This window comes from Coffea arabica, chromosome 7c (assembly GCF_036785885.1).
Source record: "Coffea arabica cultivar ET-39 chromosome 7c, Coffea Arabica ET-39 HiFi, whole genome shotgun sequence".
NCBI lineage: Eukaryota > Viridiplantae > Streptophyta > Magnoliopsida > Gentianales > Rubiaceae > Coffea > Coffea arabica.
In genome coordinates this window covers 1459876-1730776 of record NC_092322.1, presented here as the reverse complement: position 1 = coordinate 1730776, position 270901 = coordinate 1459876, and the positions used below count along the sequence as shown (strand labels likewise).

Genomic DNA, 270901 nt, shown 5'->3' with positions numbered 1-270901 from the left:
TGAGGCACCATACGAGGCTTCAAAAATTGAAATGGGATTATGCTTATTCAAAGTTCTGCAAAAGTTTCCATTTTCCTAAATTCCTAAAACAATTATTCCCAAGTACCAAGCAGCAGAAATGCAGCTTAAATTCGAAACAAAAATGGGCATCTTTACTCTTTCTTCACCAATTGAAAACCAACAAAATGCATATCACATTCGACAAATTAATTAAAACTCTTACACAGAAAAGAAAAAGGCCGAATACCAATCATGCTAGAATTTGCGATCAATCCAAAGTCTAAAAAGAACAGACAAATGATTGGTAATTTCAGAGTAGAGTTCATACACCAGTGGCTCATCTAGCTAACAGAAGTCGGACCTAAGCAATTGAATCCTAGAAGAGGAAACGTCATGGCAGGTCACTGTAAAAGGAGGCGACGGGAAACTGAAGCTGAAAGGGGGTAACGGACCTACGTTCGTGGGGCATAAATGCAGATTAAAAGATGAGGAAGTGGGTTCCGACCAAACCATTAACAGCCATACCGGTTAGGCAACCATTGGAACGTTTCAGGTACCGGACGATTTCATCGACACCCCCTCCCACATAGAAGCAACGTTTACTTGTCCGTTTAGAGGAATAATTGGGCCTAAGGGGTATTTCGATAATTACATCAACACACAAGCATATATGGGGTGTACAACAGGCAAAAATGGTTGCACACTCATTACATATTCCATCAATACTCAGATGGCTCATTAATGAGAACTTTAAATGTATTAAAATGGGGTCATTTCAATAAACATATCCAAATACATACTTCCTGAAGTTGCACCTAAAGCTGTTAGGCTAATACACAATATTTAACATTCCCAAAAAGCCCCCATCCATGCGGTTGAAATTCATCCTACTCTTTGACCAAAAACTCAATCTTATATAGTATAAGGATATATTTTTAGGTCAAACCAAATTATTGTATGCAGGACATCCATAAGGATTATTTAAAGTTTAGCATTACTTTATGCGGAATTACATCCCATGCGGGCGTTGATGAAGTACTGGGTGCCGTCTCTTCCTCGAATTTCTTGAATTATCGCCATGTAATAATAATGTCATAGACGTCATATGAATTATGGTAGATGAAATTGTCTTGAAAATGAACCTGGAAGATTAACTAGGAAACTTTGTGGTTTATGTTAGTTGGATGGTAACGTGCACGATCGTAGCCGTGGAACGCAGCCAAAATTAAAGTCAATATATAGACTTCAAGTTTATATTAAATACTACTAGTTGCTTTGGTCAATTAGAAAATCAAAGTCAAGACCTCCAAACCGTTTGTACCATTGTGATTAGTATACAAAGCTCCATAATACTACTAGTTGCTATGGTGATTTTGGTCTTTGTCAATGCATTTTTGACCCTTGAGCCTTAAACCAGTATTAAACCATTTTGGTTTGTACCGACGAATGAAGGACTCAGCTCGCTCGAGTCACTATATTTTATTCTCACTTTTTTTTACAGGAGAACATGCCAAAAATAGAAATAGATAGCTTTTTTTTTGTGCATATTTGGTTTAATCTAGGATGGTGCATTAACATGATGGTTTTGTTGATTTGTTAGATAGCAGTGGCGCCATAACCAACCTTGAAGAAAAATAGGCAAAGCCGCTGCTATTCTAATGCAATTACGTACACGCGACTTGGACCATCTGTCAATTAGTGTAGCCGTGAGCAGGCAGACATAATTGATTCAGGCTATAGGGATAATTTTAGAAACCTCTCATCAGGTTCCTGACAATTGTAGCCACCTCCCTTGAAATTTAAAAAATTATAGAAATTTTCTTAGAAAGTATATTTTGGTAATAAATGGTGATGTAAATACAAAAAATCTAATGAATATCTTATACTGCCCCTATTTGATTTGCAAAACAAATTAAATGACTCAAGAAATCAAATATCAGCATTACTTGCTAAGTAAAAAATTTTAAGATAGTTATTTATAGTAAAATTTAGGCCATGTTTGTTTCAAGACGTCATATTTAATACTTGGACTTCTTCTTCTTCTTCTTTTTTTTTTTCCTTTGCTAAGTAAGCTGTGAATTTGCCTTTAAAAAAAAAAAGTTGTGAAGAAACTATTTTTAAAAAGTGCATTCCTTCTAGCCGGCTAGTTATAAAACTAAACAAGAAGTCCATTTGAATGACCTATAACTTGGATATATATAACGTATTAGGTAAGATGAGGTTAGAACTTTTGAATAAAGAAATATTTGCAAAATGTGATTTTTTTTTTCACACTAACCTTTTAATTAAAATTTGCAGAGTTGTCAAGATTATTACGTATAATATTTTCATAATACCAGAGGAGGAGGTAAGCGTAATTTTTCAAACTTCCAAAGAGGGGTGGCTGCAAATGTCGGGGAGGCTTACGTGATTATCCCTTGTCTCCAACACTGTACTATAATTAGCGCAAATTGAATATCAATTCAAAAGTCAGAGATCCAACTTATAAGTACCGCCTTCTTGAAGCTGGGCTTACGATGCAATCTCAACTTGGTTTGGAGAGCATACTGATATAGAAGTAGAACTGCTACTCTGTACACCATCTACCTATCCCATGGCACCTGCAGCACGCCACCAATACCAGGCTCCCCAGTTTTTTGCCATCCTAGCTTTTTTCTTATTATGCATTTTGATTCAAATTATCGGCACCGCGGCCAGTGCTGCTGGTCCGTACGTACGTTTTGGTTCGCCACGGGGGGATTGGCTAAACCACGGGGGAGACATATACAACCGAAGATATGCCTCCGGGGAAACCAAAATTAGCCCTGCAACCGCATCTAGACTGGGGCTAAAATGGAAGTTCAATGCAGGGGGGCTGGTAACCGGAACCCCAGCTGTATATGACGGGGTTGTATATTTCACGAGTTGGAATGGGTACGTGTACGCGGTTAAAGCCTGTGATGGGTCTCTGGTGTGGAAACAGAATCTGAAACGACTCACCGGTATCAGTGGGGGCCAACTCCTGGGCTTCAACGCAACCATAGCCAGATCAACTCCCACCGTCGTGGCCGGTGATCTGGATATGCTGATACTAGGAATCACGGGGCCTGCTTACGTCATTGCCATTAAACGGAGCTCTGGCAGGCTGATATGGTCAACTCAACTGGATACCCATCCCTACGCTATCATCACAATGTCCGGAACCTATTACCATGGGTACGCACGCCCGCCACGTCCTGCCTTCTTCCTTTCTCTTCCAGTACATCATTTAATCATTACACGCTACTACTCTTGTTTATGTCATTCACTCTCTCCCTCCTTTAGTTTTGTCCCAACATCTTTGCTTAGATTAACCGTTTGAATGCATTGTTCAAATCAAATTCTTGCAGTGTTTACTACTATTTCACCTCAAGATTACTCATTGGCTGTAGTTTTTTTTTTTTTGTAGAGTAAATGTGAAACTACTTTAATTGATAAAACCAGGAAATCTACACTTCAGGGTACGTATGCCCTCACTACGTGAATACAAAACTCTTAAACTACACGTTAAATACAAACGAACAACCAAGTTGATCAGTATCTCTGAGCAGAACTGATTCAGAGACATGCCTCCACTCCATTGCGAGTTCGCAACTCATTGGCTATAGTTAATCTATCTTTCATGAATTATGTGAAATTGTCTGTTCATTTATTTGCTTTGGGTAGGGGAGTCAATTTCAAACTCATGCACGGGCAAAAAGTTCATGTTTGTCCTCTATCTGGATCTATTTGGACAAAGGGACAGGAGGCAAAAATGGAATTTTGATATGTGTTTTCAAACTCGGACCGGACGGCCGGTCCGACCAGTTGAATCGGGGAATCGGTCAAGTATTCGGTCCGAGTTGGTCATCAAAATTCGGTCAACTCTGGTCAAAATCCGGGTTTGACCGGTACAGAACCGAAAAAATCGGTCCAACAGGAGATTTTGTAAAAGAAGTTCAAACTTTTTTAATATTATGTTTTGACCTCCTAAATTGTGAAAACTTATTAATATACCTCAAATATTTCATACTTTATAAATATTGTCCTAAAATTTGATGTTATTTTTCAATTAAATCCATAATTTTAATTCTAAACTTGTTAATGTTTATTAAATAATATAAATTGTTATTTGATTGTTCTAATTTCTTTGTATTTTCTTGTTAAATATATTTGAAACACCAAATATATATGAATATACCTTTATTAATATCAATATGTTATTGGATATTTTATATACAATAATTTAATTTTTAAATAATTTTTATTTATGACGTCATCCGGTTCGACCCCTATCGACCCCCGGTCGAACCCATTGACCCCTGACCCCTGACCTCGGCCGAGTCGATATCCGGTCTGGTTCTGAAAACATAGATTTTGATTAGTAGTTTGATTAGAAAAGATTAATAAAAAAAAGAAAAAGTTATAATAAAATAAGAAAAGTTTTTTTTTAAAAAAAAAATTTCATTCCTAGTCTTGCACAAAGCCACATTCACAAATCATGATTATCAACTCCCTAAGCTGGTTTATCCTAACTGATTAGAGTCGAGTATTTGGTTTGACTTTTTCATGACTGCAATTGAATTGATAATAAATTCAGTAGTCAGTAGCCTTGTGGAAGACTGAAAAATTTTACTATCCTTGTCTGTTGGCAGAGGTTTTTACGTAGGAGTGTCTTCATTAGAAGAAAACGCTACGATTGAGGAATGCTGCACATTTCGCGGTAGCTTCGTCAAGTTAGACGCTCGAACCGGCAGGATCTTGTGGAAGACTTTCACCTTGCCGGACAACCATGGGCAACGGGGAGATTACGCAGGAGGAGCCATATGGGGGAGCAGCGCACCAATCGATGCTTCAAGAAATCACGTATACATTGCCACTGGAAATCTGTACTCGGCTCCTCAACGCATCCAAGACTGTCAAGAAAGACTAAACAATCAGACTACACCAACAAATCCAGAGGAGTGTATTGAGCCCGATAACCATTCGGATTCCATGATGGCACTGGACATGGACAATGGGAAAATTAGGTGGTACAGGCAGCTCGGAGGCTACGATGTCTGGTTCTTTGCTTGTAATAATTTGTCAACCCCTAATTGCCCAAGTGGGCCAAACCCGGATGCTGATTTTGGGGAGGAACCAATGATGCTAAGCATCGAACTTAATGCTACTAAACGAGACATTGTCGTGGCCGTCCAGAAAAGTGGATTTGCGTGGGCTTTGGATCGCGATGATGGGAACATTATTTGGTTTACCGTAGGTTCATCTCGCTGCTGTATACGTCGTCGTCATTCCATTTGGATATTATCTGAATATATTAGTGTTGATTTTGGTAAGAATGCCAGTTTCAATTAATTAATTAATTAATTTGCCAATGGATGATGCAGGAAGCTGGTCCCGGAGGTATTGCCGGGGGAGGTACTTGGGGTGCGGCAACAGATACAAAGAAGATATACACAAACATTGCCAACAGCAACCGAATGAACTTTACTCTTCTGCCATCAAAGAAAGTCACAAATGGTGGAGGCTGGGTGGCGATGGACGCTCCAACCGGTAAAATATTGTGGTCGACCGCTGATCCGAAGAATGCCACGGTTAATCCCGTCACTATAGCCAACGGTGTCCTTTTTGGGGGCTCAACACATTCAACGGGACCCGTGTATGCCATCAACGCTGGAACTGGGAAGATATTATGGTCCTATGAGACTGGAGCCTCCGTCTATGGTGGCATGTCAGTAAGCAATGGATGCATGTATGTGGGGCATGGGTACAGAGCTCCAGCCTTTACCGCCGGAACCCATCTCTTCGCTTTCTGCATATAATCAATGACTTCGTGAGGTTGTTTCGTGTCTCAGCCAACAGCCAAGACATATCCTCTGCGGCATTCTTGGACACGTTAACTCTTGAGCTGATCATGTCGTGGAAGGAAAGGCGGCCTGTGAAGAATAAGAAAGAAATGATTGTGCAATACATTATACCAGTTATCCAGTTTCGTCAATACAATAATAAACCAGGAGAAATTTGTATCATCATCATCATCATCATTACATTGGATGTTATTATTACCAATGATATAACCGTCAATATGAAATTAGCATGAACCCTAACAAACCAAAAACAGAACGTTGATGACAGACTATTTACGAGTTTTTGTAGGAATCCCGATTAGCCAACTCTATGGTATCTTCCTATTTCATTTTTCCATCCATTTGCCAGTTCGAAATGAAAAATATTTGATACCGTTGGAAGAAGACGCTTCGGTTTTCTCAGAAAATAAACCGAATTAGCTTGACTTACCGTTTCGTTTTCGTTTGTGTGGTGTAAAGGAGTGTGTATTTTCCTTTTTTCAGGGAAATGTTTTGCTCAATAACATTTTCAAAGAAAATAGCGGTTCATTTCCGCCAGCTTCTGGTTGCCTTTGATTAGAAGTGTAGCCAGAAACCCTTGCTCGCCACAACACACACACACCTTTGTTAGGCGGTCTCATCTAAGAGAAGTCAATTCAATGATCTATGGCTGTAGTAAAACTGGAGATTTATTCTCACCCCGGAGAAACTTCTTGCCCTTGCTTTCTGCGACACTAGAACCCAACATAGATCTGCTGCTACTTGGAGGAAAAGAATACTGACGAGAAAACAAAAAAAAAAAAAAAAAAAAACTTTTTACAAAGGCACGTACATCATCATACAAAATTGACAATAAAACACAAGAATAATCAATAGAACACAGGCAATACGAGATCAGCGACAGACTCTGAGTTTACAACTATACATTCCTTTGCAACACCAGCACTACAGCAGAAAACATGAGAAAACGTGCAATATGATCAAACAAATGCTATTGGTCAAGTCCCTGTTCATGTTTACATAGAAGTCACACACAGCATCACACAGGACAGCCGGTCCTCTACAATTGCCAAACCAGCAGATTGCAAGACTTTATCTCCGCCATCCCGGCTGAAGCACCCTCTCTGAATTTGCAGGCGGAAAAACGAGTGTCATTAAAAAAGTTTAAAAAACTAAAGTGGAACAACCTCAGACAAACAGGAACACAGGTATGCAAGTCAAACAAGCACTAAATAGCAGAAAATGATTTCAGAAACCCATTCTGTAGATTCGCTAGGAAGAAGCACAGAGAGAGAGACTGGTACGAGGATGTGATTCCGTTTTCAAGCCAGAAAATGTGTGAAAACGAAAGTGCATGCTGCAATGCTCTCCCATTTATGATCCTTTCAGTTACCATTGGCCAAACAATTTTAACTTGCAACATGTCAACTCAACCAAGTGGAAAGTAGAGATCCTCTGTACAGTTATACTAGGAGACAATCAAATCCCATTAATTGATGCAGACAATCCAGTGCATACATCCAAAGCTTTGGACTTAGCCATGGTAAGACTATTGCACACTATATCTAAATAATCTTACCATCTCTAGAAGCTGACAGTGATTTGTTAGTTTTGCTCCCTCCTCTGCCATTTGCTTGTGCTGGCTTTTGCACCCGAGGTGACAATGAGCTCAATTTACCATTGGTTGAGGAAGGGAGAGAATGACGCCGGACAAAACCATTTTCAACTGCATCTTCATTCAACTTAGCTGATCCTTGTGCTCTAAGTTTTGCTTTTGCAGATTCAGTTGCTGCCATATAGCTTGGCAAGCTTGGTGCATTCTGCGACACATTCTCAGGATATTCATGCTTTGTAGGGAATGATCTCCTTCTCCTGTTTTTTTGGTTTTCCTTGCCAGATTGATCTTCCTTCGCACTTAGTTCCTCATCAGCCGTTGCATTGATCTCAACTTTCATATCATCTTGAGGGGATTGTTGCTCAACACCAGGACAAGCAACATGAGGCAGCTCAACAGGTTCATCCACCATCAAGGGCTCTGAAGATGCTTCTGTTTTGTCCGCTTTGTCAACTACAACAGCTGGTTCGCTTGGTTTCTCAGAAAGATCAGCAATCACTGGTTCAGTAACATCAGAAACTGGAAGACTTGGTGTTTTTCTTACAAGTTGCTGAGGCTTCTCAGTTTCTGCTTCTGAATTTTCAGAAACTACTGTTGTCGCAGAAACTTTTCTCAAACTACGTTTCACCCTTTCCAGTTCATTTTGGGGCTGTTCTTGAACAGATTCCCCTTGATGACTGATAGGTTTCCTTGGATTGCGTCTAGGTTTTTCAACTTCCAAGGAACTTGGCATATTATTGTCACCATTGCCTGCCGTAGCTACCTTCCTGAAAGTTCTCCTTGATTTTCCTGGCTCTGCTTCAAAACCCTGTCTGCTTCCCTGCTTTCCTTGAGGCTTCGCATCAAGAATCTTTTTTGGTCGTGGAAGTGGTTCCCAGAAGCGAAGCAGTGACCATCTTTCAAGCCAATTCCAAGCTGCATTTGGCTCATCCAGGTCGTACTGAAGGCTTAGTGGCATGGCAGTTGGCAATGAGGCAAGAAGCTACACCGAAAATAAAACCATCACAAATGAGATTTATAATTAGAAGCAGAACCAATTTATTCTTCTCCATCTTGAAGCAAAGAGTTATAGAAGCTGCAGGGAAAGAAGTTTTGATGATTTGGAGAGTTATGCAGATAGTATCAGAAAACAGGGTCATAAAGGATTTGCAGACCCCCTTACTTTGCCTTGCCTCAAGAAGGCCTGTACATCAAAATAGCAAACAACACACCATACAGTTCAAACAGAATATGCCGATTCAAACTAAAACCAATATACTATGGAGGACCAGGTATAGCAGTTGCATGTCATAGCAACTAGATTGGTTCTCGTACAAGTTAGCAACCACTTAATTATGGAGAAGATGCATACACTAAATCCCTGTTGAGTACATTCTTTTGAGGGGAAAAAAGAAGAAGAGAAAATCACCAAGTAAATAGGGAAATATATCTGGACCCAGAAGATGGCAAAAAGGTTTTAGAACCTTTCATGAATTGTACACTTTCCATGTATAATACTGGAGGTGATAATTTGACATGAAACATCAAACGTGCCAAAATTTAGTAAGGTAACAGGGAAAAAGATATTATGAACCTTGTTCACGAATGCATTTGTTGCCAGCTTTTCTGACCTGGAAGCTCTATCAACTCCAAGTAAATCCACCCGTCTAGAGCCCTGGTGTAGCATGAAAAATTTAAGACAGGGGATACCAAAGACTGCCAAACCTTACATGCTTTTAATCCAACTAGTAACTAAACCACGAAAAAATGAGGAAAAGGAAGAAGATTAGTAACTACTAAGGACGTTGGTCAACATCTTTACGTACTTTGATTGAGGATATACACCTCAAGAAAATACAAGGGCCAAATCATGCATGACAACTATAGAATTGTTCATGTTATAGATGGTGCCTCAGAAACAAAAGATGTGCAAGAGCATCCTGTAACAACTGAAGGCAGAGATAATAACTAGTGATGGAAAATAAGAGTCCCAGATGTAGAACCAACAACACTCATTAAACAATGTGAACTTTAACCCAAAGAAAAGGATAAAAAATATCCTGTCTATATACAATTGATTTTACTTACAACCAAAATACAAGAAACTTATAAGTTATAGGTCCACCCCCATATGTATCTGAGCAACATTATTGTTTCTAGAAAACGAAGATGATCAACCTTACTAAGCATGGTCAACCCTCTTCCCAATATCAGAAGGCAGAGGGGCACGAACTAAAGCAGCTGAAAGTATGAAAGATGAACAGCTAAGCGGAACACTATATGAAGAGTTACCAGAATTTCATGCAGCCTGCATTTTTTCAGCTGCTGAAGCTCAGGATTTGAAAGCCTGACCCTTCGTCCACGAGCCAGAGCCTGTATCTTTACAATTGACTGCATACAACGCAAAGTAGCCACAGACTGCCGTCTAACCAAATGCCCACGAATAAGCGCTTGTAGCCTTATAATGCCCTTCAGAGCCCGAAAAGCGCGACGAGCCTTCAAGTATAGTTAATGCGTGCAGGGAAAATCAATTGATTAACATATAAAAGCCAAAATCTCAAAGTCAATCTTAAGATCTCAATCAATAAATTGCTAATAAAACTAAGTACTTGGTCATAAAAAAAGAAGCATAACATGATTGCCATCCAAAACATTGACTAAGGGGGAATTCCTCGACAGCCTACAGTAAATTTACATCTCTAGTAAGAGACATTAACCATCCAATGCATTGGACAGCAGTGAACTCCATAATCAAATTTAATGCGGTAATAGTTAAAAGGGAAATGCAATCATGGACAACATACACTAAGAAGTAGAATATGGTGAAACCTTTTTATCGTACAGGTGCTGAAGAAAATATCTTGACAAGCTCGTAGTTCACAATAGAAAGAGAAATTCAAAGCATTCTTACTACTGAAATAAAAGGCCCAGAATCACTTCTGACATGTTGACTTGACCACAATATGACAACATGAGAAGCAATGAAAAATTACCAAGTAACCCCTAAAAGCAGCTTGTGCTTTTGTGGCAGCTTGCTCTTGCCTCTCTCTCTCTACATTATCAGCTGGATCCAAACCTGTGGAATCAAGGAGATCCACACCAAGCTGTGGAGGGAATGAAGAAGCTACTTGACCTTGTAAACCACCTGGAACACCCTTTTCAGGATCCCTCCTGTCACCAACTCCATCGGTGCTTTGATATGATGTATCTGATATGACTGGAGGGCTTACATCCAGATTCGCTTCTGGTAGATCAGGAGCAGCCTTTTTCTGAATTTTGGCACCCTTCAGAGAGGATCACATTCGGATACCAACATTACTTCAGGCCACATATACTCCTATGAAATCTCAATTGCAGGGGCAATATAATTGCAGTAATGAAAGCAATTATTGACAGTTGAAGAAGCTTATACACAGAAAACTCCCAAGTTAAAGTGAGAGATATCATTCGTACAGTAAACAGGACATCCCAGAAACCAGAAAAAGGGGCAGGGTTTAAATGAACACAAATATTAAGGTAAAATCCATGGTATAAGTAGAACAGTATCTTCCAGAATTAGAGTAATAGATTTCAAAATGCAATGACCATGGGGAACATAGGCTTTCAGGATAGTACGAAAGACAGTACATCCAAAAGGGAAGCAGCAGAGCTCCAGGTTACAGATAATACATTAATGTTATAGGCAGTAGAACCAAACAAATTAACTTCACAGAAGCTCAAGAGAAGCAATCATACCTTTGATAGATTGGACTTGGAAGGTTTCTTCCCAAAGAGTACAGTCTTGATCCACTTTCCAGGAGATTTCCCCATCACTGACTAAGCCAATATCAGAAAAAGTTGGGACTTCAATCACCCCCTGCATTGTCACCATTTATGCCTCATTATAAAGAGTTACTAGAAGCCAAAAAAAATTATATAAGATTAAAATTAAATTAAATTAAATTAAAAAACCAACCCTCACGCATAAGTTCATAAACAATGAAGTCATATAGGATCATAACTAATCCTATATCATAGGTCCAATGAAATAAGAGCTACACGTAGCTACTTCGATGGACTACCTTGAAGCTGTTAGTCCAATAGTTTAACAGATCATACACCTTTTCCTTGCTATAATGAATATCTACAACATAGCTTGCAATGAATGTCTCATCTTTCTATAAGAAAAACCATAGTAACTGACCAACATGCTGAAAACCAATCACCAACTTTGCTGAATACGAAATTTTAAGAACCGACGATCAATTTCTTTGCATGTGATTTCAACAAGATGAAGCCTTAAAAAAAACATTAATATGCGTCATCAACTAATTTTTTCCCCCGTACAAGAAAATGGTCATCAGGTCTAAGTTAAAGCCTACAGAGAGTCCAAAATTGCAATAATAGATCAAATTACAAAGTCCTCCAGCAATAGTTTGATTAGAGCATAAGAAACCAAGTAAAAACAACAATGGCCTAAGCCAAAACCCAGTAAAATTCACTGCAGAGATCCATTCGAATTGAGCAAGATCTGCACTAAAATTAAGCAAGGGAAAAAAGGTACAAATTTTAGCATGCACAATCAAGAAAAACCCAAGTACGAAACTGAAATGGGGTTTAAGGGGAAATGTGGGTTCAGATCTGACATGTACCTGAGCGATTAAGAGGGCCGTTTTAGTAATTACAAGACCGCAAAATTATTAGCATTCCTGAAATGACGAGCCATTAGTAAATCACACTACCAGATTGCAGATGATGAAAGAAGAGAACAGTTACTAGTCCTAGTGCAGCTTGACAAGAAGCAGCTAGTAGTAGAAGAAATAGTAACAACAAAGGAGGAATAGGATTTCAGGTGAATGTTTGATTGGGATGGAAGTAAAATCGAAGTTCCAAAAAAAAAAAAAGAAAACTGCTGGAGGCCCATACCATGATATATCTCGTTGTGTACTCATGAGTTTGGACCCTCCACCACCGCTCTCTCTCTCTCTCTCTGGAGTTTGCTGTATAGCTGCGTTTGCGTTGTCGTTCTACAGTCGCTTTAACTAAAGTTGGTGATTACTGTGTACTAAAACGAGAGGTTTGAATTTCTTTTATTTCATTTATTTTGCCCTTTTGGCCCTTTAAATTATTGAATTACTTCCTCAGTTCACAGAATGCCCAGTTTTTTTTTTTTTTTTTGTTGAATTAATAGACTGGGAAATTCACATATTTTTTTTAAAACAAAAAAAGTTGTTTTTTGTTTCCCTTGTTTGGTACACCAATACTTTAATAGAATTCCAAAGGTTCGACCACTCTTTTGTTTTTTTTCAAGCGTATAATGAAACAAGACCATACCCTTATTTTCAAAGCTTTTCTTAAAAATTCACTCTAATCTAATGGCTATTCTCTATCATTCTTTCCCTACAATAACCAAATTCTTCTTAGATAGAGGAACAAAATGATAAAGAAATGCATTTGAATTTTAAAAGACTTTGTTTGAATTGCATTTTTTTTTTGAACTTTTTATGGAAAGAACGATTTGATATATGTGAGATAGAAAAGTGATTGAAAAATGTGTCCAGAAAAAATGTAATGAATTTTCTTTGAAAAATTGCAATCCAATAATTCATAGAATAAACAGATATGATGTAATACCAAAGTAATTTGAAGTGCTGAGATATGAATACTAATAAGTTTTGAGGGGCTCTAAAGTCCGAATATATATATTATTATAATTTAGAGGATCAGGTTGGAATTAAGTCCTCGAAGAGTGGGCATATTCGCAAGCAGGAAACAAATACCTCACGAGCGAGAGCATCTAAGGACCGACGGGGGAGCGAGTACTGAGTAGACATGGATAATGACAATGACGTATGGAAACCGACAAAGGTAAAGGAGTAATTACAGCATCTTTTTTTTTTTTTTTTTTTTTTTTCCCCCCAAAGCTCCGTCTGGGCGTGGGATCGAAGCCTCTCCATTTAAGTTAATTTTTATAATATTTGATATAAACTTTTATTATAATTTTGGTGTAGTCATAAAATTTATTAACTTGTATAATTAAGTGATGTAAAATTTGTAATTATATTAAAAACGTATGATTTTACCCTGAATACTAGCATAAAAATTACACAAATTAGACCAAACTCCAATGAAAATTCCCCTCTCTACTTATGTGCGAAAGCGGCATAATTGCAATAGTAGTAGTATTTGTGTAAATATATATATATATATATATATATATATATATATGCGTGTATATATATATAATGCTAAATGGGTGTCAAAGCATCTTGAACCTGGAAAAGGCCCCGCCCGGTAGTTGATTAGGTGCACCATCCATCCGTGGAATTGAAGAGCGACAAAGACCATACTCGAGCACAAAGGACCCAAGAGCCCAACACCCGTAACACCCCATATGCTAAAAGCCCTGTTTTTTTTTTTATATTTTTTTTTATATATAATAAGATAAGAAGAGAGAGAGAGAGAGAGAGAGAGTGGGAATATGGGATCCATCGTTACAAACAAACCAAAATCAAAAACAGTTGAACGTCTCACATTACATCCGTCCCCATGATCACTAATTAAAACATTACAGAAGATAAGCTGACTTTCACTTTGAGGTGAATTATTTGCATTGAGATACTTTATGATCACTTAGGAAATAGAGGTGAGCCTGCCTTCGTGGCTTGCAAATTAAATGCTCAAACTCATCATCATAATATTGACAAGTGTTAGGTTGTGTTTGGATTGCATTTTCCGTCATTTTTCATAGAAAAATTACTGTAACGATTTGATATATGTGAGGGAAAAATGTGATAGGGAAATGTGATCACGGAAAACGACAATATTTTTCGACGGAAATAAGCAATCCAAGCAAGGCCATGTACTTCTCATTTTAGAATGATTCTATTACATTTGCCATTGCATCAGAATCAAAGTTATTTTCAATTTTTTGTTTCTAATAATATTTTCGTCACGTCTATCTATATTTTTTAATACTAAATTTAAATTTAAAATCTAAAATTTTGAGTGCAATTTCGATAATAAATCCGCTGACATCAGCATTTGAAATGCGACCAATAATTTGGGACGAGAAGAGTATTATGGTATGGAACGGAAGACCAATGAATGATATGGGGAGCTTAACAACTACTTGTACTTCTGCACAACGTTAAAATCCATCTTTTTTGCCCACCCCGCCAAGGATCTTAGAAGAGAACTTAAAAAGTCGGTCACCCAAAAAAAAAAAAAAAAAACAAATCCCATGCCATCACACAGCTTTCCTGATGAAAAAACAAAATGAACTACCGACACAACCACAGCCAGGGTCTCCCCGACTAAGAGATCCGTCATCCTACATTTATATTAATTATGATTAAACGCTTATTTGAGTCAAAAAGCTGATTGACATGATTATCCCAAGGTAAAAAACAAAAGAAGATCATAAAACACGAATTGACGAAAATCTCAATCATTGCCTGATTAATGACAGCCCATCTTACTTACTACTGTTTTAGCAGGATACAGTTTGATCTTGAGCCACAGCGCTGTGGTCGTCGCTGTTTTTGTCTTCGTAATCCGTTCCAATTTTGGATAATTTTTCCACTAACCAAAACCGAATGATGAAAAGGATTAATGGTTCAAGTTTCTGTCGTTGATACATTGGCAAGCAATGTTTGATGTGATGAAAGTGGAATCGTGTCGGTGCTAACTGTTGAACGTTGATGTGATGAAGCACCAAACAGATAAAAAATCATTAAGATCGACAGAGGACCTAAATTGACAGCAACTGAATTATTATTGGGCGTCGGATTGCTTTCGGGCCGGTTTGCTGATGCCCGCTGCTGCGTGTCTCTCATTGTTTTGTGTGTGTGTGTGTGTGTAATATTCCAAATATGTGAAATATTTTATAACGATTTGATATATGTGAAACAAATATGTGATTGAAAAATATGTTCATGAAAAACGTAAATATTTTTTCTACGAAAAACAACGAGATGATATTATGAAGAATTCGTCTAAAACCATTTCGCATTCACGGACGGTAACCCTCCAAAGCTCCAATTTCATCCTCACTGTAGCAATCTCCGGTTTAGTTTACCGTAGGGCTACTGATAGTGTCAACCCTCATCCAAGTTGCAATCGCGTGCCAATTGGCCCAACAAGCTCCCCAGAGGTACAGAAGAATAAACCATACTAGTACTAGTCATTATTCAACTATGTGCAGTAGTCTGCCAAACGAGGTAAGCTAAGTCCGGGAGCGGAAGCAAAACAAACCTACAAAGCCGAGTTTGAACCAACATCCTTGAAAATGTAAACAATCCGTCAAGTAGCAGTTGGATGCAAGCGTCCGCTGCACATACCCACACATTTGACAGAAAGTGCCCCCATTCGTTACCAGACAAGTCCCATATTACTATTCAGGTGATACATCCGCTCTGACATGTAATTCCTTTTGAGGGGTCTTGACTCCATCATCCTCAATTTCTGCTGGACTTTATCCCACTTATCTCCATCAATTTTTAATGGCTTCACCGAAAATTTAGCATTGAATTTTTTTTTTTTTTTAAAAAGAGAAAACCAAGGACGGTCCGTCGACATGAACTGGTAAGTGCTTTGGCCTATAGATCTAAGACGTTCAACTGATTAGCCATGTCGTGGTTGATTTGATACATAGTCCTGCAAGTCATGACATGACTGCTTGCGTAAAAAAATTTCATACTATTCCACGCATATCGAATACAAGAAAGGCAGAGTATGTACATAGACTCGCATAAACTAACAATCCATCAGGACAAGTGACACTTGAGTCCCTACAAGCCAATACATCACATAAATTTGCCAAATTGTTTCAACTACATCAGTTAACAATGTAGTGACGACATTTCAAAGAAACACAGGCCATCCTAACCAGGAGAAATGAGTTTCTGCTATCCAGCTTAGCTCATCATTTAGCAATCTCCTTCACCTTTGCAAGGAGTTATTCTAGTCTGCTGTCCAGCTCTGTTCAACTATCTCACGCACCTTCCTGTTGTATTCACGTTTATTCTCACTAAACAACCTTGCTGCTTCAGAGTTGGCTGGCGAGTTAGGATTTGGATCACAAAGCAGCGACTGCAGTTCATAAAGGTAAGGTTTGTGTATCAAGCAAACGAAATACCTCCAAAAGCTTTAAAAGAAGAGAACAAACAAACAAATTAATACTGCACCATGGTCCAATGCACTGCATATATACCATGCAGAAGTTAATGCCCTACAAACAGTAGTTAAGGAACAAATAATCTGATCCCACTCCAAAAGCACACAGATGCTTGCTGGGCATACTTCATGGTTTGGGAACTTATAAAATGCTTATCTACAAATAACCCACAACAGTGCATTTGCATGGGTGTGTATATATATACGTAGATTAGACACAAGTTCGTTAAGAGCCTACCCATGTAATGCTGAATAAAACGGAGAAAAAATGCACAACAACATAAAGCAATCATCACAATTTCATTCACATGTGAACCACAAAAATTTCTCAACCTTATGTTTCAGATGATGAAATGCTTAACACAATTATCGTACCTGAATAGATGTAAGTATGGCTGCTACATCATAAATCGGACTCCACTGATTTTGCAGAATGTCCAAGCAAATACTTCCATCAGCATAAACTGGTAAAGAGTAAAGAGAGAGAGATGCAGTGGTTAACCAAACCACAGATGACACACACACACTGAAAGCTAATGAAAAGCATACAAAACTATATCACTGAGATGTATAGAAATAGCTACTACTGCAACCAACCAAAGATCGGACCAATTTTTCCCCCCATGAAACAAAAAATAGAATGTAACACTTCAAAACCAACCCCCCTTCTCCCAACCCACCTCTCCTCCAGTTTGTGCCACAAACTAGACATCTGCCCTGTAGGTTCACTAAATTGCAGAGACATTGCCTGTTGTTTACTTCAGTTAAATAGAGACCTATTAAATAATAAACAATTACCAATAATTGGAAAAGGAAAAGTGGGGGAAAAACCTTGTTTTACTTTTAAATGGTTGGCCCATACTTTAAAAGCAAGTCTAATCCTTCATTTATCAGCCACCTGCTATCACTGCCATTCATCCTGTGTTTACTCACACCAAAACACAGTGGTCTCCCCCCAGAAGCACCCAGCCAATCCAATCATTGACCCCAAAATTCTGCCTCGTTACCACTAACTCTCCCTGTCCCTATTCTTTTGCCCCTCCCAGAATCTGCCATGACACTTCAGTTCCCAAAGCCTACTTTCCCTGTGATTCCGTGGTACAACTTTGACCAGTGTAAAAGCCAATTAAGATGAGAAATAATCTACAAATGAATTTCATCAAGGCCATGGAGATTTCCACCTTGTAAGCTCTAAGAAAGCAAAATGTTATTGGCATGAGGTAGGAAAAATATCAAAGCAAGAAATTAAGCACAGCATTTTGTATTACTAGATAAACACCATCATGATTGCATTATCTTATCATTCCCCGCCATTTGTCAATAAGCAAACATGCATAAGCCTTTTATATGGTTATCACTGTCCACTCCAACCCAACTCCAGCAACTCACCAAGCCAAGACAGAAAGCAAATTTGAGGATCTCGCACATGATGAGAATAGAGCTCCAGGCAAGTATAATAATTAGAGAGGAAGTCTACTTAGAAACCTTTAGTAAGTTCCTTCGTCTCATCATAAGTTCTCCAAATAGGACCACCAATCAACAGAGTTCTAGCACATTAAGATGCAACTCTCCTCAAGAAAGCACATTTCAGAATCAAGCTGATAACAAAGCTTGAGCATGTTTCCGTGACTTGTCCAGATATCAAATTATTTGCTAATTCATTACTACAATAAAGATACATTATCTTGTACCATCATTTTAACAGCAACCATTCATCCGACTCAAGGAAGTGGTGAACATTATTCACTTACTATTTGGGTGAAACATTCTTGAAATGAACCGCACTGTCGGTGGCTTATTTGGATAATCCTCAGTAAACTGAAGTGTCAACTTAAACGTACCTGGCAAACAAAACAAGCAAAAAATGAATGTATACATCACCAAAAACAAGAATGTATAGCGTCGTAGCTCAAAATAAAAAGAATGAATAAGAAGAATTGATGTCCTAAGCCTTGTCAACTAATGTTGTCCTCCAAATATTAAAAAAAAAAAAATGCACATGATTATTACTACCTTTTAAGTGAATGTCATGCTAATGGTCCACTTAAGGAATGACAAAAAACCATCAGTTTCTATGTTACATAGAATGTTAAAATCACAGCTATAGACCAAAAGAGAACATGCCACTTAACGCATGAAAAAATTCCATCTGTTGGTCATGAAATAGAAAAAGCATACTCTACAGAAGGTTTCAAAGGACAGCACAACAAGATCCACAGATGAGGAATAAATTGAACAAATTACTAAAGCAATAGATATAACAACAAAGCCCAACTAAGACCTATTCAACCTGCAAAAAGTCCAATTTCCACTAACAAAATCCCAAAAGAAAATGTGTGATTACGGATGCCTCAAACTACTCAATAAACTCCACCATCGAAAAAAATGTAGTTGGATGAAATACAATAATTAAAAGCATAAAATACCAACAAAGAAAAGCAAAAAACATGTCTTAAGGAAGAAAATGGGTGGGCTTACAAACATGTATGTTCCAGAAAAAAAGAAATTTAAAAAAAGAACCACATCCAGTTCAAGCTAAAAGTTGATTTAAACTCATGTTTAACAGCAAAATCTGTCTTACCTCCATCCCAAGGAGTGTCGTCTGGGCTGCACATTAAAAACCAACGGAATCAGCAAATCAAATATAAAGCTACACGAATTAATATTAGGGCCGAGAGCTGCTTAAATAAAAAGGTATGCTTCAAAATTACACACAGTAAATACCCAAATATAACAGCGTTCCAAAGCATTATATTGTTATCGTAAGGGGCACCACTGATGCCGGCAGGAGGGTCCTGCTGTAAACGCTTGAAATCCCTCATCAGTCTCTTCCTCGCCGGCGTCGACATCCTCCACGCCACCTGAATAATCAAAAGTAAGCTCAGTTCTTGCACAGAAAAGCAAATTTCCTCATCCAAGATACTAAACCAATCTAACGCCAGGAAATTCAGCTACCATTTTGAAAAATTTTCAGCTAAATCTAGAAGTCCTGAATAAAACCCATTAAGTACAAACCAGAAACCCTAGATCCATACACATCACCAGAATCTCAGCCGGAAAAGAGAAAATTTGAAAAAAAAGAGGATGCCTAAGCACTAGATTGTAGACATAAACAAACCTATATACAAATGCGAGAAATATAACCATGTCCATAAGCTTGTGCAGAAATGAGTATGGAAGGAGAAAATAGAATTACCACCTGGAAGAAGAAGCGACAGCAAAATTAGAGATGGTGATGCGCCGGGGAGACGAGAGATTTGAATTGAAGATGGATGATCGGGCTCGGGCAGAGTTGACAGGGGACTGGGGAATTCTCTTCTATGGCAGTGTTGGAGATCCGTCGGCCTCTCATATATTTTACACAGACGACGGGAGGAGATTATGGGGGAGAGTTGGCGTCATATATAAGCTGGTGAGGCATATTTTATGCGCGTTTCTACCCACGGATTAAGCTGTGTATTTATCGTATCGCGGGGTCCACGTCAGGTCTTATAGATCAAATTCCGGATTCGGAGCTGCAGATCTTTTTCACCAAGTTGCGCCTACTGTGCTCGGTACGCTGCCCTGGGAGGCAGGCAGTACAAAATACAAAAATTTCAAATTTTACATTTTACTTTGCATTATAAACATAATTTTTAATCATAAAAAATATTACAATAATTATTTTAAATAACTTCTTATCCAAACAAACTCATAAAAAATGAGTTTTAGACTTGAAGCAGCGTTGGCATGCAAATGTTGTGGTACTCCTGCTTACTATTGTTCATGTGTCAATTATAAATGAATAAAAATATAGATTAATCTTGTATATATTGTTAATGTATATACTATGATTGTTAGATCAATATATACACTGTCACAGCTAAATATATGACACATATGTAAAATATAAATTTTACTCATGTCTCATTCATCTAACTGTGGCAGTATATATACTGACCGTGCATATAAGATTTACTCTAAAAATATTACGAATTTAGACATTTAAACTTATGTCTCATCGGAATTTAAACATTTAAATTTAATTAATATATAACCATTGGATAATACCAATCAAGTTTATTAAAGAATAAAATAAGTAATGAATGACCCATGTCGGAGCATTCTAAACCTTTAACAAGACGCAAACTGATAAATATGTATATTAGATTGATCGAGATGAAGTTTAGCAATGCAATTAGTTTAATTACCGTCATTTTTTTCCCACTATATTAATGGACTTTCAAGAAGTAGTTTGAAATTTGACCCTCATCTTTATATTTATTTTGGGAGAAGGCAATAAAGGATATGTGAAGTCCATAAACGTAATACAATTTTTATTGAGGGAATTATTTGCAATAATATATCACTGTGGGGTCAAAAGAGTGCAAAAAGAATAATTTAGGAGCTAGAGGAAATTACTGAGAAAAGTCCTTAAACGTACTATAATTTTTATTGAGGGACTTATTTATGATAATATATCAGTGAGGGGTCAAAAGAGTGCAAAAAGAATAATTTAGGAGCCCGAGCGACTAATTTCCTCTTATAGGAATCTGGTTTTGACAGCTTGCAAAAGCAAGGGGGGCTTGCCACACTTGCGGACATGAAATGTAAATACGAAGGAAGTTAGTGGCTACCAAAATAATTACAGAAACTAGATGCCAAAATCTGTAACTTTTCCCAACTTCAGGGGTGGGGGTAAGTTTAAATTTAATCAGGCCGCATCGAGATTGCAGAAAAAGAATGACTGCTCTATTTTCCTTCTGTGTTAATTAAATTGAATGAATGAAGCCCTCTCCTGCCACCAAACACGCCGGCCTCCCAAAGACACCATAGCCGGCGACTCTGAGACCACCATTTTTAGCTTTTCCGTCATCATAATATTTCAATGACACGTCACTAGAGAACCTTCAGGCTTGTTTAGTTGTTTTTGTTCCCACAGTTGATTGATAAACCCTGAAAATGGTCTGTCTCAGCAGAGCCTCTAAAACCCTGAAATCCAAATACGCTCAATTTTCTCATTTTATATTCATAGGCAGGGCCAACAACGGCACAGCCCCAGTAGCCAATAGTTGTAATAGTAGATTGGTTTCACCCTATTGCCAGTTGGGTTGGCGTCAAAATGCCTTCTTTTGCTCACATTCTTGTCGACATAGCATCAAAGACGGTTCAAGCATAGATTTAAGTCAATACCCCTGTGATAAAATTCGTAACTTCTCAATTATTGCCCACGTTGATCATGGGAAGTCCACTTTAGCTGACCGGCTTTTGGAGCTCACTGGTACCATTAGAAAAGGACACGGTCAACCTCAGTACCTTGACAAATTGCAGGTACTTAGTACTTTTACTTATATACCGAATTCTTTTCCAGAGTCTTGTTAGTTATGTTGGTATGAACATGAAGTACGTTTATCTGGGGGGCGAAAGTTTCTCTTCTCTGCTGCTGATATACTGGTATCTCTTTTGCAGTCATTTGGTATGTCTATAGTATGGTATCTATATTTTTCCACTGAATTTAGTTTAGAAAAATTGCTTGATTTGACATTTAGTATCACACTTTTGTGTGAAGTGGATGATCATTTTACAAAGTTGAATTACACTAAAGAATTGTAGTCAGTGGTGTGTGCTTAAATTGTAAAGTATTTGTGTGGATCGTAAAGGAGGGATTCTTCATGCAGAAGAAAAAGATAATGACCTTCTGAGACTGTTATCAAAAGTAGTCAAGGTTCCTCTCAATTGAGAGAAATCTGAGAGGTATTGTTTCTACATCAGCACAATTTTAGCAATCACTGGTTGCAGGGTGTGGAATACTTGATGGCATGCTCAAGTCGTCTGCTTGACATACTTGATAGTGGGTGTTCTACAATCATCTGATGCACAGGATTTTAGCTGGTGTACAAAAGTCTTGCTTTTCTTCCCCTATCCTCGTTGCTTTCTTTTTCTCTTAACATATGTGTTTTGTTGTTGTTGTTACATTCTTGTCGGCTTAGGTAGAAAGAGAGCGAGGAATAACTGTTAAGGCGCAGACAGCAACAATGTTTCATAAGCACAACTTCTTGGGGAGTGATACGTACTTTTTACTGAACCTGATTGATACGCCTGGGCATGTGGATTTCAGCTATGAAGTTTCAAGATCTTTGGCAGCTTGCCAGGGTGCCCTTTTAGTGGTTGATGCAGCACAAGGGGTCCAAGCGCAAACTGTTGCAAACTTTTATTTAGCTTTTGAATCCAACTTGGCTATAATCCCTGTTATAAACAAAATTGATCAGCCAACTGCTGATCCAGACCGTGTGAAAGCACAATTGAAATCCATGTTTGATCTTGATCCAAGTGACACACTGTTAACATCTGCAAAAACAGGACAAGGTTTGGAGAAGGTTCTTCCGGCTGTCATTGAGCGGATACCTCCTCCTCCTGGAAAAAGTAATTCCCCTTTACGTATGCTCTTATTAGATTCTTATTATGACGAGTACAAGGGAGTTATATGCCACGTAGCAGTTGTTGATGGTGCTGTAAGAAAGGGTGATAAGATTTCATCTGCTGCAACTGGTCGATCCTATGAAATTTCGGACGTTGGGATCATGCATCCTGAACTCATCCCTACTGGAGTGCTTTTAACTGGACAAGTTGGATATGTAGTCAGTGGCATGCGATCAACTAAAGAGGCTCGTGTTGGAGACACTCTTCATCATTGTCGAAGCACTGTGGAACCCCTTCCAGGTACTTTATGGTTTTCTTATTTCCTACTAGTGTTCTTAATATCAGGTGATCCTAGACTATGAAATGCTAGAAAACTGGCTCATGATCAGATTCTGAACTTTTACTTCATTTGCTGCTCTTGTTAAGTAGTTGTTGTCTTGATAATAATATGTTGAATCGAAGTCTCAAAGAAGGGAATTGTTGAACTGACTCGTTATTGTGGAGATGTTAACATTTTTTGAAACTAAAGTTACCTGCCAAGAGGCGAAGGATGAGTATTGCTACAGTTTTTGATTCATGAATCCATGCATCTAATTAACTTCAGTCATTGTCAGCTGTTGAAGAAATCTGGGCAATTCGTCCTGCCTGGTTTTGTTTTCTCTGCTAATTTGTGAATTATATTCCATATTTATCCATAGCTTTTCCTAACTATGATAATGCTTTTCGTGCTTTTGTTAATTGAAGGTTTCAAGCCAGCAAAACATATGGTATTTTCTGGCCTATATCCTGCTGATGGATCTGATTTTGAAGCACTTAACCATGCTATAGAGAGACTGACGTGCAATGATGCCAGTGTTTCTGTTACTAAAGAGACTAGCTCAGCACTTGGCATGGGTTTTAGGTCTACCTTCTTTAAGCTTTGCAAATTTAGAGTTTGTCTTGGTTTCCTGCCTACTCTCTCCTCACGTGTTTGTTTTTTGGCCTATAGGTGTGGTTTCTTGGGCTTACTTCACATGGATGTTTTTCACCAGAGGCTTGAACAGGTATTGTTATACTTCTTTCATAATCTTTAAATAAAAAATGAATGACTGTTGGATTGTGGATGCATGTATTAGATTTTTACATTTTGTTGTGCTCTCCTGGTTGCAATTGTTGTGTCGAAAGTTTCCACAAATTTTAGCTTGTTCAAAAGTCAATGCACCTGAGATTTAAGTTATGGATATGTCTTTTCCTGATTTTATTTTGATATTGTTGAGGGAACAACTTTTCCACTGAGAAAGTCTGAAGTTGAAGGCTAATTAGGTTGATCAATAGACCCACATAATAGTTGCTTCTATTTCCTGGAAGAACAGCAGGAACTAGTATTTCTGCTTATAAGAATGAAAATTTTGAATTCTTATTATTGTCCGTTTCTTGTACGAAACATGCTATATACTCTATAAACTGTTCCAAACAAAGTTTTCTCAATCCTTGGCTTACTTATATTATGAAGTTTTGATTGATGCATAATAGGAACATGAAGCACATGTCATTTCAACTGTTCCGACTGTACCATATATTTTCGAGTACTCAGATGGAAGGTATGTGGATATATGTTGACGAATATGGTATGGATGCTTTCTCCTCTGATTTTTGTTTATCCATCTTTCAGCAAGTTAATAGTTCAGAATCCTGCTACATTGCCTTCAAATCCCAAGCATCGTTTGACAGCTTGCTTGGAACCTACTGTGGTAGCTACGATAATTATCCCTAGTGAGTAAGCTCTCACACTGTGGTAGCTACTATTATTATCCTATCAATTTTCTATGTAGTGTGCAAGCTTTCTGTTGTGCTTTGTTTATGTGTGCTGCTGAAACCTAGATGATGGAAGTCATTTACTTAGATTGCCTTTCCACTTGAAGGTATGTCGGGTCCGTTATAACTCTTTGCTCTGAGCGGCGGGGGGAGCAGCTAGAGTACTCATTTATCGATAGGTATATGGACACTCTTTCATGATTACCACCTTCCTAATTTCTAAAATTTTCTTAGCCTTTTTAGTTGATGTGGGTCTACAATGACTATCAGACTGAGGCTGAGTTAACTTCCTCATCTTGTGTTTCATTGCAGTTACCTACAATGCATTTTTATTTGCTTTCTATAAAGTTCAAGATTCATGAAAATACTGATCGTTCATATTCGATGTGTTTCAGTCAACGTGCTTTTATGAAATACCGTTTACCATTACGAGAAATTGTTGTGGACTTTTACAACGAATTGAAGAGTATAACATCTGGATACGCATCATTTGATTATGAGGATGCAGGGTAAGTGTTTTTCCTCACTGCTCAACCCGCTCTGTCTTGCTCTCTCTCATGCACACACAGCCACATATAAGCACACATGTATGCATAGAGAGACATCAAAGAGATGTGAAGTGCATTAGAGTTTCCACAATAATCTTCCCATCAAGTCGTGTCATTTTGCATAATCAGTAGCTCACTTGGCTTGAAGTTTTTTTTTTTTTTTTTGGGGGGCCTATCTCAAAATATGTTCTATTAACAGATACCAGACCTCAGATTTGGTGAAACTTGATGTTCTCTTAAATGGCCAATCAGTTGATGCTATGGCGACTATTGTCCATAAATCAAAGGCACAACGTGTCGGCCGAGAACTTGTGGAGAAGCTGAAGAAATTCATTGACAGGTAAGTTGATAAAAAATTAGTAGTTTCATTCTAAATTTTTGTTCAGATAGCCCATTATTTGGAGAAAATTTTCATAAACACATCTTTCAATCACCTTTTTTTTTCCAACTACTTTTGTATCTCACATACATTACATCCTAGAAAGTGCTATAGGTTCATTCTAAACAATTTTCCCAAATAATCTTCTATCTGAGCACTATGATGAAGCTTTTGTCTGATTTTTATTGGGAACTCTCAGTTTCTGACCCTGACAACTGAACAGGCAAATGTTTGAGATAACAATACAAGCTGCCATTGGATCAAAGGTCATTGCCAGAGAAACGTAAGTTGCTTAATTGATTTCAAAGAAAAACTCTTGGACAACATCATCAAATTAGTTCTTGGATAATTTTTTAAGACCACAGTGGTTGCTAGTGTCTCTTGCTGTGTGAACCTGTTATTGTTATCTGCTAAAAGCCAAGTTTATGTTATGGATGTCAAAGTAAACTTTGAATTCAGCCTAAAATTTAAGCTTTGATATCCCTTTTCTTGACCAGATTTCTTTTTCTCTGCTTCCTGTCTTTTAGGCTCTCGGCTATGAGGAAAAATGTACTTGCAAAGTGCTATGGTGGTGATGTTACCAGAAAGAGGAAATTGTTGGAGAAGCAGAAAGAAGGGAAGAGGAGAATGAAGCGTGTTGGCTCTGTTGATATACCTCAAGAGGCTTTTCATGAGCTATTGAAGAGTTCATGAAGATAGGAGAGCTTTTTGCTCATCGTTCATGCCCATACTCCATGAAGAGATTTTTGTCTAGTATTGAGTTTTCCTGAACAGTTCGCTTGGTAATTAAACCATCGTTAAGAGTTTCGGATTATCTTTGTGGCATCGTTGAATGAATCAACTAAGGCAGCCTTCCTGAAAAAGGGGGAAAAAATTAAGGCAGCCGAATTACTTGCTGGTTTGGATCAATTGACGGAGTCCAAATTGTATGCTGGGTTCTCTTTTGCGTATATTTGCTCGAGCATCGGAAAGACCGGCAATAACGTTGACGTCGCAGTTCGGTACCTTTGGACTTTTTTAAAAATATATATGTAGCGTATCTTCAATGGATTGCCCCTTTTTTGTGGACTGCAACATAACACAATTTTTTTGTAGGAGAAATTGTCATATTCTACTCTTTTGATAGAAAAAAGATTAATCTTTCGTACACTGATAATATATATATTGTCAGTGCGTTAAATGAATGACAATAATGTAAAATAATTTTAAAGACATCTTTTGAGGTTTCTCATAATATCACTTAACTTTCCGGAAGACTTGAGATTTTTAAAATTTCATTTACCTCCTATATCGGCTTGACAATACTAAATATTCCTATTAAATATCACAAATCGACAACATCACCCTATCTCTTAATAAGTATTTAACCAAAAATAAAATAAAATAAAAATTTAAACCAAAATATGTAGATTAAAAAATAAATTGACATCTAATAATGACCCATGTTTCTTTATATGGAGGTCCTGATTGAAGAACAAAGGACGTGGGTAAATTAAATCTAGTTGAAGTTAATCACTTAAAAAGATTTTTGTGGGTAATTGACACCTTGAAAGTTTTCGTGGACAGTTAGAAGGAAGTTAAAAGATTTTTTAAGAAATAATATATTTTAATACATGATCTAGTTTAAGTTCTACTGAAAATTAAAATAATTTCTTCATACATGTGAATTTTTCAAGGTATAAATCTTGCTTTGGTTCTAATATAACAAAAATAAATAGTTCAAGTCAAGAAATTTACACCTTATGAAAATTCAACCTTATTTCAGTTTTTATTGTTGTTGTAAACTTCAAAAGTAAGATAACATAAGGGTAGTATTAGAATAAAAGTTTTATCTTTCTTATATTTCCTCTAAATGGGTTAAAATGTTATAAGAAATATCAATTCAAGTGTGGTAAGTGAGATTTTAAAAATCTCAGAGGAGCCAAGTGATATTACGAAAATACTCAAGGGAGGTTTCTGAAATTATCCCAAATAAGAAAGATGAGTGACATTTTTAAAACTTTAGGAGTGGTAACTGAAACTATCCAAAACCTCGGGGGAGGTTTCTGCAATTATCCCTAATTTCTATCATGGTTCTCCAGAGTTGGTTTGATCTATATCATCAACAGGAGTCGCGGACGGAGCACCAATGGATACAGAAAATGCCGGCTGAGTTCGTTGCTTCCTCAAATTCACACTTTGCGAAGCTGAAGATGATGACTGGCTCAGAAAGCTTGATGTGCAACCATTAGAAGAGGTGACGGTCATTTGCTCATCCCACTTCAACTTTTTGCCTAAATTTTCCACCTTAATGTTTGCTGGAGTTGCACCACCTCCACCAACCATTGTTGTAATTGCAGCTGCTATAACTGAACGGAAACTAGGATCTGATGTGATTGCTTTAGTTAATGTTTCTGTCAAAGCCTGCTGTGAGGCTGGTGCTTGGTAGTTCTTCTGCTTGAATGGCTGGTAGAGGTGCTCTTGGGACGTTCTTCCAGATGATATAGTGCTAATCATTTGGTTCTTGTTATAGGATATTGCACCATAATTGAGGTTATTATTGCTCCAAAGTGCTGGGGGGACGTGTGTTTGTGATGGTGAGAAGCTAAAACTTGTTGAAGGAAGTCTAGATTGAAGGCTGGTGGAGGAGAACATGTTGAATTGAGCAGATGAAGTGGATGGATTAGTGGTAAGGTCCAGAGTGATACTGGGAAATGGAGATGAGGAAGAGTTAGGCAGATAATATGGATGATATTTTGAGTTGTCGGACAGGTTAACATTTAGGCCATGTAGATTGCTTCTTAAGTTAGTCGTAGCTGCTGGTCCGAGTCCAGGTTCAGAACTCGAAGAGCCGGATAGAAGCATGGACGCTGCTGCGGCTGTGGCTGAGGCCATGGCCGTGGCTGAAACTGGAAGTGGATGGTTATGGGTTCCTTCATAGGTAGTAATCAATATGGACGTGTCCTCAGCACATCGTTGCACCTGAAAAGAGGTTAATTAGACAACGAGAACCTTGTATATATCAGATAAGGTACTGACACCGGAAGACATGCTAAATGTTAATTCAATGATAAAAGATCTGTTGCCAAAAGACAAATTAAAAACTAATCGTTTTATGCCATATCAAATAACCTGCTTCCTAACCGGGCATGAAGGAGCAACAGTGCAACGATAATATGCTCGAGGGCAAGGATTACCCTTGGCAATCTTTTGTCCGTACTTTCTCCATTGGCATCCATCACTCATCTGCAGGAGATCGATCTTCAAATCAGAAAAAATGTGCATATATTTACGTATCAAAAGTGACTCTACAATGCACGATGTAATTAAAATGCTTACAGTAGGGGTATCACATCTTGCTCGGACAGAAACCCTAGCTCTCTTAATACTAGCTTGAGAAAGATCGTCATCTTCGTTTCTCATTGCCTTCAGAACTTTGCTGGGTGGCCATGTTTCTCCTGCAGCTTCCTCTTCTTTGGATTCTAATGCGCTGTTGTCAGGGCTTGGATCGGTGCTGAGATCTATAGCGTCTGATTTACAGTCTTGGAAACAATTGAAGTCTAAACCAAGCTTAAGGCCTTCCTTCAAATTTTCGTCCTCTTTTCTATTCTTGAAGGAGCTGCTGCTATCATTATTGTTCTTCTTTGGGTCACTTGGACTTCTTCCAAGACAAAGAGATACAAGTTCAAGTTCTTCGATTTGTCCATTTCCTGAAGGAGGTGGATCATGATCACTTTTCTTATTGGCTTCTGGCTGACAAATATCAACAAAGCGCATTTGAAGGGACTTGTAGTCCATCTCTATTTTCTCCAGCAGTGTCTTTAGTCTGGCATTCTCTTCTCTGACTTCACTCATTTCTGCTTTTGCAGATTCAACATCATCATCCTAAAATTGTTAGGATACGAAAGAATTAATAAGATTAAAACGTTTATAATCCCGTCAATTTGTCAACCCTTACCGGTTGCATTAGTAGGAGTTCTTGCATTCTAATTATAATTTCCAGTGACTGGCAGCCTACTTGCTTGAATTCAACATCTACAGGGCCTTAGATTATTAGGACGCCCCGCTTTTCCTATTCCTTGGGCTATGCGCAATCAACTGTTGAGGACCTAGGGGTAAATGACATATATGTCCATAGCTGTAGGGGTAATTGATAGGTCAATCGTGATTACTTTGGTTGATCATGATTTCTTGCAGACCAATACACACTATTATTCTTGAAAGAATCAATCCCCTATTCTTGAAAGAATCAATCTTAATATTTGACTGAAAAAGGGCATTAATTTTTAAATTAGCTGCAAAAGTTTAAAAACTGATCATTCTCAGGATCGTGGCATTTTCTCCTTGTAGATGTTGCAATAAAACAACTAATCAAACCTTCTTGATCCGATGGTAAAGATCATTAAGGTGGTGGCCTCTAGAGTGAAAGATAGCTCGGTGTTCGAACATCCTAGTATTCATTCATTATCATAAAACCATCGGATATTGCTATCCGCTCCTGATCCTTCATGTAAAAAACTGTAATTCTTGGCAAGCTATATATTTTCATCGTGGAAAACTCCTGTTGAAATTTGAATAAAATTCCAGTGTTTAATGAGATACTACTCAAAACACACTCGTTTTCAAGAATGATGGAGAAAAGTTGATCTTCCACGAATAAAATGACAAGAACAAGAAAATAAAATAAAAATAAACAACAAAAAACGGTAGGGTCCAAGAACTATAGGTGTTTTTTTTTTTTTGAAATGCATAAAAAGACTCTCTGTAAAATGAAAAACAGAAATAAATAATTCGACATGTTTACCTTGAAAGCTTCTTTACTGCATTCCACAGCATGATGGCTAACAGAATCGTCACTTATCTTATCTTCTGCCATTGGAGTACCGTACCCCTCCAGAAAGATATATAGATGAAGATGTTCAATCTTCCCTAACTCTGTGTTGCTAGACGACGAAACTTCTCTTTGTTTGAATTAATTCCTATCTCTGCAGGCATCTCTTCTTTTAAAATAGCCTGTCGGTTGGAAACTATTACCTTTATTTTATGTGAATTAAATCTAAGTCTCTCGTCCTTCCACACACACTCAAAAAAAAAAATTTGTCAACTGCCCGCATAGATCATGTATGTTTTTTAAATGGCAAAAAGACTACTGATAATTAATACTAGTATTTAAACAAGTAGAGACTAAAAAATATTGAACTTAAAGGAAGAATTCAACTTCAACGTTAATGACAGATGAGCTATGCATTACATAAAGATGCAACGAAAAGTTCGGTAGTCAACAAATATTGTAATACAAGTATGTTGTATTATCAACTAAGGTGTATAATTAATGTTAAGGATTTTCTTGTTCAACCAGTCAGGGCACCATGGAGGCATCCTACCTTCTATGCTCCGCAGGCTCGGTACTGGCAAGTAGATTTCGTTCTGATAAATTTGCTTCAAAATATACTCAATTCTCATCTACTTTTTAGGTTTCAGTCAGAAAAATTCGAATTCCTCCAGGAAAAAGTAATTTATTTCAGGAGGTGGAACTGATAAGTGAAACTGATAACACTTTGACATAGCAACTGTATATTAGTCCGTTGACAGAAGCCTTGCCTTGTTTGGATTGCGGTTTTCCGCCGAAAAATTGTGTTGTTTTCCGTGATCACATTTCCCTATTACCTTTTTCCCTCACATACATCAAATCGTTACAGTAATTTTTCCATGAAAAATGACGGAAAATGCAATCCAAACGGCCTTGTGTTGCGGATGGTACTGCAACTACAACTAGCGTAATCAAAACAAGGTGAAAAAAAAGAAGAAGAACTTCCATCCATGCAATACCCTTTCGCGAAATGAAAAGGGCAGTGCCAAGCATGATATTATTTAACTCTAGATAGACTTCCATCTTCACAGAACTTGTTTAGAAAAAGTAATCAGAAATTGAACTTGGGGGGCGCCTGTAATGTTAAAGCTAGTGTATGTATCCTTGTCCCTGATATATTTCACGTGGATATAGTGCTGACTATTTTTGAGAAATTTGAGTGTCTCATCAGTCATCATCACCTCGAATGCCGACCATACTCCAGTTTTGTTTTCGATGACTGCAGATTTTTCATGCTGTCAAGCATTAACTGAGCGGTTTGTTAACGAGTTCCAAGTACTACCAAGAAAACACCCCTCAAGGAACAGTAAATTTTGAAGGCACGTTCAACCCCCCTAACATACGATTCTTAACTCTCAAGCCTATAAAAGAAAAGAAAAGAAAACAGAGACTTCGTTAACTCGGGTCTTTTGACCTCAAGATTTCTTGCTTTCTCTTGGGATCTGACAATTTAATACTACTATACGGGTCAACGAGTCTCGTATGCATCATCGTTGGTGAGCATGAAAGTGTTAATCAGCCAACCACGATTTTTTATTTTCTGGGCCGATATCAGAGTGTATTCTCCTTTCCATGACCGGATTAGTTTACAAAGACCAACTAGCTAGTGTCTCCAAGGTAAATAGGGTATGCGAGGCAAAAGAAAAATCCTGCTACTTTAGATGACGTACAATTAATATTATAGACATAGACTAAAAATGGCTCGTTCTTTGATTTTTAGAAATCATCATGCTTGTATTGTCTATCGTTTCAGCATATCTTTTTTTTTTTTTTTTTTTTAATAATCTATAGCCACCATTTTGTCATGCTGCGACGATATTATATTGGAATGTAAAGTGATAAGAATTGATTAGGGGATCGGACCCTTCGCCACAGCAACAGGCCAACAGCTACTGCACTAGAGCCGACTACTTTGTTCTTTCACACAGCAGCCAGTAGGCGTACTGATTCTACTGAATGGCACCGGTGTCTCCTTTTCTCTCCTTTTCCTTTCTGTACTTTCTTTGGAGATGTCGAATTCTTCCACCCCTAACGCCCGAACCAAAGTTAAAAAATAAATAATAAAAAGGGTGATCCGTTGTAGTAAATTTATCCTTTGAACTTGCGACTCTCATCAGCTAAGACTTTTTGAAAAGAAAAATAGATGGATGAACTGTGCCGAACCCTTGATAATCAAACGGCGGTCAAGTTGAGAGAGATGTAGCGCCTGCAGGTATAAGAAGGAAACCAAAAACAATATATAATCTTATATGCACTTACGGTGTATACGCTATCTCGATTGGATATACGATACATATGTAAAATTTGACTTTTAAATTTAAATTTAGATTATGTGTCATGCATCTAATGATGAAGGCATATACACTGTCAGTATATAGAAGATTAATCATATATATATATATATATATATATATTGAATATATGGTACTGGCATGCCAGAGCAAGACCAGTAGACCACAAGATTTTTGTAGTTGAAGAAACACACATGAGAATATTGAATTCAGAAAATAGATTCTAATCCTAAGTTTTAAGACATCCAAATGACATGTTTAATGCTTTTTCTTCATATACCCAGTGCTTTATTTTAGACGGTGGAAATCTTGAGAATCAGATTTTTAACTGATTTCGTAAAATTCAAGTGATGCATACGCAGGCTAGTTAACCGCTCCGTTAGGCAAACAACTACAAAAAATATATATTAATCCAAGTTATGATCCGGGTGGGTGTAACTCACCAAATTAATCAATTTACTACACTCAACAGCTGATAAATGATAATGGGTTAGCAGGCATTACCGCTCAATTAAAGAAAAAGTTTTTTTCTTTACGCTTAAAGAAAAATTACAGCAATTATCATAGTTTGACTTGTATGTGTCCCTTTGCCTCCATCTTAGCCCCCAAAAAAAAAAATTTAAAGGAAAAATCATATTATTATTAATTGCTACTTTTCTTGACCTGTAATTTAGTTAAATCATCCCAGTAGTGCATTAGAATGGTACTAATGCGTATCCAGTAACTATTCGATGGATATGACTAAGATGGTGGGCCCCGCCCCGCTGTTGTCACGAGCTTTTGTATAACTGACCTGAATATGTGGAGGCTTTGAGGCCAACTTGTGATTTATTTTAGTGATTTAGGTCAAAGGAATGAGATAATCGGGCAATTAGGTACTACTTAGTATGTAGCAGTAGTCGTGGTAGTTCTTAACGTTAGATTGGATTGGGGTTAGTATTTGCTCGAGCATTTATTTTATTTGAAGGGCTGGCAGCGTCTTGGAAAAAAAACATATTACTTAGTATTTAAAAACAAAGTACGACTGATTAACAGCGTTGACCAAGGCATATTATTAGTTGACAAAATATCAGCCACTTAGGTTGAAGATGGCTTTGCTATGCCTATAATCTATGGCTATGCAGCGGTAGGGGTCTAGTATTATTTATACCGTACACAACGACTGTGTATGAGCTAATGAGGCGAGTAGTAATTAGAATTCGCACGTATGCGAGTTTTCAACTGCAACTAACACATACGATCCAGTACGACCGTCCATGAAGAAGACAATTACAAAATCTTTGGGCCTTGTTTGGATTGATTGTTATTTTTTTTAAAAAATTTTTTTTTTTTTTTGCGAATATTTCCTTTACATAATTTTTAATCATTCTTTTATCTTACGTACGTCATATCATAAAGAAGTGTTATCCCCAAAAACTCTTCAAAAGATGCAATCCAAGCGGGCTCTTAATTTTTCATGCCCATAAGCACATTCTTATCGGCTATATCTAGGACTTGCCCTCACACTTTTTAGCGATAATATCATAAACCTCTGTTGAGGTTTCTCCTACTATCACTTAACACTTTTGAAGTTTTAAAAATATTACTTATCTCCCCTAGTGATTGCAAGAAGATTAATTATATTAATCCTCACTTGATACGTAATTCACATATCAAATAAATGTTTAATTCAAAATATTATATATATAAAAAAAAAGTCGATTTCTTGTCTCACCCCTTTATCCAACATTCTCTCTAAATCCTCTTTTGGGATGACTATGCAATTTTTCATTTGTTAAATTAAAATAAAATAAAATAAATTTTGTTTATCTTTTACTTTTTATGATTGTGATTAAGTGGGAGTATGATTTCTTCTTCTTTTTTTTGAGTTGATTTTTATAATGATTACTGCACCTCAAAGGCATAGGTCATGGATTAAAAACCAGTTAGAAAAAAAATATATAGAGTTCATAAGAAATTAATTTTGAGTATATAGAGTTAAATTTTGGTGCTAGTGTATTTCTTTACAAATATTTTTTATTTTCTAAATTTCTATTTTTTATGAATTATAACTTTATAATGTGGTGGCACGACATAAAAACCTTCGGACTGAGCAAAAAACAAGGGGGGTTGCCACATGCGGGGGAGTTTCTCGTAATATTGCTAAAATTAAAAATCGTCACAAAATTAGTGCTATTCAGTGGAGGGTCCTTAATTAGGGGTCGATTTCAAGTAAAAGTAATTTTTATTTTTATTTATTTTGAGTTGTTTCAGTTTCCCTTTTTTTTTAATTCCTTCAAACCATCGCCGCTCATTTGATTAGTGGCGAAGGTTTTTTTAAAAAACTTTTTTTGCATCGCCGAGCCGCAATAAGTTTTTTTATATTTTATATTTTTTTTTGCATCACCGCTCATCTCACGAGCGGCGATGCAAAATCTTGTGCTACATATTTCATCAGCCGCGACGCAAAATCTTGTGGTATATATTTCTTTATTTTTTTTATTGAGGTATGTATTTCATTTGCCAAAGAGGCCAAACAAAAGAAAGTACAAATTCAGGAGCAGGACTTCCAAGGTGACATCAAACACTTGCAAGTTAAACGCAAGTCATGCTGTCCCGCACAATGATCTGAAAAAATAAATGTTATATCTTGTTAATCGTAAATTTGACCAGCTTATATGCCAGATAATTATAGTTAAGTGAACAGATAAGCAAGAAAGATTTGCACTATACATACGATATATTTTTGTAAAGATTTTTTTTTATTATATATAAATGCGTTGTTAGTTTTTTTGAAGGAAACTGAAGCAACCCAAAATAAATTAAAATTAAAATTATTTTTAATTGAAACCGCATCTCGAGGTTGTTAGTTTTTTTGAAGGAAACTGAAGCAACCCAAAATAAATTAAAATTAAAATTATTTTTAATTGAAACCGCATCTCGAGGTTGCGGCGACCCCTAATCAAGAACCCTCCATTAAACAGCACCAACCAATTTTGTGACGACTTTTAATTTTAGCAATATTCTGAGAAATTCAATTCGCCTCCCACAGGCGGCGGGGATAATAATTAATAATAGGACTTTGTTGGTACGGGGAGAAAGCAAGAAAATGGAACCAATCCCGCGAGATTTTGCCAAGTTGGAAACTGGACTTTGGGATGCAAGTCGCGCAAAGGTTGGCGAGGAGCTGGTACGAAAGAAGCGGGGACTTTTCATACGCAAGTACTACGTACGTATTTCTGCATCAGAACTAGAAAGAAAAGCCAGAACGCGCTCGGCATATATTATTTATCCGTCAGCCGATTTCCGTGTTATCATCTTTCTTCTTCTAAAATCAGAACTGCTAAGGATTGAAGGAAATACTTCAAATTTCATATGCAATAGTGTGTCAGATTTCGAAGACACGGAGAGAATTAAAAGATAGTAAAAAAGAGGATGTGGTCTTTCATCAGTACCATTGACTGACTGACTGACTAACAGATGAACTCCCACAATCTTTACCTTGTGCTGCACTACGGAAAATCATTTCATTTTTTTCTTTCAAGCTCTCTATCTTAGTATGTACACATCAAAATGTTGCACTCTGCTCCAATGGATCAACCGGTCAGAAAGTATGCTATTGGGGACAGACATCTCACTTCTCCGCTATCTTTGGCCCGCTGTACACTTCCCCAACTACAGTTACATCCTTAGGCCTGTCCCTCTCTTCAAGCCATGCATACCCAGCCCTCCCTTCCTCAGGCACTGGTATTATGCTGTTGACGACTGAGTCACACAAAATCAAAGAACCAGTAATGTGTGAATGAATGCTTTGCTTTTATAATATAAAATACTCACTCTCAAGTTGGTTGCACATACACTAGCAATCTGTCTTCTAACCATCCATACACACTCAAAAAGTCCACAACAAATAATAATACTATAACATTTGCCACTTTATTCCAACAAGACAATTATATCCCATGATACTTGCATCAAAAAGTGGCACTATCTACCAGCAGACTTCAGGCAAAGCAACGAGTCAATGTACAACTAGAGAGTGCGCATCACAGGAGCAGAAGCAAGTCAACGAGTAAAAATTGAGCAAACAATCCAAAATCGCGTGCAATGCATGACCCCTAACCTGAGAACTTTGTGAATGGGAAGTCCATGTAGTATTGACAGTGGCGGCCCTCGGGATCACAGTATGGCGGTCCAAGCACATCAAGTACCGCACATGGAGTCCTCGCTTTGAAGCAATGCATGTTTCCGCCATCAGCAGGGTACAGAATCGAAGTGTTGCATGGAGCAGTAAACTCAGAGTCGACCTTCACTTTCGCCAACCGTACTCCTGATGGATGTTCTGCATGACCTCATGAAGCATGAGCCATCCACTAAAGCTTTTAGCAGAACAAGTTGGCCAAATAAAATAAAATATATCGCACCTGGCTACTATTTACACACGTTTAACATGTCATACCAAAAACAAATTATTTAGCAGGGACCGCACGCACGTAGGGTTCTAGCTACTCAAAGACAAGGACAACGTTTATTAGGAGCAACCAATGTCAGAAGGCAAACCGGATCCACTTGCTGTTTTTATCTATTCCTAAATGTATGTTCGATGCAGTGCAAAGTACGAAACATCTAATTTCAGCACTATCAACATCAAAAGCAGCATCAAAATCTTTTGCACCAGTTACGTTACAAGCAGAAAAATAGTTCCAACTTCAAATAAGACACGTTTAACCAAAAGACAAGAGAAGCAATGAGGAATAAATCACAAATAAAGTAACATCCAGCTTCAGAGAAGACATACCTTCTAATGGATCAGCATTCAGAGCCATGGCATCCGGTCCGTTGCCCACCCAGTCATATGACTTGATGTGCATGGTTCCGAAAAGAAGCTTGCTAAAAACTGTCATTCCAGGATGATTATGAAGCGGGATGACACCCGTGGGCGGCAAACAGAAGATTCCAATCTGCAAAAAATGAATACATGAGGTTGCAAAGCCAAAATTCAAGGCATAAGAAGCAAACCAGTTTCAAATAATCTAATCCAGCAACATGTCATGAACATGAACAACAACATACCGAGAACTTTTCGCAATCATAGAGGTGTAAATACGTGATTCTGGGGATTTCTCCGCCAGTTGTTGCTTTGAAAAATGTCATATCTGGCCTCAGGCCTACATCTACTTCAGTCATGCTATCTGCATGCATACAAACAAGATTGTCAGAGCAAAGGAATGTGCATTCTTCAGCAATATTTTTTGGATGTTGTTGCCTTGTTGCGGTAAATTCAAGACCACCGTAATGAAAGAAAACATCAGCCTACAGCCCCTCCCCCCGCCCCCAAAAACCAAAAAAAAAAAAAAAAAAAAAAAACGGAGGGGAAACAGTAAGGAAACGTGTATGCAATAGCATTTTTTTTGTGATTCGACGAATGAGAGATTAAAAAAAAAAAGATAATTGAAAATAGAAAAAGGTAATTGAAAAAAAGTGCTTATGACACAAGCAAAATAATATTGAAAAAAAAAATTTGCCTCCGGACTTTTGTTTTTTCCACTCCAGGTTTGCCCGGGCTGGCCATGTCACAAATTCCAACAGAACGGCAAGGGTTTCAATTATTAACAACTCCACATTTGACCCCAGGTGAACATTAAACTTCAGTTACAATCTTACCAAAATTAACTCAGCTTTGCAAAGGCATGAGGATCCATTTGCATCTTAACTAAGATCAGATGAGAATTTCTTAAACAGTGCAACCCAACAGACAATTCGAACATCAAAATTTTAAACCGAAAACTTTCCATAAGGATCTCTTTATGGTGAAAGTGTTTCTTGAAAAATCTGTTGGCTTTTTTAATTAGACCAATCACAGGAATTAGAACTGGGGCAAATGTTAGTGAGTAAACAGAAACCGGTACCAATTTTGCAGAGAAAAGCGGAACCGGGACAACTTTTGATCAAATGAAACTCACAGTGAAACACAAACACGTCATTCATAAAAGCTATCAGACACAAAATTAGAGTGCGCAAGTGCTTTGTAAAGATTTTTGTACTAAATGAACCTCAGGTCGATACAATGTTAAAGTGGAAAGGCAACAGACTACCAGAAAAGCACACAAGGACAAATATCTGCCAACTTTCCAATAACAGGAATCATGATTCAATATGAATATGGGGAAAGTAAACCTGAAAATAAATCAAAATGTCATTAACCACACTGCCAGTGAGGGAACAAGAAATGACTACAGTACATTATCAGACACAAGTACATTATGCTGAAAAGGTTATGCCTCGCTGAATTGCATAAAAAATAATAATACTACTACAATAATACTAGAACATTAGCTACTAAGCCAAAAAAATTTTTTTTTTTTTGCTACTAACAACAAACAACCCGGAAAAGAAAAGGATCACAAAACACAAACTGGAATACGGAACCTGAACAAAGAGATGATCATACCTAAAACAACCTTAAGCCGTTCAACTTTATCGGGTGAAGGTACAACACCAGGGCCACAATCGGCAAATACTTCCTTGCAAGTTTCATAAAGCTTCTGAACCACTGTTGTTTTCCTCTGCTTTCGCCTATTCTTCTTAGACTCGCCGTACACTTTCCCTTTCGGTTTGCTTACATTTCTCTCGATCCCCATTTGTATGTCAGTCAACTACCCTTCAACCCCAATTTATGAAAAAAAAATTCAACTTTTGGGGCTCAGGTAAATTAAAGAAAACTGTGATCTGGTATTCAAGAGAAACTCTTGGGACCTGACACTGGGGATACAGGAGTAAGAAACCTACAACAACGACGACGAAACAGAACTTTTTTTGGGTTTTGGGATGCTTCTGTACGGGCTGATGGTATTTGGGCAACACCGATAATATATATCCAAGCGTAGCGTTTGTTTTTGCTGTTTCCTGTGTCCAAAAAGAAACCTTTGAGGCGGTAAAAGAAGACAAGAGATGTGAAATATTGGATCTCTGTGATTTAAAATGTTGTTAGTTTTGGATTGTTGATGATGATGATGGACGGGGCAGGGAGAGAGACGGGTTGGCACGGGATGAGGTGGACCTTTAAATGGGAAGAGTGGAAGGCGAGGTGGTATGCTTGTTCTGCTACGAAGACAGTTGGTTTCAAGAGAGGGAGGGGAAAACCACGGGCCGTCCCTCGTATTCCAGTGGGCTGTTCCGATAGCGGAATTCTTTTATTTTACTATATGCTTTTTATCTTTCTTGTTTCGTCTTACTCCCATTTTACTGTAATCACACTTTTGCCCCCTGCACTTTTAGCATTTTACATCACAGCCTCATCTTCGTACCGCCTCGTTGCCCCTCTCCTTGGATTATGCTACAAAACCGTTCAACAACCTGCACTTATTGAGGTGTTAATGTGTGTTATTTGTGTCAACGACAACGTGCGCCTTACCAACAAACCTTTTTTTTTTTTTTTTTAAAATAGTAATATTTGTTTAGTGACTTTAGTCTGTCTTGCTAATTAGATTCCACCGTTTCTTTTCACAAAGGGTCTCCAGTGCTCATTAGGCACTCATTAGTCATTAAGATGGGAGTAGTTTAGATACTAAAACTATGATTATTAGTATTTACATTCATATACTCCCTTCGTCCCACTTTGATAGTTCTGGTTCTTTTTTCACACAGTTTAATAAAAAGTAGTTAATTTTGTTAGAACAATCAATTTAGGTAGCTATTTTCCTAAAATACCCTCACATTAATTAGAGTACAACCTTACGGGGAACTTGAATTGATGGTAAAAAAAGAACCAACTCTCATTAAATGGGATAGGTTTATAGTAACAATAACTTACATTAAATAAGGATATTTTAGAAAAATTAAAATACAACTACATTTTTCAATTGGAAAGTGGACTATAATTTGGAATAGACGAAAAAGAAAAACAATACTATTAAAGTGGGACGGAGGGAGTACTAGGTTAAATACCGACTGGATATCCGTTAAAAAGCCCGTTCATAAAGCAGTCTCCGTCATAGATAACATTACAATAATGAATCGTTGAAGCTTTTAAAGAAATTAATAATGTCAATCTTATCAATATTAATTTGATTGATTCTTGCTACATTATCAATGTCACGTTAAAAGCAAAAGTGTGAAAAAGTGTGTTTGGATTGTAAATTATCAATTTATATATGTCATACCGCTTGTAAGAAATATTGAGTGTGTTTGGATTGTTAAATTATTTCAAATAATATTTTGCTTGTTTTTTTAATTTATTTTTTTAATATTTTAAATTATTTTTTATCTCACATATATTATATTCCAGAAAGTACTACAGTAATTATTCTAAATAATACACTCATTATTTGCTAGCAGCGTAACAACAATGAATTACACTGCATAAATACTCTAATAAAGAGTTTCTTATCATATTTCGCAATCGCCGAAAAATGATTTTTCATTAGGTATTTACTTTGTTACCACAACTGACTAGCAAAAAATCCATCCCAATGGGAAGGGAATAAAAGGAAGGGGGCAGCGATGAAAACTCCCCTTTCAAGAGCATGACACGTTTGACATGTAACACGTCGAACCCTAACACCCAACCGAACCGCCAAGCAAATCCGCTGGCGTTTGCCAATAGCATAATATATTCTGTTATATAAGCGCCCATACGGTCATGTCCAAATATTTGAAGCCATTGACAGAAGTTGAATATGTTTTTGCAATGCATAAATACTTTATTTATTAACTATTCGTACTTTAGTAAATCCGGCGATATGAAGAGCAATATATGATGAACTTCACATATCCTATAGACTGTAGGGGAGAGTACACTTTTCTTCCTATATGGAAAGAGCCAATAGAACCTTGACAGCAACTAATGCGTGCATCCGACGTCAGGATTTTCGATGACATATTAAAATCGAAACACAATCGCAGTTTAACCGAATTCTTTTAATGTATAGATTAGAGAGCCTAAGTTACAAAAGAAAGTAATTCCCTGTGGCCCACAACTTCTTGCCTTGAGGGCATCAGGACTTATGCCTACACCCGGTCGAAAACTAGGTCAGGGTGGGATAGATCGCAAATCAGCTCCAAAGAAACACAAAAACTGACTATTGCCAAAAAGAAACACAAAAACTCCTGGAAATAGTACTTGTCCAGTACATGTATGAAGCCGCCTAGGCAAAAGAAGAAACTCACAAAGTTTTTTTCTTTTTTTTTTTTTTCTTCGAGGAAAAAAGCCTCATAAAACCTGTAAATCAAGAGTACCCTGGCGAATCATACATAGAAGAATCTTTACTAGGATATATTGGTACAAGATTTCTCCAATCAGAGTTAACAGATCACGCCCACATCACAGCTTATTTGAAATCGACCAAGTGCAGGACACCATCTCATAATTTATCAAGGGACCAACTGGGAACTGAATATACATAAAATGTAAGGCTCCAAAAATAGTTGTAAATCAACTAAAAGATGAAAACAACACTATCATGCACTCTAGACTTCTGATTCTGAGCCACGCATTCAGATACCCACATCAAATTTCTGATCTCCTGCTCCCTCAACCTCATGTATGCAAAGAATACACCATAATGGAACTACAAAACCAACGGGAAACAGTTAAAACTAATCAACCAAGGAACTACAGACAAAATTATGGCCATCCATAAAGATATCTACTACAGCAACAACAAATGTGGATATCATCATTAAGCTATTACAGTTGAAAGAAATCAAAATAAGTTGAACACTCTACTCTCATCTTGAAAACTAACCTGTTGCTCAAATGCTAAGCAAAGTCGTTTCACCTCCTCTTCATAAAATGCCTTGTCCAGCATCTGGCTCTCCCCATAAGATAACTTGGCAAAAATTGTTTGATAAGGAGGGTACTTCTCCATGACACCACGAACCTACAAATGCAAGAGGACAAAAAGAAACACCATGAAGAAAAAAACAAGTGAATGAATAGGTGACATATTTGCAGAATAAAACCCTTGGAGAGTACCTGATCTATATCCTCACAAACAGCAAGTTCCTCATGGCCATAAGGGTAACTGTTGGACAAAGGCAACAAATCAGGGTAAAAATAGAGAGGAAAATGCATAATAAGATCCCAAAAGATGCAAGGCATTAGTCAAACAACTTACAGCAAGCCAAAATTGGAATATAATTTTCTACGATCATCTCGAGTAAGCTCAGTCCCAATGCTGCAAAAAAGAAAAGAACATAAGATAGCAGCACAAGTGCCATGCAGAATCTAGTCAAGAGTATAACTCAAAAACAGATTGCAAATATAAAACTCAAGGAAGTTAAACCAACCTATTGATGGTGATATTAACTGCTCGGCGATCAGCCTCAAAGGCAAGCAGGTCAGACATTATCTCTGCAGTGGCACCTCCAAGTTTCTACTTAACATTTTCACATACTAGTAAACTATTGCAGCATGACATACTTCTTCAAAGTCTAATACAAGGAAAATTTTTGAAACATTTGTCTTTACCTGGCAAAAATCATAGAAGTCCTCAAGGTATGCCTTGTAGAGGGTATTCCTCATGATTTCAATGTTCATGTCGTCCAAGTCCTAAATATAAAACTAAGCCTCATCAATCATGAACTAGCAGGACAACATTAAATGTATTGCGCGCGATGACACTTCCTCATAAATGAGATAAGATAGCTTATGCAGGATGAAAAAATTCATCTTCACACTTGCTCTGATAGATTACCAACTGTGCAAACAGGAACTGTGAGTCAAGTGTCATTCCTTTGCAGTTCACAAGCATGTACGACATGAATCATATCCCTTTACAATCAATCCGTCATATCAAGAAACAACAGGGCACCATCAACCCATGTACAGGCCAAAGTGCTAGATTCAACATTTTTAAGTCTTAAAAAGGTGTAAAAATACAGATTCTGCACAAGGAACTGCATAATTTCCAGAATTCATATTCTAGAAATGAAAAGAGCCTAGTAGTTAAAGCAATACATTTCACTTGTATAATAGAATATAAGCAAAAATGTTTCACAATCAGTACCTCAGAAGTAATGCATTCGGAAAAGTAAGGAGCAAGGGGAGTGTCTACAAGCACCAGTCTATAAAGCTCCCTCATATTCTGTGCGACTGCCAGTGTTGCAATACTATGTAAACAAAAGACTAAATGTTAGCCTTACTGACAATCAAAGTAACCGAAAAGACACAAGAAGATACTTTACCTGTCGAACATTCCCAACGGATGGCATTTCTCCAACAATTCATGAACGTCTCTCTCATGCAATGTTCCAGTTACAATTAGGACAACATTATCGATCATATGGCCGTATCTGAAAAATAAGCAAGTGTTATTTCCGCCGCAAGCAAGAGAATAAATTACTATTCCAGAAAAGAATGTGTTAAGATTCTATCCCAGGTATGCCACTGTTTTTTTTTTTGATATATGGCTTGTTAAGCAGATTCTTCCAATCCACTAATTAAGCAAACCAAATACAGCAAAGCATTATGATTGATTGCATTACACAAAATTCAAATAACCCAAATGAACAGAAGAACATCTGAAAATCCCCATACGTGATATACTGCAAAAAGGTTGACAAGGGTTCTGTAGCTTGGCTCAGCATGTGCTTATACTCATCAACCAATTTAAGAGTACACTTCTCCACAATTGTAGTCGTATGTAAAGGCGATGGCTCTGCAAATTCGAAAAAGAAATGCACGATTAACAATCCAAAATTAAATTTCATATCGTGTTTTATTTTATTCCCTCAACTAGACAGATCCTGCAGGAAAAAGGACAAAGCTGATCCATCAAACATCAAGCAAAATGTGCACCAGCAAGCATGCACATGCACATCTAAGTTCAATTGCTAACTAATCCATTAGTATTCCGGCTTAACAACAAAGGTGTTCCATTAATATCTATCACTAGAACTGGGATCAGTGTTCATACAAAAACCGAAATTCTAATCGCTATATTAATCGTTGTGCTCCATAATATTCAATAATTTATTTGAAATTCTATTTTATTCTTTTCTAGATCCATATTGATTATGAATAGATAAGAAGTAATAGTTAATAACTAAGATTCTAATAGTTTATGGAATTCCTATCCATATAAAATGGATATTATATGAGCCCGCTTAGCTCAGAGGTTAGAGCATTGCATTTGTAATGCGATGGTCACACCGTTATGTTGTTCTGCATTCATAGCACCTTAAGCAAGCATAAAAATGCACATTAGCATCAATCCGAGTAACTTACTTCGGCCAAAAAAAAAAGGGAGTAAAATGCACAGTAGCGCAATTTCTGAATCAGAATAAATTAACAAGCTATTAACAAAGTATCCAATATTGCACAAAAATAAACATATTAAAGCCTACGATATAAAACAATAATCCAATTCTATTACAAAAACCAAAGAACCATACAGGTACGAGTATCTATGATCTCCGTTAGCGTTGAAATAAAGGAGGGAACAAAAAAAAAAAAAAAAACGAACCGTTTTGCAGATAAGGGCCGTATTCGGTGGCGGAGAGGTGCATCTTGATGTCGTCTAGGGTCTCGCACTGGCAGAGATTGTTGTAATCGGCAGCAGTGAGCAGTCCGGATCTGTGGCCCCTGACGATTGCCTCCAGATAACCGCTGTGAATGTTGAACGTTAAAGCTTCAAATCCGTACATTTTGGGAATTCTATTTGGGGAATTCAGCAATAGATCTGGACAATAATTTGGGAAATCGATGGATATGCGAGAGAGAAAGCGACTCCCCCCTTCTGGAGAACCCTAACGATCACTACTCAATTAGCAAGCGACAGGTATCTGTTGGAGGCAACCTGTCCGAGGAAAGGAGTAAAGTAAATGTAATTATAAATCGTGTTGCGGCAGCTCAACTCACGTATCAATTCCCATGGATGGGGAGATCAACTTCCACATTTCACCGGCATCACTCACTTTCTTTTCCTTTTTATTATTATTATTATTTCTGAGTTTTGACAGCTTTGACGCGAGGTTTTAACTATTGAGAGATTTTTTTTTTTACCTAATTAATGTGCTTTCAATACCGCATTTTTTAAAAAAAATTTTTGATGAACATGTTGGTGAAGCTAGAGCGGTTAATCGAGTCGAGTATTTGGCTGCCGAGATCTACTCGAGTTTAATTCGAGCCGAGCTTGACTCAAGTTCGTTAGGAAAACGAGTTTTAAAATGTGTTTGAACTCGGTTCATTAAATATACATGTGGCTCGAACTCGACTCGTTTATCACAAACGAGTCGAGTTTCACGAAGTCGAACTCGAGTTCGTGCAAATTAACCTTAATAAAAACTTATAATTTTTAATTTTATAATTTTAATTTCTAAAATAACAAATATGTCCTTCGTTAACGAGCTACTCGAGTATCAACGGCTCGTTAACTAAACGAGCATGTTTTGAGCTCGACTCGTTAATCAAATTTAACAAGCCGAGCTTGAGCCTTAACGAGTCCAGCTCTAACGAGCTTTCGAGCTACTCATTAACTTAACAGCTCTAGGTGAAGCACATCTTACACGTAACAGTTTTTTTTTTTTTTTTTGCCTAAATATACTCAAACCAACATGGATTGGAGACTCCATCTTGTCACGGAAAGATAACCTACGTTAAGTAAATTCTATAACTGCATCCTCGTACCATCTTGTCACGGAAAGATGATTTTCTCATGTCCTTGGAAGATGCAATACAGCTTGAATGTTATTACAGAGAAAAAGTAGGGCAAATAACTAATAGAAAACACATTGAATGGGACATCACATTCTCTTAAAAACAAAAAAAAAAAAAGAATCATTTATATAAATTTATATATCAATAGGCATCTAATATACATAATATTTACTATTAGCATATGGAATTCTACAATTTAGTTGGTCGTTGAGAATTTAGAAATCAAATTTTAAAAATCATTCCCAAACTATATTACCAAAATTAAAAAATCAATTTTTTAATGCGTCCTGGTTTAAATTGTTTCACCCAAATTTTGGAAGTTTGAATACTCTTAGTGATGATTTTAGCTCATTTTCCCTATATGAATATTTAAATCTTGTTCACTTTGAATAACTAAAAACTTAGGATGCGTTTGATAAAATTGAAAATTGAAAATTGAAATATGAAATTCGAAATCTGAATCCATTGTATTATTGAATTGTTAAGTACGATATATATGATTGCATATCACATTAAGTGATAAATAAATAGTTTATTATTTATTTTTTTAGAGTATGTTTTGTTTAAAAAATTCAATACCACTTAATTAATTCATATACTCATTTTTTTGTTATCAAATGCGTTGTTAAGATATTAATTCATTAAATTTAAATGCTAAATTAAATTAGTATTGCGGTCACTTGAAATGACATCACAAAACTTTGCTTCGACTCTTCTATAACTAGTTGATAGATTAATAATGTTGTAAAAAAAAAACTTGTTGAGCAACTCAAATTGAAAAATCTCCTGTCCCTAGACATTAGGAGCTCATTCTTTCTTTTTTTTTTTTTTTTTTCCCCACTCAAGAAATATCAAATAACCCCAGAGAGCCAAAAACAATCACGGTCAATAAGTCATTAAGAAAGTCACCAATTAATGTCAAATTGGACATTTACATAAGATGCAATATTGGAGTGGTGTAAATAGTAAGTACCAAACTTTCTATAAACTAATGAATTTGTTTTGGGTGGTTTCATAATAGTAGTACAATGTACAAGTATCGGGCTTCGCCGTTTGCCAGCGGCATATTATAATGTAGGGATAATTTCATAAACCTCCCCTCAGGTTTTATGAAATATCACCTAGCTCCCATAAAATTTTCAAAAATCTCACTCAATACCTTTTGAATAAACATTTTGGTAACATTGAAAGCCCTTCTAACCAAAAGTAATATTAAAAAATTCATGTTTGAGGAGAGAGATTATTTTAGTGCCTTTAATACCCTTAAACTATAAAAAAATAAACATTTTATAAACAAAAAAAAAAAACTAAATTAGAACCATCTTAAAAATGAAGAAATAAAAATTGGTAAGATTTTATACTACAGCCAATAGTCACTTCTACGGTAGAAAGAGATAGTAAAAGTAAATACTATTTTTTAAATCATTTATACAAATAAAACCCTTCATAGCATTGAAGGTAATTAGTATATAAAAGTATACATTTGAGCAAAAAAATTTAATAATAGATGAAATTCAATTTCAATATCATACAAAAAATTTACTTAAAATAGGCATACTTTTTTTATGGGTGTGAAATATGAAAATTTTATTATAGAAAAAGTCAGAATTTGAAAAACTATTTGGAGTTTGAATTACTTTATTTCTCTTGCGCTGCACATGAATAGGAATAAATAAATAAATAAAGTTGTGAAATACCAAAAAAGAAAAAAAAATAAAAAGAACCTGCAACTATTTTTTCCCAAAGGCATTGAATATTTCATTGACATTTGCAATTCAATTATACATATATATATATACACACACACGCACACACATATGTATGTATGTTTGTTTGTATAAACATTGTTAAAGAAAAGTAAGAAATTTAGAAAAAGAAAAATAAGTTCAGAAAATTTAAATATGAGGGTATTATTGACAATTCATTCCCTTTGATATTAGTATATAGTCCTACGGTCACTTCAAGGGTGCTAAGTGAGATTTGAAAGAGTTTAGGGGAGCTAGGTGATATTTTATGAAATCTCAAGGGAGGTTTATGAAATTAACCGTATAATGTAGAGTCCAAAATGCCGCACGATGACTGCGGTGGACTGGTCGGAGCCCTTGGTGAACGGACACGTAATAGTTTCACTTCAAGGCGCCAAACTTCCAGAAATGAATGCGACGCCCGGGTGTTTTCGTTATCAATTCTGTCTTGACACACTTTCTTCATCTTCGCTGGTGGAAGGTAGCTCGTTCTGAAATTTCAGATGTCTCTGGTAGCTAGGGTTTTAATCAAATACTAAGAAATGTCGGGAAATAATACTGTCGACCCTTTGCCATCTGCGGAGCAGCGACCCACGACGATAATGGATCTAAATATGGACTCCCTAGTCCACTGCACCAGCCATCTCAACCTCCAAGACATCTCAAACATGGCCATGTCCTGTAAATACCTCAGGGCAGTTGCATATTCTGATTCCGTCTGGCAATCCCTCTCCAGGTTTCCTCCTCTCTCATTATAACGTTGCCGCTTCATACACTTAATTATTTTTTATTGGAAAAAAGTGGAATTACTGTTATATTGTATGTGAACGGGGAACTGAGATGTACAACGTGAGCTTGGATATGGTTTTTTTTTTTGCTGGCATCAATTTTTTGTTCTCCCTGCACGTCGTTGTTGCACAAGTTTAGAACTTTATGGATGTTGTTTTGCTTCCGTTGGCACATCCTGTTTTTGTTTCTGTATTATGTAGTAGGAAAAGACTTTACTGAAGTTTGTCTGACATTGTGGTGTCAGATAATTTTTGCAAAGTTTGCTCAAGCTCTTTGTTACTCTCTGTGATTCAGTGGTTGTTTCTTTTTTTCTTTTTGTTTCAGCCATTCTTTCCCACGTGTCAACCTGGTTATTGCTCTGAAAACCTTTAATGTTTTTTCAAGACAATGAAATCCATTTTTGTACTTCATCTTAACTGTTGTATTCTCTTTTGCGTGCTCTAGATGAATGACGTCTTTGTACTACATTTTTCCAGATTCACGATGAGGACCAAATTGAGCTTCTAATTTGTAAATACATCAATTTGAAAATTACAGTTTTTTTTTTTTTTAACTTTGCAAGTCTTAAAATGGCAAGCCATGTTTGCAATCCAAGAACAACTATGCAAGAATCTAAATTTTCATTTGTACGTGGAAAAAAATCAATAGTAGCTCATATTTTGCTTGTTCTTTATTCATTGTCGAATTTGCTGATTTAGCTGTCAACAGATGATGGTATTCAGTATGGATGTTCTCAAGAACTCTGGTTCTCATTTGTGTGTGTGTGTGTGTGTTTCCCCCCTCTTTGGGTAATTCCAGAGCAAGATGGCCTTCACCAATACCTTATTACAATTCTCAAAAATCAAGTGTCAGGGATGCATACTTGGCCAGGCATACTGCTTTGGAGCAGTTGAAGTTTGAAGATCCTGTGATTGATAATTTCTTATTCAATTTAAAGTCTCATGATCACCTACTCTTTCTGGACAATCGCATAATACTATCAGAGGTACCAAAATTACAAGATTCCTGCCTTTTCCTCCTCTCCATTTTTGCTAAACTTAGATGGCATCTGGAAGGTGCTTATGATCTTCCCATATTTTCTTTTCCAGAATTGCTATAGCATACAACTATAATCATAAGTAGTCTTCCTTGGCATCAGGTTGTCCTGCGTAACGCTTGTTATTAAACATTCTTGTGCAGGGTCCCGTGATACACACATTGGATATTGGGATTAATTCTGGAGGATATGATTCTGTCTTAACACTTAATGATCACCGAGCTAGAATAACTTGTATGAGGTTATTTTTTCTCTTTCTCATTTTATTTGGGCAAACCCATGAAGTTAATGAAAGGTTATTGAGTGATGGTGGTTGGACATGGGTTTTTTAAAGAGTCAAAATTGGTAGAATATTATCACTTGATGGATTGGTTTGCATGCTAAACTTGTTCCATTTAATAAGGCTAATGTCAGTTATCAGAGAAGATCTTTTAGTAATATTTATGTTCACTGGTCTCTCTTTTGTACTCATGAAGAAAGCTAGCTTTAGCATTTTATTGTCGTTTATGGACAATAATATCTCGTTACCTCGACACGTTTGAGGTATCCTGGTTGGCTGTCGGGAATAATAGTTCAGGTGTTCATTTTGTTCTGAAGTATTTTAACTGGGGATGTGAAATTTTTTAACTTCTCAATGTGTTCTGAGATGCTCAGCAAATCTCTGCTTTTAACCGTCCTCATCTTTCTGGAATTACCATTTGTTAGTTTGATTGGAAGTTCCTGATATTCTTTTCATATTCCACTGATTTGTTACCTTCATTACCCTACTTTTTCTCATCCTCATGTTTCTTTTTTTGGTTTCATACATAAGTGTGCAGATATATGTCCTTATCTGGTGATATATGATCTTCTAAATCATACCTTTGTCTACTTCTTCCTCTCTACCCATTTCGCTTGATGGTTACCGACACCTCTTTTTATCATAATTTTGGTGGTTTTGACAACCAGATTAACTGAATGATAGATGCAAAATGGCAATAGTAGGCACTAGACCTTCTTGTCCAGAGTTTCTGGTGCTACTTACCAGTCTTGTAAACTGATTCTTGATGAGGATGAATAAAATTCCGCTGATCATTGTTTATCTCTGAGGTTCAATTTGCTATTTACTGGTTTGTGAACCAGCTTCTGATAAGGATGAATAAAATTCTGCTGATCATTTTTCCCAGCTTTAGACAAACTTTTGATGACAATTGATCTGTATGCAGATTGTTTTCCCTCAGTGACACAACTGTATGCCGAAGTGGGGAGCTTAGAAACAGCACTGTCTTGGTCACCTCAAGCTGTGATCATACAATTCGTCTGTGGTCAAAGGTGTTTCGAGGAATCTCTTTTTCTTTATTTTATATTCCTTGACTGGATGGTTTTGTGAAGGTGTATGAAAGAAAATCTTATGACGAATCACTCACAAAAGTTAATTTTGTGAAAATTATTCAGCAAGGAAAATTTCGCAAAGAATTACAGTACCTTTCTGCAATTTATCTGAGATTTATGTTTTCTGAGGGTCATAATTCTGTCCTTTTCTGTCAAATTACTTGCATCTGCCCTCTGAAGTTCATCAATACCACTGATTTGCAGGGCTCTTGCTACCGATGTTATAGGGGCCATAGTGGTGGAGTAACAACACTTTCAGATAAACTGTTGGGTGATAGCAATGAGAAAATATTTGCCAGTGGAGGTGTTGATGGTACTGTTAGGCTTTGGTCTAGTTACCCTAAAGGAAAACGAGGCCAACAAGCTCTGAAGGCCACGCTATATGGCCATGAGAAACCTGTCATACTGATGGTAGTGGCTGGGTAAGTAGGAGATGTGTTGCAGCTTCCTATTTGGGCTTTTGATATCTTATTGGTTGCTTTGACTTCTGTTTGTATTGCTTGTGCTTGCAAAACGTGCGATAGGATGTTCAGTTTTTTTGTGGTTCTCCCCTTTATATATTAAAACAACAGATCAATTCATTTTAATGATATGCACTGCAAAACAAGCAGGAGCCTTTCTATTGAAGTGCTAGTCTTTTTTTAGTCAAATCTAATTCATGAAATTTTTATGTGATTGAAGCATTTCACGTTGAATCATGGAGCAATTGCCTTTTTTGCAGTGGATTTCTTTCAGACCTTCATATATGACTTGATTTGTAGTTACTCTACCCTAAATAATTCATCTGTAGTAGAATGTTTAGAATATGCATTTCTAGAAGATTATTCAACTGTCTGAGGCATTCTGTTTCTTTGTTATCTTCAGACACAGATCATCTCTTTTAGTGAGCATGTCGAAGGACTCCAAGGTACTTTGATTCTCTGAATTTAGCTTTCTGATTTATGTTGTCAGTTTGCTCATGTAAATCAGTTTCTGATGGTTATTCTAGTGAATACTTAGAAAGAAATATGATGATAGGGATAGTAAATTGGTTGCAATGGCACATAACCTGAGCTTTTAGTTGCTAATTCCTATTATAGATTTCAACAGAAGAACCACTTGCATCACCAGAAAGTGTTATCTAGTTGGACTTAAAGCGTCCTTAATGGCTTTGGTGAATAACAGAATTTGATAATTTAGCTTCTGATCTAAGCATGCTTAAATTATACAAGTAGGTGAGAGTATGGGACGCATTTACGTCTTCTGCTGCTCGTTCTTCTTGCTGTGTGGGAATGACTTCTGTGTATGGTGTACCTGTGGGTATGAAATGCGATGGATCATTGCTGTATGTTGCTACTGGGTCCTCTGTTGTTGTAATTGACTTAAGGACAATGCGTGAAGTCTCCACAGTGATGCACAAAAGCCAACTGTATTCATTTGATGTCCTGCCTTCAAGATCTTTAATATGCACTGGTGCAACTGGCAGGTAAAACTTATTCTTGAAAACTAGTCATCACTTGGAGGTTATCACCTGTATTTGCATGCATATAAAAATAGTATGCTACTAATGCAGCATCTGGAGATAAAATGCTCATTCCTTGCTGTCCATGTTTTTTACCTTGTTTCTTTGATCTGAAGATACTAGAGGTGATAAATGATGCCAAAACTATTGCAGTGCAAAACTTTGGGACCTTAGGAGAAGTTCTGAGACATTCAAAGCAGAACCGTTAGCAGAGCTGGATGGACATGAAGGCCCAGTTAAGCACATACGCATGGACGCATACAAGATAGTTACAGGCGGGCCTGATGATTGTTATGTAAAGGTTTGGGAAGTCGACACTGGTGCATTTACTAATTCGTTAAACTGCGCTCCAGATCATCCGACACCTGGTTTTGGCTGTTCGGCCGTGGCCGTAAGGGGATGTAGAATTGTTACTGCTGGCAGCAATGGAGGAGAGGGTTCACTATGCTACAGAGATTTCAGCAGTGCTACCCAACCAGTTTCATCTGATAACAGCATTCCTGCTTCAAAGTTCTGGGATTCGAGTTCTTACAGCGACACTGATGAATCTTATGACTAACAAATGTGTAGTTTGATTTCTGTTTAGGACAACTTTGCGTTTCATTTCATAGATTGTATTTCGTTATAGAAAGCGCTTGTGAGAACGATATCCCATTTAAAATCCTCAAGAGCTTCCCGCAACTTTGCTTTCAGGATTCGACGAATGTAGCAGGAATTAAAGATTTAAGATCAACTGGTAAATGAAGGGAAAAAAGTACTCGTACAACAGTTTCCCAGGGAAAAAAGAACTTTAAAAAAAAAAAAGAAAATGAAATGGAAGAGTAAAAACTATATGGTAGAGCGAGCGCCCAAGTGGCGAGTGGAAGAAAGTTGAAAGTCGTCCCTCTGTCCACCTTTCGACCGACTTCAGTGTTTCAACTCTCACCTTCCTTGCTCCTACTCCGTCGACTGAGTGATCGCAGCTCCTCCCAAATTGCCAAACCCTAACCCCTTTCAACATCCCGGAGATGCGTCGCTCCACCACCGCCAGCGTTCTCATCCTTCTTCTCCTCATATACCTCAGCACCATAGCTGCTTCCGCCGGAATCTTGGGCTTAGATTCCTTCCTGACCCAACAATACCGGAGGGACCCACAAGGCACCAACGACTCTTTCCTCTTGCTTCCCTCTTCCCTCAAGAGATCCATCTCTCACCCCTCCGTTGTCAACCCGCCCACTCCGGCTTCCCTTCTCTCCCTCCAACTCTCCGTCCCGATTACCGTGAAGCTGGTGGGACCAACCTTTACATCATCCTCCCCTCCCCTCCTTTCCTCCTTCCTTACCTCCGCTGTCTCCTCCGACCACTTCCGCGTTATCACCCCTTTTTCCTCCGACGCCTCCCACCACCTCTCTCTCTCACATTCCCTCCACCTAGACGTCTCCCTCTCCTCCTCTTCGCTCTCCTCTCACCTCTCCGAAGCTCTCAAAACCCATCTCTCGAATACTCCATCCTCCATCCGGCTGCCTTTCGCCTCCGTCCCCCACTCCTTGATCGATGAAATCATAAAGCAAGACTTCGAAAACGAAAAACCTATCGACGGAATTTACATTTACATTCTCCATTTGGGCTCTCAGTCCAAGTCCTATGCCTATAGCTACACCCCCGGGGATCCGTCCCCAGGGGTCACCAAGTGCATGGGCTCTATCTGGATGGGGAAGGATCGCTACTTGTGGATCGATTTGGGCGCCGGCCCCGTGGACTACGGGCCGGCGTTGTCTGGTGATGGGGTCTTGCCAAGAGGCGAGTTTCATCCGCTAGCAGCAATGCACGGCCGACCCAAGTCGCAGAAGGCGATGCTGGCAGACTTGGCATCACTGGTTTGGAGCGCTTATCAGGTACTATTTGTCCCCTCATTGAGAATTCCAGTGCCTTTTGAGAATTCGTTGACTGTTCAGTTTATACATATATATGGTTCTTCGTCGGATAATTTTGGATTAGACTGGAAATCAATAGAGAGAGCTTTTACTGACGAGATTAATGATAAAGGGTTGCTATTGGGTGAGCAGAGGTTGAGTTTTAAGAAATATGAGGTCAAGTTATCAGAGTGTTCGATTTGTTCTTTTGCTATTTGGAGGGCAACTACTTCGTATACTTCTAGGTACTTGTTTGATAATTACACTCTGATTGTTAGTGAGTACTTGGACTCCAGAAGGTTACATCAGACAATTTCTGAATCATCTGAAGAGTTCAGGAGATTGGCAGGGCTTCCTGAGGAAGATTTCAGGAGTAGAGTACTTCCTGTATATGTGTTCGATTTGGATGCCAGTACGATTTTGTTGCTTGATCGGTATCACCAGTCTGTTGCATTTAAAGATATGGTAATCGCTGTCAGAACAAAGAACACGCAGACTGTGAGTGATTACAGTTGCAATGGCCGCCATGTGTTCACACAGACTCGACAACTTGAGAGACCTCTTGTTGGTTCCATTCTGCAGAGTATGTGGGGAGTGTCACCAACGCATTTGGTCTGGAGCCCTTGGCACAACAGTACGCTGGTAGATTATACCTGGAGTGTTGGACAGACTCCATTTGGACCCTTCTCCGACATTTCTTCATTGTCTTTTGTGCAGAAGGATGCAGCCAGAAGAAACGTGCTTTTGACGTCATTTAATTACACTATTGGAAGTGCTTTGGATGTTCTTGAATCCATTTCTGCACATGGTGGAGAGAAAAAGCTTCTTAGGCAGAATCAGCAGACTGAGTTCCTGCAGAGATGGAACCTATTCAAGTACAAGCTAGACAAAGCCATTTCTGCATTATCACATTTTGATTATGATATGGCTTTGTACTACTTGAGGTCTTCAGACCATGATTTGTACGCTTTTCACTCTCTTGTTTATCATGCATCTCAAGATTTGGAGGCCTCACTTACTTGCTTCAAGGACCCCCCATTCCCTTGGTTTTCAGTTTCTATGGCTGCTGGTGTTTTCTTTACACTCGTTTATATTTATGCAAAAAAAGAAACATTGTTTCAGAATAAGAGAAAACAGTTTTGAAGCTTTTGAGTTGTTAGGTATTTCGTGTTTTGAACTGATACGAGACCTGTATTCCTGTAAGAGAGTTAAGCTGTATACTTTCTTTTAGTTTTGAAAGGAAGCTGCTGCAATTGTCTGCAGTTTTACATACTTGATTGCCATTTTTGTTATTTATTTCCTTCAATTTTTTGACTTCTTGTTTTCAGATATCTTCCTTTTTTTTTTATTTTTTTTCATGTTCTTTTCTTCTTGTTTTTCTTTTACTCTATTCTATGATGCAGTTGGGTTCCTAATAACGGTGGTAACTTGAACTTTCCAACTCCCATCTATTGAAGTTTGGATTTGAAATTACTATCTTTCCATGCCTTTAAGCACCCTCAAATTTTGAAACGGATTAATCTTTTTCTGGGAGCTATTTGTGCAATTGGGTAGCTGATGAACTTGAGTTACAGATTATACTTTTGATTTGTTCTACAACATGGTACTAGACTTTTGTGGAATATGCATATGAGAGGTTTTTTGGCCTATATAGATTTTGAATTGATTTAATATCATTAGCAAATTTTAGATTGATCCTTCCTTTTATTCTATTTCTGTTACTTGTTCACTTCTGCATGACATCGTCTTGCTGTACTTGCAATAATTCTTCTCCATCTGACGATAAAGTGTTTTACCTCAATATCTATACATGCATAAATAATTAAGGGCTACTTGCATGTTTGAATGTAACCCATCTCTAAAAGTCTTGCTAGAACAGTTTAAATTCTTATTCTTTTCTTTCATTAACTTCATGTCAAATTCTTTTGCTTTGGTAACAACAGATGTATGAACTATGAGGGGTTCCATATGTGCATGACTCTAATTCGTCATTGAGCTATGGTATCATGGGATGCCTTTGGCAAAACCACAACTTAGATAAACAGTTGTTACCTTTCTGCTAAGTCTTTTAGTTTGCAGATTTGTCAAAGCCAGAAGTTATATAAACAGTTTTTACCTTTTCGCATGGTATGAAGGTTGTTGGTTTGCAGATTTGAATGATTAATTCTTGGCATGTGTGGATTTTGGCAGTTCAGGAGACCAGGTAGGTTGTAAGACAGGTGCAAAGAAAATGTGGCTATTATTGTGTCCGAAGATTTGATGAGGTGACAATTCATGTATAATCCAACAGTGCTGGACGTAGCTGGTCTGAACTTGAGGCATAGGCAATATTCTCTTCTGAGATCAGTAGGTGCCCAAGGCTTTGCGCCAAGAAATATGTTCATGGAAGTAGCAAGTTAAAAGATGAATTCTTTTGTGACTATGGGAGTACAAGGAGAGGTGTTAGTTACATATAGTTCTAGCGCGGTCTTTTGTCAATTTACCTTCTTCTTTCTCTTCAGACATTAAAAAGACGGCCTCTGTTGTTTTTTCCTGGATTAAGCTTATAAATATTTACTCATGTGTAAATCATGGTCTGAGATGGAGAAGGATTTTAGCACTCTGCATGGCCATAATAGGCCAAGGGAACTTGGTAAGAGTCCGAGTGTATGACTGATGGCAATACAAAGAAGAATAGATGCTAAAAGTCATCTCCACATCCAACTTTTGATAACCGGATATTATTGCCAGAAAAATAGGAAGAAACGTTATCTAATAACCAACAGCCAGCCTGTTGGGCTGTTGCTATGCTCCCGCCAGTCAAGCCAGGAGTTCCACTCCTGCCTGGCAGGTTTGCGGTAGGGGTTTAGGGAGGGAATATGGGAGGGAGGGAGGATTAAAAAAAGAAACGTTATCTTTGAGGGAGGAAGGATTAAAAAAAGAAACGTTATCTTTTCTTTTATACAAGATTCTCATTTTACGCAGGAAGCAGATAGAAAAAGTTCGATCAACTAGTTTTTAGAGGCTTTGATCATAATCTTGTTTGTAGTGGATTCTCCAGACAGTCATAGTTGAAACGGAATGGTTCTTCCAAGTCAATGCCGTAACTCTCTGAAGTTACACCAAATGGGGTAGCTCCATTTCCGTCCTCAAACATCTCAGCCAAGTATTCATCATTAACTACCTGCGGCTGAACTTTTCCACTCTCGCTGTCATTTTCTTCGTCTGAGACAATTGAATTCTTCGCGACCAGTTCGCGAAAAATTGAAGATCGGAGTAGGAGGCCAAGTGCTGTTGGGGAAGAAGATTTATTGCATGAATAAACTGGTAGTTGTCGTTCACATATTTCTTCCTTATTAAGGTCCCCTGTGCTGAATGACCTTTGGAAGATAAAGGATTGGTTGGTCTCTCCTGCACGGAAGTCATGGGACGGTGGAGTCTGTGGATGTATGATTGGCTCTGATTCTTGAGCAGAAGCTGCAGGGTTTACTCCTGGCTTCAACCATCTGATATAAGTGCTGAGGTCAAAATTGGTCACGGCATTGATCCCTCTGTATTCGATTGCTGCAATGTCATATGCTCGAGCTGCCTCTTCTTGGGTACCTGTGAAGGAGGGTGCTACTTGAGTAAATCACACATGCTTGATTAATTGTATCGTACCATCACTACTTTCCATTTTACTACCTAAGGTCCATTTCTTAAAGTGCAAGTTTGATTTTGCAGTCTCAGCTTGCTATCGTGACTTACTGTAAGTTCCTAGATAGAGGTATTTATTCCCAAAAACTCTGCCTATCCTGGCTTCCCATCTTCCGTTGTGGTGGTGCCTGCAGTTATGAGTTTTAACGGAAAATGGAATCGGAATCAGCTAAGCTATTTAAATCATTTGTAATGCAGTTAATTCCATTTTATGAGGTGAAAAGTTCACCTTGCAACACCTCTGTACTTGGATACCCCTCTTGAAAAGCCACTGCTTTTCCTGCAATGAGAAAAGCTCAGTCACAGTTAGGCATGAAATGGTCATCGTAGACAAAATCGGTGCAACTGTAAAATAGATTGAGAGCTGTCTGCCTTCTAAGTGAGGCTAGGTATTCTTCTTTTGTTACTGTCTGCATTGTTTCAATTTCTTTCTCATAATCAGTGATCTGCAGGAAACATTAATTGATGAGAAGGTGGATGTCATATAGTAAGCAGATAAGACTGTTGCTCTCTGTTTGGTCGCATGTTACCGGAAAATTAGTAAAAGTCGAAGTTCCCCAGTACTTGATTGCAGCCAAATCATATGCTCTTGCTGCAGCTTCTTCATCATCATAAGCTCCTAATAATGATTTTTGTGAGGGTACATAGTTTTAAGTAAAACGAGTCTCATAACATAAAAGGAAAAAAAAGAGAGGAGAGAACCAGAATCCAAATTTATGAGAAAAAGGTCAAACAACTTACCAAGATAAACTGTGCCAGGAAGGAGTTGGAGGAATGAGAATGAAATTTCCAACGTCAGATACCACTGTTAAACTGCAGCAATCACAAAAACTAAACTGTATATCGTAATTGATTAGGCAGCCATTTCGGAGTACCTTGTTTTCCTTTCTTTTTCTGCGCGATATTCCAAGAAAGCTTGTCCCACAAGTGTGCCTCAAATCGACCTGTCCATCTATGCCTGCTCACACCTCGAAACCTCGAACTCCTTTTCACAGTGGTTGGAGCGGAAGATAGGTCGACAAGTTGCTCCAACTGTTGTTGCTGCATCTGCTGGCCCGGACAGGCGAGTGGAAACGCATCAGCTGCAGCTGTCTGCTGATCTCTTCTTCGTCGTTTGACAGACCTACCATCGGGAGCTCCAGCATCCGCTGTGCACATGCGACGTCTCCCTGGATTCTCTTCACTCTTGATGAAGGTTGACATTGGACGTCTTGTATCGGATGGGTTTTGCTTTTCTTTCTTCTCGCTTCCACGCCAACTATAGCTTCAATTCTAATGCTTTTCCTACGCTTTTGCCAGGCGAGGTCATGCATGTATATATATATATATATATATATATATATATATATATATATATATATATATATATATATATATATATATATATATATATATATATATATATATATATATATGTCTCTGTGTGTGTGTGTGTGGGGGGGGGGGGGGAATGCATATATATATATATATATATATGGGCAATCTATGGGTTTTGTTTTGGCCTTTTTATGCCTCGTCTGTTCTAGTAAACAACTGGCGATTGACAAAAAGACAACAAATACAGGCGATAAGAGCAACGAAGGGCAAAAGATTTGAGGACAAGCAATGAGTAGTCACTAATTCTACTCTTTGCCAGCCCAAGGAATCAAATGCATACGATTTACTTCCGCTGGGGTGCATCTTCTTGGAGCCGCTTATTGAAATCGATTACTATGCTAGTTTTCTCAAAAACAAATCTTGCGTATTCTGCGTTCGTAGATCTCGTGTTTGTAGATTATGATTTTGGATATGGTTGTAGGTTACAAACAAATTCATTTAACTAATTTTACTCAGACGCGCCTATGAATAAATGAATATGAATATGTTAAGTTTTTATATATGGATGTAGATGAGTTATCGAATAATATTCATTTAATAAATAAATATTATTGAATAATCCATCAATTTCAATTAATCCATTTAGAATTGCACTTTTCCAAGCCATATCATATGATTTTCCCGGTTGTGCAGTTTGTGTAGCATAAACCCCTTTATGGAGCCTGTTCAAGTTGGTCTCAACTCCGTAGCAAATGCCACGAAAATGCCAGTGTCTATTTACCAGCTAGAATTATTCCTTGGAAATTTCGTCTGGTCAATTTCCTTTGTCTGACGTGTGGCGGTCGGTTAGTCTTTTTAACCGTGTGCGGAGGCAGATTGATTAGCTTTTTGTCTGCTTCACTGACTTTCAAATTTTAGACGATATAATCTATGGCATCGACCGTATAATTTTCTTCCCAATAAGTTTCAAGAATTGTAGCAGAATGCATGAGCTAATAATCAAGTAATTTGAAGGATCGACGGGTTTGGATCGTGACCCAGTGCAACGCAGATGATATTACATCTGCACCGTTAATTAAGTCGCAAGCCATGCTTAAACTTTAAAGTGGAGGCGTGACAAATAAGTGAAGACAATAAAAGGAATGAAGAGAGGTAATTACCGCTCCCAAATGCGCAGAAGAGATTCATAAGAACATTTATTCCTTTGGATTAATCTTTTATTTATTTATTTCAATATATACACTATCAAGCTTGTGCATGAGAATTAATTTTAATTTCAATTTGACAAAAAGTTAGAATTGCGTGAATGATTGTTTTAGTATTCTCGATAACTCTACCCATTCTTAATGTCCATTGCCAAAGATTTTTTTTAAGCAATTTTCAGCACACAATTAGATCCCTTTTTGTCATTTTTTTTTTTCATTACATGATCAACTACCAAAATGAAATCCGGTTTTTTGCAAAATTTGATTAGGCAACTCATCATACTTGATGAATTATATGAGTACAGCTGTGTTTTTAAATTCGGATTGGATTGATCAGTTTGACCAATTAAAGTAAGAATCAAGCAGGTTTCTAGTCCGAGTTTACCCAAAAAATTACTTGGCAATAATTCAATCAAATTTGATAAAATATTGGGTTCAACCGCGAACCGGCAAAACCAGTAAAATCGGGTTTTATTTTTTTTTCGTTATGTTATTTACTTATATAAAATTAATATATATTTATGATATTATGATGATGTTACCCAGTTTTTAAACTGATTTCACTCCAATCGAACCATATATCTTTGATTACTTGGTCGAGTCACTAGGGCTATCAACAAGTTGGGTCTGAGTCGGAATTGAATATTTTGGACCTGAACCTGTTAGTTATACTTGTATCAAATTTGACCCAGATATCCAACGGATTTTGAACTTATTCTTTTGGATCTAGGTCCGAGTCGAGTATACCCGTCCAAAAAAGGAAATATCTTTCTAAACAGACATTAATTACATACCACAAACTCCAATTAAAATCACAAATTATTTTAGATAATTATTCTAATGCCTACAAATTACAATTTCTAAAAGGATTAATAACAAAAACAAACCCTACGATATAAATATCTTACAAAAAAATCCCATATAGTTTCAAATCATACACATCGGTAGGTACCTCATAGTTTGAAGTAAGGTGAAAAATCAGCGAAAATCGTTAAATTTAACGCGTGTGATGTAAATGCACCGGAAATGTGCGTGATTCTTCCAAAAAATAGATTTTTAAGGCAAATTTTATCCTGAAATACCTATTTTGTTCTTCATATCTTAATAAAACAATCATGATTTTTCTTCAAATTTGCTCCAAACTTGTAGAAATTGACTTTTTTTACTTTTATTATTAGTGAATGAAACTAATGAATCAAAAACGTTTGTTTTAGGCTATTTTTTGCTTATATTATTAGGGCATTTTTGTCATGTCATTCAAAACCGTTTGTTTTAACGATTTTCGTCAATGTTCAAATTACTTCAAACTATGAGGTACCACTGCGTATGATTTGAAATAATAGGGGGTTTTCTGTAAGATAGTTATACCACATATGGCTTTTTTGTTGTTTACCCTTTCTAAAATATCCAAACAAATATTAAATACAATTACTTATTCAAATGGGTCCTAGTCGAACTCGAATCGGAACCCAATATTCTGTATTCGACCCAATTTTAGATTAGCATAAATGGGTCTGGGCAAATAAAATTGTAACTACACCCATACCCGAAAATATTAAACGGGTTTAGGTCAGATTCGGGTCAAAATTCGGCCTATTGACAGGCCTACAAGACACTACCTAATTTGAGTTTTCAAAATATGGGTGTACACTTCAGTATGCTCTAATGTTAATCTAAAACATAAGCATACACTTCAGCATTCTCTAATATTGACCTGTCAATTGGCATATGAGGTTCATTCGTCTATCAATGGGCCTATGAGATTCAGTCGTTTGGGCATAAAAATAAAGTGTCCGTATGAATTAGGTTTTTTTAAGGTATTTTTAAAAAAATTACATTGTAATCTTATATTTGAAAACTTTCTATTGTAATTGTATAAATTAGGTATTTTTAGAGATTTATTTTGAATTTTTAAAAATTTAAAACATTATAGGGTTATTTTTCCAATTTTGTTAATTTTCACGACTACTTACCACAACCATCGATGACTCGCTTGTTCAGTACTACTAACTATTATAGGAGGATGTCGTCCTTCTACCACCTACTACTGCTGCTCCCCTCTATTTCTTTTTCCTCTAACGCCTCCACCCTTTTCCTCTTTCTCCTCTCTTCGTCCCTTTCCCCTGTCCCTTCCCTCTCCATCCTTCTCGTCCCCTTCCATTCCCATCTATTCCCATTTTTTCTCCTACAACCACCTTCCTCTCCCTCCTTTTTCCTAGATCTAGTCACGAATTAGATGTGACCACCCTACCCTCTCTCTCTTCCCCTATTAGTTGTAATCGTGACCAAACCAGCAACCAGTAGGGAATGAGAGGAAGAGGAAGTTCACCGAGGAAATGAAAGAAAGAGACTGGTTATGGGAGAAGAAGTAGAATAGAGGAAAGGAAAGATAGAAGAAAAAGAGGAAGGAAAGAGAGGACGGAAAGAAAATCATAGGGAAAGGAAGTAGCAGCATTGGAGGAAGAATAAGGAAAAAAGGTGGCGGTGATTAGTAATGGTGGGTGCAATATGAAAAAAGAAAAAGGTAACAGTTTATCTTATTTATTTATTTTTAAATATTTTCTTATATTATATAAAAAACACTTTTAGTCAAACTCTTGTGTTGAATTTCTTTTGCCTCTTAGGGGCTGAGATTGTATTTTCAGCATGGGTTCATATACATTTGTGGCATGTGGTGCAAGTAATTGATTGTTAGGGTTTTTGCCCTTAATTTTGTTTCCAAAAGTCTACTACAAATTGTGTTTATGGTATGAATGATTTGGAAACTACTTATGTGTTTTGTAATTCAAGTGGCTAATTAAAGTTGTAATTAGATGTGTAATCATGGTTGCTATCGTTACTTTATCTGTCTAATTACCTAATTTTTTTTCATCTTTCTCTTTTACTCTAATTGTTTGTATTTTTTCCCATACTAATCCTTTATCTTTGCCTTTTAATAGTCAGCACAATTGTAATGACCATTTATTTGAAGTTTTTCTTTTCTCTCTTCTTTATCATTTTGCCATATTTCTATAGGATTTTGTACCATGTACTAAGGTATGTTTAATTTCTTTTCCTCCAAAGGACTTTTTTGACAAATGAGGTTTTGTCCAAGTTTGTTTACTACCAGTTTTTTAATAATTTTAATTACAGTAACCTAAAAAAATTTTTCAAAATTTTAAACTACACACAAAACAATTTTCATTATTCCTTTCTTTTTCTTTCTCCCCCACTTCAACCTACCACCACTACCTAACACCTTTTCCAGCGCCGACAGAAAGAAGCTTCTTTCCTTTTTTCTCTCCCTCCTCCTTTTCCCTCTCCCCCAGACTTGCGACCAGGGGAGGGTGGCAGGGTAGAGAGAAAGGGAGGGGGAAAGGAGAAGAAAATGAGAGGAAATAAAAGAAAAAAAAAGAAAGAGAAAGAGAAAGAGAAAAAGAATAAAGAAAAGGAAAAAAAGTTTTCCATCTTAAAAAATTTTCCTACAACTTTTACAGTAAGTTATAATAAAATTTTAGGCGAACATTCGAAAAACTCATTTGCCAAACGGGACATTTGTTTGTTTTATTATCTCTGAAAAATTTATTCTCCCCAATTACAAATTCCAGATTTGAGCTTCACTTGATTACAAATTCCGTCGAACATTAAATCCATTTGTTGTCATCGTAATCTACAATTTCCACGCATTTAAGGATCAACTATTTAATTTTTATTTTCTTCTTTTGGGGTAATTCATAATTTTCTGTTCTTTTTTTTTTAATTTCATCATTTTTGCAATCAGGTTTAAGTATTAGTTCATTTTCTTGGAATTGACAGTAAATTTCATTGTGTATTAATCAACTGGCATGGAATTTTCCCTGAATTCTCAAGGTAAAAGATTAAAATTTTAAGTTAAAACTTGTCGTCCCCTTCCCTAGGCCCCCTAGTCCCTCTCTTTTCATTTCTTACTAGTTTTTTCAGCCTCACGCAATGCGTGAGGATGCCCTGGGTCTATGTTAATCAAGATCAAATGAAGGCAAGTGGATTAATGTAAAATGGTTATATATTTAATACATGATAGGTGTTAATAAATGTGGAGAATTTGACTTTAGGTAACTTGAATATTGCTGTTACTCGTTTACTCATTTGATTTGTAATTTTCTCTTAGATAGTTAGTCTTTGGCTTAAGATCTTTGCGAATTCTTGATATTATAAATAAATGATGCATTCATTTAAAATGTACACGTACATACATATATCATAAACATGGTGACGCTGATCACTTTTAAAATTATGCACACACTATTTGTATCTAATCAAGAATGAAATAAGTTTAAACAAGATCAGCTAGGTGAGAGTGCGAAGACTTCACCTTGTAAAACCGCCAAATCCAGGTCTTCAATTGGAGAAAGAAACACATCCAATATGTTGCTTTTCAGATGGCTTTCTCTCAAGATTATATAGGCAATACAGCTTTGTGCGGCTCCCACAGACCGCTTCGGACACCACCCACCGCCCACTCACCAGGGGAGCTCAAGCAACTACAACTATACGATGAAGATACAAATACACGTCTGAACTCTGAAGCACAAACACAAAAGCCACCAAAGTTGACCAAGCACACAACTGAAGCATGAATGCAAAAGCCACCGAAGTTGCCCATAATTTAGGCGGTGGATCTATTTTACAAATGAGGTAACAAACTCGTGTTTAAAATCCAAAAATATGTATTTATAGAATCGTTTTTTCATGCTCGAAAGAAAAATCGGAACAACTGTAAAAGTTTAAAAATTATAATCCATTTCTTAAATTGCATATTTTTTTTATGAAGAAAGTTTATCCTTTTGCAAAAAAAAAAAAAAAAAGGTTTACACAGCCACGGGATACCTTCATATTTTTAGTAACAAACTCGTGTTTAAAATCTGAAAATATGTATTTATAGAATCATTTTTTCATGCTCGAAAGAAAAATTGGGACTACTGTAAAAGTTTAAAAACTATAATCCATTTCTTAAATTGCATATTTTTTTTATGAAGAAAGTTTATCCTTTTGCAAAAAAAAGAAAAAATGTTTACATGGCCACGGGATTCCTTCATATTTTTTTTTTAATTTTTTTTTCCAAAACAAGAGGACCCTCTTGTTTATATTGACAGTATACATTTTCAGATTTTAATGCATATTATTTAATCCAAATTTGAATTCTAATATCAACTTTTGTATATATGACATGTATCCAAAAATGATATTGAGTGTGTTTGGATTGAAATGATTTGAAAAAAATAATTTGCTTCACAAATTCCAATCACCTTTTTATCTTGGGTAAAGTACATAAAACCTCCCTGTGGTTAAGGAAATTGACACGAAACCTCCTCATTGTTTAGAAACTCCCACTTAACCCCCCTGTGCTTTGGACTTATTTGGATTTTACCTGCTAACCGGTTGGGGAGCTAGCGAGTGATATTTACGCGACTTAATGGTAACTTGTGTCTAGCAGAAACTCATTTCATTCCAATTTTGTCCTCCATGTCTCTTCCAAGCTTGCACCCACCATAGTTGTAGATCTGCAAATGAAAAATTTCGACAGAGATGCAAAACGAAGACCCAAAGTTTGGACGGGAAGGGCCAAAGATGCAAAATCTTCCTTTCCCTTTCTTCCTTTACTCGATCCAAAATCTTCATCGCTAAAATCTACTATAGCACCTCACAGAATCTAGGTGGACCTTGTTACCCAAAGAATCCCAAAAATCTGGGCACTTCCACTGTCAATTCAATCTGACTTAATCCGATAAATCAATTCATCTTCATCCAATTCTATCAAGGGTTCGTAAACCTTGATCTTCATCATTCACGCAACTCTCTAGCATTGTTGAATTCCGAATTTCGTCGCAATGATTAAGTTCAAAGGCGAAGATTTAAGGTTTTTCCTTCATTTTTCCCCATTTATTTGTCTTTTTTTTAACATATTAAAATTAGTAATTCTGATTCCATATAACCATTGGGCAAAATTATTAAAGTAGAACCCCCCAAAAAAAAGGGAATTTTACAGAATTTTCAATCATAAACTACAATGATTGTATATTATAACCACGATGAGATGGAAGACGAACCAATTTGTTTAATTTCTTGGAGTTGTTTAAAGAATGTATATAAACTGGGAAGGGATTGTCAAAACACGGTCGTCCTCCGTGTGCATTGCACGTGGTTTTGTGTGAGAAATTTTTGTTTTGAGGAATATTCTTTTGTGCGTTGGAATCCAAAACAGATTAATAGAAAGGCTCTTCTTTTGTTGTCTTGGAACGAAAAGGGCTTAGCATGCCTATATAAAAAGCATAAAAAAACAAGCATGCATCTGCTGCGAGCCTGCGACTCACTGCCCAATGTGCCAGTCACACTTCCCATATGTTTCACCTCCCTTCTCTCAGAAACTTTCTCAAAGTCTCTCACTTCTATTCGTTTGCCCACCAGAATAGAACAGAAAAAAGCAGATGACTCCTTTGTCTCACCCATTCCTCCTCATTTCTTTGTTGATGTCCCATTCCTCTCAAACTCTCTCTTCAGTTAACAGGAAATGGGAAACAGGATGAAGGGGGAAGATGTTTGATTCTTCTCAGCCATCTGAATCACTTTTTTTCAAATGTAATCATGGTAAACTTTCACTCATTTTGCCTATGTTTAATGTGCTTTTTTCTTTTTCTTTTTGGTAACATTTTCCTACTTTGTTTTGATTTAGTCTCTCCAAACATAGGAGCAAGAACCTTCGTCCCTCTGCTAAGATGTGGAATAATCTGATATAGGTACCCATCATATCTAGAATTTTTTACCTTCATAAACAATTTCGTTGATAGATATCATTTTTTCGGGTTTTGTTGGAACCTTTTTTCAGAAATATGTGTCCAGTTATTGTTTATTTAAAGTTTGCAATTTAGGTTAGAGAATTTATTAAAAGGTAAGGTTTGTATGCCCTCATTTCTTATTTTATTGCATATATTTTTTCTTTCTTCTGCTTTCTCCATGGCTTAGAGCATTTCAAACCATTAATGAAAAATTTTAGGAAGTCTAAAAGGAAAGAAGGGAAAAATTAGAAAGTTTCTTCTCACGAGAGTTTTTTTACTGCTTGTAATTTCCAATGGTAAAATTCAAGATGAACAAATAATTTTATTGTTTGACAAGTAAATAAGAAATAAAAACTTCCGCTAAATTTGTTTTTTCTTTCCATTATGCCTTAATTACTTGCTCTCTTGCAATATGTTTCATGTGTCCTTTTTAACTAATATTTCCTTGGCACGAAGCATCTCAGACCATTATTGACAATTTTCAGATAATTTCTTCTCGCGTGAACGTCTACTCTACTCTTAAATATCAATGGTGGAATTCAAGTTTAAAAGGTAATACCTTTACCTTTCAACCAATATTTATTCTTCTGCAAGAATAACAAAGATGACATTTCGCTGTTGGAGCTCCTGTTTTCTTGGCACCTTTTTTTCCTTTTAGATTTGTTTTTAGTTTTTTTTTTCCAGTGTTGTAGTTGCATGTTTGAAGATTTTGTCACGGATTACTAACATTCGGTATTTATTATATCAATATTTTTATCTTTCGGGATTTTGATTGGATGTATCCTGTTAAAAATATGGAGTTTCATTCTAATCACCACGTTGAGATATGTAACCTATGTCAGGATACATGTCATTTGGGTCAATTTAGGTAGTGATGAACTACCATATATTGGTTTTGATGTCATTTGGGTAGTTTTGCTATGTCACTTCCCCTGCTATACTGGGATTTGAATTTGTTGCCTCCACTGGAGTGTTATGGCTTTCGACCCTGCTGTTACAGCAAAAAGGAAATTGTTTATTCAAAAATAGAAAGAAAGGAAAAAGTTTGAGAAATTAACTAGGAATTGGCTTTATTAGGACGCTCTTGCTTGCATGGTGCTAGATAATTATCCCATTTACCAAGCCTTTATTGTCTCCAAAAGAGGTCAGAATCGTTGGAGCTCATAGTAAACTTTCCTAATACGACCTGAGAAGCTAAATTGTATTCCACCTTGTTTCTTTAGCAAATGCTCTCTCTTCCTCTCTCTCTCTCTCTCTCTCTATATATATATATATATATATATATATATATATATATATCAGACACAAACACTACACCCTATTTTTTTTTTATTTCCTTCTATAGTTTCCTTTTTTCTGTTTTTAAATAGACTAATAGGTCATCTACATTGTTTTCTCAACACCGTCAAATGTTCATACATGTTAGAGATGCTACCTCGATTTTGTTGACTTGATATATGATGAATCAAGAAGCCAATTATATTTTAAGAAATGCCATGCACCTGCTCAGATTAGGAGTTGGAGTGGATTTACTGAAAAATGTTGGTTCACATTTTGGTTGTTGATTATTACAGAAATTGACTACTTTCACATTGGTTAATGTCGTAAGGATAACTTGAGATGTGGTGAAGAGGAGGATGACGACGATGTAGCTATTCAAGAAAAGGTAAGGCAGCGGGATGATTGAAAAAAAGATAACCTGCATAGTGTTCGCAATCAGAAGCTCAACTCTTATAGAGTACCATTTTTATGTAGACAATAATTCTTGTAATGTTAGTCTTGTATTTTAAAGATAAATAGACAAGTTTTAACTTCAATGGCAGTAAAAGTCTATTTGTCTATTTCTTAGCTTTTATCATACATTTGTTTTACTAAATAATAACTCAAACTAAATAATAACTCAAATACGACAAACTAATATTTATTTCCTGTGAATATTAAAATTGACCTGTGTCCAGCTATTATTTAGTTGTGGATTAATCCTTCTAAATATCCTATAACAAAAAATGTTATTCTTATTTATGACTTAGTTTTTGTTAAAAGATTAACACACTTAAAACAATATTATGCAATTTTTTTTCATATATAATATTCATCACTATTAGCCAAAATTGGGTTGGGCATAATTACGAATTTTCACCATGCGCAAGCATGGTGAACATCTGCTAGTTGAAGTGAAACTGCCATCAGTTAGATGAATGAAAGGTCGTCACACGTGATGGTTCTGAGGACTCATCGTGGTTATAATATACAATCATTGTACTTATATAACCAATGATTCGTGGTTATGTTCACTGGTTATAATATTTTACGGGAAGATTCGAAATTATAGTAAAATTGTTGTTTTATTATTTTGTTAGAGAATAAATCCATTTTATCCTTTATAATAAAGGCAAAAAAAATAAAAAGAAGAAGAAAGAACTAACAATACAACACCGTAAAGGGCATCAAGCTTTATACATGGCACATATATGCTTCCTAAAAAATGCCACTGGAGGGAGAGGGGAAAGAATTATAGCGTCTGAACTCTGGAGCAAGAGGGCAAGCCCAAACAAATTCCTATGAAATGCCATTGGAATTGTCGAAATTTACAACCAGTCTATCTGCCTACGAAAAAGTCACCGAAGTTGCTCAAAATTACCGGATAACCGGTCCACGATAACCGGTCCAAGCCATGCAGACAGCAGCAAAGCCAGGCTATCCAGACAGCCGATAGCACAGACCCACCGCCCACAACAAAAGAACAAACTGCCCCTCAAACTCACACAAATCACAGTATAACCGGCCCATTATCACTGTAGCAAATCAAACTCGCGCCTTTAGTATAGTGATGATTAGAAGCTCATAAAAGTTTTATCTTTCCAAGCATAGTTTCTCTATTCTTATTTTTCTAATTTATAGGCACAACCAGCGAAGGCTCTCAAAACTTGCTTTCAAGTGTCTCCTCAAAAAAACTAAAGATAAGAACTTTCGTGATTTTTGTTTCAACTTCAATTGTGCTTTTAACTGATTTCTGGTAAAATATTTTTGAATTTTATAATTTTTCCTCTAATATTTGCCTTTCATTAATGGCCAAAAATCGATCTATCTCCAAAAGTATTCCTCTTTCAGCACTTATACGCAATAATAGTATCCATGGGACGCTTTCTTCATGTTTCTTTTACCATGGGACGCAATAATAGTATCCATGGGACAATTCAAACAAAACACTTCTGGGGTGTAATTTAATTTCAGGCGCATATTTGGACTATGGATTTTCCAAATATAAAAGATGAAATCCTCTTGCTTGTATAAGAAAGTTTGACCAATTTTTGCTTGTAATTTTTACAATACGTCATATATATATATATATATATATATATATATATATATATATTTTATATTGGCTCAGTATATAGATATACTTATTTCGTCATTTTAGTTTCAACCTTTTGATTAAAAAAATAAATTCAACAATCCCAACCGCCAAACGCTGTCCGGAGGAAATGTCATGCCACGAGAGAATACAGTCACCTGCCCAGTCACGTGATCCATTTGTGATGGGTTTGGACCGGAGTTAAAAGCCCCGCCCAGCCCATTTAATGGTGGATCTGATTACCTCTTCGCGCCACAACGCCCCCCTTCAGATGCTATATTAACCCGCAAACACCCTTCATCGTTTCAGTTCATTTTTCACCTAAGCACCCATTCGCCCGTTCGCTCTCGAAGCTATGGCAGATGGTCACCTCTTCAATAATATCTCTCTCGGAGGTCGCGGCGGCACTGTGAGTTCTCTCTCCTGCTTTCTTTTGTTTGATTGATTAATTTTCCACTGCTTTATACCCCAAGTTCTTGTTACCCGAAGCAAATTTTTGTTTCATCTTTGGGTTTTGTATACGGTTTCTTGAAAACCTAGTCTAGTTCTTATGGTGTCGGTATGTTTGCTGCGACCTGGAATCCTAGTTTGAGGGAACACTTTTCAACTTTTCCATCGAATTGATGCTTCATTTTGGTGACACTTATCAACTACGCTTTGATTCTTTGTCAAGCCGACAGAAATTTCTGGTTTTTCTGTAGGAAAAGATTATAGGGTTTTGACGGCTGGCACATTTCGTATTCACTTCAATATCTTAATAGGCCTCCGTTTTTCTAGTCTCCGTCATTTCTTGTTCGTCGGTGCTTCTTGAAGAATTTGTACATCACTTTTATGAACATATATGAGCTTAAAATTTCAGTTTTTGGAAAACGGTTGCGTTAGTTGAAATTATATCAACCATTTATTTTCTTTATCTTTCACTTTTTTTCCCCTTTGTTACAACGGAAATTTAATCCGTTTACTGAGTGCCTATTGCTGAATCGTTCCTGAGACTTGCTTATTTTTATTTGACACAAAAAGTTAGGGTTTCAAATGAAGAGGCTCCTGCATGCTAGACTGAATTTTCTGAGATTTTGGCTAATACATTTTTTATCCTCTTCTTCTAATTTTTCGTTTTATTGGTTGCAAAATGCAGAATCCAGGACAATTAAGGGTTCATTCTGGGGGTATCCTATGGAAGAAACAAGGCGGCGGTAAGGCTGTGGAAGTGGACAAGTCCGATTTGGTGGGCCTTTCCTGGATGAAAGTCCCTCGATCTAATCAGCTTGGAGTTCGTATTAAGGATGGTCTCTTCTATAAATTTACTGGCTTCCGGGATCAGGTACTCTTTTGCTTAACTTTGTCCTCTCTTTAGTTCTTCTATTTATCTTGGCTCCGAGTGAGATATTTTGCATCATGTAATTGAGAACATAGCTGAAGGAGCGTGAGAAATGTTATAAAACTTCTTGTGTGTTGGCCCAATGTCTTTCTTTTTTCAATTATTATAAGGAGGTTGCATATTGCCATGTTGAATTCAGGAAAAAAAAATTAAAAAAGGAAAAGATAAATCTGCATTGTTGGAGGACGCTTCTGAATTCTGTGAATTCACCAAGATCATGAACTCTAGCATGTCATTGATAACAGCAAATTTATATATTTGGTGTTATGGGGAAAAAAAGGGAATAAGAAAAAGGGAATCTAGATCTGCATTATTGGAGGACACTCCTGACTTCTGTGGATTCACCAAGATCATGAACTCTAGCACGTCTTTGAGAATACTGAATTGAGATTACTTGGTGTTATGGATATATTGGGAATACTGAATTGAGATTACTTGGGGTTATGGGTATATTGAGAATACTGAATTGAAATTACAAGCATATTTTTTGTCTTCCATCAGCTGATGTGAGCCTAGTCTATTTTGATATGTAATTGGACAAAAAATATGTTTGTGGACTTGTAAGACTTTGGCCTTTATCTGGAAGAAGCTCGAGCGTTTTCTCTGGTTCTATGATCCTTTTCTATTTTCTGAAGTTTGATAGGTTCAAAATTTATCCTTGTGCAATCATTGCTCCTACAGATCTGTTACCTAGACTTCTTTAGCATGTGTCGTACTTATCACTTGGTTGTACTTCATTTGCAGGATGTTACCAGTCTATCCGCTTTTTTCCAGACTACTTGTGGAATAACACCAGAAGACAAGCAGCTTTCTGTTAGTGGGAAGAATTGGGGAGAAGTTGATCTAAATGGTTGGTTGTCCTTTGCTTAGGTTTTATCTTTGGTTTCCTTGATTTTTCTTTTAGTTGCCTCCTTTACAGTCATTTGATAATATCATCTGGGTAACTGTTTATTTTCTTATTAATAGAGATCCTGTTAGTGATAAGGATAATCATATCACTCTGGCCTAGAATCCGTAAGGTTGTATTAGGAAATATGACCCATCTCGTAGAGCTGTTAGTGTAACTAACATATGATTTTGTGGATTCATTTTGGTTTCTTGTTACTTCATACGGAACTCTTTGCTTTTCTTGGTTTTCCAAGATTCAATAGTTTTGGAACCTCTCTATTTCAAGTCGTTGCATGTCATCAGTACAAATTTTTCCTGTTCCTTTTTCTGTTTTAGTTAGCTATCAATAAGAAATATAATCCATCGTCACTTTACTGCCTGGAACGTAATTGATGATTAGCCGGTGCTTTCTTTCAGGGAATAATCTTACGTTTCTTGTTGGTTCTAAGCAAGCATTTGAAGTATCTTTGGCAGACGTTGCACAAACACAACTTCAGGGGAAAAATGATGTCATGTTGGAGTTCCATGTGGATGATACTACTGGGGCCAATGAGGTTTAGTTGCTGTTGCAATTTGTTACTTCTATTCTAACTTGTTTAAGCTAAATTTAGTAAATATTTTGCTCATGGACTTATAGCTGATTCGAAATCCTTCTGGCACTAAAGCTTACTCTAGTCTTGCTATTCATTCATCAATTTTTGCAGAAAGATTCGTTGATGGAAATCAGTTTCCATATACCCAACTCAAACATGCAATTTGTTGGGGATGAAAATCGCCCTCCTGCTCAGGTAATAAATTCCTCTTCTGGGATGGGGCACTTTTTGGGGTACCTGTATTGCGTGATTTGAGGTGTTGAATAGTTTGTTTCGCACTTCCATCAGGTATTTCGTGACAAAATCATGTCCATGGCGGATGTTGGAGCTGGAGGGGAGGAATCTGTAGTTACATTTGAGGGGATTGCTATTCTCACTCCAAGGTATCTCGGCACTGTAGATTTATTCTATTTGTGTTTGTTCTTTGGCTGCTTCAGATTAACACGTGTGTCTTGTATTTGTGCAGGGGTCGATACAATGTTGAACTTCATCTGTCATTTTTGCGTCTCCAGGGGCAGGCCAATGATTTCAAAATTCAGTACAGCAGTGTTGTTCGTCTTTTTTTGTTGCCTAAGGTATTCTTCTTACAAAATCATTTGCTTACTTTGGCAAATTAATGTTGAAAATACTCGGTTGTGCTAATTTTTACATAATTCCTGCAATTTATATGTTTTTGCTTTACTTGTGCAGTCCAATCAGCCATTTACCTTTGTTGTTGTCACACTTGATCCACCCATTCGGAAGGGCCAAACATTGTATCCACATATTGTTTTGCAGGTATCTTATTGTTGTTTAATCATATCATTTTGTGGTTACTTTTTTAAATATTTGTCATGTGTTTGTGTTCTACTTGATATGCAGTTTGAAACAGATTATGTGGTTGATAGCACCCTTTCAATGAGTGAAGATCTTCTCACAACCAAATACAAGGACAAGCTAGAACCAACCTACAAGGCAATACATAGTGGCCTAAAGATGAATTTTAGACTACTAATATTTTGAGGATCTTCATTTACATGTTTTTTGGACTTCCTTTGAACTTCAGGGATTAATTCATGAGGTTTTTACGATGGTTCTTCGTGGCTTGTCCGGTGCCAAAGTCACCAGACCCGGGAAGTTCCGTAGCTGTCAGGATGGTTATGCTGTGAAGTCATCACTGAAAGCTGAGGATGGAGTTCTTTATCCTCTTGAGAAGAGCTTTTTCTTTTTACCCAAACCACCTACTCTTATTCTTCATGAAGAGGTGTGCTTTTTGTCACAAATTAACTTGTTTGGAATGGGTTCCTGTTTATGCTGGATGGTTGACCTTTTCGTGCTGTACGTAGATTGATTATTTGGAGTTTCAAAGGCATTCTGCTGGAGGTTCAAACATGCACTACTTCGATTTACTTATCAGACTTAAGACTGAGCAGGAGCATCTTTTCCGGAACATACAGAGAAATGAATACCATAGTCTTTTTGACTTTATCAGGTGTGTAACAAGCCTTCTAAATTGTCTACATATTTAGAGACTGGGGCATATACACTGACAATAGTGATTGTTTGTTGTAGTTCAAAGGGACTGAAGATCATGAACCTTGGTGAAGCTCAGAGTAGAGATGCTATACTGCCTGTTTTACCGGAGGATGATGATGATGCTGTTGATCCACATCTAGAGCGTATCAAGAATGAGGCTGGTGGGGATGAGAGTGATGAGGAGGTAAGTTTATGGCAATTAATCTGTTGCCAGTTGTCGGTTGGAACACAATTATCACGATTATCTTCATTGCTTGCCTGCATTACCGAATTGCTCTAAGTTAGATCATTCTTCAGAAGCAGAAATGCATGCAATTACTTCCTATCCTTGTCATTCATCTTGTTGTTCTCTGATATTAATATTAAATTTATTGGCTACCTTTCCGTATGTGCTTTTAATTCTGCATGCTATGTAAGTTGGAGTCTCAATAGTGGCAGCAGATGGAAACTTAAAAATGCATAGGCAGATTTGATGTATCTTTCCGGTTAAATAACAACAAATATTTGGATATAGTTGTGGTTGGTTTTGTTTGCTTTTGGGTTTCTTGTTGTTACCTATTGTATTGGAGGAGGTAATGGTGCACAAATCTGATAATCCTTTGCAGGATGAAGATTTTGTTATTGACAAAGATGATGGAGGCTCTCCTACTGATGATTCTGGTGAAGGAGAATCAGATGGCAGTGATGGTGGAGATGAGGAGGTGACGGATTTCTTCTTTTATTTGTATACTATGTACTCTTTCTTGTGGTGTTAGGGGTTGTGGGTTGTAAACTTCAGATTTTGTAATGGTGGTCACCTGGTGTGCCATGTCTTCAGGTGCCCGCAAAGAAGAAAGTCAAAAAGGAGCCCTCTGCTTCAAAGTCATCTGTGAGCAGGAAAAAAGCCAAAGATGGTAATGATGATATTAAAAAGAAGAAGCAAAAGAAGAAAAAGGATCCAAATGCACCAAAAAGAGCTGTCAGTGCTTTCATGTTCTTCTCACAGGCAGAGAGGGAGGTGAGGATATCAAATGATTGGTTCACTATTTTGCTCCTCCATTATGCTCCACTTTTCGTAGGACAGTTGCTAATGTTGGTTTTTGCTTTGCTTCTTTACTTGTATGCCGATGATGGAGGATTTGATTGCTCATCCTGTTTTTTCTGCAGAATGTGAGGAAAAATATTCCGGGAATATCATTCACAGAGGTTGGAAAGGTCCTTGGAGAAAGATGGAATAAGATGTCAGGTATGCATATTTCACACGAGTAGCCCTTGCTTGATGCTCTGATGCTCTGATGCTTTGTGATCTAATTGTGCTGTTTGATTCATAGCCGAGGAAAAGGCCCCTTATGAAGCAAAGGCTCGTGCAGACAAGAAAAGATACAACGATGAGATCAGCGGCTACAAGAACCCACAGGCTGCGGTAAACATCGACTCTGGCAACGAATCTGACACTGCATAGGCCTAGATTGTGGTTCTTGAATTACAATTATTAGAATGCTCGATAGTGCCAAGTCTAGGGGATGATGATGTTTTGCTCATGCTTGGTAATTTAGTCAAGTCCTGTTAAAAGAGGAAGCTTGCCGTCTTGTGTCTATTGTATGACGAGTGATACTTTGCATGGCTGTGCATTCATTTTTTCATCGCCTTGCCGAAGCAAGCTTAATGCGTATGGTTGTGTTCGTTGTCACATAAGCTCGATTAGTTAGGCATTTTGAGCGAGAAAATTTGAATTTTTGCCGGCACATGTAAAAGGCTAAATGAGTTGCGTTCCAGAGATGATGGGAACTTTGGCTGCATCCAGAAACAAGACCAATAGCCAATCTGCATATGCTGATTCCGTATATTGCAGCAAGCTATATGGTACACCAACTTAACTAAAATGAAGGCCTGGCCCGGATTTTCCGATTCCCATCTCCGACAATCGGTTCTCATTTGATGCCGGGGTGTGTGAATCGAAGGCCCTTTTCTGGAGGCTGGAGGGATGGCAGTAGAGCTGTTAATCGAGCCGAGTATTTGGCTGCCGAGCTCGACTCGAGTTCGTTAAGAAAACGAGCTTTAAAATGTGTTCGAACTCGGCTCGTTAAATGTACATGTGGCTCGAGCTCGAGCTCGACTCGTTTATCACAAACGAGTCGAGTTTCACGAGCTCGAGCTCGAGTTCGTACAAATTAACATTAATAAAAACCTATAATTTTTAATTTATATAATTTTGATTTCTAAAATGATAAATATGCCCTTCATTAACGAGCTCTAACGAGCTACTCGAGTATCAAACGAGCATATTTCGAGCTCGACTCGTTAACCAAAATTAACGAGCCGAGCTCGAGCTCGTTAACCAAAATTAACGAGCCGAGCTCGAGCCTTGACGAGCCGAGCTCTGACGAGTTTTCGAGCTACTTGATTGGGTTAACAGCTCTAGATGGCAGTATTGTTTTAACTAAAACAAGCACTTCTCTCACATTTTTCCTTATTAATAAAAAAAAGAAAAATAACACTTCATACATAGTAATCGCTTTGCATGCATCCGCGAAATTCTTAAAACTTCCGCCGGGGAAACTTATGAATGCAAACTTAAAATTTAGAATCACCGCATTTTGTAGGCTCAAGGGAACTACGCCATATGATTCCATTTTCCAGATTTTTGCCTGGGCAAGATTTCGTGTCAGCCGTGTACAAGAAAGTTATGATCAAAATTTGCTCATTTAGTTCAAAGTCTTGTCCATTTGAATAAATTTCCACAACTTATCTCGATTCATTGGGCTCTATCTGCAAGAATGCAATCGTAATGTGGGTTACATTTGCTGTTTGATGTGCGCTTCTTTTCTATTCCTTTTTGAGTATTAGATAGATTTTTCTTGTTATTAAAGCAATAAAACAGCATCCGCTTTCCGCGTAAACGAAAAGAATGTAGGCGCTGCTTTGCACATTGTTTTTTTTCCTTTTTTGCCCGGTCAATCAAAAGAATGTATGTACGTCTTCCAATTTCCAATTTTACATTTGAATCACAAACTACAAATGGAATGCACCGCTTAGATTGATACACATCTCATCTCATCAACCTGTAATCAGCATCGACAAAATGTTACGTACATCCACACCATTCTTTACAAATTTATCAAACCTTTTCAATCATTTCCCACTCCGCATTTTTAAGTTTAAATCTGGCACTCACCCAATTTTGAATTTCCTTTTTCCTTTTCCAAAATTCGAAGACAAAACTCTTCCAGTTTCCCCACAACCAAAAAGATAAAATGTTTTCTCATCAGAATCACAGCTGAAGCTTCATGAACTCCGAGATTCCATATTCAATTCTCGTTTCTAGCAGGCCCGTCCAATCACGCAACTAAGAAAACCTGAGAATCTTGTCAACGTGAAAACTTCCGTCCCCGGAGCTGCTTTGATCAATTCGAGAGCGGCGAATTGCCTAGCTCCGTCCGGATTTCCAGAGGGTACAAATCTAGCTCCATTCAAGAAAACATCTCCATCTGACACCCATGTCCATTTACTCCACAAGGCAACTGGAGCATCCCTATGCGTTACCTGTACCACCGTTGCACGATTGAAAAATTCGAGGATGAATGAGTAGTATTTTCACTAGGAAGAGGAACCTTGGCTTGCACTTAAAAAAAAAAAAATACAAAAGAAGACAAAATGAGTCGGCATGGGCTTTACCTCTTTGAAAAATTGTGAAAGCGGAGGGGCGATGAAACGGTTACCCTGGCTTATAATTGTAGCGTCATGGCTTCCACCAATTGCATACATTTCCCAATGGGTGTAGTCATTGTTAACTAGATGGAAGAATCCCGATCGGCACCTTGGCATTCTCTGTACCAGTCTCTTGCCAAAATGGTTGAATGCAACTGTGACCTGCATGTTCTTATCCACCTCGGTGACGTCGCTGGCACCGAATAGCAACACCTGCACATGCATTGATTAATTTGGTAGCTAGTTGTCTATTCAATGTCGCTCTTTGCTTGGGTGATAATTTTTGCCTACTCTTTGTTAAGGTTAAACCACTCTCGCAATCAAAATCAAGGACGAGAGAGTGGTAGTTAGGAAGAACGAAATTGAGAATGTCACATGATAAGTAGTACTAATATTTGACATTTTCGAAGCTTGTCAAATGTTCTAGCTATGAAAATTGTGGGCCTAACCAAATGTTCTAGATTAGTCGGATTGATGGAGGGAGTAGTTATTAGAAGTAGAAGATTTACTTCTAGTAATTACCTTGTCGTGATCAGTAAAGTGGCAATTCGAGATGGTGATTGCAGTCGAAGCCTGGACGGCGTCGATGAGGCCATCAGAACATTTAGACATGGAGAGATGATCAAGCCAAACATCCCTAGCTCCAAAGATGCTAATTCCATCGCCTTCATTAGCAGTCCTTAAGCCAACATGATCCACGGAGTCCCTGATCATGCCCCCGGATGTTGTTTTGACATCGTGGATATGAACATTATGAATGATGATATTCCGCACAAATTGGATGGTGAAACCAGCGCCATAAGCAATGTGGACATTGACACCGCGCCCATCGATTGTTTTGTGACTCTGCATGATCAATTCCTGAGAAAGGGTAATTGTCATGCTTCGAGCAAATATGATCCACAGTGGCCCTTTCTGGATCACAGCATGCCTGAGGGTGCCTGGTCTTGGCTCAGCCACATTATCGTCCGAGGGATCAGTAACCACGTAGATTGGGCCACCTTGGCCACCCTTGGCAGCGCGGCCGAAACCTTGGGCACAATCTGCCAGCCGCTGCCTGTTATTAGCCCAGTTGGGGTCGCATCTCCAGCATTTGTCAATCACGTTGGTGGCCATGCATGGCCCTCTGTATCTCCTTCCCCTTAGCTCTCTTCTGATGGTGGCATTCAATGGCATCAAGTCATGAAACCGGTGTAAAGCCCTGCAAACATGTGTATGTATCATGCACCGTACGTATCAGTGATCAATTGGCATGCATGATTGTAAGTATGTACACATACAGCAATTATTGTCGAGGGTCCGCGGGCTAGTTAAAAGAAAAGAAATGCTATGATGCATATATAGTACTGCACGAAAGAAGAAAAGAATAGAAAATCACCCTTCATCACGTACAAATACATTTGCTGTAGTCAGTGCGGGAACAACTGAAGCCAAACCGAAGAAGAGGAGAAAAAAGCAATTGGTGAGTTCAGATGACCCCATGATCTTTTGTGAGCACGAAATCTTGGGAGAATTGGTTAGTCTGTTTGAGATGGAAGAAGCCTATGTCAAATATATATGTGTGTGTGTCCTAGAGTGTGCATAAACGTGGCAATGGTCTAGGGCCGAAACCCTTTGTGCTCTGGGATCAGAGCTGTGTAGACCAGCCTGAAAGACAAAACTCGCCTGGATTATATGCATTCAGAGAATTCCTTTTATAAACAAGATTGGTGCTTAATATGGTGCCTTAACTACTCGAAAGTTGGTTCAACCACAGATTCTAGAAAACTGAGGAGCGTGAAACATGGTCAGCCAATCCTAGGTCGCTCCTCTCATCACTTGAGAGTGCTTTTTTCGCCTTTTTTTTTGTGTCTGTTTTCTTCTTTTATTTTCTTTTCCTGTTGATGTACATAACAAGAAGACGGCGAAAATGCTGTTACCGCTAAATATTGTACTACTACCGGTAAATAGTTTTCAACTTTCAACAGTCATCAACGGTGGGGGTTAAGTTGCGTCAGATTCATTCCCTTAGATTAGAAGGAGAGATTCTGCGGGGAAAGCTCCCCACTTTCCGAAGTTTTAGGAGTGCCTCAACTCCTTGTTTGCAATTTTTCTTTCGGGGTCAGAAGGATTAATGCCTCAACTTAATTACAAAATGTAAAGCATGAAGCTCCTGAAAAATTCCTTTTGTACTGTTATAGGAAAATCATTCAAAAAGTCCCTCACATTTTACAAAATAACATTTTTCATCCCTCACTTTTAGAAGTGTAATTTTACATCATTTACAAATTCATATTAATCAAATTTTGTTCCTATCTAAATTTCTTACTAATTTTTGGTCAGAATCCACCATATGCCTTGCACGTGATCATTTTTTAAAAGCAAAATTGTCGAATCAAATTTTACATAATTCGATTCATAATCCCCCACATTTCACAAAATGAATTTTTTCATCCCTCATTGACCATGTATGCGAATAATTTTTTTTAAATTCATGAATATATCTATTTGATTTCATCTGAAGAACGAATAATATGTAATATATAATCACCTGATATATTACATGCTATTCATACTGTTTAGGTGCAATCAAATAGATATATACATGAGTTTAAAAAAATTATTAATTTTTCACTCATATTCATTTTTTTTTACTCAAAAATTGAAAACAAAGAAGACATTCAATCTTAAACATTATCGAATGTTTATATCGAATTAAATTTGGACAGAACAAAATAAACAAAGAAAAATAATGATAAAAAGAAATAAGTGATTGACACTTTCAAATTTTAAAATAATCACAAGACAACTAATTTAACTATTGGTCTTAAAGTGGCGAATAGAAATTTTAGATTTAAACCTATGTTTTCAGAACCGGACCGGATATCGACTCGGTCGAGATCAGGGATCAATAGGTTCAACCGAATTCGATCGGAGTTGAACCAGATGATGTCATAAATAAAAATTATTTAAAAATTAAAATATTGTATGTAAAATACCTAATAACATGTTAATATTAATAAAGATATAAACATATATATTTAATGTTTCAAATATATTAAACAAGAAAATACAAAGAAATAGAACAATCAAGTAGTAACTTATATTATTTAATGAGTATTAACTAGTTTAGAATTAAAATTATGGACTTAATTTAAAAATAACATCACATTTTAAGACAACGTTTATAAAGTATGAAATATTTGAGGTGTATTAATAATTTTTAGTAACCTAAGGGTCAAAACATACTATTAAAAATATTTTGATCTTTAAAAAAAAAGTAAAAAAAAAAAAGTCTATATACGTGCATTGAGAGGTGGGAGCAAGAAGCCATGGATATTGTATGAACACGTGCGAGCGAGTTGTTGTGGCCAGGGATGTAGCAGTAATCAACTGTGCGTACATGTCCCACACTCCCACTGCAAAAATCGTGTGTTGCGTTTTGGGGTTTTGGCTGGGCATATGGAGCCAAGAGGAGCGCGACCCTCTCTTTCCTTTCCTTGCGTGAGATGCATGCTGGAATCCCGGTTCTTATTTTTCCGGTCAAACCGGAATTTTGATCTGATTTGACCGAATTTTTGATTTTTCGATTTTTAGAGTTAACTCGGACCGGACAAATGATCGATTCTCGGTTCGATCGGCCGGTCCGGTCCGAGTTTAAAAATAGAGATTTAAACTATAATTTATTAGCACAACTATAGAATTCGAATTAGAATCCATTAATTGGATGGCCTTATTATACAATTCAATAAATAAATTATTACCAAAAGAAAATGGTCACAAATATTGAATAAGTTCACATGGTAAAATCATATAGGTATATATATATATATATATGGATTTAAAATCAAATTGTTAATTTTAAACACTTGTATATATCTATTAAATAGCATATGTATAACTACGATTTGCCATTTTAGGTGAAATCAAATAGAAATATATTATATGCTATTTGTACCGTTAAGATGAAATCTAATAAATATTTACATGAGTTTAAAGAAAAAAAACTATTCATACATTTGATCAATGAGGGATGAAAAAATCCATTTTGAAAAATATAAGAGATGAAAAAATTCATTTTGTGAAATGTGAGGGACGAAACAATTCATTTGGTAAAATGTTAGAGATGACAAAATTCATTTTGTGAAATGTGAGGGACTATGAATCAAATTATGTAAAATTTGATTTGACAAATTTGTCCTTAAAAAATGATCACATGTAAGGTACATGGTGAATTCCGACAAAAACTAGTTGGAAATCTAAGTAGGGACTAAATTTGATCAATGCGAATTTGTAAGGGATATAAAATTATACTTTTAAAAAATGACGGATGAAAAAAGTTACCTTGCAAAATGTGAGAGACATTTTAAACGATTTTCCCTAACTCTTTATATGACAAGGTGTATTCCCAATATACTATTATGAATATGATACAGCTTCTATTTATTCTTCTTCTTATTTTTCTTTAACTAATAAATTTGTTCAAAGCTAATTACTCGTTTAGTGTTAAGTTCCATTTTTTGGACAATCAATTATAAGATATATGATCTCATCATTTAATCTATCAATCGATTAGGTTGAGAACTTCAAAGTAGCACAGTGCCTTGTGAGTTGTTTTTCATTTTCATTTTTGTGATTTTTGATATTTTAACCTCTTCTTTTACGTGGACGTCTTTGTCATTTCAGATTTTGAGTGCACTCATCTAAAAATTCGAAATTTTCGTACTCTCAAAGCCTCAAAGTATGCTTTTGGCATATCCTAAATTACATTGCCACCTAAAACTTTCCGAGCAATTAGAAAATAAATCACCTTAAGCTTTTGTAGTATGCTTTCATCTTCTGCTAAGTAGACATTCATGACAATGATTTAAAAATGAGGTCAAATAAGTTATAGATATAATTGGACCATGATGAAATGAATGCGCGAGCCATACCTTCAACAATCTGAGTAATGTAGAGTGCTAATTTGATTGTTAAGTAAAACTTGATGTTCATGATAGTGATTCAAAAAATAAATCAAAAAAGATTTTGGACATTATATAGGTGCATAGTGAATTCCACCATTATATATTGCATGTAATTAAGAAGGAATTTTTGTTTTTGTTTTTGTTTTTGTTTTTTTTGTCGTTGGTTATATGGAGGCCTTAAAAAGGCTTAAAATCTAGGGGTGGTGATTCTCCCAAACTCCTGCATGCAAAACAAGAATTTTAATTTAACTCAAGATGAATGGTTTGTAATATAGTCATGCCAACTTTATTAATTTCCTTTGTAACATAGTGATGTATCATGTATGCTAACCCGGCCATTATGATAAATTTTATCCGCGGTGACTTAACAGGTTATGATGATTTCTATTGCTTCTCTTAGAACTAAAAATTTCAGTATTGGCTTGAATCACCATCAGGCTTGTGTAGGAGAAGGCATCAGATTTTCAAACACATTTGCCATAGTAAAAAAAAAAAGGATGCTGATCATTAGGAGAGCTAAGGGATTAATTTGGAATTTTTGTTCTTGTTTTCCCTTCAACTTCTTTATGTCGTACAAAAGGGGGAATTTTGAATTATATTTTCCTCCACAGTCGTTGGGGAAATTTTTAGAACTGAACCCTCTACTTAAATCCACTTTCACCTAGTGTTTAAGAAATTAAGCAGGTCTGTCTGTCCTCGAGAGCTGCTTGCTTCCCTCATCTTTGGTTAAATTAAGTATGTAACGTACTTTGAGAATGCTCACCTCGGCCGGCCCTGCCTTGCCGAGGTGAACCCAGCTCCCCGTCCACTCAAACATGGTCACGTCCCACAAATGACCCCTGAGGTCGGCCAGGGCTTTGGCCGACCTCCTTGGATGACCTCCAGGCACCTCCACCTCGGCTGCACGCTGATGATGTCAACCTACCTGACATCACCCAGAACCAGTGTGCTTTATCTGAAAAGCGCACTGGACGCCCTTAATGGCCACTGAGCAAGATCCTCCGTCACCCTGTCCGGGCGGCTACAGTGTCAGAGTCAGCCCTCCTGACAAGAAACAGAGCCGTAATGCCAGGTCGTGGGTCCCGCCAGCATGAGTCCTCTATCCTACCTTCCACTCCCACTCTATAAATATCCCACACACACTCCCAATAAGTAAGCACACTGTTCATTCTCATATACTACTATTTCTCTCGTTCTCATACTAACTTGATCGTCGGAGTGATACCAGGGGAGAAGCCCCGCCATCCACTTCGGATAAGCAAAGAAACCTCACCTCGTCCCAGAGAGAATTGATTTAGGTCGGTCTATCTACCATCCAAAAATCACCTCTTCAATTGGCGCCGTCTGTGGGAACGAGACTATTACTAAAATGAGATCCACGCGCTTCAGAAGCGGAAGAATTCTCTCGACCGGGGTTGGGCAGACCTCGGGAGCCTAGCAAGATCGCATTTCTGAAGAGCAAGGGTCCCAAAGGACCCAACCCAACAACGAGGAAGCCATCGCAAAGATGGCCGAGCTCGTAACGGACAACCCTAACATTTTTTAGGAGTTAGGAAGGTACCTCAAGAGGCAAGGGAAAGAAAAAGCCGAGTCTTCCAAGAGAAGATCGACGAAGTCCCCTGAAGTACCTTCAGGTGAGGACTCCGATGAGGGGCGTCTCTCTTGGAGTACCTCCAGGCGCGCCTCCTCCAAAGCGACCTCTAAAATTGCCTCCATCTCCCGGGTGTTTTCCCGGGGACTGCTAGGGAAACGAGCCGAGGACCCACCTCGGCGCCCTGGAGGTCTAGCTGCCGACTACATGAGGGCTCCGCCCTTCACAGATGACATCAACGGGGAAATGGTGCCCCCAAACTTTAAGCTCTCGAACTTGCACACCTACGACGGCCGAGGTGACCCCGAGAATCACCTCCGCGCCTTCATCTTCGCCTTTCGACTCTACTGCGTCCCTGACGCCGTGATTTGTCGGATTTTCCCCATTTTCTTACATGGGACTGCCCGAAAGTGGTTCTGGAGTTTAGAACCGAGGAGCATTTCCTCCCTGGTCGAGCTGATAGACCGGTTCATCCACCGCTTTGTGTCGTCTCGACCAATCACCAAGACTTCAGCTTATCTCTTGAACCTGCAACAGGGTCAGGGCGAGTCACTTCGCTCGTATGTTCAAAGGTTCAACGAGGAGAATGTGCAGATACCTGATCAGAACGAGCAGGTAACCATCGCTGCCTTCACCAACGGGTTAGTGGCAAGGATCTTCAACACCGAAATCCATCGGGATTACCCCCGTACACTTCGGAAATTCTGGGAAAGAGTGGACTAGGAAATTCGAAGTGAGGATGTAAATCGCATGAAGCGAGAAACCCAAGCATCTCGTACGGGGCAAGATCCCCGGAGGAGGAAAGACACCGGCCGAAGTGAACCAGGCCCAAGTGGCACTTCAAACCAGTTCCAGGACCGCCGGAGTGTCTTCGATAGGATAGTGAAAGGCAGATCGTCCACCTCGGACGCCGAGCTGACACCGCTCAATTCCAGCCGGTCTCACGTCTTGGCGGTGATGAGGCAAAATCATCTCTGTCGAACCCCTCCTGAGATCCCGAGGAGAAGGGATAGGAGGAACTCCAACCTCTATTGTGCCTACCACCGAGATGTTGGGCACGAGACAGAAGATTGCAATGATTTGAAGCGAGAAATTGAGAACCTGATCCGCCAAGGATACTTGAAGCAGTTTGTCCGCAAGGATGAAACTTTCAACCGAAGCGCCTCCCACAGGGAGAGCCGAAGACCCCGCCGAGAAGACAGGCGGGACACAAAACTTCAATGCCGAGGTCCCGAGGACCGTAAGGAAGAAAAGAGGCCTCCACGCGACGGATCGCCAGGCTACGGCCCAAACATCGCCGGAGTGATCAACACGATCGCGTGTGGCCCAACGGGGGGAGACAGCCAGAACTCCCGAAAACGGACATACCGCCAGGCCGGCATGGAAGCGGCCGAACCGAGCTCCCGGTTATCCGAAGTGATCACCTACGGTCCCAACTCCCGGTTATCTGAAGTGATCACCTACGATCCCAGCGGCCCTGTCCCCGCCGCCTCCAGCAATCACGAGACCCTCGTGATTGAGGTCCTCACTAATAACTACATAGTCAAAAAGGTCTATGTCGATCCCGGAAGCTCGGTAGACGTCTTGTACTACCGAACTTTCGAGAGTTTAAACCTGACCAGAGAGCAACTCACTCCTGTCAGAACCCCCCTTGTCAGCTTTGGGGGACACGTCGTCCACCCGGAGGGCATGGTGACTCTGATGGTAACTATCGGGCGTCATCCCCGCTGTCGAACTGTGCCTGTCAGCTTTGCGGTGGTCAAAGCAGACTTTCCCTACAATATGCTGATAGGCCGGCCCACGCTCAAAACCTTGAGAGCAGTATATTCTACCTACCACCTGCGTTTCAAGTTCCCAACACCTGAGAGGGTGGCCGAGGTGAGCAGCGACGTGAATGTCGCCCGGGAATGCTACCTCGCCACCATCCAAGCCGCGGTCACCCCCCGGACCCCGTTGAGGGCTGAAGATAAGAGACCAGCGGTCCTCTCTATAGACAGTATCGATCCTCAGAAGACCGGAGAGCCCAACAGGCTTGAGACCGGGGATGAGGTGGAGCAGGTGATCTTGGATGTGTCGAGACCGGACCAAGTGGTCCAAGTGAGGGCCGGACTTCCCTCGCCCCTAAAGGAAGAGATGATCCACCTGATCAAGGACCACCGACATGTTTTCGCGTGGTCCGCTGATGAAGTGGTCGGAGTGCCACCCGAGCTCATGATTCACTAGCTCAACGTCAATCCACAGGCCCGTCCTGTGAGGCAGAAACGAAGGCACTTCGGCCCCGAACGTAGCAAAGCCATATCCGACGAGGTCGACAAGCTTTTGCCCGCCAAGATGATTCACGAGATCCAATACCCCACCTGATTGTCCAATTCAGTTATGGTCAAAAGGACACCGGTGGATGGAGAATGTGTGTGGATTTCACCGACCTTAACAAAGCCTGCCCCAAAGATTGCTACCCTCTGCCGAGGATAGACGCCCTCGTCGACTCGGCCATGGGGCATGAGATCCTCTGCTTCCTAGACGCTTTCAAAGGGTATCATCAAATAGGAATGAATGAAGAGGACCAAGAGAAGACGGCGTTCTACACCGACCAAGGTGTTTATTGCTATACTACCATGCCGTTCGGGCTAAAGAACGCCGGGGCAACCTACCAAAGGCTGATCAACCGACTCTTCAAAAATCAGATCGGCCGCAACGTGGAGGCCTATGTGGACGACATTCTCGTCAAAAGATTAACCACTTCGGCCTTTCTATCGGATGTGAGGGAGGTTTTTGACGTCCTGCGGGTCTCAAGGATGAAGTTAAATCCCAAGAAATGCGTTTTCGGCGTCACCTCGGGAAAATTCTTGGGGTATCTGGTTTTTCGCCGGGGAATCGAGATCAATCCCGACAAGGTCAAAGCCATTCAGGACATGTCTCAACCTCGGAACCTCCGAGAAGTCCAGAGGCTAAATGGACGTCTGGCCGCGCTGAACCGCTTCCTATCCCAATCTGCTGAGAAAGCTCTGCCCTTCTTTAAGGTGCTGAAAAAGGCTGACCAATTTGCCTGGACCGAAGAATGCCAGGCCGCCTTCGACAAGCTGAAACAGTACCTGCATCATCTGCCCACTCTCGCTTCACCACGGCCTGAGGAGAAGCTGTATCTATACCTATCCGCGGCCGATGAGGCTGTCAGTGCTGTGCTCATCCGAGATGAGGGCACTCAAATGCCAGTATACTATGTTAGCCGGGCCCTCCGTGAGCCGGAGACTCGGTATACCCAGGTGAAAAAACTCGTACTGGGACTTGTCCACGCAGCTCGGCGGCTGAAGGCCTATTTCTTAGCTCATCCCATCTCCGTCAGGACAGACCAGCCCATTCGGCAGATATTGGTGCGTCCCGAGGCTTCCGAACGCCTCACCAAGTGGGCTGTCAATTGGGGGAGTATGATCTGTCCTATGAGCCACGCACCGCCATAAAAGCTCAAGTTCTAGCTGATTTTCTTGCCGAACTCACCTTCACGGAAAGTTCTGAGTCTACCTCCGCCGTAGCCGAAGTGTCCAGCTCACCCTCGTGGACGCTGTACGTGGACGGGTCCTCTAATGGGGATGGCAGCGGAACTGGACTGCTCTTGGAAGGACTTCAGGGAGAAGTGTGCTCGTACGCCCTTCGTTTTGACTTCCCAGCCACCAACAATGAAGCCGAGTACGAGGTCTTGATCGCTGGACTCCAACTAACCCGTAAACTCGGTGCGCAGTGGATACACGTCCGCAGTGACTCCCAACTCGTAGTGTGCCAAGTTCATGGTGAATATGAGGCCAAGGATGAGACCATGCAACGGTATCTCACCAAAGTTCACCAACTTACCGCGCTCTTCCAGTATTTTGAAATCCAAAAAATTCCCCGCTCCCAGAATAGGCGAGCGAACGCTCTGTCCCGGCTGATTTCCACATCATTTTCTGACCTCAACAAGACCGTCTTTGTGGAAGTACTGACCGAGCCGGGATACCTGGAAGAAGTGGCCTACCCCGTCCACTCTGGAGATACTTGGATGAGTCCGTTCATCCTCTTCCTAGGTCAGGGAGTCCTCTCCGAGAACCGAGCCGAGGCGAGCTATATAAGCGAAGTTGCTCGGTACGCCCTCCGCGATGGGGAGCTATATAAGCGCTCCTATTTGGATCCATGGCTGAGGTGCGTTACCCCCGAGGAAGGACGCCAGATCCTCCACGAGATCCACGAGAGCCTATGTGGAGCTCATGTCGACCACAGGATGTTAGCCAAGAAAACTTTGCTTCTTGGATATTTCTGGCCCTCGGTTCAGCAAGACGCCCAAGACCTCGTTCTCGGCTGCCCTTCCTGCCAAGTCCATGCCCCCGAGCACCACTAGCCATCAAACTTTATTGTTCCCATCACCTCACCCTGGCCATTTAAGCAATGGGGGACAGACATCATAGGTCTCTTCCCCAATGCCGTCGGGGGTTATACTTTCCTTGTAATCTCTGTGGATTACATCACTAAGTGGGTTGAGGCCGAGCCTCTAAGGACCATCACCGGGTTGGCGGTTCAAAAATTCTTTTGAAAATGAGTCGTTTGCAGTTTCGGCATACCCCAGGTCATCATCTCAGACAATGGGAGGCAGTTTGTCGAGAACCCATTTAAGGGTTGGTATGAGAACCTCGGCATCAAACAACACTTCACTTCGGTGGGCCACCCCAAGCCAGCGGTCAAGCCGAAAATTTCAACCGAACTCTCTTGCATGGTCTCAAGACCCGACTACACCAAGCTGGATCATCTTGGGTGGAAGAACTCCCCAGTGTCCTGTGGTCTTATCGGACCACGTCGAGGTCAGCCACTCAGGAGACCCCCTTCTCCTTGACCTACGGGAGCGAGGCTGTCATCCCTGTCGAGATCCTCACACCCAGTCCTCGGCTAATGGCTTATGCAGCCGAGGTGAATGAAGAAGAGAGGCAACTGAATCTCGACCTCGTCGATGAGAAAAGGGACATCGTCTCAGCTCGGATAGCCTCCTACAAAAACACTCTGGCCCGCTATTACAATGCCCGCGTCGAACACCGTCGATTCCGGCCAAGAGACTTGGTCCTCAGAAAAAACTCATTCAGCCGAGCTGAGCCACAAGGGAAATTGTGCCAGAAATGGGAAAACCCTTACAGAGTTGTGGAGTCTAGTCTTAGTGGATATTGTAAATTGAACTACCGAGATGGTTCTCTAGTGCCGAGGATTTGGCACGCCGAGAACCTCAAATTGTATTATGTTTGAACATTTCATCAAGTTATGATTTCAGCTGTTTTGTTATTTTTCAACACTTCGGTGTTCCACATCCGTTATTAAAAAATAAAGGGGACGAAGTAAGAAGCTAAAAGTGCTGAGATGAGAAGAAATAGATATTTTATTTAATAAAAAGAGACATTACATGATTGCAAGACCGAAATCGGGAAGTGCTACTAAACACCAGCCACCCCGGCATTCTACCTAAAACACTACGAGCCTAGATCCCCGTCTCGGCTCCATCCCCTGTCTCGGCTGCTTTCTGGGCAGCCTGCTCGCTGATCTCTTCCCCGCAGGGATGAAACTCATCTCCTCCAGGCACTTCACCCACCTTCTCACCCAGGTCTCCCTCAGTTTCTTCCCCTTCGCCCTCCTCGAACACTTCGTCGAACTTGGACAGCCACTTGTTGAATTCCTCCTGAACTTCGGCCAAGTTCCTCCCAGCTTGGAGGCCCTCGGCCATCCGATCGCACAATTCCTTGGAATCCTCATTATAGTTGGCATGATTTTTCAGAGACTCCAAGACTTTGGAGGAGAGGTGAGCGGCGGCCTCGTCTATGGCTGAGGTGAAACCGAACATGAACCTCGGCATTATCAGCTGGCAGAGATCCCTGGTGAAGGCCTCAGACTTTCGAAAAGCGTCAACGGCCGAGGCTACAGCACCCTTGAGAGCCTGTTCATGGGACTTCTTCACCTCGTCCCCCCTCTTCTGCTCTTCCTCGAGGGCTGATCTGAGCCTATTCATGGTAGCCTCGGACTCCTCACCCTTAGCTTCGGCCTCTTGAAGTCGCCTCTGAAGCTCCGATTTCTCGGATTCAGACACCCTCAGTTTTTTCTCCAATTTGGAGATCTGATTCTACAGCTTGCCGGTGTCCTGCTCCTCGACCAGAGCACAGTATCGGTGTGTCAGCTTGGCCACAAAGGCTGAGTTGGAAGCTGTGGTCACCATGAGACTTTGAACCATCTCGGCCGGGGTCAGTTTCTTCATGAACTCCAAGTCCCTTGGCAAGGTGGATTGCATCACTAGCTCTTGTGCAACCCGAGGATGGTTACACCTGTCGTTGACCGTAACTTTCCAGTTCGGACACCAATGCTCGCCGGAGTGCGTCTTTTCCTTCCCGAGAAACACTGGGGGGCTATGGAAACGATTCCATAGCGAGGACCCCGAGACTGCATTTACCGGAGGTTTCAGCTGCTTGTCTCGGCCATAAGGAGGTGGGAGGGCCGTAGTGACCACTTCGAGGGGTACCCCTTCGGGCACCGGCGAGGTGGATCCTGAGGTTGCGGCAGCCGAGCTACTTTGTGCGGCCGTGGTAGGAGTGCCCTGGGCTGCCGAGGTCTTGGCCACCTGTCCCTTTTTCTTCTTTGGCTGAGGTGCCGAGATCTCACCAGAGTCTTTCTTCTTCGACCTCTTGGCCACCCCGGTTGAGCCAGCAGTGATGATGTCGGACAATTTGACCACTGCACAAGAAGCAAATATTATTATTTGCCACAGTCGAAGTGAAAGAAAAGTTATGAAAGGAAAATTACAAGGTCTCGTAAGTTTAGTGGAAAAGAAAGGAGGCTTGGTAGGACCGATCACGGTTCGACTGATTCCCCCATCGACCAGCATGGCTTCGGGGTAGTCATTGCTGAACAGCCGAAGTCCAGACCCCATCAACTTCTGGAAGGACTCCTCTTCGTGGTCCCCCGCTGAGGGGTCGGCTTTTGATTTAATGGGCCTCCACCAAAAACCCCAAGGGAAGTCCACGGCTGGAACGAAGATGAAGTCACGCTTCTAGTTCTTTATCGAAGAGGGAGCACCGATCACGAGCTTCGGGATGGCGTTGTTCCGATTGCAGATATAAAACCATCCCTTGTCCGTCCCGTATGCCTTGAGAGTGTAGTATCGGCGGAAGAGGTCCACGGAGGGAGTCACCTCTTGATGTCGGCACAACATCTCGAACCCTACGAGGATGCGGACCGCGTTCTGGGTGAGTTGAGTAATCCTCACGTGGAAGTGATGAAGTACGTCCCTGAAGAATCTCGACGTCGGCATTCTCAGCCCAGCTTCCAGCTGTTGGACGTAGATCGCCACCATGCCCATGGGGGGCTTCTCGGCTGAGTCGTCCGGCCCAGGCGAGGTGATGAGATACCCCGGCCGGAAGGGATATTTCCTTATCACCCTCTCAGCCCTGTCTCTTCCCATACGACTTCTAAACTTCGGCATCTTACCGAAGTCTATCTTGGCTACATCTTTCGGAGTGACTGGCTGCAATACGCCCTCGTCATGGGGTATCTCAGTTCCGAGCTCGCTATTGTAGACGACCTCGGAACCACCATCACTCATCTCGGATGACTCCGAATCCGAGGCTGCCTCGCTGGTTCCCACTTCGGCTGACCCCTCCGCATCACTAAGAGTAGATCCCTCTGAGCTGGATGACGTCGGCACCTCCAAGGTGTCCGGTCCCACCTCGGTCTGGTAGCTCGGTGTCACGGTTTCCTTATGGGTTTTAGCTGTTTTGACCATGTGTGAAAGACGAGATGAAAAGAAATATACTTACTATTGACTACGGTATCGGACGCGGTGATGACTTCGGCGTTGATCTCGGCTGGCAGGATTGATTTCGGCAACACTCACGAATCTTGCAAGTCGCAGGGGAAGAAGGGAAAGTGATGGGTCATGCGGTGAAAAGGACCCCCCATTTATAGGGGATTGGGGGAATCCGAAGAGGCGGCCATGTTCGAATTCAAAACGCCGTGTCTCTCTCTTTCTTCATTAATGTCCCGTCCTTTCAACTGACACCCTCTCTGATCGAAACGTTCCACTACTTCACGACGTGACGGTTACGTGTCAACTAACTCCCCACGTCCCATCAACTGACATGCCCACGTGTCACGCCCCCGCGTCTTCCGGAGCCTTTACAGGACCCCGACCCTGAACGACTTCGGCACCAGGAAGCCTCGGCACCTCGCAATCCCCGGAGCTCCCGAGGCTTGGGGGGCTTATTGAGGATGCTCACCTCGGCCGGCCCTGCCTTGCCGAGGTGAACCCAGCTCCCCGTCCACTCAAATACGGTCACGTCCCACAAATGACCCCTGAGGTCGGCCAAGGCTTTGGCCGACCTCCAGGCACATCCACCTCGGCTGCACGCTGATGATGTCAACCTACCTAACACCACCCAAAACCAGTGTGCTTTATCTGAAAAGCGCACTGGACACACTTAATAGCCACTGAGCACGATCCTCCGTCACCCTGCTCGGGCGGCTACAGTGTCAGAGTCAGGCCTCCTGACAAGAAACAGAGCCGTAATGCCAGGTCGTGGGTCCCGCCAGCATAAGTCCTCCATCCTACCTTCCACTCCCACTCTATAAATATCCCACACACACTCCCAACAAGTAAGCACACTGTTCATTCTTATATACTACTATTTCTCTCGTTCTTATACTAACTTGATCGTCGGAGTGATATCAGGGGAGAAGCCCCGCCATCCACTTCGGACAAGCAAAGAAACCTCACCTCGTCTCAGAGAGGATTGATTTAGATCGGTCTATCTACCATCCAAAAATCACCTCTTCATACTTGGTCCAAAATATGGAATTAATGCACTCAGATTGAGAGTTAGACAGAAAGTTCGTAGGCAACAATATGATTGCCATAAATTGAAACTTCCCAAGCCAAGTACACCATTTTGCCGGGATATGCTTATGATTGTTTGTCATTAGTGCCTGGATGACAATATCAGGCGGCCAAATTTTAAACTGATAATGTTTGAAAAGTTTTAACATAATTTCCTGCTGCATCTGCTTGAACCCAAAAAAAAAAAAAAAAAAAAAGAAAGAAAGATGTGAACACTTGCAAAATATAAGCCCTTTTTTTCTTTTTCATCTCTCTTTTTCGTTCAACGTTATTCACATCTAAAGAAAAATAAAAGGCATTCTCGTACAAAAATCAAAACTGAATCCCCCTACAGTACAGTACGTGTCCAAATTAATAACCCAAAAAAAAAAAAAAGTGCTAAACCTGCTGGACTTGGCATTGCTTTTCATTATAATTTTAAACCCATCGAAAAGAAAAGAAAAGAAAAGAAAATTAGCTTGTGTCAATGTTTTCCCCGATCGATCAATGTCTCCTCAAAAAAATAAGTTACATGAGATATGGCTTTTTATTGATTTTGGGTTCTGTTTATTGAATGGCTGAAGCTGTCTCGGCAACGCACGGGGATTAGTTTTTACTAGCACGGGCTTCCAGGTCTGCACATAAGGGCACCAGCAAACCTCGTTATCCAAGTCACCTCTGAACTATCCGCAGGAGCTATGCCGTCGAAAATTTCAGGATGCTTCTTGGTAAAATCTGGATCTCCAGATTGAACAAAGAATGCTCCGTTCATGAAAAGATCTCCCTCTGATCTCCACGTCCACTCCTTCCATCTCGCTTCCTCCGCATAATCCCTCTTTGTCACCTGTTGATTTCAGTCCCACGAGGAGGTCAGTCGTACTACTTTAAAAAAAAAAAAAAAAAAAAAGTCTTTCCAACCCAAAATTAACCGTTCTTCTTACCTCCTTCTTGAAGATGTCGGGAGGAGCAATGAAGCGGTTACCCTGGCTGATGATAATGGGATGTTGGCTACCACCAATGGCATACATTTCCCAGTGAGTATAATCGTTGTTGACGACGTGAATGAATCCCCATCGGCACCTAGGCATTCTTTGAATCAACCTCTTACCAAAATGGTTAAAAGCAACAGTGATTTGCATGACAGCATCTTTGGATTGACTGTCGCTGGCACCGAAGAGCATCACCTCATTGTGATCGGTGAAGTGAGAGTTTGAGATGGTGATGGCGGTGGATGCCTCGACGGCATCAATGAGGCCGTCGTAGCACTTCCACATGGACACGTGATCAATCCAAACGTTGCTGGATCCGAAGATGGAAATCCCATCTCCGTCGCTCATGGTCCTAATCCCGAAGTGATCAACCGAGTCCCTGACGAGGCCACCGCTGCCCTGATGGATATCGTGGATGTGGAGACCGTGGATGATGACGTTCTTAACGAACTGAATGGTGATTCCAGCGCCGTAAGCAATGTGGACGCTCACCCCACGACCATCAATGGTCTTGTCGCCCTGCATGATCAGCTCCTGCGTGAGCCTGATTACCATGTCGCGTTCGAATATGATCCAAAGTGGCTCCTTTTGGATCACTGCATGGCGAAGGGTTCCGGGTTTCGGTGCCAGAATGCTGTCATCGGAAGAGTCTGTGACGACGTAGAATGCACCATTCTTTCCCCCGGTGGTGCCGCGGCCAAAACCCACCACACAATCTGCCAGCCTCTTTCTGTTGTCGGCCCAATTTGGCTGGCATCTCCAGCACCTGTCGATTGGGTTGGTAGCCAAGCAGCCTCCTCCCCACTTTTTCCCTCTCAGTTCCCTCCTCGTGCTGTTCTTCTCGCTCAAGAATTCTTTCACAGCGCTGCACCACGTTCAAAAAAGGAAAAAAATCAACTCTTTCTGTTCTTTTAAAGAAAGAATCGGCTTGGAGTACGTAATGCTGGAAAACAGTAATTACCGTTTATAATTTATGCATTTACAAAACGTTGTGTATGGCAGCATGGGGGCAAGTTCAGCTTTGTTAATTTGTCATCCTGTGCTGCTGTTTTTCCGGGCATTTCGTTTCTTGCTTGGTACTACACTACATGCACGTACGCTAGATTCTTCAGACATATAATTACGTTTCACAAAATATATTATTGTTAATATATAGTATTATGAATCTTGCCTTTCCAAATCTTCGTCTAATCATTATCAGATCAATCCACTTTAATCTTTAGCAGTACAACGTTAAAGCAACGATGATGTTTTCCGAAACCATATTCACGACACTTACTCGGAAGCTTGCTTATTGAAGGCCCCAATAACGGTGTGGGGATTAGCCTCATAAGCCTTGAGCGTGTGGTTCCAGGCTTCCTCTGCTCGGATTCGCCAGTACTCCTCTTCCGCACTGCCACTGCCTTGAGCCGTGATCAGGGTTGGCACCACCACTATTGTAAAAGCACACAGGAACACACAAACCAACTTGGAAACCGGTTCGCCCATCTCGGCTGCCTGCTGCCCTTTTATTTTTTTCCTCTTTTTTTTTTCGGGCCTTTAATGTTTCTGAATATGGGTCGAACCCTCCCTTTGATTCCTCGGGTTCGGACCCTTTTCTTTTTGTAGCGTATGCAAATGCTTGCAAAACAGCTACTTACCTTGAAACACACCCCTTTCGTAACTTCAACAAAACTGCTTTAAATAGCAGCAATACTTCCCAGAGACAAACGCTTTTTGAGCGACAGATGGGGAGAACCACTTCTTCCAACGGCCACAACTTCATTTGTCTCCCCCGCTTGAATATTTCCATGTTTTGTATTACTTACAAAGGGTTAATCCTACCTCAATTTTCGTCATCACCAGTGACCCGGAGGAGCTACTTAAGCGGTTAGAAATGGTCATTTAATTAAAAGGAGGAGGCATCAATTTAAATTTTTATAAAAAAAAAATTTACAGTACTAGTTTAAATCCTTATACTATATAAGAACGAGTTTAGAACTAGATTTCAACCGCAAGGGTAATAAGGCTATTTTGGGAATGTGAGAGTGTTTGAAGAGTAATTGGAACATTGAGTACAAGTCATTATAACTTTAATTTCACTATAATTACTTATATAACCTTTCAGACATTTAAGGTTAGGGGCAGGTTTGGTATGTTACAATGTTTGGTGCCAAGTTGAGTATCAAGTACAACTGAATAAAGCTTGTATTTTGATAGAATTACATAAAAGTCCTTTTAATCATTTATTATACTAACATCCAAGCCTTCCAATTTCCTTAAACCTTTCTTGTTAAGGAATAAATTGGATGTTTACATAATTGGATTTTAATTACAATTAATTAACTTAATTATTATCTGAACAATCATTATCATATTTATGTCCTCATATTTAGCCGATACCCTTTCTTCTTTTTCAGTTTCACCTCTTTGATTTTATTATGGTTATTAAATATTTGGTGAAATGCATAGATTTTCCTTTAAATTGAGGTGAGTTCTCTGGATTTGTCTTATTCGATTGTAGTTTTTTTTTTTTCTGATGATTGGTTTATTCAAGAACTCCATATAGTTTGCCTTTTAATACTTCTAATTTCAAAAACTGACTAATTGTATTGTTTTTCTTAGTAGATCCTAGAGATTCTGTCTCTGGTCAAAGTACAATTTGAGATAATGTTGTCACTTTCTAAAATAATCAGAAAAGTAATTTTATCATCTTCTCCTCCTCAGCCAAGGTATTATCTCTTTATTTAAGTCAAATAACTTTATTTCTCATAAACTTTCTCCTATTAGTCTTGACTCCAGGGATCTGTTGACTACATTTCAGCAGTTCATTTGCACTCTATTTGCTTTCCATGTTATGATCTCGTTCTTGTATTATACTGTTTATATAGTTTCAAATACAAAAAATTTACTTTTTTATACTATGTAAAAGAATTTGTAGTGAAACTTGATGTGTTTAAATGCTTTAGCTACAGCACCATTTTGATTGCATTGTATTAATTTATTTACTCATAATTGTATTTTGTACGATTGAAGAAAAATATTCATAGTTAAAAGAAGTATATGATATACCATAGTAAAACAATAAAAATTAATGAATTATAAAAGAAGTTTAAAAAAATTAAACAATAGATAAATATATGAAAAGAATGATTAGAACATGAACTATAGTTAGCAATTTAAATTCATAATGAGGAATTTCTTTTTGTTTTACTTTTGCATTTTTAATTTCTGTATTTAGAAATGTATTATGTTGTAGCAATTTTTTTTGATAAGGTCATGATAGTTTAGTTAGCTTGTAATCAGAGTTGTGCATGGATGTGGAGGACTTGTTTGTTATGGTGGGGGTGAACATTATTTATGAAGATTATTTTCTTGCTATGTTGTGAAGACTCTTTGGTTTCTTAGTCTGGTTTGTCTTTTTTGATGTATGTCTTGTATTGTATTGTTTGGTTGGCATTTGTAGCTTTGTTGTTTTTATCGTGCTTGTTGTTGTTGGCTTGTGCTTATTTTCTTAGGATTTTTATCTTGTTAGATTTGTTTTTGGTGAGTTTTTGTTGATTGACTGAAAGTGATAAATATAAGGTTGAGTTAAGTCATTTCAATAAGAAATCAGAAGCATTGCTTGAAGGATCTTTCATGAACATATATAGATTCGAGAGATAAATGGTCCAATTGATACTTTAAAATATTTTATTATCTTGGATAAGTTTTAGAAGAGACCTTTGGATACTTTTTAATTACACTTCAAACATTCTTACATTTTCAAACTACCCTTATTTTTGCAGTTGAAATTCAAAAATAACCTTTGATCATAATGGATTGTTATATAGTATAACGATAAGGATGTCTTATTGCACATTATTTTTATTGACTCACTATGTAATTTATGATTTTTCTATTAAAATCACATGAAAAAATCATCATACTTCAGTTCCTATATTACAAAATATTAAACAATAATCATTAATTGTCACCAAATTCTCGCGCGTCGCGCGGGCTGTCTCTCCCTAGTTTTTGTAATACTACTTACTAGTACATTTCACCAGCAGTATCAAAAGCACCTTGTTCCAACAAGAAATCCAGAAGGTAATTTGAGAGAGCTTCCCAAGAAAGATGCAGATTTGGCAATCCAACAAAGAAACCAAGTACAGTATAAAAAAAAGGGGCCTCATACCAAGGATTCCCCGACCGAGAAAAGGCCATGGTTTCCCTGATTGATGTCTATCACGTTGTGGAAGCCATATTCCCGCTATACGCAGCCATGATCTTGGCTTATGCCTCTGTAAAATGGTGGAAGCTCTTCACAGCGGATCAATGCTCAGGCATCAACAAGTTTGTCGCAAGATTCTCAATTCCATTGTTGTCATTTCAGGTCATCTCATCCAACAGCCCCTACAAGATGAATCTGAAGCTCGTATGTGCTGATCTCCTTCAAAAGTTTCTGGCCTTCTTTGTTTTGACTGTCATCGCCAAAATCAACTCCAGAGGAAGCCTGAGTTGGGTCATTACAGGTCTCTCGCTATCAACACTTCCCAATACCTTGATCCTGGGAATCCCACTGTTGAGAGCCATGTATGGACCTGAAGCAGCGGGGTTCCTTGCTCAGATAGTTGTGCTACAAAGCTTAATCTGGTACAACCTTTTACTGCTTTTGTTTGAGATCAATGCCGCGAGAGGAGTTGACGCCACTCCACCATCAACAGTTACAGGTATACGTAAAGAATAAAACGCATAGAATATATACTCACCTATGATCTCCACATATTCACCCACTTTTTATAGAATAAACCCCTTTAATTTCTCATGAACTTTATTTTTTTTTTTCCCGAGCAAGCAAGACAAAAATAGTAGGCTGCATTCATTCAGATTTAACAATCGAAAGAAAAATATTAGTAGTATAGAGCAGTCCTAAAAAAAGAAAGATAGTAGCTGGACCCACAAAATTTATCTTAATTCCCACGTTTATTGGCTTGTCGCGACATGCTTATGCCTCTAGTCTAGTCCTTTATGTATGCATCAATGTTCTTGATTTTGTACATCAACGACTCAAATGTGAATAAAGATTTGAATCAAAAGCGGGATGAGCTAGGTAAATATTATTATGGCATAAATTAGACTCCGAGGAGGAAAATCGAGGTAGAAGTCCTTTTAATTTCTTTTGACCGCGGAGTTTAAAGTGCAAGCTTTTTTGGTCTATCCAAATACCAAAGAAGAGCTAGAGGCCCCAGAAGCAGCGTCACAAAAAGACGAAGAAGAGGATGAACCTAACAACAGCCAAGGAAAAAAGTCTAAGATTGCGCTCCTCCTCTCTACCGTCGGACGGAAGCTCATAAGCAATCCCAATACTCATGGAACTCTGGCCGGTCTTGTCTGGGCATGCATACACTTTAGGTAATTAGCTTAAAGCAGGATTGGTTTACTTAAATCTACGGTTACCTCAGAACGGAATGTCACTCAAAGCATTATGCATCTGTTATATATTTAGCCTCGCCATGATAAAAAGAAACTGAATTGGATGCAGGTGGGGACTACAGCTTCCAAAGATAGTTGACAGATCGATAACTGTTCTGTCGGACGGAGGACTGGGAATGGCAATGTTCAGCTTAGGTGAGTAAACTGTAAAATAAATCATCTTCAAAAATGATGTCAGTTTACACTTGTTGCTTGAGAACTTCCGATTCTTGGCTGTCTCTCTAGGTCTTTTCATGGCTTCACAGACGGGTATACTAGCATGCGGGACCCGAAAAGCTTTGTTAGCCATGGCAATGAGGTTTGTGGTGGGTCCAGTTGTGATGGCAGGATGCTCCATTGCTGTTGGATTGCGAGGAAGATCGTTTAAAGTAGCCATTGTACAGGTGAAATGTTACTTTGCTCTGTGGTTTCTGGGGGGGTTGCAAATTAAGCATATCACCTTTTTGTTTGGGGACTTTGTGAAATGTAAATGGTGGATGTTTTGAGTTTTTGTGCAATTACAGGCAGCGCTTCCTCAAGGAATCGTTCCGTTTGTGTTTGCCAAGGAGTATCACGTACATCCCGACATCCTCAGCACAGGGTAACCAGTCAAACTTTGTTATGCGACCATGTCAAATACTTGGAACTGCCGAAAGGGTTAAAACTGCTCATCCGTTTCTTACAGGGTGTTAATGGGCATGCTAATAGCTACACCGATTGCATTGGCTTACTACTACCTATTAGCGTTGTTATGAATCAAGGAGCCTTTTTTCCAACCTGATATGAATTTATTAGTCCGCCGAGTGCAACCAAAAAAAAAAAGGCATCCTTTCATAATGTTGATACTCTTATGACATGAATAACAACAACGAAGAATCCGAAGAAAAGGCAGGAAGGCCAGCAGCTGCACCACCAAAATTACAGCCTAAATATTCCAATTCAAGCCTTAGCCGCTCAACAGGTCAGCAATCAGTATGGTATGGTGATTTGTACCGCAAAGATGAAGAAATCGATGGTTCAGAAAAAAGTATGTCATTGATCCATATTCACAATTCAATAGTAATTGGCCAATTTGTAGCTGCAACTGCGTGGCTATTGCCGCAATATGACTAGAAATAGAACCAGTCAACCACTGAAGAATGTACTAGCACCAGTTATTATCTACCATATTATTGAAGCGAAAGTTTTTTTTCTTTTTCTTTTTTTTTTTTTGCATAACGGCACAACTAGACGGGACTGAACCATTATATATATTAAGCGGATGCATCATCATGCATCCGTATGAATTTTTTAAAAAATATTCATATAGGGACACATTAATACAAAAATAAGATTTGAATCTTAACCTCCCACTCTATAATTAATGTGGGGTGGTCTGCTCCTTGGAGGGGGTTGGTTGAAATCGAAGTTACTTAATTAGCATTTCTTTGGGCTCCCGAAAAAATGCAATAATAATAAACTACCAATTTTCCTTCCTTGTTGGGGGACAGAAAGGAGTATTTTGTGGGGGAAGGGCTGGAAGGGTTGTCTTTGACAAAAAAGGTTTACGGTCATGATTAGGCAAAAAAAATTTGTGCGGTTCAGATCACTCTTTGTAACTCGATCTTCACGCCGTGCAGGACCCACAAAAATGTTGTTCTATTATTATATTTTATACAAATGATATTACACCGTGTGCAAATGGTATTACACCTTTCGAAACGATTGCTCTGACAACCGTTCCAGCCCTGGATCCGTATTTTGTTAATCCTTGTTGTTGTGTAAGTGACGTGGCCGCTAATGAACCACACGGTCCACAAGTGGATCTGTGGACCTGGTCAAGTAATTTTCGAAGGATTTGGTAAAATTTCTACTCCCTCCGTCCCACTTTGATAGTCTTGTTTTCCTTTTTGATCTGTCCCAAATTGTAGTCCACTTTCCCATTAAGAAATGTAATGATCTTTCAAATTGTCTACAATACCCTTATTAAATATCTTGTTATTAATACATTGTTATTAAATACTAACCCATTACATTGAATACATTGAGTTTTTCCAATGCACTCTTCCTTATTAGCATAAGGGTATTTTAGGAAATTATTAATCTAAATTTATGTTTCCAACCAAATTAATTACACTTTCTTAATCTGTGTGAAAAAAAAATCAAGACTAAGTAAACGGGACGGAGGGAGTACAATTTATCCCCTTCTCCGAGCTTTCTAACAGCGATCCCCAAAACAACCGAATGCCAGCCAATTCGAAGCATTTGGACGGCCCTGATCCCCTGAGAGTGGCATAGAAATAGAATATCTCAGTTTATCCCCTTCTCCAAGCTTTCTATCTACGGCCCCGAAGCCACCGAATTACGCTTATACTATATATACACACATGCATAGATGCCTGCTCCAATCACTCCCGCTCTTGCGTCAAAGCTTCACTGCTCCTCTCTCCATTCAGTTGTTTTCTTCCTCTTGAAACTTCGATAATTTTCTGCACAGTTTGAAATCATGGCCAAAGGTCCTGGTCTTTACACCGAAATCGGCAAGAAGGTCCGAGGTCTACTTCTTCCCTTTCGTTCGTGTATACATACATTAATACATACATGTGTGGATGCATCGAAATTATGTATTTATGTTTTCAATTTATGCGGCTATAAATACGCTTGAATTATTGAATCATTGCGGTTCTGTTCTAGTCTTTTTTCCCCCTTTTTTTGGTGATGAAGTTTTTTTTTTCTTCCTTTTTCTGTGTTGTAATAGATCTTCTGTACAAGGATTTCCAGAGCGACCACAAGTTCACTATCACAACCTGCTCGCCAACTGGAGTTGTGAGTTTTTTTTTTTTTTTTTTGGGATTTATTCCGTAGCTATCGTCTATTTGTTTGTTTTCTGGAAACTGTTCTGTCGTAGTTTTTTTGAAAGTAAAATTTATTTGTTGAATTCACAATAGTTTGCTGTGGAATATTTTCGTTCTTAGGAGTTCCAGAAAAAATGATGTGTTATATTTTGCTGGATGGTACACTTAGAAAATAATAGTTATTTTGTTGAATGTGGTAATTGTTCATGTTATTGGAATGCGTGAATTGCGTTGGAAGAAGTTTGTATGAATGTTTATTAGTTTGTCCTGTTTGTGTAATGGCCGAGAACTGGCTTGGCAGTTCCGTTGCATTTGCTTGTTAGACTTTTGGATGTGCATTAGTTGTTGCACCCCTTTATTTTCATTGTTGGTGGTAATATTATGTATTCAAGGTAGTTTTATGACCTATTTTCATTCTCACTTGTTAAAGGAATGATGGAATCTTATTGACTTGCAACGACCAAATTTTTGCTGAGGATTGTTCTGGTTTAGGTCATGCATGTCCTTCATTGTTTTTATAGCAGCATATCTACAATTGCTTGAACACATAACAGATAAGAATGTGAATGTGTAGATTTAATGCTGTTAGTTATATATCACAACTTGGTGAGTCTGAGAGACTGTCGATTCCTCTGCTGCTTCTGTACGAGTTTGATGGTTCTCTGCTTTGTTTCTTTTAGGCTGTCACGTCATCAGGAACAAAGAAGGGTGATCTTTTTTGGGCTGATGTGAACGCTCAGTTGAAGAACAAGAACATTACCACTGATTTTAAAGTGGACACAAAGTCCAATGTAAGTCCAATCTAGATACTCTCGTATGCAATTGAATCACTGTTGTCTTGGTCTATGTATATTTACGGCAGTGTTCATCATGTTTGTTTGCTAAATAGTGTATTCTGTTAGATCACTTGTCCCTGGTGGTAAATGATGTTTCTATCAAAATCAAAAATTCTTCGGCATAGTTGTTTTTAGCATGAATATTATGGGAAATCAGTTTGCACCTTTGGGTTTAACACACCTCGTCCCTCAATTGCTACCCACTTCCTAAGTAGGCTTGTTTTTTTTTTTTTTCCATGGATATTAGACGGATTTGTTTTGCCCCTAACCTTGTCCCATGTTTTCAGTATTTGCCAAATTTCTTTGTTCTTAGATACATTACCCTCTATGGGTTATGATTTTGTAGTTTTGCAAGCTTAATTGGTTATTCTTGCACAGATCACCCACTATTTTTTTAGTGCTTCAGAATCTAACCTGCTGTTTTATTTATTTCTTTATGTTTTGTTAACAGCTCTTCACGGCTGTTACAATTGATGAGCCGGTACCTGGTCTGAAGACAATCTTTAGCTTCAGAGTTCCTGACCAACGGTCTGGAAAGGTAAGAATCTCTTTGACTTCTTGTTTGTGGTTCAACATCACTGTTGCTATATATCTTTGTTTTAAAATGTATTAGTGATTTGTTATTCCACATTGTAGCTAGAACTTCAATATCTGCATGACTATGCTGGCATAAGCACAAGCGTTGGGTTGACAGCGAACCCTATTATCAACTTCTCAGGTGTGGTTGGAACCAATGCGCTTGCACTAGGAACTGATGTTTCCTTCGACACCAAGACTGGGACCTTAACCAAGTGCAATGCTGGATTGAGCTTCACCAAATCTGACCTTATTGCTTCATTGACCTTGTAAGTGGTTATCTTAAATATGGCAATGTTATTCAGTTGTATTAGCTTAATTGGGATACAGAGAATATATTTGGTTTTTTGTGGTTTGCATATATATTGTTAGCTGTTTTCTTTCTTTGGTTGTAGTATAGTTGAAAGACAGTTTTTGGTATGTCCATGAATTCCCAGCAATATGTTCTGGGGTCTTCGCTTAAATATTAATGGTGTTATTCGTTATTCATATATGACTTGACTAACAAGTATTTATGTTCAGGAATGACAAGGGGGATGCTCTGAGTGCATCATACTACCATACTGTGAGCCCCTTGACTAGTACTGCTGTTGGTGCTGAGGTGACACATAGTTTCTCCACGAATGAAAATACCATCACTCTTGGAACTCAGCATGCATTGGATCCCTTGACCACATTGAAGGCTCGGGTTAACAATTATGGCAAAGCCAGTGCTCTGATCCAGCATGAGTGGCGTCCGAAGTCCCTTTTCACAATTACTGGGGAAGTAGACACCAAGTCTATTGACCAGAGTGCCAAGTTTGGGCTGGCCCTGGTCCTGAAGCCTTAAATGAGCAGTGAGCTAATTCTGGTTTAGGAGCAATAAGTTAGATTGAGGAGAGCATGGTCACGACTTATTCTTTTGGCGGTTTATTTTGGTGGAATTTAAAGTATAGAAATAGAGTATGTTTAGATGGTTGCTTGAACCCGTACACAAAGTCAAATTTTCTTTTGTTTCTTGTCTAAGTGATTATGCTTTGCCTGTTTCTTTGAAGAAGTTTGACTTTAGGCTCTGGTTAATCTTGATAGCATATTTTCAGACTGAGCTGGGTTGAACTGACTAAACAGCGTTGTTCTCGATATTTTTGCAAATGTTCAGGAACAAACTTCAATTAATTTAAAGTTTGATTGTATGGTCCTTTTTATTCATTAAACTCTACGCACCCCCTGGAAGTGGAAACCAGGACGGCCGAGGTTCCTACCGAATGATTTATTTGTGCGGTTGGCATCATGTTAGCAACATCAGCCGATTCGTATTAGAATTAGTCGAGTAGTAACTTGAATGGGGAGAATGGTACGATATTGATATCCATATCGCAGATATTATCATATCCGCAGCGACTTATTGTAACTCAGTTGATATTGATCGTTTCAAATCTGTGATGATTGGTATCAACCGATATATTCGAGTCAATTCGGAATCGATTTGGATATTTTTTCATATTGTGCTTTTTTGGGTACTTTTTAATCTTAATAATTTTTTCAGATTTTTAAAAAATTTTTATGTGCTATAATGTAGGAATTATTTGATATTTAATCGATATGTCGTGACGGATATGAAACAATCGAAATCGCTACGCAATCGTGACCCCTGACGGCGAATCATGGTTGGTATCAAACAGCTCTCCAGAAAAATACTATGTCCTCTGTCCTAATTTTTTAGTCATGTTTTGAAAATCTAATTTTTTAAGAATAGTGGTTTGGCTGTGATGTTTATGCTTTTCTTTTTAATTTTATCTCCATAAATTCAAATTTTAAATTTGAATGATAATATACATATGATTAGAAAGAAGAGCTATATTGAAAAGAGAAATTAAAAGGTGTTTTAACTTTTTCACAAATGTTCTGGGACATATCAAAATAAAAAGTATGACACTTCAATGGAACGGAGAGATTTATTAGTTTTGAATATGATCTCAATACTTTCTGATCTGGGTTACCTAAATCCTGAGCTTTTATTTTTGAAATATCTCTATAAAAAGGCTTTTGAGCTTCCAGCTTCCTATCATCATCCTTGGACTTCAGCAAGGGGTTGTAGCCCGCGTAACAACATTCTCAAGCTATGTTGGTTCGATTTCTAGATTCTTTCTCTTTGGTCTTCGGTTAAGAAGAAAGCAGGTAACAGGGAAAGCCATCACTTGCATATACGTTTTAGTACATATACATCTCCTACATGAGCCATGTTCATCGGTTCATTAATTCTTTTTAATATATCTCCTACATGTGCTGTGCCCATTAGTTCATTATTATATATATTTTTAATGGCTTTTGCGTACTGTGAAAACTCAACAAAGTTCTTTGCCCATCATACAATACATGGTTTGTTGGGACTAGACAATCCTCGTCAAAGATGCAGTAGGGCTGGGATGTTTTTGATATCCAAAACAACATTCGCTTCAAATTTGGCGTTTTATTCTGGGTGCGGTCACTTCTCTATCGCTTCATATTTGGCATTCTATTCAGGTTCTTAGTGGGAATCGCCGATCCTTCTCTTCCACCAGATCTCTCTAACCTTGTTTTTTTTATCTTAGTACTTCTAGTCATCTCCTGTTTCAAAAATTGATAATTCTCACCCTTAATTCATAGAAAAGACAGAACAATTTAAAGCTTGTTTCAAGAGTAATGATCCTCTTATAAACAAAAGAAATAAATAATAAACTATTGTCCTTCACGTATTGAAAGGAAAAAGAAAATAGAATGCCTGCTTCATCCAAAAAAAAAAAAAAGGAGGACTCTGTCCTTTGACTAGAAGGCTTGTATTAAAGAAACTTCAAAATGAGCATACATGGAAAAAGCCAAGTAGATTTCTTTTTTTCCATGACATGCTTACTTCTTTTATGTATTAAACACACTTGGAAAGAGCATTATTTATGTACAAAGTTGATAGGGAAACATAAAAGTACAGGCTCTATAACGTTTCATCTCAAGACACACACACACACACACACACAAACACTTCTCAACAAAATCACTGTATAATGGCTTATCAGACGCACTGAAAATCAATCATCAAAACCAGGCTCATTACAGCAGGTTTGGTTGCTGGTGAGCTGAAGCTTGAAGTAATCCATTCCGAATTTGCTCAGCAACATCACGAACAGCACCAGGTCCATGTGGAATGAATACTGCAGAAGATTTGGATGTTGCACCAATTTCCTTCATCGTATCAAAATACTGTGTGACGAGGACCATGTCCAAAACATCCTTGGCAGTAGTACCAGGTACATTGACTGAGAACCCAAGAACACTGTCTCTCAGACCATCCACAATTGCCTGCCGCTGTCTAGCAATACCTAATCCTGCCAAGTACTTGGACTCTGCATCACCTTCAGCACGTTTGATTTGAATAATCTTCTCAGCTTCTGCTTTCTCGTTGGCTGCAACTCTCAATCTTGCAGCTGCCAAAAGGCGATGTGTTTAACAGTTTTATTATGCAGTATGTATAAAGTGCGGCCCAACTCACACATAAGAGTCAGTCAAGGTTCCATTACATGGCAATTCTCCAATTGTAGTATATGGACAGGAACCTTTTTTTTTTCCAGAAAGAACAAAATGACAGGGGTGACATTATCTGAGACATGCCACCTCTCGTACCTTAATTCTGATGAACTAACTCGGATGTATTAACATGTTACTAAAGCAATCGGTAGGTTTATCCAAAGAAGAAAGATATTATCTCACATATAACTCTCTAAAATAAATCCAACATAAATATAGTCAATCTTAAAAGTTGCTCTAAGGGACGAGTCTTAGCATACTTGTAAATGGAAAAAGGAAGTGGATGGCTTACCTGCATTAATTTCATTCATAGCACGTTTCACATGCTCATCTGGTTCAATATCAACGATAAGTGTCTGAACTATCTCATATCCATAAGCAGACATAGCCTGTGTACATAATTTTTGTATTAAACACGAATCATGTATTAATAAGGAACATGCTATCATCAATATAAGACAACAAAAGTATAATATCTTGGCAGATAGTTACTTTTTCAAGTTCATCTTCTACTGCTTTTGCAATTTCATTCTTCTGCTCAAAAGCATCATCCAGGTTTAGCTTTGGAACACTTGCTCTGATGACTGGAATGAGAGGTAAAGGGGTATCAATTGCTATAGCCTCATAAAATGCCAAAGGAATGAGACTCGTAAGATTAATCATCGCCAATGCTAAGATTTTCAGATTCATACCATCAAAAACATAGGCTTGGATTTGGGTCCTGGTATTGCTCAGTCTGTAGAAAGCATCACTGGCTTTATCAGCCAGGGCACGATATTGTATTGATGCAACTACGGTCACAAAGACATTGTCCTGCAGTACAAACAATAGAAGGAATGAAAATAAATATGTAGACCACAAGTCTCGTTCTCTAACTATTCCCATCTAGAGTACCAAGCATACAGGAGGTCAACCCAATGGAATCCTTTAGGATGGACCCCGATCTTACATAAGACGTTATTTGCTATTTAAGAGACATAAACTCACACTCTACTTGCAGACAGTAAAGGATGAAAACTGATTTCAACTGCAATCTCGCATAAAGAATGAAAACTGATTTCAAATGCAATCTTGTACCATGTCTCTGGTTCTTTTCTAGGGGAGGTTATTTGTGGCTTGTAAAAAGAAAACAATAGTGTGTGGCAAGACTGAACAAACCTTGGTTTTGGTCTCACAACGCACATCCAGTTGCTGCAACCTAAGAGATAAATATCCAGCAATTTGACTTCCAAGACACCACGGAAGGAAATGGCATCCAGGCTCAAGTACATCATCAAACTTACCAAATGTCTCTTTGATGGCAACTGTGGATTGATCAACTTGTGCACAGCATAACAAATTCCCCATTCTATATGTTCTGAGGAGGCAACAAGAAAAAGCTTTTAACCTGTTTCTCTTGTCCCGAGAAGACTAGCATAGAAAGCAAGGAACTGATATATGATATTTGTTGCACAGAATAGAATTTCAACGACGAGTGCATCACAGAAGCTAGCAACAAAAGAAACAGAGAGTTTCAAATTAGTAGAGAAAAAAGTCATGCACGGCAAACATTTAATTATGCCCATTACCCAGTCTGTAAAATGATCATTAGTATTCATGAAAAATGATCACATGCTCTTGCTATCACAGCAACAACGTCCAGGACTTCTGATATCTACAACTTTGAATCTCCATTCAGCTTACACTCCTCACTATTCCTAGTTGGATTCTTAGGGATACACGGTACTTATTCAATTAGCTCCGTCTCAGCACGGTCACTTTTTTCTTTTTTTTCCCTTTTTGGTTGGCTACCTTTGCTTACTACCGAACCAAACCACGTTTTCATGATAATCGCATAATGTTGTCAATGATAAAAAGGAGGCGAAATTCCTAATTCCAAGCTCCAACACAAGACAAAGGAACTCGTCAAAATAGGACTTGACACACTAACAGGAAGAATCAAAGATATGCATCCTAGATTATGGCAGGAGGCTAGGACTCATGCTACTTATGAAAGATCCGGCGTAGGAAAATTTCATTAAAAAGAAAGGAAATAAAAGAAAAGGCTACCAGAAGTATAGAGTGGTAAAATGACAAAATTTCTGCTGCGGTGGTGAAACAAGCAAACGGAGGATTTGCTGGATAAATGGAAATATATCTGGACTTGGTTCAGAGGCTAAGTAGATTTTATCGCATCGAACAGAACAGTCGATCAATCTTGAACATGGTACAAAATTAAAGTAATAAAATTCGTTAAATTCAAGGGCAACATAATCTAACATAAATCTCAGCTGAAAATCCCCGTCAAACAAGAGTCATAAGAAACGACGCGGGCGAGAAAGAGAGATGGCAAAAGCAAGTAGTAGTACCTAAGAGGGGCAATGAGAGCTAATAATGATTTGGCGGCGAATAGTTACTCCGTCGTCCGTCGTCCGTCGTCCCTTCTCCTATCCCCTGCAGTGCAAATGCTAAGTGGTGAACATTTTATTTTATTTTATTTTTAAATTAGATTTTGGTGTTTCGGTTGACCTTGACTTTTGGACATCCGCTGGAATATGTATTTGTTAAAAAAAAAAAAATTCTCCAATATATATGGTACAGTATGTTTTTGTAATGACATTAGATTAATACTACTACTATAATTTTTCAAAATTATGAAATAATTTTTTCGGAGTTGAAATAATCATCATGTACTTCTAAATTTAATTCTTGGAAAGTCTACCCCTCTTCAAGAACAACATTCAATTTTCCTTTTTGTATAAATTTAAAAAATTTCAAAAACACTTGTAATAAATTTAATTCTCGCCCTCGCAAAAATCTAAAAATAGTTTAGGTCACATGTTAAAGTTCATCCTCGCAAGATATATTTTCTAGTTCCATCTAAAAAAGGTTGTAATTGTTAACGGTTATAGTTTACAACAAAAACTACACCGTTTTAAGTGACTATATTAGATGTAAAATTGATAAAATAGTGAGAAAACAACCGTTTTAAAATTTATTGGACCCAAAAGATAACGATTTATTAAAGAGATTAAGAGTATATAGTTCCATGTAATGCCTATCACTATCCCACACTATCCTTTTCCCAGTAAATTTCATAATTTTACAATAAATAATTAAAAATTATATTATAAATACATTACTCGATATGATTTGATGACAGTTTAATCTTTTCAAATTTGACTCGATTATCTTGTTAAGTAACTTGAATTTGACTCCAATTGAATCAGTACGAGTTTGAGTTGAACCTTTGAGTTTGAGTTGAACCTTTGATCAACCAAGTCACTTGCGACCCGAATAATTTGATTAATTTACTCCTTTAGTTGTTTTTTTTGACAAGGAGGTTTTTTGGGATTTAACCCCCAAAATTTTGACACAATAGACCCCTCGGTTTGCTATTTGGTATTGGCAAATAGGTACCTCAGTTTGCTCATTAGCTCTCCATTGGAAAAAAAAAGGTGTTGAGTGGCGTTACCACAATATGATGAGGAGAGAATTGAAATTTGAAAAACCCTTAGCCGTGAATTGTGAGCTTGGGCATAAATCGTAACCCTGGCGGTCGCTTCCTGCTGCCTGCACTTACCCACCATCCACTAAATAAATTCAGTGCGGAGTTAATTCTTTTTTATTCTTTTTTTTTTAAATTTGTTAAGCAGCAGCCGAGCGGCCTGAAACCGGAGACTTAAGAGAGGAAGAAGGACGCTGAGAGATTTGCCAGAAGAAAAATGGTAAAAATATCATGGATGAAGCTTAAGGGAAGCCAGAACCTGAGGCTGCGCCTTCTATTATCGACACTCTCCTCAACTCCTATCCTCATCGAGGACATTCGCGCCGACGCCACCTGGCCTGGCCTCCGCCCCCACGAGGTCTCCTTCCTCCGCCTCCTTGAGAAGATCTCCGACGACTGCCTGGTTGAAATCAACGAAACTGGTAACCTTTTTTCGGCTAAGCTAATACTCGGTCCAGGGTTTTAGGGTTTCAGCTTCTCTACATTTCTTTTGCTAATTTGATGCTGTAAATTTTGCGATTTAGGCACAAAATTGAAGTATAAGCCGGGGATTGTGATGGGTGGGAAGCATTTAATTCATGACTGCGGCGTTATTCGGTCTATCGGATATTTCTTGGAGCCTTTGATTCTGCTTGGTTTGTTTGGAAGGAAGCCCCTCTGCATAAGGCTCAGAGGTAGAACTCTTTGCCCCCTCCTCTTCCTGCTCCAGAATTTTTTCTCCCTGCTCGAAGATAGTTAAATGCAACATTCATTTCTTTGGTGAAATACGCGATCGTCTGTTAGGTAAAATTTGTTGTATGCATATTGTCGTGGTTACTTGCAAATTGAGCAAAGTTTTGTGGTTTCTTGGTAGCTTAAGATGTGGACTCGTTTTAGTGGTAATTATTCTGGAATTCCCTGTCATCAGTAAAATTGCACAGGTAATCGAAAATTCATGCGATTGTCATTGAGTTTCTATGATATTTGGCTTCTTTATTGTGGGAAGATGGGGAGTGTTAAGGGAATTGCTGACTGGTATTCTGTGAAATAGATTTGGGGAAAAAGGTAAGAGGGTGGAGCTGCTGGAATGAAAACCATGTAGGTTATCCTAAATTAACAGTATGGAGGACTGGAGAGAATAGAATTGGTTACAATGCCTCAGAATATAATTGTCAATTGAGAATGTCCCTGCTTTGTTAAACTTTCCAGCATCGTGATTGCCAAAAGAATAGCTCAATTGTTGTGTAAAATCCAAACATGGTTGCATAGGGCTGCACTAGACTTTCAGCCAGAGTACTAAACCAACAACTTATTGTGATCATCTTAGTTGGTCTTTTTAGGTGATATTTGATCATTTTCTGGAGGTGTTTGAATGCTAATCCACAAACCAAGAATCAAATTACTACAGTTATGGGGTTCTGCTGATGATACCTTACATGAGGAGGCTGTCATCTTCCAATTACCACATTTATGCATTGTTCTTCAAAATAAGTGCCCTCTACCACTGAGCTGAAGTCATCTCATGTTGCATAACTAGTAGTAAAGCTAGTGTTTTTACTCATGTTAGATGGCAATTACACAGCTGGACCTGTGTTATCTCTGAGTTTCTTAGTGGTTTCTCCTGATCGGTTGTATAAGCGTGTTTTCTGCACCTTCAATCATAAGGTTAACCAATTGTTTCATATGCAGGAATTACCAATGATTCTAAGGATCCATCTGTTGATACATTCAGATCAACTACTTTACCCATTTTGAAACGGTTTGGAGTTAATCCAGAAGGATTGGAGCTAAAAATTGAGAGCCGCGGTGTTGCCCCTGGTGGGGGCGGTGAAGTTATTTTGTCGGTCCCCATTCTCCAGGATAGTTTACGAGTGAGATTTTTGTGATTTGACTTACTAGCTTTTTGAAGTTCATCTTTTTCAATATGTACCTTATTTCCAAATATAATACAAGTTTTGTCTTTTCGTGTTGCACTGTAAAGGCAGTTACCTGGATTGATGAAGGAATGGTTAAGAGGATTAGAGGAGTGACTTTTTCAACTAGAGTGTCTGTTCAGTTTGAGAACACCATGATACATGCAGCTCGTGGGATCTTTAACTGTTTGCTTCCAGATGTACACATATTTACGGATCATAAAGCTGGTTTACTGGCTGGAAGGTATGTCCACCTTTTCAATGTAATTTGCTATTATGGTGCATTCCTTGCGTTTCTATAGTTTCTCATGTCACAGATCCATCAGAAATACCTCATTTCTTGAGTGTGGTGCTTGACATGACCAGCTATTTTTTTGCTTCTCGGTACTGTTGCAGGTCGCCTGGTTATGGGATTTCACTTGTTGCAGAAACGACTTCTGGGTGCTTCATCTCAGCTGATAATTCGGTATGTTATGCACAAGGGGAGGAAGAGGCTGACATTGAGGATGAGGCAATGCAAGACTTGATACCTCCAGAAGACACTGGTGAGCAAGCTGCTGGTGTCTTGCTTGGGGAGATTGAACAAGGAGGGGTGGTAGATTCTACTCATCAGGTTGTTCTAAAGACCTGCACATTTGATCACTGCTGTTTCATGAATTTTGTGGTTTTATTATGGATGTTATTCTAGCAGAGCTTTAGATAATGGAGAATTTCTTAATGTAGTTGTTATAGAATCTGTGGATCAGCTTGCATGTTAAGTTAGTCTTTGATGCATGTATTGTTCCTGCCATGATGTGAAGAATACGCTTGCTTTGTGCTGTAAGAGCCTTTCGGGGAACTGCAGTTTGCACCTTTTCAGCTAGCCTCTCGATATTCTCCCTGCATGTTAAGTTTGGTGATGAGGCGTGAATTTTCTGTCCCATGTCATCATGACTATACTTCTTTATCAATTTTTTTTCTCTGGTGAAAATCTGCGTCAATGGAATCTTACTGAGCCTCCCTGGGGGAGTGTTGTATGCACCTGATTTGTTAGTCTTCTATTCTACATTCTGTAAAACAAATATTGGTCTTGTTGTAAATATTTTATATATCATGATTTTTTAAGTTGAGCTGTGTATCTTTCCCTTATGGCAGCTTATTATTTTTGTTTTACAGGGATTGTTGTTTCTTCTTTGTGCATTGTGTCCACAAGATGTTTCGAAGGTTCGTGTTGGTAAGCTTTCACCCCATGGAATTGAAGTACTCAGGCATCTCAGAGACTTTTTGGGGGTCAAATTTGTAATCAAGCCAGATCCATCGACAGAAACCGTCATCCTTAAATGCGTGGGTTGTGGATTAAAGAACTTATCCAGAAAGGTCTCATGAGGAGCAATGGCAGTAGGTATCAAAAATATTCTCAACTTTGGTCTGCAGTGGGTTGAGTTGTGGTTTTCAGCTAGGGTTTGCGTCCTGTTCCACTAGCACTGGGCTGTCATTGGTTTCCTTCGATGAAAAAAGAATTATCCTCAATTTAAGAGGCATTTAGTTTTGTTTTCCCTTTTTTTATTTTAATCGGTAGAGCAGAATATGATTTCATGTAGTAGTAGTTTTCAATTGAGTAAATCTGTTGAATTTGACTGGAACTTGCCGCTGCATCGGGGTAATTCTTGATGCTTTTTCTCCTAGCATCCTCAATTCTTTCTCAGCAGCGCTATCGTAATTCTATTGTAATGATTTTTCGGTGCTCCTTTCATTATCCATAGAAATACCGCAGCTTTTCTTGTTGCCGCTCAAGTGCCTTTCATTCACCATGACACGAATAAATGCTAAAACAGGTGGATGTACTCCAATGGAGGGGGAAAGCAGGAAGTTTCTTGGCAAAAGCATTATCATGATTGCCCTGAAAGTTCGAGTTTTTAAAAACGAAAACATGTTTATTAAAATCTGTTTCTGGCCGAGTATGTAATTATGTACCTGCCTTTACAAAGTCAGTCTTTAAAAAAGGCGATGCGGCTATTGTTTAACCACATGATAAATCTAGTGAGTGTCTAGTTAATTAAATCCACCTGAATTTGTAGTTCACACACCATAATACATTTTAGGGAAAAGAGTTTCAATGGTCCTCCAACTCTTTTTCAGGTAAAGTTTTGGCCTTCCAACAATTAAATATAAAGGTTTGGCCCTCGATCTAACGAAATAGCATATTAGTAGTTTTTCTATCAAATCCAGCAGTTAACTATGACGGGAACCAAATATGAAGGGCATTATAGTTTGTTTGCCAAGACAGAATAAAAATAATTTCACCAATAATTTTTCCTCCAACAATTTTCACTCCCTTTGCTGTAAAACCCTACTGCGAATCATCTGATTTTTCAATATCTAAAATGTAAAAACTTCTCTTCACAACAAAATGCTAAGCATCTCATTAGACAAGTGAGACTCCCTCATTCATTCCCAGGCTCTCCAGCGACTGGTTCCATGATTTGCTTCTCTTGTTCATCTCGAGTGTTTCCGGGGTGGTCACTGTCTTCAATTGCCTCTTCCTCCTTGTTATTGTGGCATAAGTTGCTTTCCTCCTTCATTAATCCATAGCTAATAAACAAATCTTTCCACTCTTTTTCTCCAGATAAGTACTCGTGCTGCCCCAAATATTTCTTCAACTCAACTTTAGTGTTTCGAAATGGCTAAGGACAAATATTTAAAAACAGCCACTTCAGTACTCTTTCATTCCACTGCACACAATCTAGGAGATAATTGTAATTCAATTTTCAATTATCATTTTTCCTCTTCTTGTTTAGTATTACTTTTGAGAATTTAGACAACAGACCAAAATCTTTGTAGCAGCAATTGATGGAAGGTCTAAAAGTACCTTTGCTAATTAAAAAAAAAAAAAAAGACTGAAAAGGAAATAATACCTCTGCTTTGCATTCAGTGGCCAATCGAAAGAAAGCAGCAGAAACAAAATGCTTCCCAACGGACTCAGCTAATCTGATACGATCGAGCCAATACAACTTTTTGTTGGATGGAGATTATTGTTACTCTAACTTAAGATAAGAGAAGAAGCTACCATTTTACTCTCTCTTTGCTTGGTAAATCATCTTTTAGAGACTATAATACCCTTCATATTTGGTCACGCGTCTCACAAGATGATGCTTCGTGTTACAGTTAACTGTTAAATTTGACAGAAGGGCCACTAATATGCTATTTTGTTAGATCGAGGACCAAACATTTATATTTAATTGTTGGAGGATCAAAACTTTACCTGAAAAATAGTTGGAGAGCCGTTGAGACTATTCTTTTCCCTACATTTTAAGGTACCAGTAATTAGAAACGAACAGCCAATATCGGAAATCATAATCACAAGGTCTTGAAAATTGCCGAGTCAGTAACATCACTGGTGGGTGTCTGCTTCGAAGGTATGGCATGGAAATATCCAAGTAACTTCAACCTCGACTTCCGCGTGACGCACTCTCTCTTTTAAGTCTTGAGTGGAGTATTCGGTAATTGGTAGGAAACTTCAGTGAAACAACAGATGTGCCCGTCCACTTTTCTTTAGGTCTCGTCAATGGAAGGATATCAGTGGGTGAACATATATTATTTATAGAGATGATGATCATGGATGGCTCAATTGTACTCAATTCTGCCTCCAGTTAAACACAGTGTACTACTTACTGTTCGCGATCAATCATCTCAAATGCAAAGGCATCATCAGAAGAGAAAAAGTCATCCCATGACCTACGAATTCCGAGTATATCCACGCGAAACCAATTTATTGCCCTCACTGACCTACTTGCTCTTGATGTCTAATAGCATTGGCACAATTTTCCGGGCGTATTCCTCCGGCCACAGTAGGCTTCTAGCTTTCATCTTCTTCATATGCCCCGCCTGCTTCTTGCTAGAATATTGTTTCTGCGCCTACCACCGACTGCCGCAGCATGACAAGTCAGCCCGCAAGAAGTTTCTTGCGGTGGCAATTTGGTGCTTGTTTACTGCCATCATGTTTGGGTTCACCTATCAATTCGCCCCGCTTTTCAGCCTTGCCGCCGCCACGCCTCTCTACGCCGTTGCATTCGCTGCCAGCGCATTCATGTTTTATGTCTACATTATCCACGTCGACGTCGAGGAATGCTGTAACGACAACAATCGGTTCTCCGGGGGAAATTTCGAAATCATTTTTGACAAAGTATAAGCTCAAGAAGTTGCTACCACTCTACATTTTTTTTTTTTTTAATTTTGGATATGTTCCTAATGGTTGAATGAATAAGAGCAGAGTGGTGCGAAATAAGTTTTCACATTTTGTTTTTTTTTTTTTGTTGGGTGGGGGTTGGTTTTGTCCTGCCTTTAACCCATTTCAATCGAGTATCCCAATTGGGTAGTGGATTTTAAGTTTGTAGTATTTGATTTTGTTATCATGGAATAAGGCCTTGGGCTTTTCATGTTCGAATGCATTGGCAAGCGCACTGGTTAAATTAAATCTGTCGTATCGTACCCAATACACTACACTACTGTTATTATCAGTTTGGTGTATACAGGAATGGATCCAAAATTACCGTCTCTTTAATCATTTTTTGCTGTGAAAGTAGTAGAACGTTACATGGGCCTCTTAGTAACAGAGTTTCCTAAATTCAGCTTTAGTATACCACCACATGTCCATATATATATATATGGTCACCAAATCAGAATGGATTATACGAATTACTTGCGCGATCAAATAAAATTGCAAAATTATTTAAACACGTCTGGAGGGTTGAGGAATAAAATGACTAATCTAAAGCATACCCCCAAACCAATATCAACTATTGGAGGATGGATGTATGGATGGATCGATGGGGAACTAAGTGAGCAGCTAATATGCCAAATGGAGGCACTCCCTTTGGCATTGACCGGCTTCATAAAATATGGAACACATAAATCAATAATAATAATAATAAGGAAAAATTGCATAAATCGTCTCTCACATATTAATTATGTGAAAATTTAGTTTCTCAGAACGAAAACGAGCATTTTTAGTCTATTACAATAAAAAAAAAGGGATCAATTTTGGTCCCTGTTAGTTTTTTCGTATGAATTCTTGACGAACTCAGTCATGGGAACATCACGTGACCAACTTTTGAGGGACAAAAAGGGCAAGTCACTCAGATCTTGACCAAAATGTAGAGGACCAGTTTCATCCTCACATAACTTCAAATTCCTAAATTTCTTTGAAGTTGCCATGGGAAAAGCACCAAACTGTAGCTACAGTATACCAGCCACAGTGAAGACTTCGTGGACAGCTAAGAACCCAGGAAAGAAATTCTATGGATGTGCCTATTATGAAGTAAGTCTTTGCTTCAGAATATTTTATTTTCCTTTTTTGGAGAATCTGAGCTCCTAAGTTGAACAAAATGGTTCTCCATGACCAGCATAATAATGGCGGAGGCAGCTGTGGGTACTTCAAGTGGCATGAAACAAGCGGCTGTGAGAGGTGCGATAAACTGGTGAGGCACACACGGAATTTAATAAAGAAAGTGAAAGATTTGGAGATTGATGTGGAGAAAACAAAACAAAAAGAGCGTAGAATAAATCTGATGCTATTCATGGCCATTGTTACTGTAATCTATCAGTGGCTTTGGAAAGAGTAATTTGGCACTAGTTGCATATGTTTGTCTGGGTTGTGAATTAGGGGTCTCTAGCGAGTAACTATTAGGTAATGCAAGGGATCTCTGGTTGCATATGTTTGGCACTGGTTGCATATTACTGGCGTAGTATGAAGATAATGCAAGGGATTTAGATAACTAACGAATGTATTGTTAAAGTAGCATTGGAATATAATGCTTTGTTTAGCAACCTGCAAATTACCTCAGAGTTTGCAATGTGTTGTCCAAATTGATTACTTTTATTGCTTTATCATCATTATCTTAGATCTTTAGTGATAATTTCCTAATTGTTGTATCTTATAAAGATAGTCCTTTTATCAATAAATAATTTGTGAACATAAAATCTGGACTTTAGTTATACAATTACAAAAAATTTTGTCCTTATATTAATTTGGTCAATCCCAATTTAGTCATTGCATAAAGCATTTCTAAATGGCTAGCTTAATAATGTCAAAAGGTGATTTTTAAACACAATGGGTCAGTCGCCAACATTTGAGATCTTATTAATAAAATGCATCGACTAATTAAATTGAAACATCTTCCAATCAAATTAAAATAGACTTTAGACAATGTAATGTTGATAATGTTGATTCAAGCTTTAGTAAAATTGCTCATAGAATTACTTCAGAATTCATTACAAATCTAAGCATGATCATTTAAAAAGAAGCAATAGATATTTAGATGAGAATGGAGGTTCGTTGCATTTGTCCATGTTTTTCATAAAATACAAGTCAAAAGTTGAACAAAGTCTCCTGAAATCAATTTCCAACAAAACTGAACTAAAAACCAAGTCACATAATTCCCAACAAAACTGAACCAGCAAAATAGGTCCCAATAAAAGACAGCAAAAACTGAACTAGCAAAACTTGGAATATAATTATCCAACAAAACTAAACCAGCAAAACAGATCCCAATAAAATGCAGCAAAAACTGAACCAGCAAAACAGGGCACGTAATTACCCAACAATTACTTCCCATCAATCCATGTCTTTCATAAAATACAAGTCAAAAGTTGAACATAGTCTCCTGAGATCATTCCATTGCTGTAATAACAAAAACTGAACCAGCAAAACAGGACATAATTGTTCCAAAAAATGAAAAGTAGTTATGCAGCAGTGATTGTTTCAAAAAACAGGATATAATTCCATCACATAATTGTTCCCAAAAACTTAAAAGTGAATGACACAAAAGGACATGAGAGCTCTGATTATGCAGCAGTAGCTTTATTTGTAGCAGAATCATTCAAGCCATTTGCTGCAGTAGTGGTCTTTGTTATAGTAGCAGTTTTTGTATTCTTATGTCTCTGAACATAAAAAATGAAAAATCAACAATGAGAAAAAGACTACCGGATACAATAAAAAATGTGAAACCTAATGGTTAGACAATAAATAGAACATACAACCAAACCACGTGGTTCATAAAGGGCCCTTCTATAAAGAGTAGCCAGTGTAGAGTCACAATTACTTCGAGTGTGTTTGAATTTTCGACATACCCCACATCTGTACTTCACTTTCTTACCCTAACCATGATCAAGAAGTAAGGAAAAAGCAACTAATATTAGTTAATAACCTAATAAATCTACAAACTGAATTGGTACAAAGATAAAGAGTGTTAACTGGAAAGGGGCCAATCTAGGCTCTAGGTGGTTGAGTAAATGGCTGACTCCTTGCTGGTTGACCAGGTATTTGATTAATGAGATCAAGCAGAGTCTCATCAGTCAAGCAGGCACTTGTTCCACCCATTGGTTCAGTTGTGAAACAAGTACTTACAGTAGAAAATTGAGGCTGGTATACAATTTCTTCTTGTTGTGGCTGAAACTCTTCATTTCGTGGACCACTTGCTATCTCATATGTGTTTGCAGCATCTCTTTGTTGTGTAGCTTCCTGCTCATGCGGATTAACAGTGACATGGTGTGTACTTTCTACTGCTCTTCTATTGTCATTTGCTACATCTACATTTTCTGGATACTTTCTGCTATTATAGCCTAATTTTTTGCATTTACGACATTTATACTCTATCAACCCAGCTCCAGACAGCTTTTTAAGTTGCCCTCGACTACTTGTTGAAGTTGGGGGCTCATCAGGCTCTCTCCTTTGAACTTTTTTTGGCCTACCTGGAAGCTTGATATGCTCAGGGGTAGTACAGGCCCCTTTTCAGACATTTTCATAGGTGCTCACCATTAAGAAGATATATGATAGGCTCATACGCCCTCATATATGCCTTCTTGGAGTAACATTCATGCACAAAACTCTCTGGATGTTCTTTTGTCAATGCAATGACACTCATTGCATGGAAGCAAGGAATGCCATTAAGTTCCCACCTCCTACAACTACATGTTCTACTAGCCAAGTTAACAGAGTATCTATCCCCATACATGCTCCTCACATCATAAAACCAATCACCCGATGGTGTAACTATACAACCACTAGTTGCATTTTTTACTTTTTCAAGCTTCTTTAAAAATTTTGGGCACACACTTTCACTATACTTTCTCATCCACTCCCTCTTGGTCTCCATTATAGTCATTAAATATAGCTTAATAGTTTCTAACATACCAAGTATGGATCTCTCTCGTGCTTCTAAAATGCTAGAATTAAAACTCTCACAGAGGTTGTTTAACAAGATGTCACACTTAGGAGAAGTGCGGAAGTATGCTCTAACCCACTGCTGAGGTGTTGTATTATCAACTAACCATTTAAAGGCCCCTTCATCGAATTCCCTTAAAACCTCCATCAATGCAACAAATAGATTCTTGTAGGGTGCTCTTGCAAGCAACCAAATTCTATTCTTCAGTGCCAATTCACTATGTTGTTTCTTGAAATTATTGTACATGTGTCGTACACACATTCAATGCTCTACATCTGGAAGAATCTCGTGTAAAACTTGGATTAGCCCCTTCAATAATAAAACATAACAAACATATTAAATGACAGATTTGCATTAAAAATGGACAAAACATATAGCAAAATCAAAATCAGCTTAGTAGTTCATCTTCTGCTTATCAGTCATAAAGGTCCATTTGTCCTCATCCTTTATGTCAAGGTCAGTCACCAATTCAGTTAAAAATCACTTCCAAGTAAGTTTATTTTCAACTTCAACCATAGCAAATGCAATAGGATATAGCTGATCATTTGGGCCGATTCCCACTGCTGCAAGTAAAACACCTTTATGGGGATCTCTTAAATGACAACCATCTACTCCAATAATAGGGCTACAACCAGTTAGAAAACCTTTCTTGCATGCTAAAAGACACATGTATAATCTCTCAAATCTATTCTCTCCCTCATCATCTTCAGTTACAGTCATGAACACATTTGATTCAAGATTTGCCTTTTTGACCTCTCTACAGTAGTTCCACAGCTTATTATACTGATCTGCATAATCTCCTTCAATCAGTTTCTTTGCCTTTTTCTTTGTCCTATATGCTCGCCATCTAGAGATGTTAATATTCATTTCATTTTTTACCTTATCTTTCAGATTACTTACCTTTATATCAGGAATAAGGGAGAGCTCTTTTTGGTATCTCTCAACTAGAAATGTAGAGGTTACAAGTCCATGATCGAAGGTTCTCCCACATGTGTGTTCAACTCGCATGCTTTTCACTTGAAATGTCATTTTGTTAAGCATAATTGCAGTGGAAACTTTCCAACTGCAGTCATTGCAATATGCTGTAACTCTCTTGGCATCATTTTTGCTGAATTTTATTTTTCTTCATGAGCCACCCCATGGCTCTTACATGCCTTGATGAACAACTTTTTTGAAGTAAATGTCTAACCAAGCTGAAATTTGGGATTTTACATGTCCGTATTAGGATTGAACCTTGGATATTTGACTCTCTTTCTTAGCTACATTTTCTATTCATTTGAATCGCAGGCACTGTCAAAATCTTCTGATTCAGTAGCATTTTCATCAAATTCAGCTCCCACCATTTCAGGTTGACAGCTTGTCCCCTTAGTGGATCCACTGTTCCTCACAACTTTATCTCACTCAACTTTTCTGTAGACACCAAATTTTTGGTGTAATTCCTTTTACTTTTTTATTCTCATTTGTCGTGGTTGCTTTTAGTTTTTATTTTATTTTTAAGTTTTAGCGTAGGAAAATCATGGAAAAGGAAAAATCATAAAAAAAAGAGAAAAAGGAAAATTGTTTACAAAAATGCGTTCAAATTCAATCTTTTGGCAATTTTTTTGGTTTATTTTTGGAAAAAAAAGAGAAAAAGGAAAAATCATGAAAATAATGAAAAAAAAAGAAAAAAAAAAGCGTTCAAAAAATATGTTGTTGTTGTTTCAGATTTAGTTTCATTATTTAAAAATGAAAAAATGATGAAAAATTAAAATTTGTAAGAAAAGGAAAAGAAGGAAAAGAATTTGTTCATAAAAATATGTTTTGAGCATTTTTTAGTATTTTATTTATTTCTTACTTTTCAAAAAAAAAAAAAAAAAAAAGGATACCAGCGGCAAGCTGCATTTGTAGCAGCTTGCAAGAAAGGACCTGTGCGGCTCCTTAAGCTGCAAATATGGCAGGATTGATTTAGGGTTTAGAGGTTAGGATTCTCATATAAAAAGGAAGAAGGATAGCAGCCGCAATGGGGAGGTTTTGGTGGGTAACAAAAAGAGAGGGAGGAATCGGGAAAGAAAAAAAGGGGAGCCGCAAGAGAGCTCGGTTAGGGGGAGAAAAAACAGCAAAGGAAAAAGAAAGAAAGGCTGCGGGCTTTGGGGAGAAGGAGCTAAGCATAGTTGGTGGCAGGGGGGTGACGAGAAGAAGCCAGGAAGAGAGACGTTAGAAACGAAAAAAGAAAGAAACCAGAAAAGGGGCAGCCGTAAGAACGGAGGAACAAACTAGAAGGCTAGGAGAGAGGGGAGAGAGTTGGGGGCTGAGAGGGGAAAAAGAAAAACAAACAGCAAGAAAAGAGTAGAGAAAGGGCGGCGGAAAAACTGGTGGGAGAAATTAGAAAAAGGAAAACAGGAAGATGGTGGGCTAGAAAGGAGAAAGGTAGCGAGAATAGATAGGAAGGGACAAGCGCAAAGGAGGAAGAAATCAGAAAAGGGAAGGTGATGTGAGTGATTAGTGGCGTGAGTTTGAGAAGAAAGAAAAACAAGGTAATTTCAAACGAAGGAAGGAAGTTGGTGAAGAACTGGGCTGACCGAAGGAGAGAAATACGAAGCTGAGAAGGAAACCGGTTGAAAAGGCAAAGTTGTTTGCTGAATATTTGTCCAATCCGTTTTCATCTTTTGCTGATTCAGGTATACTATTACTTCTCTCTCTCGATTCAAGAATGATATTTTAGTTTTGCCATGTAGAAAGGCCACAGTTTTCCAGCTTGGTATCTTAAAGGCCATGCCTTTTATCTTTTTTATGCTTGCTTGGGTCTTTTGGGTTCTTGATGGATGTTTACAAGTTTGGAATTGTCGGCTTTTGGTAGCAGCTGTCTGTCTTTTGGCCGATTGAATTGGAATTTTAATTTACAGTTTGGTTTCTTGTTTATTGCTTAGCCCTGATACCTTAAACACACTTGAGACTAGCCGATCTTTTTGGTTGTTTCTTGCCTATGCTAGTAGTTGAAAACAGAATGTGGCAATAAGGATTTGTTCTCAGTTTTGGCATGCGTTCCTTTTCTTTTCTTTTGGACGTTTAAATTCATATGTTGAAGGTTCATCCGTGTGTTTCCTTTCGCTGTTGTTCTTGCCCATGACAACCCAGTCCGTCAAAAGGCTCTCATCATCTACTTGGTGAAATGAATTAGACAAGAGACGTTAGGATTGCGTGTTTGGGGGCGTTGAAATGTCTGAATTTTTCTTGCTAAAAATGAATTTCAGATTGTCATTCTTTTACATGAACGCGTCCCTATACTTTTACATCAGCTTTTCCTGTGTGTGTTACATATGTTTTGCTGATTCAGTTATAGATTAGGATCTCGATTGAATTCTGTTGGACAAAGCTGTGAGTTTATGTTTGAAATCAGAATTGTCTTCCTTGAGCAAAGTTGTTTCGGACAACAGTTTTTGTTTCATCCTTTGTTGCAGCAGTGATCATTTTATTGTTGTCCATCTGGGTTGTATTTTCCGTATGAAGCAGCATTCTTGGACAAATTGAGAGTGAACATGTGCATTTGGGTGTTGCTAACAACACTCTCAAGGAAATTTCTGGTCTAATGAAGTAGCCGTTAATCCTTGCATTACTTTGCTGCATTTTGTATTTGGATGAGTTGTTTAGATTCTCTTGTAGGTAATAGATGTTTGTGTTTGAATGAAGTGAATAACATGAGTCAAGAGTCTTACATTCATTATTGATTTGTGGCATTGATAGAGTTTGTTTAGGACCCAACTACATGAAACAAGCTGCAAAGTTCACTCAGCAAATTCTGCCGCAGCTTTGGTTTTTCGGCCATGACCCCTTTCTTTTCTTGTTGCTGTTTTCTTCTTCATAAATAGCTCATCAAGTGAGTTTTGTCACGTAATGTGCTAGTTAATCTCGTTTCGAAAAAGGAAATTGGATGAGTGATTTGAGTTTGCAAGTATGGGTCTAAGAATATGTGAGCTATAGCTATAATCAAAAACGTTGCTGGAAATTTGATGAGATGAGGAATGTCGAACCTTTTGGCATAAAAATTTCCCAGCATTTGCATGTTTTTCCTTTTGTGTTTTGATTCGTTTGGAGGTTCAAGTGGTGTGTTGTGTTGCTTGACCAAAATTTGGATTTTTGTGTGATAGAATTTGTCCAAAGTTTGCATTAGTTTTTGCCCAAATCTGGTCGAAAATGAAAAATGCAGCAATCCTTGAGTTGATTTGTAAACAGAAGTGCAGCAGCTTTTGGTTTGTAAACTTGCAAGAAATTCTTTTAAGAATTACTTTGATTAAGTGTTGTTTAAGCATGTTTTAATTAGAGTTAGTTTAAAGCTTTGTTAGCCAAAGATTCATGGGGAAGTTGCGGATGACTTAGCTGCCGAAATCTTCTTGTAGTTGCATAAATTGAATTGTTTCGCATGCATGCATGAAAATCATTTCAAAAATTGCCTTTTGAACCCCTCAAGTCCCCCCTTATTCTGATATGGCCCAAAATCAGGAAAATTGAACTAATTTTACCCTTTTAAGTTTAATCCTTTGTTTGCATATTTTATGTGACTTTTTGGATAGATTAATTCTTGATTTCAGGTCATAATTGTGGCTTAATAATTTTAGTTGATTTGCTAATCTTATTGGGTTTAGTTTGGATTTAGGATGTGAGCAATAATATTTGTTTGGATTTGTAAAAGTTGATTTAAGTTGTTTTGTTTGGATTTTTGGTTTGGGCCAAGGGGTAAAAGCCCACCGGTTTTGTTGGTTAATTTTTGGGCCAAAATAGCAGATTGGCCTACTTCTCTTACCTTGGGTTTTCGGTTTGGGCTTGGAAGGTTTTGACCCAAACAAATAGAGGAAATGGCCCAATGATCTGATCCATTAAGAAACCAGAGAACGCATTTGCAGATCAGTCCCTGTACTTTTCTTTAATTTCACTATGGCTCTGGATATTTTCAACTACTTTCAATTCGGTCCTTACTTTAATTGCAAATAAGTCCTTGAACTTTGTTTTTCTTTAATTTTGACCCCAAAGCTTTGTTAATTTGTGCAATCAAGTCCTTTCTTCTTTTGACTTCTTGAATGTGAGTTGCTTACATGATTCAATTGATTCAATTTCAAGTTTATCATTTTATTTTTTATGATTATTTGTTAAATAAAGTGGTGCCTTGACTCGTTTATTATTTTGGAGGGTAAATAAGTGGTTTTACTCCATTGGAGCCCCAATTCAAGGGAGGTATAATTTCTTTTATCCCTCTTTGTGTCTTTCCTATGTGACCCAACGTGCTAAGTGCATTGCATGTCTACTTTGCTTTCCTAGCTTTTCTTTAATTCCTTTTACTTACATCATTTACTTTTTGTTTTCATTAAATTATTCTTTTAATGGGGTATGTGTACACCTCTTGGCTTGTAATAGATAGGGCGTAGCAAGTAATTTGGTCCATTTCCCCTTTCCCCTTTTAGTTAGCAAATGTAATGGTTGCATGCCTACGTGTTAAGTGTTTAATCGCTTTATTAGGCCCTTGCATCTAGTCAAGCATGCTAAGTGTTATGTGCTACGTGTTTGTAAGTGATTCGCATGTCTACACGCTTTTTGTAGTATAGATGAATGGAATGGATGAATGTACGTCACCACACTAGTCCAACGCTAGTTGTGGCTTCTTTTATCGTTTCCACTAGTCCAACGCTAGTCGGAATTCATAGAATGGGCTAGTCCAATGCTAGACCCAATAGGTTTTTTTTCCTTTTTCATTAAGTGCATGATCACCACATATCACGCATTTTTTCTTAGTTTGTCATTTGGTATGTTCCTCAAACCCCTTCCCCTTCATTTTAGGACTTGCATCTCATGCTAGTTAGGGTTCATTTGCGTGAAAATCCCCTCTTGATAAGAGAAACGAGCGAGTGTGGCTACTTGATAGCCTTAGCACGCTAGTTTTACCTTCTAATCCGAGGGAAAATCAAAGTCGAAATTAGGCGTCATCCCCGTACCCGACTTGTTGCATTCCCCTAGGGTCATACTTTCATTTTTATCACTTCCATACTCTTTTAATCACATTTTTCTTACATTTCTCAATCCATATTTTTCACTACCTCTTTATCATTTATTTACTTTACTTCACAAATGAAATTCAAGTTTCACTTATATATGTACTATTCTATCTTCATTCATTTGCACACACAAACACTTTGATTTTCATCCAAATTCACACATGCACCTTTTTATACATTCGCACACTTGCACTTACATTTCTTGCATCTTTCATACACTTTCACACTTGCACACTTGAATTTGAACTCTCATTTGCATTAATCGACCTCTATGAGGTTTCCCTTTATTGGCCGCCACAATTCATGTGGTTTGGGACCAAAAACCTCACGAGAGACATCGTAGAATTTAGGATTGCATTTTTTTTCGTTTTCGCATTCATATAGGCATAATCCAACATGCAATACATACCCTGGGTAGAAAGTCAGGAAAGTTAGGGTTAAGTTACGCAACTAGCCTCGGCTAGGTCAAAGGGGTGCCTTGGAGTCTATCCTTGCCTTCCCCTTTGTCAAACGTGACTCCCGAACCTTTTTCTTTGTTTTACGTAGACTAGGAGTCGTTTTAAAAAGGGTTTATTATTACTTAATTCATTTTTAGGTGACTTGGTACACCTTAAATTATTACCAAGTGGCGACTCCAAACTTTTCATTTCAAAACCCTTTTTAAAACTATTTTTTGGGTCAAATCGTCGCTTTCCAAAGTCCCATTGAGACCCATGTCTTTTCAACTCACAAAAATCATTTTCTAATCAAAATTGAAACAATACATCTTTCTCAAACAATTTATTTTTCTTATCAAAAAATGGGGCGCGACAGTTGGCGACTCCACTGGGGACTTCCTAAGTGGGTCCAAGCATTTTGACTTAACCATTTGTTTCCTTTTTCTACCCTTTCTATGCATGGCATGTGGATATTAGGATTGCATTTTTCATTTTTAGGACCTTTTGTCTTATGTACGTAATCAAACCAATCGCTCGACTCACGAATGTATGTTTGAATGAATGTTTACTTGTTATCTCGCGCTTGCATTGCATTTGGGGGGGTGTGTGTCACCTTTAGAGCCTCGCGTGGTTCTCAACCCCTTCCCTCAAAATAGGGAACACTTCATACGTGCACGTTTATTTATTGTTATCCCATTTGATTTTATTTTTCGTGGGCGCTATCCCACACCGCCTTGTAGGATTAGGATTGATTGCCTTGGGTAGGCGGCTGGTGTGCGCTGCGCCCATAGCGCTACCTAAGGGATCACTCGAGCCACCGACCAAGGGCCCTGGGGGTGATGACCCTTCGCCTTTAGGTCTGAAGGCTTGGGAGCCGAAGCCTTATCGAGTCTAGTTGCATTAGTAAACCCCAGCCTCATGCATCCATGTTAGACTCGCCTAGGGTAGAGTCGACCTTACCCTATTAAGCACATTAGGCACGAGGGAAGGGGTTCCACCTCTTTTACTTGTTTTTATTTGTATTTCTTTTTTTAATTGCTCTCAATATGTTATGTGTACTATCAATTGCACTAACTATTCTTTTGTTTTCTTGGCTTGCATCCATGGGCCTTAGCAATAAGAGGCCTTTTGGCACTCTTTTAGTGACTTACCCACTAGATGATTCACATGTTTAAATTTCAGTTATTACACTTGATTTTCAATAAATACATTTCATTTTTAGACCTTTTCCCCCCGATGCATTATTCATATCCTTTAGGCCATATTTGTCACATATTTACATCGCTTTAATAAACTGGCATCATGCATTAAACCCTAGAAAGGGAATGCCACATAGGGAATCCCGTGTTTAGGAATAAACCACCTTGCGTCTCGGATACGTAATCCAACGAGACCTGCACGTTTACATTTTGTACCATCCAAAGGGGTAGTGCACAAGGTAAGGTGGGATCCGATCATTTTCATAGAGTGATCTTTGGAATATGAGCATCTAATAATCACTTTTTGGCCATTTTATCAAAAATTGGTAAAAATCCCTTGCGTGAAGGACATTAATTTGAAGAAATTCACAAATGATTCCTCCTTTTGAGACGATAAATAAATTAAGGCCAAAATTTGATTTTTAGAAGGTCATAGACTAATGTACCTCAATGATTTTGAAATAACTAATGGCCGGACAATTCAACCAATCCATTTTGCCGATTCATTCAATAAATCGTCAATTCATTTTGACCAATTTACCCTTTTTAGGGTCATCTGGTCGATTTTCAATAAATCGTCAATTCATTTGACCAATTTACCCTTTTTAGGGTCACTTGGTCGATTTTCAATAAATCATCAATTCATTTGACCAATTTACCCTTTTTAGGGTCATTTGACCAATTTACCCCTTTTTAGGGTCACCTGGTCGATTTTGAATAAATTGTTAATTTATTTGACCAATTTACCCTTTTTAGGGTCATTCGACCGATTCTTTGAATAAATCACTAATTCAATTTCATTCATTTGACCAATTTACCCTTTTTAGGGTGATTTGGTCGATTTTTGTATAAATTATCAATTCCAATCAATTCATTTGACCAATGTACCCTTTTTGGGTGATTTGGTCATTTTTGAATTCATTTGACCAATTTACCCTTTTTAGGGTGATTTGGTCGATTTTTGTATAAATTATCAATTCCAATCAATTCATTTGACCAATGTACCCTTTTTGGGTGATTTGGTCGATTTTTGAATTCATTTGACTAATTTACCCTTTTTGGGTGATTTGGTCGATTTTTGAATAAATCATCAATTTCATTAAATTCATTTGACCAGTTTACCCTTTTTTAGGGCGATTCGGTCAAATTTGAATAAAATTCTCAATTTCATTCGGTCAAGTTCCTTTTTAGGATGGTTCGGTCAATTTTGAGTAAATTTTTAAATTTCACTCAATTCATTTGACCCGTTTCCCTTTTTAGGGTAATCCGGCCGATTTTAAATCAATGGTCATTTTCATTCAATCCATTTGACCAATTAGGGTTTCAATGCCGAATTTCAAATAGGGAAACCTAGTTGATCTATTGTATCCAGCCATTTGATCAGTTGGAGTTTTGACCCATGCTCCACTAAGAAAAGTTGTCAAAACGAATTCCAATTTCTTCGATAGGAAGTTCGTCAAGGTCAAACCCGTGCGTTTTTGCAAATATCGATCAAAGGTGATCAATCCCTTCGGACGAGGTCCTCTTTTTGACAAAGTGTCTTTCGTCTCTCCAATTGACCAAATTCTTCAAAATTATTTTTCACTCAATGAATTGATCAGATCCATCAGGTATTGTATAGTGCCTACTCTAGCGGATTGCATTTTCATGCTAGGCCTACCCTTGGCACAAAAAGGGTTCCCCCATAGGACATGCATACCGATTTTGCAGTTTTGCCTACTAACTCTGGGTATTTTTCTTTTGTTTTCCCCCTCCCCTGCATTCATAAAAATGTTTCAATAAGACGAAAATAGTCTTCTATATCTGATGCTAATTTTAATCCCATAAAGTTTAAAGATTACAAGTGTTATTTGATTCTTGGGCAGATCCTACGATTAAAACATAAATGATCCATCTGGAAGCTCTACGCTAAAGCCTCTGAGAGATGTCGTAATTGTTCTGTTTATTTGATTTGTTAAATTTTGTTCCAAAAGAAAAGGAAACAATAAATTCTCTTCTCATTTGTATCATAATTGAACGAGAAATTTTGTTTCAAATTGTTTTTCAGCAATAAAATTTTTGGACAATTATTGTTTTGTGTATATTTATGTACATTTCATTCTTTATTCTTACTCATTGGAGATTTCATGATGAATTTTGAGAAATAAGACCAAATTGAGATATTTTTAATCTCCAGCTTGAAAATTCACAAGTGAATGTTTCCTAAGATCCTTACACTCGATTGGTGATCCGAGTTATACAATAAGAGTGCTCAGGAAAAAGTAAGAGGTCACTCGAAAGGCCCAATGAGATACCTTTTCTCCTTCATTTAACCCCAAAATAAAATCAGTCACATTGATTGATAAATTGCAAATTGGGGCAATCTTTACTTGAAAAATGTCCATTGTGTCTAATTAAATTCAATCTACATCTCGGTGAAAGCAAAATGGTGCACTATCCTTATCTATTTTGGGAATTTGGGATGATATTTCAAGCGTTTGTTTCTCTATCCATATAGCTTTTATCATTTGATCTCCCATTTGAGCCTTTGAAAGAATAATTTCGTTTCAAATAAGAGCCTTAATGATCACTACCCTACACGGGAAAATTTTTCAAATATCAAAAAAGGGAATGAATTTTCAATGAGCAATTCGTTACTTTGGTTGTCATGGAGTGTAAGAATGATACTTTGGCCATCGTTTCTACAATCTAAACACAATTTACCCATTGCATCCTCATTCGAGCTAAAATCGGTGGTTCTTTTCAAAGCACTAATGATCGCACCCCACATTGGGGAAGGAGATTGGAGAATTTTCCAAAAGGAGAAAAAGCAAAAATGCTAAAATTAAAAAGGGAAAAGAGGGAATCATAAATTTCTTTGTCTGACTTGTTGCACTATATGCTCCTCATCACTAAATTGATAATCACTATCAATAAACCCATCATCTTCACTTGATTCCTCTTTATTTTCAGCACATGTGTTCTTGTTGCTTCTTTTTTTTGTCCCTTGCTTCCTTGTTGCTGCTTTGATTGGTGTTCTTTTACTTGCTGTTTTGGTTTGTGCTCTTTTACTTGCTGTTTTGGTTGGTGTTTTTTTGCTTGTCACTGTCACCTTCGCTGTTTTTTCCTTTTTTGAATTGCCAGATGATGCTATATTCTCCCCTCCTAATTCAGCTCCACTTTCATGCTCACATATCCCTTTATTCTGCAGGTCCAAGTTTCTTTCCGCTGTTTTTTCAGTACAACATAAGTTCTCTAGACCTGGATCTGTTGCACTCTTGTGCCCATCAGCTCCAAAATTAGTAGTATCTCTGTCAACAACTTCACTCTCAACTTGAGTTTGACTAGTTGGAATATTTGTCAACACTATTTTTTCTACACCAGGAGACCCTTGTTGGTTTTTTGCAACGTCATCCGTATTTCCTTTATACGGATCAAGTTCACAACCACTAATGGAGTACAGTTTAAGGTGCACAACAAATACATCAACCATCCCATATTTTACTCAATTTCTGACCAAATCTTGAGCAACATCTTCACACAGAACATAAATTAACCCATCTTCCATCATCATCCCCGGCCTTAAGTAATAGTAACTCGCAGTAAACTCAGGAAAACCTAACTTTTCTGCTATCCTATCTAAACTACAAATTGACCACATATTCGGATTACAATAATCAACAATCTTGACTTGCCCCCCAACATATTTTTTGGTTGGTAAATCAGTGAATTCGCTTCCGTAGTGGATCCTAATTGAAAATAAATTACTATTACTTGCTAAACATTTAGGCGACAATTATCAACTGACAAAATAAAGAAAAGGACTCAATACAGAAAACTGACCCAACTAACACTGAAAAGGATCCAAAAACGACAGCACACATGAGGGACCACAGCTACTAGCATGTATAAAAATCAATTCAGCAATCCTAATAAACATATAATAACACTTCTTACATGTGCTAATCACGATTATTATTACTTTATTCACTGTATTAAAACATATTTTTCAATCGATTAACAAACACCATATCTTAGGGTTCAAAGATACTTACCATAATTCGGGATTTGATGATCGTCCTCTCCACTCATTAGCACGTATATCTTCTTCGATCACTGATTTGCTTCGTCACCTTTGTTTGCTACTGGATTTCTGATTAGATTTGGTTTCGATTGAAAGCATTTGGTTTATCTTTGGTCCCTCACTTTTTTGTTTCTAATCTGTATGCTTTGAAGGAAGAAAGATATTGATCCTCTACATTTTGGTCAAGATTTGAGTGACTTGCCCTTTTTGTCCCTCAAAAGTTGGTCACGTGATGTTCCCATGACCGGATCCGTTAAGAATTCACACAGAAAAGCTAACAGGGACCAAAAAAATTGATCATTTTTTTTATTGTAATAGACTTAAAATGCTCGCTTTCGTTCTGAGGGACTAAATTTTCATATCGTTAATATATGAGGGACGATTTGTGCAATTTTTCCTAACAATAATTGGTAACAAAAGAGAATTGGATTGGATGATAAGGGGAGAGTAATGGTAAATAAGATATTCTAAATTTAGAACCTTTCATTTAAAAAAAAAATAATACTAACAAAGTAGCAATTGCCAATCTGGTGCGGTCGATGATTCCCAGCAGTGCAATGCTCTCAACCTTTTGGGCTATGATTGGGCTTGGGCCTAGGACCAGCTATCTGCATCCGTCTACATCCCTTAAATTCCATTGCCACCGGGGCGGCGCATTTACGCTATAGTTCCTTCGGCTTTGACTCCGCCCCGCAAGGAAAACAGGGGCGATTTCCCCAATTACAAAACAGACAGAAAGAAGTAACGTCGTCGGCAGGTCAGGCATGGGATCAGTTTTGTCTAGCTTTTTCGGAGGGGAAGGAGCCGCGGCGGCAGCTGAGTCCTCAGAGCCATCACGCGTGACGACTTTTCATTCATCTAACCGATGGCAGCTTCACTTCAACAGCTCCAAGCAATTAAACAAATTGGTTCGTCTTCCGCCTCCTTGTGGTTATAATATACAATCATTGTAGTTTATGCTTGAAAATTCTGTAAAATTTCCTTTTTTTTTTGTTTGGGTTTCTACTTTAATAATTTTGCCCAATGGTGGTTATATGGAATCTGAATTACTAATTTTAATACGTAATAATGATGAATTAGATGGTAGTGGATTTTGCGGCATCCTGGTGTGGACCCTGCAAGTTGATGGAGCCATTGGTGAAGGACATGTCTGGGAAATATACGGACATCGATTTCGTCAAGATCGACGTCGACGAGCTCCCTGTACGTGTTTTTTTTTTTTTTTTTGTTTTGTTTTTTGAACCTTCACTGATAATAACGCCCGCGTCTCTGTTTAGATGTGGTAATTTTGGATTGCATTAATTTGGATGATGGATTTGGGAAAAAAAATTGATGGGGTTTTGGTTTTGGGGATTATTGCAGGATGTGGCCCAGGAGCATAAAGTGCAGGCTATGCCGACATTCTTGCTGCTGAAGCAAGGGAAGGAAGTTGATAGGATAGTGGGAGCCAAGAAAGATGAGCTGGAGAAGAAGATTCTCAAGCACAGGGAAGCCCCCAAATTTGCTGCCTGACACGGCCTCAGCCCCTCCCATCAATCATCATCGCTATTACAACTAGTACTAAGTTCACAATTGCATTATTGCTCGCTTCACCGCTACTACTGCTACTCGTACACAATTTCGTTGCAAGCGCTGCTGCTAGTCAAACAAGTAATGCTGCTCGAATTAAATTATGAGTGATGGAAGGATTTCCAAAGTTTGAGATACTGGTAGAAATTTATGTCACAATTTGGTCTTCCTGTGTATTCTGAGCGGGCTGTGCAAAATCTGTACCATGTATGTATTACGTATTCCTGTGGCTTGGAGAATATCTAGGTAGGATTACTCCCATGTTTTCTTATTTCTGAGGCGGCAATTTATTTGATTTTTTTTTTTTAAATTTTATTTTACGATTGTAGGAATCTTGTTAGTGAGGGCGAAAATCTAGAATTCCATGTACCCGTTTAGACCTTAATAATAATTAAACCCAGAAGTTCACGCGGTCGGTCGGTCGGAGGAACAATTGGGTACATTCGCAAGAGTTTCTGATTCATATAAGGCAGGCTTAGTTTCAGAATAAAATTCGAATTCATTTTCAAATCTATTTTGGAAATTTGAGAGCAGCATTTCAAATGCGACCAATTGTTCACAAGATCATGGAAGGCAGTGCACCAGCCCATCCATCATATGGGTGAACAGATGCCAATATTTCCAGCTGTGGAGTGCCGAAATTGGTTAAAAGGCTATACAAAAAGACATCATCCAAACTGCTGTATCACTACTGTCACTACCACTGGCTTTGGGTGATTATCTACCAAATTGAAGATGAAGAACCGCTCTCTTCTCAAACAGTGTATGATTGCTGTATTGTATCTATATCTAGATTCTTCGACTTCACGACACTTTCAACGTGGCCCTTCAACGTGCGCAATTCCCTCAGCCTGCAAGAAGAAAAAATAAAATCCCAAATACAGCGTCGGTAGAAAACAAAATACTCAATGTAAGCAGGCATCAGAAGTTTGAAACGCGCTAGTTGTTGATGTATCATCTTCCTGCTATTTGATGATGAGCCTAACTGATTACAAAACACTGCGAAATTAAATTTGGCTGAAATAATTAAGAGAACACCCAACATAGCCAATTTTGGCACCACAGCATTTCAACAAATAAAAGTCGGCATCTTTAGCTCAAAGGTTTTTCAGTACCTTGCCATTTCAGCTCGTCGCCTTGCTTCTTCAGCTATCTGATTAAGATCTGCAGCGCGACTATGATCACCAAAATGAGTCTCAGGTGGATGCAGCCCATGGAGCGTCCTCTGTGCCTGTACCCATTTAAGCTCCCTTTCTTCCTTTCCAAAATCCTTTTTCTTTGTGAATGCAACCTGGACAATGAAAATACCGTACCAAATCATTCAGCAAAACTTAATAGTTAGCTTAATCATTCAGTTCATCTGGCATTTCATACCCTTTGCTCAATGAGAAGATCCCAGGCCTTCCCGCTCAAGATATATCGGACGAAGAATTTGAGAAAATCAAGTGGGATGTAGCATACAATGTTATAGAGCCAGACTACCCCAGCCCATCCCCATCCGATCCCTTCTATTGCAGCAAAATTCCAGTTGCAGTAAACAGCAATCAAGGTAGCAATCTGCTTGTGCAGAAAAGAGTGAGCAAGGTCACCTCTATAGTGGATATTATTACAAAAACTGTGAAACGACAAAATTGTCTTACCAACTGAGCTCCAACAAAAGCTAAGCCAAGGAATAGTCCTGGACGCTCAACGAAAGACCAGCTCCTGGCTCTCGTGACAAATATGAGTGCTTGACTGATGATACTGACTTGCAGATAAATTGCAGATGCTAGCTTCCTGAAGCCATCATGTTCAGTTTTATGTAGAGTTGCCATGCCAACATCATGTGCAGTTTTATGTAGAGTTGCCACGCCAAATTTGTGCTGGAAATTCATAAGAAAATGCAATTGGTTATTCAAACTGCATGCTAGATAGGCAACAAACTTTTCTTCATCATTTATGTTGTTGTTCTAAGCAGGTAATGGAAGTTGAAGTACTGCCAGTTTCAACTAAAGAAGGAAGCTTCAGTACATAATGGCATCATCTAAAGCAGATTCACAAAATCACGTAGAATATTAGTAAAGGAATCTGAAAGTATGTACCAAATCCAAGATGCACTACAGATGCTTTTTGACAAGAAAGGAGAGCCAAAGTTCCTTTTTGACAAGATATGAACCACAATCAAGAAAATATAGCTGAAGTGGGATCAGGAGCACAAGGCAACAAGCAACAATTCAAAACAAAGATCATAACTCATGCATGTGCTTCAATACCTTCAGCAGCAAACAAAGAACAGTTGATTTGATAAACCACCAATCAGATTGATGTGAAATTTCAGTTAAAGATTAGTTTCTGGTACCGGGAAGAAGTCTGTGTCATATGCTGCCCAGAAGAAGATAACAGTCATCACTGCCAAGTAACCACCAAGAACGATTCCAGTAGCAAAAATCTCACCCAGCCCCCAGCAATCTGGTAGAGGAGATGGTTTTACCCTGTCCTTCGATATTGTCATGATTGTACCTAGCATGCAAAGTGCCAGCTAGTGAAAGAAAAGTACTTTTAACAGGCCACATAGTTTTCCTCCGCAACAATCATTGTGATTTGACAAAAGGTGAAAGAAGCATATAAACAACATAGCATACAGTCTATTGGCATGTCAGGTAGAGAAGAAGCATTCAGATGCAGAAATAAGGATACGTACCATCATTGAGAATTGCAATGATTAGCACCATGAAAGGTGGAAAGTCAAATTTCCAAATCAGTGCAAGTAACAGGAAACCAAGCTGTCACAGCATAATTTACATGATTAGAAAGACACAAGTGAGAATCAACAGTTAAAAAACATGTTGGTTTGCCTTTGTGGGTTCCTTTGGACAACAAATTCACACTTACCACTATACGGATTGTGATAGAAACTGCATAGATCTGCAAAATGGAAATGGCAAACAGATTATTTTGCTTAAATTTTAAGTAGCAGTGACCAGCAGTGCAGACTTGCTGCTCTTTGGCTTGAAGAATATGACACACTATGAAAGTTGGAGGTCGGTAAGGAATCATTTAAAATGTCACAAAGGTCGGGAAATGAAATGCTTAGGCAGCAATTTGGCTTTTCATGAAACACAAATTATCAAAGATAGCAGTGCTAAGGACACCAAAATTATACAAACCAACTAATGACTATAAGCAAGTGGTAAGATCCTTGATCAGCCACTTACTCATGCCTCTGATAAACTGATGGGCAAGCAAAATTAACATTATTAATGCATAATAGCAATACTAACCAACACTGGCAACTTACTGTATAATTTTTCATCCTCTGAAAGATTGCTCGACTGGTTAAAACAGCACTTATAATAACACTAAGACCAGGTTCCGTCAGAACAATGTCAGAAGCATCCCGAGCAGCATCAGTTGCATCAGCAACAGCTATTCCAATATCAGCCTTCTTGAGAGCAGGGGCATCATTTACTCCATCACCAGTCATTCCGCATATATGCTTTTTAGCTTGCAGGCGTTTAACTATTTCATACTTGTGTTCTGCACAAATATGAGACATCAAAATCAGTAAAGTGAGTTACTTGGAAGAAAATGTACACTAAAAATATATGATTTTAGAAAAAAAATTTCAGATTGCAGAAGCTAAAAGAAAAGGCTAAAGATTGAAGAAACTACTACAAAGGAACTTTCTTTTTTTTTTTTTTTTGGGGGGGGGGGGGGGGGGGGAGGGGAATTCTTACCAGGGAAAACACCAGCAAAACCATCAGCTTTTTCAATCAAGTCATCCACAGGCAAGGTAATAAGAGATTCATCCTTATTCTGTCCTAACAAAGCAGAAGAAGGATACATGTTGGTTCCCATTCCCAAACGACGTCCTGTTTCTTTGCCTATTGCTAGTTGATCACCTGACAGATTTTAAGATAATATAGCAAAATCAAATATCATGATTGAATAAAAACAATCAAGAGTTGGAAAGCTAGTTTAAGGTAGACATACCAGTGATCATTTTCACATTTACCCCAAGATTTAAAGCCCTTTTGATCGTTTCAGCACTGTCATGCCTGGGTGGATCAAAAAGAGGCATGAGGCCAATAAATTGCCAGGGACCTCCCAAACTTTCTTTCCTTCCTTCAGGGACTTCCTGCAGATGTCAAGGCAACAAAGTCATAATCAGAAACTTGTAAAAGTAGTTTCAGCTTTGAGCATAGTACTAAGGTTTTCCAACTAAACAAGAAGCAAGGAAATACATTACCTGATATGCCACTGCAAGAGAACGCAACCCTCTCTCTGCAAATTTATCAATCACAGCATGAACTTTGCCCTCTATGTCTGATTTATTATGCGCAAGATTTAGAATCTGAAAACCCCACACACACATATATAAGAACATATAACCAGCGACATTGTGGAAATGAAATCAGTTATCAGTTGGTTCATGACTGTACCTGTTCAGGAGCACCTTTGCTGACTCTATGCATTTTGCCTCTATTGTCAATATACGTCAAAGCAGTGCGCTTATCAGTTGGGTTAAATGGAAGGAAGTGAACCTCTTGAATACCAGCCCTCGCCTCTTTTGGGTCTGCCAACATCCCAACAATAGCAGCGTCGATTGCATCTTGGTTTTCCAACCGAGCAGCTCTGGCAGCCATTAAGACTACAGTGTCTACATCCACTCCTTTGGCAAATACCTACAAAAGTATGTATCATAAGAAGTCGAAACAACATTTAGGATGACAACTTCAAGAAATTGTGGATCAAAACCTTCTTCATTTCCATTTTGTACGGACCTCAATAAGATTCTTGTCAACACTAAGTTTGTTCAATGTCAAAGTTCCTGTTTTATCGCTGCAAAGTACGTCCATGCCTGCCATTTCTTCTATTGCAGTCATTCTTTTAGTAATAGCTCCCTGTGTTGTAGACAAATATGTTGGTGCTGTTGATAATCTCGAATTGATCTAGGATGACACAATCACAATTTGCAAAAATGAAACCAACCTGCAAAGACAAACGGTGGGAACCAATTGCCATTGTAACAGACAAAACTGTTGGCATGGCAATTGGAATCCCTCCGATAAGAAGTACCAGCAAATTGTCAATCCCTGGTCTGTAGGGCCGATTTTGAATGGGATACATCACAATGACCTCGGTGATCATTCCCACAGCAATCGAACATATACAGAAATTTCCAATGGCAGTCAAGACCTAATATGAAACAAGAGAACAACGTCAGATAAACGAGCAAGTCTGAAACACCCATAAGGCAAGAATGCATCTGAAAGAAACACTCATACAGCAAGTTCAATGGCCATTAGTCCTTGCACAAAAAGACAACAGTATGGAATATGGTTTCTTGTTTAACAAGGAAATCAATGTGAGAAGGCTGAGTTATACCTTCTGAAAATGTCCCTGTTGATTTGTAGAGTCAACAAGGTGAGCAGCCTTGCCAAAGAAGGTGTGAACACCAGTTGCAATCACTACTGCTTCAATCTCCCCTTGTTTGCATGTAGACCCTGAATAAACACCCTCCCTAGGGGCTTTGGACACAGGAAGGGATTCTCCAGTCAAGGCAGACTGTGGAGGCAACGTGGATTGGTTAAAAAAGAATTCTACTATGTGAAGAAACAAAAATCAGAAAATACCACTATTTGAAAAAATAAAGATAATGGAGCACCTGGTCTATTTTCAGTGGATCACCATCAAGAAGACGAGCATCTGCTGGAATAATGTCCCCAAGCTTTATACTTATAATATCACCAGGTACAAGAATTGATGCATCTTGCTCACTCCAGCTGCCATCTCGAAGCACCTATAACATTTTTCATTTTCACCCATTAATAGAAGATAAAACTATACAATATGAAACTCTTGTTAGAAGGTAAGATGGAGTTTCAAAATTTGGAATAACACTCTATCAACAGAATACTATGATGCAGAATCCTAAATCCTAAATTTGACTTTTCTCAATACCTTGGCTTTGGGAGAAAGGCGGGCCATTAATGCTGCAGCAGCATTACCAGCATTGTTCTCCTCATAGAAACTAATACTTGAATTGATGAGAAGCAGAATAGTAATCCCAACAAAATCTTGCCAATCAGGAGGTTTTCCCTGTTGAGAGAGTGAGAGTCAGAAGCAGCAAAAAGTTAAAACAGAACAACACTAAGACAGAGAAAAAAAAAAACCCCCTGTATGTGGTATTAATAACAATATGTGAGCCCCGAATGAATGTCATAGAACTTTACTTGATCAGAAAGTGCACATAATTACGTGCTCTACATTCTTTCTTTTGCTCTAAGAGATCATTGAGGTAAAACATGGCATACATCAACCATAAGCAAGAACATAAGTTCAACACATCGTAAAAAAGAAGGGTAAGCTATGAAACAGCACCCAGCTAAAAAATAAAATAATATAAAAATGAGAGAAAGTGAAAAACAACAGATGGCTATTGATTAATATTCAACTCCAAAAGTAAGTGGAAATCCGAAAAAGGAACCCAAAATAAAAAACCGAGCTGACATAGTAAGAAGCCTGGGGAGCAGCAAATACCAACTGTAGCCCTCTCTCTCTCTCTCTCTCTCGTCTATATAAAAATAGCAACACTAGTTTGGTTACCCAGACCATGCATGGCATGCTATTCCTCTCTCTTTTTTCCTTTTTCTCTTAAGTAAACCAAAACTCCTTGAACAAACTTAAAATATACTACTACGTGGCCATAGTCCATACTCCAGCTTGAGAAGCTATATAGAAAATCACCAAGAAGCACTAAACAAATAAAAGCAAAAAAAACAGACTGAATATATCATATTCGATTGATCTTATTAATTCCAACAAAATTGTCACGCTCCACAGAAGAAGAAGAAGAAGAAGAAGAAGAAGAAGAAGAAGAAGAAGAAGAAGAAGAAGAAGCGAAGGGAAGAAATAGGAGCTTACGCCTCCATTAGCGAGTGCAATGGCCATTACGGCAGCAGCTTCCATGACCCATGAGAGTGGATTCCACATGAATCCCAGAAACTTCAGAACCTTGCTTTCCTGCAACCCTCCCCCAAACCCCGAGTATTCAACAAAATCTCAACGTCAGCACCAATAGAAACCCCCGATTAAAATAGTAATAACGAAAGGGGGAAAAAATCATCTGCAACAACCAAACTTAAAAAAAAAAAAAAAGAAAGGAAAAATTCAAACAAAAATAGCAAACAAATAAAACAGACCTCCTTCTCTTCCAGTTTGTTGTAACCAAAAATCTGCAGTCTCCTTTGTGCATCCTCAGACGAAAGCCCCTCCTTGGTACACCGCAAATTCTCGAAAACCTCCTCCAGCGGAATATTCTCCTGTGATTTTTATTTGTCGTCACAATAGATAAATTAGGAAATCAAGAATAAAGAGCTATCATAAACTTAGTAATAGCTATTAGACGCAAGTTACTAGTGTTGAAATGTAAAAATGTAAAACGAAAAAAAAAATGAATGAGAAAAAAATAAGTTATAAGAAGAGAGAAGTGGCAGAGACCAAGTCGACGGCCTCCTTCTTCAGTGCCTCCATAGCTTCGTCTTGTGCCGCCATCTCTGCTTCTCCCTTCAGTTTTCATCAGGCACGCATTAGGAACGAAAAAAAAAAAGGATCATCAGTATATAAACGAACAAACAACTAAATAATGTACAGATGAAAATTGGTTAATTTTGTTCTGAGAGCAACGAAGTAGTAAGTAAAACTGAAAAAGAAGAAGAAAAAAGAAGCAGAGGCTATGCATGTATGGAGAAGAAGAAGAAGAAGAGGGAAGCAGGCGTCAGAAAGTGTGTGCGTGTTAACCTTGCTTTTGGTGGCGTGGTTTATCGAATAGCGTTGCTGCAGCTGCTGCTGATAACGGAGGAGTAGACCAGCAGACTAGCAGTAGTTGTAGTATTGCTTTACTGATCGGAAAAGTGGAAAACAGAAAACGAGTCGAAAGAGGCCTTAAATACAAGAGATGCCGAAGAGCAGCGGCCACCCTTTCTCCGCTCTCTCCTCTCCCTCTCTCTCTCTCTCTGAATATCTCTCTGCGCTCTGCTGCTCAGTCCTCCTCACCCAAACATCATGCCTTTTCCTCTCCTTATATACCCGCCACCTGCGCTCTCTCTGTTTCTTTTATAGTGAGTATATTTTCCTTTTATTTATTGATGACTGGATTTGATTTTGATGACAGGGCAGATAGAATGGACAACTACCAGCAGCATTATTATTTTAGTGGAATTCCAAGTGTTCCACTTGTTGCGCCCTTTGTTTATAAATAAATAAATAAAAAAAAACTACAAAAATTCTTTTTCTCATTTCTTTTTTTTCATGGAACGGCCGTGCCAAAGTTGGCGAGTCCCGGGTGGAGGGTGCAACACCTCCCTCGGTTCCTCATTCTGTCTGACGATTCTACCCCTGACAGTGCCTTTTTATCTACATACAACATTGTAAGTGGATATGCTGAGAAAAGAGGCTTTCCAAGAAAACGCAGTAATTTTGCCACAGATAAGAATCGTTTTAACATCTCATGGCCTTTTTCTATACCAAAAAAAAAAAAAAAAAGGCGTCCTTTTGAAAAGATTTTCCTAGGATGTCAGCCCTGAAGGTGGATTGTGGGCATCTGAGAACAGCGCAAAAGTAGTCGACTAGAAAAGAAAAGAAAAGATGGGACGCGGGGATCTCACGTAATTCCCTTAGCAGGCAGCTGTTCTTGCTTGGTTGGCTCATGCTTCTTGGTCGACGAAGGAGGTGATGAAAGGATTGGAGAAAAAAATCTTAGTATTTGAATTGCTAAGTTTAGGAATTTTTATAAATATATCTATATATACTGCTATAGATTTGAAGGAATATCGGAACTCATTGAACTCAGCCCCACTCTCTCTCTCTCCCATCCCAAAGTCTCCGGACTTTCTTCCATGCTTTTCCCTTCCCTTGGTCAAAAACCATAAAAATTGATTTCTAGTATACTTCTTCACTATTAGTCCGATAAGCTGTGTGTGGAGGAAATTGAAATTTCCCAATCAATTAATTATCCCATTAGCCTTGGATGTAATTGACGGCGACAAATTGCATCTTCATGTTGTATCAACATTCTTTTTTTGCCCTATTATATCACATGGATTTGAACTCTATTTACAGTGAAAAAAATTTAAAGGAGATGTCAGAGCACCCTTTTGATCTAATAAGTTGTTATATCTACTAACCCTTTTATTATACACAATCTTTTTAGCCTCTCTTCTCTGTTAGATTATGATAAATTAGATTATAAAATATTATCGTTACCGTAAAAAAAAATTATCTATATATATATTATATCATTGCAAAGAAAAATGTGCTTTGACTTAAATTTTTGGGAGAGTTGTTTAGTGTTAAGGATTTTTATTTTTTAAGTTTTTGAGAAGGGATTTTTTTATGATTTTTCTTTAGAGGGGGTTCTAGTTGTAAGATATCTAATGAGACCGTCGTGGGAATTGAGATCATATTTTTAAAAAAATCTCAAATATTTAGAGCTTTTTTTTTTGTATATTATATGATGATCCGACTCACAAAAAGAACTGTGATTGGAAATTGTTTGATCATCCTTTTCTTTTTTTTTTCGGAGACGGCAACAATTATATAACCTAATCTATGCTATATTAAGGGGGAGGATGCGGATCTAAGACAGTCCAGGATAATTCGGAAGGAACTGAACCATTACCGGATCAGACGAGTGCAAAACACACCCTGCCTGAATTTTTTTGAAGCAAATCACTTAAATGTGGCCCACCAAACTAGGTGTTGGCCACCAGCCTTTGGACCGGTGGTTGTTTGATCGTCCTTTTCAAGAAGAAGAAGAAAAATACAATCAACTTGAATTCGGGGATAGTTTCGGGACCGCTATTCGAAAGCTCAGTGAAAAATACAATCAACATGAATTCGGGAATAGTTTCGGGACCACTGTTCGAAAGCTCAGCGAAACACTGGTATAAATCTTCAAAGTAACATAACAAAATGAATTGCATTTTGCCTTCCACGATTGAATGAACTCTCAATCCAGCTGCGAATTGGCGGCCCCTTTTGTACGGTAGGGGTGTGTGGAGAGGTATTGTGCTGGGCCTTGATGGTTGACGCGTGTTGTCAGCTTTTCTCTTTGTAACGACCCGACTGGTATAACTGCCTCACAAGGGGATTTTGTTTCAGCCACCCGCCAGTCCCAAGGATGGCCTTCACGCGTTGAGAATGCGGATAGCAAAAGTCAAAAATGCCCCCTCTCCCCGTAAGAAAAATTGTAACTCAGATAGCAGTCTTTGGGCACTTGGGATCCTGAGAAATCGGAAACATGGAAAATCTCGAAACATGGAAAATGTTGAAAGTACTCTTTTTTGGTTTGGTTGGATGAAATGTTTAAAGTACCATACTAGGAAGAATCCAACTAGGAATTGAATTACGGGAGAATAACGCAAAGTATCGAATATGGTGCCAGATGTCCACTTCCGACTGTTCTCGTATGCCTGTCTGTGCCTGTAACATCGGTGACATGCCATTTTTGCACTACTCTCGCTGACGCATGACCGGAACGATGAAAACTCCACAGGAGAGGAGATTAGTCAATGCCGCACCCGGACACGGCTCATGAATTCCATTACGTGACCTCACTAGGGAAATGAGCAGTTCACAACGTCGCTCGGTCCCTTCAGCATCCCCTCCACCAGCCACCCCACAATTCCACTTTCTATTTATTAGCCTTTTTTATTTTATTTAATTTTATATATACGAATCGTATATATATTATTATGATTGAATACATAACACATATATAAAATTTAAATTTAAATTATGAGTCATACATCTAATAGTGAAAAGTGTATATACACTGTCAGATTTTATTTCTCCCCCTTCCTTGTTCTTATTAACTTACTTCAACTTGAGCAGTTTTTTTTTTGGGGGGGGGGGGGGGAGGGGGATAATATATCTGGACCAATTGGTATTCTCTTCACCTCACTTCTGTAATTTCAATTTTTTTCTTACAATTTAAGAAAAAAATAGTTGATTTTGTTGAAAAAGTAACAATAATGATAGTATGTTGCACCATTCAAGATGTATATGAAAACAATTATTGGTAAAAATGTTCATTGCATTAATTAAGGTAGATTATATTTATTAATAGTGAAGCATATTAAACAATACTAATAATATTTTAAAGAAATTAAAAATTAACTATATTATTCAATTGAAAGATGAACTATAATTTGAAATGGATAAAAAAAAATAACACTACTAAAGTTGACAGAGGAAGTAGTAGTATTTCAGAACAGGCAGGGGATCAGAGTATCATAGCAAGCCCGTAATTTTGTCACTTTCTGTTTCCATTTGACAGAGAGGGAAGAAAAGGGGTTAAATTTTGACTATTCTCATTCTTAAGAAGTTAACAGAATCATAAAACCAGACATAAGAAAAGTATTCATCTTTGGTACTGGGACACATAGAAAGTGCAAAACAATACGCAAGTAGTGGAAAAGCGTTTGGCACATAGCTGTTAGTCAACGTCGCTTTTAATCGTTTCGGTTAATTGAGATGTTATAATCTTTTAGAAAGAACTTTCATCTTTATAACTATATATATATATATATATATATATATATATATATATATATATATATATATTGTCTGACTCTGATTTAAGCATTTCAAAGGATAAGTTGACAGATAATAAAATGACATTAATTTGACTCAAAACGTGACTCATCAATGTTCAGTCTTTCAACAACGTGCTTTTGTGTGATAAATGGTAATTACGAATGGTTATTACGGATCAGGTGCAATCGTTCCTGACAGTTATGTGTATAAATCTGGATCGTATAATTTTTTTGACCAAATATTGACTGTAAACTACCAAAAACGATTGCTTCCTGCCACCGTTCCTGCCCCTCATCCAGTTATTACTAACACGTTTGTCATTTCCTTAAAAGTTCTGTTCAGCATGATTGTGGATATAGAATTCTTTCGTTATTTGAGCATGATTATGGACACAGTCACTTTTGCGATCGATTTGAAAGCATTTCTCGTGTGCCTTGTCTAAAATATAACTACTCTTTTTCCCCGAGTAAGCGTCTAACGCAAAATTTGCAAATCTTTATTGGTGAGTGACAAAAAAAAAAAAAAATTATTCCAAATTCTATTAGGCGTTTAGATTTGTTTTGCTCATATTTGGTGATTTAATGGTGAGAGATCTCATCTGGATGGATCCTTCATCCTTCCTTTCGCAGTTTGCTGGGGCGTCTTTCGTAAATAGAACATAGTACATGGTACTGTTTCATTTGGTCATTCGTTTCCTTTACTGAGACTAGTTGGCCGAGTTTGTTACATATTTTTTTTTTGCTTTAGAAGGTAGCAATTGATATTTTCGTGTCTTGCGCACCCATTTTATTTTCTTCGGAAGCTCCTTTCGTAGAGTCGAATTTGCTGTCCAGCGTCTCCAACTGAACTGTAGTCCATTTACTCCTTGGATTCAGTTTTGGGTGGACGGCATCTGAGGTTGGGGCCCCGTAGCGGCCAGCATCATCTACGTGCCCTAACCAGTGTTCAAGCAACATGCATTTGGGCCGAAGACAGGCCCAAAAGATTTTGTTCCTTATAACACAGCGCAAGCCTATCTATTTAAACATCGTTCAAATTTAAATGTTCTTACAAAGTTTATCTGGTAAGAACATCGATTAAATAACCGTAAAGATTCTCAAATCTCATCGATTTTTTCCTTCTCCATCGAAAAGTTTGAAGCCTCCCTATGAATAATCCAATAATAATAAAAAAAGGCTATTCGCAAGACGCATCACCGGAAGGGCCCCAAAAAAGAAAGAAGGTCTATGAGCATGGAAGGTTTGCTAGCAACGGGAACCAATTTACTCAACCGCAAAACTTAATAAAGAGACGACGTGACATGAATCTTCCCAATCGAAGGGATCTTGATCGTCAAACTCTTGGAAATCCAAAGAGAACTAATATACATGAACGAGTATTGAGTCATAAGAAGTTATTATGCATTGGTTCTGGCAGTTCATGGCTCAACCAGTGAGGCCCCATCCTTGTAAAAGAAATAAAGATGTAAGAACGTGCTCTGCAAATGATTCATTCAATTGAAATATTTACACTGGGAAAATTGCTCTTCCACAACCATCCATTTGTACTTCCAAAAAAAAAAAAAAAAAAGATCAGCAAATTTCAGGCTCGATAATCAAGCAAATGGAAGAATGTCAAAGCTAAATCACTTCCCATTCGTATTTCCATGCTTGTTGAAAGGCCAAAGATTCGCAAGGCGCTCCAAAACTGCTGCACTTTTTGAGAAGTACCCTGAAAATCCTTGCGGGGTTGATGGCGGGGGGAAATCTTCTGCTGGCATGGCGAAAGAGCGAATCATCTTTTCCATCTTCTCCATCGTCAAGTATGATCCTACTTCTTGAAGCCTCTCAGGACCCATTATCGGCAATGTGTGCTCCTGGCGTAATGAGGCTGCCCCACTATCGTCCTTCTGCAAATTCAAATAATTATTGAAATCCTCTGATTAACCAGTCCAGCTGTTAAAATCGCTAAACCATTACAAGTTATTCCACAATAAACCATTAAACCTCTATCCAACCTTTGAAGGAGGAGTTAAGTTGGTATTCTTAGAAGCGCTTGATTCAAAGAAGAATGGAAAATTAGTAGCTGATGGGAATACTGATATTTAGAGGGGCCCAGGGATGTAATTCCAATCCCATGAACACTTTTTGCCAAAGCAGAGCATTTCAAATTAAATCTCTTCAATCGAAGAAAATACCTCCAAGGGGCACAAATCAGCGCCGCGACTAAAAGTCAACTCTATTCGGAATCTCTGTGGATCTTCTAAAGATACCTGCATTTGTTCTAAGATACTCATCAAAAGCTGGATAAAAAAGTTTAAATATACTCATCAGCAAAATAACGTAACAACATGAATGTGCCCCACCCAAAGTTCAAGTCACTAACAAAGTAAAAAATGGGATTACAGTTAGTGTAGCCAAACCATCGACTCTGTCAAAACGCTTTTTTTTTTTTAAAATATACATATATATATATATATATATATATATATATATATATATATATATATAAAAGCAAAACCCATGCACGTGGGAGCCGTGCCGCCAGCCCTTAATTTTATTAATAAACTGCCAAAACAGTTCCTGCTCAATAGAAGGAAGCACTCAAGTTTCATGGTGTCCGACTAATGTCAGGCCTTTAAAAGGATCACGCAAAAGAACACTAGCCTCGAAGGTTGACAAACTTCATTCAGGTTTTCCACTCTTTGAGATTTTATTACCATTACGTACTTGTTTTATGCACCAAGAACTGTAATTGTCAGATCTAGGCCTAAGAAAGACAGCAAAAAATTTAGCTGGTATTATCTTCGTAACAATGTAAACTAAGTCACGAATACAGACAGGTGCAAAAGCTCACTGGTATCGATGTTAGACCTGGTAATGAGCTTTACTATCTTGCAATTTTCTAATTTTTTTCAGGCATCGTATAACATTACAGAAGCAAAAGAGACGATATGTGTATTTATCTCATCTTTTTATGCTGAAGACTTCTCAAGCAAAGGAGGGAGATGAGACAGCAACAAGAAAAAAACAGAAGCAAACACACTACCCCGATTAATCCTTCGTGCATCATTCACCAACATAATACATGAAGTATAGCACCAAAATGATAAACAGAGGCCTTTTTTACTGCTTATTCATATATATTCCCTAGGAAATTTCTAAAATAAAAATTATCCATACTAACCTCAGTATTCTCAAACATCCTCATCACAATATAACTCATGTAGTCAAGCTCCTTGGTCCTTAAAAGACGCTCCAAAGCATTATCACAAACAAGACTATCCTCTCCTTGGAGAGATTCATCCAAGTTACAATAACGAAGAACATTCATCAAAGAATGGATATGTGATTCCTGACAATCAAACATTCAATAGAGCTTAATATAAGTGGTGAAAGAAAAATATATCAAATTACTAAAGAAAGATCTAAATAATGAGATGGAACTGGAAACAGATAAAAAAAATTCCTTGCATATCCAACAATATATCCAAAGAGACCCTTTGCCCTCCCAAAGTCTTACCTCCCTCAATAAAGGAAACAATCTACGACGACTGGAAAATCAGAATGGTTCCTTTACCCATCAATACAGACACATGGATATCCTCCTTGAGTCAGAATCACGAGGACATAAGACCCAATAATACTACTGGCTTGAAATCAGCATGTATGAGGCCAAAACCAATATACGAGGTACCTCTTAAGCTCTTTCCCAACATATGACCTTCTTAAGACACTACTTGGTGCCAAAAAGAAAAGGAAAAATATACTATTTGATTGACATTCCTACCAAAGTTAATGGCGTTCAAGTGCCAGTGGATAAAAAGAATTTCACGAAGCACCTGATGATGTAGCATGTGTAGAAAACAGAGTAAATTTCTAAGTGACCATAGTGATAGTTGACTCACCGATGTGAAGTAAAGGCGTGTTCTGACATGGCGTTCAGGTGTTCTCACATTAGCATATCTGAAAAAATTAAAGAGCATCAAATAACTGACAAGTTCTCTAATGTATCCTTCAGCTCATAGGAGAGCATACTATGGTATAAGAAGCAAAAGTTAGCAGAACCAAATGACTGAGCACTGCTCCAGCCAAAAGAAAGGATAATAATGAGTTCTTCGAGTTTCTGTATGTAAAAAGCATGTTGTACTCTTTATTCTTTATTGAGTAAATGTTAAATTATTTTGACAGGTAATTGCTTAGTTGCAAACATTTTCATTAGGTTTGACCAAGTGCATCTTGTTTTGTCAACAAAGCAAGAAACAGAGTATTACTTTGGATCCAAGCGATATTTGGTCTCTTTGTTATCATCATCTTCCTGATTTATTGATTTTTCACCAGTGAAACTAGTCCTCCTTGAATCTTCATTCCTGAAATTAGACTCTCCATCTTCCTGTCCAGTTATACTGACAGTTGACTCATGATCCTGACTGCTCTTCAGCCCAGCTACGCTGATTGCTTCTTCACGAGTATTTCTTAGATCAATTAAAATCTTACCTAATAGGCGACGGGCAATCTGCGAACCAAAAGGCATTTAACTAATTGAAGGAAAGGAATACGGATAGAAAACAGAGTAAGCTAAATCGAGAATTACTTTGGACCCAATCTTTAGCTTCTGCTTTGGGTTAATTCCATATTCATTAGGAATAACACCATCTGCAAGTAACTGAAAGACAACAGGATCAATAGAAATTCCAAAGAACAAATCATAAAATCACATGGCTTGTTCATTTAGTCATGAATATATCTACTTTCTAAATGTATGTATACTGTGCCAGGTGCTTCGCCCATGCTCTCTAATTTTTCTTCTATCATAAATTACATAGTCAATCTGGTTCCTGCAGCCAAAAGGTTCTCTATCTCCAGAATTAAACTTGGCATTTTGGAACATTTGCAATGAATAAATACTTGAATGTCCTTGAAACAGTAGGAACATCAACTTCAGGACTCCACGTAATATGAATAAGGAATGTACCACCAACCATACCCTCTCATGGATCACATCTCTAATTCAGTGGAAATACAAGAAAGAAACTACCTTCAAAAGATATCAAGTATTCAGGAGGTGGAGTGCATAGGGGTTTCAGATTCATTATGGATAATGTATGCAAGTAGGTCAAATTTTCTCACCTGAGCAACTCTAAAGAGTTCATCCAATCCTTCCAAATTAAGGTGTGCATTGTGCAAGAGATCATACCTGTTAAAAGAAGAATATAATATCACAAGACTAGAAAGGACACAAGAAAGAGTATCAGCAAACTCTTTGTCTTTATAAGAGAATGACATTTTGCTATGAAAAACCGAAAAACCGAAAAACTAAAACTGGTTGCAACATAGGTTGCATGAGAATTGGCATGGAACTACTGCCCATATGCATATATTGTGTTGCAACCTCACTTAGTTTCAACCTCTAGAAATCTCTCTCCAGATTGTCATAATTAAATCCAAGAAAAGAAGGGGTGGAATGGGATCGGTAATTGAGCACTAGTCCAGTCTATTAGATGAATTCCATCTTAAAGAAGGCTTAAGCATTTTCTTTGTTCTTCTAAAATGGGGTACTCTATGACTTCACATGAAACATTTATGAAGACATTTTATAGTTAATTAAAGAAAAAACATGCATGTAAAAAACAGTCAAAAGTTATACAGAAGAAATGAGAGAGAGAGAGAAACAGACAGACAGAGAGGACGCAAGCACAAAGAAACATACCTAGTTCACTCAGAGCTGTCAGAAACGGAATGTAACTTAACAAGGTCATAATATTTAATGTAAAACATACTGCCAGCTTAGTTCAATCACTTACTTGCTGGAGTCATAAACATCTGGAATCTGTGTTATGTCAAAACGGCTGCAAACCAAACCACACAGTTACATCCATTACAGAACAACCAAGCCAAGTGAAGGGTCATACTAATTGAGAAAATCTAAATTTCAAATCGTATTAATGTACTTGAAACAAAGAACTCATAATTCTAAACCTTCCATAAGCATAAGACTTACTCTTTCCGCTCATTATACAAATCTCTCTCAAGCTTCCTCCACCGAGCATACATGAGAAGAAATCCTTCACTCCCACAGGGTAGTCCTGCAGCAATGCGGTCAACATCTATGTTTGTCTTACCCAGTGCTTTAGCTTGATCATATGGAGGAATCACATCATATGAACTTGTGTCTTCAAGTTGTTCATCCTCATCCTTTGCAAGTAGCCTCACTTGTTCAGTTACCTTCTTTGTCAACTTCACCTGATCACAAGAATATAAGCTAAGCAGCAGCAAAGACAAGAAATAAGGTCTGGAAATTATATAGTCTTCTAATCAAGAAAATTTCAGGAATATGGAAAGACTCCTACCAATTCAGGAAGAAGTTCAGATGCATTTGAAGGAAGTCCAGCCCCATCAACCATCCAAGGTTTTTCTGATGAGCCATTCTCATGGACTGCCTTTACTCCGGAAGTAATTATCTCATGTAATCTAGTCTGAGAACGGGGGAAGTGAAAAAATGAAGAAGAAGAAACGCACTGTAAGAAAATGAAAGCTTGACACAGGAAAATTAGAAAGATGGCCACAAAGCAGGAGGTTGCATATCATGCAAATGAAGGAGGCTGTTTGTCTGAAAAGACCTGGAAAAGAGAGTGTGTGTGACAGAAACAATTGTTAAGGATCTCACAGAAACACACAGCAACTCAAGAAAAACCTTTTGAGTCCAAATAGCTAAGGCTTACAAGAAATTACATCTTTACTGCCAATAGTAATATTATATGAAAGGTCCATAACAAAATGTACTATTCGCCCTATACACCATATGAGGATAACTTACATCGCACCATACATGTGAGCACAACCAACAACCACCCATTCCCCCCTACACAACCCCTGGAAAAAGAAATCCAGTTTCCTCTGGCTTGCAGTTAGTACACAGTCTCGTTATTCAGCAGAAAAGAAAAGAACTCTTTTATACCCGCAATCTATTAATTTATTTCCTTGAAGGGAGATATAACAAAACTAGAGATACAACAGCAAGACAAACCTTAGCCTCATCCATTTCAATACTGGCATTATCAAGCCCATCCAACATAGAAGAGTCCTTGCTGACTAGCGAAACCTTACGAGGATCAGGAACAATTAAAGAGAAATATCATGAGCAATTAGCTTCAGAAAAAAAAATAAACAAGAAAGACTGTTCAAAGATCAAGTTTACAGACCAAGATTGGTGTTAATTGTCCTTCCAAATCAAGGAGACCTTTTGCAAATGCAGCAGCGGACATCTGCCCACATATCAATAAGACATATCAAAACAATACAGAGTTAATTTTGAATTGTAATGGATCAGGATGAAACATAAGTTAAATATATAAGATAGATAGGTCTTAAACTGCAAGTATGATATATTCATGCACTTGAAATTCGGCTTGGAAACAGAAAAGTTCCTCCACACAAATCAACAAGGGAAAAAGTATCTAATATGAATGTAAGATCAAATTATGCATCAAAAAGTACACCAGAATACACAAATTAACATCAGCTTTGACCTGTACACGGCCCTCATCTGAGCTGTATATTTTGAGGTCATGGCGATATGTGCTATGTAGGCGAAGCAGGCCAGTACCTTCCCCTGAGACACATAATGTAACACATAATTAGCACCATCCAAAGCAGAAACACAGTTATCAAGATAAAACAGCCGTATACCTCTTCCAAATGGGTGGCAACTTAAAGTATAAAAATCTATGATAATAGTTAGCAAACATGATATTCCCAACAATATTCAAAAAAACCATTCTAGAGATAATTAAATATTTCACTTGACAGCTCATTATCTAAAGATCATCTGTCCACCAAACCTATGGGCCCAATTGGGCAAAAGACCCTATAAAGAAGGATACTCCAGAAATGACCACAACAGCTTACAAGCTTAGAAATAGAAGTAAATGACATCAACCTGGATATATATTGTTCCGGAAGTATCTGCCTAGTTCTTCAGCCTGTCAAGAAAGATTTAAGACCACATTTGAGATAACAACACAAACCATACAAGTATCCAGAGGCAAAACATCAAAGGCTATTTCCAGTTATCGTCATGATTAAAGAATTCCATAATCCACTAGAGAGCCAAAAAGGTACCAGAGCATCTATGAACAACATTTGAAACGTATCACCTGCTTTCTGCCAGCATGCGTAAGAACACCCCCATATTTAAGAACCATCAGAGCTTCAACTGGACGTTCTTCTTCTCCTTCACCGTTACTTTTTGCAACTTTAACCCACCTCAGTGGTTTCAGTTGAACTTTTCTGTAAATCCCAGAGAAATGACCTCCCTGGAAATTTGAGAACTTATTAGGGAATAACAATCAAGAATGCTAAGAAGATATAAATTGCACCTCAAGTTTGAAATTCTCAATCTGCATGCTGAATAGTTCAGCTATCATGGAAGCAACAAATCAAGAGTTGCAAGCTGAACTTTTCACCCTTTTCATGTCAAATTTAATGAACTACAAGCCACTGCAATAAGTGTGGTTCACATAAAAATGCCCTAACCACAAGCCATTGCACACATTGTCACCATTAATAGCATTTGGTTTTGACTAGCTGGAAGACTTTCAGGCTTTTTCTTTATTTTCTTTACTTCTAGCATGTAAAATCAGTAAAATCACAAAAAATAAATCTACATATTATAACATATAAAATTGCATCAAGTGAGGAAACTCTTTAAATGAACCTCCTCAAGAACCGCTTTCACTTGACGAAGCTTTTCAGCATGCTCAAGATCTTCAGCTTCACTGTCACTTTCCCTGCCAGGTCTGGTTTATACAACATATCAAGCAAGAAGTTCGGATCAGCCTTCACAAATTCAATAAAAAAAATTTACTATTTCAATCATGAATCAAGGGAAAATCCACTGGGTTTAACGGAGCATATGTGGACAGAGATAATAAACAAAAGAAACCATCCAGACAACATAAACAACCAAATTGGAACAATACCGAAAGTGAAACAATTATTTTTTGTCTTTGTTGCATTTAAAATGTTAAACACATAAATGGTAAACATAACAGTGCATGCTACTATAGTTCGTACATTACATAATATGTTTCAAACTAAATGTAGGGTAAACCAAACACCAAAATTACAGATTCAAACAAAATAAAGTAGCTTCGGCACTTCACTATGAACTCAAGATCACCATAATCTGAACTACTCATCCTTGTCTATGATAAATGGTGCTGATCCAAATGATCTCCCTTTGCCCATATAGCTCTGATGGTTTTACACGAAATTAGTCAAGCACCCAAGAAAAAAGGAGGTTCAGATAAATGGTTGTTTGAAATTACTACTATTTTTGGGCATTTTTCTAAGTGATACCAAGGTCACTCCAAGCAAGCAATGTGAAGTCTCACAGCTTTAAAATCTCCTATTTTCTTAAATTTCTGTGATGTAAATTTCTTAGCACTTCTTTATCTCGATCTTATCATAAATCTGCACACTTTTTCTTTGCTAGGGCTGCATCAGTATGCCCAGCAGTAAAGGAATAGTAATTTTGTCTTGAGAAAATGCATCTAGAGGGAAAATTTTTGCGGAAGGTTGTGCCATGTGACCCTATCCTCTGGAGGCTTGACCAAATTTAACAATTTTTCTCTGGTTGTTCTTATGTGCAATCAACATTAATTTGGTTCCGTAAGAATCTACTTAAAATTCCCAAACCATCAAAGATATTCCTTCTTCACATACCTAGAACGGGGTACTAAAATGCGAGTGGCATCTAAAAGATCTTGCAGTTGGACAGCACTTTTCAGCTTTGTCTGCACAAAAATGTAAATGCAGGAAAAGAATCAAGTTTTACTTGGCCAAAATGCTGAGGATCTTATCTTTGAAAAACAAGGAGATAATTCTATGAGCAAAGAAACACCTCTGATCTAGGTCTCCCACCATTGTACTTTAACATCAAATTTAACAGCTTTTCCTCAGTAACCTTCAACTTCACCTTCTGTTTTGGAGTTCTATCACCACTGTTCAAATAACAAAATTTGCTATAGTAGATGATAAAAAGACGTCATATATCAATATAAAAGAGCAAAAGGAGGCAATCTTACTGGCGGATCACAGCAATAACACAACGCAGCTCTTCAGATTGCCCAAATTTCCCAATAATTCCACTTCCTTGACGTGTTAGTCCCTCAGAAGGCTGAACTGGTTCATTCACTTTCCATGGCAATGTGGGTGGTATTGTTGTAGAAAGATGTGGAGCTTTTGCATCCAGAAACATCTTTCTCAATACACACGCAGCATCATCATAGTATCTGTATTAGCAGTTCATGAGCACAGATGAAAACAATTAAAGAACAAAAGCACCATTAAATCAGAAAACATAGAGAAAATGAAGGCATTGGCCAGAATGATCTTCTAATCTTGCAATATTGCAGAAAACAAATTGCAAATCAAACTAGACATATTTCACCTTTCCAGTAAAGTTGATATTCCATTACCGCAACTAAATTTAGATACATGAGTGGCAGCCTGTTATGTGTTCGTTTGCATCTGGCGAACCAGTAACAGACTTACTCGAGGATCAGTAGTCAAATATTTAAATTACTGCAAACCTTTTACTTTTTCACAAAAATAAAAAGAACATGAGAGTAAACAAGAAGATACAACTGAAACAAATCAGATGACATGAAACCATGCTCAAAAGCTTTGGAAAAACAATAAGATTTATATTGGAAACAATCCCCCATGAACCTTACTCAAGCAGCATTAAATGCCAACCGAAGTGAAGTAATAGGGACTTATGGAACGAAGATGACTAGTTTGTTCTTCTGATGCAAGGCAGAGTTCAGAATAAAAGTTAAAATGTCACTGACAACTTTGCTAACCAGACCTAGAGCAGCAAAAAAGCATGATTACCACCCTACCACAATGCTTATTGACCAAAAAGATGATAAAAGCAAATAAATCATACTTGTAGGAATTTTTGACAAAACTCCATCCATTGACATCACAGACATATGATTGCCCTTCACAGCGCAAGAGATCAAAGCCACAAACCTGTGAATGAGACAACATTTAAGAATTACAAAATAGAGAAGACATGGTTTGAAAACAATTAAATATGTCAGTTCTGCGATGTGTCTTTCACATACAGTATGTTGAGGAAAAAGTATGAAGCCCTTGACCACATAAAATTGTCAACAGGTCTAAAATCAGAACATGCAACAGAAATTGAATGAAGAAAAAGTGGATTCCACACCCAAATTAACCAATTGGGGGATGCTAGACCTAAAGAAGCTGCTGTCAACAGTATGGCAACAGGAAGAGAAAGGTCAGAAATCCAGCTAGAGTAATAAAGGAAAAGATCATATAATGACAGTGGCTCATGGATGGTCAAACAAGGGGGATAATAGTTCCAGATGGTAAACCAATGATCAACTGGCACTATGAATATAGCTGTACAAGGTAGTTCTATTTTTTACTGGAAATTGAAACATTTAATGAAGTATTAGATCTGCAACTGCCCAGAAGATTGGCTTGAATCGATATTTACAGTTCAGGAAACAAAACTGGGAAAAAGTCCAGTATATAGGATTATCAACTTTTCCGGTCTGTGTTCAACATTGATCCAATTCCCTGCAGCCCAATTTGTTACTACATCAAGCTGAAGCACCTAAAGAACCTCATGCATTGTTTTACAAGATATTAAGATACATTCTTTCCCTTTTTTTTGGAGTGCAAATGGAGGGGCAGCGTGTGAATGTCACTGCTTGATATGATGATGTCCCATTCTTGCGAGTTGGACTCACTAGAAGGGAATTTTACAAAACTAAATTGACTTACAGCTTGCTGGAATGCAATGCAAACATCTCTTGCCATCTGCTTCTCAGTAGGAGTAAGCAGAACTGGATACCGCACCTGTAATGAAAAGACCTCTTGTTATCAGTTACAAAATGCTATTTAATTGCCAGATGTGTCTCGCTTGAGTAGGATGCTAGTGAAAAATACACAGTTTCGATCTTTTAGAGTTATGAGCTCAAGCTCACATTCACAAAATGTTCAGTACATAATAAGAGAAAACAAATGACACATGAATTGAACTTGGGACTGTGCATTTAAATAGAGGACAGACGGATAATTACTATCTTTAATTAAACATCAATCTCTTTTGCTCGTTTGCTGATAATGAGACAAGATATGAGAATAAAAGAAGAGTTTAGGAAGGTAGAAGGAAAGTTAAAATAAGGCCACTGCATTTCAGCTCAAAAGTTGCATCAACAGCCCGAGATTACTTCTGATATCATCTCATAAGGTGTTCTCCATGTCACCTGTCTGGTACCCAACAAACACACACCAAAAAAATCTGCTTCTGATACTTAAATTCTTTTATATGCGTTTTGAGAAGCTCAACATAAATCATGGACAGTCACATCGACATAATAATCACCCTTCTCAAACTGATTCTTAAAGTCAGCATGATTGTTTTATATGCCAGGTAGTCTACTTACTTCTTTGCCATCAGGATTTCTCATAACAACACCATCAACAACAGGAGATTTTCTCGCCTCTGCATGAGCGTACTCTGGGCCTACAGTATATACCTGCACCGCAAGCAATAAAGCTCACTGATACTAAAAGATCTAAAATGTGAAGAGGACATAACTCTTTTGCAATTAAAATCATGAAGTAACCACTAAATACAAAGAAAGTTTTAGATTGGCAGAAGTGTGAGATACATTAAATGTCGCTACAAACTTCAAATGAAAATGACTCTAGAGGCCAGTGAATGTGAGTATGCTAAATTACAGATAAAACAAACATGAAAACCTAATGGGTTTGTGTATGCAAAAGAGGCCACAAAGAGGATTCCACACATATCTCAGAGTCCATGATAATGGAATTTCTGATCAATTTTAGAGAGGAATCAGTTGAACATCATCCAGCTCCTGCTATGATGTTCTGCATTGCAATGGGCAGAACAAGAAGCCTTGGCAGGTGAGGAACCATTTGGAGGATCAGGAAATATTAACTGCCGAGGAATAAGAGAATCATTCCGGTAGTTGTGCTGAAGGTTTTCTGGAAATTCACACACATTCTTTCTAGATTTCCAGAAACAATGGCTGATTAGAGTAATAAACTTTTGCTAACCTTTTTGAATTGCTTATGTACACAGCCTACATGGATGTGTAGTTGTGCTGAAGGTTTTCTGGAAATTCACACACATTCTTTCTAGATTTCCAGAAACAATGGCTGATTAGAGTAATAAACTTTTGCTAACCTTTTTGAATTGCTTATGTACACATCCTACATGGTAGTGCTGTTTCCTATTTAGCAAATTACATAAGCATCACAATAAATTCCACAGAATCCACATGCAACTAAGACCATAGTTACCAAAGAACAACACTGAGACAATTAGTACTGATCTTATCTGACAACCTTCACATCTGTGCCTCCAGTAGGCATGAATTCTTCATATATGTAAGATCCTTCGCGCCGCACTCTTCTAACCTCGGGATGAAACTCACTTGAGCGATTACCAACCTGAAAGATGATATATCACGTGATCTAAAACCATCAGATCTTCATCTGTCACTTGTCAAAAACAAATAAATACTGATTTTCAAGAGGGAATCATTCAACTAATACATTCTAATACAAAATTTCCACGGATCAGAAAAGACTGCAGCAAGCAATGCAATCAAATGACAAAGAAATATCTGACATGATTTACCATATATGAGATATGTTAATCATGAGAGCACCTGACTTTAAAACCTCCAAGTGATAAAAATAACAGAAGAACTATTAAGAATACTTGCTACTGGGTGGACAAACCATTATTTCTCAAACATGGCAAGAGAAAGAATTGGACCCACAAGTGATACTGCATAACGAACTTGTTATCGCACTACCAAAGCTAACAACACTCTTGCATAACAAAGGAAATCACCCTATAACACAAATCTCTTTTAGCTCTCCTCGTGAGAGTGCACTGTATGTAACACTTTTAATCATTAAGTGCAGCCATGCCCAAACCCTAATCCATGTTTACGTCAAACCATCCGAGATGCCCAACATCTTCAATCATCCAGTAAAAGTCTTTCACGGAAGCACCAAAAAGCGTTTAGAAATGCCTAGGAATCAACATTAGCAGGAGCAACAGTAGCCAGCCAAGTGTAAATGAGTTTTTAAATTCAGAAAACAGAAAAGAAAACAAAGAAAACATTTCAGGAAGCAAATTGTTCAAGTAAATATGGTGTTTATCAAGCAAATAGCCATTGCAATATTGGCATACAATGATAGTTCACACAGCAAAAAAGCATGTGTAGTTTAAACACAATTTGAAATAGCTATAACAATACATGATGACATTACGAGTCAAGTCCACATAAAGTTTCAAAGTGACATCAGAAACTCAAAAGAGAGATGTTCAACATGCTAAAGCAATCCAAAAACTCACTAAAATCTAACCTTGCGGAACAATTCCTTCATTCCTCCACCTGCAGAACTAGGGTAATATATCATTATACTGTGGTTGTCACCTGCAGAAAAATGAAAATAATTTTAATATGCATGTATAGACATAGGTAATGTTTGGACAATGGCATAAGCCTAAAGGCAAGCATACAGTAGCTGTACACATCAGGTAATCCAGATACACCTGACAAATTTTAGAGACAGGGAAAAGGCAAACAGGAAAGGCAAGAGCCTAGTTGTTTCCATCCAATTGCATGAATTGAAATGGTACTTTCATGGTAATATGTATTCGGAGGAAAGTATACAGCCAACTCACACTCTTTGAGTTACAATCCACACAAGTCAAAAGAATACAAGAAAAGGATATCATATATGGCAGAAATACTCACCGTACCTTCTCATCAATTAAAAAGTCACATCATTGAGATGTAAAGTAAAATGGTTTCAGTGTTAAGAGTCTCTACATTAAAATCATCCTATGCAGTTTTGGCAGCCAACAAGTATCCAGTCCCACTAAAGTCAAATTCTGGCTGAACTTGTCAGTAAATTATGCTCGGATGGGAAACTAACTAGCGTATTTCACTTTGAGAATAAACCTTACAATGGCAAGCTTCATCATACTTCTCCTGATGTTGACCTATGTAACACAAAAATCGTAGAATACAAAGAAAATTTGTCATTTTGGAAAGTGGTTCAAATGTAATCATCCATCATACTTGCAGCTAGAAATATACACGCACCATCGAACAGCAGTATTAATCACAAAGTCTAATTTCCGGTTTTCTATGCAACAATTATCTGCCTGTGATATGGTAACAACTGAAGAAAGATGTACTTGACAGTAACTTCTGAATTGTGGTTATCAAAAAACCAGAAAAAAAAAAAAAGAACAAGAATGACTGGATATGAGACTTTTAACAGGTAAATAGTGTCATGTAAGAAAATTAATATGTAAAATTCAAACAAAGTACCGTCCTCGAATTCCTAAAAATATGAGAACAAATCCTTGTGCTGACAACAGTATGTTGCCAGTCCAAACCATAAGTATCCATTCTGCTTAAATGAAGCTAAGGGCCACATGTATAATCTATATCATACTGTAGACAATGGTCCTTCCAAGATTTTAAACCCTGGCAGCTTCCCTACAACTGTAAAACGAAGCTTACACAGAAAATGGTAATAAGCCTTGACAATTGTAAGAGAGAAAGATGTAATTAGTTCAATTACTTCACAAGTTATGGTAAAATGTAATTTTTTAAATGAAGCATCTTACCATCAACCGGCTTCTCTACAAATGGCTTCCAAAAGCGATTACCATGAACTTCAACAAAATCTTCTTCCTCAACAAAATAATCCAGCTCTTGATATGGCATTTCTCTATTAACCAGAGCATATCTTGGAACAGGAATTCCATACCTTTCAAGACACTGAAGTTTTTCCCAACAACAAGAAATAGTGGGAGAAAAGCATGGATTTTCATCAGCAAACAAAATCAACTAACAAATAATTTCTGGTAAAATCAAGCAAGGAAAAAGTTTGATAGAAATTTCAATGCAAACTTGGCTGCTGCTTTGCAGGTAAAGGTAAAGGACACTTACCCCAAAAAAGGGGTAAAGGTAAAGGACAGTACAAGAAGGAGACAAGATTCTTGGATTGTCAAACTTAATACAACGAAGGTCCCAGATGTTTTAGAGAATAGAAAGAGATGACAAACTAAACAAGTTGTTAGCATCAAGGCCAGAATCTTCTGCCAAGCAACAGAAGGTTCTTCACGTTCAGAAAAACGATACAAGTCACATGATTGCTAATAGGCCACAAATGAGTTCTTCACATATTTTCTAAGGCATAGGGGGAATGAAAAAAACATTGACAAATTTGGCATAAGCTGAGAGTTGAATAATTGAGAGACAAACGATAACTAGCTGATAAAATGAGAGTTGATATATTAACAATCTGTCTCAAAACTCCAAGCATGCATGACCATGCCTAGTTGCTGATTTTATACAGTGAATCATAAGCGACAATCACCACAAAAAACGTTGATCACTGATTTCTTATCTAAAGCGCAAAAGCCTCATCCACGGACCATGGTGTTAAACAACAAAAGAAACCATTTACCAGTGGCAAAAATCAAAATCACGTAATTTTGTCATTCTAAAACCCCTAACCCAATCAGGAATAGACAAGTTGCAAGCAATTTTAGATTTGGTAAGGCATTATTCAAGAAAAACATGAAAGATATGAAAGGCACCTACCTCATATACTTTTCTTCTATCATGAAGAAGGTGTTGTGCTTCCAATTCATTTACAAGAAAGGGCCTAAAGAAATCAAGGAGCATCAAAAAAATTTTAATTTCAAATTGCTAAAAAAGCAAATTGCAGTGTTCCAAAGTTTTTGTAAAGACTAAAGGGGAGAAAAAAGCAATCAAACAAAATCACCTCTCCCCTTGACAACAGCAAAAGGTACCAGAAATTGAGTACCCAAAAAGGAAACAGAAACTCTCAGTGAGATGGGAGTACTATAAGCAAAATTCACAGAGGATGATTCTACTGCAAGAGAAAGCTATATTAACAATGCAAACCCTTTTTCTTCTCTCCCAATTCCGACATCACATGCTCTCCAGAGGAAGTACCTTGTGGTAGGGAAAAGCAAGTTGAATACTAGCAGAAGCCTTCATTTCCAGCACCTCACCCTCTCCCCCACCCCCTCAGGAAAAAAAAAAACCACCAAACAAAAGAAAAGCTCCTCTTTTTAGGGGTATTACAGAGATCTAAACGGCAAAGCAATTATTTGGAAACAGTGAATTTCAGACAAAAAATCAAATACTGTATGGCATGTATAAACATCCATTAGGCATAAATGCAATAGGGATGACAGTAACCATACATGAGAAGACACCAAACTAGAGAGTAAATGTTACACCATGGAAATGGCCAGAGTAAACACTAAGTTACCGGAAATTTTCATTGTCACTGATGTAACCATGTCACAAACATGTTATATGTACTAGTTTAACTGGCTCAGATCCTCCAATCTGCCTAGGCAAAACTACTAAATTTGAACATAACCATGCAGGTAATATAGAGAAGCACAAGTGATTGATGAGCTTCAACAAAGGTTTGGGGGACAGATATAGTAGCCATGAGCAAAATCCACAGAAACAGATGAAAAGATCAGTGAATAAGACTTTGACCTGAACATCATATAATCATCAGTAATACTCTTGAACAATCAAACTCACAAAAGGGGGACCTAGTATTTATCACTATTCACACACACATACACTTTTTGCATGCTGATCTAAAAGTTTGTTTTTTTAACCTTTCCACATTATTTGCTACCAATGGAGGAATAGGACATCATTAATCAACCAGAATCTTTGAAATTTTAAAATAAGAATTCACAAAACGACAATCTTACTCCTCCATCGTCATATAACTCCATATATCATATTTTGGTTGTATTAGAATACACAACAGGAGATGGGTAACGCAAAAAAAGGCTTCAAATTACATACTTTCTCAATGCAGAATATGCTTCAGCTTTTTGCAGGGGGTACCCAGAGGAGTAGAAGGCAATCAAACAATCACATATTGGCCATCTGCAATTGTTCAGAAACTGAGAGAACTAACTAAAATATAATCTTCAAGTAGACTGAAAAATAAAAATCACGAAAAACATTTTCAACCAAAAATTCTCCAATCAAAAGCGTTTCTTCATGTTCAAGTAAACAAAACCACAATGATTTTGATTTGGTCCAGAGGTAAGGGTTAGTAAGTGGCTTTTAATTTGACAAAAACAAAGCCCTACTCCAGTGTGGGTATATATATATATAAGCATTCCTCTACGAGATTACAGTACAATAATGTGGTGAAAATACCTCTCTACGGGGTCCTCGAGAATAACCTTGTCCCCAAAATGAACAATCTACAAGAGCAAAAGAACGGTGCTTTAGATAGAACCGTATATGTTCCAAACAGCAACTTGTGAAACATTGTGACCGATCAATTTTTAAAAATAAATAAATAAATTTTTGATACATTGTGACCGATCAATTTAGGAATAGAAGATAAGCGCACATTCTAATTACTGTGCATTGAATCTATTGTGCGGAATCGAGCAAAAATTGAATTCAATGCAACTATCTTTTTTAGTTTATAAATTAAAAACTCATGAATAAAATGATAGAGACCTCAAATTCACCGAATGCCTGTAGCCTATCCAAAATTTGGAGCATCGGACCTGAAAAAGCCTGAAAATGACACAAAAATTATGTGCATTCATGATTTGTCTACATCACATCACTGCTTTGACATAACCAACAAAAAAAAAAAAATTGTAGATTTTGTATTTAAATAAAATAGGAAAAAAAAAAAAGGAAGAGTAATCTAGTATGGTGGTGGTGGTTGTTTGGAAAAGATACGGAAATTGAGCCTAAAAAAGTACAGAACCTCGGAGCCGCATTTCACCTTCTTTTCCATTACACACACTCCAATCTTAATCTTCCTTCCAATGTCTCCCTCTTCCTCCTCCATCTCTCTCTCCCTCTCCCTCCCTTTATCCATCTCTCTCGCTAGAGAGATTCTGAAAGGAAATGCAATGCCGCTCTCTATGAGTATCAGAGTCTCCCTCTCTCTTATTCTCTGTCTCCTTTTTCTTACTGCTCAACAAAATCCAAAAAGCACCAAGCTGTGTAATTTATACCCCCATATAGAGAGAGAGGTTAGGTTAAAAACGGAAAAAAAAAAAAGAGATAAATAATGCAGAATAAAGGGGGGAGGGGGAAAATCTCCAGAACTAGTAGTAGTATTAGTAGTAACTAGTAGCACGCACCAACAAAGATACGCAAGAATCCCCGGAAAATAAGTGCAACAGTTAGTAATAGTAATAAAGATAGTTCCGTGCTACTTATTATACAGTCCGACGACGGCGTTTTGCAGTTTCTTGTAACGGGCAAGGGAAGTCACGATGAACGACGCGGAGGGAAAAAGCTGAAACTCGTCGTCGTGGACCGACCTTTTCTCAGTATTTATATACGGCAAAAAGAATGGGATATATATATATATACATATAATAAATACCAAAGCAGAGGAGATGAAAAGAAAACCAATTGCTGAATATTTGTCAGTGATTGTGAGGCGCCGGTGTTAGAAGACTACTCCATTAATTAATGACGTACAGTATCCGTGAGAGAGGCGTGGGGTGGTTAATGAGTGGGCTGGGGATTGGATTTCGGATTCTTGAATATGCATTTTCGAAAGGAGAAGGGACGTGGAAAGCGGATTAGGATTTTTGTTTCTTATGGCCAACTTTATCGTTAGTTTTCTTCTTAGGGGCTGCGGAGGGGAGGTGTCATTGTCGGCGTCCAATGACCGTCGCTGAGATCAAAGGTCAGGTGTCCTTTTTACTTGCTTTTTGCTCTGCTGTTTGCTTTGAGTCGTGCTGGAGATATGCTTTTATAATCTACCGCAATCTGCATCCTTTTGCGGTCGGCAGTATTACTGTGTGTTTAGGTATTCATCAGACAAATCCTGAACTTCTTTGATTGACCCCAAAAAAAAAAATGTAAACAAATCTCTTTGTTGTTTTTTTTTTTTTTCTATTCCCCAATTTAGCTGATATTGAATACTTTCAAGCGATCCAGCAGTCCGCAGATCCCAAAAAAAAAAAAACTTCTGTACAACCATGATCCTAAATTGTCGTCTGTTACTTGATCATGATTCTAAAAAAAAAAAAAAAACCTTCTTTTTCTATGTTACTCGTTTGGATTAACTATATGTTTTTTGGAGCATTTTTGTAATATTTTACTGTAACAATATATGTGAAAAATTTTTTATTATAAATGAGATTTTTTTTTGTATTTTTGGGGGGGTTTTTTTTTTGTTTATGTATTACCGTGACATTATTGTATATGAAAAACTTGTCTTTCAAAAAATGATCAATCCGAATGGAGCGTTTTTTGTTGTATCAGTTGGAGATTTATAAATTTCTCGAAAGCGTGTATGTGACTTTCACACACCACGATTTTGATGTCTTGGGAAACAATTCAAAGTTTTTACATTGTTTGTTCACGTGCTTATCATAAAAATTAGAAAGGATACTAAACACATGTATCAACATCCAAGAAAACACGAGTGAAATAAGCCTTTGGAACGAAAAAATAGATCTGAGTTTTACTTTTTTTTGTTTATAGCCGTAAAAGGGCATACCAAATTTTTCATTCATTTCCACTTTTGAAATTTAGTACTGTTCATGCTCTGTCGTCATTTCACCAGATTCCCACTTTTGTTCCGTCAAGGAGACTTGATGTTGAACGATTCTAAATTCCATGATTAGTTCCCGTTGAAATGATCAAAGGAAATGCCAGGCGACAGCATATTCGAGATAAAAGTTGAAACTCATTTTACTTTCCAATTAAACTTTGAACGAATACTTTTTTCAGTCTCCTTTGGTCGCTAGCAACAGAACATCACTGCATTTGTGAAAATCCAAAGTCAAAACATGGGTATGGTCAATGCTGCGATGTGAAAAACATGTGGGTGAGGTTGGATGAACCAGTAACCGGGTCGACCGGCCAAGCGCCACAAATCAGGAGTGCAATTCATCAACCCTTTCTTGTTGAAGTTTTACTTTTACAAGCCCTTGAATTTATTGTTGTCTGCGTATGAAAATACAGTAGTAACTTCTTTCTTCTTCTTCTTGAAATTTTCCATAGCCATATTGTTTTAGAAAACAATATGGGACTCCTTTTCTTTAAGCACATTGAAAGAAAAGGACCAATTCATATAATGTCATCAATGATCTATTGATCTACTAAAAGCTGCATCTTTTTTTGAAAAGGAACCAACTCCTTGACTAATCAAACTACAAAGAACCTCCGAAAATTTGACTCAGGCAATGAGGACGACTAATTTGGACGGGCCCAAACTGCATTGTGAAATTTGTCCAGATTGTTTTCATGATTTGAAAACTGAGTATTCAGAAAAGCTTCATTTCCTTGGCACGCAAAAAGTGCTCGATAATGGAAGCATGCACCAAGCGACATCACATCAATCGGACAAGAAGTTCAAGCTTTGATGTGCAGACTGCAGACTTCAAACAGTTGGCCGAATGGAGTGGCCTGTAGCGTGCAAGAACTTTTTCTGCACTACTCTAGAAAGAGGTTTTGGATGCTTTGCTCCACCGATTGCGGGGAGGAAATATCTCACCAGAAAATCGTCCAATAGCATCAACATCATCTGATGAAGAGCTGACATTGTTTAGTCGTGTTCTCCTGGATGAAGCTTTCCCTTACCGAAGATGACAACTTAATTCTGTCTAACCCCCTTCGCAAACACAAATCGCCACATAACCTCTCTTGATACCAAAATCCGGAAATAGGACTGTACCATTTATTAGCAGAATCATAGATATAGAACATTCGAATCACCTTTTGCCATGTTTGAGCATGCCACATTCTGTGTTTCTCTACGCAACATCCTCCTCTCTGTATCTAGGGTTACTGCCATTTGCAAGGGTACCGACACTTGTCCCCGCAATGTATCCACCAGACCAGGCATTCTGAAAATTTTGATGAAATTCCTGTCAATATATCCTACCATTTGAAAATCTACAATGCTGTCATCACATCAGTCTACCCTACATCAGTTAAACAATCAATGAATGGCTCTCAATATATTTTTCAATTACCTGGAAATTGAAACCACCAGTAACGCCATCAACATTCAGTACCTACAGAAAGTTTCAACATCAATTCAGATGTAATAGCATAGTTTTCAGGTAATGTTCCAAGAGAGCAAAAGACAAACAAATCTACACCCATCAAGTAGACCTAGGAAGATACCTCCCCAGCAAAGAACAGATTGGACTGAATCCTGCTTTCCATTGTATTCAGGTAAATCTGCAAGAAGACATCAACGCATGAAATAGACCTAGGAAACTATCTTCCCAGCAAGGAATGGATGTGAACTCTGCGAATGACCAGACATGCTCAGCGACTTTTAGACAGAGCATATGACCAAAGGCCCAGAGGATCCCCATCACACAAATAAAAACAAAAAGAAAGGAGATGCAACATAGAGAGAGCACCTCAGACAACGGAACTCCTCCAGCCGTGACAAACTCGTCCTTAAATTGACCCTTCACAATAAGTAAATAATTCTTTTTAACTTCCACATTGACAAATTATTTGATGAAAAAATATATCTTTTAGGGGTAAGTGGCCGAAAGGTACCTTGCCTATGACATTAAAGGTACAGTGTTTTAAGAGAAAAGCAACTGATGTTAATGAGCCGCGAGAGATTGAAGACCAGAGGATATCTCCAGATAGACCCTGCGTAATTCACATACAAGAACAGAACTCTGTGACAATCAGATAATATTCACTCGCAGCTCAGAAGCCAAAAATTGATCTTTCAACAGCATCACAACTCAACCTTACGGTCTATTATATATTTCCAGAATCTTTTTGCCAGGCCAAATTCAGAAGGCCACGAACTGAGCAACTTTTGCTTCTGAAAAGAAACAAAAGGAAAAGAGGACAAAACTAACATACCAGCCATGCAGTAACTTGCCAAAAGTTGCAAAAATAATGCCTAAGATATTTACTTTTATCTTAACCGATGAAGCACATAAGAAATAGCAGATTAGTCACAATGTAGATTTCATATTCTTTTGGACTAAACATCAAACGTGATAGCAGTCAGAAATGGATACAACATTGTCTTAGCAAAAGACACAGGCTGAGATTATTAATCATTATAATGAAAAGAAAGTAAAAGAAAGAGTAGTGTGGGTCTGTGCAACAGTTGTAGGGTCAGAAAGATTATTACTGGGAATCGATTCTTGTGTTGATTGAGAACAGATTTTACATCTTCAGCATGAAGATCAGGAGCAAAATCTACTTCAAGGATGCCTGAACGGGTATGATACTTCACTAAACAGATGAAAATATTAAGATCTGAAACCGGTAACAGAAAATTAAGTATTTTAATACCTTTATAATTTGAAATGGAAAGATCACGGGCTCCCCATGCAGATAGGCGAAGAATCACTGGACCGCTAAGCCCCCAATGCGTTACCAACATTGGTCCAACCTAGAAATGCCAGTATTACTGATATGCTAGCTTGCAGATTCATTATCTACAAATAAAAATAACCGCAAGAGCTTGCCTGTGTAAGCGGTGGTACATTCTTCTGCATGGTATCTAGTTTCAATTTAGCTTTTGCCTTGGTGAATGTAACCTAAGCATGGAAAGTACAGAAAATAGATGCTTTATTTATAGAGATTTAAAAATAACATTATTGGAAAGCAGATAAATCTGCTATGAGCTTACATCAGTTCAAGACAGATTATGACAGTAACAAATTACTATTCCTCTGATACCATTGTCATGCAACACTCGGTGTAATACCCTTTCTTTCTCCAATTGCTTATTCACAATACTTCAAAAGTCTATCCTCTATGAGTCATACTTAATTTGCTTCAGGTAACAATCACTGAGCATGAACAACAAAGTTTTTATCTACTGACTCGCAATATGCCAAAAGTCACTAATTAGAGGGAGAAAAGAATTGAAGTATAAAAGCATGAGCAGATAATCACCCCAGACAACTCTGCTAGCTGGAAATCATCAATCTTGAAAGTGAATAGGCTTGGTACAGGTTCCACAATAGTGTGACCAAGCTGAGCAGCAAGACTATAACCCTGGACCATCATCACAGGTACTCGTCAACAAAAAAAAACTTGGGATTCCATGTGATGTAACACAACTGAATCAGCCAAAAGATTTGACCTGCCGGCTGCTTCCACTTGCAATTAGAAGATACTCAGCTTCCACATACTCTACAATATCAGCTGTCCGTTTCTCTACCCTGACAGTGAATTTCCCTCTGGCAATACTGGAAGCGCTTGTCACAACCTTTCCAGTCAGCAGTATAACTGTTAGAGAAACTCACATATCAGCTTGATGTGCTCGTAAAATGTAAGGTGAACATGGCACTCTCCAATAAGACTCTTAAGTTTAACTAAGACAACAATTCTGAGTTCTAAGATAACCACATCAATTCCTTTACAAACTGTCCTCACATGTTTTACATGGTAAAGTGTATATACATTCAGCTATCAAGTACAAGGTAAGTTCGTCCAAATCAAACAAAAAGTCATCAGAAATAGCTAAACAGAAGATATGAAAAACCAATAATTTTCTTCCCAAGCTTATCAATAAGATATATAAATTTTTATAATGCCAAATATTGTCAAAAATGAACTTCACTGTTGAGTCAACCTACCTCCTCTGCTCTTGGCTTCAGACAAGAGGCAATCAATTACAGAAGATGAACTGTTACTGACAGGAAAAACCCTTCCATCATCTTCAGTCTGAGGCATAATGGTCAAACTTAATAGTGAATACGAAGGATATATGCAAAAGGTAAAAGAAAAGCAGCTTAGCAGCTTGTGGTATTACCTTAAGCTCTACCCCATGATCAGAAAACCAAGTCATGGTGTCCATTGGGCTGTGCATCTTGAAAAAAGACCCTCGCAGTTCCTTGTGTCCCCTGGGGTAGTGTTCTGCCAAAATCTACTGGGTCCATGCACCATATATCAGTAACATTAATCTAAAGACCACAAACTTCAGTTAAATAGCTCTTAGCTCATTCAGAAGCACATAACAAAAAAAATTACCAGAGAATCTAAATTCCTATCGCGTTCATACTCTTGAAGATCACATGAAAGGGGTCATTACATGATGTCCACTCCAAAGTTTTGGGTTTGGTGAATTCATCACAATTTTTCCAATTCAGAAGTTAAAAGGGCCTAGGCTAACATCCTTACGTCAAAAAAAATATTTCCTCCAATAAACCCGTAGCACGGAACAATTTACTCCCAGCTAGACCAGTATGCATCACTCAATTAGCGTTATAAATGAAAAAACCTACCATATTGTCAACGCAATGACCGTTAGTCACATTGCAGCGACCACCTCCAGAAATCTTAACCTGCCAAGGCATTGGAGTCATCACTTAAAACTGGGTAATGCACTAATACATCCAAACCAACAAAAAAATTTCCAAATGGCAAAGAAACAAACAAAGAGTAAACCTTGGATAAAGCTTTTCCCTTTTCGACAACAACTACTTTAAGATTGGGGGCCAGAGTTTTCGCCCTGATTGCACCATATATTCCAGCAGCTCCACCTCCCACCACCACCATTAGCTCTTCACTTGACTGCAAAGACAAGAAGATCACATTTTTAAGGGAGAACGATGAAGAAAACCACATCTAATATTGGTTAAATTGCTGAAACTGAGTATGAATGTGTGGAAGCAGCACAAACCTTGGAAACTGATGAGATGGTAATTGCACAAAATCTTCTCGTCCGGGGCAAGAAAAGTAGATAACCTGTGTGATTGGTGCAAGTCAAACTACGGTAAAGGAGACCAGGAGCATGAAGAACCCGCGGGAAGGTTAGGCTCATGTTTCTTGGTCCTTGCTCTTCAAACCTCGAGATGGTCTTTGGGTGCTTCCCGGCGACTACCCCGTCGCTCACAAACTCAAGGTGGGGAACGAAGAGACAGGGAGCCAAAATATAGTTATATAATCCCCTGATACTTGTTACCAGTTTTTACCACCAGAAGAAAACTTCTGGATTGACAAGCTTGTCCTCACAGGGTCGGAATTTCTTCTACCTTCTGTGATTCACGGCAACTAGTATTTGACTCCAAAAAACCATTTGCCTTCGTCCAATGGCAAGGAAGAACCCCTTCAAAACTCTCCTATGTATTAAGTCGAATGTTCAAATGCTGTCTAATACACCACACAAAAAGCACAGTTCTTATACGGTGTCTCACCCCTCAGCCCTCGTACAAATCTTTTTAGACTCCTCCATACAGTTATTCTAATCTGATCTACGTTTCTCCCTTCAACCCTTAAACAAACCTCCTTAAACTCCCCAAATAAGTACCCTTTTTAGACCCCTGCATAAGGTAGTAGTAGGTTAAACATTTGCAAATTTAGACTCATCCATAAAATAACAATAGGTTAGATAGTTACAAAGTATATCTTGTTATCCACAAAATAACAATAGGTTAGATAGTTACAAAGTAAATTTGTTAGATTAGAAAGTTACAAAGTACATTTGTTCTTGTTTGGTCTGGTGTTTGGCCCCTCAACCCTCGTACAAGCCTTTTTAAACTCCTTCATAACATAGAAATAGGTTAGATAATTGTAAAGTACATCTTGATCTAATGTTTCACCCTTCAACTCTTATACAAACCTTTTTAGATTTCCTCAACAAGTAGCCTTTTTAAACTCATCCATAGAATATGAATAAGTTATATAGTTGTAAAGTATCATTTTCTTATCTGATTTGGTGTTTCACCCCTCAACCCCTCATACAAACCTTCTTAGATTTCCTCAACAAATACCTCTTATTCTTCTGGTATGGTGTTTCACCTATCAATCCTCATTCAAATCTCCTTAGATTCCTCCCAATAATAGGAATATGTTAGATAGTTGTCGTTACAAATAAAAAAAATATTTTACTCAAAAAAAAAAAATTATACAAGCTTTATTAAACTTCTCCACAGAATAAGATAGGTTAGATAATTGTCGTTGCAGACAAAAAAATATTTGACTTAAAACAAAGGGGACCGCAACTAGTAATCCTATTGCTTCATTGAAAAATTTTGCTACAGCTTTATTAAAGATGCTTTTGTTTAGTTTGATTGCGGCTCCAATTAAACCAACAATATAAGGCAAATAGGCACCCTATTATCCTAGTTGCGATTGGTATGCAATGTTTTTAAATTTGGACCGAAAAGTAAGCCAAAATACCTTATGATTCACGGTTTGATCGGTTCAAATTTGGTTTAAATGTTTAATATTTTTTATTTATTTTAGTAATAAAAATTTTGAGTAAAACTAAAACATTTATTTTTAAAAAATAAAAATTTAATAACAAATCAATTGAACCTCTCGATTTTTATCAGCTACACCAGTTCAACCGATTTTTAACCAACCTTGACCGATTCAATTGATTCTTTAAATTATTCATTGTACCAAATTGAAGACATTCGATTCGCGGTTCAATTGATCGAACCGACCAATCTAATCCAGTTTTTCAAAACACTATTGGTATGGACTAAAGGAGATATCAAGGAAGAAACGCAATTGAAGCTCTGCTTTGCTTATCCGTTGCTTGCCAATTTATACATTTGAACGTTGGTGTATATTGGTTTTGTTAAAGCTATGCAAGTGAATTTGTTCACTCAATATAACACTGTACTACACTAATTATCTTAATTTCATACAAACTTTTCTTGGAAACCATACTACACGGTAACATTTGAAAAGGGTAATATAAAGAAGCTTTTTTTTTTTTTTTTACAGGTAAGCCCCACAATTCAAGTTTTAAGAAAGATGACAAATTTGTACTATACTACTTTACTCTTAAACAGAAAAAAAAATAATAATAATAAGAGTTAATTATAAAAACTCTCCTAAATGTTTGGTCAAAATTATAGTTTACCCCCCAATATTTATTTCTTCTCACTTTTATTACCTTTTATTTTATCTAACTCATTAACTATTAAAATATTTGAGTTGAACAAAAACACTCTTGTGCATAGTTTATAAGAGAAAACTCTGGCAAGATTCTTTAGATGTTCAAATGACAATATATGCTTTTTACCATAGAATATTTGTTGTTTTTAAGTTTTGGATAAAATAAATGGAAATATTAGTATTCTTTTTCTGCATATAATTGTCATGCTTGTAATTATTTAAAGTGGGTAAACCCTAAACTTTGTAATAAAGGAATAGAAATATGTGCTATATGGCAATCAGGCAAAAGAAATATGTGATATGGTGTAAAATTTACTTCTTTTTTTTTTCCCACGACCCTTGATTCAATATAGCACATACTTCTGACTAATATTTTTCTCTAAATTTAGGATCTACTAACTTGACGTAATTACATGCATGGTGATTCTGTGAAAAAAAAATAGTAATATTGATTTTTCAATTTATTTTATCAAATAAATAATTATTCGATGAGAAAAATCAAACCGTATGATTTGAACATCTAAGAATATCGTGATGACCTTTCCTTATGAATAATGTAGAAAGGCATTTTTGCCAACTCAAATATTTTGATAGTTAACTTGATTAATTGGATTGAAATAGGGAGTAAAGTGAAAAGAAATGAATAAAAAGAGGTTAATTGCAACTTTAACCAAACTTTAAGAGAGAGTTTTTGAGATGAACACTTTTTTGACGGGTGGCAGCACTTGTGCCATGCTACTAAAGCACTTTTTTCCCCTAAAAAGCAACTTAAGCAAATTGTTTTAAAATCCCTTTTCATTCCAAAATTGCAATGAACTCCCAAGTTCTCAATTCCTGAAAATATTAATTAAAAAGAGCACAACCCCCCTATGGTTGTTAATTGAAAATAGTTAGTGCGGCATTTATATAAATTGTTTTTTTGGACAAAAGGTGTTTTAAGTATCAAATTAGAAATCTGGAAACCTGCTTTGTCCGGGTCCAAACAAAGAAAAGCGAATGAAAACCAAGAAGAATTTGTACCAAGCTTTTGGTATAATTTCGCGGAAAAAAGTAGTAACAGCTAGTGCCACCCTCACAGATGCCCACTCCGTCACGGTTGCACCTTCCAACATAGTATCCACGCACACACACACACAGCGACACAGAGACCTCCCGTCCCCCGCCCCCCTCCCCAAAAAAAGAAAACAAAAACACCTCCTTTCAACTTGATTACGACGTTTCCCATGTGTATTTCTGCTTAAGTGACGATGATCTCCTTGTACCCTGACCTAATTACCCATCATCGTCCGCAAGCACACCCAGCTCCGATCTTCAGACCCCAATGCTAGGGTTTTACTAGGGGTTTTCCTTTATCTATTCATCTTTCGTTGTCCTTTAATTTTGCGGTTTTTGAAGTTGATGTTTTGCTCTTCAATTGCTAGGTGAATTATTAATAATTTATAGGTCCAAAATTCGGTGAATTATGGGGTATCTGGAAGGCGATTGGCACGACGTGATCGATGTGGATTCAGGGGATGATGATGATGACTTTTACGGTGGCGGCAACAGCGACACCCCCATGTCGTCCATGGACAGTGACGAAGACTGCGGGTTCAACTCTGATTCGGCACCGGATTACGACTTCATCAGTAACGACTCCGATGATCTCCTACACAGTCAGCAAAGCCAGAAGAATTATACCATCTTGAAGGAGGAAGACATACGATGTCGTCAAGAGGATGACATCACTAAAGTATCCACTGTTCTCTCTGTATCCAGAGAAGTAGCAAGCCTACTGCTACGCCGTTATAATTGGAGTGTGAGCACTGTGCACGAAGAGTGGTTCTCAGACGAAGAAGGGGTCCGCAAGGCTGTTGGCTTGTTGGAGAAGCCGATCGTTCAATTTTCAGCCGATGAGGAGGTAACCTGTGGGATTTGTTTTGATAGCTATTCGTTCTGTGAGATCAGAGCTGCTGCATGTGGCCATCCTTTCTGTCGTGCATGTTGGCAAGGGTATATAAATAACGCCATTAACGATGGCCCTGGTTGCGTGACTTTAAGGTGTCCTGACCCTTCTTGCAATGCAGCTGTAGGTCAAAACATGATTGATGATTTGGTTACCCGTGAATTTAAGGAGAAGTACCGCAGGTTCCTTGTTCGATCTTACATAGAGGATAATAGGAAAATTAAGTGGTGTCCTGGTCCAGAGTGTGAGTGTGCGGTTGAATTTGTGGTTGGGAGTGGCAACTATGATGTTACTTGCAATTGCTCGTACGGATTTTGTTGGAATTGTACTGAGGATGCCCATCGCCCCGTGGATTGTGAGACTGTGGCCAAGTGGATCTTGAAAAACAATGCAGAGTCCGAGAACACTAACTGGATTTTGGCTTACACCAAGCCTTGTCCAAAATGCAAGAGACCAATTGAGAAGAACCATGGCTGTATGCATATGACTTGCAGGTCGCCTTGTGGGTTTGAGTTCTGCTGGCTGTGTCTCGGTTCATGGAGAGAACATGGTAGGGGAACAGGTGGCTATGCTTGTAACGGTTTCAGCGTGACCAAGAAAGAAGGAGCAGTTGATGAGACTGAAAGGAGGAGGGAAATGGCCAGGAAATCTTTGGAGAGATATACACATTATTACGAGCGGTGGGCTGCCAACCAAAAGTCAAGGCTAAAAGCTTTAATAGATTTGCACCAAATGCAAACTAACCATCTTGTGAGGCTAAGTGAAATACAGTGCCAACCTGAGACGCAGTTGAAGTTCATTACTGATGCTTGGCTTCAGATAGTGGAATGTAGGAGAGTACTAAAGTGGACATATGCTTATGGATACTACCTACCCGAGAATGAGGACACCAAAAGGCGGTTTTTCGAGTACTTGCAAGGTGAGGCAGAGGTTGGCTTGGAAAGGCTTCATCAGTGTGCAGAGAAGGAATTGGAGACTTACCTCAAAGCAGAAAAACCTTCTGATGATTTCAATGATTTTCGTACAAAGTTAACAGGTTTGACGGCTGTGACAAGGAATTACTTTGAGAACTTGGTTAGAGCATTAGAGAATGGCCTCGCTGATGTGGATTCAGTAGGAACTTGTAGCAAGACAAGCTCAAAAGGTGCAGCTGGGAGCAGTAAACAGAAAGGGAATGGGAAGCGCAAGGAAGGGACAAAACATGACAGGTCGGGGAAGCAGAAGGTGCGAAATTCAGGCAGTTGAGAGTGCGTGAATGCTTTCTTCCAGATGTTGGTCCAATAACCATGTATGCAACTCTACTCTCATTGAAGTGGCCACTTCACTGGCCTTGTTAATCTTTAGGGTAGTGGGTTCCTGATGATAGACAAAGTTTGGAGATGTAAGGAATAAAAGTAGTTAAAAAAGAAAGAAACTGTCACATTTAGTATTGGCTCGTGTCCGTGTGGAGGAGAACTCTCCTAGGTTTCTGTTTCAGTAGATGGTTTTTTTAAGGTACTTTTGTCTTTGGTAGAACTTAAATCATATCAGTCTCTCTATTTATATATGTATTGCTAATTTGCTTATGTTGCTCTTATCGTTCGCTTGTGTATTAGACAGTTACAGAACAATGAACTTTTGCCCAGGAATTGAAAAGTGAAGTTCATGATACCCAGGTAAAGCCCTTCTTGATGAAAAAAAATACCATTACTCTGGTATTTACTTGTCATACTGTCATCCAGAATCTTCTTCATTTTTTTGTTTTTTGTTTTTGTGGGTGGTGTTTTTGTGTGTGTGGGTGTGGGGGTGGGGGGCCGGATTCAATCATTCCTTGGTGGTGAAAAAGAAATACCATTACTCTGGTATTTACTTGTCATACTGTCATCCTGAATCCTCTTCATTCTTTTTTTTCGTTTTCAATGATTCGCTCCATAGGGAAGAAGTTTGACGTAACAACAAATGAAGATTATTTGGTCAATCAACTATATTATTATTTGAGCTTCAGTTTCAAGTGCAATGTAAAAGCGTGTGTAGCCTGGATTGTCCTGCTGTAAGAGAGAATCTTACCTTTATGGCATGTTTGGGATCCAAAAATCAAGATATTCAAAATCTGATTGGTGAGTCATGACAAAAACAGCTTAACTAAATGCTGAATTAATCTGTCTATGAAGTCCGTGTAGACATCTATTAGCTTCCAATTGCAGCTTGAACAAGTTTTTTGACTGAAAACCAGAGGCTGTATGCATCAATTTGTCATTGCATATAAGCTAGATCTTCCATTTGCCACGACCGACCAATCGATAAATCAGTAGATACTAAATCTAGTATCGCACATATGTTGGCCAGACAGTGATGTGAAACATCTCCAGAAACAAATTCATTAACTTCTCCATCAATCTCTATTGCACTGCATCCTGGCGCTTTCTTCAGCCCACGGTCACCAATCATCCTCCTGAACCTTCGTGCATCCTCACATTTCTGTGCAGCCAGATATATATTTGATAACTGAACATAAGCACTACTTTCTTCTGCTTCATTTCCACCTTCCAACTGTAATAGCTCCTTAACAGCAAGCTCTGCAAGAATGACATTGTTGTTCATCCGACAGCCACTTAGAAAGGCACCCCATACAGAAGCCAGTGCTTTCATGGGCATGCTTCTGATAAGCTCAAGTGCCTCGCATAACTGACCTGCCCTGCATAACAAGTCCACGATGCAACTATAATGTTCATGCTCAGGTGGAACGCCATATAGAGTTTCCATGTTATTCAGCAAAAATTGACCTTCCCTAGGAAGCCCTGCATGTGTACAAGCAGCTAAAACCCCAAGAATGACGATCCCGTCAGGCTTAATCCCATCTTCCGCCTGCATCCTCTCCAAACAATCAATTGCTTTCCTAGCATATCCATGTGCCGCAAATCCTCCAATCATTGATGCCCAGGAAAACTTATTTCTTTTAGGGATGCTCTCGAAAACTTCCACAGCCATGTCAATGCACCCACACTTGGCGTACATGTCAACGAGTTGAGTTCCAATGAAAGTATCAGATCCCATCAAATTCCTCCTCCTAATATACTCATGAATCCATTTGCCCTGTTCTAAAGCCCCTAATTTTGCACAAGCAGTGAGCCCAGTGGTCAGACAAAACTCATCAGGCTCGACTCCGCGCAACAGCATTCCGCGAAATACATCCAAGGCCTCCGAAGCCATTCCACATTTAACATAACCACTAATGAGCACGTTGCACTGAACAACATCTGAGTCAGTAATTTCACCAAACAGCTGGCGAGCAGCAACCAACGATTTAGACGCCGCATAAAAGCGGATCAACGCCGTTTGCACATGCGGATTTGCGGATGCCAGGCCATTTTTCGTTACCCAACAGTGCAATTGCTCTCCCTCGGAAGTAAAACAACCGTTAGAACAAGCGATTAGAACGAAGGGGAACGTGTAGCCATCGGGAGGTAGAAGACTGCGTAACATGAGATTGAAGCACCGAAGGGCCAAGTGGGGTTGAGGAGAAGTAGAATAGGCCTTAATTAGAGTGTTGTAAAGATAGCAGCTGGGGCTAGGGAGCTGGGTGAAGAGGAGGGAGGCGTAGGAGAGGTCACCGCAGTCGGCGAGCGCACAAAAGTCGAGGAGCTTGCTGACGGCATAATTGTTGCGGTGGAGGCCGTGGGTGATGAAGATGCTGTGAATGGCTTTGAGTTCCTGCATGCTGGTACATCGTCCAATGATATACATGCACCATTTCCAGGCTCGAATGCTGCGCTGGGTACTGGTGGTATAAATTGTTCTGCAGTGGCGATGTGCGTTTATCAGATGGTTCATCCGATTTCGAATACAGAAAGTTGTGGAGTATCATTAACAAGGCCGGATTTGGAAGGCTGATTCTTCTTTTTTCTCTCTTTTCAGAAACTCTCTGATGAGCCGGGATGAGTTGGGTTTCTTAGGTGGCCAAAACCGTCATCATGTTTCGAAGCGTCGTTCATGATCGACTCCCAGCCAATTACTAGTAATTAAATGGCTGGTTCCATATTAAGATAATTTAGATTCCTTCCTCAAAGAGGGAAGGAAGAACAAAAACCAGGAAAAAAAAAAAAGGAAAAATTTCCACTGGATTGAAAAGTAGAACATCAATCAAACTGCGGTTGTGGTCCAGAAATTGCGATGTTTTTGCATTCTTTTTTCTTTCTCAACCAATTTGATGGAGAATAAGTGCGTACTGCTAGTTCATAATTTACATAAATCAACTCTCATTCCTCCTACGAGATGCTTAAACATGTCCTTCCAACCAGAAGCTAGTAGTTAAAATCGTTATCCATCAAAAGCAAATCTGGGTGTTCAAAAAATCTTTTTAGTTCCTGAAAACTCCAGCTAGCAGTCCCAAAGATAAGGTGTCACCGGGCTCCTGCTACAACTTCAGCTTTAAATGAATGTTCCTCCGTCTTTCTCTTAGATCATGCTTTCAAGATGCTTCCCATCATCGTCCTTAAATCGAGGTAGGAATCGCCAGAAAATGTCTTTGCCACAGTCAAGAGAGCTCAACTAACATGCGAAACAGAAACAAGCCAAAAAAAAAAAAACCCACCTGTAAGTGCAAAAGCATACAGCACAAATACTGGTGATCTTGCAGAATGATACTAACAACAAATTCTCAATTCTCAAAGATGATGACCAGATTTTATCTTCAGCTCCAGTCTACTCATATGCCATCTTTTTCCTGGCTCTTTTTTCTTTTTTTCAATTCTTGTTTTATCCAACGAAATTGAAGGACAAAAGAGCCAAAATTTTCCTGACATCTTCCTAAGCTTAAAGGTTTAATCTTTGCCACAGGAAACTACTTCCTTTTAACTAGATGATGCTACGACCAGCTAGAGGCAGAAGCCAACAGAGATAAAACCTCCCACGAGTTGCTATCTGGTTAGGAGTACATTAGGAGTTGGTAAAATTTTCTGGGGATGAGATGCATCTTCCAGCTGTATGCTGCAACTGCAGGAATAACATTTCTCCAATGAAACAAGGCATCTCTCTCTCTCTCTCTAAATGCTCAGTTTGATGACTTTGTTACGAGTATTCAACTTTCTAAACCACCAATTTAACTATTCAAGTTTGATAACTCTGCAGAATTTGCAATGAATCTGGCACAGAAGGTTAAACATTAACCCAAACCAGCAAGAGGGAGTGGAGTAGAGGCAAACCTCTGGAGGTCGAAGGAACTACAACAACGTGCATAGTTGCATTGTTGGGAGGAAGACCCAGCCGGAGAGGATAAAGTTTCCCGTTTATTTTGTTTTTTGAGCACACTGTAATGTTTGTAAGCTCTGTTTCTTCCTCCAACTTCTGAGTCAATTCCTCCACGTTTTGCCCTTTAAAATTGAAGGAGTGGCCTTCTATCCCATCATCGACATTCCCATCATCATCAGCCACATGATAATGTATTACTCGGCCTTCATACTTCACTGGTGAACCACCAAACGAATCGCATGACTGCGCATGCGTACAAAGAATCCTCCGTTACGATTTACTAATCACATGACATGTAAATAATAAAGAGATCAGAAGTAAACAAGGAGAGGTAAACGATCGAACCTCATGTTGAGATGGGGTTCTAAGCTGAAAGGAAGAAGAGCTCAAGTCTTCGTCCAATGATTCAGATCGTTCGACTTTCTTGGGTGACGGAGGCCGTATCTCAATAGTATCAACTTCCCACAAAATCCAATCTTGATGTATATGTGGGATGTCATGAGTGACTGAATTTCGCCAGGGTGGTAATCCCCCATTCGCACGTAAATAATTCCCATATCGTGTTTTGAGCCTTACTTGAAATCCTTCCCTAATAGGCTCCCATTCAACCTTCGAGTCCAACTTTCTGGGCAAACTTTGAACAACTTTTTGGCCCGTCATGCCAAGAAGGAATTGATCATCTATTGCTGTTAGGTACTTGCCACAACAGCTTTTCAAACGTACGAGATTGTCAACTCCCTCAACAAGCTCGACTGTCCATTTTGCGTGCTTGGATGTGCCAGAACGATCTTGGATCACAGTTTCCTCATCGCGTTCCGCTATCAAATACTTCTGGTGATGGCTCCTCAGCCTAACAGATTTAGCTTTCCTGAAGAATTCCATTCCGGGACTCTGCAATCAATAAAAATGAAAGGACATGACTACAATTAGCGTTACAGAAACAAACTACGAGATGATCTCCCGATCTGGAGCGGCACCTGGACCAAGGAAACTATAGATTGTCGTGATCCAGAGTCTGGACAAAGATCTGTACGTAGGATCTATTCCAAATAGACAAATCAGCAGATGGATTTGGCGTTGATCACCTTTTCGGGCTTGAAACGTGGATCAATGGTTAAGATTATACTGTCGGAGGTCGTTATCAGTTGGCTTGATACTTTTTCCAGAACTGAGTTTCAGACTCAGTGGGTGGATGGGATGGCCCAAGACTCCCACTCGAATGGCCATACAAAAAAGAATGCTAGTCGTGTATTTGAGCAAAATATTACTACATACATCCGGTTTTTCGTATTTAGGCAAACCAACCGAGCATTTCTTCTTTTTAGTCTCCCGTAAAAACCACCCCCGGAAGAAACCAAAACACCACCATTCCCCTCTCCCTTCCCAAAAAATCGTGACCCAAGTGACTACAATCATTTTTACTCTACTCGTATAACTAGATGCAGATTGACTATATATACTTGGTTACAAGATAAATCTTTGAATGGTTTGAAGAAATCGAAGTTGGAATAAATATTGGCCTATTTTTGACAAACAAATTTTTTGGCGAGTGAAATTTTAGATAAATATACAAAAAAATTCACGAGGCCAACACGAATATACACATTTAAAAGTAATCACCTATAAAAAGATTTAAAAATTTTTGTTGTCTCTAGATTGATCATTACACCAACCTCATATGGGTCAATATTTCAATATATTCATAACTGTTTCATGTATGAGTTGCAGTTATTCTAAGAAAAAATTTGGCTTATTTTACATTTACGAAAAATCTTTTAAGACATTCCTCAAATTTTGCTAAATAAATTATTTCGCCTTTTACTTTTGATCATTTTTTGGGTATAAAAAGTTCATATCTTATTTGTTTAGAGGCCCAAAAAATCATTTTTTGCAATGTGCTACCAATCTCATTTGATTTGAAAAAATTATATGCTTTAGGAGCATGTGAAAAAAAATCTAATAATATTTATGCAAAAGAATTTTCAATAAGTAATACTAAAAAGTACCAAAATTTGGGACTTTTTTTTCTAGTATTTAGCCACTAATTTTGTCCCAAAAAAAAAAAGAAGAAGAATTATGACATAGCAACCTACAGATAGGAGTGCGGTATTTTCTTTAAAGAAGACAAAGTAAGGTCTTTATTCATGAGAAGAAGGGAATTATTAGGACAAGAGTAATTTTGTATAAAGGTTATAACTAGTAGAAATGGGGGCAATTTTGAAAAGTTAGTAATTTGTAACGGTCGAATATAAATTTTGTCAAACAGAAGGGAGCAAAGTACTCAAAATTAATGTTTTGGGCTTGTGGAGGGTTACTTTTTTTTTTTTGTCGAAGTCAGCAGACTTTTGACGACGTTTTACTAACCTTAACCCCGTGAGAACCCTCAAAAGCCAGCAACTTTTGAAAGTCTGACAGGAGACTAATATACTAACCACCCAAACCCCCCCAACCCCGATGTGGGACTTCAACCTCCACAAGAGAGCCTGCCAGACCTAAAGAGACCCCTTACCCCCCCCCCCCCCCGTGTTGAGGCTGATATGTCTTGTTTTGTCGAAGTCAGCAGACTTTTGACGACGTTTTACTAACCTTAACCCCGTGAGAACCCTCAAAAGCCGGCAACTTTTGAAGGTCTCACAGGAGACTAATATACTAACCACCCAAACTCCCCAACCTCGATGTGGGACTTCAACCTCCACAAGGGAGCCTTGTGGAGGGTTACTAAACTCTTCGAATATGTAAATCTGCTCATCCAGCTCTTAAGATAAAAATTAAAACTTAACAGTATACAAATATGCCAATTGACTCAATTCAGCACCTTTAAGGCTGAATGAATCTGCTCAATCTTACCAGCAACAATGGCTTAAAGGATCAGATTGGGGTTTAATTGGTATCTTTCCCAGTTAATGATTACTTACTTGTAAATATACTCTCATAGCTCTTATTTACAAGGGGAAAAAAAAAAAAAAAAAAAAGAGGAAAGGGTCAGATCAACATTCTTTAAATTCTAGAAATAACAGAGGAACACACGTCTAATATTTTATTTTGAGTGCCCATTTCATGCAATATTATCTTTCTGGAGGATCCAATTGAAAATGCCTTAATTTGCTAGTGCATGTTTTAAAGGGCTTGGGGAATTATACTTTTCTCACAATGCTTCGCTATTTTGTGCTCACCAAAACAATTTTATTCTGATTGCCTGGTACAGGTTTGAGATGTGGATCATATCAACTAACTAAAGGAAACAAAAATGCCTGGGACTGTTGAATTGCTAAGGAAATGAAAGCAAATGAGGAGAGCATACCGGTTTTACAGACGCATTTCCATTCTCTGCTTGCTTGATGAAGGCGCTTCCATTCATCCTGGATAAGTAGGCCACTGGTGAATCCCTGTCAGGCGAAGGCGAATAACCATCTTGGAGTGAAGAAAAGGTTGATGAAGCTGATAAACTACTCGAGAGCGACGCTGTATCCGACAAAGTAATGTCCACAATATCCACGCCCCACAAAACCCAATCTTGAGTAGCTGTTCTATGAGGAATGTCGTGAGTAACAGAGTTTCTCCAGGGCGGGGGACCTCCATTCCCCCTCAAGAATTTCCCTTCACTAGTTCTCAGTTTCACGTATAATCCTTCCTTTATAGGCTCCCACTCAATAGAGGAGTTCATTTTCTTAGCCGGAAGAGTTTGACGTACCTTTCTCCCAGTCGCACCAAGGAGGAATGCCTCTTCTGTGGCCGTAAGGTACAGACCGTGGCAGCTCTTTAGACGAATTACATTGCTTTTTCCTTCCACATATTCGACCGTCCAACGCGCCTTGCTTGAAGAGCCATTTCGGCTTTGCCTGACTGTTTCTTCATCATCATCCGCCACCAAGTACTTTCCAAGATGGCTCTGAAGTCTGACCGCTTTAGCCTTGTCAAAGAACCCCATTCCGCCCTACTTCACAAAAAGTATGGTTTACAGTCGAGTTCGCATTTACAAGTCACGAAAATGAGAGCGAAGAGATTCCAATGAATTTTGGCAATGTTTTGTCAGCTAAAAATTGCTATCTCAAAGTGCCCAGATGGAATTTATTTGTTTAATTGGGAACAAGGCCCTTAAGTAACATAATTGATGTACAGCGCAATCCAACATACAGATCTGCACACTCATTTACCGATAATAGATACACAAACTCGTAGTATGTAAACTGTAACAATTAACAAGGTGCATTCTTCAGTCTACAATCAATTTTAACTATAGTTAATTTTTTTTAAAGTCGCCTGAAACGGAAGGTAATGTTTTCGTACTGGAAAGGAGTGTGGGAGTACCTGTCTGCAACTTGCGAATCCAGAAGTATTTGATGCAACTGATGGCCAATGGGTGTCGGAGGAGATTGCCGCTTGATAATTTGGAGAGACTGCAGCACTGGAGGGCACTGACGGAGTGAATGAATCGGAAAATTCATCCGGTGACCAAGCAAAACTGGATAAAGGCGATGATTCGCAACTCTGTAAATGCTCAAACTCCACAATAGAGATCTCCACCACATCCACTTCCCACAAAACCCAGTCTTGTGTTGCAGTTCTATGGGGGATATCATGAGTTATGGTGTTCCTGAAAGGAGGTGCTGCACCATTTGCCCTCAAGAACTTCCCTGATTTTGTTCTTAGCTTTACTTTATACCCTTCTTTTATGGGCTCCCACTCGATACAAGGATCTTTCTTCGACTCCGGAATTCCTTGTATCACCTTTTTACCTGTCACCCCAAGAAGTAAAGGCTCGTCAGAAGCTGTCAGGTATCCCCCAAAGCAGCTCTGTAGTCGAATGAGGTGAGGATTTCCTTCCACCAATTCGACCGCCCAGCGAGCCTTTTTCGAGGAGCCATTGCGGCTCTGCCGGACAGTTTGTTCGTCATCATCGGCCAACAGGTACTTGTCCAAGTGACTCTTAAGTCTAACAGCTTTGGCATTGTTGAAAAACTCCATTATGGGTATCAGATTCTGAAAAATGAGATTTGTAACTTGCTCGTTAGATTTTCTTTTTTTCAATTTGGCAATTTGGCCTTGTTAAATTTAAAAGGGTTGGCGCGACAAGTCAACCACATGAACGGGGTAGACTTAGAAGTTTCTGTGAAGCCAATCAGTAGTTGCTTACAAAATATTGAAGTTGAATGTTACTATTGACTTTGAATTAGCAAGTTGGCACAAACAATTCATATTATTTCTAGGTGGCATCACTTTCCATATACTTCCGTGGCACGGCTAGGCTGGCGAGTTGACGAGGGTTGGTCGTTGAATTGAAATCTGATTGAAAGTATTTATGCTTTCATTTTTTTGCTATTCCAAAATATTTATCATGTTTGATACTTTTAACTATTTTATACTCTAATATTTTTCTTATGCCCTTCATTAATGATGCATAAAAACAATTAGACAAATATGATGGAATTGGTTTCTAATTCTTACTTTGATCAGTACATGATTATGGACAAAAGTGAAACAAAGGAAAAAAATTTTTGGTGGAATGTACTATGTATAAACATCACATATTTTTAAGCATGACTAAATATATGGGACGGAGAAAATGGTACTGGAAGATCAGATCGACTTGATGGAAGTGAATAGTAATCGTTTCGTAACGTGGAGACGGAGTGCATTTTTTTGGGTTATTACATCAACAAAATGAACAGAAAAGATCGAGCCGGTGAGAATGATCTCCATTCCCAACTTCGTAGCTCTCCTCAATTGCAGTTGGATTTGCATGGCGTTTTGAGGTTGCAGAAAATCTTGGATCAATGAAAGAGACGTCGTTCAAAGATGTGAAGCATCGCCAATTTTGAATTTTGGGACATGGGGTGCACAGAATCGGTTAATAAAATGGTGCTAGTGGATTGCATTCTCCTGTGATTTGACGGAGTCTACGCTCTCCAAAATGTCCAATTCCCATAGAATTTTGTCTTCCGTATGTGTTCTACAGGGTACGTCATGTCCAACCCTGTTTCTATAAGGCGGCAAACCTCCATAGGGACGCAAGAATTGTCCATAATGTGTTTTGAATCTCAACTCAGATCCCTGTCTTTCGACCTGCCATTCAATTGCGGAAGTCAATCGCGTCGGGAGAGTCTGAAGAACCTTGTGCCCCTTCGTCCTGGGAACAATGGGCTCATTTGTGGCAGTCAGGTACTTCCCGTAGCAGCTTTTGAGGCGAACACCATCATTGCCATCAACAAACTCAACCCTCCAACGTGCCTGTTTCATCGAACCGTCGCGGTCTTGGCGCACGGATTCTTCATCGTCGCCAGCTATTAGATACTTCCCTTTATGCGTTCGAAGACGGATGATTTTCGCCCCTGCTAAAAGCTCCATTGCTAAGCCTATGCCTGCGATTCGATTAAAAAGGATCTTCTGCAACACAAAATTCTGGTTATCGTTTAAAGATGCGTGAAAACCAAAATTCTGGCATATCCCTATCGGCTAGACGAATATCATCAGTCAAGAAGAATGTATCAATTTCTATGCGGGCGGGGATTGATGATATTGCAATGGTGGACGATTGCAAGAAAAGCCTGCTACGATGCGCATATATTTGCAAATACATGAAACATGATGAGGAGGAGAGAGTTGCGAAAAGCAGGGGTTGTCATCTCATCCGGTGGAAGCCGCTTAATTTTTTGCAAGCCTCCACATGTAAATCACAACAGAAGGAGTTTTTTTTTTTTCCCCTTGTAAGCAAATTTTAAGGGACTCTGGTCCTACAAACCTGTGACATCTCTAGTTCTGACTGCTGTTTATCTGATGTTTTCTAGTTTAAGAAGCGTTGAAGAACACCCACTCAATAGACTGATATTGTCTCCCAAAATTGATAATGGTCCAAATGAATATTTGCATTGCCTAATCACCCGACCTCCTTCCAGTCCATTGCCACAGACTTTACCCTCTCTTTTCATAATTCTCCATTTACATTCTCGCCCTATCTACTGCTCCGGTTTACATATACTCAACTGTAGATAGCAGTAACATGACTGTAAAAGGTGGCACAAGCCCAGCCTGTGCTGCATGCAAATACCAAAGGAGAAAGTGCACATCGGACTGCATATTGTCCTGCCAATCAACACAACGCTTTCCAAAATGCACATCGGCTTTTTGGGGTGTCCAAAATTGTCAAGATGCTAGAGCAATTAAACACTCTTGAAACAAAAAGGAAGAGGCCATCAAATACGAGTCAGGCATGCGTGGAAGATACCCTGTTCATGGCTGTGCTGGGATCATCTGCCAACTTCGTCCACAATTACGACTAGCTTCACTATGTGTATTCACAGCTGGCTGTCCATGGCCAAAAATTTTCCAATAATAGACAATTGTCCTATTCCTCCGAGTGTTCTGCGCAGCCACGGTTAGACTTGAGCATCCACAACTGTATTACTGATGCTCTGCTGTTTTCTCAACATCATTCTGATGGCGATGATGCTGTTCGTCATCTCGACTCTACTGATCAATTGACAAAATCTTTACTGGGTTTGGAACCTATTTATATCCCCAGAGACCCTTCTTGTGATATGATGACAAGTAACAATTCAGTGGGAAATCTACCTCAAGTTGTTGCCAATTCAGATCACACGCTTTTGGGATTCAACCAGAGGTGAATGTTTTTTCAGGATTATGAAGACATGCCCTTCGAGGCAATGGTGGACGACAGACGATCATATGTGGAAACTAAGGACGCCTGTTACTCCGGGTACATAAAAATTACACATACAATACTATATGACATAAGTAATACTTCCTAACCACTTGCAATTTCTCCTGCTAAATACTCATTTCCCAAAACTTCAATTGCTGTCCAGATCGGAATCATCATTTAGGGATTTCTCATAACCGGTAGAGCAGGTGGCAGAGAGCAATCCAAGGAATGCTGCCGCATGCTTCAGCCTTACCAACTAGAATGGGAAGTAGACTATTTGATTCAAAGTTCAGACTTCTCTTCTTCTACCATTCCTAGAATTCTTTGAAGCTTACATTTGTAAAAATATTGTGTGTTTCTATTGCCTATGTATGATACTGATGGAAATGGAAAAAACAATTGAATTTCAAATGTTTTATCAATGAAAAAGAGCTGTGAATATTTGTAATGCTATAAAATGTCCTTCCATTATTTCTTAATAATTGCACTAATGTCTGCTACTGCAAACTATTGCATCAGAAGTTCCCATCAGGAGTAAAAAATTGCATAGGGAAGCAAAGAGTTCCTTCCCTCCACCAAAGACCAAATGCAAAGCAAAATCCATCCCACTGCATAACTAAATAGACCAAATGCATGGCAAAAAATGAAGACTTCCAATGGCTGCACAAAACCATTCTTTCACTAGAACACATTAATACCTAGGAAAATATTTATGAGGTGGCATGTTTACCTAAAACTTTATGTATATATTATGGTTTGTGATGCAAGGAAGTAACCAAAGAAGGATCTGACAGATGATATGTACAGGTAAATGGATTAAGATGTAGTAGCTTACAACAGGTTAAGTAACTCTCCCTTTAAGGATTGACAAGTACAACTGGATGCAAGGATCACGACCTAAGAATTCCCCTCTCACTTAACAGCCTCATGATTCGTGACGCATCATTTAATCTGCCAGCTCTTTCGTATATGCTGGACACAACCAGATGCAACTCTTTCTTGTTAATGTTCAGATTAGAGTCCAGTTTCTGAAACAGGGATTCAACCATTTCAAAATCTTTTTTTCCACCATAAAGACTTAGCATCTGAAAGTGAACTTCATCAGAAAAAACACATTGCTCTTCCTGCATTTCCCTGTATAGAGAATCAGCCTTCTCAAACTCCTGCAACTTGCCATAAGCATTCAGGACCAAAGAGATCATATTAGAATCAGGAAAATATCCAGCTATTCTCATCCTCTCAAACACCTCAATTACATTTGCGTGTCTTCTGTTTCTGGAGAATAGATTTATCATGCAGTCAAAAACTGCTATGTCTTTAATTTCTCCAGCATCAAATGCCTGCCGGAAAGCCCATGTGGCCTCCTCTATTCGTCCAGCTCGAGCAAGAATAGTGATTGCTGTTTCCCTAGGAATATTATCAGGGCATTTCAGCTCATGTAGCAAGCGTTTGGCATGACCAACCAAGCCAGCTCGTTCATATGCAACAATCATTGTCTGGTAAAGAACCTGATCAATCTCAATCCCAGAGCTTCGCAGCTTCTGAAATAGCATTGCCGCTCGATCCAATTTCCCTACCTTGCCCCATATTGATATAATGGTCGAATAACTAATGGCATTAGGCTGGATCCCTCTCCTCTGCATCTCTTGAATAAGATTATTTGCTTTCTCATGCTCCAGTGTCTTCCCATAAATCTTAATCATGGTGTTGTATGTGACAACATTCTGTTCAATGTCCTTCCTCTGCATCAGCCTAAACAAATGTATTGCTTCCCCAAAAAGCTCAGCCTCCCCATAGACCTTCAAAAGTGTATTGTAACTAACAACATTCTGTTCAATCCCCAGCTTCCTCATGCTCCAAAACAGCCTGTCTGCCTCCTTGGCCATATCAAGCTGCCCATACACATCAATCATGATGTTGCAAGTTGTAAGATCAAGTGGGCACTTAACCTCATTCATCTCAGAAAATACGGAGATTGCCTCCACAAACTTCTGGTTGTCAACATACATACTCAAAAGCGTAGAATAACTTACCGTGTCAGGAACAACACCAACTGACTTCATCTCGGTAATCAACAACCTTGCTTCGCGGAAAAGCTTAGCTTTTCCAAACACATTGATCATGGAATTATATGCAACAAGATCAGGCGTAATTCCTGAACTCTTCAATTTTGAAAAAATAGAAATGGCCTTGGAGTAGTCACATAATTTACGCGATAACTCAATCAAATTACTATACAGAACCAGATCACCGGACACCCGATCATTTTCCATCTTCTGAAGCCAGGATAAAGCATCATCAAAAAGACCCTCCTTTCCAAAATGGGTAATGAGAGTGGAGTACGTGTACCTATCGGGTGAGAGAGCTCTCTGACGCATTTCGTCGAACAGCCCGTATGCTAGCTGCCACTGCTTAGCCCGCAGTACGTTACGGAGCACGACGTTGTAGGCAAAGACGGAGGGAGTGTAGAGGGCCTCCTCGTTGATCCAGTCGAGCAAAGCAAGGGAGCGTTGCCAGTCCGACTCACGCGAGAGGAGCGTCACCATGAACCTTATGGACAGGCTTCGGTCTCTGTAGGGTGACATTAAAGCGTACAATTCATGCTCATTTTTAGTCTGGCCAATGGATGATAAGAGCTCGTCCATGTTGATACTGCGGTCCAAGTAGGAGCTGTCGTTTTGCTTTCGGTGGTAAGTTTGGCGGGGGAAGTCGGACGAGGACGGCGTCGTTTCATTGGGCAATGATGGCTGTCTCCGCCAGATATCTTTCCTTGATGAAGCAAAGGAAATGGCGTGGAGTTTGAAGGTAGTTCTACGAGTCTCGGGCAGCAATGGTACATGGACGGTGACGATCGATTGGTTGAAAGGAAAAGATGATGGTGGTGGTGGGATGGACTGATGCACATGCATGGAATTCGCACTTTGCAGAGGACAAATTTGAGGCGGGAGATGATTTCAATTGGTACTCACGTTTTATCCCTTTGGGATTTTTTTTTATTTTTTATTTTTCTTGCCTGTAGAACTCTCTTATTCCTTTCTTTCTTTTCACTTTTTCCCCATCTCATCACATGACCCGGAGAGCGAAAGAAGGGAAGACATGTACCTCAATAAAAGTAGTGGAAGTCGAACCTTGACAGGTTACCTTAAAAAGTGACCCAGACCATTTAAATTAGTTCTTTTTTTTTTACCAAAGCACAACGACTTTTTTGGCATAGAACACTAACCCAAATCCCGTGAGAACCCGGTATCTCTTGAGGTTTAAATTAGTTCTCACTTTTACTCTTTTTGAAGTTTTTTCTTTTTAGCCTCCCACCTCTTTTCACTTGCTTCCTATCCCCAACTGCCAAGAACAGATTTATAAGTTTTGCTTTATTTTTCTGTCTACAAGAGCAAATTCAACTTGCATTTGTACTGGATCAAGAATGAGAATAAGTAACTGCGGTGAAAATAGTGGTGCTAACAAGTTTAATATGGGTGAACGATCTTTTTTTTTTTTATTCGAAAACGACAACTGTAATATATTCTAATCTATCCTACATTAGAGGAGGGGGTGGACCTAAGAAGATTTAAAAGTAATTTGGAGGGAACTGAACTATCACCGGACCAAACGAGTGCACTACGTACCTACCTGAATTTTTTGAAACAAATTCATATTTTTAACGTGACAGTTGGTGGGAGGCAAGGGTTTGCAGCCTTAAATGGCTTGATGGTGGGCTGGTGGTTACTATGGGTGAACGATCTGAATTGGGTGTTTGTAGGATCTAAATCTCCTTTAAATAGTGTAGGATGGATAGGATCTCACGTAGGGTTGTTCACCCCCTCACACTTCAAATAGCACAATTTTACCTCAATTAGCTGTACAATTATATTAAACGCTGCATTATTTATTGCTCTATATGTGAATTGGAAACTTGAAAATCTATTAATATGATCATCTTTTACATTTTTTGGTTGGATCTTAAAATAGAAATGGTTTGTCTAAATACAGAAGGAAGAGGTATTTATTGATTTTGTTGGTAGGGAGAAACCTTTGGGTTTGGTGTCCCGGGTCCACTTGATAGGTGATCATCCAACACACTAATTACGGTATAGAATGAAGTTTAAAAAAAAAAAAATTTTCTGATATCTCCCACTGTGAAATAGCTGAATTACCCTTACAATGTATAAGGTATTTGGCATGTATGTGGACTTAATCAATTAGCCTATTAGTAAATCAAATTAATAGAAATATAACACAATTTAAAACTAAAAAAAAATTCTAGCTTGGCACGAGAAAAAGGGCCCCTAGGAAAAGGTAGCTAATTCTGGGGGACTAGTGGGTATACAAAGCCAACTAGATCAAAGGAGTGTTATGGCACAATCTTTAGATTTTTTTCGTTGCTGGTGAGGTTTGAACCCTGACTAACAGCCTCCCTTCTTGGTGGCCACTGAGCCAATGGTCCAGTGGTTTAGATTAAACTTGAGAAATAGAAAGACATTTTTTGAAGAGTAGCTTGACCTCGAGCGATTGTGTTACTAAGAGTGTGAGTGTGTGTCAAATAGAGGAAAATTGCTCTCTAATTCTTGTCTACAATATGTTGATTATGAGCATCTTACTCAAGGTGAGAGGAAAGATTTTTCTTTGATATTCAAGTTTGGAATTATTGCTACTTAATTGCATATAACTTAATTTTTTTGTTGACGATGCCAAATAATAGCCATGAAAGTGAAAATAATAGGTCCAATTATTTGAGATAATTACTGTAGCACCCTTTGTGATGTGATATATGTGAGATAAAAAGACGGTTGAGAAGGTAAAAAGGTGATTGAAATTTGTGAAGTAAATTTTGTTGGTGACATACTAGTAGTGCATCTCTCGACTCGTCCAGAGGTCCTATTCTGATTTATTTCTTCCGTAACCCATACTCCACGGCAAAACACACACTTTTTTTTTTTTCTTCTCTTCAAAGAAAGGAAGGCGGTGTAATTGTATTGCCTAGTTATTATTTATTTCATTTAAGTATCTACTAAACTCGCATCGGTCGTCAATCACGCAATTCACCTCCAACTTTGGTAGGCGGCCCATAAATCAACTGCCATGGTGAACATGATGAATGCGAGCCACATCCATCCTTCTCTGACTCCCAACTATTAGTAACATTTAATTTAACAGCTCCTCCACCGTCAAATCAATGTCCATTCAATCTTCATAATTACGCTCAACCGCCATCAATGTACTACTAAGCATCTCCATCACCTCTCCACCCATTTGATCATGAATTCTTGCGTTTGATTTGAAGAAAAAAAAAAAAGAAAGGCCATCAAATTATGGACTAAATCCACATTAATTAATAAAAAAGTTTAGTGACAAAATTGGTCATTTTCCCCGCAGCAGCATACGAAACCCTGCACATCCTTTTACTTTTCGCCAAAATTCACAAACACTCCCAGTTATAACTTACCATTTACTGACCAATGAATAAAGCATGTGTTAATAGGAGATTGGTTGAATGCAACTTCGTCGGAGTGGCCTGGAACGCGGTGAAATGAAGGAAATCTTCTATTAAACATGCTTTATTCATTGGTTAGTGCACAGTAAGTTTTCTCTAGCATTTAGTACTTTCGGACAATAAAATTGCTATTAGTTAAAGTTTATGAACTCACTAAGTAACACTCGAAGATGAATTGAAAAAATTAAAGTACTTACTTCCCAAAATTACCGCTCTCAAAGTCATGCCAACCAAACAAACTTGTGATATGAATAATAAATACTACAGGATTCCCTCTTTTTTTTTTTTTGGTAATAAAAGGGACTATATATTGAAAAAAAAAAACTTAAGTTATAAGTACAGAATGAGGGAAGCAAATTCCCTTGAGATCTGCATTTACTAGATTTTTCAAAACATGAGGGATACTATCATAGCATACAAAATTCACGTCATAGCTAGGGGTGCAAACGAGCCGAGTCGAGCCGAGCCTCTAGTTAATTTTGTGAAACTTAAATTCAAACTCGAGCTCGACGAGCTCAAAATATCAAGCTCGAGCTTAAAAAATAAAATAATAATAATAATAAAATTATTTTTAAAAAATAAAAAATAATTATTTATTTTTAAAAATAAGTAAAATAATAAATTTTTAATAAATAATAAAATATTAGAAATATATGCGTAATTTTATTATTAAAAAATATATATATATAGATATAATTGAACTCGCGAGTCAACGAACTTAATGTTTTTGAGCTCGAAGCTCGTGACTCGGTTCGCGAACAATCCTAGTCATAGTATACAGGATTCCCTCTTTTAAGTTCCGGTCACGGGTTCATGGAATGAGCCTTCCCTTTTGAAATGTCACAGCCTCCCAAACTGGACTTTGAAAATGGTGAAATTTTTTTTTTTTTTTTACCACCCTAAGCTCCCTTGGTCAATTATTCTAGAAGTTGAATATTTGGTTTTGAAAAGGGGGAAACATGAAAGGCAAAAATAAGTTTCCATTAATTACCCAAAGACTTGCCAACCAACAACAAACAACTGCTGAGAGACTTAAGACTCAAACTAAAGCCATCCTATGCTCAGCTCCCCTCATCTACACTCCTCCATATGATAGCCGTACCGCTTTTAGGGAAAAAGAAAGAAAGAAAGAAAGAAAAGAGGAAGCTTAATTCACACTGCATATTTTGCAGCCTCAGCCCAACACAGACAAAACTGCCATTCTTCAATTGCCTCACTCCTCCGTATAGCAATAGCAAGCAACAAAGCTCCATTCTTTCCCGATCAGCTGCCTCATTTGCCCCGTCTTTATTTTCTTGGAGAAAAAAAGGATAAAAAATATAAAAGGAAAATCAAAGTCGTCTGTTAGAAATGAAGAAGCTAAAGAGCTATTATCTTCACCTTCGGCATCCACAGACCGTGGAAAGAAAATGGATCTACCCGTTAGCTATAGGCTCTATAGTTTCTCTTTTTCTTCTCTTTCTAACCACCTTAACCTCGCCGGACGGCACCCCTCTTCTCCCTTTGTACCGCTACTACACCACCGCCTCCGCTGCCTCAATTTTCGTCGAATCCAAGCTCCGTCCCCTTCCCATTTCCTCGCTTCCTCCTCCCCCACGTTTTGCCTACCTCATTTCCGGCTCCGCCGGCGACGGCGACATGCTCAAGCGCACTCTCCAGGCCCTCTACCATCCCAATAACCAGTACGTCGTCCACCTCGATGCCGAGTCCTCGCCGGAGGAGCGCCTCGATTTGCACAAATTCGTCAGGGGTCACCGAATCTTCTCGAAATTCAAGAATGTGAGGATGATTACCCGGGCTAATTTGGTCACCTACCGCGGCCCCACCATGGTGGCCAACACCCTGCATGCCGCCTCCATCTTGTTGAAAGAAGGCGGTGATTGGGATTGGTTCATCAATCTTAGCGCCTCAGACTATCCCCTGGTGACCCAGGATGGTATTTTTCTTTCATCCTCCTTTCTCGAATTTTACTTTTTTTGAAGCTGGTTTTGGGTTAGTATTGATTGAATTTTATTTGGCTGAATAGATCTACTGCACACATTTTCATATCTGCCGCGGGATCTTAATTTCATTGACCATACAAGTAACATTGGGTGGAAAGAGTGAGTGATTCTGTTCAAGATCTCCTTTACCTGGGGTAATTTTAGTTTGTCATAGGGGGTTGCAAGAATTGATTTTGCGATCCTAATTATGCAGGTTTCAGAGAGCTAAGCCTGTCATAATTGACCCCGGGCTGTATATGACAAAAAAATCTGATGTCTTCTGGATTACACAGAGAAGAAGTGTGCCGACAGCCTTTAAGCTCTTTACAGGTCTAATTGGGCATTGTTTACTCCTTTAGCTTCTGTTTAAAGATATCTGCTTTGAGGGTTTAAATAATTTTTGGATATATTCTGTACGTGATTATGCTAACCTGCAGGTTGTATGTTTGAGCTAATGGTTAGCATCCCTAGATTACTGGTTAAATTATGTTCCAGTACAAATGACAATTATCAGGATGAATTCTGTGTTGGTCAGTTGGTTTGATTGCTTATATAGGGAGGTGGACACACTAAAACTCTTTGTGGGAAGATTGTAGTTGGATGCTTTATCGTTCTGCTATTCCGTAACTGGATATTCTCATTTTTCTTCATCATGCAACTTCTTGCTTCTTTGTGAAAGGTGTAATTATGGTGACTGAAAGCTGCATATGCAGTACAGCTGATAAGTAATACTTGTGGTCTTTACTGTGTATTTTTTTAATTATTTATTGGTCCTTCCATGTGCAACATTTAGCTCAGATGTCTATCAGGCTTTAGTACGAAAGGGATGAAGTCTTAGAACATCTGGAGAGGCTTACCCATTGAGAAAGCAGGATTAGTTAGATGTGTCAGTTTTGTTTCCTTTATGGGTGCGGAGAGGATTTTCAGAACAAGAGGTGTATGGACTGATGTTGCATGCTTTTCTCTAAATTGCATGTTTTTCAGGCATAGGAATTACTCAGCGCGAGAGTCTTCTGTTTTATGTTTGCCAGTATGTTGAGTCTATTATTTTCTTTGTAGTCATTTTGGTCGTTAATATCGGTAAATTGCATTTCAATTTCAAGTGCCTGATGTGTTACTCCGGTTGAGTGTTCTAAACATGATAATTGGATTGAAAAATAGATTTTGCATTGGGGGTTAAAAAATTCATTAATGGTGATTTGATTTGTTGCATCCCCACCACCCCCCCCCCCCAAACAACACAAAAAAAAAGAGGAAGAGTTAATAAGTTTTTCAAACCTGTTTTTCTTCCATCAGAATCGTTTGTATAAGTTCTATGTTTACATTTGGCATGATATATGTCCTATTTGTCACTGATTTCATATAGACATTTGGCATCCCTATACATGTCCACTTCATAGCCTGTACATCTTTTTTTTTTTCTTTTGACTTAGAGCTTCTCCACTTTGAAAAGAGAATAATCTGAATAACCAGCTATCAGCTGCAGAAAAGCATCATCTTTTTTAATAGCCGGCAACAGACATATTTTCTCTCTCATTAATACTATGTCTTGAGCTCAAATTTTTGTTGGCAAAATATGTCAGGCATCATAACAAGTGAGCAGAGAAAATTGTTCCGCTGCAATGCGACAATGGAGAATAAACATTGTTGTAAACATGTGTCGTTATATCTCCAAGTTTGCACTATAATTAATTTGGCATTGACCCTCTGAAGGCCATTTGCTTTTTTCAAGCGGTAGTCATTGATTTGTCAGATGACAGAGTTATAATTCAGGTCTTTTGACATCTTGTAGTCCAATATTATGGACTATTATTAGAGAGAATTTTACTAAATAAAATTTGATAACTTCAAAGCAATGGCATGGGGGAAAACAAAAAGAGGACAAAACTTGGAGAAATATGTATAAGCCTTTCAGGTTAGACTGGAATTTGTATATGAGCCTATGAGTAGTATCATCAAACATGATTATGCCTGTTTCTACTTGAGTGCATTTTACCTGCTCATGGCAATGGAATCAAACTTACAGGATCTGCGTGGATGGCTCTTTCTCGTCCTTTCATAGACTTCTGCATATGGGGATGGGACAACTTGCCACGAACAGTCCTCATGTACTATGCAAACTTCATCTCCTCTCCGGAGGGTTATTTCCACACTGTCATCTGCAATGCTCAGGAATTCCTGAATACAACTGTGAACAATGATCTTCACTTCATTTCGTGGGATAATCCTCCCAAGCAGCATCCACATTACCTGTCGGCGAATGATATGCAACGCATGGTCGATAGCAATGCTCCATTTGCGAGAAAGTTTCACCAAGATGACCCAGTGCTGGACAGGATTGATGCTGAGCTCTTGCTTCGTGGTCAAGGAAGACTAGTCCCTGGTGGATGGTGCATTGGCAGCAGGGAGAATGGTACGGATCCATGCTCTGTTACTGGTAACACAACAGTGCTCAGGCCAACTGCTGGTGCAAAGAGGCTGGAAAATCTGATCAGCTTTCTTTTATCGAATGAGAATTTCCGACCAAGGCAGTGCAAATAGCCGGATATTGTTTTAGAAGTCCCTTTTTTGCACTCAAGACAATTATACCGACGGGGAAAGGCAACACAAGAAGGCTGTTTTGCAGCTAGGGATACGACTACCCAGAAGTACGTTGCTGCCACTAGGCTGCAAGATTGACAGCGATGATTGTATTGGACTGAAAGAAATCGCGGGGTCCTTGTGCCTGGTGTATCTGGGTGACTTCTTGCTTGTCACCGATCATCTCGTTTTTCTGTGCAACCTTCGAGTCTTGGCAGTTTTCCGTGTTTGCCAGAGTTGTAAATGGACTTGGTGCTGATGGTGCCAAACTGTTAAAGAGAGGAGTAAAGGAGTTTTCGTTGTATTGCTTCAAACATTTTGTTACGGTTAGGTAAAATCATTACGGTAAATGCAGGTGAGCCAAGACAGTAACTGAAAATTGCATGAGGATTGAATCTAGAGGCGTAATATCTAACAGTACGAGGTTTACCTCATTTCGTTAATCCATTCTTTTTTTTTTTTTTGTCTAAACTCTTAACCGGGCCTGTGGGAATCTGGATAAGGACGTTTTCTTCATTGCTGTGGCATCTCTGTGTATTTTTTTTTTCGTAGGACAATTTCTTTTGACAAACTGTTGCAACATGCCAGTTTGGCGGACCGATTTCTTGCATGGCATCGATCTGGAAAAATAAAAAAAGAGAGGGAAACAAGAAGACAATTCGGGCCATACCACCATCAGTGCATTTCTTGGCGTGGACAGATCTGCAAATTCAATCTCACCTGTGGCGACTTCGATCTCTACTGCAACGTGGACCCTGCCATTCAAATTAGGGTTAAAGAATGGAGTAGGACTCAGAGGCCTAACTTGTCAGGCCCATGTAAATAAAACCCCTTTACTATTCTAATGGACTATGGTGGGCTGCGCGGGGATTAATCGATCAAAGGTTGTATGGGCTGATTGGGAGCATATGATTGATTGTAAACTACTACTAGTTTCTACAACTCAGCAATTAACTACCGATGATAGTTTCTCGCCCGCAGATCCAACTGAGCTGGTAGCCTTGATGAATGGACGTGATACCATAACCCAAAGACGCCAAAATATATGTTAGGTGATCAGGAATTATATCAAGAATTTTGGTAAGAATGTAGCAAACGAGTATGGAATGAGTGAAACAAGGGGAGCAGGAAAGAAGTTGCAAGGGCATTGTGTCGCAGGAGCAATGGCGCTTGCATATTGATGATATTACTACTTACTACTGACTAGTACATATAGACGGTACTATGTTGCAACCACAGCAGGTGCCATTCCTCCTGCGACACGATTCCCCCAACTCCTGGGGAATCTTGCGCTGCTTCGCTCCAGCTGCTCTCCTCCCGGTACTTATAGATCCAACTCCCAATGCTGTTGGTAGTTTTTGTTCCCAAAAGAGAACAAAAAATTGTAGAAAAAGCGGTCAGTAGTCTCTTTCTTCTCTCGTTCTGTGGAAAGCAACCTTTTAACAACAATTGCTTCATTATGATACACATTATTGACTCTTCAAAATTCCACTAATTTCCACAAATTGTAGACTTTGTTTGGAAAGAGAACAATTGACTGTCTAGAAGGTGCACAGGAAGCAGTCTTCATTCCACAAATTTGAACTTCTGGAATTGCGAATTCCACTTGCAAAACCATTATTATTTGTATCATTGCTTGAAAGTCGTTGCTTTTTTGACCCGATTTCGCGTTACTTCGGTACAACTTCTTGAGAGTTTCTTGATTTTGAAGTGAAAGTCTTGTTGCTAAAGAAGTCTAATGAAAAGGCTTTTTTTTTTTTGGTAGGCACAGCATTAGAATTTGCTTATCATTTTGCAGCTAATAATTAGGGATCGAATAGCGCCCACAACTGCCAAGCTGCTTTATCAATAGTGATTCGGCGTTAACTCCCTTATAAACGAATGTGAATACACGTCTTTTCTATATGAATTTTATTTCTCCTTTTTACTAAATGAAAATCATTATTCATCATTCGTCGCCGCTGATCGTAAGCACTCCATGCTACAGCGCAAGTCTCCTTTTTTTGTTTTGTTTTTTTTTTTTTATGCACTAAATGTCATCATGGTTCTTCCTTTCCGTCGTGAAGATTGGTTGTACGAAAGATATGTCTATACATCTGCTGCTGCTTCTCAAAATATCACGACATTTCGTTTCATTGCGGTTGCCTGCTCATCAAAACAAGCAGACCATAAAAAGCAACAAGAGAAAAAAAAACTCCTGTTCTTGCACAGCTGTACATCTGAAGGAAACCAGCCTATTCCAAAGAGAAGAGGAAAAATGAGATATCACTGCACTTTGTTCTTCTTGTCACCAATTACTAACTTGGCTAAAATAATGCAAGATGGTGTTCAATTTTGTTGTATATAACTAGCCAGATGACGTTCGATTTTGTTCCATATAACTAGCCGCCTCGAGTCATTGGGTAATCTTGAAAGAGACTAGCAATTTTCTTTAGACTAACTTCTTGGGTGAATCTGGAAAGCAGGGAGTCAGCCAGAAGGGGATTTCTTGCATATGGCTGCGGTTCTCTGGACCTGGACAGTAAAACCGTCATTGCTACTTCTGAAAAGGAAAAAAAAAAATTGTAAGCTTCCATTTTTTCCTGAATACGGTGAGACTGAGCGAAGCGATTGTGAGAGGTTTCAGCTTCTTGAATGCCACCGCGTCGACCAGGTAATACCTAGGTCAGTCAGCAACTGTTTTTCAGTAACCATTCGAGTTGCACTTTGTTTATGGTAAAAGTAAGAATTACTTCGCTGTCACCTGCACAATCATTGCATGGGACACAGCAGCTGGCCCCTTTCTTATTCCAGCAACCGTGGCGCTATCATATGTCGTCCCTCCCACGTCACTTGTTGAGACCGTAATACAATAGCAGATGAAGGTCTGATGCTGTACAGCTGTTATCATTTGATTTCCAAAGCTCATTTTGCCTAAACAGCAGATATTATTGTCCTTTAGAGCCAGTCATAATTTTGAAAAGTAGTGCACTGGGCCCATCACAATTAACTCTTGTGGGTATTCTTGCTCAACTCCAGCCTCGTTAAAGACTCAAAAAGGGTCGAGAAGTATATCATCATCCGTTGGAAAACTCACACTCAAAGGCCAATCTTGTATGTTATGATGCTCAATAGCGGAGCAAGCTTGGAACTTCCAAGGACTTGGGGAAATTATAGGTTGCACAGAAGGGAGAAAACACGAAGAAGTCAAGAAACTGAAGGCTGATTAGTCTGTATAATGAGGAACGGCTTGAGAAAACGTCTGAGGCGGAGCCTAGATCCGATACTGTTAAACTGGGTCTCCAGTGGCTTCGAATCGTTTGTCAAGATGTTATATTACTTTTTCAGTTTTCTGCATTTTGGAGATTTAACGTGAATGTCAGCAAGGTTAGAAATGGATTATGAACGGATTTTGTTTTACTTTCTTTTTTTTTTTTCTTTCAATTAATTCTTTTGGGATTCTTGTGTTATTGCCGTATTAGTCATAAGTTAGATTTTTATTTAATTTTTCCTATGTAATTTTTAAAATCATCTGCAAAGAAATTAAGTTAGATTTTTATTTAGTTTTTTCTATGTAATTTTCTTAAAATCATCTGCAAAGAGGAAAGAGAAAGAGCGGTGAAATGGAAGTTGTGGGCATCAGGACGGGACTCCTTGAGCCACCAAGCGAACTTCCAGGCAAGGCAAGAACGGCCAATACGTGCGCACTGATTGTCGGACAACCGCGCCGCTTGACCGGAAATTTTGATTTTGACATAGACAAATAATAGCGCGTAGATGCATGGTGATGGGAGTAAAAGGATGAAGAATTTTTGGGGCTGGAGAATTATGATTGATTCAAGCTATGGCTGGCAGATCCCGATGACTAAATCAGATTTTGGAAGCATAGGGGCTATGGATTCGTGCATGGTAGCATGAGGATCATTAACCTCGTTACCATCCATCCATGTTACTTTTGTCAACAGAAATTGAGATAAAATGGCACATACCTTTCTTTCATGCTTGTCTTCTTGATGAGCAATACGTCGCCGCAGTTCAGGGCGTTGCTGCAAGTTCTAGCGGGAGCGATGGAGTTGGAGCGGGAAGACACAGATCGAAGAGCGGTGGATCCCTTCTAGTCCTTACACAGCCAGGTAAAATTATGATGATTACTGGCTCTAAAGGAAAAACCAATCAAATTCTTGAACTCGCAAAAAAAAAAAAAAAAAAAAGCCTTTCTTTCATATATACTCGTAAATCCGAAACGTGACATGTAAATTGTACGATGTAAATGTAATCATGCATTTCAAATTAGCAGGTAAAAAGACCCGCAAGAGAAAAATAAAATAAAAAAACTCAGAATTGGAGTGACATAATTTTTAAAGTTTCTTACCTCGAAGAATGCATGCATCGATCCCATCTAAAAGACTACCGACATATGAACATGAAATCTGAAATGCAGAAGCATGTGGTAAAGACACTGGACATTGCCTATAAATATTCATTCACCTGGAAGGGAACCATGCAGACAATTAGAAGCGGCGAAGCAGGAAGCAAGTGGCTGGGCTGGAGTTTAAAGAAGTTGCGGCCTTCTTGTCGCAGGGAAATGGCACTTGTGTAAATTTGGCAGAGCCGAGCCGAGGCCCCCAAGAGCACAAGTGCCATTTCTCCTGCGACAAGAAGACTCCCACAGCTTCTTAGTGTATTAAGAAAAGAAGGCTAGCTCCCACAACTTCTTCTTAAGTATGCTTATTGCCCTCTGTTCAATTGGATGCCCGCTCAGATTCAGTCTGCCCACATTTATAGGGTTAAAAAAAGTTTTTTTTTTAAAAAAAATGTATATATGATCCCACAAAAAAGAGTGGGGATCGAAAGTGAAAACCGTCAACGGCATGTTAAGACTGGTAAATTGTCCATACGTAATCAATCAATCGTCTCTCTGGTGGAATTTGAGTGAGAACCGAAGGTGAAAGGTGATTTGACCGTTTTGGCCATGGAGTCCGCACGCTCAAAGTCGTCTGTTCAATGCTGGGCTTGGCGATTCACACCTGCAAAACATAAAATATATATATATATATATATATATATATGTTTTTCCCCGGACCAGGACAACGTATGACAAAGTGCAATGCATTCAACTTTGGTCTATACTGTAGGAGTCTAATCTAACCCGCGAGACTGAGTTCCCTCGAAAGGAAGCTGCAGAAGCGGCGTGCGATTAGCGCACGACCTTTAAATTTTAATGCACGTGTTCTATATGTGTATGATTTGACACGTGTTCTATTAGGAAGGCACTAGGGAAGAAGCACATGACATGAGCGGGGAATCCAAACCTAGGTCACGGACAGTAATAAATTGGGCAAATTATCCAATTAGCCCTTTAACTCTTTGTTTAGGTAAAATTAAGCCCCTCATCTATTTTTTCCTGACTTTAAACCCTTGAACTTGTAAAATGGGAAATCCGTGGCCCTTTTAGCCAGTTTCTCCGGTTTTGCAACTGGATGACCAATTCACACGAACGCCATGTGCTTCTTTGAAGGGCATTTTTGTCCTCATATTCTAAGCAAAAAGAGCACACATAATCCACGAAGGAAGCTGGAAAAGTGCTCATTTTTAGTCAAAAAGAGAGAGAAAATAAAAGGGGAAATTGCTGATCACCTACCCCCCTTGCCCCATGGCGGGGGGGCATCAAATGGCCATCAAGGTGGGATGCTTATCTTAAGATGGAGGGAGCAAAGGTCCACTGGTTCTCAATTTTGAATTCACTCATGGTGATCACTTTCTTGGCTGGAATCGTGTTTGTGATCTTTTTGAGGACAGTTAAGCGAGATCTGACTCGGTATGAAGAGCTTGACAAGGAAGCTCAAGCCCAGATAAATGAGGAGTTATCTGGGTGGAAGCTTGTGGTTGGTGATGTTTTCCGGGCCCCCAGTAATCCAGCACTTTTGTGTGTGATGGTCGGGGATGGGATCCAGATTCTTGGGATGGCAGTTGTGACAATTTTGTTTGCTGCCCTTGGATTCATGTCTCCTGCTTCACGCGGAACATTGATTACAGGTATGCTGTTCTTCTACATGATTCTAGGAATTGCAGCTGGTTATGTGGCTGTTCGTATGTGGAGGACAATCTTCTGTGGTGATCACAAAGGATGGGTTTCTGTTTCATGGAAGGCCATGGGATTGCGTGGGGGTTGCGCAGGGAAGAGTAAGGGAGGTGAGGGAAATCAAATAGAAAGGTGGATTATGTGTGCCTTTTTTGCTTAGAATATGAGGACAAAAATGCCCTTGAAAGAAGCACATGGCGTTCGTGTGAATTGGTCATCCGATTGCAAAACCGGAGAAACTGGCTAAAAGGGCCACGGATTTCCCATTTTACAAGTTCGAGGGCTTAAAGTCAACAAAAAATAGATGAGGGACTTAATTTTACCTAGACAAAGAGTTAAAGGGCCAATTGGATAATTTGCCCTAATAAATTTGCGGTTGCGTCTACGGTGGAAAGTTCACCTTTCTGCCCATAGTAGGCAGAAGCAATGCAAGGAGGCCAGCTGTGCTACGTGGGGACGCACAAAGAAGGACATCCGAGCACCACTGGAGAAAGCCGGTTTGGCTTGGATGAAAAACGTTATATATTTTAAAATTATAATAAAAGTTTTCTTAAAAATTTATTCATCATCTAATGCCCAATACTTATATTTGATAAATTAAAATAGTTAATTAAATATTCTATTATAATATAAACAACTATATGTCATTGAGTTGATTGAATGATATTTTCTTCTTTTTTTTTGTATTTCAATTAGTTGTCAATTAAGTTTCAATTGAAATAAATATTTTATAATTATTTAAATTATCAATTTAAGATGAGCATAAATATAAATACATTAAATTGTATTATTGAAATATTTGATTTAATATAAAAGAAAGACAAGAAGAAATACAAGAAATTTTTTAAAAATTCACGTGAGTCCTTTATATTAGTAATCACATTTACTTGTTATTATAATTACAATGCCTAACCATAACCAATTGAAACTCATATACACAAGTCATACAACAATTTGCATTATAATGTTTACAATTAAAGTTACTATACACTCAAATTAAAATTCTCTTTTTTCCACTAAAATTTCTTTTATATATGATTTATGTGTTATCAGTGATTTGTAATTAATTTAATGAAAAGATGCTCTTTAGGTTAAATGATAGGTTTTGACAATGTGGATTACTTTTAAGGATTTTAATGAGATTTAGAACACACTTTTTATGCATTTAATGTAATTCACATTTTATTTTATTTGAAATATAATTATTTAAAATATAAGGGACCATATTGAACAAATTTTCAAATATTAGAGACCAAAAAATATAAAGTCAAACTTTTGACTAATTTTAACTTGACTTTGACTGTTAGATATTATTGTATTCTATTAGTTGTCCTAAATTTGCCGAAAAAAAAATTTGAGACCATATTTGTTTTGATCAAAATATCAGAGACTAGTTTAAACTCATAGACCAAATATTGGGGGACCAAAATTGCACATCTTCCTTTATTTTAATCATGTTTGATATCCCAACTCTTTCTTTTATATTTGCGCTTCAATTATTTTAAATATTAAACTCAATTAAAATATAAAAACTAACACAATATTTTGTTTTGACATGTACAAAATTTACTAAATAATATTAAAAATTTCACCTATTTTCTATTACAACAATTTCGTCTACCTAAAATGACAATATCATTAGTTAAAGATTGTGTTCACATTAACAAGTTTGTGTTCACAATCTATGTTGTAATATCATTAAAAATTCTTTTTTCTAAAATGACAAATTTATTCTCCATTAGTTAAAGATTGTGTTCACATTAACAAGTTAAAGTATTTATAAATTAATTTTCTATATATACATGATCAATGTATATTAATTCAAGTAGTTATATGCCAAAATAATTTTTCCTTTTTTTTTTTTTCATCCTCCCACCTCTTCCCACACCCTTTCTGCAATTGTTAGGTACAGAATTTGAATCTTGAATCTAACAGCAGTGAAGACACTAAGAGCCCTCCGTTGTGTTGTATTGTGGTAAGTTTCAATACCAAATTAATGAATTAAATCCACTACTAGTGGAGGGAAACAAATAAATTTATTATACTCAAGATGTATATAATAACAACACTCACAAAATAAACCTATACTAGACACTACAAAATTGAGTTTTACTCTTGAAAATATCTGCTCTAATTTTATCAAAGTCTCATCTTGATTTGAGATATCTGCTCAAACGCTCACTTAACAGCTGAGCTTTTTTATTTACTTTCTTTCTCTTGAGCTTTGATGCACTTCATGTAAGGAAATGACACCGATTTATACTACTGTAGTAAGGTTCTGACAAGCGTCTGTGATTTTTCTCTTCTCATTCAGTGCCCAATTACCAGAAAAGTCAGTGTGAATTTCACGAGCAAATCTGGCTCAAGATACAAGCATGAACCAAATTGATCTGGCGCCACAATTCCCACATTCACCTGCAAGAATGGACTTCGGCAATTTGTCCATTGCCAATAAATCAGTAAAACAAACACTCCAAAGCCGTAAAAAGTGCTGCCTTTCTTCTATGGATAACTTTAATCGAACTCATAAATGCAACAATAGCCTACAATTTTTAACTAAAGGCATTGTTGTGTTATTTAAAATACCCACTGGGTTTATATCAAAACAATTTCTTTTTTTTTTTAACGGCAAATTTAGATCCCTCTAATTAAAGATTGCGTTCACATTCAATGGATAATTTGTTATGTCATGTAAGAAATTTGTGCTCGCATTATAATATCAGTTGCGGCATAATACTTGTCAAAATACTTGAAACGTATATTATGTATAACATATATGTGTACGAGCTCTTGCTAACACACCTCCACAATCCAAACTTAAGCTCCCAAAACTGATAAGATTTCACTTAAAAAAAAAAAAATAGATTCTTCTGATTTATTATTTCAACAATTCATGGAAAATCATGATACCGGGTTCAGTGGTCTAGGTCCCAAATCTCTCTTTTTTTTTTTTTTTTTTTTGAGCATGGGCTCTATAATATGCCATGCAGTCTAAAACTCTAAAATAGCTTAAATATGACTTTCTCCCTTTCCATAACTGATGCAAATTTTCAGATATATTGGGAATTTGATCATCTAACCTTTTTTTTAATGTTATTTTATCTTATCTTAATATGATCTCATTTGTTAGACATTTAATCCTTTTAGATTGACATCATATAATTACGTGACTGTTAGATTGGAAACCAACATCATCTTAATATTTGTCTATGTCAAAATGTGTTCTAAATCTCATTAAAATCCTTAAAAGTAATCCACATTGTCAAAACCTATCATTTAACCTAAAGAGTATCTTTTCATTAAATTAATTACAAATCACTGATAACACATAAATCATATATAAAAGAAATTTTAGTGGAAAAAAGAGAATTTTAATTTGAGTGTATAGTAACTTTAATTGTAAACATTATAACGCAAATTGTTGTATGACTTGTGTATATGAGTTTCAATTGGTTATGGTTAGGCATTGTAATTATAATAACAAGTAAATGTGATTACTAATATAAAGGACTCACGTGAATTTTTAAAAAATTTCTTGTATTTCTTCTTGTCTTTCTTTTATATTAAATCAAATATTTCAATAATACAATTTAATGTATTTATATTTATGCTCATCTTAAATTGATAATTTAAATAATTATAAAATATTTATTTCAATTGAAACTTAATTGACAACTAATTGAATAACAAAAAAAAAAAAGAAAATATCATTCAATCAACTCAATGACATATAGTTGTTTATATTATAATAGAATATTTAATTAACTATTTTAATTTATCAAATATAAGTATTGGGCATTAGATGATGAATAAATTTTTAAGAAAACTTTTATTATAATTTTAAAATATATAACGTTTTTCATCCAAGCCAAACCGGCTTTCTCCAGTGGTGCTCGGATGTCCTTCTTTGTGCGTCCTCACATAGCACAGCTGGCCTCCTTGCATTGCTTCTGCCTACTATGGGCAGAAAGGTGAACTTTCCACCGTAGACGTAACCATAAATTTGCAAGTGGATCATTGTTCACGTCAGAAGCAGTACGTAGAATCTGCGTCTGATCCGAGACCAGCTATAATAGTTGGTTCGAGTTGGAGCTTAACAACTAGAGTGGCGGGTCCGGATTATAATACTAATGTGAATGAGTTGAGTTTTGATTTGACTTCCTCCACAGTAGGTCAACCGTTGACTCCAACTCCTGAATCATTCAGCCTTCCGTCTCGAAATTTTTGTTCCATTTGAATTTGTCAAATCTTGCATATTAGTAGACTAGAAAAATAGCATGGATTAGCTGTTTTTGAGGTATCGTGACCCTCTGATCGCAGCCAGTCATTGATAATAACAAGGAGCCAGTCATGATCGGAAGACGAGGAGAAGAGGGACGGGGGTTTCTAGAATGAAGGAAGGATGGGGAGAGAGGAAAAACGAGAGGAAGAGAGAGATGGTGGTTGTGACGGTAGCGGTAATGGGTAGTGATGTTTGATGAAAGAAGAAGTGGTAAATCTTTTTTTTTTTTTTTGTATTTGTGAATTGATTTTGTATGGATTGATGTTTTTGAAATTATCTTTATTTATAGATTATTGTAAAATTATATTTGAAAAATCATATTTTGAATATGTTATCTGTTTTGCCTCATTATGGTGGGATGTCAAGTGTTTGAAAGTTTCTAAAATGTTACTAAAAACGTACTTATTGAAATTTGGTCAAATCTAGGTCGACAAAAAGAATAATTCAAACGGCCTTGATTTTCTAAGATGTAATTGGCACTTGTTCGCTTTTAGAGGTTGAATAGGTACGTTGATCAAGTTCCGTAAGATCTTGTTTTCCAATTCAAGTCGATGCAACGTGGCCTATTCTGTAATTTTCAAAGTATTTTAGAGGAACAATTATTCGTAAATAATGCATAGACATCGTGACCATAATAAAAATGACATATTCTATAGACGCAGAAAATTCATATATATATATATATATATATATATAGATATATGGATTAATTTTATATACATTGACAGTATATGCACTTTCATTATTGGATGCATGACACAAATTTTGAATTTAAAATTGAAATTCAAAATTTGTATGTGTGTCGTGCATTTAGATCTTGTTTGATAACCCACTTCAGCATTTAAATTTAATGAATTAATGGATTCAAACCGTTTGATAACAAAAAATTGAACATCTAAATTAATAAAATAACACTGAATTTTCCAAACAAAACTTACTCTGATCTCAATAATATAGGGTTTGTTTGGATAGGAAGTTATTTGAAACAATTACTGTAGTACTTTTTGTGATGTAATATATGTGAAATAAAAAGGTGGTTGGAAATTGTGTGTATGATGCAAGCAAAACAATTTTTGAAATTTTTATTTGAAAATCTTGCAATCCAAACAAACTCATGGATTACTTGTTTTTCGGGGTGTTGTGGCCCTCTGATCGCAACCCAGTCATCTGAAAACAACAAGAAGCTACTCAGGGTAGTGATGGAGAAGAGTGGGAGGGTTTCTAGTATGGAGAGAGAGAGAGAGAGAGATGGTCGCCATCAATGGGTAGTGATGTGTGATGGAAGAAGAAGTGGTAAATTTTTTTTTTTTTTTTTTTTTTGTATTTGTGAGTTGATTTTAAATGGATTGGTGTTTTTAAAATTATTTTTATTTATATATTATTGTAAAATTATATTTGAAAAATTAGATTTTGAATATGTTGTCTGTTTTGCCTCATTATGGTGGGATGTTAAGTGTTTGAAAGTTTCTAAAATGTTACTAAAAACATATTAAAATTTGGTCAAATCCAGGTCGACAAAAAGAATAATTCAAACGGTCTTGATTTTCTAAGATGTAATTGGCACTTGTTCGCTTTTAGAGGTTGAATAGGTACGTTGATCCAGCTCGGTAAGATGACTAGTCTCTTGTCTTCCAATTCAAGTCGATGTAACATGGCCTATTCTGTAATTTTCAAAGTATTTTAGAGGAACAATTATTTGTAAATAATGCATAGACATCGTGACCTTAATAAAAGGGACATATTCGTTGGACGCAGAAAATTCCTATATATACATATATGGATTAATTATATATATATATATATATATACACACACACATACTAACAGTATATATACTTTCACCATTGAATGCATAATACATAATTTAAATTTAAAATTTAAATTTTATACATGTATCATGCATTTAGGTTCTATTTGATAAACTAGTTCAGTCAAAAATTGAACATTTAAATTAATTAAGTGACAGTAAATTTTTTAAACAAAACTTACTTTCAAAATTAAGTGATGTATTAGATTAATTTTAATTTTCAGATTTCAGTTTTATCAATCGTACCCTTACTCTATATATATAGAACACAACCAATTATCAAAAATGACACTAAATTTTTTAGACAAAACTTACTTTCAAAATTAAATGATGTATTAGATTCATTTCAATTTTCAGATTTCAGTTTTATCAAAAGAGAAAAAAAAAATATGGGGAACGAGTTAAATGTATCACATGACAAATACTTCCTCTTAACTCATTTTTTACAGCATCGTCATTCTTTTGAGCTTAATTTACAATTATTACTCATCCTTCCGTTCATTACTTTCTCCATTTAAGTTTACCTTTTTTGAATAACAAAACACCTGAACTGCTAATTGTTTCATTTCCCGGTGAAGGAATGAAATGCTGTTGTCCAGCTTGGCGAGTTAAAGGTTTCAAAGTTCTGTCCAATAATAAAAAGTTCCAAGACAGCCCAAACCAACAAAAATGAAAATTGTGTTCCCTGTATCCAATTTTGACTCCAGATCCTCAAAAGATGAAGCATCCAATCACTCTGAATACAGACAGGTTCGGTTCATTTTGTGGGATGCGTTTTAAATACATTATTACTTCAGTAAACAAATCACATCTAAATTAAATGGGTTGTTTTTTTACGGATGTGCAGAAGAAGAAGAAAATACAATTGAAGGTCTCGTTATCTCAGAAAATACAAGCAGTAAAATTTCTGTATATCTCATCAAATCAGTGATCAATTTCTACAACAGCGGTAGACGTTGATACCAACAGCTAAGCACCAATCTGAATCTACAACTCCTCAGCTCAGAAAACATGAAATATTCTTCTCATAGACCGAAATCTCTGAAGTCTGACATGTGAATTTTTTCATGTATCATCATAGCAGATGTTTCGCAGCAGTAGCAGAATTGCTATAGAAACAAAAGCCAAAACAACAATACTTGATTGGTTTCTGAAAATCAATTAGGCAGAACCACATCGATTCCACCTAACCTAGGAATATTCAGCTAAAACGAAAACACATGGTAAAAGCTCTCATACACAAAATATATCTACTCATGTTTTAAGATCAGAATAGCGTATAGTGCCTAACTGCTGTAATTAATTAGGCATCGTAATCACAGAGCCCAGACAACAACCCATTCCCATGCCAATTACCACAAGATTTCAGAAAAAAAAACAAATAAGACAAGAAAAAGGGACCCAGAATTAAAAAAAAAAAACAAAAGAAAAAAACTGCGCAAAAGCTAAAGGCACAGGGGATCAGAGAGTGCTTGTGTTTCTCAATCACAGAAAATTCAGAAACACGGACCAAATAAGAGTATCATCATCTCCCCTTCCCCAGTTTTATAAAACAACAAAGACAAAGGAAATAAATGGGATAACATTAGATTCACAAAACAGTTCAAAAAAAAAAAAAAGGAAAAAGGTACAATCTCTCCGTTAGAGATATCGAAATCATCAGAGACTTAAATACAACGAATCACGGACTTTAAAGTTTCATATTGTTGCAGTTTTCTTCTCATCAGATGATTTCGATTCAACAAAACTGAAAACATATGGAATAGACTAGGCAAGAAAACAAACACGTATTTAGCTGAAATTAAGCTGTTTGGATATCCTTCTTGAAACGCAAATGGATGATCGGAAGAGAACAAGAGAAGAGAATAAAATCAAGCTACATGAAGAGACTAAAATTGCACCGACCAGTTTTTATAGGGACAGGGATAGGGATCTGACGGCCGTAATCGCAGAAAACCTCCAATCCACAGCGGCGGCTGGTGTTGTGAGTTGTGACTTGTGAATGTGATAACCCTAATAATACCATCGGGGGTTGGGCTGTTGCTTTATATTGGGCTCGAGCAATTAAGTGGACTATTTGAATGCACAATTTATCCCCTGTCCGGCAGTTAGGTCCAGGAGTAATTTGAGGCATTAAGCCGAACCCATACCCATTAAATTTTGTTAAATTTAAGCTCAGGCCCGGACGGTACTGAATTATTGATTGCTTTACACAACTAATTAGATTTAAAAAAATATATATATATATATATATATATCACATATGCGTGCGTTTAAATACACGCACTCAAATGTGCTTGACAAAAATCTTGCTTTAAGCCTCATTCTATTGGTCTAATCAGACACGCGTTCAGATTATACACCGCCAAATCAACATCATGCCTGCCATAATTTATAAGGAATTTTTTTTATAATACTGCTATGAGAAATTTTTTGGCACTGGTCATCAAAAAGAAGATATTTGAAAGAAATTGGAGAATGGAGAGACCACGGGAGTAAAAATACAGTAGTAGTTAAATTTGCGACTCGGATGGAGTTTGAAGCATTAATGAAGGGGAAGTGCTGAGGATTAAAAAGGGGATTCTTTCCCTATGTAGACATAATTAGGGAAGTTGCAGGAGCACCCCATCCATCCGGGCAGAAGGTGATGATATACTGATCTGCAGGGCAATTAACCAAGGGAGAAGGCGTATCAAAGGGTTTGCTAAAATAATAGGGACACTCAGCCTTGAAGAATCTGGAGTAGACGTCGGGCTTGCACGTTGCTGGACTCCCATATTTCTTTCTGCAGCAGAAACGATCCTCATTGAAGGCCAAGCATGCACTCTTGCAAGCCACAACTTGTCCGAGCTCATTCAGGACCGCCAGCTCCCCAGGGCACTCCTTTTTTATATCTGAGAAGCACCCTCCGATGTAGCATTTTGGTGCAGTAGGGTATGGGGTCACTGAAACAGGGAGGTTGTAGCCATCCACTATACTTACGTCGTAGAAACTCGGCTGCCTCTTGTCAACCTGCAACGTAAACTCTACTAGCGTCACAGGAGGAACGCCGATCGCCCCGGCGCATTCGAGTCGGCCGTTGCAGTCGCCTGTTTCGCAGGCTCGTCCGTCGTTGGAGTAGTCGAAATTGCAGCCTGTTCTGGCCCAGATGCGGCCACTCCAATCTCCTGGTGCCTGGAATTTCCGGAGTCTCCCGGATGGAAGATAGAAGCCACCGTTTGCTACGACTGGAAAGCCTTGGTTCGGGGCAGTGGCAGGCCATATGGGAAATGGGCACTTGTTGCTCACGTAAAATGTGCATGCTTCCACAACTCCACTACTGCCTGTGGGATACGTCAAACCATAAACGATGCAAAAGAAGAAGAAAAAAAGAAAGAGCTTAGGAAACGAATTACTATATACATATATATATTACCAGATGATATGCGGTGGCATAGCAGGACGAGAATCCAAACCGAAAATGTACTGCACAACTTCATTCTGATTTCAACGCGATGAAAGGCAATACGAGTTTTTGCTTTTGGTTTGTATTTATAGTTAACAAGTGAATGTATGAATCAAACATTTATGCCTGGACTGCTTTGATTGTACTTCACGTTTTCAAACTAATTCAGTCTTTAAGGAGAAGAAAGCAAGGGTTACCATACGTGTGTATTGTAATCTCCCTCCATTCTACTACTATCTCTTCTTGGTACTGTCTGTTCTAAATAGAAGACCAATACTAGAATTTACGGGGCAATAAATTAAAATAACAAAAGGAGAAATAATTGACTCTTTTTTTGTTGCTTGTGCAGAATTTTGCAATACTTGCTTCATTTGGAGTCAGAAGAAATCATCTGGGATTTTCAGAAAGTAGCAATCAGGACACTTCCTTCACCTTCGATTTTTGTTGGGCTAAAATTGCACTTTAGACATTGCTTTTTTGAATATGTTGTATTGATTTTTTATTGAATTAATAGTTATTGAATCTTAAGAAAACAAAAAAGAACTAAAATATAATATTTATAAAGAAAAAATAACAATATAATAAAGAGTGAGACAGTGAGTGGCACAGGGTGTGAGACAGAAGATCCGTTGCGTTTATCTAGGATGTTTTTAAAACAAAAATGTGGTAGTTTTTCAATTTGGCTCTTCCCATCTTGTTTTCAGGTAGTTTTTCTCAACTACTACTTTTAATTTAATTTATGGGATCCGCCCCCTTTCTCACTAAGACTTGTGGATCAATTCCAAATATATAGCATCCAAAGTGCTTGAACTGGGAAAACTGTTGTATCAGATCTAAAAGAGCGGATCAACTTCTAAGCTAGATTTACCTTTTAAAATCTCAAAGCATCGTCTAGAAAGGAACGTGAATTCTCTTTCAGTTTTTTTTTTCGCTTTTTAGTAGGCTTTGGAGAATTAGCACTATAGAATATTACTCCAATACAACCCTCGGCCTCGGGTATAGATACCTACCATCGTATTCCGAAATAAACTTTTGAATCTCTTTTACCTCACCCCCAAAAAAAATACTATATATATATATTTGTTTATTGGATTTAATGCCAAAGACTCCTCCGTCGTCATTGCTGTCTCATTAAACAAGCTTTCAGTCCAACAATTAGAGTCCCTGGGTTGGCTCCAAGGGTTGCCGATTTTTTGAGTTCAATCTGGGATTAGATTTAATTAATTAACGAAAAGTCTAGTACTAGAGTTGACAAAAGGCAACTAGCTCCTCGGATTGGGTTCTTGGGTGATAGTATCCCCTTAGTAGCAGAGTTCCCCCTTTAGGCTAGTTATCCCACATTGGTTCTGGGAGGAGTTTGGGTTGGGTAGTTAAGTCCCTGAATTGGCTCCAAGAGTTGCTGGCTTTTGGAATTCAATCTGGGATTAGGTTTAATTAATCAACGAAAAGTTTAATACTGGAGTTGACAAAAGTCCAGCAATTAGTGATTCTGTTGTTTGCCTTGTCAAACCAAGTTGCATCTCATGTTTCACACTCCAGCACACCTAAAACCTTGAGGGTCAATGTTTTTTCGAGGGTGTAGACAAAATATCACACTTGGGAATGTTTCATGTGTAGGACAAGAATCATTGGTGGAGTAAGGGCCTTTATTTAGGAGTGCAATGATATTAATTTAGATTTACAAGGTGTTGGTTTGTAGATTTCAGACTAACAAAATGTTCGTTATAGTAAATCAATTCATCCAAAATTAAAAAAAATAATAATAATAAATTTGTTTACAACTTGATATTTGTTATTTTCCAAGTCATTTAATTGCATGAAATTTTATAGTAATTAAAATTATGCCTAAGAATACAAGATGTGAACTCTATTAAACATATACAGTAGGCAAATAATTTGTACACAGTCAAATTGTCAAATGAATACCTGATTGGGTTACTTATAATTCGCATGAAGTGGACATGTAAGAAACATTCAATATTAAGTAAAATAGCATTTGATTTAATAAAATAAATAACATTTAATAGAAAGGAAAAAAATAGCATCATTTGATATTTAAGGGGAAAAAATAACATTTAAATGGCCCAGCACCTTTTTGCCATGTCCAAAGCAGCTAATTTTTAAGGAATTTTAGCTTTTTAGCCTTCTAAGAAGGAATTAATTATCGATCATAGATTTTGTGTCATCGTCTCAAAAAAAGGGCAATCGTATTAGCTTTGAAGAAATAAGGGAGTTGCTTTAGAGTTTAGATCTGAAAAAGAGAAGGATACTTTAGAGTGCTATTCCCTTTATTTTTTTCGTTTTGTTAAGTGCTTTGATTAAAAATTTTGGATCAATGCAATAAGCGATTCGTCAAATTTACCCTTTAAATATAGAAGAGCACGTAATGGGACCATAGCTTATTTCGGCCAAAATTAGCCTGAAAAGATGTTAGAGCACAAAAAACGAACATATTTTATATGTTAGGGATTAAAGCCGTTCGTTTTCATTCACATCAGCTATATGTGAAGGAAGCTTTTATTTTTTGTTGAAAGAAGATTGATGCAATTTTTCCTACGTGTGACAGCTGAATTAGCACTGGCTGGTTGTAATTTAAGTCTAAGCCATAGTTGTCAAAATCGCGATTCGGATCGTAGGATCGTACGATCCGGATAATCAAAATCGATCCGGATCGTAGGCAGAGTCGCAAATCATATGAATCTTTGCAGGATCGCATAGAATCGTAGCAGGATCGTGTAGGATCGTAGGATCGGTAGGATCGTACGATCCTACAATTTTTTTGTAAATTTGTGAAATACGAAGCTTCATTTTGCAAATAAATGAAAATATTTGTGGTATATTTGTAATTTATCAAAGAATTGTAACCTTTAATTGCAATTAAGAGCTTTTGGTAGGATTTTACGATCCTACGATCCGATCTTGTGAAACTAAAATCAATCCTACGTAGGATCCCGATTTTATAAACCTTGGTCTAAGCTCGATTACAAGAAGAAACGTTTCTCAAGCCCCCCCTTTTTCTCCCTCTCGATCTCTCTCTGTATCTGTGTAATGCATTTAATGGGCCTCCGGGTGTTTTTATCTGGGAGATCTTGGGATACCATCCGAGAACGAACGAGAGCCGATAGAGAGGACCCAAACTCCAACCCAACTCAGTCATTGGGTCTCTCACCAAACTCACGCCCCATTTCAAATTTGAACCCAGCCTGCCTTTTTAAGTCCCTATGCTGTCCCACACTGACTCTCTTGTTCTCTCCATCTCTCTCTCTCTCGTATTCTGACTTGGCGCCCGAGTCTCTCTCTCGCACTTGTTTGACCACCTCGGCGTCGCCAAATCCCCATTTTGACCGTATAACCCCGTTTTCCCTCCCCTTGCTCTACTTTAAACTCACCCCCTAAACCAAAACGCCCTCTCTGAGGCGTTTCGTCAAACATAGTGCTGCCCTTTATATCTCTCAAGCATGAGCAAACTAATGAATGAGGGCACCATACATGGTGAAGCCGATGCCACCAAGGTCAGTTTTCAAGACCTTAGCATCTATAGCAGTACTAGCATGGAACTCTCTAGTAGTACCGTCACGGTTTCTGGTACTACCAGCGTAGGAAGTAAATTGAGTGACTATCAACTTGAGGAGAAAGAAATGGTCTCTATAGATGTTGAATTGAATAAAGGTGGGGAATGTGTTGAGAGTGGGAAGAGTAGTTTGAGTTCCTCTAGTTACTGTAACAGCATAGACGTAAATGAGGCTAGTTTTAGAAGCTATTGCCCATCCAAACCTCATAAGGGTAACGACATCCGCTGGGACGCAATACAATCTGTGCTTGCTAGAGATGGTCAGTTGGGCTTGGGGCATTTTAGGCTGTTGAAGAAATTGGGATTTGGGGATATTGGGAGCGTTTACTTGGCGGAGTTAAGAGGGATGAAATGTTTGTTTGCAATGAAAGTAATGGATAAAGGGACGTTAGCCGGGAGGAAGAAGCTGGTGAGAGCTCAAACTGAGAGGGAAATATTGGGTTTATTGGACCATCCTTTTCTTCCATCCCTTTATTCACATTTTGAAACAGAGAAATTTTCGTGCTTGCTAATGGAATTTTGCAGCGGCGGGGATCTGCATTTGCTTAGGCAGCGTCAACCAGGCAGGCATTTTACCGAGCAAGCTGCAAGGTTAGCTCTTCACTGCTGAGTCATTGTATAACTAATTGCTTCTTGTTAGTCGCCCTTTTTGGTCAAGTTTTTACTATCATTAGATATTAGTGCAATTGGCTAGAAAGCGTATGGTGTTAGCACTCTTCTAGAGGAAACGAGAAGCTGAGTGATTCTTTTACATATATACACCATACTCTCGAGGTGGTAAATCTGGTCTTGTGGAAGATTGATTGGGAAAAGTCTTCTGTTTCATGCTAGTTTCTCTCAAAACACCTTGTTCTATATGGGGACATTAGACATTCATTTGAAGCTAGATGTATCACCATATAAGCTGCATCATTTGGTTGAGTTATGTGCCCACAATATACTCCTACTTGCGAGTAATATCACTATATTTTGAACCTCTGGCTCCTATACTATCATGCTCTTAGAATCTTATAGGTTAACATTGAAACACTTGCAAGTGTGTGAAATGAACTCGTTCTGCAAAGAGTTTCCTGTAACCCTCGACATTGCAGCATAGTCTCAGGTGATTAGAATTTGAATGATGCGACTTGTCGACATTTCATTGACAACTTATTTTACTCGAATATTGGCAGGTTTTATGCTTCTGAAGTGCTCCTTGCCCTAGAATACTTGCACATGATGGGAGTGGTGTATAGGGACTTGAAGCCTGAAAACGTCATGGTGAGAGAAGATGGTCATATCATGCTATCAGACTTTGATTTATCATTGAGATGCTATGTTAGTCCAACCCTGGTTAGTTCCACCACTGAACTGTCTTGTAAAATTTCATCGTACTGTATCCAGCCATCATGCAAGCTACCAGTTTGTGTAGAACCTTCTTGCTTCCAGCCCTCTTGTTTTAGGCCTAGTCTTTTCAACTCCAAAACATTAAAATTGCGAGGAGAATGTACGCCTGCAGTTGCTTCGGATTCACTGCCGGTGCTCATTGCAGAGCCAACTGCAGCACGATCCATGTCATTTGTCGGGACACATGAATATTTAGCCCCTGAAATAATTAGAGGTGATGGTCACGGGAGTGCTGTTGATTGGTGGACCTTTGGAATATTTCTGTACGAGTTGCTTCATGGAAAGACTCCATATAAAGGAAACGGAAACAGAGAGACATTATTTAACGTTGTAGGCCAGCCCTTAAAATTTCCCGAGAGTCCCACAGTTAGTTTTGCTGCGAAGGATCTGATCCGTGGCCTGCTTGCTAAGGATCCCCAGAAAAGATTAGGGTTTAAAAAAGGCGCTACAGAGATAAAACAACATCCATTCTTTCAGGGTGTTAATTGGGCTCTCATCCGCAGTACCCAACCTCCAGAAATTCCCAGACCTGTAGATCTAGCGTTTTGGAATCAGACATTCAAGCCACCCTTGCCTTCAAATGGTGACAAAGGAACTTCTGACTCCGATAGATCTTCTGGCCCTTACCTAGATTTTGAGTTCTTCTAATCAATTTTGGCTGGATAGATTGCTGCTCTCGTCCTTGAGGCAAGCAAATTTTGTTTACCGATTTGTATTTATATCCCTCAATGTCACCTTCTTCTTGTTGTTTAGAAGCTTCTGCTTTCTAGCCTCTTTGAGTATCAAAGTGATCTTTTCATCTTTCTCAAGGTCCTGCCCAGCCCAGGTAAATGAAATGAAATCACAGAAACGTTTAGTTCTTCTCTTTCCCGGTGACCATTATGTTTCCTTTAACGTGGGACGCTATAAAAGAAGCTACTTTTGTTTATTAAACTGGAGTCTCTCAAGCAACCTAGAAACAACTTCATTCATTGCCACTTCTCACTCAATTTAGTCCTGGAAAAACAGCACAAGGAATCTTTAACTAATAGAGTATATCTTGCTTGTCATTGTGACTGGTAAAATCTTTATGAATCCTCTTTGAGTGGCGTCCTTCCCGATTTAGTTCCCGTCCAGAGTCTCAGAAGATTCTGAATTCTTGAATCTATATGTATCATTGTACCTGACGCCTGGAAGTGTGCTCATCTGACCCAACCAAATTCTCAAGTACGCATCAAGGGGTCCATTGATCCCAACGCAGAACTGAAATTACAGAATCAAATGATCCTTGCAGAATAGAACTACAGATATTATCGAACCTTTTGGACGTAAGCCGAAGTAAACTCACCACTATATCTCTGCAATCTCCCATCACCTGCACTTTTACCCGCTGCCAAATGGACCGCGCCTTGTAGAGCACGGACATCAGAATAACAAAATCATTATCGAATTTGTCCGCCATGCATATAAAAAGTACTTGGAATAAAATGAATAACATAAGATAAACTGAAATTCACGCTTTGCCCTTCACGGCATAAAAGATGAGACAAACGCCAGCGAGCTGGACGATGAGACTTGACAAGAATTCTTCGATGAGCATATCTGCAATATATATATACACACACGCACGCACGCTCGCTTTTCATCACTTTTATTATATATTATGTATTACCAATATGACCATACAAGCAGACCTGCACGCTCAAAGTTACCCAAGTACTTGGTAGTATTTTCCATCATAAAGTATGATGATGTCAATGTTGTAGCTTACCATTTAGTCAACAAGGCCAGTTTGTGAAACTTTTTTGCTAGTGGCGGGGATAGAAAAAATTCTCGGCGGGGCAAAAGCAACTCTAAAATTTTTTACCTACTTTTTTTCTAATTTTTAAGCCAAAAAAGTATTCGCCAACAAGTATAAATGATGCATATATTCCATGAAAAATATAAAAAAAAAAACTCAAAATTATTAATGTAATAATAATTTTATTTCAAAAAACAAACTAAACCATTTACAATTGGTTACGACGAGTTTTCATATTTTGATAACGATTTATAACCTTCTCATTTTAAACTCCACAAAATATATTTTTCTCAATGTAAGTAACTAAATAATCATTCATCCAAGCATCTCCCATTTTATTTCGAAAATGATTCTTCACTATATTCATAACTGAAAAAGCCCTCTCTACGATAATTGTAACAACAAACAAAATCAAAGCCAACTTTAAAAACATATAATCCAGTAGATATATAAAATTTCAGATGAGATTATATCAAAACTTTATGAGTGCTATAGAGATTTAAGGAGGGCAGCAGGGGCCGTGCCCCCACCGTAGATCGCCCCGGCTTTTTGCTGAGGGTTGCCAATTCAAATGCTCCTAATATTTACTAGTGGAAATAATAAATGTATTCACGATGAATTTTGCCATACACAATCCTATACCTGTCAATTTTCAAAAATAATGCACTGAAGCGATGCTGAGTCGAATTCGGCAGGTCAAAACGTAGTGCTATATTCTAGTTGCTAAAATATGCAACCGATAGAATGAAGACCGAGTAAATATCATCCTGATAAACCACAGCATGCGCGCCCAAATGTGTGAATTGGCCATATGGAACTACGGTTTCATGCTCTTTAATTTGAAAATGGCATCAATCTAAAGCTGGGACCAAAGCGAATCGACTTTCTCGTTAACTCCAAGGCACTCGAAAGCAGAACTTTGGAAATGTTGTTGGCAGAATCATTGATCTCATAAACCACTAACTTGTCTCGTTATGAAATCAGATTGCACACTTTCTTAGCACCAGTATATATAACAGATCTCTGATAAAGTCCACCAGGTAGCAATTTCAGTGCTCAACAAATACAGATTAACCTGCCAAGGGAGCGCATTAGTCCCTAGCAAATAGCAATGGCAATCGCAGATGTACAATCTCCTGATAAATTCCCAACCATAGATCAGTGTGAATCTAGCGGACGCGAAAATCATACCGTAGTTGCTGATCTCGATGGAACTTTACTCATAGGCAGTAGCTCATTTCCTTACTTTGCACTTGTAGCCTTTGAAGCCGGTGGAATACTTCGGCTTCTCTTCCTTCTTCTGGTTTCTCCTATTGCTGCAATATTGTACTATTTCATCTCTGAGGCAGCAGGAATTCGCGTTCTAATATTCGCAACTTTTGCTGGGATGAAGGTCTCAGATATCGAGTCCGTGGCACGTGCTGTCTTACCAAAATTTTATACCAGTGATTTACATCCAGAAACGTGGCGTGTCTTTTCATCATGCGGGAAAAGATGTGTACTAACGGCAAATCCTAGGATTATGGTTGAGGCCTCTCTCAAAGATTATTTAGGTGCAGATATGGTTTTTGGAACAGAGATATCAATCTGGAGGGGGAGAGCTACAGGACTTGTAAATGGTCCTGGAGTACTTGTTGGTAGAAACAAAGCTGAGGCCCTTCAGAAGGCCTTCGATGCTGCATCAGCTCCAGAAATCGGATTTGGAGACCGGAAGACAGATTTCCCATTCATGAAGCTGTGCAAGGTTTGTCCAATACGATCAACTGCTCTAAACAAACTGAGAAGCATCAATGATAAACCATGCATCAATTATACAATTCCTTGTGTCTAATGCTCATAACATCAATGTTGACATCAACGCAGGAAAGCTATGTTGTCCCAAAAAAGCGTCAAGTCCAACCAGTGAGCCATGACCAGTTGCCTAAGCCAATAGTCTTCCATGATGGGCGGCTTGTCCAGAAACCAACTCCTCTGATGGCACTGCTAACCATTCTCTGGATCCCAGTAGGCTTCCCCTTGGCCTGCTTGCGCGTTGCAGCCGGCGCACTCCTGCCAATGCCACTGGTCTATTATGCATTCAGGGCACTCGGAGTCCGGGTCAATATCAAAGGAATCCCACCTCCACCAGCCCAAAAATCAACAGGCCAGACGGGCGTCCTGTTTGTTTGCTCACATCGAACTCTTCTTGATCCAATCTTTCTCTCCACCGCACTTGGCCGTCCCATCCCAGCAGTCACATACTCACTCTCGCGCCTCTCAGAAATCATAGCCCCAATCAAAACCGTCAGGCTTAACCGCGACCGCATTAAAGATGCCAAGATGATCAAGAACCTCTTAGAAGAAGGTGATTTGGCTATATGCCCGGAAGGGACAACATGCAGGGAACCGTTCTTACTAAGATTTTCAGCATTGTTTGCTGAATTAACTGACCACCTGGTGCCAGTGGCCATGAACAATAGAATGAGCATGTTTCATGGGACGACTGCTAGAGGGTGGAAAGGACTGGATCCTTTCTACTTCTTCATGAATCCGAGCCCTGTCTATGAAGTGACATTTTTGAACAAATTACCGCAAGAGCTGACATGCGGTGCCGGGAAATCAAGCCATGATGTTGCTAATTATATACAAAGGATGATTGCCTCAACATTATCATACGAGTGTACCAGCTTCACCAGGAAGGATAAGTACACGGCATTGGCAGGAAACGATGGAACTGTCTCCGATAAACCTGCAATTGCAGCCAAAAACATCATGGGCTGCTAGAACTGCAAATTGTACACAATATAATTTATAATACTGGTCATCTAATTCTCACAGAATATTATCAGCCAACCCCTGAAAATATATGTTGCACCGGAGAAATGATAGCACTGTAGCAGTATCAAAGTTACAAAATGGTAAATTGCTTATAGTAGAACAAAATACTTTAAATACTCAATCACGTAATAGCAGGTATATTTCATACTACGTTACTGGATTCATTGAATTATGCCAATGAAGCCGTGCTACTCTGTTGACATAACTTTCTTGATTTCATGTTACATACGTACCGTCACAAAAGATATTTTATGAAGGGAGGAATTTCGAAGTTCGCAGCGTAGAAATCTATGGCGGATCGTCGGGACGACTTAGGCGAGTCTTTGACGGGATTCCTGGCCTTTAAGTGGGACTCGTGGATTTCTAGATGATCCAATAGCTAAATATAACTGCAGATATCATCCATCCTTACCGATCCCAATTATTTATTTGCTTCAAATGCGTCGAGTTTGCTAGGAATTCGTCTTTTACTGAGAATGACGGCAAGGATCATAGTCATTTTAATTGGGTATGGAAAGTTAAGAGGAATTTTGAATGAAGACCAATAATGCCGTTTCTAGAAGGCATTATTGTTATTGTTTGTGCAAATATTTGTCTAAATCTCCAATTAGGAGCTACGCTATTTCTTGATTCTCCTGATGTAATCAAAATCTCGTCTTTCTTAGGAATAGATATCTCTGTTTTTTTTTTTTTTTTTTTATTACGAGCAGATATTAGGGACTGCACGTAGAGCAATGTCTTAATGATTTCGCCTTCGGTTTTAACCCCAAGAAAACAAAAAAATGGTACACACTAACCTAAAATCAAAGTCTTAAGATCAAAGTTTAATAGATGATAACTATACACTAAATATTTTTAATAATAAGAGACAAAAAATAAGGCAAATGATGAAAATTAACTCACAGACCAAGATCATATAAACATTAAATAAATTCAATAAATAGACATTAACCCTATACCAATTAACGCAAAAATGCTAAAATACAAATTTAGAATAAGAACAATTGACAAATTAATAATCATAAAAAATCTAAATCACAAATTTAGTACATATAAGGAAACTAGAATGAGCTAATATAAAACACGTTTTTGGAAAAAAAAAAAAACTAAAGAAGATAAACATGTTAATTAATAAAAAAAAACACTTGTTGAGGCGACAAAATGATAGAGTTCAAATTTAAATCTAACACTTCATATTAAATTTTTAATATTATATTAATGTAAACAAATGAACAACATGATATTGATGTGGCCATTACCAATCCCGAAGAGCCATCAGCCCTTTGCCTAGCGGTCAAATTACCACTACATGTGACTGCCATATTGATATGAAGTTCTGTTGACCTAACTCTTTCATTTTGTTTTAATTTTTATCCCATATAAATTCAGAGGACCATGCATTTTTCACAAGATAAGACACCAAAAGAGATGGCAACGTTTTTTCTTTCGGAAGAAAAAAGAGATGGAGATTGGACCATAGGCATAGAAAGACCCACAAATGGTACCTCCTATAGTCTACCTTTGGCTCTACTTGAATTTGTTGTTTTTATAACAAACTACTTTTTGTTCGTGGATTACCCTAATAAACTAAAAAAATATACGCAATCACAAGCTTACAAAACACATAAAAATAAATCTCACTATATTTTCTCCTCCTACTCACCACATTCTACTACCCACACCATTCCTACCATCCTCCCTTTTTTTTCTCTCTCTCTTCCTCCCTTTCCTTAACCTTTCCTCCTCCCCCTCGTTCCTCCTCCTCTTTCTTCCCTTCACTTTTCTCTCCTCTCATTTTTTACTTCTGCTAGAAAAAAGGTAAGGAAGTTTGGTAGCAGCAAGAAAGGGTGAAGGACATAGTTAGGGCGGGTAAAAAGGGGAGGGAAAGGAATGAGAGACGAAGATAAAGAAGAAAGGAGAGAGGAGTAGAAGGAAGAGGGAGATAGGTGTGGCAAAGAGGTGATGGATAGTGTTGTGCGGTGATTTTTTTTTTTTTTTTCAATTTCTAACAATACTTTAATAAAATTTTAAAATACCTCAAAAGTAATTATAGTAAAAATTTTTTATGTACAATGTTACTAGATAGCATTTCAAAAATACCTAATCCATGCAAAGGCATAAATTTTTGTTTTTTTCCCCTAGATTTTAGGTTTTATTTCCACTTTTCCCTTTTATTGGACCCACAATGTGTGTGGTTTGGACATCTGTTCTTATTTGAATTGCTTTTTTTTTTATTATAAAAAATAAAGTTTTTTTAATATTTATTATTAATATATTTTTTAATTATATATTTATTATATATATTAAATAGCTATATTTTTTTAGCGGGCAATGCAAGAACCGTCGGCAGCTATTAGTCTATTACTGATAGCGTCGTGTTCTTTTAATGCTACTACTACCTAGGAAAGGAATTTGACACCAACGGATCTTCTGTCTCACATTTCGTGGCACTTTTTATCCCATTTTTTATTATATTGTTATTTTTTCTTCATAAATATCATGTTTTAATTTTTTTTTATTTTCTTAAGATCCAATAATTATTAATTGAGTAATACACAAAATTTAACAAATTTAAAAAATCAAAATGCATAAAAAATGAGATTTTTTATGAATTTTCTACTGTATTTTTTAATTTTATATTATATATTACTTTTTTAAAGCTGTTATATTTATTTTTTACTTAATTAATAGTTATTAGATTTTAAAAAAATAAAAAAAATAAAAATATAATATTTATAAAAAAAATAATAATATAATAAAAAATAAGATAGAAAGCGGCACATCCAATATGGAACAGAAGATTCGCGGCAAAATTTGACGCAACGCGCTTTATTTCGCCAACCAAACCCCGAAACGGGTAGTGCACAATCCTGTGGGCAATCCGTTGAAATTCCAGAACCCCAAGTACAGAGTAGAATAAAATTGTTGCAAGACTAGTCGTATTTAACTCACTGCCACCAGTGGAGGCTGTGGAGCGAGCTTTGACTTTAATCAAGAGTGTTCTGAGTCTTCTGACGAGCAGGTCCATCCTTAGCCATCCCACCCCACCCGTCGCCCCAGCCTTTTAAAAACTCCAGCTTCAGTTTTCACGCAATTCACCCATCTAAAGAGACGCTGACAATTAAAAAACCAAAAAAAACCGATAATTTCCAGCTCCATTTTTGGTGTATACGTGTTAAAAATCCCATTTGGCAGGGTCAAGATTTAGGTTGAAACGCATTCTCGATGGAGTCTAGAGTTATTCTTTTGCTTCTGTTATGTTTGTTGTCGATTCCGTCGGATCTGTCTGTTTCCGCTGGCCAATTTTCCCGCTGGGGTGGTGGGAAGAAATTGTAAGCATTTTCAGCCCGTTTTCAATTTGTTGCTCTTGGAGAGTGCAGATTGATCCCTGATGTTGTTTACTGTTTTTATCAGAAAAGGGTCGGCGGTAAAGCTGGCCACGGGTGCTTCATCGGCTCCGTTTGATCCGACCCGGGTTACCCAACTCTCTTGGAAGCCCAGGTTTGTTTTCTCCCGCCTCCGTGTATGCATGTTAGTGTATATATGTTTGTATATACAAGCCTTGCCATCCACATCAGATGCCGATCCTTGTTTCTGCTGCCCCCACACCCCCTCCCCCACCCAAAATGGTAAAAGAGACAAGAAAAGAATAGAAGGCATAAGATTGTCTTTGCCGGCCGGTGTTCTTTTTTCTTTTGGCTGAACAATGATGATAATTTTGAAATCTGCAGGGCTTTTATATATAGGGGATTCTTAACAAATGAAGAGTGTGATCATATGATCAATCTGGTTGGTCTTTATCTCCTTTTGCTCTATTGCAACTTCTTTTAACAGTCCTGTGTTGAGTATTCATCTACCCATCGAAATTTGATCTTTCTGTGCGATTTATCGTTCTTATTTGGTTCTTTTACTCGTGCATTTTGCTTTAGCTGCAAGTTTTCTGCCTAAAAGAAATGGGATCATTTATGAAATGTAAGATCCTTTAGGAAGAGAAATTGACTTCTGTTTGGCTGGCTGTGGTTTTGACTAGGCTAAGAATAAGATGGAGAAATCCATGGTGGCTGACAATGACTCTGGCAAGAGCATAGAGAGCGAAGTTCGAACAAGTTCTGGCATGTTCCTTAAGAAGCATCAGGTTAGCAAATTCCCGTTCTTTATTAGTTATCAGTCAGCTAGATATCATCTGTAATGACCATTTGAGTCCCTTAACGTTCCCATTAGTGTGCAACAAACAGAAGGAATAAATTATCACAGTGCTTTTATCTTTCTGGTAGACTAATATCCGGAATATATTTTCTTTTGAAAGAATGTTGAGACATCGCTTCTTGGTTGCTGTTTCTTGTAGAAGGAATACCTGAATATTTTGTATCTAAATAATGTTAAGAGTTTCTCAGATCTTCTTCCTGACAATTGCAACGGCTATTTTATGTTATAGTTACTAGCCATATCTGAGGTTTGAAGCATTTCCCGAAAATCTGCCTGGAAAAAAAAAAAAATATATATATATATATGCCTCTCCTATCACCCTTGGCATTTCGTTTGATTAATCCTCCAGGATTGGAAGAACCTTTGAAAAGCTCTGCAGAATTTGAAACCTGAACCATCATGATCCTTGCAATACTTTTGGGAAAAGGAAGGGTGACAGGGGTCGGGCAAAGTTTTGGTTGAACTCCTGGCAAAAGGCAGAGTCCCAGCTATGTGTTTTGCTTTTCTTTGAACTTAGTGTCATTGGTGCTGACTATTGTGGTGAATAGAATATGTTTGTGAATAATTCCAATGCTAACTTTATTGCATCAAAAAAAGCTGAACACGATTATATTTGTGTTCAAGTCAAGTATGACCCCGATGGTGGTTTTTCATGCAACTCTTGGCAAGCCCCGTGCACATGTTTTTTGAGTAGAGGGTCTGTACGAGGCTGGTTTCTTGAAGCAGCAAAAATTTCCCCTCTCAGTAGTCAAAGGGTGATAACCAGGTGCTCTATGAGCCAACCAATAAACCTAACACTTGGACCAACTATTCTGTGGCTCCACTTTACTATGCTGTGAATGCGCAGAGTCATATCTGGTTGCTTGAGCTTGTATTCCAAGTCATAATACAATATTTCACTTGTAGGTTGCCTTTGCTCTACAGTTTGTGGCAACTGATCTTGTAGATGATGGATTAGATCTGTGCTTGCCACATCTTCTTGATTGCTCTGAAGCGTCTTGCTTTGAGCATCTTTAACAATTTATTAATCTTGCTTGTGTAATTCTTTTTCCTAATTAATGGACAAACATGGAGGAATTCTATAGTCAGCCATCTATTTTTGCCTTCATTTCATTGTGTCAAAACTCTTCACTGCTGGTGTTTTTTGTCCTAAAGAGCATCCTGAGGTAGAAGTATCATTAGCTCTTAGCTGCATTTCGCGCTATTTCAGTTTTCTTCTTGCTTTTTGTGATAGGACTATTGAGCATTATAGCCCAAGGTTGTGTTATAGCTGGATGCTGTGCTGATAAATTGTTTATTTTCATCCCAAAAGTCCCTACTGTTGTACCATATTGTGTGGTGATTTTGCTGTTATGATGCAAGAAGTTGCAAGTTTGGTTGGTCTAATATATATAAGTTAATGAATGTTTAAATTGAATTTGTTGCATCTTTTAACATGTTTGTTACAGAAAATACCTTTTCCTTAACAGTTATTACTTTACTAGTGTATTAAACTAACTAGTTCATCATTGAAACTAAAGATCTAATGGAATTTTTCTCCTATTTTAATAAGGATGACATTGTTGGTGGTGTCGAGGCTAAGATTGCTTCCTGGACATTCCTTCCTGTAGGTAATTTGCTTCTTTTTTGCAATTATTTACTATTAGTTGAAAAGGAAGAAATCTCATTGTTAGTCGAATTTGTATACAGAGAATGGGGAAGCTATGCAAGTACTACATTATGAGCATGGACAAAAGTATGAGCCACATTTTGATTATTTTCATGACAAGGAAAATCAGAAATTGGGTGGTCATAGAGTAGCAACCGTGCTTATGTATTTATCTGATGTTGCGAAAGGTGGCGAAACAGTTTTCCCTAGTTCAGAGGTAATGAAACTGTTGGATGGTTTACCTGTTTTATCTGTTTCTCTAGTTATTTTTTGATAGCAATGTCCTTGAGTCTGTCTGTCAAACTTTTCAGAAAAAGGAAACTCAACCAAAGGGTGATGATGATTGGTCTGATTGTGCTAAAAATGGCTATGCTGGTAAGGACAATGTTAAATATCTGGAAATTATTGGTAGATTTGTTGCATCCAATTAGTATGTAGTGTGTTCTCATATCCCAAATAGCTACTTGAAAAAGGGATAAGGGCACAGATTCTATCATATCTACATTATATTTGGTTTTCGAGTTATATATTTCAAGAATAGAGTTGTCCAAATAGGTATCATGTATGCACATGTTCACATTCACGAGTATTAACATCTGAACGTCTTTCTTTGCAGTAAAACCCAGGAAGGGTGATGCACTGCTGTTTTTCAGTTTACATCCTGATGCTACGACTGACCCTTTGAGCTTGCACGGGAGCTGTCCTGTCATTGAAGGTGAGAAGTGGTCTGCTACAAAATGGATTCATGTAAGGTCTTTTGATGCGCTGTCTACTAGTGAAGATTGTGTTGATAAGGATCCAAATTGCCCTCACTGGGCTGCTTCAGGTGAATGTGAGAAGAATCCTCTATATATGGTGGGCTCTGAGGAGGCTGTTGGTTATTGTAGAGAGAGCTGTAAGATTTGCTCATCTTAGAATCTGAAGCCCAAAATCATTAGAGGTATTTATAGATCAACCCCATCCTTGGGTTGTATATAACATTCGGATATCTCCATGGATCGGATCGACCATTTGAAAAAGTAGTGTCGTTTTTGTCTTGAAGTGTGGGTACTGGAGTTACTGAACAAGAAGAGGCAATCAAACTTTTTCCCTTAACTGTTTCAGACTTAACCCATTTGTCATATACAGAAGCATCTTCTTCTATAGTGAATTGAAATAGGTTTTTGTTGTTGCCTCCTTTTTCACTATGCTTTTGATACTTAACTGGTACTATGGCGCTTTTCTTTGTTGTGGGATGTTGCACGCCAAACTCAGTTCATCCTGTGAGGCCCGAAGTGCACAACTTTAGGAGCCTAAGGTTGTTTGAAGTGAATCTGTAGTTGTTTGCGTTGATCTTTGGGTCCCCACACGCGCTTCCCTCTCTTGCTCTTCTCTTTTTTTTTTTTTTTTGGTTCTATTGTCACAATCTACACCTACTCTTACTCCTATTCTAATTTATACTATGAGGGGATTGAATCATAATCGGATCATATGATAAGGTTTGACCTTTGACCTCACACTTCACAAGGATATGTGGTGGCCAACTACTCTAGGGGAGGGTAGTTGGTTTTTCCCTCTCTTGTTCTTGCTGTTTGGCTTTAGCACGTTTGATTTCCTAGCTGAATGAAGCACGGGAAAATGTGAAAACTCGAAAATGCGAGATTTACAAGTTCACCTTCTTCGGAGTTCAGAGTCAGCCGCCTGAATGATGTCAGGTTTAAACCAGTGGATGTTCTGCTACCAGAAACTAATGTGACACCAAATGAAATGGAATAGGAACATCATTTTTAGGCTTATTGAATCATCCTATTAAACCCAGAACGAGGGTTTGTAGTATGTGAGCCACGCAGATCTGAGAGAGAGGGAGAGAGATGGAGGGAGAAGGGGAGCGTGCGTGAAGAGAGGGAGGGGGGATGTGAGCATTGTTTTTCATGTCACGTCAAACTGTTTTGATGGAGAAAATCATGCATTTGTTGTTAAATGGGGAGCCCTGTTTGCATGCATTTCATGCCCCCTTAATTGTTAAATGCTCGTCTGGAAACGTACCCTGGGAAGCTGTATAATTGCATCACCATTTCATTCATTAAAGATTTTAAATCCCACCATTTCCTCTCTCTAATCTCTGGACTCGCATAGCACACACATACCTGTCTATGCCCTGATGGGAAGACCTCCCTGCTGTGATAAAGCAAATGTGAAAAGAGGCCCTTGGACGCCTGAGGAAGATGCAAAGATTCTTGCGTACGTATCTCGCCATGGCATTGGCAACTGGACTTTGGTTCCTCAGAAAGCAGGTAACTGTGCTTTCACGAACCCTTTTTTTTTTTTTTTCGAAATAGTCAACATTAACTGTCCGTATATTTACTGTGTTTGGATGAGTTTCATTTCAAAGGGCTCAACAGATGTGGGAAGAGTTGTAGGCTCAGATGGACAAATTATCTGCGGCCTGACCTAAAGCATGACAATTTCACGCCTGAAGAAGAAGAATGCATTCTTGAACTCCACAGAACTATAGGTAGCAGGCAAGTTTCCATCTTTTTAAATTGCGAGAAATGGAGAGCACGTTTGGCTGCTTCTGTTGCTAATTGTCGTGCAAAAATTTAGGCTTTGAAAACTCGATGTGAAGTAGGTCGAAATTTGTAAGAAACACAGGAAGGAATGATTTTTACTTCTCCACATAGATAACTGCCGACATCGCTGAAGAAGGCATTAAAAAGGCGTACGATATCTCACTTTGAAACCCAGTGCTTCCGTGTTGTAGGTGGTCTTGGATAGCAAAGCAGCTGCCTGGGAGAACTGACAACGATGTGAAGAACTACTGGAACACCAAGCTGAAGAAAAAGCTCTTCAACATGGGCATAGATCCAGTAACACATAAGCCTTTCTCTCAGATTTTTACTGAGTTTGGAAAACTGGGTAATCTCCCGAGCACAATAAACCAGAATGCACTTCTTAACACTGAACCAAGAATAAAACCAGAACCCCTTTTACTTCCGCAGAAATTTCCCAATGCCAACAACCTCCAAATCATTGAGCAATATGGTCGGACCCTTTCTGGCAATTTTTTAGGTCAGGCAGCATCACAGTTACAAATCAACGGCCAAGAAACTTTAATTCTGCCACATTTACTCGGTGGAATCTCCACTTCAGCTTCATCTCCATCATCTTCGAGCAGCGTCATGAATTTTGGCTCCCAGTCTTTTCCTTGTGAACCACCTCAGCTTCAAAAATCACCCTCTTCTCCTTCTAATTGGAATGAAACAATCCTTGTTGACCCTTTTCCATCCACAGGCATAGAACAAAATGAAGAAGATTACAAAATCCGAGGGATTTCCTCACCGGATGATATTTCTTCGGCAGTGGTGCAGGAAGAGACGCCCCTGCATGCTGCTACCTGCATAATTGAAAACGAAGTAAATGACAAGGCTGGCGTGTCCTGTTATGGGCTAAAACCTGAACCAGAAGCAATGCGCTACATGGAATCTTCTTCATCTGCTGCTGATTCATTCTTGGAGTCCATTCTGGCTAGTGACAGCCAGCTGCGGCTGGAATTTCCTGAGCTTTTGGATGGATTCTGTGATTACTGACTCTGAAAATTTCCTAAAATGAAGAAGTTACTAGAATAAATGTTGACTTGCATCAGATGACCAAGGAACTCTGAGATTCCGTGGAATTAGTCGAGCGAGAGGGCAAATGTTTCAAAAGATCGCGCATTTCATGCACACTCCAATCGATCTCTTTTTGTAGTCTTTTCTAATCTCTTGGAATTTCGTGCATTCATTCATCGAAACAAAGGCTGCTACAATTTTCCCACGTAATTAATTCCCTTCCAGTTCCAGACTCGAGAAGCACCTATGGTTCCATCTCCTGATAGGTTTACATCACAAGCCATCCTTTTCATGACGTTCGCTTGAAGTAAAATGGAGTATGTAATAAGACCACTTGATTTAATTAATATCACCATAAATCAACGAATTCTCCACCAACCAAGGACTCGATACATAATTTGAGCTTGATGTGGTACCCGAAGCCGAAGGGACTACCTACATACACCGCACATGCATGCGAACGAAACCAAACAAGGCTGCCCTAAGCCTTGCTACTCGTCAATGACAAACTCCAACCGCACTGCCAACCGTAAGATGGAAAGACAAAATAAGCCTCGTGCATAAAACCGTTTTCATAGTTTAAGATAGATAGGTTATATAATAGTTGTCGTCTCTGAAAATAAATAAATAAATAAAAATCGTTTTCGTAGTTAACAAGAATAATGTCAAAAAAAAAATTCTTATCATAATATAATAAGTCCCATCTACAGGAGGGAAAAAAAAAGAGAGAGAGAGACACACACACACACACAACCAAAGAGAGATATTGTGTGTGGATAAGCCAAAGTCCATTGATAAATCCATGAGTACATTGCAGAGATCATCCTATTCATTTCGCCGACAAGGATCATCAGGCCGCATTTGGGACAACAGGCTTGCCGGGCGAGAGATAAAGGTGGGTTGTGAGCCGGAGGCTAATGGGACTGATCATGAAAAGGTTCAACAGAACAGATCCATCCACAACCACATTGATGGTAGCTCACGCCCTGCCCTTTTCGCCGATATGACGGCCGCACCCAAAGCAAATAAGGTTCGAAAGTTTTCTATTGGTGCCATCTTCGGCTCATGCGCGCGGCCTTCTGGTGCATCCTAGCACTTCTTCTTCTTCTTTTTTTTTTTTTTTTCCCTAAATTATTAGTGCTTGTCCTAAATGGAATATCTCAGCATTCAATCTTTTTTCTGAATCATTTACAGGAATGATAGGTTGATTTTCCAGATTCCTACTAACCCCTTATCCTTCTCTGTTATTCGGTGCATGGTTGAATTCTTGCTCGTTGTCAAATGAATCTCCCATCTTATCTGGGTTACCAATCAGCCATATGTTGATTTTTCCCCGTCATTAAGACTTTCTTTTCTGCATTTTCCTCCAAATTAGTCACATCACCACGCTCTTGGTGATGCATGTAACACCAAGATGGGGAGTCGGTTTTGCCATGCCGGTTTACTGTTGTCATGTTTTCCGTTCATTCAAGAGCAATTTAGTCGATAAGGAGCATTATTATGTCATAAACAACAATATAGCGCATAGCCGGAGATCAGATTCTTCTTCTGCCTGAATTTTCTTCTAATCTTTTCTCCGATTCACCCGCATTAGGTCATCGCAATTGAAACCAAGAAGCCACCAATTATTTTCCGGTTCTGCAACAAGTCATGCTTGGCCTGTAATTAGCTAAACCATCAAATTTTTCTCCACCATTTGATGATCCCTAAAGCTTTATTCAAGACAGGGCGCCAAAAATTCATTTCGTCTTGGCTACATAGCACATAACCAGTAAATGATAGCCTTGAAGCAATTTGGAATATTCTGGATAACAGTACTAATCATGAATCGACAACAGCTTTTACGTTAACCAAAATTTGATGAATTCTTTTCTTATTCACTGCATTCGAATTTATGCTTTATCTGTACACTCAAATCAGTAACCTGTTCAAATGATAGCCTTGAGGGCTGTAAAGCTGGCTCAGGGTGTGGTTCTTCCCCTCACTAAATTGCAGCTTTGGTTGGCTCTGTTAAGTCAGACGCTCAGTTGGTTGTAATTACTATAACAGATTTTATTTAACCGTATGCAACATAATATACGCTCAGGTAAATCATCAGCCTTGTTACCCTGCATCAAGTTTTCACAATTTTAAGAATGTCAGCTGTGGACCCAAAGAGCACATTCTGGCTTGCAAAGGATTGTAGAGGCTACCTGAATTGTTAGACCAAAATCAAAAACACACTGCTTCAGTCTGTCATGAAATGCTTCAAAACCCTTTCTTGCAATGTAGCTAAACCTGTGTATGTCCAAATCAATCTCAAAGTAGTTTGCTCCCTGAAACAATTTGCAAAGCCAATTACTTCAGTTAGAATACATGGATGACTTGCATTGTACTTTCCTTAGTAGCTGCTCTGCGACTAAAATGTTTTTATTTAGTATGAGCGAAAGCATCAAGACGGAGCAAAAGAGTCAACAGCTTTTTTTTTTTTTAACAGCAAGAGGATCACGAATTGAAATTTTATAAAATAAATAATTGTTTAACACCTAAAAAGGAGACCATTAGGATAATCTATGTTAAATCTGTAAAGACATGCTAAATGGAACAGTACAGTAGATCCAAATTCTTCTAGGACCAGAATATGAATTGCATTGTCTAGGAAGCAGAACAACAAGATGACTGTATCAAGTGTCATAGAGCTTTTTAAGATAATCCTTACCAAGTAGAATTCATGTTGAGGACGTGAAAGAACAGGCTTTTCATTGTAGGTGATCATGAGCTTCTTTTCAGCCACACCCAAGTTAAGATCTTCCATGTTCACCAGTCGGCCCAAAATCTTCAATCTTTCCCTAAATGGCGCATTTGTGTCCAGAGGAAAGCTTTTGATTTTCTCAACTTCACCATCAATTATCCTCTATACCACCAAAGACCAATTAACAAGAAGATCAGGTTCTTTATTTTTGGTATAACAAATGGAATGATCAGCAAAAACAATCAATTTCTAGACAAAAGGAATCATTAGAACTGCCAAATGGTTGCCATACTCAAAGAAATAAATGGCAAAAACCAGCTGCGCGAAGCTAAGTTCATCCAACTTACCCTGATATTTTCTTGGAATTGAACTGGAAGTTCCTTCGAGTAATTCTCAGAAATCTTGAAGTAGAAAACCAAATTCATGCCTTCTCCATCACATTCACTTGAAAAAATAGTTGCAGGGTACAGTGGTATCTGCGAAAGTTCAAATTAAAAAGGCAGAGAAATGTCAGACTGAGATAATATTCCATGCCAACTCAAAACACTTCCTTCCACACAAATAGGAAAAGTAAAACCACAGTTATACAGAATAAGAATGCGTATGGAAATTCCGAGCAGCCAACATTTACTTCAATATTCCAATTTGCAGAGAACTACTTCAACAACCACAAGTACAAAGGAAATACATACCTGAAGATTTACAACAAGAATTGGAGGAACTTCCCCAGCTGAATCAATTGAAGGAAGTTCCACAAAACGTGCAATATGATCAATTTTCCGTGGAGACAAAAATACATCGACACCAAAAGGATGAAATGCTGCATAGTTTGCAGCGTATTCTTTCTTTTTATCCCTGTGAAAGAATTAGGTCAGGCAGACACATCAACTAACCACAATAGATATACCAGAATAAAGGAGCTGAAATCGGTTAAGAAATCCAAAGTTTGTTAGACCTTGCAATCAAAGTTACCATACTTGTGCAAGTTCAGTTATCTGGAATGTTAAATTGTTGAGTCTCAAAATCAAGTGCTCTTACCTCATAAAATTCTGTCCACGAACTCTAAAAGTATTGGGAGCAACCTCTGACCAGCATTCGGAAATTCTTTTCTCAGCTGTGCAATGCGGGACCTGAGAACCAGCTAAAGGTCTTTGAACAGTAGCCCTTGGCGACACTGAAATGATAAAGTGGAAATTAGGCTTACTAAGTCAAACAAGACCACTTACAAAGCAACAAAGCATACAGGAGCCGTGTTGGGAGAGGTGGATTTGCTCATCATTTTACAACCTACCGAGGATTCTTAGTAAATTTTTTCCTGTAGGGAAATAGACAGTGACAGTGCTAACTCCTGACTAAGGATGAGAAAGTGTTGACAATAATACTTACATAAAGCAGAACTAGCTTGTCCTTCTCGGCGTTTAAATGAAAGCTTAAAAGATGATCTTTTCTTGAAATTTGTTGAATGAGGGGCTAATGACTTTGCGGTCTTCTCTTCTCGGGAGGTAGAACAAACAAGGCAAGGCAGACAGTTATGAGCTTGAGGTCCACAATTGTGCAACTTTGCCGTTTCACTTTTTACAGCACTTCTATCCACGGAATGAGAAGAGACTATATCAAAATGAGCTTGATCATTTGCCTGCTCCTGGTGATCATCAGCTTGCAGCTGAGCATTGTTCATATTCCCTTCTCGAGCAGAATCTTCTTTAGCCGTATGAGCTTCCAAGTTGCTGGATGATGGTCCACTTGGCTTCACTTCAGGATCAGAGGGATAAGCCACGTTAAAATGCCTGTTGTCAGAATATCTTGGAGTAACAACGTCTGACGAGGATCCACTTTCAATTTGAGACATATCTGCAGCTCAGGGAAGTCATACACAACAGAAATTAGAAATCCAACAGGTTGATTGCTGGAAAACTAGAAATCACACCGTCAAATTGATACTCAATTCCAAAAACGTTCAAGGAAATTACCATCTTGAACACTATAAAAATCATCATCACCATCAGAATCAATCACTGTGTCTGGATCAAACCAAGCCTCAGATTTTCCTGCCAAGCGCAGAAGGACCAAAATAAGCACATGCAAAGTACAACACTCAGAACTTGAGAAGGGAAATAGAGAAGGTCAGTTAACAGACAATAAACAGCGAAAAGCGACTGCATATCAGCAAGTCCTTTTTACAATGTAGAAGACCATTATACCCGAATAATGATCAGGAGAACTAAAGATAACCTAAAAGTCCAAAAAAGGGAGAGGGGGGGGGGGGAGATAATGCTATGTGAAGATATATTAAATAGTTGCTCAGCAGAACGCTATGCTTTCAATATCCAGTTCCTCATCAATCCAGGACAAGATTAGCTAAAGTAGCCCAATGCATAGAAGCAAGGCAGATTAATGTCGATAATCTTGTCTTTCACCAGCCCCAGCTCCAATTCAAAGAAAGAAAAAGACACGCAGCTACTACCGACCATGATTCTGACTTCACACAATGTGAAGGGAAAAAAAGAAAAAGAAAAAGGGGAAATAGATTTGGTACCTTGGTATGTGGGATTGCGGTGAGGAAGATCCGTAGAATGAGAAGGTTCAACCTTGCTGAGCTTGTTTGAAAGAGATTGAGTCTTGGTTCTTCTCCTTGGCCTCCCAATCCGACGACCCTTTCTTCTAAGATTCAATCCACCCACTACACACTTGCTGGGTTTGGATACGCAAGCTCCCATTCTGTAATCTGTCCGGAGAGACAACCGATCAACAAAAAATGGAAACCAGGACAATACCCTTCCCACTTCCCACCCCTCTATCTATTAAGTAGAAATTATCTCTGACCATATACGTGCTAGATACTTACTACTAGTTCCGTATTTTCTCAATTCCTGTACCAAACACTGAAGGGTAAATTTTTATTTTTTTGAAGGAACTGAAGTTCAGGTAAAGTGAAACAAGAACTCGTTAATTTTGGGGACAAGCCGACAACTTTATAATGATCATCATAGTCCCATAGTTGTCTGATACAAATACACTTGTACCAGTAGGGCCTAATTATTAATTAAGCCAGATTTTTGGTCAACGAATTCGAAGGACATGGAAGACTGGGGTGGCTAGCATGGCAATAAGCGCACGCAGCTTCTTCCAGGCTGGCGGAGTAGGGTTCCGGCTCCCATTTTTGTTACTGCCATTGCCACGTGGATGCAGTTGAAAACGGACACCACACTGCACTACACATTGGTTAAGACGTAAAGATCACGCGCAGATGGATTTACGGACATATTCGCCCTGGACACGGCAGCCGTCCAATGCGCGTAAAGGTGTCCTCATACTGGTGGAGAGCGTGAGGTGAGGAAAGGGTAAGAGAGTATAGTGGGAACAGGAACTGCGTGACGCGTCGATTGACGGATTGAGTTGTTTTCACTTTCCACGACTATAAATTTGATTGATGTTGAACTCTCTGTTGTGTTTTGCGTTGTTGTGGTCCGTCCTTCCCTTTAGGAATAGGGTACGAAGGCTTGAATGGGTTAGGATTCTTTTTTTGGTAACTCGTAACATGTTTCAATTTGAGTAGCTGGAATACGCCGCAACCTCACACGACGACGCATCTCAAATGAGCCATGAGGACGAGGATTCAAATTTAGGGTAAGATTCAAATTTAAAATAAAAAATGAGTGTTAAAAGTTCGATTATCACTAATCTACTTTACTCTAGCGGAATCAGGGGTTAGGATTTTGCTTGTGCGTGTGATGAACTATGAAAACTTGGCCTTTTTTTTTTCTTTCTAAATATATAGTTCTTTCTAAATATTAATATTATTATGACACACAGAGAAAAAAAAAACTTGATAAAAGGTTTGCGAGCGAAATTGGAATGCTAACTAATTCATTTTGTAACTTCCAAAACTTTCATTGTTGTGTCAATCAGAGATCAATATTGATAATTGCCACTTTTGCATCTAATGATAATGCAAAATATATTAAAAAAATAAAATAAAAAGAGGGTTGGTTTGTCGGCATAGCCGTTAGGGTGGTTTGTCTCAAGACCATCATGCTGTTTTGTGGTGGGTTTTGGAGGCGTGGTTCGTTGGTGCTGTCAATTCTAACGCTTTGGGCAGTAAATTTTGGAGGCGTGGATAAAATTGGAGTATTTAGTTGCAATTTTGCGGGCACAACAGCCAGGTTCAAGCGTTTAATTCTTACAGTTGACAAATAAATGAATCCTGGGGGGGCCACACCACCAAATGGTAAAAATGGACTGTCCTTATTATTCAATCACAGAGATTAATCAGGACGGGTCACTATTGTTAAATATTAGTGGCAGTAATTGATTAAAGGCGTTGTTGGGTGTTCGACGATTCCTACGCCTTCAACGACGGTTGAGAAGAGGAGATACCCAGGGCCCAGGCCCATTATCGTTCGTAGGGGCGCCCAAATGATAAGGGCTGTGTTTGGATCCCCAAATATTTCAAAAACTGCATTTGTAGTCCAAAAACACGGAAGGAAACTAACAAACATCTACAGTGTACATTTTAGAAAACGACACCGTTTTATAATTTCTGTCTCGTCTCTGTTTTTGTGTCCCAAAAACTGAACGCTTGTCAGTATTCAGTAGTCGAAAGAGCACTTTCCTCTTCTCTCGCTCTCTTTGCCCAAGCTTCACCTCTCCTCCATTATTGCTCTGGAACAATCGCAGAACCCACATTCAACTTGAGCCGAGCTTCTCCCTGTAGACGGCATCGATTGTACGGCTAATGCAAGCCACCTACGGTAGGTGAAGAGATATCCTCCAGTAAGATTGCTATTGCCGAAGCTGCACTATTTCCGCCATTGTTGCCTTCGAACAACCTGTGTTTGGACATTCAACTTGCGGCGAGGTTGTCCGACCATTGCGGCTCCAGATCTACGGCAAAATCAAATCACTTGAGGCACATTCTTCTAGCGTGTTAAACGGTCGTCTCAGCTCATCAGGTTAGTACTACCAGAATGAGTTCTCGACAGTATGTTTTGCATTTGAAGTCTATTTTTTAGCAATGATACAACAAGTCTATTTTCAAGTATGTTTTGATAGGCCGATTTTGATGTGTCGAGACCTTCATATCATCCCTGTATTAGCATTCTGCCCAAACCCCCAAATCTCAGCTGATTTGTCTAAGCTGGTTCAAAAACCCCAAAATCTGAAAGTCTGTGCGTTGGTATGTTAATTGATAAGCCTCTGTGAAATTTTTTGTGGTATGAACATACAGTTGTCTCCAGTGTGTCTTCAGCTTCAGACGGTTATCAATTGGCAATGGTTATGCTTCCTGTTTGGGTTTAATTGCAGAAAATGTCTACCAGTTGCAATTGATTATCCAGTTGCAATTTTTATTAGGCTAATAATCTCTTATATCACTGGGTTTAGACCTGTTGTGGCCGACACTTTGCCAAAACTGTTATTGCAGGGAGGTACTAATCATTCTTATATGCACTAGCTTTTGATATAGTGTCGCAGTCCTGTCTTTTTGGCCATTTACCACGCCAGGTCCGTATATTCTCCACCATGGAAGTACTTCATTTCTAGCAATAAAATTCAAATTAGTGCTTGTGGTACAGCTATTTCAAATTAGTGCCTGTTGTACAACTATATCCATTAGTATCTGTTCCTCTGTACGTGCACCTTCTATAATTTCTATGAATTAAGAGTTGGAAAGTAGTTATCAAATAAAATTGTTGGTTGAGCTTGCATCTGCCTTCATTTCAAAAGCTTCCGCTTGGGTCTCTTCTTTTAAATAGATGGTAATATGTGTTATAACCCATAACACTGGTATTTAATATGGCTTTTGGACACTGTTAAGAGTCTTATGGCCCTGAAGTTCAATTGTTTTCCGCAGCTTAAATAGCCTCATACTAGTATTTTTATGTATTAAGTTTAGCTCAGATTTCTACGGTCAACCTTCTTCGCTTTGAGGTGAACCATTTAGGTGATACTTTTTAGAAGCCTACTTCAACTACATGCCCCCTGTTACTCGACGTGCTTGGAAGGGTATGAACTACTTCCACGCTCAGGGTCTTTATTAGATTATATGAGTATTTATTCATTGTTGGATAATGCTAACTTCTCTCGCTGTCCAGCTTTTCAAAAAAGTAGGCGCCTAGGCAGTTATTCTTCGAAGTCAGCTTGTGGAGAGAACGATTTGCAGCTGTGCATCACCAACTACTTCAAGGTAAAGCTGTTTAAGCCATGCAAACTGGTTGAATGCCATATATTAGAAAGAAACTATGCCATGCAAACTGTTTAAGCTAAAAAATTTCCTTTGCCATGCATTGTTTCCATCCTAAAGAATAAAAAGATGAGTCGACCACGAGCAAAGTATTCCCAGCGTAATTCTTTCACTGAACAACACGAAATTGCATTTGCCCAACATCTATTGAGTATGCATAGGAAGGGAGAAATAACCCCTAACAATATCGGGAGTCATGTCATCCCCGAAGTCATGGCTACGCTTAACGCTACCTTTGGCACTTTCTTTCCCAAAAACACCATCAGATCGAAGTACTACGCCCTGCAGAGCCAAACCAGACTGTATATTTCATTCAAGAGACGAGGTACTGGTATGGGTTGGGACTCTTCGAAGTACACATTCATGATGGATGATGGCCGCTGGGCTGATCTACTCTAGGTTGGCTAACTTGTACTTATATAAAGGTTTCATTTCGGTTATTTTTCTAGTCTGTAGACTTGACTATGTGACCAGGCTGTGCAATTACTCGACGTACTCTATTCCGATATTTTGCTTATCAGTACATCAAATCTGTTTGACAGTTTTTCATTTCAATTTCCTTTCGATAATTTGCTGACTGACGACCAAAGCAATATAGCCTCACAGAAAAGAACTGTCTTGGGTGTTTTATGCATTATCTAATGCTTGTTTTGATGTATTTTTTGAAGGTGAACAGCGACTTCACAAGGTTTTATAATAGATCATGCTATGTATTTCATTTGCTTGAGGAAGTCTTCATGAACCAAGGCGCTATAGGGGACTACAGTGGGGCACATGAAGAATCGCCCCTCAACATCGATGAGGAGTTGGAAATGGAGAATGCTGCGAGAAGTGCTAAGCCCTCGGATGTTGTTAACGTTGGTTCATCGGGTGAAGATGTTAAGTTACCCTCGGCTAGGAAAGGGAAAGGAAAAGGGAAAGCGAAAGTGACTAAGGAGAAAAAAAAGCGCAAATCGGGAGACATGTCAGAGGATTCATTCTTCTCAGGTTCTTCGAGGGAATTCCAACAGTATATGCGTGTGCTAGACAGCATTGACACAAAATTGAGTGGTAAAAAGGGAGATAGCATGATTGGTTCGGTCTGTTCACCGTCGAAGACTACACATCGCCCTGTGGATGTTGATTCTGAGCTAAAGGCCGCGTTGGCACAGCTCCTCGCCTTGAATCTAGACATATATGTGCATTTGGGCGTTGCTGATATTTTGCGAGATTCTTCAGAGCGGGCGATCTGGAATACTTGCACTACTGATACTGCTCGTCTTGCATTTGTGAGGCGCAGAGGGTTCTTACCCCCCGAGTAGATCGAGACCAGTCCAGTTTTATTGTAGTTACGCTTATTAGAGCTTGTTAATTTCCTATGTTTTCCTCCCTGCTCTGCCATTTGAGTATTGAGTTGGCAGTAGGTTTGGTATGAGTATGACTATGCCTTAACTTTAGTAGCAATGATGCCGTTGTATCGGAAAACTGTTTTTCATTATTTTTTTCCTTTTTTTTTCCGCACATGCTTGTATGAAACAATTGTTTATTAGATTTTTATGTTGCCTTTAATTGTCCAAAATTATTAGTGTCGCATTTAACTTATGGAAGTTAAGTGCTTTGGTTATAGTTACAGCTGTTCGAGTTTTAAACTTTTCTATGTACGCAGGGATTAAGCTTGTTACGTTTATTTCCATAACTTTAATATGCTTATTGGTGCATTTTTGTAATATCTCCTATCATATGCAGGATGTTAGGTGTCCTGTGTATCCATCCTGTGTGTACACAGCAATCCATCTTTAAACTGGCCGTGTTTCAAAGTGTAGAAGCCACTTTACTGTACTTCATTGATTAGCTACCTTATGTTGTTAACTCATATCCCATTACTATGCTGTCTTATGGTTGCATGTAGTTCTAATTTGATGGAAATATAAGATCGAGATTGGAAATATATTGCACTTATATAGAAAATGTCTATCTGCTTGCATGCATGGGAATTATTGGGTGTAATCCATATGCACTATGAGTCTAGAGGCCAAATCTTCTACATTCATTAGTGTTTCCAGTTTATTTTTTGTAAAACTGTATTCGATTGATATTGCATTTCCATGTGGATGCAGGTTGGCTATTTTCTGGAGCTCTAGCAACAGTACGTCTCTGCAAACACTAGTCTGGACATCATTCTCAATGGTTATCTCAATTGATGGATAACGAGCTGCACGTTCAGGGCGGACAATTAGACGATGAGATGGATGATCTTGACCTCGACAACATACTCATGGAGGTCATTCTCATGGGAATGGTTTTCTTTGACCCCAGACTGAATCGTGTTTCAAGAAGGAGAAGAATCCGAGATAGTGCACTCTCTGGCAGGGATTATGTACTTGAGGTGCTAAATGGCCATCCGGATCGAATTATTGAGAATATGCGCCTCTCTGTGCCCCTGTTCCTACACTTGTGTGACATCTTGGTTGACCGGGGGTACTGGCACGCATATCTTTCTCAGAGGGTTGGGATTCATGAATCCGTTGCCCTAACTCTAATGTGCTTGAGCCATGATAAGTGTCATCGGGTTTTAGCCGAGCGTTTCCAATATTCCACAGAGACAATTGATCGGCATGTAAGAAGAGTTCTGCGAGCATTGGTGCGACTCGATCGTGAATTTGTTAGGCCGAGGGATGTTGGTGAGACACATCCCCGAATTTTGAACAACGGACTGTTTTACCCGTGGTTCAAGGTAAATACACAAACACCCAATTCTTGGTAGGACTATGAAGTTCGTATCTAATCTTTCTGGTAATTTGTCTTGATAATTTTTTCATATATATGAATAGAACATTGTATTCATGCTAAAACATCCATATGAATAGTTTATTAGCTGATACTGCCATGACTTTGAGTAATTTGCCTCAAAATTCATAGGATTGCGTCGGTGCCTTAGATGGAACCCACATCTCAGCTTGGTGTCGAACAGAGATAAGCGAGCGGTACAGAAATAGGCACGGTGGGCTGTCTCAAAATGTGCTTGCAGCTTGTGATCATGACATGCGTTTTGTTTATGTTCGAGTCGGTTGGGAGGGCAGTGCACACGACGCCAGAATCCTTCAGGAAACACTACACCATCCAAATTCAGGATTTCCAATGCCACCTCTAGGTATGCTTTTCTTTTATATAAAGGTTTGTAGTAAAACAAGTGATTTTCATATGTGAGACTTGCATAGATTAATAGACTCTTTAGCATTGCTTGAAGGTTTGTTTAGTTATAAAGTTTGAAATATGCTGACATGGATTTGGGGCTCTCACATGTTAGGAAAATATTATATGGTGGATGCTGCCTACACTAACATGCCCGGGTTCATGGCACCGTTTAGGGCAGCGAGGGGCACGCAGCATGAGCGGGCCGCTAAAGCTTTATTCAACCGACGACACGCTTCTGTTAGAAATATTATTGAACGAAGTTTTGGGGTTCTTAAGAAACGGTTCCCGATACTGAAGGGTCCAATGCAGAACTATCTCATAACAACTCAGAACAATATCGTGCTTGCATGTTGTACTCTCCACAACTTCATGAGAGATTATGCGCCTAACGATGAGTACTTCGATGAAGAAGCTGCCCTCGGAGCCCAACTAGATCTCCAGGAGGGAGGGAATGAAATCCATGAAGCCCAACCCATCGATATGTCGCAACAGGGTATACAGAACTGGAACGAAAATCGGCGGGCAATTGCAGTTCATATGTATGTGAATCGGCACGGTGCTTAAAGAAGCTTATGTCTAGCGTGTAGTACTACTATGTAGAAACTTTGCTTACTTCCTATAATTTGACAACCAAACAATTTGTCATGTTATCTTATTTGTATTTACAAAGGTTAACCTTTGGGGAGGTACTAATCGGATGGCCTAGTTCAAGCTGTGGCACCTTTAATCAAGCCTAAACTTAATATGCAGCTTTTTATGTGCCTATACCATGTCTTATTCAATAGCTTGTAGTTATACATGGCGTTGAGACCAGAATTGGTTGTATCTTGTGTATATTTATTCCAGCTAAGGTGCAAATCATGGTTCGAATATGTGCAATAGCTTTCCAGTCGATCCTAAATTATTTCAACAAGTCGAGTCCAAATTTTTCCATCCCAACTTCTTTCGGGAAGGAGAGCGTATGGAATGTAGATGACGAGATTTTACAAGGGCATCAAATTTCTGCTCAAGTAAATCGAGGCCTTGGTAGTTTATTTGCTACCGGCCCTGAAGTCTAGTCAAATGGCACATAAATGAGCCATTGTGTAGTGTATTTATTTGTAATGAGCTTTGATGTATTAAATTCCAGGTCAGTAAAATTTTGTAGCATAGCTTTCACAAGGTTCTAATTTTGACACGAATTCTTATGCAATTTTGATTAGCCATTGAAGTAAAAAAAAAAAAAAAAGGTGTTTTTGAAATACAGGTCAATCCAAACGCAAATTTTTTCAAATACATGGAGTTTTTCAATCCAAGCGACTATACTTGTTTTTCAAAAACTGCTACAGTAGAGTTTTTGAAATACAGCTCCAAAAACAGAGAATCCAAACGCAGCCAAGATTAAGGGGCACCAAAATTTCTGGGTGAAACGAAAAACTAAATAAGAAAGGATAGGTTTGACCAAAAAAAAAAAAAGAAAAGGATAGGAAAAAAAAAAAAAAAAAAGGAGTGACTGACAAGTGACTAGTGACTAGTGACGAGTGAATAGCGAGTAATCCATTCCGGCCAGCGCCAAAATCCTGCGGGTTTTAGTACAGCTGACAGCGGTAGTCGCAGATGCAGCAGCGGTGGTGGTGGTCTTGAGAGATGGCGGCCTTAAGTTTTGGTCACCTGGCAACAGCAACACCTCCATTCCTCTCTCCTCTCCGCCTCAACATCAATACACCGTGCTTCCATCTTGGTTGCAGTGATTTCCCGTTCACAGCCAGCATACGCCGCAACTCATGCCTTATCACCCTCTCTTACTCCAACAGTAGCTGCCTTCCTTCGTTTTCCGCACTTGATCGATCTGTTTCTTCCATTTTTACGTAATTATTGCTGGCTTTTTTTTTTTGACAATTATGTATTGAAAGCTAATAAGTACTATTGAACCTTTGTTTTTCTGGTGTTGTTAGAATCTAAAAGTCGACTCCAAATTGAGAAGGAAAGAGAGTTTCTTGAACAATACGGTCTCAATCCTGACGAGTTTTTAGCCCATTCATCTCCACAGGTCCCTTTTTTTTCTTTTTATTCCTTCTCCCCCGCCCCGCCCCGCCCCCCCCCCCCCCCCTTCCCCCAAACAAAGAAAAAAGTTTTGTACTTGTCCCCGTAAGTTTTGTCTCACAACCTTCATAACAGCCCCGTTAAAGTTTCTAGGTTCTGACGTGTGGTTTCCTGGTTTTATAGAGGAAGAGGAGAAAAGGGCAGGCAAAGACGGGAGAAAACGCAAGGCAGGAAATCACAGAGGAACCCAAGCGTCCAAGGGAAACCCATAAATTGCTTCAGGTATTTACAATTTTTTATTTGTACGCCGAAGTACTTATTTGTAGCAAGTATGGCTTGAGCAGATATGGATGTGCAAAGTTGCACTATTGAATATCAGCTAATTGCATTGCTTCGATAACTTAACAAAAGACCAGAACCAGTTCCTGGTTGATGATATTCGTCTACTCATAAAGTTCACAATTCTAACTTTAATTGCGGCTTTTTGTTTCTGTCTCCTGAACATATGCGATACGCAGATTAAGTGTTAGATGCTATGAAGTTCATTTTCTATGTACAGTTAACTCCTTACCAAAATGCACTAAATTCTTTGCTCCTATTATTCTTTTTTGTCAAGTAATTTGTAAATGGGAAAATGAATTATTTCCTGGAAAAGGTTAACAAATATGATGCTTATATATATGTTATGCTGCATGATAGACAATAATGTCTAACTTCAATCTTTTGGACCCTGAAAAAAGGTTGTCAATTGACACTTGTTTGAGAAACTACTGAAATGTTTGAGATTTAAATACAAGTGCTTCTTTTTATTATTATTTTCTATTTCTTTGGCATGTTATGCCCTTCTCCACCCTTAGAAGAAGTATGGTTCAATTTACAAATCATGTTCTTGAAATTAGGTGCTTAGGCATAGTCATCCGTATTTGAAATCTTATACAAACTTCATTGGTTACTAGGTGCTTGCAGGAAAAGCTCGAAGGAAAAAATTACTTTCACCGAAAGGCATGGATGTACGCCCAATGATGGAAGTGGTGAAGGCTGCTGCATTTGCCATTTTACAGGTGCTTGTTTCATTATCATGGATTCTGTTCAAATTTTGGAATCCTTGTAGTCTTTCAAATCTGTGAATGCTACTGTTGTTAACAGAATAATGTTGTAAACAAATTGTTCTTTCTTCTTCTTCAGGCGGCTGGTGGTAGCCCTGCATCTCTACGGCCTGGTCGTTGGTTAGATTTATACAGTGGTACAGGATCTGTTGGCATTGAAGCTATCAGTAGAGGATGCTCAGAGGTTATCATTAGAGCCAGTAACACTTACTTTAATTATTAATATGAAAGCTGACAATTAACTCTATAGCATTACATTATTTTCTTCTCTTTTAGCTAGTAATTAACATCTGCATGAAGATGCAGCATTATGCTGGTACTTTAAGCAGTTAGATTTTAACTTCGTACACCATCTTTCAGTTAGATTGTTTTACAGTGTGTTCCGCAACCTATTGCTATTTCCTGTACTCTTCACTCTTCCCTTTATTCTCTTTTCAAATCCCAGGCCCATTTTGTTGAGATGGATCCTTGGGTTGTCTCAGATGTTCTACGGCCAAATTTACAGTGGACTGGTTTCCTTGATGTATCAACCATACATCCTGTCCGTGTGGAGGATTTCTTGGAAAGGGCAGAACAATTTGCTGGTATGCTGTTTTCTGGATTCACAGAATTGAAAATCTAGTTGTCATGCTGATTGAACTTTTTTCTCTATACTACCTTCCAGATCTTATCCTTTTTAAATTATTATTAATTTGGCCTTCTGCATATCGTATAGAATAGAGTTCATGCTTTTGGACTCCTTTAAATAAGATCTTTATCTTCTATATGTGCATATATTAGAAGCCTTAGCAATGAAGGTTCGTTTGATGTACACCTAAAAGACTTGTTTGTATATGTAGTCAGAAGCTTTGAGTCTCTCAATTACGGTCAGCTTCATCAAACCTCATTTTTTCCTGTTTTTCTTTACATGAGAAGATTATTATTACCTTCTGGAACTTTACGATTAGATTTTTTTTTCAGGTAAACGCGCTCCATTTGATTATATAAGTGTTACACCTCCATATATGGCAGTAGATTATGGGGTATTGATGAACCAAATTTCAAGTTCATCCATAATTGGAGAGGACACATTTATTGTAAGTTAATCGCATACAAAAAGTAAGTTTTGTCCCTCAGTGGTTTGATTGATTAATATCTAACAGAATGCCTACTCTTTTGTAGGTAGTTGAATACCCTTTGAAAACTGACATGCTTGATTCATGTGGTTGCCTCACTAAGGTATTTCAGATAAGCTTTGGTTGATTAATTTTTCCTGATTAATAAGAACCATCTCACCTAAAAACTCAACTAATCTGAGATGAGGCTATTCTAATGATTTATAAACTCCTATACTCTCCCTTAGGCCTGCCTGCACTAGTCTCTTTTTAGTCAGCTGAACACCTAAAAATACTTATCATGTATCGGCTAGAACCTTTGCATGCTTCTTCACGCTATGCTTTTTTCTTCTAAACTGCCTCATCCATATGTTAGCTACTATGTTAATTAATAACGGGTTTACCTTAAACGATCACAAATTGTAGATAGCTGATCGGAGGTTTGGTCGGACACATCTTGCTATATACGGACCAAATTGGGCGCAAAAGAGGAGAAAGTCAGCCAGCTTACTTATGGGTTTATCATAAAGATGGAAGTAGGTTTTGTGGCTGGATTATTATATTTTTGTGCTAAAGACCACGTAGTCTGATATTTTTTAGGAGTGACATGTCGTGTTAGCTGTAAATTAATCTGACCATTTGATTTGTTCCATCTCAACTCTCCTTTCCGATGTAGATAAAACAAAGAGATGTTAATGAAATGCTACTAGTAAACTAAACTTGGTAATCTTTGTAGTTCAGCCTTCTTGTATAATCAAAATCTCTAACGTCAATTCAGACAAGAACTTGGATATTTTCTATGACACTGTTATTTCAGTTCAATGATACGATAGTGTTTGGAATGCACATTATTTACACCTTATTTACACACACTGACTTGTTTGCTTGCATCATTTAACACATTTATCAATCACCTTTTTATGTCACATACATCACATCAAAAAAGTGCTACTGTATTTTTTTCACAAAATTATCTCAAATAATTTACTATCCAAACAATGATCTGATAGACCCTGTCATGCACTGCTCAGATTTTGTAGGCAATTCCTTGGATGAACTTCAAAAACTTGAGGTGGCATTGTCTTTTGAAAACGGAGTTTGGACCATTCTTTCTGATACCTTGAGTTACATTGGAGAAATCCTTTCTTTATGTTATTCCAAGATGATAAGGATAAAAAGTTCCAAGTCTCTGCGTGAATCATGAAAGAACTACCCAACAACCAAATTGTGAAATTTCATACTACCGAGCAGCTTTAGACTGTCGTTTGTGTTTTACGATCGTAGATTCTTATAATTCAATGGCAACATGTTGTCTTTAAGCTTAAAGCAGAGCAACTTTAGACTTTTGCGTCATTTGTGTTTTACGCTCGTAGATTCTTGTCGTAATTCAGTGGCAATATTATTATCTTTACGCTTCAAGCACATGGTGCAATCAAATAATCATTGCCATCTTCTTCTCGGTATCAATTCTTTCCAGAATCCTGAGGATGGGCTCTTAACTCCCATTTCTCCTTTCCAGTTCATGATAGGTGAAGGCCTGATACATTTATACGTCTATTTTATGCAATAAACTCTTTTAACCACGATGGTCCGCAAAACTGCGATATTCACATTAATTCTAGAAATCAGGCACGAGATTCTTTATCTTTTTTTTTTTCGCTTCCATGCATCATTTTCTTGGTTCTTTTGAAATTCAGGACTATGTAAGCATTAAGGGGAGTAGGGAGGTAGTGAGGTCCCATTTGGCTGCTGCATGAAAATGTGCGCACCAAAGTAAAGATTTCCGAGGTGGACCAATATATTTAAAGCAAATCGATGCAGCAAACCTTTGGACATTGCAACAAGCTACAGCAGTGTTTTGCTGCTGGAATTTCAATGGTATTTAACATAAAATTCACTAGCCTAAAAAGATATGTAGCACATAATCTAAAGTTCAGTACCGTATATTCTTTTTGTTTTTGTTACGGCTTTATGTTTGGAGAGACCTGTCTTAAGACAAAAGTTTCCTCACATTTTTAACTTACAAATTAGAGCCCCGCCGTAAGAGGATCGTGTATATATATATATATATATATATGTATGTATGTATTTATACTCGCCTTGCCTTGCTCTGCTCCACTCGGACCACCCCAACCTATTTTCCCTTTCTGGTGCTCGAGTTTGTCTTATAGCCCCGACTAGAAATCCTTTGTCATAAAATCGACATGGTTGGATTCCTTCTTTCTGGTAACAAACTATCTGGCAGGGTACAGATTGTATAGGATTGAAAAGTTATAAAAATGCGTGGCAGTGGTAGGGCTTTGCGGGCTACAGCTGGAGCTGTTGTGTTTGCTGCTGTCTTACTCTTATGGTTCTTGTTATTTAGCATAGTAGCCAACAATGCCTCTGATAAGGCAGCAACAAGAATTTCATCGACCAGAAACCTTAGCATTTTAACGCTGATAGCAAGTAGAAGCCGTTATCTTCCTCGGCGTCCTCCTAAGTACACTTCTGTGAGCAAGAGAAGAGTGCCTGATGGACCTGATCCCATCCATAACAGGTATCAAATTCTATATGCAGCTCTTACCTAACATAATATGCAGCTCTTAATTCCCTTGTCAACCTCTTTATTGGCTGTGCAAGAAGTTATAGGGTTTGTTGACTGACTCAAGTGTTGTAAACCTTCTGACCTTACCGCATGCCCAAATAACATATAATAATTTGAAGTTGATGCTTATTTCCTGAAGTGCTATATTTATATGATAATTTTGGTTGATATTTGGGGGAATCAGAAACCTCGAACAAGTGTGATTGTATGGTTGTCTAATCACCTTCAATATGATCTGTGAAATGATTTGAGGCCGATCTTTTTAAGTTTATGTTCAACTCCTCCATGCAAAATTATACGAGGTGGTCTCGGTTACTCCTTGTCTATCTGATCTTTTATGCTCCGTCTCTTTAGGAGAGCCAGAAGTTCCCGACTACCACCTAGTTGAGCAAAAACGTCAAAAAGTTTAAGAAGATTCAGAAATCCCTTTGGCTTAGTCGTGGAAGAAAATGCCTTTCTGCGACACTGCGTTCCATCTTTGCTGTTGATTTAGGATATTTTCAAATTGAAGTTAGACGTGTTGGGCAGCCTCAACTCACATCATTGTTGTATGATGTATAATACTGAGAATTGGAAAGAAGTGGATGAAGGCATGCTGAAGTTTCGCTGTAGTCATATATATATGAGCAAAAATTTCTTGGGAATGCTGCTGTTTGAGAATATTTTTTTCTGTTTTAGAGCATCCTAATCAGTGTGTGTATTCACACAAGCTTCTCCAGCACATGGTACTTTTAAACTAGATGGATTGTGAAAGACTTCAGAAGGGTATTCTCATGCCTCAACTTCAGGAAGGATTGACAGATTCTCCTCCGCAAAAAACATTGCGGGAGAAATGAAGCATATTTCAAGAAAGGTGTCATAGGACAATGTGTTTGTGTAGCAGGCATGCATCATGCATGGATTGAAGGGTGATTTGTCTTTTGCTTTTCGATTGGATTGGCTTTCTTTTGTTTTTAAGTGGCTCGTGTTCCCCAAATAAAGCATTTGCACCCTGCTCGGGTTAAAGCGCTAAAAAGTGCTCTTTTCTGGATAAACAAAAAAATTTCTTTTTTTTTTTTTGCCGTAATCGTGTGATATGATGGTTCCTAGATCAGCCAATTAATGCACCATTTCCGTCTGTTGTACATGAAAGCTTTTTTAGGTGAAGCATAGTGTAAATTTGTTGATGAGTGCTGAGAGATTTGTCCAGTGGGGAATGAGGTAAAAAAAAAAGGGTTACGTATATGGTGAAACATGTTATAGCTCCATTGGATTTTCTTGATATTGCACATAACAACTTTATTAGCGGACGCTATTTTATTTACCAGAGTCTCTCTCGACAGTGAAAACAAAGCAACTCCCCCTGCCCTTCTCTTTTCTCCCTTTTTTTTTGCTTTCTTCAACTTTCTTTGCTTCTTTTTCGGTTCTTGATTTTGATTGTTTCAAGAAGTAAAGACCGGTCTAAAGTGACTGAGATTCAAATTAGGAGGCCTTTTTGTTGGCTCATGCTCGTGCGTTTGATTGAGAGACAGAATCCTATTTCCTGCCTTCTCTACAAACACTAACTTGCTACCATTGAACAATCAAAGGGCATTCCGAAATCAAAGGCCACCAGTAGTTAATTAACTTGCAAATTGAATATATATATATATATATATATATATATATATATATATATATATAAATGATTATTCTCAGTCTCGAAGCAGACACTAAATAAACCCAAAGTAAACCATCCACACCAAATATTACTGAATTTCCAATTTTACCAGATCAAGTGGTCCAATGAATTCTTTAAACAGAAACTTAACGCTGGAAAAATTTTGGTATCAAGTCTTTAACTTTTTTTTTTTTTTAGTAAATCTTACGTGCACTGACAGTAGTATATACACTATCACCGTTAGATTTCTGACGTGTTCAAAATTTAAATTTAGAATACGCTGACAATGTATGCACTATCTGTATAGAAAAGATTAATTATTTTTTTTTTTTATGATTTGTGATTCGTTGTGAATTGTGATGCCTCCTTTTTGAGCAAAGTTTTTGGAGACGCTCGCTGATATCTCCACCAACTCGGCTAAGATGTAGTGCAAAACCGGAACACACACAAGCAAAGCATGCTCTCGAGTACATACCAGAAAGATGGTAAAGGCCCCCAAAGGCAAAGGGCAAAGGGCCACTTTCCTCGTGGGCTCATTGCCACGAACAATTGCAGAAAGAGACACGCCGATGCTGCCAAAAAGTAACCGCAATCCTGCTTTTGATGTAATACTAGTAACTGTTTTCCTACGTCTTTAGGGCTCTAAGGCTGGCTGGCCTCCCGCAATCATCGAATGTCCCAATACTTTTATAACTACACTGGTGCAGAAATGGCGCTTTTAGCTGTGCTGCCCCCGCCATTGGTTTCCCGGCCTTGCTATTACCAGCATTGAAGCGAGTTTTTTGAACTATCAAACAAGCATTTTTTAAATTAAATAAAATTTCGTTTCAGTTGGCAATATTACTCGCCATGGCCGCTACCGAATCTTTGACATACTGCCTGGGAAAAGTTAGAACATCGATCCTTGATTGAACCAATACCCTCCATAATTAAATAAATGAATCGAATTCATGAATTTTGACCATCATGCTTTGCTAGAAATTTTCTGTGTTCACCATCAAGGCTACAAGGCTCTACTAAAATTTCTGTGCTCACTATCAAGGTCAGAAGGCTCTACTATCATAGTATCCATTTTGCCCGCTACCCAAAAACTTTTCAAGGCCCTGCATTTGGGATGTGCAAACATCAAGAAAAGTTGCAGAACATGTTAACATAGTTGACATTTTTGTATCTTGACAGCCGGCTAGAGTCTGAGTTACTAATGGAAATGAATCCAAAAATCCAGGGTAGTCCTTTTGCCTGCCTAGTGGTAGGGCAATTCCCACCTCGCAGATAGAAAAGGATAAGGAAACTAAGAGAACTGGAAATCTGCCATGAAACTAAATCAGAACGATGAACTGGCAAACTTACAAAAGTTGTGGTCTCTTCGCAGTTTATACGTCAGATTTAACAGGTACATGATCGGAACTAAGCAACATACCAGATTTAACAGTCTTTCAACCTCTCATTACCTAAACCCATGAATATAATGTACAAAAAACTCAAACAGGCAAAAGAGTAAAAGCTACAACCCAGCATAGGAGGATAATACTATTGCTACAAACAAAGATTATAAATACCACAGAAGGACATACATCCACATTCACAAATCTAATGAACGAGAGAATTACCAAGGCTGTATGAAATCAAGTACAGCAACACAGGCCTGAAAATCTTATACAATTACTGCACAACATGAACGCAGCATGATACAGAGCTTAAAATAGGCCAATCATACTAAAGATTGATCATATTTCTGCAGCACAGATAATTTTCCGCAGCCGGAAGAACAACAGTCATGTGATTTAAGTTGATAGGCATCAAAACATATTGCATTGAACTCTTAGTGTTTCTTATTCCTATCATAAGCACAAGGGTTATATCTTATGAGCACTTATCAACCAAAAAAAAAACAATCACGGTCACCATCATCAAACAATATATTCCAAGCACAATTTCCCAGATTGAACTCCAACCATCATGCTATTTTTGCAGCAAATTGAGCATAAGGATATTTCAGATTAAAAGTTGCAGAAGAATTAAGAAAGCAAACCATAACAAGCAACAAAATTAATCAAGCAACTGCAAGCCAACTCCTGCCGGAGTACACACACTAAAATGGCAGTGAACCATCTAAACAGCATGAACTAGTAGCTGCCAGATTAAGAGAACTACCAATTGGCAGTACCCCGTTTGTGCCTGGAGCAAGAAAGGACGCTTCACCATGTCCTAAAGAGTCAATATTACTTGAAAACTTAAAAGCTGGGAATTCAGTTGACAGTCATGCAACTATGTCCAAGTTTCATTAGTAATCTACAATGTAAAGTTCAGGGCTATAGGTAAATGAGCATATTACAATCATCAAGAACCAGTAGTTTCCCATACAACAGATTTTTGGACGAAGAGGATCTTGTGGTACAGTTTAAGCAGTTTATCCTATTATACAGCTATATTTGACAACAGGGAACATAATCTGGAAGCCAATAAAAATGGATACCACTCAATTTGTGTTGCAAGCACAGGTGAATTTACCCTTGAATGCAAAAATTAGTTTTTGCAATGCAAGTGCCAATCTTCCTTTGCTTCTAAGACTTTCTTTTGACAGTAAAAATGGAACTAATCAGCATCATTTTTTCCAAAAAGTAGAGGAAATTCATCATATTGTTCTGAAAATCCTTGTTTCTCAGCCATGCTCTTCAATGATTCATAAACCTGGTACATCGAGCACCTGTCCTTTGGCCGAGAAACCACACAATTGCATGCAATTCTCAAAAACTGCACAATTTCTTCATCATGGCCTTTCCCACATAAAGCTCCATCAATTGCATCTTTAATCCGCCCTGAACTGGAGAGTTGATTAACCCAGTCCACCAAGTTCCCCTTGAATCCTTCCTCGGCACAACCAACTTCAAGAGGTTTCTGCCCAGTTGCCAATTCCATAAGTACCACTCCAAAACTATAAGCATCCCCTTTCAGAGACGCAACCAATGTGCTGGAGTACTCTGGTGCTACATACCCAAATTCACCTAGATCTCCATTGACAAAACTACTTTCATTTGAATCTGATGAAGTCATGAGCCTCGCCAAGCCAAAATCCATTATCCTAGCATCAAAATCCTCGTCAAGTAGAATAACATTGGAGCTAATGTTTTGATGCATTATTGGGGGGTGGCAACCATGGTGAAGCCAGGCAATCCCCCTTGCAGCACCTAAACCAATCCTGAACCTAGTCGGCCAATCCAAAATAGTTGCGTTTCCACTCAATAATGAATACAAAGTCCCATTTGACAAATGCTTATAGACTAAAAGCTTCTCCTCCTCTACCACACAGAACCCCAAGAGTGGGACCAAATTTGGATGCCTGAGCTGGCCTAACCTATTCATCTCCATCCGGAACTGCTTCTCACCCATCTTACACGTACTAAGCCTCTTGATGGCAAGTGCAGACCCATCCCTTAAAACAGCCTTATAAGTTGTTCCGGTCCTAGTCGAGTAAATGACATTTTCCGCACTGAAATTATTCGTAGCAACAAACAAATCTGCCAGCTTAACCTTCACAAGCGGTTTTTGGAACAACATAACTTGAGTTAGCTTATGAGCCCTCAACCTCTCAGCCCAACTATCGGAGTCATCCCTTCCAATTCCATATCCTCCCTTCCTTCTCCTCGGACCAGACTTTGTGAAATACCACCACCATGCCCCAAAACCCAACAACATAGATGCAGCAGCTCCAAACACACCAGCCGCAATAATAATTGCCAAATTTTTCTTACTCAACCCGCCACATTTCCTTAAGGGCCCACCGCAAAGACCGCTGTTTCCATCAAAATTAAGCTCCACACCAGCAAAAGAGGGAACCCTACCGGACAAACCATTATTGGCAACAGAAAATTTCTTGAGCCTACCCAAAGTGGAAAACTGATACGGAATGTTTCCGGACAACTTATTATCATCGAGCACCAAACTATTCAAATAAGAGCATTTAACAAGATCCTCCGGAATCGTACCGGTCAAAGCATTGCCAGATAAGTCTACAGTAACTAAATAAGGCAACCAATCACAAATTTGGGGCGGTATAGGACCGGAAAGGTCATTACCGGAGAGATCGAGAGTTTGCAAGCTGTGACAATACTGCAAAGCATCCGGAACTCCACCGGAGAGGTTCATGTCACGAAGCAAGAGGCCGATGAGGCGATTTTCGTTGGGGTTCCAGCAGGAAACGCCAACGAAATCGCAGATAAAGCCCACAGATGAGTTGGAGAAGTTCCATAAGCTGAACCTCCCATCCGGATCTCTCAACGAGCTCTTCACGCCACGTAAACACTTGACATCATCTTCAGCAATAACAAATTTGCCCAGATTGGAAATGGTTACTAAATATATCAGCAAAATTAAGCTGATTAGCTTGGGAGAAGACTCGGCCATTGGGATGTGGGGGCAGAAATCGAAGAAGATGAGATTAGGGTTTTGAAGGTTCAAAGGGGAAGTGGGTTGGGAGGCATTGACTTGGAAATTGGACTGAAGAAAAATAATGCTACACTATAAAGCGGAGCTAGTAAAATGAAGAGGAGAAAGTCCTTGCATCATTCGGTAATGTATTCATATGCTGAGTGAAAAAGGTGACCCACGGTGGGGTGTGGGGCAGATGTTAACTTCTGAGAATTTTGTTTGATAATGGAATAATAAAATATGAAGTCCAGATGATAATTACGGTGTATGTTTTGACCGGAGATGGTTGGGTATTGGAAGGGTTGACTGGTACTACTCTTGGTGGTCCACCTGACCATTAGACGAACACGAAACATCGGATCATGAATTAGGGGTCCTTGGATTACTATTACCTGTGTTTTTACGGTGTTTTTAAAATATTTGATTGTAATAGTGTATAAAAAAAAATTTTATTATAGATTTTTTGAAGGAATTTTTAGAATATATTTTAAATTACTTTTTAAAATTAAAATATTTTTTAAAAATTATATTACCACCCAAAACCACTCTTACTATCGTCACCCCTTCCCTTATCCTCCTCTCCTTTCCTTCCCTTCCACCCCATTCTTTCCCTTCCCCCCCCCCGGCCCCATCAACCTGGTCGTGGCTAAATCGCGACCAAAATGGTCCGAACCTTTTGATTGCCATCTGACTATGACTATATCACAACCAGATCGAAAGGAAGGAGGTGGTGACGGTGAGGTGAGGATGGTGGCAGTGGTGTTGAGTAGTGGTGATAGGTAAAAAATGTTGTAGAAATTTTTTTTTTTGCTTATATTTGTGAGTTGTTTTGATATATTGTATGGATAAAATGTTTTTAGAGTCGTTTTTGTATATATATTACTGTAATATTGTATTTGAAAAACTTGTTTTTTAAAAATAGACCAATCCAAACGGAGTCATATTTAAGTGTGTTTGCATAGGAGATTATTTGAAATAATTTTTAAAAAATATTATATAGTACTTTTTGGATGAGATATTTATTAGAAAATGATTAAAAATTATATTTATCATGCAAAGGAATAAATTTGTGTAAATAATAAACTATTTAAACAAACTCTATACTGCTTGCAATTTTTTTTTTACTTCTAGCAAGGGAATGGTGGAACTTAAAAAACGAAAAGGAGTCGAGGGGATCAAAATCCAAAATTTATATTATTTTGAAGCTCCACCTTGCTTAATAGTTAACCTCGGATTTGTTGATTTAAATTCTCTAGTGTTTTCTGATCAATTATAGGAACTTTTTGTTGTAGACGTATTAAGTGATGGGGATTTTAGCGGCATGTACAAAGCAATAGTATGTTCTTTCTGAATCAGGACCTACTCTTACGCTTGGTATGAATCACTGCATACCAAACTAATTTATTTTATTGTTAAATCCTAAATGCCCGTTGCGTCTCCTTTTGCTGGTTTTCCTGTGTCATCATGTCATGTGTCCGGTCTTTTTCATAGGCTTAATATGTAATTAAATTCCGGTCCGACGTGGGGAATGTGTAATGCGCAGGACAGACGTATGGGACGGATAAAATTTCAACCGTTGATCTGGAATGGTTAAAGCAGCATGTTTCGATTGTCTTTTTTTTTTTAAAATATTTATATTTTTTATGAACATATTTTTAATTATTTTTATACTTCACATACATTAAATCCTTATAACATATTTTTCTCCAAAAATTCGAGACAATAGCAATTCAAACGAAGTTGGGGAAAAGGCTGTATTTTCTTTTTAGTTTAGTTGCCTTCACCAAATTAAATCAAAATAGTGATAATAAAAGAAATACCAAAAACAAAGATTAATTAATAAAAAAAAAAGAATATGAAAACGTATAAGTTGAATGCTATGCGTGGAATGGATTGTAAATGGAAAAGGTCATAAGAGTACTTAGTGCCTTGACGGCTCTTAAAGCCGGCATTGGATGAAGTGTCGAAGATTTTGAAGGTTGACTCAATTCCACATCAACAATGAACTAAAAGTCCGTGTCCTATCCAACAACGGACGTAGGGGCTGGGCAGCAGCCCCAGTTTTTTTCAAATTAGTATTTTTCAACCTGTGTTATGCACGGGTTATATTTTAAATCAAAATAACATTTTATATATTTATATATTGTGGTACAAAATAATAAATATATATAGACTAAAAATTTTAAAAAAGTGTATGCTTATTATTTTAAAAAAATTAATCTATAATGATTTACATGATAAAAGAATTGTTAACGCATTTAAGGAGAGGGTTATGTTGGATAGTAACGTGAAAAGAGTTTTCTAAAAAAAATCAATTTATTAATATCCGACAAAATATATTATGTTATATCCATATATCAAAACTTATAATATAAAAAAATAAATTACAACCAATTTATTTTCTTCCATTTTTAGAAAAAAAAAATCTTTCTCCTATCTTGTGCCCCTAAAATTGTTGATTGCATCTACATTAGTATTTTTCATAAATTTTAACGTATATATTTTTTAAAAAATTTCTCCGTAATATGTGTTTTAGAGTTTTCAAAATTATTAAAAATTACCATCATTTTCCTCTTCTCTTATACACCAGCTAGTCATCAAATGCCTCCTACGACTTTCATACCTTTTATCATGATACTATCCTTTCTATTATTATTTTTTTTTTTATCATTTTTGTCGTATCCCTGTAATTTTCTTTCTTCTTCTTTATTTTCTCCACCCATCCTTGTAACTCATATTTCTTCTTAAACCTTTCCTGCTACTTTTTAACACCTCACCATTTTCTTCCCTCCCTCCTTCCTCTATACCTAACCTCTAAATTCATATCCCTATAACCCAATATATTTTAGTTTACTTATCATAATAAAAATATAAAATTGAAAATTAATTACAATGGTTGCAATTGTTAGTATCTAAAAGTGGAAATGAAAAACTAATAATATCTATAATATCCTCAAGTACTATAATCAATATATATATATATATATATTAACATATTAAAACATAGTAAATACATATTTACATATGAAGACATCAACAAGAATACATAAAATAATTAATGATACCAAAAGTTATCTTTAGTGTTTGGGTTTTACACTCTTATTCAATTTTAATGTCAAATTTGGGCCAGATATATACAAATTAAGTAGTATTTTAGGGTTGAATGTTTTATATCTTTCTCTTAAACTATAATATTACTTTTTTAAAAAATTTTGGTTGAATTGGTGTTGTTATTATCATTTTTTTAGGGTAAAATACATAAAACCTCCCTGTGATTAAGGAAATTGACACGAAACCTCCTCATATTTATTTTTAGGGTAAAAATAAATATTGTCATTTTCATACCTAATAATTTTAAACTAATTAAATCATAGATTCTATTTCTTTTTTGAATGAAAGGATATAAGGGCAAAATTATCAAATTAAACTTATTAAGTATTCAGTTATAAATATTTATCAAACAATATAAATAGGTTTAGCATTAAAATTCAGACATTCATATATTTTTTTCAGTACTTAAAATTCAGCAAATTAATTGTTTCAATATTCAAAATTCAGAATTCGGACTTTAGAATTGATATTCAGTTTTATCAGACGGAACCTATCTAAGGTTAAAAAAAAAAAAGAACGGCTAAACCTGGACCATTATGTTTTACGATAACGTTAAGTAAATGTGAATGCACCTTTTTATTGACAAATAAAAACGAAAGCAAATTTAGGCCTTGTTTGGATTGCTCCTTTCCGTCGAAAAATATTGTCGTTTTCCGTGATCACATTTCCCTATCACCTTTTTCCCTCACATATATCAAATCGTTACAGTAATTTTTCCATGAAAAATGACGGAAAATGCAATCCAAACACAACCTTACTCTTTATTGCAATTTTCTTTTTCAGACGCGATGGATTTACACCTACTCTATATACTATGGAGAGAAGGGTAATTTAATGAAACCGAGGAGAATCTAGAGGAATTGAACCACTACTGATCCAGATGAGTGCCTACGCACTTGTTAGTGAAATATTTTAGAAAACCTTTGAGTTTTTAGAATGCAAATTAATGAATTCGATCCTTTAACTTACATCTAAATAAAGTTTTAAAACTCTTTTTGTGGCCAAATTATTTTATAGTAGTTGGTTTTACTCTTTATTGCAAACGTGTTGCGGTATTTTTCGATATCAACAATTATCTGCGACATCGATGGATGACCTGATAAGCACAGGACGAGGAACATGTTCGCTTCACGTACTTCCTCAGGCTCCCAGGGCATCTGCTAGCAAAAGTGAAGATAGGGCTTTGTCCGTTTTCATTTGTATTGTAGCTATACGTTACTCCCTTTATAATAATAATAATAATAATAATAATGCACTATCATTTTTTTTCCCTTTTCTTTCTTTTTATTAATTACTAAGATGTTGGTTTTGTGATGGGCTATTGTTTGAACTTTGATGGTCAACTCTTTGAGTCTGTAAATAGTTGCTTTTATGAATGAATCTTTGTTTGCCAAAAATATAATCAATCGCTTGCAAGTCCTTGATTATGATAAATAAATAAATAAATATATATATATATATATATATATATATATATATATTGGTAAGGGGAATATTATTTGTATTTCATTTTTTTGTTATTTGCACTTCCACCACTTGTTCTTTCATATAATCTCATAAATGAAAATTATATAATTAAAATGATAATTAGAGTGTGATTAATAAAAAAAGAAGTATAAATAACATTTTCCTATTGATGATCCCATTTTATTGTTGTTTTGCATGCACAATAACAAAAGCATGCATTATTGTGAGAATTTTAAATTACTACTCAACCCTTTTTTTTAATTAAGTGTAAATTGAATTAATTTTGAAATCTATCACTTATACTCACAATTTTCCCGAACTATACAATTCATCCCTCCCTCCTATTACTGGACCCTTGAATTGCCACACGTTAACCAAATAAAAGTTGCCTTTTGTGGGAAAAAATTGCAGCGAACTCTTTTTTTTTTTTTTTTAAATCTTTGTAATATTATGGCACATATTAGAGTACAGAAGAACCCAGTCCATGTTGTTTTAAAGAGTGGTCATCCCTTTGTTTTAGCTTGTAGCTTTTTGAAAGATCGTATTAATAGCATGTTTGGATGGTAGATTATCTGGGATAGTTTTTTGGAAAAAAAAATATTATTGTATTTTAAAGATCGTATTAATGGCATGTTTGGATGGTAGATTATTTGGGATAGTTTTTTGGAAAAAAAATATTATTGTATTTTTAAAGTATAATATATATGAGATAAAAAGATGATTAAAAAATATGTTAACGATGCAAACAAATAAAATTTAACAAATAGTTTACTATCCAAACAATTTTACGAAAAGTAGGTATTGTAAATTGATTCTATCTTTTAAGGACATTTGTAACTGTAATTAATTCAGAATTTTAAGTTTTCATGGGAATGAAATAACACTTACTTTAGGTGTTAAATGATCATATTTTTTTTAAGGGTATAATCGTCTTAGTTATTTTTTTAATAATCAAATTGTACTCCTAATCGCTTGTAGATCAAGTCTGCTTATGTATCTTGTATTAGATCAATTGTTCTGCTAAATTCTGTCAAGATAGTTTTTTTTGCCTAATTAGCAAGATATGTATACCATGTCTATATCACTCACTACCCTACTATTCGAACGCTAACGAATATCGAAGGGAGACTCAAGAATGGGGCTATGGAAGTAAACCCCACCTCCAATTCAGCTGGCGCACCACCACGCTGTCCTGAGGCCCCTAACCTGCATCCGGTGGCCAACTCACACAACGGAGTCGGCCGCCTTGGGGCCCGAAGTTCATGTGCTCCTGTCCAATTCACGAAGCCCGGGCCGGGCCACAATGAGTATCACTGCTTCAGGCTTAAGCTCATTGGCCATTTAGCCGTCTGCCACGTCTCATGGTGAAATTTGTGATTTCAAATTTTAAAAACTTCGAAGTCATTGGTTCAACCGCGCTTTCTAACCCACTTTTCCGTTCTCCAAATATTTTTTTTCCCCATTTTCTGGCGCCGGCCATCAATAATTTCCAAGACATATTAGTATCAGAAGGCCAAAACGACAACATTCCATCTGCATCAGTGTCGTTTTCCTCTACCCGACTAATCCGGCATTGTAAAACCACACAGGGGCAATCCAGTCCAATGACTTATTTCGGAACAGACGGACGGGAGCGAGACTGTAAGTAAACACCCCAACAGGAGAGGAGGGTGAAAATAAAAGAAAAAAGACCAATAACCAACGGAAAAAAGAAAAAAGAGAAATTCTCAACGGCCGATGGCTGGGACTATTCCAATCGCCATGGAAGAAAATGAGGTAGCATAATTTCGCGTGATCAAATTTCCTTTTTCTGTCGCCGTTTTTTATCCGTGTTATGTTATGGATTACAAATTTAATGTAGAAAATGGTGGCGTTGAAGAAGGCTTACGCGGAGATGATACTGAATACGGCGAAGGAGGCAGCAGCTAGAGTAATGGCGGCGCAGCGGAAGGCTAAAATGTTTGAGCACGATCTGAATCGCACAAAAGAGGAGGCACTTCGGATGCTTCTTCGCTTCAAGCAGATGCTCGAAGACAAGGTTCCCTTTGTTTTCAAAAACTTCTTCATTCCAAATATTTGAATCCCAGTCCTATCATCGATTTTTTTTTCCCCTTCTTTATTGATGTGGCATTCCGACTATTCCGAGCGCGTCGGAGTTTTGTTTCAAATGTTGTTGGTCGTTCATTTTTTCTTGTATAAAGATCAGTATTTGGTAATTTGTACAACTGGTTCTTTTTCTCCTTTTCTGAATCTCAATAGAAAGAGAGCGACTCATTGGCCTTTCCTCCAATATCATCGTGTGCTATTTAAACCGGAAAATTTGTTAAATTCTTACTATCGTGAGTTGTTGCCAGTTAAGAGAATAAAGGAAAATGTCCTCCTCACATCTCTTGTGTCCAGCTTGTTACGCTATCATGGTAGTAGATAGCAAGGATTTTTGAAATTTATGGCATGCTATGCACCATCATATTTCCTGTTTTTAATTTTTTTTTCTTTTAGGATTGACTTTACCAACAGAAATAAAAAGAGGTTCGTTAAGCAGGAGGATCCTTTAATAACGTTATTAAGCAAATGAATTTTTTTTAAAAAAAATAGCACACGCATTTTGTGCTGCTAGTGCCATCAGGCTAGGCTAAACAGAGAAGTTAGCACCGATTTTTTGTGTTGACACCTATAGTGCTGCTCTACAACTGTTCTTTCTTCATGTCAACTGTCTTTGAATACTAACCACTACTCCTTGCATCTGTGCCAAATTGGCTGCTATCGTTGTCTTTCTCTGTGGCAATCAGCTTGCATTCATTCTTTCTGTTTTTGGCAGAATGCAGAAGCAGAGGTTGCATCCTCGAATCAGCAAAGGAGGATTCAGGAGCTTGAGTTACAGCTTGATGAAGCGGAAGGGCTGATACTCGACCTTCGAGCAAAACTAGACAAGGTTCACGAACAGTTAGATAATGCAAAAAGTAAGCCCGTGCAATCTTTGAGACCAAATGAAATGGTTGACATGTCTAGTTGTCAAATATCCTTCTCAGAGTTTGAGTCCAAATCTGTAACTTCTGATGTAGAGGCTTCAAGTTGGGACCCAAGCACGAGTGTTCATCAATGTCCAAGTCCATTTATAGGAACTGCGTTATCAAGTTCTCAATTTGATAATGGCCTCGTGGACAATCCTGTTTTTGCCTATATTGTCTTAGAAAAAAAAGAGCCTGAATCGCACAGGAATACATGGACTCAGAAAATCCATGCAATTGAAAAGGGGTTGGTGGATGAGAAAATGAGCCAGGTAGAAGATTCACATTCTCTGGCTAAAAGCATATCAATCATTCAACGGAATGGAGGAAATCGTAGTTTGCCTTCCATAACTGAAAAATTGAGTGGAATTGAGAATATCATGAAAGAAGCTCCATTCCTCGAAGACAATGCTACAAAGGTTCAACCTGTGAATGTCCAAAAATTGCGCAGAAGGAGAACTCTATGTGGCAGAAGGAAAACCAATACTGTCAAAGCAGCTCCATGCCTTGAAGAAATTGGCACAAAGCATCGCCCTGTGAAGATCCAAAATTTGTGTCGAAGGAAAACTATATATGGCAGAACCAAAGCCTCCAGATGCAGATACATTTCTAATCCATGTGTGAAGCCCCAACGAATGTCTTCAGTGATTGCTCGGTGCAAAAGTTACACAATTTCTGGCAAGGATGTGGATAAAAGCGAGCGTACTTCCTCCAAAAATCAAAATATTACTGAAGCTGAAAATGGTTCTGAATTGGAAGAAAAAGCACCACTTGGAAAATACCGACTTGTCCGCAGAAGTGTTAGGAAAAGGAAAGTCAAGTATTGGGATGATTTTGCTACCTCATATAGACCAGTTAGAACTCATCCTTGTCAATTTGAAGAATGTTGTCAGAAGGATAAACGTGGTGCACAATCTGGTGAGTATCTTTTAGAAGTCAAACATGAAGGTGAGCTTGAAGATGCTAAGGGTAAAGCAGCCTTTGCAACTGTTAGTAGCACGAAAACTGGTGGAGCTTCTTGCTTTGATGGGGATGCGGAAAGTGAGACCAAGTTGATACATCAGCCAATGTTGGTGAAACATACTGGGGTTGTTCCAGAAATGGAGTTGGAGAATGAGAACTCTGTTCCCTCTGAGAAGAGAAATGCCAAAGCATCTGAGTTGACCAAAAACTTCCTCAGTTCGCCTGACAGCAGCAACCCCCTTTTATACACATTCAGCAGGAAGCGCAAGAATGGGTCCTTGGTCAACCATGCTGAGAGCTGCAGCTTAAGGGATAGCTCTATGAAGAGAAGGTCCAGAGAGCAAAAAGATATTGAGCTTGTGGCAGATAGTAGTACTTTAGAAAATGAACCAACCAGTGACGGCAGAGGACTGGTAAAGGTTGCTCGTCAGGTTGGATTTAATTTCGTTGATGTGGTTTTTAAGTTATAGCTGGAATCGTATACAAGGATGCCTGAACCAAACATGCGGAATTTTGTATGAATGAATAAGTAATGAGCATTTTGAATAAATCTAAGAAAAAGGAAAGAGTTATCAATAATAGTTGCAATATATTAGTTTTAGGATTAACAGTTCTAGTTCTGCATTGTTGCTTGAGAAGTACTATAAAGTGATTTTTTTTCCCCTAGAAGGGGAGGGGTGGGATTTAAGAAGCAAGGAGGGAGAAGAGAATTTAAACCCAAAATGTTTAATTCCTGAGGATTCAACCTTAGCCACTAGACTAAGGCCTTTTAGGCACTAGAATGCGATATCTTTGTAAGGGGGAAGCAAATAATTTAAATCATTAGCTGCTCTTAAATTGCCAAATTTTCCTTCTGGATGTTCATGAATTCTTAGTAACTTTTTTGTTTTTCTCTACTTATGCAGCTTATTTCTTTATCTGGAAAGATGTGGTGGTAGTAGGGTTTGCTGTCATGGAGTGCAGGTGCAGCAGGTTGAGTAAGAAAATTGATGCGACACTTAACTGAAACCAAGCAAGAGGTCTCAAGATGCTTTGATACTACTAATACAAGGGCTGCATTGGAGTGGCAAAGAGCATGAGAAATGAGAACCGTTGTCTGTTTCCCCCATTGCGATATTATAGCAAGTTGCTGCCATTAATTTAAACCTAGCTTTGGCTTCTTCTCTGCTGTAGTGCATAAGAGAGCACCGTTTGTTACTTTATTGGGATCTACGGCTCAGTGGTTTTGAGGTTTATTATCAGGCATCATGTTTTCTCACTAGAATGAGTCTGGCCTGCAGTACCTATGCAGTAGCCATTCGAACAGTGTATAATTCTTAAAACAGGCTGAACGGCTACTTTATTGACCGCCTTGCTGCTTTAGTCATGAATATTCGTTTTGATGGTCAAGAGTGAGGAAGAGATGGCTGAGGTGTGCATGCACGAAAAGCGAACAATACTTGGATGTGTGCACCTTTTATTTTCCAATGCCCAGCTGCAGAGTCCCTGCTAACTAATCCTGCTTCTTAATCCTCTGGCGCGAGTCATACCAAATTTCATAATGCTGTCTTAATTAGTTTTAACTGAATTTCCAGCAATGCAGCGAAATTGGCGAAGTGTTCGTGATATGCACTGTCAGGCAGGTGCAGTAATTCTGGCCTGAATGGATATTCCAGCAAGTTCCCACTTTCTGAAGTGTGGAATTGCAAGCCCTGCTGAATTTTTGACTGTAGATGCAGAGTTATTACTGTCGCCCTTTTTACTATTGGTGATGAGGGCATCAAACATGCTTTGCTCCCTTTGATTCTCTGTTCTTTTCTTTTCTTCCAGGGGGAAATGTATTGCGGTTTCTTTCGATTGGGCTTGTTGGACGCCAGGCCATTCACATTCACCATATCGTTTTATCCAGGCCCAAACTATAAAATACATTTGTACTAGCGGTTTTGTTGGTGGCTACTGCCTACTTGAAGATGTTTCAGAAGAAAATGATGGGGGGAAAGCGTAATTAATCAATTAATCGTGTCAGACACGTGGGGAGTCGATCTTATGACTCCCAAAAACAATCAAACAAGGCGTGGTTCCGACCCGTGAAATGCCCCCACCCGCAAAATATCTCATCAGTCATGCATGAGTCATGACCCGGCAAAGAACGGATCTGCCCAAGTTTCGACATCGCGAGCTCCATCATCCCGTCAGCCTTTCAAATTGCGGCAAACTCCGAATATGGCAGTCCCGGTCTTTATAGCATTTCGGTTTCACACACTACTGCTTTCTTTCCCATCTTGTCATCCCTGGCTTTTTGTCATGTCCTGATTTCAGCTTTATGAAGGAATCTATTCTCGGGTACAAACTCGATGGTCGCTCTCGTTGAATGGCGTATAAATTTCAGTTTGAACGCTGGTACTAGTATTTCATTTTCTAGTGAGCAAGACTCTCCGTAAAATCTTCTTATTTGACTATTCAATGAACGGAATATTTTGCTATATAGGTGGGTTTAGCCCATAATATCCATGGTTCGAAGACTCGGCCGAGTCGTCCTAGTCCGAGAGACCGCGACGAAACGTTCCCGAGATACGTGACTCGTCGAGATG

At 38.2% G+C, this 270901-nt stretch overlaps 39 protein-coding genes, 4 long non-coding RNA genes and 4 other non-coding genes across 75 annotated transcripts; 21 read left to right on the top strand and 26 right to left on the bottom strand.

Annotated features, from left to right (window-relative positions):
* The first annotated feature begins 2476 nt into the window (after positions 1 to 2476).
* LOC140010334 (uncharacterized) lies at positions 2477 to 6026 on the top strand. Its single transcript, XM_072056988.1, has 3 exons — positions 2477 to 3195; positions 4653 to 5253; positions 5385 to 6026. Exons 1-3 carry the CDS (start codon positions 2594 to 2596, stop codon positions 5817 to 5819), a joined length of 1638 nt encoding a protein of 545 aa, XP_071913089.1. The 5' UTR covers positions 2477 to 2593; the 3' UTR covers positions 5820 to 6026.
* Positions 6027 to 6689: 663 nt separating this feature from the next.
* LOC140010333 (protein IQ-DOMAIN 31-like) lies at positions 6690 to 12510 on the bottom strand. The gene is made up of 8 exons (XM_072056987.1): positions 12343 to 12510; positions 12069 to 12125; positions 11173 to 11293; positions 10431 to 10721; positions 9730 to 9933; positions 9032 to 9112; positions 7423 to 8440; positions 6690 to 6967 (listed from the first exon to the last, which is right to left on the bottom strand). The coding sequence occupies exons 3-8, from the start codon at positions 11245 to 11247 to the stop codon at positions 6936 to 6938; spliced, it is 1701 nt and encodes a 566-aa protein (XP_071913088.1). The 5' UTR covers positions 11248 to 11293; positions 12069 to 12125; positions 12343 to 12510; the 3' UTR covers positions 6690 to 6935.
* A 3586-nt stretch (positions 12511 to 16096) lies between these two features.
* On the bottom strand, positions 16097 to 20039 carry LOC113698356 (ubiquitin-conjugating enzyme E2 2). Its single transcript, XM_027218144.2, has 6 exons — positions 19793 to 20039; positions 19318 to 19454; positions 19175 to 19200; positions 18345 to 18434; positions 16969 to 17057; positions 16097 to 16509 (listed from the first exon to the last, which is right to left on the bottom strand). Exons 2-6 carry the CDS (start codon positions 19440 to 19442, stop codon positions 16381 to 16383), a joined length of 459 nt encoding a protein of 152 aa, XP_027073945.2. The 5' UTR covers positions 19443 to 19454; positions 19793 to 20039; the 3' UTR covers positions 16097 to 16380.
* Positions 20040 to 21304: 1265 nt separating this feature from the next.
* LOC140010332 (translation factor GUF1 homolog, mitochondrial-like) lies at positions 21305 to 26622 on the top strand. The gene is made up of 11 exons (XM_072056984.1): positions 21305 to 21903; positions 22563 to 23292; positions 23737 to 23893; positions 23981 to 24035; positions 24505 to 24572; positions 24644 to 24748; positions 24894 to 24965; positions 25182 to 25295; positions 25534 to 25674; positions 25937 to 25996; positions 26241 to 26622. The coding sequence occupies exons 1-11, from the start codon at positions 21535 to 21537 to the stop codon at positions 26404 to 26406; spliced, it is 2037 nt and encodes a 678-aa protein (XP_071913085.1). The 5' UTR covers positions 21305 to 21534; the 3' UTR covers positions 26407 to 26622.
* Positions 26623 to 27644: 1022 nt separating this feature from the next.
* Positions 27645 to 30648, bottom strand: LOC113698017 (WRKY transcription factor 72A-like). Of its 2 annotated transcripts, none has more exons than XM_027217680.2 (4): positions 30497 to 30648; positions 29032 to 29577; positions 28825 to 28938; positions 27645 to 28674 (listed from the first exon to the last, which is right to left on the bottom strand). In XM_027217680.2, the coding sequence occupies exons 1-4, from the start codon at positions 30566 to 30568 to the stop codon at positions 27781 to 27783; spliced, it is 1626 nt and encodes a 541-aa protein (XP_027073481.2). In that variant the 5' UTR covers positions 30569 to 30648; the 3' UTR covers positions 27645 to 27780. The 2 variants fall into 2 exon arrangements, with proteins under 2 accessions (XP_027073481.2, XP_071913084.1); XM_072056983.1 differs by having other exon boundaries at positions 28837 to 28938.
* A 5534-nt stretch (positions 30649 to 36182) lies between these two features.
* Positions 36183 to 39985, bottom strand: LOC113698900 (plant cysteine oxidase 2). Its single transcript, XM_072056982.1, has 5 exons — positions 39284 to 39985; positions 37906 to 38024; positions 37631 to 37793; positions 36956 to 37174; positions 36183 to 36597 (listed from the first exon to the last, which is right to left on the bottom strand). The coding sequence occupies exons 1-5, from the start codon at positions 39471 to 39473 to the stop codon at positions 36467 to 36469; spliced, it is 822 nt and encodes a 273-aa protein (XP_071913083.1). The 5' UTR covers positions 39474 to 39985; the 3' UTR covers positions 36183 to 36466.
* A 2100-nt stretch (positions 39986 to 42085) lies between these two features.
* On the bottom strand, positions 42086 to 45761 carry LOC140010331 (V-type proton ATPase subunit d2-like). The gene is made up of 10 exons (XM_072056981.1): positions 45300 to 45761; positions 44372 to 44492; positions 44020 to 44127; positions 43842 to 43944; positions 43304 to 43384; positions 43123 to 43208; positions 42951 to 43010; positions 42809 to 42857; positions 42579 to 42713; positions 42086 to 42401 (listed from the first exon to the last, which is right to left on the bottom strand). Exons 1-10 carry the CDS (start codon positions 45478 to 45480, stop codon positions 42270 to 42272), a joined length of 1056 nt encoding a protein of 351 aa, XP_071913082.1. The 5' UTR covers positions 45481 to 45761; the 3' UTR covers positions 42086 to 42269.
* Positions 45762 to 48574: 2813 nt separating this feature from the next.
* Positions 48575 to 53615, top strand: LOC140010328 (ribosome biogenesis protein YTM1-like). 3 transcript variants are annotated; one of them, XM_072056977.1, is made up of 8 exons: positions 48575 to 48973; positions 49873 to 50011; positions 50206 to 50303; positions 51268 to 51373; positions 51638 to 51855; positions 52298 to 52340; positions 52648 to 52898; positions 53088 to 53615. In XM_072056977.1, exons 1-8 carry the CDS (start codon positions 48780 to 48782, stop codon positions 53491 to 53493), a joined length of 1455 nt encoding a protein of 484 aa, XP_071913078.1. In that variant the 5' UTR covers positions 48575 to 48779; the 3' UTR covers positions 53494 to 53615. The 3 variants fall into 3 exon arrangements, with proteins under 3 accessions (XP_071913078.1, XP_071913077.1, XP_071913079.1); XM_072056976.1 differs by having other exon boundaries at positions 49825 to 50011; XM_072056978.1 differs by having other exon boundaries at positions 48839 to 48973; positions 49735 to 50011.
* Positions 53616 to 53747: 132 nt separating this feature from the next.
* On the top strand, positions 53748 to 56096 carry LOC140010327 (uncharacterized). Its single transcript, XM_072056975.1, has one exon. It carries the CDS (start codon positions 53942 to 53944, stop codon positions 55967 to 55969), a length of 2028 nt encoding a protein of 675 aa, XP_071913076.1. The 5' UTR covers positions 53748 to 53941; the 3' UTR covers positions 55970 to 56096.
* Positions 56097 to 57518: 1422 nt separating this feature from the next.
* LOC140010329 (uncharacterized) lies at positions 57519 to 59804 on the bottom strand. The gene is made up of 6 exons (XM_072056980.1): positions 59243 to 59804; positions 59032 to 59120; positions 58874 to 58947; positions 58731 to 58781; positions 58553 to 58629; positions 57519 to 58408 (listed from the first exon to the last, which is right to left on the bottom strand). Exons 3-6 carry the CDS (start codon positions 58915 to 58917, stop codon positions 57837 to 57839), a joined length of 744 nt encoding a protein of 247 aa, XP_071913081.1. The 5' UTR covers positions 58918 to 58947; positions 59032 to 59120; positions 59243 to 59804; the 3' UTR covers positions 57519 to 57836.
* Positions 59805 to 63041: 3237 nt separating this feature from the next.
* Positions 63042 to 69655, top strand: LOC140010330 (uncharacterized). 2 transcript variants are annotated; one of them, XR_011817622.1, is made up of 6 exons: positions 63042 to 63547; positions 65376 to 65676; positions 67540 to 67626; positions 67712 to 67775; positions 68300 to 68366; positions 69389 to 69655. It is a non-coding gene; the product is annotated as an uncharacterized lncRNA (long non-coding RNA). The 2 variants fall into 2 exon arrangements; XR_011817621.1 differs by having other exon boundaries at positions 65376 to 67626.
* A 1764-nt stretch (positions 69656 to 71419) lies between these two features.
* LOC113699274 (FACT complex subunit SSRP1-like) lies at positions 71420 to 77165 on the top strand. The gene is made up of 16 exons (XM_027219521.2): positions 71420 to 71578; positions 72305 to 72490; positions 73292 to 73397; positions 73853 to 73989; positions 74140 to 74223; positions 74317 to 74411; positions 74495 to 74603; positions 74719 to 74805; positions 74890 to 74982; positions 75074 to 75271; positions 75354 to 75499; positions 75580 to 75727; positions 76149 to 76244; positions 76361 to 76540; positions 76690 to 76768; positions 76854 to 77165. The coding sequence occupies exons 1-16, from the start codon at positions 71525 to 71527 to the stop codon at positions 76982 to 76984; spliced, it is 1929 nt and encodes a 642-aa protein (XP_027075322.2). The 5' UTR covers positions 71420 to 71524; the 3' UTR covers positions 76985 to 77165.
* A 1492-nt stretch (positions 77166 to 78657) lies between these two features.
* On the bottom strand, positions 78658 to 80792 carry LOC113700208 (pectate lyase-like). The gene is made up of 4 exons (XM_027220725.2): positions 80609 to 80792; positions 79753 to 80431; positions 79198 to 79443; positions 78658 to 79065 (listed from the first exon to the last, which is right to left on the bottom strand). The coding sequence occupies exons 1-4, from the start codon at positions 80710 to 80712 to the stop codon at positions 78844 to 78846; spliced, it is 1251 nt and encodes a 416-aa protein (XP_027076526.1). The 5' UTR covers positions 80713 to 80792; the 3' UTR covers positions 78658 to 78843.
* A 7380-nt stretch (positions 80793 to 88172) lies between these two features.
* Positions 88173 to 90133, top strand: LOC140010290 (uncharacterized). Its single transcript, XM_072056846.1, has 2 exons — positions 88173 to 89030; positions 89111 to 90133. Exons 1-2 carry the CDS (start codon positions 88173 to 88175, stop codon positions 90131 to 90133), a joined length of 1881 nt encoding a protein of 626 aa, XP_071912947.1.
* Positions 90134 to 94835: 4702 nt separating this feature from the next.
* On the bottom strand, positions 94836 to 97247 carry LOC113698847 (probable pectate lyase P59). The gene is made up of 3 exons (XM_027218794.2): positions 96899 to 97247; positions 95572 to 96484; positions 94836 to 95474 (listed from the first exon to the last, which is right to left on the bottom strand). Exons 1-3 carry the CDS (start codon positions 97105 to 97107, stop codon positions 95247 to 95249), a joined length of 1350 nt encoding a protein of 449 aa, XP_027074595.1. The 5' UTR covers positions 97108 to 97247; the 3' UTR covers positions 94836 to 95246.
* A 2445-nt stretch (positions 97248 to 99692) lies between these two features.
* Positions 99693 to 102229, top strand: LOC113698547 (probable auxin efflux carrier component 8). Its single transcript, XM_027218410.2, has 6 exons — positions 99693 to 100310; positions 100812 to 100992; positions 101123 to 101208; positions 101299 to 101456; positions 101577 to 101653; positions 101738 to 102229. The coding sequence occupies exons 1-6, from the start codon at positions 99803 to 99805 to the stop codon at positions 101805 to 101807; spliced, it is 1080 nt and encodes a 359-aa protein (XP_027074211.2). The 5' UTR covers positions 99693 to 99802; the 3' UTR covers positions 101808 to 102229.
* A 1034-nt stretch (positions 102230 to 103263) lies between these two features.
* LOC113698272 (mitochondrial outer membrane protein porin of 34 kDa-like) lies at positions 103264 to 106475 on the top strand. Its single transcript, XM_072057476.1, has 6 exons — positions 103264 to 103586; positions 103790 to 103857; positions 104567 to 104677; positions 105174 to 105260; positions 105359 to 105567; positions 105821 to 106475. The coding sequence occupies exons 1-6, from the start codon at positions 103538 to 103540 to the stop codon at positions 106125 to 106127; spliced, it is 831 nt and encodes a 276-aa protein (XP_071913577.1). The 5' UTR covers positions 103264 to 103537; the 3' UTR covers positions 106128 to 106475.
* Positions 106476 to 108091: 1616 nt separating this feature from the next.
* Positions 108092 to 111323, bottom strand: LOC113700021 (hypersensitive-induced response protein 1-like). Of its 2 annotated transcripts, none has more exons than XM_027220425.2 (6): positions 111184 to 111323; positions 109994 to 110192; positions 109528 to 109648; positions 109328 to 109419; positions 109128 to 109224; positions 108092 to 108735 (listed from the first exon to the last, which is right to left on the bottom strand). In XM_027220425.2, the coding sequence occupies exons 2-6, from the start codon at positions 110180 to 110182 to the stop codon at positions 108362 to 108364; spliced, it is 873 nt and encodes a 290-aa protein (XP_027076226.1). In that variant the 5' UTR covers positions 110183 to 110192; positions 111184 to 111323; the 3' UTR covers positions 108092 to 108361. The 2 variants fall into 2 exon arrangements, with proteins under 2 accessions (XP_027076226.1, XP_027076227.1); XM_027220426.2 differs by lacking the exon at positions 111184 to 111323 and adding an exon at positions 110885 to 111022.
* An 883-nt stretch (positions 111324 to 112206) lies between these two features.
* LOC113697838 (probable RNA 3'-terminal phosphate cyclase-like protein) lies at positions 112207 to 115940 on the top strand. The gene is made up of 6 exons (XM_027217430.2): positions 112207 to 112744; positions 112847 to 112996; positions 113991 to 114172; positions 114283 to 114458; positions 114611 to 114827; positions 115370 to 115940. The coding sequence occupies exons 1-6, from the start codon at positions 112540 to 112542 to the stop codon at positions 115577 to 115579; spliced, it is 1140 nt and encodes a 379-aa protein (XP_027073231.1). The 5' UTR covers positions 112207 to 112539; the 3' UTR covers positions 115580 to 115940.
* Positions 115941 to 116253: 313 nt separating this feature from the next.
* On the bottom strand, positions 116254 to 118748 carry LOC113698846 (uncharacterized). Its single transcript, XR_011817620.1, has 2 exons — positions 117109 to 118748; positions 116254 to 116877 (listed from the first exon to the last, which is right to left on the bottom strand). It is a non-coding gene; the product is annotated as an uncharacterized lncRNA (long non-coding RNA).
* A 657-nt stretch (positions 118749 to 119405) lies between these two features.
* LOC140010289 (uncharacterized) lies at positions 119406 to 119814 on the top strand. Its single transcript, XM_072056845.1, has 2 exons — positions 119406 to 119510; positions 119596 to 119814. Exons 1-2 carry the CDS (start codon positions 119406 to 119408, stop codon positions 119812 to 119814), a joined length of 324 nt encoding a protein of 107 aa, XP_071912946.1.
* A 14926-nt stretch (positions 119815 to 134740) lies between these two features.
* On the top strand, positions 134741 to 135974 carry LOC113698586 (thioredoxin H2). Its single transcript, XM_027218456.2, has 3 exons — positions 134741 to 135042; positions 135215 to 135337; positions 135497 to 135974. Exons 1-3 carry the CDS (start codon positions 134899 to 134901, stop codon positions 135644 to 135646), a joined length of 417 nt encoding a protein of 138 aa, XP_027074257.2. The 5' UTR covers positions 134741 to 134898; the 3' UTR covers positions 135647 to 135974.
* A 208-nt stretch (positions 135975 to 136182) lies between these two features.
* On the bottom strand, positions 136183 to 143742 carry LOC113698585 (plasma membrane ATPase 1). Its single transcript, XM_027218455.2, has 21 exons — positions 143486 to 143742; positions 143186 to 143251; positions 142888 to 143007; positions 142610 to 142708; positions 141647 to 141784; positions 141351 to 141485; positions 141071 to 141250; positions 140675 to 140881; positions 140467 to 140586; positions 140125 to 140367; positions 139932 to 140036; positions 139676 to 139820; positions 139420 to 139584; positions 138981 to 139219; positions 138575 to 138607; positions 138384 to 138465; positions 138042 to 138202; positions 137344 to 137565; positions 137078 to 137260; positions 136819 to 136994; positions 136183 to 136554 (listed from the first exon to the last, which is right to left on the bottom strand). Exons 2-21 carry the CDS (start codon positions 143237 to 143239, stop codon positions 136458 to 136460), a joined length of 2904 nt encoding a protein of 967 aa, XP_027074256.1. The 5' UTR covers positions 143240 to 143251; positions 143486 to 143742; the 3' UTR covers positions 136183 to 136457.
* A 5004-nt stretch (positions 143743 to 148746) lies between these two features.
* Positions 148747 to 167153, bottom strand: LOC113699953 (inositol hexakisphosphate and diphosphoinositol-pentakisphosphate kinase VIP2-like). Of its 13 annotated transcripts, none has more exons than XR_011817618.1 (31): positions 166905 to 167153; positions 166177 to 166385; positions 165918 to 165977; positions 165606 to 165652; positions 165243 to 165326; positions 163980 to 164043; positions 162998 to 163151; positions 161719 to 161789; positions 160684 to 160788; positions 159753 to 159845; positions 159088 to 159162; positions 158216 to 158301; positions 157350 to 157556; positions 157166 to 157265; positions 156988 to 157058; positions 155978 to 156059; positions 155418 to 155576; positions 155201 to 155243; positions 154791 to 154873; positions 154464 to 154526; positions 154289 to 154363; positions 153612 to 153737; positions 153263 to 153504; positions 153066 to 153110; positions 152392 to 152458; positions 151856 to 151927; positions 151536 to 151777; positions 151170 to 151227; positions 150449 to 150616; positions 149460 to 149545; positions 148747 to 149171 (listed from the first exon to the last, which is right to left on the bottom strand). XR_011817618.1 is itself a non-coding variant. In XM_027220307.2 (31 exons), the coding sequence occupies exons 2-31, from the start codon at positions 166288 to 166290 to the stop codon at positions 148908 to 148910; spliced, it is 3195 nt and encodes a 1064-aa protein (XP_027076108.1). In that variant the 5' UTR covers positions 166291 to 166414; positions 166559 to 167152; the 3' UTR covers positions 148747 to 148907. The 13 variants fall into 13 exon arrangements, 12 of the variants coding, with proteins under 12 accessions (XP_027076108.1, XP_071913070.1, XP_027076109.1 ...); XM_027220307.2 differs by having other exon boundaries at positions 149460 to 149534; positions 166177 to 166414; positions 166559 to 167152; XM_072056969.1 differs by having other exon boundaries at positions 149460 to 149534; positions 166195 to 166414; positions 166559 to 167152.
* A 1243-nt stretch (positions 167154 to 168396) lies between these two features.
* On the bottom strand, positions 168397 to 173899 carry LOC113699954 (uncharacterized). Of its 5 annotated transcripts, none has more exons than XM_072056974.1 (17): positions 173062 to 173891; positions 172827 to 172952; positions 172664 to 172723; positions 172192 to 172305; positions 172016 to 172103; positions 171520 to 171665; positions 171330 to 171431; positions 170897 to 170968; positions 170721 to 170820; positions 170557 to 170639; positions 170161 to 170238; positions 169959 to 170057; positions 169814 to 169864; positions 169569 to 169625; positions 169415 to 169456; positions 169155 to 169285; positions 168397 to 169050 (listed from the first exon to the last, which is right to left on the bottom strand). In XM_072056974.1, exons 1-16 carry the CDS (start codon positions 173200 to 173202, stop codon positions 169193 to 169195), a joined length of 1452 nt encoding a protein of 483 aa, XP_071913075.1. In that variant the 5' UTR covers positions 173203 to 173891; the 3' UTR covers positions 168397 to 169050; positions 169155 to 169192. The 5 variants fall into 5 exon arrangements, 4 of the variants coding, with proteins under 4 accessions (XP_071913075.1, XP_071913074.1, XP_027076114.1 ...); XM_072056973.1 differs by having other exon boundaries at positions 168397 to 169285; positions 173062 to 173701; positions 173861 to 173877; XM_027220313.2 differs by having other exon boundaries at positions 168397 to 169285.
* Positions 173900 to 176231: 2332 nt separating this feature from the next.
* On the top strand, positions 176232 to 178799 carry LOC113699248 (probable E3 ubiquitin-protein ligase ARI7). Its single transcript, XM_027219461.2, has one exon. It carries the CDS (start codon positions 176752 to 176754, stop codon positions 178477 to 178479), a length of 1728 nt encoding a protein of 575 aa, XP_027075262.1. The 5' UTR covers positions 176232 to 176751; the 3' UTR covers positions 178480 to 178799.
* A 493-nt stretch (positions 178800 to 179292) lies between these two features.
* Positions 179293 to 181244, bottom strand: LOC113699249 (putative pentatricopeptide repeat-containing protein At3g28640). The gene has a single exon (XM_027219462.2). The coding sequence runs from the start codon at positions 181042 to 181044 to the stop codon at positions 179467 to 179469; it is 1578 nt and encodes a 525-aa protein (XP_027075263.1). The 5' UTR covers positions 181045 to 181244; the 3' UTR covers positions 179293 to 179466.
* A 120-nt stretch (positions 181245 to 181364) lies between these two features.
* Positions 181365 to 187382, bottom strand: LOC113699247 (uncharacterized). The gene is made up of 5 exons (XM_027219459.2): positions 186769 to 187382; positions 185762 to 186394; positions 182806 to 183351; positions 182415 to 182703; positions 181365 to 181761 (listed from the first exon to the last, which is right to left on the bottom strand). The coding sequence occupies exons 2-5, from the start codon at positions 186386 to 186388 to the stop codon at positions 181748 to 181750; spliced, it is 1476 nt and encodes a 491-aa protein (XP_027075260.2). The 5' UTR covers positions 186389 to 186394; positions 186769 to 187382; the 3' UTR covers positions 181365 to 181747.
* A 940-nt stretch (positions 187383 to 188322) lies between these two features.
* Positions 188323 to 188805, bottom strand: LOC113698843 (uncharacterized). Its single transcript, XM_027218790.1, has one exon. It carries the CDS (start codon positions 188803 to 188805, stop codon positions 188323 to 188325), a length of 483 nt encoding a protein of 160 aa, XP_027074591.1.
* A 1972-nt stretch (positions 188806 to 190777) lies between these two features.
* LOC113698306 (pentatricopeptide repeat-containing protein At5g39980, chloroplastic-like) lies at positions 190778 to 193210 on the bottom strand. The gene has a single exon (XM_027218084.2). The coding sequence runs from the start codon at positions 193027 to 193029 to the stop codon at positions 191011 to 191013; it is 2019 nt and encodes a 672-aa protein (XP_027073885.1). The 5' UTR covers positions 193030 to 193210; the 3' UTR covers positions 190778 to 191010.
* Positions 193211 to 196635: 3425 nt separating this feature from the next.
* On the top strand, positions 196636 to 200613 carry LOC113698307 (beta-glucuronosyltransferase GlcAT14B-like). Its single transcript, XM_027218085.2, has 4 exons — positions 196636 to 197544; positions 197635 to 197710; positions 197805 to 197920; positions 199617 to 200613. Exons 1-4 carry the CDS (start codon positions 196959 to 196961, stop codon positions 200129 to 200131), a joined length of 1293 nt encoding a protein of 430 aa, XP_027073886.1. The 5' UTR covers positions 196636 to 196958; the 3' UTR covers positions 200132 to 200613.
* A 1660-nt stretch (positions 200614 to 202273) lies between these two features.
* LOC140010326 (uncharacterized) lies at positions 202274 to 204880 on the bottom strand. 2 transcript variants are annotated; one of them, XR_011817617.1, is made up of 2 exons: positions 204638 to 204880; positions 202274 to 204269 (listed from the first exon to the last, which is right to left on the bottom strand). It is a non-coding gene; the product is annotated as an uncharacterized lncRNA (long non-coding RNA). The 2 variants fall into 2 exon arrangements; XR_011817616.1 differs by lacking the exon at positions 204638 to 204880 and adding an exon at positions 204522 to 204610.
* Positions 204881 to 213315: 8435 nt separating this feature from the next.
* Positions 213316 to 213407, bottom strand: LOC113700277 (small nucleolar RNA R64/Z200 family). Its single transcript, XR_003450619.1, has one exon. It is a non-coding gene; the product is annotated as a small nucleolar RNA R64/Z200 family (small nucleolar RNA).
* A 141-nt stretch (positions 213408 to 213548) lies between these two features.
* LOC113700276 (small nucleolar RNA U54) lies at positions 213549 to 213646 on the bottom strand. Its single transcript, XR_003450618.1, has one exon. It is a non-coding gene; the product is annotated as a small nucleolar RNA U54 (small nucleolar RNA).
* A 131-nt stretch (positions 213647 to 213777) lies between these two features.
* Positions 213778 to 213854, bottom strand: LOC113700239 (small nucleolar RNA SNORD18). The gene has a single exon (XR_003450583.1). It is a non-coding gene; the product is annotated as a small nucleolar RNA SNORD18 (small nucleolar RNA).
* A 120-nt stretch (positions 213855 to 213974) lies between these two features.
* On the bottom strand, positions 213975 to 214054 carry LOC113700275 (small nucleolar RNA Z199). Its single transcript, XR_003450617.1, has one exon. It is a non-coding gene; the product is annotated as a small nucleolar RNA Z199 (small nucleolar RNA).
* Positions 214055 to 214805: 751 nt separating this feature from the next.
* Positions 214806 to 215831, bottom strand: LOC113698633 (thaumatin-like protein). Its single transcript, XM_027218509.2, has 2 exons — positions 215736 to 215831; positions 214806 to 215643 (listed from the first exon to the last, which is right to left on the bottom strand). Exons 1-2 carry the CDS (start codon positions 215797 to 215799, stop codon positions 214910 to 214912), a joined length of 798 nt encoding a protein of 265 aa, XP_027074310.1. The 5' UTR covers positions 215800 to 215831; the 3' UTR covers positions 214806 to 214909.
* A 3192-nt stretch (positions 215832 to 219023) lies between these two features.
* Positions 219024 to 221477, top strand: LOC113700222 (serine/threonine-protein kinase D6PK-like). Its single transcript, XM_027220745.2, has 2 exons — positions 219024 to 219927; positions 220509 to 221477. Exons 1-2 carry the CDS (start codon positions 219224 to 219226, stop codon positions 221368 to 221370), a joined length of 1566 nt encoding a protein of 521 aa, XP_027076546.1. The 5' UTR covers positions 219024 to 219223; the 3' UTR covers positions 221371 to 221477.
* A 2047-nt stretch (positions 221478 to 223524) lies between these two features.
* Positions 223525 to 225885, bottom strand: LOC140010187 (uncharacterized). Its single transcript, XR_011817448.1, has 2 exons — positions 225553 to 225885; positions 223525 to 225230 (listed from the first exon to the last, which is right to left on the bottom strand). It is a non-coding gene; the product is annotated as an uncharacterized lncRNA (long non-coding RNA).
* On the top strand, positions 223614 to 225435 carry LOC113697882 (glycerol-3-phosphate acyltransferase RAM2-like). Its single transcript, XM_027217483.2, has 2 exons — positions 223614 to 224246; positions 224366 to 225435. The coding sequence occupies exons 1-2, from the start codon at positions 223614 to 223616 to the stop codon at positions 225263 to 225265; spliced, it is 1533 nt and encodes a 510-aa protein (XP_027073284.1). The 3' UTR covers positions 225266 to 225435.
* A 2306-nt stretch (positions 225886 to 228191) lies between the features above and the next one.
* LOC113700206 (probable prolyl 4-hydroxylase 7) lies at positions 228192 to 232344 on the top strand. Its single transcript, XM_072056963.1, has 8 exons — positions 228192 to 228651; positions 228734 to 228820; positions 229051 to 229108; positions 229350 to 229454; positions 231078 to 231135; positions 231215 to 231390; positions 231485 to 231548; positions 231790 to 232344. The coding sequence occupies exons 1-8, from the start codon at positions 228545 to 228547 to the stop codon at positions 232086 to 232088; spliced, it is 954 nt and encodes a 317-aa protein (XP_071913064.1). The 5' UTR covers positions 228192 to 228544; the 3' UTR covers positions 232089 to 232344.
* Positions 232345 to 233172: 828 nt separating this feature from the next.
* Positions 233173 to 234965, top strand: LOC113700204 (transcription factor MYB35). The gene is made up of 3 exons (XM_027220722.2): positions 233173 to 233446; positions 233545 to 233674; positions 233914 to 234965. The coding sequence occupies exons 1-3, from the start codon at positions 233314 to 233316 to the stop codon at positions 234737 to 234739; spliced, it is 1089 nt and encodes a 362-aa protein (XP_027076523.1). The 5' UTR covers positions 233173 to 233313; the 3' UTR covers positions 234740 to 234965.
* Positions 234966 to 236599: 1634 nt separating this feature from the next.
* Positions 236600 to 240475, bottom strand: LOC113700203 (uncharacterized). Of its 2 annotated transcripts, XM_027220721.2 has the most exons (10): positions 240337 to 240475; positions 240028 to 240216; positions 239462 to 239539; positions 238878 to 239342; positions 238530 to 238665; positions 238184 to 238346; positions 237839 to 237967; positions 237459 to 237653; positions 236953 to 237075; positions 236600 to 236868 (listed from the first exon to the last, which is right to left on the bottom strand). In XM_027220721.2, the coding sequence occupies exons 2-10, from the start codon at positions 240206 to 240208 to the stop codon at positions 236776 to 236778; spliced, it is 1563 nt and encodes a 520-aa protein (XP_027076522.1). In that variant the 5' UTR covers positions 240209 to 240216; positions 240337 to 240475; the 3' UTR covers positions 236600 to 236775. The 2 variants fall into 2 exon arrangements, with proteins under 2 accessions (XP_027076522.1, XP_027076521.1); XM_027220720.2 differs by lacking the exon at positions 240337 to 240475 and having other exon boundaries at positions 240028 to 240299.
* A 5436-nt stretch (positions 240476 to 245911) lies between these two features.
* On the top strand, positions 245912 to 247470 carry LOC113698842 (uncharacterized). The gene is made up of 3 exons (XM_027218789.2): positions 245912 to 246445; positions 246631 to 246862; positions 247019 to 247470. The coding sequence occupies exons 1-3, from the start codon at positions 245912 to 245914 to the stop codon at positions 247468 to 247470; spliced, it is 1218 nt and encodes a 405-aa protein (XP_027074590.2).
* A 937-nt stretch (positions 247471 to 248407) lies between these two features.
* On the top strand, positions 248408 to 252539 carry LOC113698010 (uncharacterized). Of its 5 annotated transcripts, XM_072057702.1 has the most exons (11): positions 248410 to 248698; positions 248841 to 248935; positions 249112 to 249210; positions 249885 to 249989; positions 250114 to 250218; positions 250480 to 250618; positions 250874 to 250900; positions 250995 to 251110; positions 251196 to 251252; positions 251555 to 251664; positions 252160 to 252361. In XM_072057702.1, exons 1-10 carry the CDS (start codon positions 248533 to 248535, stop codon positions 251654 to 251656), a joined length of 1011 nt encoding a protein of 336 aa, XP_071913803.1. In that variant the 5' UTR covers positions 248410 to 248532; the 3' UTR covers positions 251657 to 251664; positions 252160 to 252361. The 5 variants fall into 5 exon arrangements, with proteins under 5 accessions (XP_071913804.1, XP_071913803.1, XP_027073472.1 ...); XM_072057703.1 differs by lacking the exon at positions 251555 to 251664 and having other exon boundaries at positions 248408 to 248698; positions 252160 to 252539; XM_027217671.2 differs by lacking the exon at positions 252160 to 252361 and having other exon boundaries at positions 251555 to 251868.
* Positions 252540 to 257607: 5068 nt separating this feature from the next.
* LOC113699051 (inactive LRR receptor-like serine/threonine-protein kinase BIR2) lies at positions 257608 to 260006 on the bottom strand. The gene has a single exon (XM_027219100.2). The coding sequence runs from the start codon at positions 259756 to 259758 to the stop codon at positions 257950 to 257952; it is 1809 nt and encodes a 602-aa protein (XP_027074901.1). The 5' UTR covers positions 259759 to 260006; the 3' UTR covers positions 257608 to 257949.
* A 5897-nt stretch (positions 260007 to 265903) lies between these two features.
* LOC113700088 (uncharacterized) lies at positions 265904 to 269697 on the top strand. 2 transcript variants are annotated; one of them, XM_027220538.2, is made up of 5 exons: positions 265904 to 266136; positions 266222 to 266398; positions 267179 to 267320; positions 267423 to 268762; positions 269237 to 269697. In XM_027220538.2, exons 1-5 carry the CDS (start codon positions 266098 to 266100, stop codon positions 269267 to 269269), a joined length of 1731 nt encoding a protein of 576 aa, XP_027076339.1. In that variant the 5' UTR covers positions 265904 to 266097; the 3' UTR covers positions 269270 to 269697. The 2 variants fall into 2 exon arrangements, with proteins under 2 accessions (XP_027076339.1, XP_027076338.1); XM_027220537.2 differs by having other exon boundaries at positions 265905 to 266136; positions 267179 to 268762.
* The last annotated feature ends 1204 nt before the right edge of the window (positions 269698 to 270901 follow it).

Excerpts from the sequence above, each read along its gene's own strand:
- LOC140010334 (XM_072056988.1), top strand. The coding sequence starts at position 2,594 with ATGGCACCTGCAGCACGCCACCAATACCAGGCTCCCCAGTTTTTTGCC. Across the intron at positions 3,196-4,652 it reads TCCGGAACCTATTACCATGG|AGGTTTTTACGTAGGAGTGT; the intron begins GTACGCACGCCC and ends GTCTGTTGGCAG. Across the intron at positions 5,254-5,384 it reads GGAACATTATTTGGTTTACC|GAAGCTGGTCCCGGAGGTAT; the intron begins GTAGGTTCATCT and ends TGGATGATGCAG.
- LOC140010333 (XM_072056987.1), bottom strand. The coding sequence starts at position 11,247 with ATGGGGAAATCTCCTGGAAAGTGGATCAAGACTGTACTCTTTGGGAAG. Across the intron at positions 9,934-10,430 it reads CTGCTTTTAGGGGTTACTTG|GCTCGTCGCGCTTTTCGGGC; the intron begins GTAATTTTTCAT and ends CTATACTTGAAG. Across the intron at positions 9,113-9,729 it reads GCAGGCTGCATGAAATTCTG|GGCTCTAGACGGGTGGATTT; the intron begins GTAACTCTTCAT and ends ATGCTACACCAG.
- LOC113698356 (XM_027218144.2), bottom strand. The coding sequence starts at position 19,442 with ATGTCGACGCCGGCGAGGAAGAGACTGATGAGGGATTTCAAGCGTTTA. Across the intron at positions 19,201-19,317 it reads TGGAACGCTGTTATATTTGG|CCCAGACGACACTCCTTGGG; the intron begins GTATTTACTGTG and ends TTTAATGTGCAG. Across the intron at positions 18,435-19,174 it reads CGACACTCCTTGGGATGGAG|GTACGTTTAAGTTGACACTT; the intron begins GTAAGACAGATT and ends TTTGTTTGCCAG.
- LOC140010332 (XM_072056984.1), top strand. The coding sequence starts at position 21,535 with ATGGTCTGTCTCAGCAGAGCCTCTAAAACCCTGAAATCCAAATACGCT. Across the intron at positions 23,894-23,980 it reads GCACTTGGCATGGGTTTTAG|GTGTGGTTTCTTGGGCTTAC; the intron begins GTCTACCTTCTT and ends TTTGGCCTATAG. Across the intron at positions 24,966-25,181 it reads GAGTACTCATTTATCGATAG|TCAACGTGCTTTTATGAAAT; the intron begins GTATATGGACAC and ends GATGTGTTTCAG.
- LOC113698017 (XM_027217680.2), bottom strand. The coding sequence starts at position 30,568 with ATGGCAGAAGATAAGATAAGTGACGATTCTGTTAGCCATCATGCTGTG. Across the intron at positions 29,578-30,496 it reads GCAGTAAAGAAGCTTTCAAG|GATGATGATGTTGAATCTGC; the intron begins GTAAACATGTCG and ends TAACAATTTTAG. Across the intron at positions 28,939-29,031 it reads CAAGATGTGATACCCCTACT|ATGAGTGATGGATGCCAATG; the intron begins GTAAGCATTTTA and ends GATCTCCTGCAG.
- LOC113698900 (XM_072056982.1), bottom strand. The coding sequence starts at position 39,473 with ATGGGGATCGAGAGAAATGTAAGCAAACCGAAAGGGAAAGTGTACGGC. Across the intron at positions 37,794-37,905 it reads ATGATTGCGAAAAGTTCTCG|ATTGGAATCTTCTGTTTGCC; the intron begins GTATGTTGTTGT and ends CATTTTTTGCAG. Across the intron at positions 36,598-36,955 it reads CCCATTCACAAAGTTCTCAG|TCGTCAACAGCATAATACCA; the intron begins GTTAGGGGTCAT and ends TGTGTGACTCAG.
- LOC140010331 (XM_072056981.1), bottom strand. The coding sequence starts at position 45,480 with ATGTACGGATTTGAAGCTTTAACGTTCAACATTCACAGCGGTTATCTG. Across the intron at positions 44,493-45,299 it reads CGGCCCTTATCTGCAAAACG|AGCCATCGCCTTTACATACG; the intron begins GTTCGTTTTTTT and ends TCGAATTTGCAG. Across the intron at positions 42,402-42,578 it reads GCTTAGCATTTGAGCAACAG|TTCCATTATGGTGTATTCTT; the intron begins GTTAGTTTTCAA and ends TTGGTTTTGTAG.
- LOC140010328 (XM_072056976.1), top strand. The coding sequence starts at position 48,780 with ATGTCGGGAAATAATACTGTCGACCCTTTGCCATCTGCGGAGCAGCGA. Across the intron at positions 51,374-51,637 it reads CAATTCGTCTGTGGTCAAAG|GGCTCTTGCTACCGATGTTA; the intron begins GTGTTTCGAGGA and ends ACTGATTTGCAG. Across the intron at positions 52,341-52,647 it reads GCATGTCGAAGGACTCCAAG|GTGAGAGTATGGGACGCATT; the intron begins GTACTTTGATTC and ends TTATACAAGTAG.
- LOC140010327 (XM_072056975.1), top strand. The coding sequence starts at position 53,942 with ATGCGTCGCTCCACCACCGCCAGCGTTCTCATCCTTCTTCTCCTCATA.
- LOC140010329 (XM_072056980.1), bottom strand. The coding sequence starts at position 58,917 with ATGCAGACAGTAACAAAAGAAGAATACCTAGCCTCACTTAGAAG. Across the intron at positions 58,630-58,730 it reads AAGTACAGAGGTGTTGCAAG|GCACCACCACAACGGAAGAT; the intron begins GTGAACTTTTCA and ends TCATAACTGCAG. Across the intron at positions 58,409-58,552 it reads CCTCTATCTAGGAACTTACA|GTACCCAAGAAGAGGCAGCT; the intron begins GTAAGTCACGAT and ends CCTCCTTCACAG.
- LOC113699274 (XM_027219521.2), top strand. The coding sequence starts at position 71,525 with ATGGCAGATGGTCACCTCTTCAATAATATCTCTCTCGGAGGTCGCGGC. Across the intron at positions 75,272-75,353 it reads CTCTTATTCTTCATGAAGAG|ATTGATTATTTGGAGTTTCA; the intron begins GTGTGCTTTTTG and ends TGCTGTACGTAG. Across the intron at positions 76,541-76,689 it reads TCTCACAGGCAGAGAGGGAG|AATGTGAGGAAAAATATTCC; the intron begins GTGAGGATATCA and ends TTTTTTCTGCAG.
- LOC113700208 (XM_027220725.2), bottom strand. The coding sequence starts at position 80,712 with ATGGGGTCATCTGAACTCACCAATTGCTTTTTTCTCCTCTTCTTCGGT. Across the intron at positions 79,444-79,752 it reads ACTTTACTGATCACGACAAG|GTGTTGCTATTCGGTGCCAG; the intron begins GTAATTACTAGA and ends ATGCATGTGCAG. Across the intron at positions 79,066-79,197 it reads TTTCACAATTTTTCAAAGAG|GTAACGCATAGGGATGCTCC; the intron begins GTAAAGCCCATG and ends ACGGTGGTACAG.
- LOC140010290 (XM_072056846.1), top strand. The coding sequence starts at position 88,173 with ATGTGTGTGGATTTCACCGACCTTAACAAAGCCTGCCCCAAAGATTGC. Across the intron at positions 89,031-89,110 it reads CGGAGACTCGGTATACCCAG|GACAGACCAGCCCATTCGGC; the intron begins GTGAAAAAACTC and ends CATCTCCGTCAG.
- LOC113698847 (XM_027218794.2), bottom strand. The coding sequence starts at position 97,107 with ATGGGCGAACCGGTTTCCAAGTTGGTTTGTGTGTTCCTGTGTGCTTTT. Across the intron at positions 96,485-96,898 it reads TTCAATAAGCAAGCTTCCGA|CGCTGTGAAAGAATTCTTGA; the intron begins GTAAGTGTCGTG and ends AACGTGGTGCAG. Across the intron at positions 95,475-95,571 it reads CCGACATCTTCAAGAAGGAG|GTGACAAAGAGGGATTATGC; the intron begins GTAAGAAGAACG and ends TGAAATCAACAG.
- LOC113698547 (XM_027218410.2), top strand. The coding sequence starts at position 99,803 with ATGGTTTCCCTGATTGATGTCTATCACGTTGTGGAAGCCATATTCCCG. Across the intron at positions 100,993-101,122 it reads TGGGCATGCATACACTTTAG|GTGGGGACTACAGCTTCCAA; the intron begins GTAATTAGCTTA and ends AATTGGATGCAG. Across the intron at positions 101,654-101,737 it reads CCCGACATCCTCAGCACAGG|GGTGTTAATGGGCATGCTAA; the intron begins GTAACCAGTCAA and ends CGTTTCTTACAG.
- LOC113698272 (XM_072057476.1), top strand. The coding sequence starts at position 103,538 with ATGGCCAAAGGTCCTGGTCTTTACACCGAAATCGGCAAGAAGGTCCGA. Across the intron at positions 103,858-104,566 it reads CCTGCTCGCCAACTGGAGTT|GCTGTCACGTCATCAGGAAC; the intron begins GTGAGTTTTTTT and ends TGTTTCTTTTAG. Across the intron at positions 105,568-105,820 it reads CTTATTGCTTCATTGACCTT|GAATGACAAGGGGGATGCTC; the intron begins GTAAGTGGTTAT and ends ATTTATGTTCAG.
- LOC113700021 (XM_027220425.2), bottom strand. The coding sequence starts at position 110,182 with ATGGGGAATTTGTTATGCTGTGCACAAGTTGATCAATCCACAGTTGCC. Across the intron at positions 109,225-109,327 it reads TAGAAGATGAACTTGAAAAA|GCTATGTCTGCTTATGGATA; the intron begins GTAACTATCTGC and ends TTATGTACACAG. Across the intron at positions 108,736-109,127 it reads TATGAATGAAATTAATGCAG|CTGCAAGATTGAGAGTTGCA; the intron begins GTAAGCCATCCA and ends GCCTTTTGGCAG.
- LOC113697838 (XM_027217430.2), top strand. The coding sequence starts at position 112,540 with ATGGTAAAAATATCATGGATGAAGCTTAAGGGAAGCCAGAACCTGAGG. Across the intron at positions 112,745-112,846 it reads GGTTGAAATCAACGAAACTG|GCACAAAATTGAAGTATAAG; the intron begins GTAACCTTTTTT and ends TTTGCGATTTAG. Across the intron at positions 114,173-114,282 it reads TTCTCCAGGATAGTTTACGA|GCAGTTACCTGGATTGATGA; the intron begins GTGAGATTTTTG and ends TGCACTGTAAAG.
- LOC140010289 (XM_072056845.1), top strand. The coding sequence starts at position 119,406 with ATGGGAAAAGCACCAAACTGTAGCTACAGTATACCAGCCACAGTGAAG. Across the intron at positions 119,511-119,595 it reads ATGGATGTGCCTATTATGAA|CATAATAATGGCGGAGGCAG; the intron begins GTAAGTCTTTGC and ends CTCCATGACCAG.
- LOC113698586 (XM_027218456.2), top strand. The coding sequence starts at position 134,899 with ATGGGATCAGTTTTGTCTAGCTTTTTCGGAGGGGAAGGAGCCGCGGCG. Across the intron at positions 135,043-135,214 it reads CCAAGCAATTAAACAAATTG|ATGGTAGTGGATTTTGCGGC; the intron begins GTTCGTCTTCCG and ends ATGATGAATTAG. Across the intron at positions 135,338-135,496 it reads TCGACGTCGACGAGCTCCCT|GATGTGGCCCAGGAGCATAA; the intron begins GTACGTGTTTTT and ends GGATTATTGCAG.
- LOC113698585 (XM_027218455.2), bottom strand. The coding sequence starts at position 143,239 with ATGGCGGCACAAGACGAAGCTATGGAGGCACTGAAGAAGGAGGCCGTC. Across the intron at positions 139,585-139,675 it reads AAATGTGAAAATGATCACTG|GTGATCAACTAGCAATAGGC; the intron begins GTATGTCTACCT and ends AAAATCTGTCAG. Across the intron at positions 136,995-137,077 it reads ATCTTCTCATTGAGCAAAGG|GTTGCATTCACAAAGAAAAA; the intron begins GTATGAAATGCC and ends TTCATTGTCCAG.
- LOC113699953 (XM_072056964.1), bottom strand. The coding sequence starts at position 166,977 with ATGCATATTCAAGAATCCGAAATCCAATCCCCAGCCCACTCATTAACC. Across the intron at positions 155,244-155,417 it reads CGCATGCTGGCAGAAAGCAG|GCTGAAGAACTAGGCAGATA; the intron begins GTGATACGTTTC and ends CTTTCTTGACAG. Across the intron at positions 150,617-151,169 it reads CACGCCTTTACTTCACATCG|GAATCACATATCCATTCTTT; the intron begins GTGAGTCAACTA and ends TTTGATTGTCAG.
- LOC113699954 (XM_027220313.2), bottom strand. The coding sequence starts at position 173,202 with ATGAGCCTAACCTTCCCGCGGGTTCTTCATGCTCCTGGTCTCCTTTAC. Across the intron at positions 172,724-172,826 it reads AGGGAAAAGCTTTATCCAAG|GTTAAGATTTCTGGAGGTGG; the intron begins GTTTACTCTTTG and ends ATGCCTTGGCAG. Across the intron at positions 172,306-172,663 it reads GTCATTGCGTTGACAATATG|ATTTTGGCAGAACACTACCC; the intron begins GTAGGTTTTTTC and ends TGGACCCAGTAG.
- LOC113699248 (XM_027219461.2), top strand. The coding sequence starts at position 176,752 with ATGGGGTATCTGGAAGGCGATTGGCACGACGTGATCGATGTGGATTCA.
- LOC113699249 (XM_027219462.2), bottom strand. The coding sequence starts at position 181,044 with ATGAACCATCTGATAAACGCACATCGCCACTGCAGAACAATTTATACC.
- LOC113699247 (XM_027219459.2), bottom strand. The coding sequence starts at position 186,388 with ATGGGGTTCTTTGACAAGGCTAAAGCGGTCAGACTTCAGAGCCATCTT. Across the intron at positions 183,352-185,761 it reads GAAATGCGTCTGTAAAACCG|AGTCCCGGAATGGAATTCTT; the intron begins GTATGCTCTCCT and ends TATTGATTGCAG. Across the intron at positions 182,704-182,805 it reads GAACCCCATCTCAACATGAG|TCATGCGATTCGTTTGGTGG; the intron begins GTTCGATCGTTT and ends ACGCATGCGCAG.
- LOC113698843 (XM_027218790.1), bottom strand. The coding sequence starts at position 188,805 with ATGGAGCTTTTAGCAGGGGCGAAAATCATCCGTCTTCGAACGCATAAA.
- LOC113698306 (XM_027218084.2), bottom strand. The coding sequence starts at position 193,029 with ATGCATGTGCATCAGTCCATCCCACCACCACCATCATCTTTTCCTTTC.
- LOC113698307 (XM_027218085.2), top strand. The coding sequence starts at position 196,959 with ATGAAGAAGCTAAAGAGCTATTATCTTCACCTTCGGCATCCACAGACC. Across the intron at positions 197,545-197,634 it reads TCCCCTGGTGACCCAGGATG|ATCTACTGCACACATTTTCA; the intron begins GTATTTTTCTTT and ends TTGGCTGAATAG. Across the intron at positions 197,921-199,616 it reads AGCCTTTAAGCTCTTTACAG|GATCTGCGTGGATGGCTCTT; the intron begins GTCTAATTGGGC and ends TCAAACTTACAG.
- LOC113698633 (XM_027218509.2), bottom strand. The coding sequence starts at position 215,799 with ATGAAGTTGTGCAGTACATTTTCGGTTTGGATTCTCGTCCTGCTATGC. Across the intron at positions 215,644-215,735 it reads ATGCCACCGCATATCATCTG|GCAGTAGTGGAGTTGTGGAA; the intron begins GTAATATATATA and ends CGTATCCCACAG.
- LOC113700222 (XM_027220745.2), top strand. The coding sequence starts at position 219,224 with ATGAGCAAACTAATGAATGAGGGCACCATACATGGTGAAGCCGATGCC. Across the intron at positions 219,928-220,508 it reads TTTACCGAGCAAGCTGCAAG|GTTTTATGCTTCTGAAGTGC; the intron begins GTTAGCTCTTCA and ends GAATATTGGCAG.
- LOC113697882 (XM_027217483.2), top strand. The coding sequence starts at position 223,614 with ATGGCAATCGCAGATGTACAATCTCCTGATAAATTCCCAACCATAGAT. Across the intron at positions 224,247-224,365 it reads CATTCATGAAGCTGTGCAAG|GAAAGCTATGTTGTCCCAAA; the intron begins GTTTGTCCAATA and ends ACATCAACGCAG.
- LOC113700206 (XM_072056963.1), top strand. The coding sequence starts at position 228,545 with ATGGAGTCTAGAGTTATTCTTTTGCTTCTGTTATGTTTGTTGTCGATT. Across the intron at positions 228,652-228,733 it reads TGGGGTGGTGGGAAGAAATT|AAAAGGGTCGGCGGTAAAGC; the intron begins GTAAGCATTTTC and ends TGTTTTTATCAG. Across the intron at positions 229,109-229,349 it reads GTGATCATATGATCAATCTG|GCTAAGAATAAGATGGAGAA; the intron begins GTTGGTCTTTAT and ends GGTTTTGACTAG.
- LOC113700204 (XM_027220722.2), top strand. The coding sequence starts at position 233,314 with ATGGGAAGACCTCCCTGCTGTGATAAAGCAAATGTGAAAAGAGGCCCT. Across the intron at positions 233,447-233,544 it reads TTTGGTTCCTCAGAAAGCAG|GGCTCAACAGATGTGGGAAG; the intron begins GTAACTGTGCTT and ends TTCATTTCAAAG. Across the intron at positions 233,675-233,913 it reads CACAGAACTATAGGTAGCAG|GTGGTCTTGGATAGCAAAGC; the intron begins GCAAGTTTCCAT and ends TCCGTGTTGTAG.
- LOC113700203 (XM_027220721.2), bottom strand. The coding sequence starts at position 240,208 with ATGGGAGCTTGCGTATCCAAACCCAGCAAGTGTGTAGTGGGTGGATTG. Across the intron at positions 239,343-239,461 it reads TTTTTATAGTGTTCAAGATG|ATATGTCTCAAATTGAAAGT; the intron begins GTAATTTCCTTG and ends CCTGAGCTGCAG. Across the intron at positions 237,076-237,458 it reads CTCAACATGAATTCTACTTG|GGAGCAAACTACTTTGAGAT; the intron begins GTAAGGATTATC and ends AAATTGTTTCAG.
- LOC113698842 (XM_027218789.2), top strand. The coding sequence starts at position 245,912 with ATGGATAACGAGCTGCACGTTCAGGGCGGACAATTAGACGATGAGATG. Across the intron at positions 246,446-246,630 it reads TGTTTTACCCGTGGTTCAAG|GATTGCGTCGGTGCCTTAGA; the intron begins GTAAATACACAA and ends CAAAATTCATAG. Across the intron at positions 246,863-247,018 it reads ATTTCCAATGCCACCTCTAG|GAAAATATTATATGGTGGAT; the intron begins GTATGCTTTTCT and ends CTCACATGTTAG.
- LOC113698010 (XM_072057702.1), top strand. The coding sequence starts at position 248,533 with ATGGCGGCCTTAAGTTTTGGTCACCTGGCAACAGCAACACCTCCATTC. Across the intron at positions 249,211-249,884 it reads AAACCCATAAATTGCTTCAG|GTGCTTGCAGGAAAAGCTCG; the intron begins GTATTTACAATT and ends ATTGGTTACTAG. Across the intron at positions 249,990-250,113 it reads CTGCATTTGCCATTTTACAG|GCGGCTGGTGGTAGCCCTGC; the intron begins GTGCTTGTTTCA and ends CTTCTTCTTCAG.
- LOC113699051 (XM_027219100.2), bottom strand. The coding sequence starts at position 259,758 with ATGGCCGAGTCTTCTCCCAAGCTAATCAGCTTAATTTTGCTGATATAT.
- LOC113700088 (XM_027220537.2), top strand. The coding sequence starts at position 266,098 with ATGGCTGGGACTATTCCAATCGCCATGGAAGAAAATGAG. Across the intron at positions 266,137-266,221 it reads TCGCCATGGAAGAAAATGAG|AAAATGGTGGCGTTGAAGAA; the intron begins GTAGCATAATTT and ends AATTTAATGTAG. Across the intron at positions 266,399-267,178 it reads AGCAGATGCTCGAAGACAAG|AATGCAGAAGCAGAGGTTGC; the intron begins GTTCCCTTTGTT and ends TGTTTTTGGCAG.